Genomic DNA, 272,008 nt, shown 5'->3' on the forward strand with positions numbered 1-272,008 from the left:
TAATAAAGGTCCTGAGACTCTCCTTATCAGGGATTAATAGACAATTTTTTTTTTTTTTCGATAAATGAAATTTCGCGAATTTCGACACCTTTATTAGGACTCTGTAATCACGTGTTAGAATTTAAAATAGTGTCGTGTGTGACACTTGAAGACCTTAATTTAGAGTGATATCACGAGTGGATCAGCTTTGGTGACTTAGCCTCGGCTGATAAAAGGAGAAGTCACCGGTGAGAGAGAGCCGGAAATGCGATTCCGCTCACCTGACACTCAGGTGTCACTGTCACTGCCATGGTGCATGTGCATCTGACTGTGACGCCGGTTATGAAGGTGCACGGGTGACAGTGACAATGATCATTGCTTCTGTCACCAGGGCTCTAGGTTGGGCATGAGTGCGAGCATGACTCCGACCGCAACTATGATTGCGATTACGAGTGCAACAATGATTCACGTATCGTTCACTCGGTACGTTTTTCATACACCAAGGAGTCACCGGTTTAGCACAAGCATAGGACAATTCAGAAAGTGCCAGTGCGGTGAATAATTATTCTAAGCTGTACGTCGCAAGGGCATTTTCCGATTTGCACGAGTGCCCTTGACTTTTTCCAATATTTTTCCTCAACATGGCGGGATCTTTCAAGCGATTTAATCCGGGAAAATGGCCGGCTAGTTGCATTCCTACGTTCGCCGACTGTTCGGTAGGAATGTCCGACTTCGCTAATTGCGATTCCAAGGGTGCCACTACTGTTTTGCACGCGAGTGAGTTAGCGAGCTACCGATCGCATGCATGTACTGCGAATGCGCAATTTGAACAAATCGCCGAACGTACATGCGGACATGCTTGCTTCAGGAATGTCCGCAGGATGCGTGCGAACGAGAGACCTTCCATTGCCGAGGAGGCAATCATGTCCTGCAAGCCGAAGCAGGGAAAGGAATGGAAAACCGATCGGGTAATTAGTAATCAAGGGATATACACGCGGAAAGAAAAATTTCCTTCATTTACGATGACATGAAAGGACCGTTCTATATGTATAAAACGTCAAATATTTATATACTTACCGCGTGATAATGCCCTAACGAAGGTATTTAAACTCCCGGAAGAAATTTCTTTTTGCTTCTTGTCACGGTCGACCAAATGCCATTAACCAAATCGTCAAACAAAATGTATTTATTCAACGAAATATTTTTTCCGCCCGTTACCCAAGTGTTATGACAGGACGTCAAGTTTTATGAATGAACGCGGCGTGTGTACGCGCGGTCACGTGGTCTCTCATTCATGAGTCCCCACGTGACCGTGACGCCCACGCACGTGGGATCCGAGGTGCTCGACCTGTGCACCAGAACGTTAAACGTTGACTCGAGCTCGTAAAAACCTCGGCTGCTTTGAAATGAGAAAACGGGAAGGAAAACATATTAATAGAGAAGAAAAAAAAAAAGAGAGACTGCAAAGTAAACGACATATGAAATTCGCCATTTGTTCTTAAATCAATGCACGGGTGATTGCAGCGAGTCGATGTTCGCAAGGGTCCAAGAGAAGTGCTCCGAGACTTCGGAATTCCGTCGTAAATCAGGGCAATATCGCGGCAATAATTTACGCGGGCATAAATCAGTAGCCATCATGACCTCGGTTAACCTAACCTTACTTTCCCGAGATGTTACTACTGTGCAATCACGTGGCGGGGAGTTGGAGCGCTGGGCTATAATTAACAGCTCGAGCAGCTCGAAATTGACTTTTCGACCAGGTGAACGTACGTTCTTCGGCGTTTCCACGATTTTTTAACAACAATTCAAAGCCAGGGTAAAAATGTTCGGAGTCGGGAAAATTCGAAAAATGAATTTTAATTTTTTCTTCCCGGGGGATGTCGAACAGGAAGTCCAGGGATCGAAGTGAAACTACGTTTATTGATGAGACGTGTATTGATTTTCTAGGAAGTCAATATTGGTCACGGCGTTTTCTAGCCTCTTTTTACCCGGAATTGCGCAGATCACTTGCGCCGAGGCTCGTGCGGTTACTTGCGTCACTATGAGTGGATCTGCTTAGTCAGAAGTAAATGTCAGAGGGATAAATTGCGTAAGTCGGAGATCGATTCGGAGATGATTTTTCCAGATATCCCTTATATCGACTCGATCTGCAGCTCCTAATGCGTCTAGGGGAATTATGGAGACGGGGCTTCCGGTTTTCTCCGATTAATTCGATGCACATGCACCGTTCCAGGTCTCATTGAATTCCAAACGAATTATTTAGCCGAGTGATTAAAATTGCGATTACGTCGCGAATCTTTCCGAGTATCGACTTGCAATATTACCCGAGGAAATGTCAAACCGTTAAATGATATTCCTAATTTTCATACATATGGCAAGTTTGGATTATCTTTACGTTAATTGGCCTAGTTACTGCGGAAATGGTAGTTCGCAAATGTCGAAGGAAAAAAACGGTGGCCGATCGATCGTGGACTTTCCTCGGTTATTGCCGTTCGATTTCTTGGACGCGCCCGATGGTCTTATCCGACGATTAAGAGTACCTATGCTTCAATGAGATAATGAGGAGGTGCTCTCGGCCGAAGAGGCGATCGTAATTGGATATCTTAGCGAGCCACGACTACCGATTGATCTTGCATCCGGAAGTGAAGAAATCGGCGACCCGTAATCGATTCCGCCGATTAACCTCACTAGATGGCCGCAATTTGAGCTCCTTTGCTCCACCTACCCTGGGAGAAGAAATCCACTGGACCGAAGAAATATTATCAGTGAAATAATCGTTCTGACAAAATAATCGCTCCTTGAACAAAAAACATTTCTTTGGTTCAATGAAATATCTTCTCGGTGTAATCGCAGGTTATGAGAGACTCACCCTTTCCGGATTTTGGCAAAAATCGTCTTTTGAGTGCCTACTCACCTGGAACAAAAAAAATAATCAATAATTAGATAACTTTGTCGTTTTTAATTCGATATTTCAGGACTATTCCAATTCCTGAGGTCAGTGGAAAAAATCTGGGCATTTTTCTTCCTCTTTTTTTGTTTTTGTTTTTGGCAAAAAATTTATTTCAACGACGCCAAACGATGCGAGCAGAATTGCATCGGACTTGTGCATCGTGTCGTTGCACTTAGCGCAATGCGCTCGTAGAGTTCATTGGACCTTTGTGTCATCGAGCGGTCCCTTTGTGACTTCGTTAGACGAGGAATTGGCACTTAAAAAGCGAGTAAAAGAAACGAAATAAGAATGGAGAAATTCCCGCTTAAGAGGACAAACGGAATTCTCTATGCACTCGGCCACTTAAAAAAAAAATATCATTAATGCAAAAATTTATGATATTAAAATGAATCTTTTTTCGTGACTTTCAAGACCTTTATCACAGGAGCTCCATAATTGCGGGTTAAAGTTTCTAATTATTCCGTGGTATATCCAGCTTGGAGATAAGTTAGATAATTATTATTTCATCTTTTGGTGTACATAAAATGGCCCATTATTATTACCTTAATTATATCGTAGGGTTGAGTCGCTGTTGTGGCAAATATCGGATTAAGGGATTTCTTTTAGCCGTGAAAACGATCACCGGACCGAAAGGGGTGTTCCCACCTGTCGTATAGTGTTACACACAGGTGAGGATACCCATCGATTGCATTGTATAAGTACACCCTGCTTTAGCCTCGCCCCTCCCAGTGTACGTATCATTTTACACGGAAGAATTTGCACGGAGTCAAGCGTAACGCGATCCCTGTACAGGGGATCAGAAATTCAGGGGTGAAAATGGAGGGACAAGAGGCGATAAATTTCCCCTACACTTGATGTGACGGCCGACGTGATTAAGGAAAATAATTTAATTAGAGTACTCATTAAGTTAATAACTTCGAAGAAAAAAAATCTTCAACGCCAATCTTAAGGCTCATACTCGATGAGCCACTTGTAATGAAATTTCAATGGGGATAAAGTGATTACTGAAAAAAAAATTATCACCGGATAATTCCTCCCGCGGGAATACTATGAAAAGGACGTAAAAAGTGAAAGTCAAAGGCGGGTAGAAAAAAAAAAAAATTATAAGTCGTTCGAACTGTCGTGGATTAATAACTCGGTCGGGGTGCCGGCTGGGAAGCAATGTCGGTGAAAACGATTGTAAAAGGCATTAAAGGTGACCGTTACACCACGACGAGCAGTAACCGTAAACGGTTACTTAATAGCTGTGCCCAGTTACCGGTCGAAAAAGAATGTCTCAATACCTTCGTAACGACTACAACGCCTAAGAATTTCTTCTCGCATCGGTTCCTCTCGTTCCTCTCTCAAGTATTTCCCGGAAGAAAGACTGATAAAGTGATTACATGCAAAGCGAATTAAGAGAAATCCCAAACTGTAGTTTAAGAAAGAAATTATATTTTACATCCGTTTAAGGTGATAGGAATGGGTCGTCATATATGTACATCAAATCGTCAAAATATTGATAAAACATTTCCCCACCCTGGGTGCGCCGAATAATTTGAAGCCTTTTTTTTTTTTTTATTTCGTATGCTTGATTAACGTCAATTAGAACGGCATTAGGTAGGAAATGTTATTTTATCTGAAATGGTAGGTTCCGATTTTAATAAGTAGCGGATAGCTGATTTCGTCATTTCGGAGATGATTGACGGTATAAAATTCATCACCGTCGGCTTTGTAAAAATCAATATCGGTCCCTCTTAAGTTCGCCTGATAAGAGCACTTGATCGTGTCGAGTAACTCGCGGTATGCGCGGCTCGAGTGCGCGATATATAACGCGATCCACCATTGACAAATAAAAGTGAACAGCTCGGTGCGCATAACGACCTTCTTTCATTGCGCTATCAGTGGGGTCGTTGAATTTTTTTAAGCCGCTTTTCCCGGGGCCTGATAGCGTCGCGGCTCGCGCTCGATTTGCATGCCAATGGGCTAAAGTCTGCCTCTTTTGTCCCCGTAAACATTGCGGGTAATGACGCACGAGGTCGCCATGTAAGCCTCTACTTAGTGCTTGCAACTCGGCCGAATAATTGCCCGAGTTGCGCGTCGATTATCCAAAAATAGGCCTCTCGGAATTTCAAAACGACTATTGGCCACGCGAGGTTATCGCCTCTTCGTGGTTTCATATTTTATATATTTTCTTATATCGATATATGCAAGAAATTTCCCCTTTCCTCGACTTTAACGCATGAAACTCCCCGCGATTGAAATATCAACGAGATTAATTAACCCTTTGGTTAGTAAGAGTGCCTAAAGGCGCCCGACGTTTGGTCCAATATTGCCTGCACGGTCAGACGAATTTCGCCCGTATGTCGAAATGGTTCAAAGGGTTTTTCTGCGAAATTTTTTCAATAAATGGCAATTTCGGTCTTTACGATATGCAAGGGATAATTGAGCTCTTCTCACCGGAGTGAACTTCACGCTGATGAAGTCCCGGAACTTCACGAGAAACTTCATCGCAGCTTCCTCGCCGACCTCGGCCCCCGTTCCTCTTCCGTTGACGTCGATCATCGTAGACTTGTATTATTCTCGATTTACCGAATTTAACCACAAAGTCGAGCTTCTCGTTTATAAGTTGAAGAGACTCGATGAAAGGGCCTAGTTTTTATACACGTTGCGTGCACTCGAGGCGCGGTAAATGGCGATTAATTCTTCCCATTGTTGTCGTAGGTTCAATTGAAGCGTTGACCTCCTCTCGGTGAAGTTCCTTAACGGCTCTTCTTTTTAGGAGGAAAAATGCGGCAACCCCTTTCAGCTGGCCCTCGTGTTAAACAATGTAATATTAAACGGGGATTCCGACCCTCGGTACTTATCAGCATTAAGTACCGACAATTAGACACGGAGTGGTACTCGAGAGTCGGACAATTAATTGTCCGTACTCCAACGAGTACCAGTAATCGAAGTATCGGAACAACGTGGATTGAAGTAATTGTTTCCATTATTGCACATTGTCGAAGTGCGGGCATTGATGTCTCCGAGGGTCGGAAAAAACCGTTCGGCATGACCGATTGTTTATTGTTCCTTTGTACCGATTATTGCTCTTGCGGACGGAAGAGCGAATGAATTAATTAGAAGAATTGCGAGGAATCGGTCGCAGGGTAATTACTCCAAGTGCGGGTCTCTCCTCGATGCGCAAGATCGGGTTAATGTTATTAACATTAACGGAGAGAAGCGTCATCGAACACTCGGGATCGTCTAAACCTCGTCTCGTTGCGATGATAAATACGTAATGACCGGAGATTAAAGTCTTGCTAATTAATCCGCCTCGCAGCTCCTCGATGGAGTAATGAATCGCTTAACGCTCCCAGGTTATTAATATGGCAAATTTGCGCGGCTTGATTACAGCGATTGCGCGGATGTTAATTTCTACCGCGGGGGGTAAAAATAAAAAAATAAAAGGAGTGCCAACATTAGGTGGACGTACAATAAACATTGCCAGACTCGGTTGGCAGATGCGCGATGCAACCGAGCCAAGATTGATAAATTTACTCCAATTGTTGTTGCGCAGGTCATTGGACCGTATGTTTGTACTCGAGGGAGATTAGCCAGTGCACAATGGCTGATGCGTCGTGAATTATCTCCATTTCGGGGGAAAAATTAATATCTAACGAAATGGAGGTCGGACGCACTTTCACCATTTTTAAGACGACACGTGGTTGGCGTATACACTTAATTGGATTTTTTTTTGCGCAAAAACGGTTTTTTTTTTGTGTTTGTATAGCAAGGAAATTTAAGGTGGAGTGGAACGCGTCCAGAAATTCGACCCTTAAAAAAAAGTGTCTCATCCGAGTCGACTGATTTTCCCCCTAACACGAGTAAGACTTCGGAATGACACGATGTTGCATATTTTTTCCGTCAATTCCGCAATTAGGCGGTGTTGCGTGATCCACGTCGACGCGTGGTCGTTAAAGAGGGCCGAATGGACGCGTAAACGTTGCGTAAGACGGGAAATGCAAGCCAACGCACAATATAGGCCTCAGCTCCGTGCCAGAAACGAAAATATCTCGCAAACCGGCGAACGAAAAGTCCCAAAGCTCAGACCGCTTTCGGACTTGCCGACCTGAACTACGGCCAAACGTTGGATAATCGGGGAGCGCCTCCGTTCAACGATCCGAACCTAACCTACCCTAACTTGACCCTGTTAGAAAATTAATAAAAAAAAAAATACTAATGCCACCTGACCCCGGCGGCAGATCCTAACGAAGCTTGTACTAATTCCTAACGTCGGTGGGAAAGTCCCAAAGTGGATTGTCTTAACTTATAACACCGTTACGAGGTTGAAAAATATTAACGTGACCTGGTCTCACGTATGACACGGATAAAAAAAAAAAATCCTATCGACGCTATCCTTCACTTGTGACGCCGGTAAAAAATCCTGGAGTGAAGTATCGTAATTCATGATCCAGGGAAAAATCCTAAGGTTACCTGGTCTATCTTATGACATAAATTTCTTTTTTTTATGTATATACCCGGGGGAATAAATTCTAAAGCCCCCTCTTGCAATGGCTCAGGAAACGACCTCGTCTTGCTCCTCAAGATCTCCAGCGGTCGGTTGCTTTGACATTGTATTCGACGGGAAGAACTCTTACAACAAACTCGGTAATGGAATTAGTGCCGATGGTGGCCGTCCTAACACCGGACACGAACGCGAACCACACGTCGTGTCTAAGGCCTTAGAGCGGCCATTTCCGTGTGTGGCGTCGCGAGTAAAATGTCTAATAGTTTTAACCGCGAAACCAAAGAAATGCGGCCCGGACACGTGCCGTTAAAAAACTACAGGGTGGTTCGAAATTGCCTTAAATTGGACTGGGCAGAAGCATAACTACCACGAGGTTAGTTCTCGTAGGTGGCGGCAGGAGTCGCCAGTGCGCATCCTGGCACTGGATACTTGTCCTTTGTTCCTTCGAACAGCGACTGGATCGAAGGGAGAGGGTCTTCGCGACCAACTGGAGAGTCAACTCGTAAACTGGTTTTGCCGGGGGAAAAAAGATCCCGAAGAAAAGTCCCCGGGCATGGGGCTGGTAAAATGCAGAAAGTCGAATCTCTAACGAGGCGCGCACCTGCCGCATCGGGAATTCGCGCACGCACGCCTACTTTACCGACCGCGCAGCACGCACGCGATTCGCCCGCGATTTATGGCCGGGCTAGAACGCCGTCGTTAACGCGATGTGAAATCTGACGGATCTTTGATTTACGGGGTCCCGTAGATTTTCTAATTTAATGCCTCCCCCTTTTCCCACACCCTGGGAGTTCAACCCTTCCTGAAAGGATTTTTTGACAAAGGGAGTTCTCCCGGAATTTCCGATACCTCGAGTTACCGACATTGCAGTTCTTTTTAGAGTTGACGCTCGTAGGGCTTAAAAAATAATAAGAGTCAGATAAATAAGTGCGGAGTACTGATTTGGACTCGAACAATGGAGTGGCCTCTTAATTACCATGTCGCGATCGCGTTTGCTAATCGTTTGGCCAAAATAGGATAACCTCAATTTCTTCGGCCCAGCAGGTCATCCTACACATTTGTCATCTCAAAATATCCCGCTGGTGTTGACGAATAGCTTCGTCAAACGCTATTGCGACAGTTGAGAGAGCCCACACGGTGAATTTGGTATTACTTCCAGTGAAAGCATGTAACAATGACGTTCATGAAATTACCTCCAAACCGAGTGCACCTAATAAATTCAAACTTAACAATATAAACATGGAGGGTATAAGGAAGGTCCTTAAACTCATGAAATTCAATTTTTTTTTTCCTAATTGGTTCATAGCTATTTTTAAAATTTTTTATAAAAAATTCTTTCTATATTCATGTTTATAAATTTTCGAACGATACACAAGGTTCGGCGAAATTTATGAACGATTGAGCTTTCGCATCCCCTTAAGTGTTATTGATGATTTAATAAATATTTTCAACGTAATCAGTGACTGACCAAGTCATGCCGTCGATATAGGCGGTCCTAAGCTAAAAGCGTTAGGTGGAGGTAAAAAAGGGACTTATTTACCAGAATATCCTGCAGCGAGACCGGCATCAGGGAGCACGTGGACATTATACAGAGATACTCGATCTTGTAGCAGCACGACTGTTTTTCTCGATCCCTCGATCACCCAGTCACTTCACAAAGGCAACCGTCGACCCGAAATGGCGACCTGTCACGAAAGAACGCGCCGAAATTTAGGACAACTCGACGACACCCACGATATCGACTGCACCTCGATTTCGAAAGAGTCGAACGTCGAACGACGCGACGCCCCGATTTATTAACGCCATTGGACGGTCGATTTTTCTCGGAGATTAATTACCGGCTCAATCTACACAAGTAGATCGTCGTTGACACGTCAGAATTGTAATAATTGACTAGAATATATCTAGGGGCTTAGAAATGGGACTTATTTCCCAACTGGTTCCAAAATGGCGGCCCACGCGAGTCTTCGCCGGAGCCGGAACCAAGATGGCGGCCGCGCGACGCTCCCCAATAAATACAAACTGGTGGAATACCCTTAGAAAAATGGTAAAGGGTGTCGCAAAGGAAAAAAACCTGTTCCAGTAGTTCGAATAGTCCCTTTCCGTGAGAAATTTCTATGTTACGTATTTTCTACGTTTATTGAACTATCGTTTCAGCCGGGTAATATGAATGTCGTTTAAAGTACTCCGTAGGTATAAAAGTAGTTTGTGATCGATTACCGAAAGTTCAAATGAGGTTAGAACGTTATGTTAGAGCACAGGGGTCTTCTCGACTAGGGATAGAGGCATGGGGGAGGAAACGAAACCCGGCCCTTTCCTTACCGAGGACCGCCGAAGAACTGTTAACATCCGGAAAGTCGAGGGGACACTGTCCACGCGATTCCGCTCGAAGGCTGTCCCCTCTCCGGCCTCTAATATTAAATTAAGCTACAGTAAGTCCACTACCTCTGCGACCATAATCCAATATCGCCGGGTAGCACTCGCGTGCACACGTATCTCGGGTCACAGGACTCCACGCGACGGAAACCCCGCCGCCATCTTGGATCACGCGACGCGTCCTTATTCTGGCCGCTTTTCGGGGTAAAATCGACATTTCTCTATAAAATCTGGCGTAAAAACGATAGAAATATTCAGGGGGTGCTTTTTCCCAAAGTTTTTCACTCTGGAGATCGAACTTTATCCTGATAAATATGAAAAAGCTCCTAGGAGAGAGAAAGGGAGCGCGGTCGAGTGCTGACCAAAGCGGTCGAGTTCTGCCCCAATAACGAAAGTTCAATCGTTCCGCCTTCGAGTTAACTCGGCGGACTGTACGACCAAACGTTCCGCCAGAGTTCACTGTCCAACGAACCGATTTATCGAGGTGAAACCCGCAAGCCGATTAAAAGATCCCGAGCATTGCGCCTCGAAAGCTGCCCCGCGCGAAATTCCGACCGCAGCAGATTTTCGCCGATGGGCGAATCTGCCCTGATAAAAAATAAATAGCATCGAGCCAAAGAAATATTTTCTCAACGCAATGAATAATAATCTGACTCGAATGAACTCCAATAATTAGGCCGCAACGTCTCCCCGGAATTATCAGGATTTATTTCAGCCCATTCGAGTGAAATTATCCAACCGAAGAACCACTTCGTTAATTCATGGAATGATTATTTGAAGATGCCGGATATTTATATGTCAGTTTAATTGTTTTTTTTTTTTTTTTCAGTCTCTCAATTCCTCTAATCAATTTTTGGCCATTTAACGCGAGTATGCGGAACATTTAACGCGGTCACGTTTCGCGTTTACGGCGCATCGATCGAGGGCAAACCGCCGGTCACGTAAACGGGGGTTAAGTAAACGCTGGTCACGGAAACCCGGGCTCCGGGGACCGACGGGGTTTTGGGCCGAAACGGCTTTTCCTGCCGAATCCACTTTCCGCGGCCCTACCTCTCGGAGTGACGGAAACCGAGCTATTTTCCGTGCCGAGTTGGCCGCAAGCCAGGATCGAATTACTGCGGACCGACCCAGAGGAATGGAGGAGCTTCTGCAGGCAAGATGGCGGCCTTCCTTCCGTTTCCTCCGTTCCTCGGGCCGGGAATTGCCGGTAAACATTGCGCGGAGTGCCGCTCGCCTAATTACTCGGACCCCGAAACAATGACTCGGGAGAGAGAGCCACTATTATTTCCCGAGGAAGCCATTTGCCATGCGGATCTCCGACGACGTATTTCTCGAAGAGAGCGCCGCGCTTGTTAAGCACGGCAGCCTTACGAAACATTGTCCCTAGGTCTAGGGGAAAAAAAAAATTTTTTTAAATAAAACTAACGAGTAAACTCGTCCAAAAATGTATAAACGAAGAAAAGCGGCTTCCCGTGGAATTCCACGCTGCTAAAAATATTCCCGTACGCTCGAGTGAACCCTAATCAATTGTCATAATTTCGAGGATACGATGAATCATATTTCTTCGAGTAAAATAATTATTCTTTGGTACCGATCAAAGAAATATTCCTTCGGTTCAATGAAATGTGTTCTTTTTTTCAAGGTAGAATGATCCTTCCATGTCACTTTGAAATCCGTCACTCAGATGGCGACCGATTACGGAGCAGTCCTGCAGTAATTGCGGGGCCATTACGGAAAGGAATGTTCGACCCTTTTCCTAATTATCATTCGTGACCCTAATGGCGGGTAGCGTCTTCTCGACGGATTGCGTTTTGCATTCGGATCTGTCCTGAATACCCACTCTTGGGCGCCGGTCGAAACTCTGCACGCTAGTCACGTGTCCCGTGTCCTGCGGTCGTCACGTGTCGCATGTACTGCAGTCGTCACGTGACATGTAAGGTCACTTTTAATATTCCAGCGACCTTGCCAATTTTTCGATTTCCGCCCCTTCGTCTAGGCTCAAGAAAAAAAGCATACTAAGTGGGGAAAAAAAATCTCTTCCTTTGAATATTTCATAATTACTACGTTAGAAAATTTTTTTCCCTTCGATGAAATTATTTCTTAAAATGGAGTTTAAGTAACTGCGGCACAAAATCAAAGAAATGAAGCATGATATCCAGACTATACCATCGAAAGCTTCGTATCTTAAAATAATGAATTATGAAATCGAGACCGTACGTTCCCTTTTGTTTAACTCCGTACAAAGAAATTAACGAGAAAAGGACGAGAGTTACCCCGGGACTTGCGCGCGACAACTCACATCGGGTCTCGCGATATTACTTTCGGCCCTCGATCGGGATCGAATCGAGATGCGATCCGACAGGGAAGCTGGCCCGGGAGTGACTGAAGCGCGCGCCCGCGATTACCGACGCATCACCCTGGTGCAGAGATGCACGCGTGCGCGCCATGCGCGCAGTATGCACTTGTCATCCCATCGAGCTCATCCTCGAGAGAATTGACAAAAATCGGAATATCAAGAAAATTAATAAACACGATAGACTCCCTCGCCAATACCATAAGGAGGCATTCCCGGTATTGAAATCGCCAGAAAAATTTTCTATTAAAAAAATAAATAAATAAATAAAAAAAATGAGAAGGAAAATTAATTTCACTTCATTCGCCGAGTTTTTAAATTTAATTTTTAATCTTCTTTCCATGACTTTGGATTGAGTTTCTATTTTTATTTTCCGTTTGGTTATTACCGCGTAACTGGGGATTTATGATAACCGCGGTTTAATTGTAAATTATCATTTGTCACGTGACGTCTAATGTTCACGATCGGGAGTTCATGCTGGAACTGCAGGGAAGGGTTCACTATATTCACCAGCAGGGACGAATGTGCCTTCGTGTATTCATTAGAGCCGTAATTAAACCAACATTCAGCGGAGTCCGCCTGATTTACGTGCATGCAAATTTCCCGGTGCATGTTCTCCCCCCCGGCCCTTCAGCCTCCCCTGCTCCTGGCAGGACTCTTTTTAGCTCTAAATTAAGGCCCTGGAAGAGGCCAGACATCATCCTCTACGAGAATCCCGTTCATTTTTATGGTATCTCGGGATTATGGCGAGATGGGACCGTTATACCGTACCTCCTCCATTTTTTTTATTTTTTTATTAACTTCTGAAATAATAATTCCTTTGTCCAAATAAGGCTACACCTTATCGGAACAGGATCACGCGGATAGATAATCCCGTCCCGATGGCGAGGTGACCAAACGGTGCATTCGACTCGACGGCAACTCTCTCGTTACGCCATGCTATCCGTGTGAGTCAGGACATACAGCGAGAGTGCGTCACTTGCGACACGAGACAAGTCCCAGCTATGACGAAGTGTACCCACGTGCAAGTCGTACCCGGGTACAGGTGACGGCATTAAGCTGGGACGAAAGTGTCATTCTACATATGCCAAAGCTTAAAATGATCCGGTGCCCCCATTTTGGAGAAAAGCTTTATAAACACTTTGACGTTTGGATATAAAGAGCGACCGTATCGCCTTAGAGGTGTGTACAGCAATTAACCATGACTTACCACGTGCGCCTTGTGATGCTGGTGGTGTAGCATGGTGTGATGATGGTGGTGCCTCTTCTCCTTGGCATGGTGCTTCCCATGGTGCTTGCCGCCCCTGTGCGGGGGGTAGGTGTGGTACAACATGTTCATCCCCAGGAACGGCTGGCGTCACCTAACCTCCACCATGGGGCACTTGGCCACCGTCGCCTGGGCATTCTGATGGTTTTGCTTGGACCCCCCGTTTTGGGTCTTCTTGTGGGCCCCCTGGGGGTCGCCGGGGGCCTCGGGCCCCGGTTTTTGTTCCGGACCCCCTAGACCCACCCCGTTCTCCGCCTCCAGGTCGACCCCATAGGCTAGCCGGTGTCTATGGGGCATCATCTTCACGGACCCTATCGGCGTCACCGTGGTGGCCGGGTCCAGCTTCACCAGGGCCGCCTGTAGCTCCACTGCGTCCATCTTGAGATATCGAGGAGTCCCCTAGGGCAAGACCTAGGAATCCCCTAAATCCCCTAGGGCGACCTCTATGCACCAGATCTGGTCCCACCTAGTTCGGCTGGTCCACTTTTGTCGACACACTTTTCGCGGTCTACGCTCGGCACGACATAACCTCTAAAAGGCTTGGGAGAAACTCATGCTTGGTCGGTCAGTTTCTTCTCCGATGTGTGCTCGAGTTTTCACTAATTACACTTTCCAACATTCTCCCAAAATCCCGGATCTGGATTAAGGTAGATAGGCTGGAGGATCTTTTTAAGAGTTGCTGATAACAGGGCTGAGTGCTTAAGACGATATGAAAGGGTCTTTTTATATATACACATAAGACGTCAAAATATCCTCTTATCCGGTATTAATAAAGACATTCTTCTTCGAGACATTTCTTGTATCTTCGTAACCACGTGTCGAAGCTTTAAATTATTCGACGCGCCCAGATAAGTCTTATCAATATTCTGACGTTTTGATTTATCTAGGACCCTTTCGTAACACCTTAACCAAGATTTCCCACGCGTGGATGATCGATGACGATCAAAAGAGCTGAATAAAAAATTTCTGCCGTTCACCAAAACGTACGATGAGACAATGAAAAAAAAAAAAAAAATAAAAAGAAAAAGGATAAAGGAAGATCATGTTGCGGACCATCCGCGCAGATGCTCGACTTAAGAATGATTCACCGAGAATGGTTAATTGAGCGCCTCCACCCAGTCGTCATCCCGAGTCCTTTGTTTCCGATTTCGAGTTCCTCTTGTCCTCGGCGAGGATTCTCATCGGATAGACCGCGTGATTCATACTTTCGTCCTCTTTGTGTGATTAAAAGGGACAAAACGAGCCGATCTATCCCGGCACCTACATGACCGGAGTAACGTCCTTCCAGAGATGACCAGGGCGGATCCTGCAGGACCCAGGACCTCGAAACCCTCCACATTAAGATAATTTACGTCTCCTTTCCGAGAAGGCGACCTATCCTTTTTGCAAGCCACCATATCCCTCGACTTTCCTTCCACGTCTTTCATTGCCTCGAAGACCCGAAAAATGGCCGTCGTCGGTACTACACGCGAATTTACTCAGAAGGACTCGACAGGACCTCCGATTAAAAAGGAGAGATCGGACGCGACGATTGCACGATCGAGATCCCTCGCATAAATAAATCGGCCATTTTTTTTTCTTTTTCTTTACGCGCAATTGCGATAAAATTATCCCATTAATATATTGACATCGCTCGAATGTCTCGGGACATTTGTAAAGACTCCTTAATTAGAATGAAATTGATACGAGTCGCCTCATTTCGCGGTTTAATTTCATTTGAAATATTTTTTAATTGCGATCAGCTTAGGTAAAATTGATACGACGGAAAGAAAAAGAAGTGGAAGTTAGAGTCTGTTAAGTTATAGGTTTCGCATCGCCCTAATGGCAGATCTCGTAAAAAGCCTGATATACGGCGAGTTGCCTTGGGGATGTCGCTGATCTGGGGATTTAGCCCGGGAGGATCAGAGCCAGGATCAGGACCAGGTAAGAAATGTCCAGGGAAGACCGAGAGGCCGATGCACCTTGGGATTCTTTGTGGGGCCGAACGGGTTGCAGCCACAGCTTCGGTTTCCTGCATCCCGTTCTCCCGCCATTGCCGGGGAAAAGAATTCAGTCAAACCGAGGGATCCCACGCAAAAACTCAGACTGTGATTCCAAAAAGGAATTCCCTCGGCTCCGAGTAAAAAGTACCCTCGATAAATTCCCCCGATTGAAAACGAGAATAATAAGAATTCACCTCGGTCAAAGTTTGCTCGAACGTGAAGAGTGGACGAGTTCGTTCGGTTTATTTATTTAATTTCGGGGTCTGACCCAGGAAAATGAAATCTCAGAGATTCTGAAAAGGAATTCCCTTGGACTCGAAAATTAAAAAAAATTCCCTTGAGGAATTTTCCTGATAAATGAAAATGATAAAGGTCCTCTTTATCGCGGTTTGGTCATGCCCGATAAATGACGGAGTTCCCTTGGTTTAGTCATTATTTTCGTACCTGAGCTGGATTAATTTTCACAATGCACTCCTGAGCGTATTAGGCCAACAAAGAGCGCAAAACGGCCATTGTGACTTGTATTTGCATTGTCCTTGTTAAAAGGATGGGACTGGTCTCGAAACCGCAAGTGGGCGACCGCGTGGGTGGATTCGGCTGGAGGGAAGAAAAATAGTCGGCTTTAAAGAGGGAAAAAAAAACGTCCTCTTAAACCGGCGAAACTTATTACAGCCCGACTTTAAAGTTTCCGTTTAATTCGAGTGAATCGAACGAGGCTCGATTAAAATGTCCCGCCTTTGACGCAAGGCGCGACTCCACCCTTTGAATCGGTCAAACGAAACTCTCAAAATAATAAATAATATCCTATGAAATTAGTTTTCACGATTATTAAAAAGGTTTTATAAATGTTCCGAGGTCTTGACGTGTACCGAATGACCCTTTCATATCGCCTTGAGTAATGAAAGGGGGAGCGAGGGTTTCCTTTATTTTCCCCTAGGAAGATTCTCGGGTTTTCACCCCGGGGAAGGCTATCACCGATCTGACGGTTTATCCGTGCGTGGAAATGCATCTCTTCTCGGTGCAGCTTCCGCGAGAGATGCTCTTAGCTCGGGTTAAGGCCGCGATAAGTTAAGTGGGGTCACTTATTGCGGGCATAATGCCTGCTGGTAAGTGCAAGCCGTGGAGTTACCCTCGGGTAATGCCAATAATCGGCTAATAAGAAACCTGGATCGGAGACATCGGCAAGACAGAGAGATCATCTAGATGCATTTAAGCGCAACGGAAGAATCTGTTTTACCGACGTCGATGACATTTCATTTCACCTTGTAGGGAAAATATCGGTTAAAGGCGATTTAACCGGCGTTGGTTCAATGCAAGGTAACCTAACTTGAAGCGCAAGGTAATGCGACATACCAAGGCGGAACGTGTAAAAATTTCCCCTAGACGTTACATTCCCCCCTATAGAACCAGGTGCTAGTTCCTGTTACGAATCCTAGTCTTACCCAACCTGGACTCCATTGTGTGGCATTGAAAGTGGAATACCCCCCGGACAGCTCAGACAGTGAAAAAGGATATCTATGAGTTACCCGACGTCTTTACCGAGCTTAACGTGCTTACTTAACGCGACGTAAACGCATAAACATTTCCAACGCGTTTTAAATCCATTCTAAGGAAACAATCTTCTGCGGGATATTTTTCTATCGGTGCACCTAGTTTAGAGATAGGTTTTATCAACATTTGACGTTTTGACATATGTATATATATATATAGAATGATCCTTTTGTTTCACCTTAAAAATGGAGATTTTTTTATGTACCGTTCAAGGTCGATTTATCGCAATTTTTGCTCCGGTAATCACGCGGCATAATCAGCTGATCCCTCGAACAGCAATTACTCCTAATGGAAGAAACGCATCTCGTCCTCAATCCCGGGTTATAAATCATTAGAGAGACGCGGATTTATCGGGCATGCTCGAGTAGGTCCCAGTCGGGAATTTCTGCGCCGCTTATGTATGTATTTGGCGCGAGACTCTACCGAGTTTCTCGATCGCGGTGTCTATGCGTGAGTCAATCGTCGCGAATCGATTTCCACGTGCAGGGAGAAAGAGAGATCGAGAGAGATATTGCGCTACGTCGGAATTCATATAATGGTGACTTGTGCCATTGTTGCGAAAATCCACTTTGTTCGACGAGGTGGAAAATCATTGGCGAAATTGATCTGCGGATTTTAAACATTTCGCCGGGGGAAGGGGTAGACCTGGACGCGTTATTTAAATTCAAACGAATATTCTAAGCAACGTTTAATGTGAAATCCTGATTTCGGTCGTGATTTTAGCAAATAAGAACCAAAGTGTCCGGAGGGAGTATCGATCGAGTGCGGCTCACCGAGGCATTTCGCAGGGAGGGAAGTTTCCGCAATTAAAGACTCGACGAGAGACTCTTACGTCCACTGGAGACGTAAGTTGGAATTTTCTCATTGCCGTGGCGTCTGCACGGTTATCGCACGAGAGGGACACGTACGTTTGGTGAAGAGAGAAATGTTCCAAAGGAAGAAATAAAACAAAAAAAGGGAGACAGAGAGAGAGAATTCATGCGCGCAATTATTCCCCGAGAAGGCAATGGCCGAATTTCTCGAGACGGTTTTTTGTTTCCCAACCTCTCGTAGGATGAATTTCTTCCGGGGAAAATCGCCGATTTCCACGCTAACGAGGAACTCGCACCCTCGACTCGTGACGTTAACGAGACCACGCGGGGAAACCGCCACGTAATTACCGCCTGGTGGTACCAACCTCGGGGGTATCGGAAAGCTCGAAACTTTCGAGTGCACTTCACTTCGCACAAAGTTTAATAAGATTCTGGGATAACGCGGGAAAACTTGTCATTCTACCCCGAGGTCGGGGATTTAACTGAGATTTTATTCCGGAAAATCCCGGGATTAAAGTTTTCCCGAAAAAATGTCCAGGTGTCAAGTCACCGTAAATCCACCCGAGTTATCAGGACTAATCGAGTCCTTTCGACGGCATCACTCCCGGATAAGGATTATCAATAGGTCCACGATAGCGAGTCACATCAACCCATGAATTCACTGTCGATGGCCGTGATTGGTCCATCCACCTCCACCTTTTGAAGGGTTCTTCAGGGCCGAAGGTAAGCCACACACAACGAAAAGGAATGGCACTTATCGGTCCCTTTAATACACGTCCTACATCGGCGCAGAACCGATCGGCACAATCCGGCTGATAAGAGATACCCCAAATTGGCAGGAACGTCTGACCCAGAGGTCCAGTTTCCTATTCACTGGTCCAATCGTCCACCATCCTGGGTTGAGGTTCCTTCAGGTCCTCTGGTAAGAAAAATCCAGGTCCACCGGGCCAAATGACCCTGGATCCTTTTTTCTAGGGTAATGGATGAATTCAGGAGAGCTTGGAGTTATCTCCAGGAGCCGAAGCTGGTCCAGGGTGAGGAGAGCGATGGTCGGTCCTCTCCATCGCTTCGAGTGGATTCTGGAGTCCTCGAGGAGGAGTCCTAACAAGGAAACATCCCCAAGTGACCGGCGTCGATCTTCTTGATTTCCATATATCTCGAGGAGCATAGAAATCTAAGAGACACGTGTTTCTTTCTTTTCGCCTGAGATGGTCCACACTTAAGGGGTGAAACTAACCCTGGTGTCCAGGTGAGACCTCGAGGTCCAGATCCTGGATGCTCTTGGAAGACGACGAGGAAATCCACCACACACGCCGAGATGCAATCCCGACACCTATCACCTCAGGGTCGAAGACCCTGGATATATCACCACCCACCCCGAGATATCCGGAGTAAGGTGGTTCACCAGCTTCCTCGAAGCCTCCGAGACGAGGACGATCTCGCGGATTTCCGCTTCGGGCCCGGACGGGCCTACTTTCCGCACGACCGGGGCGTGTGGCTCGTCTGGACCCACGGGCGGCGCGATTCTGCGATTCCGCGATCCACCCTCTCGCGGCCGAGTCGCGGGGGTGGTTCGCTCGGTTCGGGGTGGGATCAATATGAGGTTGGGTGAACGCGGGAAATTCGCGCGCAGGTCCTGCCGGAGCCGAGCCGAGGGGAGCCGAGTCTCCTCCGAGCACCTTCCCGGAGCCATTTTCCCTCTTCCGGGCCCGAATTCGGACCCCGAGTTTCGGGATAGACCTCAATTCCGACCTCTCTCCCTTTTCCGTATCACCTTAAAGTTTAATTTACCCAGCCTTAAATTTCGACCACCTCCCTTTGGGGGATCTTTTTTATGAACTATGAATTTGATGCCAAATACCTGAAATTTCGACTTCACCTCTCTTTGGGGGATCTTTTTTATGAACTATGAATTTAATGCCAAATACCTGAAATTTCGATTTCACCTCTCTCTGGGGTATCTTTTTTATGAACTACGAATTTAATGCCAAATACCTGAAATTTCGACTTCACCTCTCTCTGGGGTATCATTTTTATGAACTCCAAATTTCATGCCAAAGACCTCAAATTTCGACCTCTCCTCCATTCCTAGGCCTGAATCACGTGTTGAAGTTTCTAATAACTGGATGCACCCAGCTTGGAAAAAATTTCTATGAATATTTTGACGTTTCTCATATACGTAGAGTGGCACTTTCGTATCACCTTAAACTTTAATTTATGCAACTGCGAGGGCACGAATGGATTCCTTTCTCAGCAGAGGTTTCTACGAAACCTCTCCATACGTGGAACCGGGGGGAGCGATATCTCCGTATGGAAAAATTAATAATAACGCAGAAGTAGGCGTGCTAATTATGCGAGAGAGCATGTAGCCGAGTCGAGTGCGCAATTAGTGGATACTAAGTGGATGCGTGCGTCTGACTTTTTTTTTTTTCCACTTTTAAGCGAACGATATCGCTGCTAAGCCATATACACGAGGACGCGGTTCGTTGACATCGGAAATCTTGGCAGAGTCTCGCGCCAAATACATACATACTCTATCGCACTTCTTAAACAACCTTCACCTAAGAGACTTACCCGTAAAAGTTTATCATCCAAGGCATGCTTTGAACTCACCTAAAACAAAGAAAAACAAACATTAACGACCCACTAATTTAAATTAAAATTTATAAATTAGGTTATGTCGATACAAAAGTGTCCTATACACATCAAAACGTGAATATATATACAAAACATTCCCCCAAACTGAAACCCGGGAAATTTCACACTTTTTGGCAGAAAAAAAAAAAATCTACATATCCCGGACAAGAATAAAAAAAATGAGAGAAATTTTTTTTTCTTTCGAAAATTGTAAGTTTGGAGAAATGCTTTCTATTTTCACTCTTTTATGTATATATATGACACTTTCGTAACACCTTAATCGCCTAATATCGATCTAACGAAGTGACGTCCCAGGTTTTCCGGATTTCAATTTAAAACGGTTTCACTCGTTACCTAAGCATAAATAAGAGATTTCACCCGTTCAGGTTTTCATTCGTTACAAGAGCCTATTAAATGAGATTTCCAAAGATAATGACCGTTTCGCAAGGCGTCGCAATTAGTTCGGTTACATTGCACTAAGAGACTTAAGGTTGTACGAAAGTATCATTCCATACATATGAAACGTCGAGTCCTAAACATGAAACGTAAGGAGACAACGCGTTAAGTCATCTTAAATTAATAACGGAATGTTATAAATGAATATAAAGTAGGGAAAGCTCGAGGGTACCCGAACAAAGCGGAAAAAACTGACTCCGCGACGGGAACATACCTCGGGAAAAGTTTCGAAGTAGGGTACTCTCTCGGTACTCTCTCGGTACTCCAGTACTACGCTACGAGTGAGTAGTTCTCGGGGGATTTCCATTTATACGAGTTCCGCGGAATTGCGGAATCGCAAATTCAGGTCGCAGCGGACGACGCCGATCGGAGAAAGGACGATCGGATTTCGAAATTGAAAGGACTCCCCCGAACCCTGATAACAATCCCTAATACGAATATCAAGATACGATTAGTCATTAGAAAAAAAAAAATTAATTCCTAGGGATTTTTCTATTCATTTTAGACGTGATTTAATTTTCCCAGATTTCCCAGGATAACACTAGCCGCCGAAAATTACCTCGTAGGAGCGGATTTCTGCAAATCCCCTGCCGTCAGGATTCGCGAATCATTTGGAAAAGCGATAACGGTCGGGGTGGGTTTAATCAGCGGATATCGCGGGCCGGCCACTCGTAGTCATCCTGCACGTCGGCCCGGGGAGGCATTAGTAATATTGAAACGTGCATATTTGATGTCATCATCGCAGGTTCACGGGAACGCTAGAGGCAAGGTATCTTTGGAGAGCCGTGGGAGGAGAGGGCCACGCCCTCGTAAAAGCCAGGGAACGGTGGCGCCATCTCTGCCCGAGCGGCCGAAACTCATAGCGGGGACTCTCTTACTCGTCGGTACGGTAACTCGCGGCGGATGGACTTCCGACCGACCGCAGATAGCGCAGCAGGATTGGATTCGAATTCGAAAATTCTCGGTGACATTAAATCGCATAAGGCAACTGAGAAACATACCGTAACTTACCGAGAATATCGAGAATTCATGAGAACGTTAATTTTCTTGATTTATACTCTAGGTATCTTCGTTTGAATAATATTGTTTAATTTTGCTTACTTGTCCGAGACTAGTACCGAGGATATCATTTTCGATTCGATCGTTTCAATCGACTTCGGCACCCTCTCTTTGTCTTGATTCCTGGCCGAGAGAAATCCAGATGGGAAATAAATATGGCGCTAACGGCGAACCGGCGGATTGACTAGCGCGGAAAGGAATTCAAAATAGTCCCGGGTGAGTCGCACTTAAAATAAGATCCAGCTTTGTTTTCAGTGAAAACGTTTCGAGGTTAGGCGCGCGCGTCCATGGGGAGGTCGGTGGCGCGCCCTCGCGGAATAATATCCAGGCGATCCGGAAATACCTCACGCGAGAACCAATCGGAAATAGGCCAGACACGAATTTGCGGCTAACTTCGTCCCGAGAAATGCGCCTCTTTGACGTAACCCCTTAGGAGTATCTAAACAAACTCTTTTACCCGATAAATCCGCCGCCACTGCAGTTTCTTCCCTTCGTTTTAGGTTAGAAACTACCCGACCCCCGCAGACTGCCCATACAGACCACTTTCTCACCTGGAAAGGCAACGATTTATGCGCAACACATCTGGTAAATTAAAAAGTGCCGTGAAGTGAAAAGTAATCATGAATTAACGACACGAGTCAGGTAAAGGGTGGAGGAGCGAAAAGCGGAGATTCGAGGCAGTCCTGAGAAAAAGCGAGGGACCTTTCCCGGCCACGGAGCAGAGGGGACCTAGAGGGAGTACCTCGGACACTGAACATGACGCATGGCATAAGCAACGAGAGGGTTCAACTGGGCCGCATTTCAATAACGATAAATCACCCCGGTTTGACACGACCGGCTCGGAGATCTCACCGCCAGATATATCCCTGTCAGAGGTCCGCCATTCTGGGGACCTCTCCGCCTTCGTTTGGTCCACAAGAGCCGTACAACAAGTAGTACAGGTAAACCAGGTAATACATAGACCCTTCGAGATCGAAGATGCGTCCCCATAGATTCGTTCCATCCTCTCTGCCCAAAAGGGGGAAAAAAAAAATCGACATTCCCAAGGAAACATCACCGGACCCAATTCTAAGGTCATCGAAACGAAGTCTAATGGGAAAGAGAGATGGAGAATGAGAAACGGAGATTAAAATGATTCGGTTGAATCGATGACATTTCTCTTGGTTTTGCGTCTAGGCAACCATGTCTTAGGAATTGGAAATTAGGAGATATGATGTTTCGTATGTACGGAATGACTCTTTCATATCACCTTAAGAAGGAACGGGAAAGGCCTTATCAGACCGGACCGGAATCGGAAGCGCCGTTAAGAACGAGACGGTCGAATGAAATTGTACATACGCGTCTTAATTGCGGAGCCAACGGAAAAATGGAAGCGGTGCTCCAGTTTTTCACGTGCCCAAAGACATGCTACTCGCTCTACAAATCAGTGAGGTTCCGGTGCCCGTGTTCTCGGCGTTTAAGTCAATTAATCCGTCCAATTAAAACGAGCCGTTAAGAGAGCGTCGAGGCGCGGATGCTATCAAGGACGCGACGGGATTCGCGGGGAAACTGATATGATCGCCGATAACGAGGTGAAATTAAACGAGACACGTGCTACTCCAAAAAAAAATAATAAAGACGCGATCGATTTTTTATTTTATCCAAATACGATTTAATATGAGATTTTTCGATTGACCACTAAATTCGTCCCGATTAATACTGTGAAATTTTCACTTCTTAACATTATTAAAAAAAAAAAAAAAAAAAATTGGACGGAACGAACTTACGGAAAACATTTCCCGACCATTCCTACCGAGGTGCTTTTTGCGGATTCGAGGGAAACTGGGAAAAAGACAGTCGTGGAGGGCGACCGAGCGAGCGGGAAAAATTAATCACCGACTCTAGAAAGAGAGAGAGGGGGGTGGAAAGGGAGGAAAAGAGAGAAAAGGGTGAGTTTCCCTCTTTCGCGCCCCACGGCCCCCGACTGGGGCCTGAAAGCTCCCCCGCGACGCAATTAAAAGGCGAGCTTTCATCGAGAAAGGGTTTATCGCGAAAAATCGCCGACCCCCGACTGTTCTCCGAAGGATCCTCTCGCCTTTCCCGCTGTTTTCCAATTCCGTCCGCGATCCCGTTTATTTTAAATTCCCCCGGAGTCCCTTATTCCTCCCTTCGGGAGTTCTCTACTCCTTCGCTCGTAAAAGTGCCTCGAGTAAGACGTAGCTTTTCGATTCTCGATCCACCGGGCCGATTGCCCATAACTTTGCGACCCATCGTCCTTTATTCTATTAAACCGATATGAAAGGGTAGTTCTATATACATATGAAACGTCAAAATATTTATATTAATTTTCTCTCCGAACAGGGTGGCACCGGACAACGTTAAACATTAATACGTGATTATGATACCCCCAAAGAAGAACGGGAATTTAAATTTTCACCTAAAAAATCTGATCTTGGTTCTAGCCTAGGCTAAATAAAAAACATATATTATTTTTTTTTTTCTCCGACGCGACTTTCATGTCGCCTTAAACGGAACAATTACGTCCAGTTCGGTGTTAATGAATTAAATAAGCACGGCGAGGTCCTTAGTCACATGGGCGAGGTCTTTCTCCCATGGGAGTACTCCTCGTTCCTTAAACGAAACAATCGACTCCCGTCGACCGCGATTAAATAAACAAGTCGAGTGGTGTCGATCTCGACGGCACTACCGCAGCGGCTCGACCGCAGCCGCATTTCGGAGGCGGCATTTTACGACATCAAGTGCCATCAAATATCCACACGATGCCTTAATAAATCTTCGGTCCTCCAAGACCATATATATATATTTTTTTTTTTATTTCCCTCTCAATTTAAATTTGTAAAATAAATTTGTAAATTTCAGATCTCACCTCTTCAGGATAGGCCCTCTGCTGAAGAGCGGTCCAGCACATCCTGCAGGGGCAGCTCTCCTTCTCTCTCGGGCCATCTCTGTCTCTTTCGCGATGCCCCACCTGTGGGGGCGGTGGGGGGACAGGTGGAGGCAGGGGGCTGGTGGCGACCTCGAGGCTATCGGAGCTGGAGTTGTGTCTCCGAGGAGGGGTGGCGTTTCCGCGCTGCTGGGACCCCATAGAGACTCCAGGGGCCTGCTTGACCTCCGACCTCTGGGTCTCACCGACAACTCTCGAATACAGGGAGGTGAGATACTGATTGGCGGCGCACTTTTGCGGCTGGGGTTTCAGGAAGTCGTCCAGCAAGTAAAAGCTCTGGGCCCGACTCGACCTGGTGGCAGCAGGGACCCAGGTGCAGTCCTGCGGGGCCTGATCGGCCCTAACCTCTCTGGTGGAGGCATCGTCGGGAGGACCCTCGCTCTCGGCGGCGTCCCCGTCCTCGCGATAGAGTCTGCGTCTGGTTTCCCCGATCCTGGAGGAAGACTCGGGCCCAGCCTCGGTAAAAAGGGCCCGACCAGTCCTGGAGGTCCTAGCCGAGTAGGAGGTGGGTGGTCCATAGCGGGTCTTGGTGCCCGACCCGGAGGTGGCATCCCTGGGGGGTCCTGCGGCCTCCCCGGCTGCCTCCGCGGGGCCCGTTGGAGCCTCTCCTTCGTCCCGGTACAGCATCCTCCGCACCTTGTTCACCTGGGCCGGGAACTCGGCCCCACCCTCCCGAAAGAAGCTGCGACTGGTTCGCAGCACCCTGGCGGAGTACGAGGTCGCAGGGGGGTAGTGGGCCTTACCCTCCGAGGCCCCGTCCGCAGTCTCGATCATGGATGCGCGAGCACTGGGAGAGAACGAGGCCTGATTGTTGCTGGGATTGTTCTGGGTAGGGGTCTCATTGGTCAGGAGAATCCGAAGTTCATACCCCAGGGACCTCCACTCGGCGGAGTCCTGGGGGGTCCCCGAGGTCCCGACCGACCCGACCGACCCACCTCCTCCAGATAACCCGGCCGACTTCCGCTCGTTCGAGGGAGAGGACCACTTCCGCTCGCTGGACCCTCTGGACCCCAACTCCTCTCTCTGTCGGGCCTTCCACCAGGAACTCGTAGAGGCCGTCAACAAGGTTGAGGCCCCTTGCAGCAGATTCTGGTTCTTCCCCTCCCTAACCTTCTTCCGCTCGCTGGACCCTCCGGAGCCCACCTCCTCTCTCTGTCGGGCCTTCCACCAGGAACTCGTCGAGGCCGTCAACAAGGTAGAGGCCCCTTGTAGAAGATTCTGCTTCTTCCCCTCCCTAACCTTCTCCTCCTTTTTCGGCTCCCGGAAACTGGAACTGCTCTCCAGGTCGCTCAGCGCTGCCGACCCCTCTCTCTCTCTGTCCCTGTAGACGCTCTTCGTCGCGGAGTATTGCTGGTGCCTTTGTTGCTCCTCCTCTCGCAACACCGCCGTGGTACTGCGCAGCCGCGGACGCACGCACACGAACCCGTAGTCGTTCGAGTCCTGCTCGTATCTGTGCGAGGGGCCTCCCGTGCTGCTGCTGGGAGAGACCTGGTGCTGCGGCTCAGCCTGCTGCGAGCTCAGCTGAGGGTTTGCCTGCTGCGGGAGCGTCGACGTCCGCGATCGGGGCCCGTCCAAGGAACCTCGCTGCAGACAGGAGAAACTCGCCGAGTGGCGCAGACTCGACGGCGGGTTGCCGGGCTGACTGACTCCCAGCATCTTGCCGAGAGGAGCTGGGACTCTCAGTTGGCCGCTTCTCGACCCTGATGGGCGATCACCTGGTCGGATCCCTTCGGCTCCCCCCGCGGCATCTTTCCGCACCCCTCGGCGAATGCCTGGAACAGAAACACGGGGTTCGGGCAAAGCAACTCAAAAATAAGTCGACAACTTAAGGGCTGATCGATGACGATGACGAAGCGGCGGATTTGGCTCGCGGGGAGATCCTTCGACCAGTCAGCTGATTTTGACAGCCGCAACAGCTGACTGGCTAAGCTCCGTTTACGGACCACGGGTCCGGCTCCGAATTGTATCATCTACAATATGTATCTGCGCTTTTTTTACATTTTACATTACCGTATCCACTGAGAGAGAAAAATATCTATCGAGCCTAAGAAGTATTTGGCTAATTCGAGGAATAATTATTTCGATGCGACCTTTATTCGGAATTATGATGGCTCGTTTGAGTGGAATAATTATTCTTGGAGGTAAAGAGATATTTCTTAGGTATTGGTCAATTTATTTCTCTTTCTCGGGGTATGTTCCCGGGTAATCGGCCGATAACCAGGTACGGTTCTATTCGACCGACTGGCACTCGATCGGATCCTAGATCCGACTTACTCTCTTTACCGGATCGAATTCAGAGCCGGTATGTATCGCATGTAGGCGGCGATTCGAGCGAGCGATCGGAACGAAAGTGTTCATGCACCTTGGCCGATCCGTCGAGAGGACGAAAGTCCGCCTACTCGTCGACGGACCGTGGGACCCGTTATCAAAGAGGTTAAGCTATCCCTTTCTAAGCCCGTACATGCCGTATTCCTTGTTGAAAATGGAGTCGAAAAGTCCTGTACTATTTTTTTCCACGATGCATACTTTGCCTGTAACGATTTTTTGAAAAAACAGCTGATCGGGCGCGTCGGGTGTCGCACGGAGCGCGGCGCGCCAACGCCCGATTGGGTTTCTTTCGGAAAATTATTACAGGAAAATGATGCGTCGTGGAAAATAATTTCATCGGACTTTTCGACTCCATTTTCTTGCACCTTGCATGGAAAAAAGTCTAACTGGGAAGCTCACTGCAATAAATGGGCTGAACAGTAAATTTTTCAAAATGGAGAGGAACTGCAATTCGGCTAACCTCTTTCATATGAGCCCACACTTCCCTTAGTTCATTAAAAATGAGGCTTAGGGGTATGATGAAATCTAAATGTAGATGTATACGTGTACAGATATAATATTCGAGAGTGTGACGTGATTAGGCAATTCTGATAGTGGCAGGGAAATTTGCGGGGGTGACAGATGCAACGTGTTGCGAAAAGCATGCCGAAGCGATCGATGATTCGCAACTGAAATGCGCAGCTGCAAAACTTGCGAGAGAAGGAACAAGGGGTCACATAAAAAGACACACATTATAAGTTAGGTTCCTCAAAATACATGTTCAGAAAATATCCATTGAAAATCCAAAACCGCTTACCAGGTTAAATGACATTCCTCCAGATTAACCCAAAATATACAAATCCGCAATGTCTGCGGATATCTTTCGTTGCACTTACAATTTTCTAATACATTAAAATCCCCGTTTTGTCGCCATTAATATTAACGGGCAGTTTTGTAAGGGTGAACAATTTCTAACTTTTGCTACTTTAAGGCTCTCGATTTTTTTTTTTCCGTGGACAAATGAAGTCCCAGCTTGACTTACTTTCGATTAAACGCGTTCGACGTTAATGGCGGCCACGTCGAGGTCGCACGAGGATCCGGCTTAATTTATGCACACCAGGCGATTTCCTAATTGACGCAGTCTAGGCCGCCAATTAACTCGATCGCAATTCGCAAATGGCGCGTAGGAAGGGGTCCGAATTAGGGCACCGAGTCGCCATCTCGTAAGCGCGAAAAACTAGCGAGCGATTCGCCCTGCCCTCCGCCGTTCGCCATTTCTGGATTTGCTAAAACATAACCGACCAAACTCGTTTAATGCCCCTTCAAGTGCAATTAAATTTACAGCCAACGTTAACCCCATTTTCGCGATTAAGGAGAATAATAAAAATCCCGGCAGGATCATTTCTTTACAAAAATGCGTCTCATTAGGCTTAATAAAAAAAAAAAAAAACAATACATCAGTAACCGTTAAACCGATCGCTCGGTCATTTTCCGCCATCACTGTCGATTATGGGATTTAATTATCAGGAGTGATCGATCGTTGAAAATATTGATCCTAATCGTCAGTCGTTACGTCCATTAAGTTGTGCCGCGTCTTCGCTCGTCTCTCGTAGAGAGAAGAGAGAAGCCCGAAGAGATGCCGGATCTCGTCAAGGCCGCTGATTTAACGCACTTGGCAAACGGAGTATACCATTTTTTGCGACAGACCGGCCACTAATTTCGATTCGGCATGTCCTCGATCGCGCAAAAAGGTCTCGAGGTCTCCGAATACAAATCGTTCGCTGACCTCGCCCAAGGAACCATTAGGAATGGAATTATTAAAATTCTTAACTTTTAGGAGAATACGCATAGAATAATAAAATTAATCAATAAAACTCATCTCCAAACTAGGTGCCCCGAGAAATCTGAAACTTTAACACGTGATTACGGGGGACCTAATAAAGGTCTTGAAGCTCAGGAAATTTCATATATCGAAAAAAAAAAAAATGACTTATCGGTTCTCGTCCGGGACGAATACAATTTTTTTTTTATTGAAAAATGAAATTTCAAGGGTTTTAAGACTCTTTATTAAATTTCGTTTGGAGGAGAGTATTATAAATATTTTTATATGTGTATGGAGTGACCCTTTCATATAACTTTAAAATGCTATTAGGGTTCCAGGGGAGTTCTTATCGAGTTCCATTGAAGTTCCCGTTCCCAACTCGAGTGACGGATGTACATCGGGGATAAATCGGAATCTTCCCTAGGAGGGATCGGAGGCTGAAAACCGTGGACACCGTTAATTTCGCGTGCATTATCGTGATTGCCGTTCGCTTAACCGCTACTTAAGTGGCACTTAAAGCTCTGCTTTTTTGCCCGCGAGGCCCAGTACTAGTCGGATACATAATGTACACACGGTAATGCACCGAGGGTAGCGCGACGCATCTAATACGTGAGACCGGTGCACTAGAGGTGCATCCCTGCATACCTCGGATATGCAAGTGCGTTTATCGCAACCGTACAGGGTGTATCATATAACCAAATCGTTCGAAAGATCTTCATAACTTATAAAAGATAATCTTTAAAGTGCGAAAGGGTCATTCCATATACGCATGAAAACGTGAAAATAATTATAAAACATATTTCCAATATGCGGGAATAATTTTTTAAAAAACTTTACCACGTGGTTATGGACGTCCATCATACCACGTATTCACCCCGGACAAGAACGAAAAGACAAAAGGAATTTTTTTCGAAGCAAACCTTTGGTTGAGAAAAATCCCGATGTACGCAATTTTTTTTTTTTTCAAATATTATGGAAATGTGAGATATTAATTATGATTTTTTTTCTGCGGAATGAGAACCACTGGCCGTATGCTCACAGATTTTATGGAGCCAGTGCTTAAAGATACGGTTACTTAGGGCGGTGAAACATTAAGATTTAAAGAACGCAATTATTAGGCCATTAAACCGAGCCACCGCAACATTATTCAAGGATACCAAAAATGAACGACGCGGGAATTGTTTATTACTGTTTTCGATCCCCGGTGATGGGTGCACATTAATTGAAAGGAATTTAAATGCTTGGTGGAAGAATAGTTGGCGTAAAGAGACACGAGTCAGTCGTGGCGCGTGCACTTGTCTCGAGACGCAACCGCGAGTCATTACAAGAAATCGAAAAAAAAAAAAAAAAGACAAATCCAATGACACTAAATTTATTTTACCCAAGATAATGCAACTTGCAAAATCTCGCCTGGTTTTCTGTTCTACATGGAGGAATGTCGATTCGCAGGACTAGCGTCCCGGATACATCGCAAGTCCTGTAAATTGTATAATTGGCTCGGTTATCTTCGACTGGAACTAATTACTCCCGCGGGCGAGAGAGCGGGACTATACTCTCTCGCGATTACCTGCGAAACCGATTCCGAAAGCCTGAGGAGCGATAAGGCCCCGATTATAGCAGATAAGAGTAGATTTGCACAATTTGCGCAACCCTCATTTTCTTTATAAAATAGTATATCAAACGCCACGACGCGTTGGTAAGAAAAAAAAATTCCTTTTCTCTCTTAATTAGTCGATCAAACTGGCAGGTGTATAAAAAATCGTAAAACGGAAGTGCGTTCTGAGACTTCCTCGAGGAGGTGCTCTTAGGAGTCGTCTCCCTCGATGGGGCCTCATTCCGCCGATAATTTAATTCAATAGCTTGATTGGCTCGTTTCCTGCGAACACGCGACTCCGATGATCCCTCTGAACCCTAAAGGCCCTCGGTGCGAAAGGGTTAAGAAGCCTTTGTTTCCCTCGATACTTAAGAAGCAATGCCTACCACCTTTGGCTACTAAAGGCGTCCGACGTTTGGTCCAATATCCCCCGCACGGTCAGGCGAATTTCGCCCATATGTCGTTCGAAGGATTAAGAGCGTACCTGAACTCTACTGAATTTTTCCCCGCCCCAGGTGTAGTCCAGTGAACCAAATTGTTTATCTTCGCGAATATTATTGACAAGGGAAGGTTCAGGGGAGAGGAAACGGGGGGGGTGCCCACCGAGTCAGGGCACCTGAAATATTTTGCCCTGCATCGCGTGACCGGGGCACGACGATGGCACTCTGTCCCACCGAGGGATGTCCCTGCGTATGGATTTACAGTCCACCCTGCGGTAACAGCGACTAACTTCGCATGCCAGTCATATCTCCGTCGTGGAGGCAATTATCCACCAGAAGAGCTCGCGATCCATCGTCCCGCCTTTCGACGTTTCCTGCTGGAACTTACGAGAAAGAGCCAGGAGAAGCCGGAGCGGCCGCCATCTTGGTTCCGCGGTGAGGCCCAAAAATCGAAGGAAAATAGTTAAAGCGTTAAAACAAACGTTATGCCTATGGAATTATTGAACGCGATGATGGACTTTAATACTTTCGATGTTTGGACAGGTTCTTATGGTCTTGGGGACTTTTTGGGTTGATTAATTCAAGGTTTTGACGACGCCCTTCGACGCGGCGTGGGGAGGCGCTCTATAAAGACGGTGTTTGTTACGAATTATTCTTCGAAATTATCGAACGCGATTATCAATATCGAGAGTTGCAACATTTAAAAGGGTTTTGTATAGTTTCTTTTACGGTCTTGGGTATTCTTGTGTTCATAAATTCAAGGTTTTATAGACGACGCTCTTCGACGCGGCGTCCGAAGGCGCAGAAGGTGCTCCGTAATGGCGGCGGTCAGTGACCGCGGTGGTCGATACGATATCGACATATATTTTCGCGTGTAGAGGCACCAGGGATACGTTATATCGCCCATCAGCATGTAAACTAGGGGCTTCTTTTTCATATTGCGAGCGGGGAGGCTCAGAGACGCCGTTTTTTACGCCTGTCCACACCCAGAGTCGCCGAAAAACGTGGCCGCAGGGACCGCCATTACTTCCCCAGAACGGCCCTACCCATAAAAAAGAAACCGCGTAAAACCGAAACAGTTAAAACAACCAACCCTGAGAAGTTCAACCGAACCTTACTGAAAATAAAAGCAAGGATTTTTTCTTTCTCCCGGGCAAGAAATAAAAATTGCCAACTCGACCGTAATATTTAAATTTCTCGGATTCAGTCGAGACAGCGCGGCGGAAACATTTTTATCGGCGACTCGAGTCCGCTAGTTTGGAAGGAGAAAGCAAAGAAAGGGAGCGGTAAGTAGAAAAAGAGAAAGAGGGGAAACGCTACCCCTTTGTCGGGCCGAAAGTTGTCCTTTTACGGCGGGGCCCAACCGGGTAAAAAAGGGCCCAGGGCTCCCCGCCGATTTCAGAGCCCCTGTAACTCTTGCACTCAAGGAGCGCTATAACTATTCTAATCACTGTAATCTTTGGCTCATCAGAGCGCCATTCATAAATCACGACTATTTAGGCATCCACTCTACCTCGGAGGCCGGGTGAAAATCATTTCATTAAAATCCCAACGAAAATCGTCTTTTTTCTTATTTCTCACTAAATGGGAAATAATTGGAAATCATTTCCAGAACAACTTTTCCTATGCGCGGGTAATCGACTTATGCGCGCGCCGAGTTTTCCCGGGATTTCCGCGACCAGCTGATTTGAAAATCATTTGATTAAAATCCCAACGAAAATCGTCTTTTTTCATATTTCTCACTAAATAGGAAATAATTGGAAATCATTTCCAGAACTTTTCCTATGTGCGGGTAATCGACATGCGCGCGCCGAGTTTTCCCGGGATTCCTGTCGATTTTCGGAGCAGAACAAACTAACGAGACGGCAGCCGGGATTTCCGCGAGCCAGTGGCCGATTCATCCTAGAAAACGCGCATCCTGGACGGGCCCACGCTTTCTCTGATAAATTAGAGGGAAAAGGAGCGATCCTTACACGCTAGGAGCATTAAGGCCGAGAACGGGCCCAGCTAAGCGTGAGGTAGAAATCCTCGCAAAGTGTCCATTAACACAGTCAAAATCGAGAGGTAAGGGACCCCCTTATCCTCGAGCCCGTAAAACTACGGTAAATCGCCATCTGCGTGAAAAATCAAAGGCAGGAAAAATTAATTAATCATCAGGAATTATTAATTCGGGCTTTTTACCAGGTCCGATGACGTAAGAATTGCGGTTAAAGTTCTGCAAATGGTTTCCTAGAGTCGGGGGCCGATCTCGTCCCCTGATCGAACCACGCGTCGATCTCTATCGGGATCTATCGACTCCATTTCCGAGCCTCTAATTGCTCGAAGAAAGGCCCAATCAATTATGCACCTAACTGAGGTTTCCGGTGGCGGTTTTTGCCCCGCAAAACCCAACCACCGAGTCCTAGCAAATGCCTCGCAAGACGCGCCGGTGAAATTACCTCCGGATAATTTCTCTCCCATCTCTAATGAGGGAGTTCGACGTCGCGACGGGGTCCCAGCTTTCCGGAAGGAAAACCGGGAAAATGACTAATAAACGCCAAACGCTTCGAAGGCCTCGGCTTCGTACCAAGAGAAATAAACTAGACCTCTCAAAAAAAAAAAACATTCTACGTAAATGAAACGTCAAATCACGTGTAAAATTTTCCTCCAAATCGGATGCGCCGAATCATATCAAACTTCAACACGTGATTACGGCGGCCCTAAGAAAGAACGCTTGTGAAATTTAATTTTCCACGAAAAAAAATAAAAATAAAAAAAAAATGTCATCTTGGTTCTGACCTAGGATAAATACAAATTAATACATATATATATTTTTTTTATTGAAATTTCACGAGCATGACGTTCTTCCTTAGGGTCTTCATAGTCACGTGACAAACTGTCAAACAATTCGACGCACCCAGTTTATAGAAAAAAATGTATAAATATTTTGACGTTTCGATAGAATTTTCACACATTATATTTATATTATTCCAGGTCGGTGTTATATAACAATGTTTAATTCCTCGAGGGCGGGGATATTGTTGTTGATTTTCTTCCCGTCGTCGGTCCGCCATTTGTATTCGAAAGTGAAACTACCGGGGAATAAACGTGCTTCGCTGAGTGTGAGAAAATAAACGCGATGCTTCAGGTTTGCATATATACCTCCTCTCTCTCTCTCTCCCTCCCGCTCTGCAGATGTCTCTGGAAATTTATGCTCCCTCTCCGTTTCTCTCCGAGATCGCTCTTGAGACGGCACGGAATAAACCGAGGGGTTTGCAGGAATCTGCAATTCGACGGTACCTTCGACGAAAATTTTTCCGCGACTCGGGATGAACCTCCGCATACTCGAATCGCGACTAACAAGGATTCTCTTGTCAGTACAAAAGGAAAGGAAAAAAAAAATGAATTTCAATTGACAAATCTCGCGGCTCGTTAAATTATTCCCCATGCAGTCCGCGATGACACATATCAGTTGACATATGTCACTTAATATCATATAATATGATTTATCTGTCGAACAAATTTGAATACGGCTCGCGTCATTAAGGTGATACCAAAGGGTGAATACGTACTAAAAAATGGAAAATTTATAAAACTCTTCTCCAAACCGAGTGCGCGGAATAATTTGAACCCTTTAATTTTAATTTTTCTAAGAGACAAAAAAAAATAAAACAGTTTACTTATTCCGGACAGGAACCAATAAAATGAACTAAAAGTGCCTTACTCGAGTCAGCTGATTTAAGGGGAGGTTTCGCATCGCCTTAAAAATAAGCAGTAGCACATCGGGAGCGAGGAGGTCGGCTGCGACAATTTGACAGCCTCATTTGGCACCAGTTGACAATGGCGCAAAGCATAACCAACTAAGCATTGTCTCTCGAAACGCCCACGTAAGACAAGAGAGAGAGAGAAAGAGAGATAGAGGGAGAGCAACCTCCGCCGATTACTGGGCGGTGCATTACAGTGCATTACCGTGCATTACCGTGCATAAGAAAGAGCGGTGGCCAATTTACAAATTACTCGATTCAATCATAACCTCGTCTCGCACACTTTCGGCGAGGGAAAGAAAGAGCGTAGAAAAGGAGAGAGAGAGAGGGAGAAAGCCATTAGAAAAGAGGCCGGAATTTTTTCCATCTCATCCCCCGCCGGAAAATTATTACCTTCCGCTCTCTCGAGCTTTTCCGAAAATTCTCCCCTTTTCCAGGAGAGCTTTTCAATAGAGGACGAAACGTCCCTCGTTATTTTCGAATAAACTGCGCGCTCTGCCAGAACCTCAGTTGGGCAAGCTTACAATTAGCCCAATAATTAACGATTACGCGATGCGCTCTTAATTAGCAGCAATTATTTCGGCAGATGAGAAAACCACGATTCAGTTATTAATCGAGACAAAAAAAGTGGGTTATTTAATTTTTTTTTATCACCATGCAACGGCCCACGTCTTTCTGCAAAATGGCGTCGCCATATTATGGAAGGTTTAAAATAAAATCCCGAGACTTGACTTACCTCGCGTCAAATATTTCACCTATCCATAAATCCCTAGATAAGTGCGCCAACTTACCTGAAACAAAGAATAGTTTCGATTGGGAAAAGTTTGTACAAAAACAATGGATGATTAACAGCCCATCACCTCCTATCAACTTCGCCCGGGAACAAATCCGAGCTTAACAATATTTTCCTGGTTTACCCCGCGAGAGTACAGGAAATATAAAATGTGTACGGCCTAATTGAAGAAATTGAAAGTGTTACTTTTAAATTCCTTTCGGCCGTACGGTGAAATATGAGAAAATTATACAATCAGGGGTCACTCGATCCGTCCTGTCATTTTCCATTTCTCGGGCTGCACTCGGCCGTTAAAAGTCTCTTTATTCTTAATTGCCAATTGCGTCAGTCCGAAACAATTTCTCGGGCCGCGCGGGGTTAGTCATCCGCTTCCTGAATAACTTTTCACGCCGATTATTACTCTCGCACGACGGGAGGTAATGGCGGTCGTAAAGACGGGGACGAAGTTCGTGATAGGGAAGGCTTCTTAAGAGAGCTCCAAGAATTTCGAGCCTAACCAAGGAACAAAATAAGCTCTAAACGACGTCGCCTAAAATCCCGGAAAACCCTCGCCGATAACCCGGGTCCGTACATAACCTCGAATTCTACACCCAAGAGCCACGGTGGATTTTTAAATCCCTCCTAACGATATACTAATGCGTGGGTAAGTACCGACCCACTTACCGTATCTGGAATCTCAAAAGTAACATCTAGTTAAACGCATTCAAAGCCTGCTTGAAAACGTGAAAAAGAAAAACATAAAAAAAAATATATATAAAAACCTAAAAACCGCCCTCCCAGAAATTAAAATCACCGCCATTACGATTTATCCGCTGCAATTCGAGCTTTCACGGATCATGCGCAGACGCGCCAATCGAGGCCGATGAGATCCATCGATCGAAAAATAAATCCCTATTTTGAATATGAAAAAAAAAAAAGGAGAGAAAAATTCAAACCCGCCTTCCTAGGGAATAAAATTATCGCATTGTTCTAAGTGAATTGACAAAATGGTATTCACGGATCACGCGTAGAGACGCGAGAGGCCAGGAAGATCGATGGATCCTCGATCGAGGCCTCTTTATCGTTGCCCCGTCCCCAGGTGGCGGTAAAAAGTGACCTAACGAGCCTCTTCTCCGCGGTTACATCCCCCCGCATAACATAACCTAGGACCGACTCGTCGGAGCATATAAGCGAGGCACGGTCTGGACATAACCTGACACCGTCGAGAAGGTCGCGGGTGTCCCGCCTCGTCGGTCGTCCCCAAGTGGCTTATTATACGAAACATAAATCGAGATCGATATCGAGTCTTGACCTCTCGAGAGTCGAGCCATTCAGCCGCGACTGGACCCATTAGATCTCATTGATCCGTCGTCCCGTCTCGCTCGTCTCGCTCGTAACTTGGAAATGGCCCTCCACCGGGCGGACTCCCTTTCCCCATTATTCCTCCGAGCGAGCCGCTACGAGAGACAAGCCGTCAAGTGAAAAATATTCCCCTTTGACTAGGACTCCGAGACGTGGAAATAATGCCCACCGAATGTGGCCCGAGGAGACGGCGCCGCCAGATGGCGGCACTAGCGAGCCGTTTTCTCCCGTTTGGAGGTTAGGTTACAAAGCGTGCGGAAAATCTGGCATCGCTCGGCGTCGCATTTGGCGCGGAACTCTGCCGAATTTCCAGGAAACCGAGCTTGCGAAATTATGGGATACCCTCGAAGAAAAAATTTCCTTAACCAAAATGTACCCAAAAATGTGTCTTTAAATTTCATTAAAATAAAAAAAAAAAAGCGCTGCATTTAATCTCCCTTGGTCCCAAGTATGCCGTAAAGAGACTCGCGCGCGATTTGGCGCGGAAATTAAATTAATCTCTCTTAAAAGACATGAATGCCGTAAAGAGACTCGGGCGCGATTTGGTGCGGAACTCTGCCGAGTCTCTTCGATCGCGAGGCAAGAGTCTTTCGGCGAAAGATCTCGCTCCCTTTCTTTTCGCTTATGCAACCGGTCATTTCGCCGGCCCACCGTCCTCGAAGTGAAAAGGAGAGCCCCGGGACTCGAATGGACCGGAATGGACTCGACTCGACTCGACTCGAATGAAAGAAAAGCAAGGCCAGTCGTGGGTCATTGCCGTCGCGGCGAGCCCGTCCACCTATACGTCCTATACGTCCTATACGTCCTATACGTCCTATACGTCCTATACGTTCTATACGTCCTATACGTTCTATACGTTCTATACGTCCCATACGGTCCACGTCGGGCTCCAACACGAATACACCGACCTGCATATACACGCTCGCTCGGCCCTACACGATCATACCGCGTATACACGGCCCCGCGATTACTACACTTAGAACACGCTCCCTTGGCTGCATACAAGGTGTCTCGGGAGTCGTGGAACCCGTTTCGACTCCGCGTGAGGCAGGTCGATTCCACCAAGAGTCGTTCCACGAGAAAGGTGATATATTCAGGGTATATTTAACGCCATTCCGAGTCTCTTTGTTCCGGGGGCTTGGAAATAAATCTAACTAAATTTCATGCGAGAAGAAAATTTAAAGAAATAAAAAGTTCGGGTAATTGTCGCTGATCGATCTCTGGAGGTTCCACTAAAAAGTTAATATACTGAGGATATATTTAACGCCATTATAAGTCTCTTTGCTCCGGAGGCTTGGAAATAAACATCACTAAATTCAACTAAAAAAAATTCTCCCGGTAAATTGACTGAGGGGGAAAAAAAAAATATGAAATTTCATGAGCATCGATGAAGTTGCGAAAAATTGTATACATATGTATTAAAATTATGTATGTACAAAGTGACCCTTTCGTGTCACCTAAAATGTCTGAAACAATGCGCGGAAAGGTTCGAGGAAAGGATATGCATGTTTTACGGCATATTCCCGACGTATTCGGCTTAAAGCGATTTATCACCCACGCGGATTTTCCGGGCGGGGACGCGACTCTTTTCCGGAGGCAGACGAGAAGCACATAGACCGAATGAACGCCGAGGAACTCTTCCGGGATTGCATGCCCCTTCGTACGCGACCGACACCCACGTCAATTCCTCGGAATGAAGACGTCCCACCATGGAAGATAGGAAGATACCCCGAGAGCGGTCTCGCCCGGAGAGCAAGGAAACCCCACACCCGGAGGATCCTTCACGCAGAACGCGCTCGAAACTCACTAACCTCCATTCACCGGCGGAACGTCCAACCTAACCTCCCCATCCCTTAATCGCACCTCTCGAAACGCATATTTTAATCATCCCGACTGAAAACCATCACATCGTCCCATCTCCAATAATTTTTCTCAATATCTTAATTATTTAAATAAACTCCTCATTAAATCTGTCACCAAAGAATTCTCTTAATTCGGGGTAAAGATACGTGACCTCGTTACGTTTGCACGTTACACCTAGGGGGTGGGTAAAAATCAATTTCTTTGAAAAAAAATAAAATTAAAAAAAATCCCTGATCTTCCTCAACGTACAGAGAATAATTGTATTCTCGATAACAGATTAATTGTCGTCGAGATAAGAGACAAGGTGAGTGGTCCGTGTTGAAAAAATGGAGACCACCACCTGTCCCGCGATCTACCCGCCTTTTGCTTGCTGCTCTCCTCGGTGCCCTCCTTGGTGCACTTGGTGCAAGTCCGACCGGCCGACACCCACGCGCCTCGCCGCAGTTACCGAGCCTTATGCAGTATCGCTATCTCCCCGCTATCGCGGCCGCGCGCGCGCGCGAGGCCGCAGCAAGACGTCTCGACGACGTCGTATTTTCCATGGTCTACGGTAATGTTCGCCTCTCGAGACTGGACCAGACCCTCTACTGTCCTCAGTGCACGAGGAACTCGCACCCGGCCACGAGGCTGGGGTCCAGAGTCGATTTTATATTTAAGGGGACATGAAAGTATAACGTGACAATACCCAAAAAGCGAACAAATTCATAAAAAATTTTTCTCCAAACTGGGTGCCCGGAATTATTCGAAATTTTGTATATATTTTGCATTTAAGGGGTCATGAAAGTATACCCAAAAAACCAACATATTAATAAAACATCTCCAAACTGGGTGCACCGAATTATTCGAAACTTTAACACGTGATCATGAAGGCTCTAAGGAATAACGCGCTGCTCGTGAAATTTCATTTTTCGTAAAAAAAAAAAAATGTTGCATTTATCTGGAATACCAAAAAAAAAAAAAGATATTTTTTTTCTTTTGTCGAATAATGAAATTTCACGAGCAGCGGGTTTTTCCTTAGAGCCTCCATAGTCGCGTTGGGAACTTCGATGCACCCAGTTCAGAGTGAAGTTTCATAAATGAAACCTCCGTGTCGTCGCTTTCACATCCCCTTAATTGGTTTAATTGTCGGTCCTCAAATCCTCAAATTGGAGGCTTCCCTAAGGAGAGCGCGAGGCAAAGACCTTAACGAAGGCCGCCGGTCTAGGAAGAGGAGGAGGCAGGAAGAAAGGGAAAGAAAGGGCCGGTGCAAAAGGAAAGGACCGATATTAGACCTGGCCTCGGAGGGGCTCGTTAGATCCGGCACGCGCACCGTGCATGTACTCGCGCACCGAGCGTGTACTAGCGCTTCTGGCTCGTCCTCACCCGGCGTACTACCGGTCGCGACAGTACTTAGTGCTCGGCCTACCGTACCCTCTCATCCTGCACCGCCTCTCCTCCGCCCCCCAAATTTCCCCAGAATTTATTAATGATTTTTTTTCCTCACCAGAGAAAAATTTTCAACATTTTTATTTACGGCAGTTAAAGACTTGCAGCTTCCATTTATAACAGTTGAAAGACGTGAAAATTACCATTCGCGACAGTACTCAAGTTTCCCCAGAATTTATTAAGGATTTTTCTCTCGCCAGAGAATAATTTTTCACAGTACGTTAAAAATGTAAAATTTTCATTTACACCCTGATAAAAAGAAAAAATCCATTGAACCAACACGACGTCATTATTAATTCAAAGATTAATTATAAACCGGATTAAATTGGATGCGACATTTCTTCGGCACTATTTAAAAGAATATGTTTTTTTTTTTTTTTTTTTCTTTCAGTGCAACGGTTAAAAGATGCAATATTTTATTTGCAATAGCAGAAGGGTATAAGACTAGGTATACGTATAGAAGTTGATTGATATGCCTAGAATGGCACTTTCAAAAAGCCTTGAAAAATCTTCCGGAGTTCCCCTTTGACTTTTTCCCCCCTTTTATCCCAGTTATCGCCAGGAGAGCCTAGAAGCGAGGCTTTCGTCTAAGATATAAGTAGCCCGAGGCGGATCGCAACCACTGGCCGGTATTCAGATTCGTGACTAGGAAACTGGGATTCACTGACCCATGACTGGCCAGCGAGCAAACGGTACGGCCGCGCATAACCGTACAGGAGAGTACCGAGAGTTAGGTTATGTACGAGTACACCGGGGAGATGAATTATACGAACCGGCGCCGCCGAGACGAATCGTTATTAAACGCCGATGCGATTGAACACGTACACGCGGAATAATCTACCGGAGATTCGCGACGGAGACGTGCGGCGTCGTTGTCGGAAACGGCCACGCCTTCTTGCGGGTTGCAGGACTATCGCGGCCCACTGTACATACGGGGCGACTAGAGCGGCCCGCTGTACCCTGAAGAGGACACTAATTGAGAAAAAAAATTTTTTAAACTATGTATTATTAATAAAAACCATGAACAATAATTCGAGTTGAAATTTTAAAAGGTGTCTTTTGAGACCTCTGGTAAAAAATAGCGTTAATAAGCGCTCGCTTGTTCCCGCGAGAGAAATGCCCCCGCCTTAAGGGGCCGCCCTAAGTGACTATTTACCGACGGTGCAGTTTCCTCGGTACTTCCCGAAATTAGCGCGCCGAGCCGTCTGAAACCACGGCACACCTTCGAATGTCTAGACTGGACGGATCGATTCCCGTAGGAAGCTTTTCCTTCCTCGAGGCGGCATTAAAACGTCGTCTGGGAGATTGATCGATCCTGACACACGTCCGGGACATTTCGTTATCACACAAGAGACGTGTAATCCGTCTGTACAGATATTTTGGACATTCCTCACGGCTTACGTTTTATTACCGCGCAATCGAGATCCCATACGTCGGGGAACGTTTCCCGGGTCTCGGAGGTGAGGATGTCAAAGTCTCGAGGGATTCTGTACGGTAATCTCGAGAGGAGATGAGAAACTGCAGTGTCGGTAACCCGGGACGCCCTTAAGGAACGCGGTCACGGGCGCGCGATGCGCGCGCAACTTCACGGGGCATTTGTTTCCATTTCCCGGCCGGTACATCAGTGTCGCGTTTCTCGTCGGCGCGACGGGGGGCGTTTTTCTATTTCCACGTCCCCGTTGTCCTAGAGAGACTCGATTAGGTGAATTTATTCGGCCATAACTCTCGCCGGCCCCTCGAGACCCTAGGATGGAAATAAACCGTGGGTCCGGCATTACATCCCGCAGGAGTCCACCCCCCCCCGAAAAGACACCGACTTCCCGTCGGATGTCATCTAGCGAGATGTCAAAGGCGAGGTGTCAAATTCTGACAGCGTAACGAGATCGATTTCGGAGGGTGCAGATACGTTTCTCTCGATCTGCCGATGAATTTTGAGTATTTATCAAATCCTGCCGATGGGAGGAGCGATTTTACCCCGCGGTAATGAGATTCTCGAGACTGGGCGAGATATAGCGCAATGTCGGTAACTGAGTGGCAGTTTCGAGGCGTCCAAAAATAACTGGCACGACTAACTCGGCCGGTGCATTAATGCCTGGGGTCTCGACCCTGGCAGAGATGGATACCGACAATAAGAAGGAGAACCACTGAGGCGTCGGGAACGCATCGCCGAGATGAAGAAAGATGTATCTCCGACGCCGAACTCGGTCTCCGCCGGCGGATACGGGGAGAACGCGCATCAGGAAGCTCCGAGAGTGGCGTTCCATTAGCATAACTTAGCATTAACTGGTCGCATACTTGGTATCATTGTCCGAAGTGCCATAAGGGAGCACGGGGAGTCGTTAGTTCCCGCGCCTGCCGCCTGGCGGCGACGTCGGTCGCCCACGTGGCGTTCCTGTCACGTGGCCGATCAGAATCGGGACATATCGATAATGGCTATAACCAAGAATAAATTCGAGTGGAGTGTCTCGAGGAGGTTTCGCGTCACCATAAGAGAAACTTACGGTTGATTATCTCGAAAAATTCATATCTTTTTTCCTAGGACTTTGGAAATCTTTTTATGAGAGACCGGGTAGTTGGAGGTTAAGAGCGTACCCGTCGCGACGCCTCGCGCCTATGGATCGGGCTTTAGTCTCCCGGCGTCTCCCCACGAGACAAGTTAACGGGCTGCCAGGAAAAGGCAGCGAAAGAGGTAGAAGAGGGTCCTTTTAGAAGCGCATCGGCTACCTACCCATTCCCTGTTCCCTCCTTCGACCTTCATTTGTCGCGTCGTCCTCCTTTCCTCTCGCCTGCCGGTATTTCGCCTTCTATGCCGAGCCCATCGATCGGAATGGGCGATTTCGCGATCCCCTCGCGAGCTTTCGGCCCCTACCACCCGTACTCGGGTATCCTCGGCAAAGTTCGGCCGTTCCCGTGGGACCCGTCCACGGGACGGCCGCAATTAATTGGGATTAAAAGCGCGCAGGATCCCAGGAGGAGTCTCGGGTTTCGCAGACAAGATAACCATCGGCTCCTGCGGTTCCCGATTACGCAAGCTCCCATCTGCCTCCCCCCAGGTCCATCCGGCCGTTTCCTTTCTCCTCGGTGTCCTCCCTCGATCCTCTTTTTTCCCCCTTCGCGATCGACCGCAGTCGGCTCCTGGACGTGTCGGTGACGCGTCCTCGCGAGAGAGAGAGAGCCATTCCCGTATTCAGTCCACGCCTCCCCCCCTTGAGGACTCTCACACGAAGGAGAATAAACGCATCGGATAGAGCGTCGAAAACGGAGACGAGAAGTCCTGAGCGACTTTTCGGAGGGACGCACCGTTGCCGAGATATCGGCGATCCAAACTGGACATATAAAAAAGAGGCGTGGCCTCCGCTGCAGGCGTGCTCTGATTGGTCCACGGTAATTCCCGATAGCGTGGAAACGGAACGTCTCTCCGAAAAATCGATAAGGACTTTTCCTCCCCATTTCCCATCCCCCGTTCGGTTGAAACTCTAAACTCATTAATTATGACATTTCATTTAACGTCACGGGGATAATGAGTCCTGAAAGGTGGAGTCGATAGGCACCGCAGCTGTGTAAAGTTAAGTCCTAATCCTAATCCTAAGAATACGAGGGTCACCACGTGTCCCAAGACGAGAACCAACAGCCGCATCCTTTCCTCGGTAACCCCCAAACAAATCCTGGGACCCTCGCCATCTCCTGCCGATTTATCATCTCGAAAGCTATTGGCTCGTGTTATTCCACTCGAGATGATAAAACGTTCCACCTGTCTCGACGGTGGACCAGGATTTTCCCTGCCGGCCGGGTTCCTCGGAACAAAGGCTGGCCCGGTGCACAATGTGCGCCAAGTGCAGCGGCAAAGTGCGCGAAGCGCCAAAACCGCTCGACGGGTCCTTTGTGCGGTTTGTCTCCCGTAAAGAAGCCGACTGGAAGTTTGCTTTACGGGCCCAAAACGGCCCGACCACCTGCCTCCGAAATCCGATCGGGCCCAACCTGCCGGGACGGGGGCCCTCCCCGACCTTGCGCGATTTACCGGCAAGCAAAGGACGAGACGAGAAAAAATCCCGCGGTCGTAGGTAGAGATTCTTAAGGGGATCTGAAAGTGGCATCCGAGAGCTCAATCGTTCATAAAACATTTCTACGAGCTGGGGGTCTCAAATCGTTTCAAGCTTCGCATTATTAGATATACAGAAATAAATAAATAAATAAATAAATTTTTTCTTTCCGTACAAAAATTTCCTGAAAATAATGCGAAGCTCGAAACGATCCGGTGCACCCACTTGCGAGAAACGTTTCATACGAGACACCTCTGGTGCGACTTTCACATCCCCTTAAGGTCCCGCGCCGGTCAATCTTCGCGTCCGTGTCATTCGGGGCCCCGTTTTTTTCTTTTTCTTCTTTTTTTTTTTTCTTACACCCGCTGCCAATCGCCGCGACCGCGAATCGTCCAGTCACCGCGAGACCCGGACCCTCTCCGGAGAGCTTCTTGCAGCTGCGAGATGAGTCGGGCTTTTGCGAAACGCCGCGGAATCCCGCCGCCGAGTGCAAACCCGAGAGAGAGAGAGAGTCCCTCCACTCCCCGCCGCGGAAAACTGTTCCATTCCTCCGCATGGATATATCAACGTCCTCGAAATGCGTCAAAACAAATTCTCTCTACAAATACATTAAAACTGAGAGTCAAGAAACATTGTTTGTACAAAAAAAAAAAAAATTCGAAAAAATTTCGCAATCGACATAACCTAACTTTTTAATTAGAAAGATTGTAATCAATGAGCGCATTCCAGGAGCAGAGTAGAAGTTCGAATCTCGCGGTTTAAACGTTGAAAATCGAAAATCCCCCGACAGGGGGGGGGGGGGTTGCGAGTTAGAGGTTAGGCCTAAGACCCCATGGCTCGTTGCACGGGCCCGCGTTATCAATCAACGTTATGCCCCACCGGTTTTACGGCATCCCACTATCCCGAGCCCACTCTGTGTGTGTGTGTGTGTGTAAAGATCCCGTGAAATTCCCGTGTCGCCATAAACCAGGGGGAACGGGTCGTTCCCCCGCTGGCCGGGTCCGGCTCCCTTTTTCGGGTCCTGCGCGCGCATCCGGGGCCGGCCGGGTAGAGCGGCGCGCCAAGAACACGCGTCCCGAAGATTTTCGCGTTTACGAGCCCGCCCTGGGATCGGTCTCGTAAACCCGGCTTTTCCCGAAGTCTTCCCGGCCACCTAGGAACCGTCCTTATCGGCGCTTTATGGGCCCCGTAAAGCCGCGCTTTCCCCGACCGAGGCCGAGCAAACACGACCCGACTAATCCAGTTCGATAACCCCCCATAAGAGACTTTTTCCCGTAAATAGATGACGAATCCCCCCCCCCAGTGTCATAAATAAGCAAACAATGCGTTCGGAGATTTCAATGCCTATCTTGAGACTTTCCGTCCGCCCCTTTCTAAAACACAGATAGGGGGGATGTGTGTACCTTGAAACTGAAAAGATAAATTGAGGTATTCTCCTCGTGGAAGGGTTTCGGTCGTAGATCAAAATCTGAGAGAAATCGCCTCATTAGAGGAAGCCTTTCACATAAATAAATAAATATATGGAAAATTATCTCGTGGATATTCCCCGCATATTTTCACCCTCCTTCCTATTATCCCTTTCCAAAATGCCGATAAAGGCTCGTCCCCGGAGACGCGAGGAGTTCCACGATTCGTTCACCCCTTCGGATCGGGATTTCCCTCCTCCCGCCTCTCGTAAAAATCCCCCAACCGCGTAATCGGCCCCCCGATAGGACGTAACAACCGTTCCCATTTTTTCCCTATTTTCTTCCCGCGTGCATTTAATATCTCGAAAAACAAAGAAGAGACGCCTCTCGCTAGCCGGCGGGGAGTGGAACTCGGCCGGTTCGGGGACCACGCGGAGTCGGCGCGTCGTTTTAAACGCCTCGATAAATCCGCCTCCGTCGGGCTGGGTGTCCGGCAGTTTTGCAGGTTCCATTTTTCCATTTAATCTCCGGCCGGATAAAGAAAGGGGGGGGGAGAGAGGAGAGAGAAAAAAAAAGGGAGGAAAGGCACGCGAGGGGGCAAACGAAAAAAAAAAAAAGAACGAGGACCGGCGGGGCCAAAGACCTCGTAAAATGTTGCAGACTTCGCGCCCACGCGCCGCGAGTTTCGCGCACGTAGAGGTTAGGGGCGCCTCCGAGAGTCCGGCCTGACCGGCGATCAAAAAATTCCCGATTTTAAGGGGGGCTCTCTCTACCTCTCACAAAATTCCAGCGACTTTCTCGAGCCTCTACAGAAACGACGATCCCGAAAATATTTCTCAACCGATCGAGTTCAACGAGTGTGCACGTCTTAACCCTTAGAGCGCTGAGCCCTGTTGGCGTAAGGGCGAATTTCGTCAGGACGTGCAAGCGATACTGGACCAAACGTCGGACGAACTTATGCGTATATAGGGGGAGGGATTTTTCATGAGTGGTCATTTATATATTATAAAAAAAAAAAAATAGAAAATGCAAAGTGCTGTTTTAACTGGGAAGTAGCTGCTTTATCGAAAATTGCTCCCATGAAAATCCATGGAACCGCACGAAACGACCCGAAGCGCCCCGAAGTGGCCCGAAGCGACACGCAACTCGAACGCGGAAACAATCGGGGAATTCGAGGAGCTAAACCGTAAATCGCCTCTCGGTCCTGCACCCTCCCTCCCCCCGCGAGGCAACGTCCCGGCCACGGCCGTTCCTCGTAATCCGCTTTATTCCACGCTCGTCTGTCGATTGGCGACGCGCATCTACACGCAACGCTCGACTCGCTTCGTTCCCGTTTCTTTGTTCTTTTTTCCCTCCGCCGATCCCCGCGACCGCGAGTCACCGCGCGAGAAAGAGAGAGAGGGAGGGAGGGAGGGAGAGCTTTTACGTGCATTCCGCGCGCCGTTCGTCGACGGGACTTTTATCTTCGCTCTTCGACTCCCCGAGTGCTAACGGCCCTTAACGGAGACGGGAGTCGAAGCCGCGAGGGGGGCGTCGCCCGGCTCCGAAAACAAGGGCTGCGGATTCCGCCGGGGAGCCAGTCGAATTACGGATGTCCCGGCTAACCCCCTCGGGCGGGCCGACACACGTGCGCCGCACGTGGCGGAAGCGGCCGGTCTCGAGAGCGGAGGAGCGTACGGCCCGACTTCGGCCGCGTTCGGCGCCCCTCGGTAATTATCGGCCATCTCGCGAGGGGAGGTCGCCGCCCGCATCCCTCGGAGGGCGCGGGGTATAAATTGAGCGGCCGCGCGAGCGCAGCACCACCCGCCGCGGGGTCGCCGTGGCGAGCGGGTCGGCGCATCGGAAGTGGACGCATGAAAAAAGAAGAAAAAAAACTATTTGCATCCAATTAATTCCTTCGAAAGAGTAAAAGATTTCCGCGAGTTTCAAAACCCTCGTTAGGACCCTGATAAGTCACGTGCTGGAGTCTCAAATGATTTGGTGCACCCAGTTTTTTTTTTTTTTCCCACGGGTCCAGGCGGACCTCTGTCGCCGACCCGACACTTGAGTTGCTTCCCCGGAAGCGACTCAGCGGAACAAGGGCCCGGTGCACTCATTTGGCCTCCTCGGCCATCTTGGGTGCACATTCCCAAAAACTCCCGAAAAATGTGAAAAAAAAATAAAAGAAAGGCACAGAACTCATCAAATCCCCGTAAACGGAATTTTAATTCCAAAGGTCCCTTGTTACCGGATCGCACCGTTCTTCGTAACATGAAATCAAAGGCGAATAGGCTCTCAAAGAAGAAATCACTTTCACTGATTTCCATGTGACCAGCCCCTCGCTTCCGGTATCACTTAGCAAGAGAGAGGGTCCCTTTCTCTGTCCAACCCAGTTCTAACACCTAACGTATCCCCCAGCGACGTCTCCTCCGTTATTATATGCTCAATCGGGGAAAAAGTAATAACAAAAGTCTCATTCGCCAATGTCAAGCAGAAGTGCCGGGCGCATGCGCGTAGCGAGTAGTCGCGGCCAAGATGGCGGCGCTGCGTTACGCAAACCGCGTCTCTCGCTCAGACGGCGAACCGAACACCCACTGCCGTCTGCACTTCCCACTTTCGATTCTTTCTTCGGTCGGTTCTCGCGCGTAAAACATGCCCTCCGACAGTCGGCCATGTACCGGTCGGCGCAAGGTGGTTACACACTCCAGGGACGAGATAGAAAGCGCGTGCGCTCCTATCGCCGTACCCCTCGTGTAGGTATGCCACGAGAGACACGAACGACCGACAAACCATGTCGTCGAGCAATGATTTATCAATTGTAAATTAAATAAGAAAAATAACGAGCGTGAAAATAGTACCGCTGGTATGCTTCAGAGAAGACTTCTCAAAGAGTACCTCTAAAAAAAAAAAAAAGAAATCCATTGAACCTAGGAAAAATTTCAGCAATTCAAAGTATAATCACTCGAATCGAAGAAATTCCATGTGAACGTCCCTCAGGAATCGCGACAATTTATCTGACTTCCTTCCGGTAAAATCGTTATTATTTTCGCGACGTGGACAGTGCCGACCCATGTTCCTTCCCCGTCATTTCGTACGTTGGTAAGTTGTGATAAACAATTTTTCTTTTTTTTTTTTAGTTGCCTCGACAAAGTGGCAGATATCTCGCGGCGTCGAAAGTGCAGCGCCCACTGCATCTCTCTCTCGAGAGAGAGAGAGTCCCAAAAGGGAGGCGAAAGCGAGAGTCAGGCCAGGAGGGATATATTTAACCTCCCCGAAAGCTCGGCCCAAGCTCGGGGAAATGCGACACTTAAGCTCCGCGGTTTTAAATAAGTGCTTGTCCCGAATACCGCTCGTAGTTGCGAGACGCAAAGGTCAGGCCCGTCTTATCAGGCCGAGGAAAAAAGTCTTCCACCCCGGTGAAACGCGAGTTCGACTAATCTCACGGAATCGCGCGAATCGGGGCTTCCAGTTTACCTCGAAGCCCCGATATCACATCCGAGGATATATAATGCGACACGGATCGAGACGCAGCAAAGAAGCGCCTTTTTTCATCCTCCCGCGTGGCCCCATTCCCGATTATTAATCCAATTAACGAAGAAAAGAAAAGGAAAATAATAATACACCCACCAGGATATCAAGTTTTCTCCTCAAGTCACTTCACCTCAATTTTTCCCATTTTTCTTTTTTATTACCAGAGTCGACCGTCAAACTAAACGACTAAACGAAGGACCCACCGACTATACCCTATCTTTTATTTTTTTTCTTTACTTTATAAAAAAATTCTATCGAACCCATCAGAGACGAAAAATGGAAAAACAATTTCTCGTTCCCCTCGATTATTAATCGGCCATCCGGATCGCTCCAATTTCTAGCTCTCACTTCCCTCGCGCATCTCTCTCTTCGTTTATCAGTTTACAGATTAAAAAAAAAACGTAACCTGCATGGGGGGGCACCGGCACACGTGACAGGAAGTAACTTCCTCATTTGTTATTCATCGAAGGCCGCGGCGGTTGCAATTCGCTTAATTCTTACGCATTGTCGGTAACTGCGCGCGTCACGAAGGCTTAGGGGGGACCATGAGACATCTGTTACACTCATTACATGCATTACCGTATCGTGCCCCGGATCGATTAGGACAAGAACGGCTCAAAAATTCCGATTACCGCCTTAGGCCCTGACGACTGCCAAATAATCACAAAATAGTGGAATACACGTTGTAAAATGGTACAAAGAAAAAAGAAACAACCATTGACAGTACTCGCACGTATTGCAATAAAAAAAAAAACCCGTGTTACCCCTGGGTTGATAAAAAAAATCATGATATCTTTTCAAAGTAAGATCAAAAATCCCTTATTTTCCTGCATGATAGAACATAATTTTTCAACATTCATTACATAAAACGTGAATTCCCCTAATGTGCGCTTATCGGGCGGTTGCACTTATCCCGATTAGGCCGAGATGCAGAATTTAAAGCAAGGTCCCCCCATTCATGAAAAATAAGAAAAATAGGAAAAACTCGGCCGAGTCGAGAGCATTGTCCCGGAATTTCGGCAACCGGCCATTTTTTCTTCCCCCTCTTTGTCCTTCCCTCCCTCCTGCAATCGCCAGAGTCATCGGACGAGGCTTTCCCTTTAATCGGCTCGGCCAGATTTAGCCGGCTCGGCGAGCGGTCCATCTTTTTTTTTTCTTTCCTTATGCATTTTTTTTTCTTTTTAACTGCAACGAGATTCGCGCGATCCGACCTCTCCTTCCCGCTCGAGCGAGTCAAACGGTTCCCGTTGATAAACCCGCGGAGGATTTCCGCTTGCGACCGCACGCGGCCAAATTCGATTAAAAAACCCATTCGCCCTCGACGAGCCTTCCCCTTAAGGGGATATGAAATTGTCATTCTATACATAACATACATACATTATATATATACACACACCAAAACGTCAAAATATTAATAAAATTTTTCGCCAAACTGGATGCGCCGGATAATTAGAAACCTTAACGATGGTCTTCAAACTCGTGAAGTTTCGTTTATTCGAAAAAAAAAATCTTCTTTTTTTTCGATTCTTCTCCGGGATAAATAAAAAATTTTTTTTTCGCGAGTTTCGAGACCTTCGTTAGGACCTCCGTGATCACGTGCTTAGAAACGCTAGACCGAGTCCGGCGTTTCTAAGCCCACCGGCGAGCGGAGGATTTCCGCGCGGTCCATCCGCGGCGGAATCGACCTATCGACCCCTCCGGTGCGAAAAGTCGGAAGTATCGATTGTCGTACTGCGACAACCGGCACCTCGGGGGTTGGCACCAGTGTCGAGCTTGGCACCGACCTGCGTCCCTGAGACGAGCCTCGCCACTGACCTGCCCTACGTATATACAGGTGCGTCTTGCACCCTGCACCCTACTGCACCGATGGGTGCCATCAATAATACCGTCAAACACGCGACATACTTTGAGAGAAAAAAAAAAACAAATCTCTCATCGAACCGGAGAAACATTTCTTCGAACAGTGCCAAAGAACAAAATTACCCGAATCGAATAAATTGGAATAAATCGATTGGAACGATTCTTGGGATTTGAGAGAATTTCAATTTAAGCAAATTAATTATTCATCCAATTGATGTAATATTTCTTTGGTACAAGAACCGTTTCCTCGCTGTAAGAAGACTCCTTAAAGTACGATCGATATCCTTTGATTTTAATTTCGTTCCTCGGGTGTTCTTTTATTAATATTATTATTTTTTTTAATTCTTTGGAATTATCTCAATGTTTTATTGGATATTCCTTCCTTGTTAGTTAGCTTGGCATCGACCCGGGTCTCTGAAGCGAGCCTCGTCACTGACCTGCCCTACGTATATACAAGTGCATCTTGCACCCTGCACTCTACTGCACCGGTGCGTGTCATCCGGAGAACCGGCGATATCATGCGTGACCTGGGGAAACTCCTTCCCTCGACATAACCTCCCACGGAATGTTCCTCGCTACGTAACTCGACATTAATCCAAATCGATATTCTTCGACATTACGCTTTAAGGCGATGTGAAAGTAAGGCGGCAAAGAGGTTTCATTTATGCAACTTTCCTCCGAACTGGGCGAACGAAATTATCTCAAATTATTACAAATTATTACAACGTGAACATGGAGGCTGCAGAGGCGATCCTGAAATTCATTATCCATGAAAAATGTCAAAAATGCCTAAAAACAGATTTTTAATATTCGAAATATAAAAAGAAATTAATCAGAAGTCGCCACGAGGCCTTCGTAAATTTTAATCATTTATTTACGCGGAATCATGGAACATCTTTGAGCCCACGTCCTCGAGGGGTCTCTCCTCCTCGAAATAAACGACCTTAGCATTAAACCGGGAGAAATAACAAATCGGGAAACAAAAAGCTCCGCTTTACCGGGCTTAAGTCCCGCGCTATAAATTCCGGGCCCCGAATCACCCGCGGAGAAAACAAAACCACGGTTGGCGAGCTATACGCCGTGGTTAAAACTGCGGGGACACGCAAGGATCAACGGTAAACACCACTATGTAAACAGAGTTAACAATCCTAACAAAGACCCAAGCCCATCGTTTCCCGATTTCAATTTCACGAAGCATCGCATTACATATACATCGCTCGCAGATTGTATTTTAGAACACCATTATATTTTAAAACCTCTTAAAGCTACAAGAAAGGGTTTTGAGAACATTTTTACGTACATATTCTTTTACATACATAGAATGATATATAGAAACATCGCCTTAAAACGTCGAGCCGTTAAAAAGTTAAAAAGTTAAAAAGTCCTCTCGTGTTTCGGACAGCCGGGGGCGTTCCTTTCTTTCCTGGCGGTGAAAAAACGAGAAGACAGAAAGAAGGCAACTTTTTCTCGGCGCCGCTCGCTACCCTAGGTCCGGGTCTAGGCGGCCTCGCGTGGCCCGTTTCCGCAGCGCTCTCCGCGCGTCCATCCGCGACCATACCGGCGGGCATCGTGCATCGCGGCAAAGTACCGTTCCATATTCCGTCCTAAAATCTTGTGCTCACCATGCAGGAAGTCTCCTCCTCTCTGGGTAGCTCCTGGGGTCCTGGGTCCGTAGGGCAGGCACTCGCGAGACGCAACGACGACCTCACGTGCTCGGACCGGACACGCGGCGTCCTCGAGTCCCTCTCGGCGACGCGCACTGGACGCACTGCGCGAGGACTAACGCGCACACCCGACCGACCGATCGACCGCTCGCGGGTTCACCGGCCGACTGGAAGGATGCCGTCGCCGTCCCCTCGTGGCGCGCGCCTCCCACCCCGCCGTGTGCCGGCCGGACAAAGCGGCTGCGCGCGCACCTACACATTTTTACCACCGCCGCCCCCCGCCCGCATCCCCGCGCGAGCGCGCGCCGATCCACCGGCCGACTCGCCCCCCCGAGGGCCCGAGATAAAACGAGCCCGGACCCAGACACCGCGAACCGAGGGGAGCCGACCGCGCCCGAGGACGCCCGAGCGGCCCGCCGGGGTATACCTGCGCTAAGGGCGAGCCTCTCAACGCGAGTCGAAGAAACCCGACTAGTCCCGAACACTCCCGAGCGCCTTGCCGAGGGATACCTGGCTAAGGGCGAACCTCCGGACGCGGGTCGGCCTTCTGCCTGCTTCTGCCGAATCCGTGCAGAAGGCCGCTCGGCAGGTATAAAGCAGGTACCGGTCTCGCGACTCGCCAGGGAGGAATTTAATTGGCCCCTCTGGTGGGTGCGATCGAAATGCTTAATCGAGATGGATTCAGCCTGAAATCCCTCATTTACCCCAGGCTACGGATAGAAAATTATCTGGTTATTAAAGGTGTTATGAAAGTGTCATGCGTTCGTTAAAACCTCCATAATCACGCATTAAAGTTTCATATTATTCGGTGCACCCAGCTTGGAGAAAAGCATTATTAATATTTTCACTTTTTTATTTACATATGTAACCCTTTCATATCACCTTAAATGATGACGTAACCGCGAGGAACGAGTGATAATGCTTTCGAGTATTTCAGGTAATACTTTCGGAAATATATCGAGGAACTGTAATGTCGGTAAGTCACGTGGTACGATGAGTCCTTAAGGCCTCGCACTCTCGGCCTTAGTTTCGACGACTATCCTTAGAACGGGCGGACGCCACCGGAAGCGATATATCCTCTCGCAATGACGGTTATCGTGTGATTTTTACCTTTGCCGAGAGCTTATCCCGCGGCACGGTAAATATAACGTCGACCGGTTTGCCGACCGCCACGCCGCCTGGTAACCACAGAGATTATCGACGGAGCCTTTCGCGAACGCTAGCCTCTCTTTCCTTTTCAATCTTCCATGCTCCATGGCCGAAGTCCGATCCTGAGGATCGACAAAAAACAAGGGGGCCAAAAATCATCCCAAAATACCGCCATTTTGATACCTTGACAGTCCAGCTTACCACCTGTACCTAAATTTCATTTTGATCTATACTTTTTCAGATTTCTTCAAACCTGCATCCTGGAAGAACGTTTAAACAAAATGATTACGAAATCATCAAACAGGGGCGAAGGATACCATATAGTATGCGTAATAGCAATATCGAGAAATAAAAATGTTAAATGTTTATTGGTTGAGAGGCACTGCACTTGCACCCATAATTGCATCAGATCATGCTGATATTCCCTATCAGCCAACTTCCTATGTGAATGCCCGAGTAAATCTGATCGTCAATTGAGATCGACATTTATCCCCACGGTACGCTATATATAGTTTATAACCTTCGCGTTAATTTATTCACAGACACTCGATTATTATGTAATGCTGTATAAGCCACAAAAAGGTGATACGTTATGTCATCCTCATTCGTGAAAATGATTTTAGTCGACTGGCACTTGTCCATCTCCTGAAGTAATTAATAATTTATAAGGGGCGCGTAGCTACTCCATTAAATAATCTTCGAGAAGAACGGAGCAACCGTCGATGGTTCTCAGAAGAGGAAGGATTTCCAAGATAAGTTTATAGTGATTCATCTTCTTGCACAAAGGATTTCCCACGATGGTCATTTCCGTCAACACGCTCAGAGGCATCAGATGTTTCAGCTGGCCCTTATCCTGGGGGAAATAAATATTTAAACGTTTAAACATTTAGATAAACCTATCTAAACGGCCAGTTTTATCTTTCGTCAAATCCCTCCTCACGGATATTTTATTATTGGCCACGAAGAGCTTCTCTAATTTTAACAAACGTTTCGCGAAGCACAGATACTTCGTGCGATTGTTCTCCATAAATAAATATTTGATCTTGTTGCTCGGAGGAAAGTCCTCCTCGGTAATTGCGGATATTTTATTGGAATCAAGGACGAGAGTTTCCATGGCAGCGCACGTTTGTATGCCTGAAGGAAATGTTAAAGGATTATTTAAATCGTTTCTTTATGCTAGATGTTTATTAAGTACTCACCGTTAATGTCTCCCAAATTATTATGTTGCAGGTAAATGTGCGTCAGTGCGGCCATTTTTTCTAGATTCATCTCCACCAGGGTACGAATTCCATTATGGTCCAGGTACAAAGTTAACAATTTTGGGAAAAATCCCGATTTTAATTCCGTGGTCCTCGAGGTCGCCCTATTAAATCTTTCCACTTTGTTGTAGCTCAAGCACAACGTCCGTAAATTCTGTAAAGTGTGTAACCCCCACAAGTAGGATATGGAATTTTTACTCAAGTCAAGACTCTCCAAATTTGGTAAAGTCTCGGAAGTTAGATCCACCTATAAAAAAGTATTTTTTACCGACGAGCGGAGAAATCATAATCATACCTCGAATGATACTGAACGCATATAGAAATTTTTATAGGTAAAAAAAATGCAAATACCCTGTGTGCTCACGGCTAATTATTATTCGATATTTTTCAAAGCATTAAATTCTCGAACACTTTCAATTCATAATTAATCAAACTGTCGGATTCGCGTAAGAAGGGTGAATTTTCAAGTCATTTCTTTTAAGTGGCATGACCCGGTTTTCCCTATCTCTTGAAAAAAATCTTTACGGATATACCTCCTTAACGGAACAATGAATAATACTGAGTTGCCTCATGCTTGAGAGATAACTGGTACTGTGCATTGCTACCAGTGTACATTTATCTAACAGTCCTCCGAATAGAGTATTTGCTTCGACAACATCCGCTTCCAGGACCCTCTTTCCGCAAACAAACTATAAATTGAAAATCCATAATTTTACAATGAAACGAAATACTTCCGTAGAGAGAATGATGTAAAAAATCGAAGGAGCACCCAGAATGATATTTAATAAATCTTACTTCCAGGGTAGACAGATGATACACGAGGAAACTTTTACACAGCTTAATGGGATTGATTGGATTGCGGGATAAATCAATAACTTTTAATCCATCCCAGCTCTTTAAATTATATATATTCTCGAGGTTGCTGATTTTATTGTGGGAGCAGTAGAATTCTCTCAAGCTGATATAACTTCCCATCGGCAATAAAGACGTAATTAAATTATGGGTGAGATCCAAGTACTTCAAAACTGGAAGATTAGCCTGTGTCAACCCTTCCGGGGTTGAAATGAAATTTCCACTGAAATTTAATTTCGAGAGCCGAGCCAATGGCTCCTCTAATGACACCTTCTCAAGAAGATTATTCGACATGCAGAACCATTGCAGTGAGCAACAATTGTGCAAAAAATCGCACGTAGTTAATGAGTTGCCACTCAGATTTAAAAGTTTCACTTTTGGGAAATTAATCCTCGGAGGGGATTTCAAGCCCTTATTAATTTCGGAAATAAATTCGGATTCGGGAAGGTCTTGGAATTCCGAAGCTCCAAAATATTCGAAAATATTTTCCAAGCTGAGGAACTCTTCTTCTGCAATTAATCTAACGTCTTGTAATGCAGTTTCGTTGCAGTATTGTAATTGTTTTAAATAAATCCCCGCAGTCATAATCACCCTCTCGGATTCGATGATATCCTTGAAAGGATTATTTTCAAAATTGAGTCGACTAAGATTTGGCATAAAATCTCCAAATGCTCGACAACATTCTCGACATTTGTTTAACTCGTTCCATGAAATGTTCAAGTGCTTTAATCGTGGCAGAATCTCGTCGATTTGCAGATTCCGAAGTTTGTTCAAACTGATATTCAGATTTTCAACATTTTTCAGTATTTCAATATTTGGCAATGATGATAACCGATTGCAAGAGATATCGAGGTCCCTCAAATTTGGGAGGTCGAGAGAAATATCGATTCTCCTTATTTGTTGGGCAGAAATATTAATTTCTACTAAATTTCTAATGTCACCGGTTAAGCATAATAAATTATTGATATTGGCGTTGCTTAAAATAGGCCATGACGGAATATCTGCAGATAAAATTTCAGAGATTGTTGAACTGCTGGATTTCACTCTGGGCTGTAAATTAATTTATTTTAGCGCCAATTAATGCATTAATATAAATGTTATATGAAAATGCGTACTTCAATCACGTACTCGAACTCCACTATGAGGAGTGGCTTTACATTTCTGCATTTGTATAAATCACACATTCTATTTGTTCCTTCTGGTAATTGTTTATGAATATCATCAAGGCACAAGTTCCTTAAAAAAATTTTACGATCAGTTACTCTAACTTTATATTATTTGATAATTATTAACAAGCTGATTTTAAATTTTACTTCACATTCAATTCTTCAACCGGACTTTTTACGAGGACGCAGACACGCCGATTGTTTTCCATTAAAGAATGTAATTTATCATCTCTTTGTTTCTCGATTTTAATTAAAAAATCAGCATCAGCACTTGCCAAACAATCGGTCAGAGTGACTTCTTTCTAAAAAAATTTTTTTTTCGAAAAGGACACAAATTATTGCTTTTCGAAAAAATATTAATCAACATACCGAATCTTGGAATTCATGTTCAAGTACATGAAAAGGCCATTGTCGAAGTTCAACAACTCCTGGATGTGATTTTAAAATCCTTAATGTCACATTCTCAAGATTGGAAAATTCATCTGAAAATCGGATCGTGTCTATTTGTTTATTCGCTACTTCGGTTATTCGATGTACCCTGGTGCCAATTATTTTTGTAATACTGTGAAAAATAATTCCATTTAATCCTTTCATCTTATAACGTGGAAATTTGATTTTACCTCCTTGCGGAAGGACACAAAGAGTTGTCCAACATTTTTTGGCAAATCCGGAACAATGTATGACCAGGTGCATATTCAATGAAATTAATATTTCCACAATGTCGCATATTTATGAATATCTGCTGGAGCGATATCTAGTGAAAACGACGTTCGTTACTTTACACAATTAATTGTTGCAAGTAAAATATTTACTTTCACGTGTGTCGATGCGTTTTCCTTCCATTTAATAAAACGATTATACAATTGCTTTCGCTCTTCGTAAATCTCCGACAATTTGAATTTCTGTCCTGCCTGAATGTCCTTCCCATGCAAATATTTAATGTTTGCGACGAACAAATTCTCCCTAAGCTTGCTAATCTTCTTCAAATAGTCTTTGTACTTAGCTCTGAGCATCTTCAAGAAACTGTTAATTGACTTCTGTCTCAAGACATTGCAAAACGTCATTTTTTCTCTAAATTCAAGATGTCATAAAAAGTAAATTGGCAAAGAAATATATTCGAATTCAATATCAATTTGCTTACGTAAAAAAATGTTCGACCTGTTTTCTTTCTTCCATGGTTACATAATAATGATCCACATTTCTTATGTGCTTAACTCGGTAAATAAGAAATTTACGATAATTGCAAAATGACACAAGAGGACATTCTCCGTATAAAGGATCAGAAAACACGACAGATTCCAAATTTCGCAGATAAGACAGATTTGCAATATCCTGTTGAGAAAATTATTTAATGGGGATTTAATTTTTAGTCACAATTATAATAAAATCTTACTCGAATCTGGGTTAAAGGATTTCCTGCAAAATTGACACTACGCAGTTGCAAATCTTCGGAGAGTAGCTCATCGAATCTTTTTAATCCATTACGTGCTATGTACAGATATTGTAAATTCTTTAAGAATTTCAGGTTCTGCATTAAAGGACTTATTTTTGTTTAATACATAAACAACAAATAAATAACAGTGGAAATAAACCTTCATGATAGTTTTCTTACTTCGCACTCGAGTATATTATTCCCTGACAGAGATAACAATTTTAGGCGTTGACATTTCGACAAACAGGGTATATAATCAATTTCATTCGAGTACAGATAAACCTTTTCCAGTTTGCTGCATTTATTCAACTGGGAGATGTCCTGAAATTTAAATAGATGTAAACGTAATTATATCAGAGAGTAAAATATTTTTTAGGGAGAGAGCAGTAATAGTATCGTGAAGTGGTCATTTTGTCCTATTAATTGTACAAAATTACTTTGTTTAGGACGTATTAGAATATTTGTTACTGTATACATTCAATGTTCCTTTACCTTGACACGACACTCAACCACCCACAATTCTTGCAAATGCCTCAATTCTGAAATATTTTCCAAAGACGTAATGTCATTTTGACCGATTATAATTAACGTTTGCAATAATTCACTGGACATGACGGAATCTCTCAGAAAGGTTTCCTGGCGTGCAAAAACTGACAATTCTAGTTTACTTTTTTCACTTTCAACCCTTTCAGGGCTTTTAAACATTTTTAGATGGGTCGGAATTTTGGCCTTTTTTTTCCTTCCCATATTTAGTATTTTTTTATATCGCTCACGAAGTTATCTTCTATTGACATTTTACAGGGGTTATCGGTTTTATGTCACTTGTAAGAAAAAAGAATGACAAGTGAACAAATAAGAAACCACATACTTTGGTTTTACATTGTCTTATTACAAGGAGAATCATGTGATTTTGAATGTGAATTATCACAAATGTCAGGAAAATAAATTTTGTTTAATGAAAAATATTACACAGTACCGTAATGTTATAAAAATACTAGAGTTAAGAATCGCTGTTGTCAGTTGATAAAGAATCCATTTGTATAAAGTGAAGCATCGTGACAGCTTCCTCGTGTAGATATCTCAGTACCTGGTCCATTACATCGGTATGTTTCACCTTCATCTGAAAGGAAGAGACCGTTACAAAACTATAAACTTAAATTGTCGGTTCCCATTAATTTTATTATGCATAATAAACCTTGTTATTCATCATCATCAAGTAAGGTAACTGAATTTTATTCAAGTTGCACAATCCTAATTGAAGGCCCGATATTCGTAACATATGCTTTTGTAAAATGTCATGAAACCTCTCCATATCTTCAACCATGATATTCTCTCTGTTTTCCAGGTGTTTATTCTCTTGGCAAATGCTGAAAAATATTTTCTGATTAAATTGTTGTATTACAATGAAATCGATACTATCAATTGTTAAGCACGTATAATCATTATTCTTTAGAAACTGTACCCAGTCCAGAGTTTCAGTACATCGCATAGTCGATGCCTCACAGTTATGCTGTCGGAATCTGGATATCCTGGAATTTTATATTCCATCAAGAGCTCTTGAGTATCGCTTTGCCACTCGAGATCTAAACTCAGCAGGATTGGAATTAACCACAGAAGATCAACTTCCGATGCAGGTAGCGGAATTATCATACAATCGAACATGCGACTTATTATGACGTTTATAGCTTTAATAATACTTTGGGATCCTTTGCACAAGAGAATCGGAAGCTTCACAAAGTTCTTATTGTTAGACTCCTCCGGCTCATTTGGCCACGAGACAAAGATACCTTTGTAAATACATTTTTCAACCTTCTTATCGTCAGCAGATGTTGAGTTTACTACTATCTGTAGGAAAATTAATCGTATTAATTGGCATCATTGGTAATTCCAGAAGATAAGCATAAAAGAGTATACAGAATTAAATCTCTCCAATTATTGAAAACCAAAAATTACTTTAATCGCTGGAGGTCCAGGCCTGACTTTAATGCCTTCCATGACAGAAAATTTAGCATCGTACGATACATTGTCATGCGACAACGTGCTCGCTACCTCCTCTCTCAATTTTTTTCCATATAGCTTCAGCATCAATTTGTTGTCGTACTGAAGACCAAACAGCAGCGACACTCCGTATACTACCCATGACTGATCCAGTAACTCTAAGTGTAAATAATTAATTAGTATAAAGATGTAAAAAAGAAACAGACCTCTAAAGACGTTTCATACCTAGCATTTCAATTCCATCGTTAATTTCAGCTTCTACATCTTCTCTTGCCGGTATAGATTGCCTTAAACCCAAACTAAACTGCTGTCTGCGTATTCTCGGCGTGCGGGGTGTATATGGCACATGACTGCTTTGTGGAACTGCAGCTGCATGATCACTGTTACGTACTTCCATAATATCATACAATTCCCTATCTAACTAGTCCTAATAAATAAATATTAAACAGTTTTAACCTGCTGCACAACGTACACTATTTGAATTGAGGTTAAGTTGTCATTTTGCGCGCCACTCTATTCATGGGTAGTACAGACTCTATTTTGCCGACACGGGTTGGAAGTTGTCGGCAAAGGCGCTGTCTAACTTATTGAAGGAGCAATTTTTTTCTAAATAGTTTCCGCATTTTTCACGGGAGACGCTCGAGTCGCTGCGCAGCATCGCGTAGCAAATCCTGCCGTAAAGAGAATAGTGCCCAATAGTGTTCAAAGCAACTGAAAGCAACGGGCAGAGTCGACTGATTTTTATCGACGATTCCCGTTTTTATTCCCTCCTTATAGCAAGCCCAAGACTCGAGTAAAATGTGAAAAGGCGAGCGTTGGATTGAGGAGGAATCCACGATGGTTCGCGGGTAAGTCGTCCGGCTGCGGGACCAGGAGTTCCTGGATAAATTCCTCGCATTCCGAAGCTGGTCCAGGTCGAGCAGAGCGCAGCATCCAGGTTAAGAATGTCACTTTTGTGATCGCTCGTCAATGACATGCGAGGAATGCGGTGAGTGCGCTCGAACTGTTCCTTGATCCGTGTCGAATGCCAACTAAGCTAGTATTCTTTCCGCATCGCTAGAACCTCCAGACTACTTCAAAACCTTCGCGTCCCTTATTTTTTTTTTTTTTTAATTACATGCGCGAGCCCATAGAATATCTCAAGAATTTTTTTCTTCTCCAATTTTTTTATCAGCGTTTAAATATTATCTCGATGTAATTAGAATTTTCTGATAGAAGAAAGAAAAACGATACAGCGGTAATTTTTTTGCTTACTTTAAAACTGATTTTAGATTCTTTTCAGGAACGAGTCAAAGACCAAAAATATTCAACAGGTGTGTCCGAGGAGAGGATTTCCTGGAATTATGTATCCGATACCATACACAAATGATTCGGTAAAAATATATTTAAACTGAGAGCGAATTATTCAAAGTGCTATTCGGTATGATAATTTAGCTGTTCTTCCATGTATGTTCATATTCAGATTAGATAGAATCAATTGATGAGGTAACAAAAGGACGCCGAGTGGTCCAAATGGGCAACGGAGGCCCATTATGGCCCAGCATCGGCAAGGACGACATCAATACGAGTTCCTGCCACTATGTGATGTGCTCTTCAACATAATCTCCCTAGCTTCGTACTTCTGCGACGTGGTTTTCGACCTAGCCATGGGTTACGCCCTAGCGCATCATCCAGCAACGCCACCGGTCTTGTTTCCACTGAGCATTGCGCTGGTGGTGGTTTCTCTCTTTGTATCGCAGGCTAGTAACTTCACGTTTTCTATTGGAATCCTGATATTATAAGTCATCTCTCGCTTAATAATTATTTCCTAATTGTACAGGTAGTTAGCGTGAGATGGTATCTATGGGGAGCACGGGGGAAATTAACAGGCAATGCTATAACTGCTGAACGTGACCCCGATCAGGGGAAGAAAACGAGAGGCTGGGCAATCGGTTGTGTGTTGCTCCTTCATTCCGCCCAAATAGGAGTCCTTTGGCGGTACTTCAAGCTGTTTATTCCTGTCGATTTAACCTACGTTAAGCATGAGGTAATCATCTCTAAAACAAACAAAGAAAGAAAGATGAAATAGCCTGTTATAAATTTAAACGCTTATTTCATCGTTATACCAGGTGCGAGAGCTCTGTGTGCTTCGATTGATCCATGCCTTCTGCGAAGCTGCACCGATGTTGTTGCTACAATTGTATCTGCTGTCGTGTGGAATAACTAATGATGGCGAAGTAGTGGGAGATGTAAAGACGACAGAAGGGAGAGACAATGACAAATTGGCAGAGTTGACAGCGGTCTCCGCAGGACTGTCATTGTGGAGCGTTTGCTGGGCTGTGGCGAGCTTCAGTAAAGGTGCAGCTCGCCTTCGCAATCTGGAACGTTTGGTGCTAACGTGGCTTGGTGTGCTGGCCCAACTGGCATGGCGTTTAGGAACTGTCAGTGCTCGTGTCGGAGCACTAGTTGCATATGCTTCGCTCTACGGTGGCCAATGGCTACTAGTCGTGCTGGCTCTGCACTGGCTTTCGATGTTGACCTGGCTTCTGGTCACACCGGATGGATTGTTCCACGGTGGTGAACGACTACCTCTGACCCGGAAGGCTTTTCTTGCGTCTCTTCTGGCTTTTGTCTACGTCTTCGCTTACGTTAACCTACACGAGACGAATCATCGACAGAAGATGGTAATTTTTATTCTCTTTCGTTGCATCGAAAGATGAAAGTATTTAGTCTAAAAATTTTTAATGAAAATTTAATGATCGTTAAGTAATATTTTGATTTCGCAATGCCTTCTCAAGTTAAGGAAAGTTCAGTCAGGTCAGTAGATCAGCTGGAGTTGTAAAATGTGTAAACAGGGCAATTGTTACGATGATCATTTTTTATGTTCTCAGAGTATACAATATGTATTTTTTTGCAGATCATATTTTACACCGTGATGTTCCTAGAGAACAGTCTGTTGATCGGAGTATGGGCTGTAGGTGTGAACAGGAGCGATCAACATCCTCTTCATCATCACCCACGACCGGTTACTCTCATCCTGACGCTATTAGCTCTCTTTTTCGGGGGTTTATTTTTTATGGGATTATATTACAGGTAAATATCATAATAAAAATGTCGCGTTTCGCCTAAAATTAACGTCTTTATCATTGCTCTTCAGGTTCTTCCACGTGAGACGCCTCAGATACGAGGCAGGTGGGAGGATGAACGCAGCGAACGTTGTAACCACGTTATCGAAGCAGGTCTGCATTCATTATTTACTACCTAAGATAAAAATAAATTCCATACTGAAAAGAAAATGAGAAAAAGGTTGGACGCATAGCTCACAATTTCCACAACTGCAGGACACTTCCGATGGGAAGCAACTGGATTACAACAACGAGAAGAAGGTCAACGTAAACGCAGGAGTTAGGAGGGTGAAGCTGAGCAACGGTGGGATCCCAGGAGTGTTCAATTGTCGTTTCGCGAATCCCGCCGTGACGAGTCCTAACAGAAAGAAGAAGAAGCCGACGACCTTCGTGCCTCCACCACCTCCTCAGCCTCAGGCGACATCGGTGACGATGGCCGCAATGGGCGAGACGAGACAATGGCTCAATGGCAGCGGAGGTTCTCGTCAGCTCATCCCTTTTTGGAGAAGGCCGATGTCTTGCTCGAGCATTACACAGGTGAGAATCCGAACACTCCAGACCCTGAAGGATCTGGAGAAGAATGAGCGGAAGAGACACGACGCATAAATTGTAACTATTCCTCCAGGACGACGCCAGTGAGCGAAAGAACGAGGCCGACGTCGGCATCGGAGGGTCCCTCAGTGTCAATCTTATAAGAGAGAAACTGCGGGAGAAGAAGCAACAGCAACTCCGGGAGCTTAGAGCCATTCAGGAGGAGATCAAGGAGGGGAAGCTGGTCCCACCTCCGTCCGCGTCTACCTCGTCCTTTTCGTCGTCTCCTTCGGCGTCGAATCAACAGCCTCCGCCGAATACGAAGCTCCACACCTCCCCGAGTTCCCCGTTGTCCGCGTCTCCTGCCTCTCTTCCGGATCCCGACGAAGGTGACACCGTGTCTTCGTGGCCTCCCATCAAGATGCATTGCCTGTTGCCTCCTCCTCCGTCCTCGCCTTATTATCCGACCTCGCATCCCTCGAATCCGTGGAAGACCCCTCAGAGGGAGAGGGCTGACACCCCGGAGATCTTGTTGGCTCCTCGATGTCTTCCTCATCATTATCCGCATTGGACTCCTCCAGGACACCTGAACCACAGGTGATTGAGAAAGGTCTTAAACGATAGGAAGGGAAACAGGAAAAGGTTCTCACTAGGGGTGTTCTAAGCGAGTTCTTCAAGATTCCAAGTTATTGATGATTTCTTTCATCCTTGCAGGATGAGGTCGAGTCAAAATGGCGAGGAGGAGAGCTCGAAGGGCGAAGGCGAAGGCGAAGCTGAGATCAGCGACATGGAAGGAAGTCAGGTCTCGCTGCCAAGGAGTTACACGTTACCCCGGGAATTTAAGTACAATCATTCCAATAATGCTATCAGAGATAGAGAGCGTCGAGGCGGTAGCAGTAAGCTACTTCCCTCTCGCTTCTATTTGCCCTCGACCAACAGCTCGGATGGTGAGTAGAGACGCTGCGTTACTTTTAATTACTACAAACTAATGCTAGCGTTCTTTCCTGCCACGTGCTCCACTTCACTCTAAAATTAAAGGTTTACCTGGGAAAAGGACCTTAACGTCAAGGTGTATATTAAATTCCAGGAGACGTGGACAGCGCGGACAACGAGGAGGAAACCGACTCCGAGATCCATCATCGTGGTAAAGCGGATCATGGCCACGTACATGATGAAATTCACCATAGACGGTGCACCTTCGAAAACGAGGACGCCATTGATCCGCCGAACCCTAATCCTAACATAGAGATTCTGTCCCCGTCTGTCGTTAACTCCTCGGGTTGCTACATGAGCAACGCTTATGGTGTACTTAGACCTAATCAGTTACTGAGACCGAAGGTGAAGCACGAAACGAAGCTATGAATCCGTCCCAAGTGCCGATGGCTTTTACCATTCGACTGCTAACGTAATAGTACTTCCAACGCAAGCTGACGAGGTTGAAAGTAACGATACCAATGTCCTGACTCTAATTAGAACTTGTAATGAACGACCGGCCATGAGTACTTAACGCGCACGGAAAATCCGCAGGGTCATTCAAGTGTGGTATAATTTTCTCGAAAAAAGTGGGCCCTAGATCGTGCCTCGGTAACGATGCCTAAATTAAGATAACCTTTCAACGGAGACAAGGTTTCTTTCCTCTAATGAGGAGAACTCCCATTTGTACCATGACACTGCCGTGCGGCACACATTCGAATGACTCTAACTCCTTCGCGTAATGTAATTAACAAATTATAGTCTATTCTATTATTTAAGAAACCACTCGCGTTCTTTTGTATCTTTGTAAATAAACATCTTCCAAGGAGAGTTCCAGCTTGGTGACGTGTTTCATGTGTGTTCGGATGAGTGATCTCGGTCTTTCATATAACCCATACGTAATTCGGCGAATAAACCCACGTGAGGTGAAAGTGCGAGAAGTGAGCGCTCTCGTCAAACATACGTAATAAACGCCCAGAATCCAATCTACGCATTTATTTATGCAATGGAGACGTGCGATTTACTGGATCCGGATCCGATAAATCCTGGGATTTAGGAGTGCGATGGAGACGTAGTCTATGTCGACTTGATACAAGTTGACACGTCAAGTCGCGTCAAGTTTGTCTACTGTGTGCTACTGTGTGAATTTTGAAGGTGGCTCGCAAGATGCGTTAGTTTTACTCAACATGGGCGAGATTTTTGAATCTACCGGAGTTATTTGAGGACACCGATGTGTCTGCAAAACAAGGACAAGCCGTCTTTTTCGAAAGGTTTCCCCGATCGTGGGTAATTCGATCTGCGTTTGATTTTATACATGGCGAGAGGTTAGGTCTGCGACACGTAACCGTGCAATGTGATTCCCCGAGGGAACGGAAAACGAGGTTTCGAAGATGCCGAGATTTACGATGTTGCCCAGGACCTCGCGAATAGTTGCTTTGTGCTCTGCTGCGAATTTTATAAACGCTGCCGACAGAGTGATCATGCCTATCGCTATCGTACCTATGACCGATCAATTTAAATGGAACCTCCACTGGCAGGGCTGGATCTTGTCTGCTTTCGCCTTCGGCTACTTTACGAGTCAGGTAAGGTATACATTTCATCTACCTCTCCAAGGATTGACCATCGTTCAATTGTTTACCTTTTGTTCTGATTTGTTAACACGTTAGATCGTGGGTGCGAGCACGGCAAGCAGATTTGGATGCAAGACCGTGTTAATGGTAGCTGTCCTGCTGTGGTCCATTAGCACGGCAGTGACGCCTCTGTTGGCACATTCTATTCCTCTGCTAATCATTTGTAGGGTAATTCTTGGCCTTGGAGAAGGTTTAGGTAAGATCATGGAATGGATTAATATCTACTTAGTCTTGGATGCGATAAAATCCTGGTAAAAAGTACTGCTTTTCTTTTAGGTCTTCCAGTGATATTTCATTTGTTTGCACACAGCGTCCCTGTGGAGGAAAGGTCAAGAGCGTTCGGATATCTTGTGGCCGCTGGTTCTGTCGGACAAGTTGTAGCGTCGATTGTACGTTAGTGAAATAGAGTTAACTTTGTTTAAGAAATGTTAATCCTTGCGAAGATGTATTTAATTCTAATGGGAATATCTGTGGCTTTTTAACATTGTGAACTTTCATCGCTTTACAGTTATGTCCACACTTGTCCTGGCAAAGTGGATTCTACTTATTTGGAACAATAGGAATTACATGGACTTTATTATGGTTATTGCTTTATCAGGAGATGAATACACAAGACGAAATTCCTTTGTTCCTTCCAAAGGTAAACTTGCATTTATGTTCGTAATTAATAAAAGACAAGAAATGGAACTCTCTTCTAATATTAATATTTATATGTAGGTGACGCAGAACAGGAGTTTACGCTGGTCTGAGTTTTTTGTTCACTGGCCCCTCTGGGCACTGTATATAGCACACTTTACTATGAACTGGAGTAATTACATCATTATGCAGTGGTTACCCACATACTTGGCACGGAACTTGTCGGCCAATAAGGAAAGCATCAGCTTAACCGCTTTGCCATACATCGTTAATTCACTCGTTGGCATCGGTAAGGCCTATGAATATATAATTAACTCTCAGTACCTCTGCAAATATGATATTTAAATGAGTACATTAAGAAAATATACACTGTCAGTACAGAGTGTTACAAGAAAAGTGCACATGGTTTACACAGCGAATATTTTATTTTACCTTTGCAGTGGCTGGCCACAGCGCCGATAACCTTATTCAGAAAAGGTGGTCAGTTCTTTCCGTGAGGAGATTAATGACCAATATTGGCCTCATCGGTCCTGGTGCATTTTTATTAGCATTTTGTGCTGTTGATAATTTGCTTTCCGCGGTAATGTGAGTATCTCACTTCTTGCAATTGTATTTATAGATATAGATTCCTAACTAACAGTATTCCACCTTTTGCAGATTCGTATCGATATCAATGGGACTCTGCGCATGCAACTCCGCAGGTCATCTCAGTAACCACGCCGACATAGCACCAAATCATGCTGGAATAACTTTTGCCATATCAAATACAATTGTAAAAGCCTAAAATCATATTTCTAAATTTAATTCATGAAAGAGCAAAGGTCTGATTATGTTTAAAATATTTTTCAGGCTACCATACCAGGAATTCTTTGTGGCCCTCTAACAGCAGAGTTGGTAACGGCATCGCATGGAAGGTGGATGCCAGTTTTTGTCTTAGCAGCTGCAATAAATTTCACCGGTGCTATAATTTATCAGAGCCACAGTGCAGCCCTTCCTGTATTGTAACGTGTACCAGTGATAATTACTACTGGAACAGTGGAAAGTAATTTACCTGTAAACAGTGAAAGAAGCATACCTTTACGCATGTTTTCAAAAGGTGATGCCAGAGGCCAGACATTATTTTCTGCACCATCGAAAACTATTTAAAAAGGACTTTAACGTGGGGAACACCTGCTGGTTCACATAACGTCGAAGCTACTTTCAGCTGGCAAATGTGACAGAACTGGAGCTCTCCGTCATCGCTGGACTGACATGAGTGACAAACATATCAAGTGGGAATGTTACTTCTTAATCTTTAACTTTGATACTATTCTTCGAATCGACCATCGACGTGAGAAACCAGTTGTGAGACTTGTGCCATGTCTGACTCGAATGAGTTGGTTACGAATAATCGATGGGAAGGAGACGTCGCGAAAGGCGGCAAGCACTACATTTTATTTTCGTTTCATCGAAGTTTACATTGTACAAAGAAGGTATATACTGTACATAAGAAAGTATTGTAACTTTTCGTGTGTTATTATCTCCCGAATTTCCTAGTGCATCTTGACACAGAAAGGGATTAACGTCTGTGATGATTAAGGTACTACATTAAACAAACAGTAATATATATCTACATGAAGACCTGTTTTGTATTTAAATTTTCATCTTAGCAGAGATTATAGATCGTTAACTTCACTCAAGGCCCGATGAAGCCAGGTTGGCTATTTTAAATTTTGACGTCAGGCAAAGGAATAGCGTAATATTCTCGATAGGTATTCTACGAAACGAATAAAATTTGCCAGTGAAAGTTCTAAATCATTTAAGTGGATTATAACGAAGCCAAATTTTTGCTTAGGTACTCCGACTTCAATATCTGGGGAACCAAGTGCTGGGGAACGTGTTCTTCGATCCCATTCAGACCCATTCTAACGAAAACATTTTCTGGTTTTCTAGCGTAACTATTTCCTTGGCTCGAAGCATCTACACAGTTTGCATCGAGTAAGATTTTCCTGGTCCCCTTCGAAAGTGAAGTAGTAGCATTAGTTATTTTTCGATTTACCCCCTCATCTGATCTAATTTTTATTTCTTCAGGAAGTATCCCTTTGCCGAGGAAATTGCAGGTTGCATCTCCCAAAGTTGTCGACTTGCTATCGTCATCAACAAAATCGAAAAATCCACAATCACGGATGTTCAATCTGCCCAAGATATCCTCGACGACTCGAGGCGACGTTTCCAAAATTGGCTCGCCTTTCTTCGCCTTTTCGAAATTTCCATACTTTTCTAAATATTCCTCCAATTCGGATTTCACTTCCTGTCGCTTCGAATCGTTCTCTGCAATATTCTTCCTCGATGTTCCATTAATTTTTTCACTCTGACCAAAGGAAAGCCTTTTCTGTGCTGCGGAAGACTTTGCTATCGATGAATCTCTCTTCGAGGGATTTTTCTTCTCAAAGTTACCGAGGACACTTTCTGCCAATTTTTCCTTCTTGCAGTTCTCCAGGATGCTCGTCAAGGAAGGTTTTTTCGATGAACTGTGCTTCTTTGGAAATAACGAGTTTTTAAAGCTGGAGACCTCGTCTACGAAGGAAGTCTTTGGCGGTTTGTTTAAAGCCTTGACAACATTTTTATGCGAGTGTTCTTCATCTTGACATGGCCTCTGGAAAATCTGCATTTTGTCAAGTTGACTTGTCATATTTTCCAAAGTCTTATACAATTTTCTTTTTTGATCTTCTTCCAAGTAGTCTTTCCTGTGGGCCCAGTGCTTTTCTCGAAGCTTCTGCCAATTTGTTTTAACATTATCAACCTCTTCTTCAATTCTTGGAACTTTTGTATCTGAAGAGATTTTCACTCGTTATACAAATTGCATTGCCATTGAATTACAAAAAAAAAGGAACTACATCGTTAGAAATAAAAAAGGATCGGTGAGTCGTGCAAAAAAAGACTTTTTAAGTGATGATTTTGTATTACTGATATGCCTTGAAGCCGTTTTTCCTTCCAAGATGGAATTTCCTCTTCGAACCAGCGGTAACGTCGTCTTCGTCGTGACGTCATCGATATTTCTTTTCAACGAGTCATCGGAAGAGTAACCGGCTTTTAATTTTGGAAATCGAGCGACATGCTTGCGTGCATTTTTCCCCAGAGTGCATTTTTTATTTCCAGATCTCTTCCCTGAAATACCTGAAAACGTGGAAATGAGTGAAAATGTTAGGATATTCTTTACACGCTTTTGTGTCGAACTTAATGAACATTTCTTACAATTTGCTGTATTGTAGGACTCATCAAGGTGGACTGTCGAATTTTCGACGATTTTTTTCGACCTGACACTGTTTTCGATCGGTCCCATTTCATACACGAAATTCTTCGTCGCGGAAATTCTCCGCGTAAGAGACGTCGCAGGTTTCTTTTCGATTTTCAATGGTCTTAAGATCGTCTGCAAAAAGGAAAATATTGCGCATTTAATTTGTTTTGAAAAGCTCATATATATAAAATCTTAAGGCGATATGAAAGGGTCATTCCATATGTATGTAACGTCAAAATATTTATTATATATATATAGAGAGTGATCCTTTCATGTCGCCTTAAGAGTTTTGGAAAAGGGAGAACCGGAAATTCGTTTTTAAAAAAGATGTAAATTTGTTATTTGAGTAGACCTCTTTATTTCGCATGAGTGGTTTTCGAAAACGACTCGGGGATTTCTTTTCAATGTGATTCCCTTCTGTGTCCGATCCCTGTAAAATTCCGTGGACGGAAAGAACAGTCGCTGTAATTTTATCCTTCTCGATTCTGCTCAATCGAAGCCTAAAATAAAAATCCTAAATGATAATTACGTTAATTACCCGTGTTCCTAATTTTTATATTTACTTAATTCCAATTTTTTTCATTTTAATTGCCATACCCAGGCTATATTATTAATAATTAATTATCGGTACTGAAAATGTATTATCTAGAACAGACGAAGTATATCTTAAAAATAGATAATATAAGATTGTTTAAAATTATAGGTACTATTTTTTTGGGGGCGATAGATGTAATTACTTGTTGCGAACAGTACTCTGTATGTACTCGTCAACGACTCGTTGCGGATCCAAAAAGTGTTGGAAATTGAAATCCACCTTTCCCGCGTTATTCACAAAAAGTTTCCGAGAAGAAGTATTTGCATCGTGGTATTGTTTTTCGATCGCACTGAAAGAAACGAAAAAAAAAAAAAAAATGAGAGAAACCAGGAAATTCATTCACTCGGTATAATTTATCTAAACAATGAGGGGGGATTTAAATTTTGAACATTATTAATCATTTCAAAATTTTCGGTACTTTGCTTCCACGACCAGCGACTTTATTCTGGGCTGGACCTTTTGAGGATGTTCCTGGATCTCGAGTTCAGTTCCAAAAATGTCTTCTTCGAGGAAATACGAGAGAGCTTCTAATCTTTTATCTGCCGGGGTCGGATTTCTTTGTCGAGGTTTTGAACAAATTAGAGACGAATGCGGCTCTTCGCAACCTGGAAATCCTTTTGAGAATTTCCAAAATCCTTCGGATTTATCGGCTCGAATCACTTCTAGAAGCTGCCGACCCCAGTCTTTCCGAAAAGCCGACTTTGTTGCTTCTTCTTCCTCCTCTTCTATTATTGACACCGATTTTATTCCTTCCCCTTTGATCTCTTTTCCGTTTCGCTGCGTCGTTGCATCGATTTTCGAAAAAAGCCCTTCGGGAAATCCGCGTCCGATAGAAATTAAGAAATTGGGAAATTCTGCCTCCTCTGGTGTTAAATATTTCCCGGGAACAGAGGAAAGAAAAGAAACGTCAAACTTGACAGATTCGGAAAAAAAAAATGAGACCCTATGAGATTACTTAGCAACTTTTAGGGGGTTCGAAAGTGAAGGGAGTCAGGAAAAAGATGGGACGCTCAAGTTTATCAGTCTTTATTCATAGCTAATCCGACAGATTAAAATACATATATTCACATACTCGAATATATGGACGTCAAGACATTGAACAACCTCGAGGACATCCGAAAGTAACAATTCCCGAGACTTTCGATCTCGGCATCAATTAGAACGAATTTTTAAAAGCAAGAAAAATCGCAGTTTTCGCGTCGAAATTTATCCCTACTCGTTTTTCTATATTTAAGAGAACCTTTAAAAAAAAATCGCGGATTGCTTGTTTTTCATTATTTAAGAGCACCTCATTAAAAAAAATCTCATTAAGTAAAATGAAAAACTTTATGCCGAACAACTTCATTTTCGTTCTCGGCGTCAATGAGAAGAAATTTTGAAAAACAAGAAAAATCGCAGTTTTCTTCGCGTCGAAATTTATCTCTGATGGTTTTTCTTTATTTAAGAGAACCTTGTAAAAAAATCGCGGAAAGTAAAAAAACTCGACGCCGGATATCTTTACTTTGGCTCGGTTTTCGGGGACATGTCTCCTCGTAGGTTTTAATTAAGGAATAATCAAGTCCAGCTTGATTCGTTATTAAATTGAAGTTGCGTCGAAACTTTCTCGCGGAAATTCTCCTCCTTGGGGGGAATGTCAAAATTTCCCCATTCTACAACGAAATCCGCGAAATAAACGCCTCGTTCTGCATTTATATATCTACTTTTCTTTAACTTTTCATTATATGTGCGTAAAACAAGGAAAATCGTCGTTCGAGTTTCCTCTAAAGACTTGTTCTTCGATTTAAGCGCAAGAAAAAAAAAGAATGCGTCCCTCTTCCTCCCGTATGTGAGATATCGTTGGCTAACACATGGGATCTCTTTTTCACTCCCACTTCTGGTTAGTTAGCCAACTTTCAGAGCAGCAAGCGCTAACATATTGGATCTGGGCTTCTATGGGACTTCTGAATTCTTTGCCTGATTCGCCTACATTCTTCAGAGGAGATTTATATGAGCTGCTTCGAGGCCTCGTGAGGAAGCACGACTCGCTTCGTTAGGCCGGGAATAGGCTCGAATGGGCTCCTAGGGTCTTCCCCGATTTGGGAATCCGTTAAGTCTTCCCCGTCGGCCGATTTGTCGGTTCCAGAAGCCAGACATTCGTGCATGAAGCTGCATATGGTGCTGACGTAGACCTCTCGGTACACAGCGTAATGCTTCACGTGAGGGGAGTCCGTGAAGAGCACCATCTGTACTCGGACTCCTCGCTCAGCACGCCGCTTCGCGAATTTCTCCACGTCCTGATAAAAAGAAAAAAAAAACGATTTTAAGGTGACATGAAAGGCGCAGAGACATTTTATCGACATACTTTATTACGACATATCTTATACTTTAAAAAAGTAACTTACCGATGCAGGAATCAATGTATCAGCATTCGAGTATAGGAACAATTGTGGCCAGGAGTGCACTTCTTCTGCGAGAGCAATGGGATTCGTCAAAATTGGACAGCCGTTCTTCTTCCAGGTCTGCGAGACAACCTGTATCGATAAGGAAAATTGAAAATCAGGAAACTCAGTACAGTTTCGTGCTAAATGCATATATACTTATATATTTAGATTAGGCTGCAGTCTCACCGAAGAGGATTGCAGGAACTTACAATTTGATAAAACTCTACATTCGCCTTCGATGGATCTCAAAGGTGACGTTTCACTATCAGAAGGCGATATCAAGCTTGCTCTCAAGAAAAGTATAGATACTACAATTTTCTTGATTGCAGATTCCTGGGAAACTTATCGGTTCTTTCTTCGTTAAGTATTTACCTCGTAAAACCACAGCATGGACAGGAAGACGGTGATGAAAAAGGACATTGGCAGGTTGGTCAGGGGATGACCGCCCAAAATGACACTAATAGCCTTGAACAGCGATGTCAACCTTCTTTCTCCTGGTGCACTGTCGAAGATCACACCTTTAACCTACCACATGATTCGAAAGGTTATTACAGGACATATAACCTAAAACCTGAGACAATTTAACACGATGTATCAAACCTTAGATAATTTAACACCTTGTGTTAAACTATCTTACATTGTACGTTGCACCAAACATTCTCCGTTTACTCTGTACTCCTGCACTTTTATTCGTAGCTTGTCCCTTCACCTTTAGTGGAGTGTCGGTCCTCAGCATCGCAAAGCTCACATGTTGATAAAGAAAGGCCCCACCGTTGCTAAAGACGTGGAAGAAGATCGGATGCTTATTCAAGCTCTTCTCAACGATAACCTGGACCAATCGCTTGCCGATGGAAGGCATCCGGTCTCTTCTCCAGAATAAACACTCCACCGGTGCTGTATACCGTAGCGTAATGCAGCTGTGAGATAATTGTAATTTATCATTGTCATCGCAACCCCTTTTCAAAATTTTCATCGACCATTTGTCAGTTTCAGTTTGTGGACCAATGAAGTCGAGGGAGAACGCAGTCTCAGTCATAATGTAATAATAATATATATCATAATATATATTTTTTTTTAACAGCGAAGATTTTCCATATTCATAGGAATTCCTGGGTCCACAAACCAATCATCGAATTTATAAACGAGATATCACCTCTTCTCTTCATACATAGCGCTATACTTGGCGAGGTATTTATCCTGACAACCAGCCCAGCCAAGTAACACCACAACCGGGCGTTTGTCTTCCTCGTAGACGAAGACAAACTCTTCGTGTTGGTCGCGACCGGCGTTAACTATTTGGTCTTTTGGCGAAGGAAACACCAGCCGGTAATCCAGCTGGTCTTCGGCCGGCCGATCGCCGCCGGTCGCCATTTTGGAGAACTGAGCGACTTTGTCTACTGCACCAAAACTCCAAAATCCTGGGATTCCCGCTCTTCCTCGAGGCCGTTTTCACTACAACGTGCGAAGGTTCGTGACTAAAGAGTTTCTTATTAAGACCTATGAGGCCAAGAACTCCTCTTAGCTTTCGAAGAGGCCTTAAAGTTGATTACGACGCCTCAAGGGTGGTCGTTGCAAACAAAGAGTCGCGGATTCGCTCGCTGCTAAGATTTGGTACCACACAGTAGTACTAAGAAGAGATCGTGGCTTTTCTCGCCAGGAAAATCCGAGGACCACGAATTTCTTTATTAAGACCCTGGAAGTTGCGATCTTCTTCACCGTCACTTCCAATAATGCGAGGCCGTAAGGTTAACATGCTTATTATTTATGTATTTGGCGCGAGCTCGGTGAATTTCTTTAGCAAAGTCTGGAGATCTTTTCACTATAACAGTTTCCAATAATGTGAGGTCGAGGTCTTCTCCGCTGCGACCTTCGATACTGCAAGTTCCTTGAAAGCTGCGAAATCACTAGGTCCCTAAGAAGTCGAAGATCCTCTCACTGCACCGTCCTAAGAGATTTGGGACCACGATTGCACGTGTTATTTCACTAAAAGAAGTCGAGGTCGCAGGCTTCTCCCTGCGACCGCGGAGTTCCTCGCTCCGAGGAACTTCGAGGCTGCGACTTCGTCCGTTGCGAGGTCGCGGACACCTCGTTGCGGCGGTTCGAGGCTACGAGAATGCGTGCTCGTCCCAACGGACTTGCGTCGTCCTGACGGCCAACCTCCCAGGGATCGATACCCGACCTAGCCAACCTTCCACCGGCGAATCCGGCGCCGTCGCTCTTCCCTCTTCGAAATTCGGGAGAAAAAAAAGAAGTAACGAGGGCTCAATCGAATTCAGTCGAGCGAAGAGTTGGATTAATCAAATCTAAAATGGAGATACATGTATATGCCCACCAAACACGGTTATGCAATAATAATATAACCGTTGCATAACGTTACATACATATAATATATAAGTAAGATTTGTATTACTATTTCCTACGCAGGTATTTAATACTTATGAAACGAATAATGTAGCGTATACATAACATATCGGGAACATGCTAAAAAATGATTTGTTCGTTTTTAATGAGGGTTTTTAGTATTCCTTTTTTTTCCGCGTTGGGGTTTCTTATTTTAGGTAATAAAATATCGAGATTAACGGAATGTCATGTTCACTACATGTCGCAAGAATTCGAGCGGATTTTCAACGGTGATAAGAACTTTATCTCAGCCGTGATATTAACGTCGACGGCGAGATACATAATTCCATTCTATTTAGAACGTTCTATCGTCGGATACGTGGAGATAGTACATATCGATCCGAAGATCTTTCTCGCCGCGGTCGGAGAAAACTTGGCGAACTGTTGAATAATTAATTTTCGCGCGGGACGTTTAGCTTCGTCATTTCCAAGATGGCGGCGCTTCGCAGCACGCTATTTTATTTCACGCACGAGCTAGTCAGAGCTTGCAGGCAAATCGGTCTAAATTCGCATCGTAGCATTGCGCCATTCGAATCAATAACGGAATAATATTTCCTTATTCACTGTGCCGAGCTCTTTTCTCGACACAGTAATATTAGTTAAGGTGAAATGAAAGTGTCATACATACATAGCAAAAAGTCAAGATATTTATAAAACTTTTAACGACATAATACTAAACAATGTATAAAATATATAGAATGATAAAATTGGAGAAAAAATAATTTAGACCAGTTTCAGTAAATTCTGACCATTGACAAGTACCAAAACGTTCGGGAAATACTGTTTACATTTTTTTTTTATTAAGAAATCATTACAAAATACAGAGATTTCAAGTATGTACAGTTAACACGTAGGCGTGGATTTAAGTATCTATGATGCACCGGCAAAGCATGACATCAGCTGAAGTCACGTCTTTTCCTGACTGCCGTTCTCCAGTGACGTCGCGCATTAGCCCAGCGCCGCCATGACAGTGGATGACGTCACGCATTAGCTGGGCGCCGCCATGACAGTCGGTAATGTCGCATCGATGCGCCACTCGTTCCAGGAAGCGAGTTACTACACCGGAACACGTAAGCCGGAATTTCCGGACATATACGTATACATACAAACGCAATCCCGCCGCTCTGTATTTGCTAAGTAGGTCATCGGTGGACGCATCTTCCTTTTACACCGTCACGTGATGGACAATTATTAGAACATTCGACGAGCGATATCGCGCGATCATAAGTGCGATTTGAAATTCATACATGGAGTAAGGAATAATTCTTGAAAGTTTCTTGAAAGAAATTCGTGAATATGACATTAGTAAGGCGGTCCCAAATCTTTCCTTGTGACTAACTGTGCTTCGGTAACCTTGAAGAAGGACCGCGGGCAATTCCGCTCACCATGTTCGGCCTTCGGCGGCAATGACGTCACCGAATTCCAGGAGACACATTCGGGACTCGGTTGGCAGCGTTCGGTAATTTCCGTAAACGGTCGGGCGCCTACGCGGCCACTCTGCAGCGGATGGCAGTGGCGAGAACCGCGTTCGGGCGTTCCCGCGAGTCCTCGGCGTAGCTCGGCGATCGATGCGCCTCGCCCCACTTCGGTCGACTCCGGAAGCTCCTCGGCTCCGCTCCGGCTGAGGCGCGTCCAGTCACTCGAGCGACGCCAACTCGTTTGTGTCGTTACATCACCTCGTTCCCGTTAACGGTCCACGCTTCCCTGTAAACATGGTGTACGCGATTAAGGACGAAGTAAGTGACAGACGAAAGCGACGCTCCACTCGCGAATCGAGGCGCACTTCCCGTGGCCGACTTAACCTAAAATCCTGCCGGCACTCGGCGAGCTGAACTCGCCGCCGGAAACGCGGTAGCCTTGAAAGATAAACGGCACGTGTGCGCGTCGATTCGTAACACCTAGCGAAATTAACTCGTAATTGCTTAGAGGAAATCCAGAGGGAAGGAATTAGCTAGGAAGCATAGAATCGCGCGATAAAAGACGCCCCATTAATCCGCTGCGTCTTGCGAGTCACCTCGTCAGATGAAAGTTCCACTTTGCTCCCAAGCGCGGGTTTCCATTTTATTCCCTAAATCGTGGAATATGTACGCGATATTTCGCGGTCTATGTCACTTTGTTATGTATGCTAGTAATTATTTCATTGCGATATTTGTCCCACGATCGGTGAGGTTAGAATATGCTCGCCAGGGGAAGTGGAACTTGGACCCAGAGCGGCGGTTTTTTCAAGCAAGGACCGGCATTCGCGATCGCCATCACAAGTGCTGCGCAGTTCGTGCCCGAGATATCCACTGCATCATCCAGTAGGGCATGAACCAGGAAGTCAGGCATGAGCGTTCTTCAATTAGAAGTCACTGAAGCTTCTCTCAGGCAATAAGAAACTCGCATCGCGAGCACTCGAGCGGTTAAGCTCTAGAACTCGACTCGTATACTTCCAGAAATTCTGTTCTTATTCCTCTGGAGATATTTATTTCATGGGTGGTTTTTCCATCTCATCAGCCGCTACTCGATATTTCTAAGAATTACGTAAATACCTGGGTAATTGCATCCCAGCGAAAGATATTACTGCATCTGTTCGTTGCAACTCGTATCGATGTCGCAGGCATCATAAAACTTCTGTAAAAGAACGCTAATTAGCGAAATTGTATTGCTATAGGTAGTTGCGTTATTGTAGACATTTGTTACATCACTGTAGGTATTTGTTATTGTTAGGAGTATATGTCAAATTTCTCCACGTTTCATTTCACCTTAACAGAGATTCATTTAAATTAAATTTCTGATACAATTAGTAGAAAAAAAAAAGTTAATTAGTAGAAAAAAAAAAGCAATTTAAGATATCCTTTATCGAGTTTATTTGCATGTTACAGTGGTACGGGTTATCAAGGTGTCCAAGTCTTAATTTAAATGTCGGAATCGCTGTTGGCATAATAGTCCAATGATAAGTGTCACTCGCTAATGAATGTAAATGTTTTATAACCTGATTGTATCACTGCATGATGCAGGAGCGCAGACTAAACATTTCACGCTTTCTTTTTCACTAATTGGTCAAGTTCGGTGATGAGTGTTGTGACATTATTTTTTATTTTTAATTCAAAAGCTAAATGAAAGTGGCCGCTGAGGCGTTAAAATATTTATAAAACTTCTCTCCATGCCGGATGCATAAAATTATTTAAGGCAGTACGTGATTGTGGAGGTCCTTAGGAGACCTTTATGGACTGCTAGGTATGTGGGTGAAAAGTGTGGCGTTAAAAAGATATGTATGACGATAAGCGTTGTATATAGGTTGAAGGAAGTAGGATATCATAGGCGATGACTCAGCTTTTAAAGTAGGACTTTCACATCGTTCTGGGCAATCGTGAATTTAACGCGATATGAAAGACTCATTCTATTAAATTTATGCATAAGTAATGGCGTTTTTTTTTTACACCTTACGTTACATGCTAAAAATGCCAATATCTATGCATCAATCTAATACAATTATTTTCTGTTCTCCACAGGCCGATTTGCAGGAAAAGTTGAAGGAAGCTGGCAACAAGCTGGTTGTTATAGATTTTTATGCAACGTGGTGTGGTCCATGCAAAATGATTGCACCAAAACTTGAGACCCTGAGTGAGGTTAGTTTGACTTATCGACTGTGAATGCTACTTTTATTTGACATCGATTGAAATCAATTATTCTTCCAGGAAATGGACGACATCGTTATCCTCAAAGTTGACGTTGACCAGTGCGAAGCACTCGTTTCTGACTACGACGTCACCAGTATGCCCACCTTTGTCTTTATCAAGAATGGCGAAAAGGTAATTGAATTTTCCTGGGAAACTTCAATCTCTCGAAGTATTCACTCTTCATGGTTGAACTCACGTCTTGTCTTACTTTTCTAGCTGGAGTCCTTCTCGGGGGCCAATTACGAGAAGCTGAAAGAACTCATTTTAAAGCATAAGTGAACGACTTGAGCGGTCATTCCAACTAATGTAATTATTAAAGGATTTTCGCAGCCACCAATGGAATACAAAACTTTATGCAGAGCTATTATGTGACCTTTAAGACAGCGAGTTAGGATATTAAATGTATCCCCGTGGTACATTGAGTTTCGAGAGCACGCGAAAAGCTGCATGTATTTTTTTAAACACACCTTAGCCAGTCTTGTACTCTTGGTTGTACTTGTACAACAGGATCATTGTAAACAGCTTGTAAAAATTTACACATAAATGTTGCAACCCGTAGAGCCCCTCTTCACTGCGGTGCTTCTCCTTTGTCTGGGTTTTACACGATGATTAACCATCAGAGTGGTTCTTTCAATCTCAAGATGTGCTACGATAAGTGATAAGGTTTCATAACAAAATTGTTAATTGGAGCAAAGACCTCCGAATGATGTCAATGTTCAGGTTGACTGAGTTATTTCTTTCGATTGTCAGGAAAATATTTAGAATAATGAATGTCACATATTGCACTGGCATCGCCTTATCAGGAATACTTTTTAGAAATTATTCATGTCCGCCACTATAAACATATTGTTCGACTCGGAATGCATGATCGATACACACATAATAAGCAATATAAATTCTGCGAAGAGATTAGGAATATAGAAAGTGACTTCGAAGGGCCTAAAGTCATGTATCGTACAAGAGTTCGATTGTAAAAAGACTACATGTGCATCGGTGTGAGGTTTTACACTTTGACAAGCAGAGAGAACGCCCCGGTGCCAGCTTTGCAAGGTTGACCCAGCATTAATCTACTCGAAGGTGAAACCAGGTCATCTTGCTTTCCTGCAAATAGAGAAGATTAAACGTTGCATAATCGACGAAAGGATAAGAACAGGAAACATCAGGGGGAATAAACATTCGTTTTAGAGGGAACGGCTCCATCGAATGGAGTCCATAGGTCACTTGATAATTAAATCTGCATATTGGGCGCATAATTGAGAACCCAACGTAAAACTCCGCCAAGGCGACGTGAAAGTACCACCTCATCGGTCGAACATACATTACCTGTTAATCAACTTGATACTGAAAATATCTGAATGATCGACAGATGAGAGAGACAAATACATAATTAGCCTCAAGTGGCATCGCTCAGAATTCTTTGTTTTACTTATTAAACTGTTTAAATCATTTCTACGTGAATGTGGAGGCTCTTGTGGGTATTGGGAGGTCCCCGATACCCAGAAAATTTCATCGGGATAACTCGTACCCTGCAGAGTGGCGTTCTTCAGGAAGGTCAAGGAGCTCTCGAAGCTCATCTGCTGGAGTGGCGATGACGAGTCCTCCATGCCTTTCCTACTGAGGGGTTGATAAGTACCGTCGAAGGTCATGTAATCGGCTATCAACAGGAGATGTCTAGGGTCCACCGTGATGCCGTACATCTTGAAGACGTCCTTGACCTCCTTGACGATCACCCTGTTAGCGGCTTCTATTCCATAGGTCTGGGAGACCCCGTAGACGTCGTTCGAGTAGAGCCTCTGCAGGTCCAAGATTTCGCCGTACTTGAACATCTCCTGCAAACCGATTGGATGATAAAGTCATCCCTTTTCTTGGATCAAACTAAGAATTGGGTTAAAGTGAGTTAAGGGTCATTCTATATATTAAAACATTAAACAGTCATGCGTTTCGATTTCGTGAAGCGTAAATTTTCTCAGGAGTTTCACTCGAAGCCCGCAAGTGGCGCTGCCATCGACGTCCACTGCGGAGCGATGACAATTCAACTCGTCATTTCGTGAAAAAGTTCGACTGATTTTGGTGGATTTCTTTTCCCGCCTGAGGCTGAGATTGCTTTTATATAGAATGACCCAAGGAAGAAGACCGACCATGATGTTGAGCCCGTCTGTTTTCAGGATCGTTTCCCCAGTAGAGTTCTCAAAGGTGAAGGCTCGCTTTATGCGCGGCGTCTCCCAGAGGACAACTCTTTCGGCCACGTTCCTCAGGATGGTCGGCAGGTCCAGCTTGGTCATCTTGAGGGGCAACTGAAAGCGAGACAATATTCTTAGCTGGACGATTAAATGATTATGAAGTATGTTTGGGCAACTAACTAAATTACTATGAAGTATATTTAACGCCATGGCGAGGATTTTCAAGCAGAGACGATTTATATCCACAGTCTTTACCCAAAATTTGAGCTTGCACCAAAGGTGTTTCCCAGTATCGAAATCGTACTCCAGGGCATGCGAGTACATGTCGATGACGTCCGCCTTCCTCTGTTCGTCGTCCGTCCACTCGTTGGCCTGATTTTCAGCATCCTCTTCAAGGAATTCATCGACCTTCCTTTTGTCCAGGACCTTGCGCTCGTCCTCGACATCCTCGCCGTCCTCGTTATCCTCGTCTTCGTCTCCCTCTTCTTCATCCTCTTCAGGGTCTTCGTATTCCTGGTTCTCCTTGTGCCTCGAGACGGACCTGGCAACGGTCGCGTCGGCGTCTTCGGCGGCTTCCTCCTCATCCGAGGACTCGTGCATCTCCCCCAGGTCGGACTTGGAGAAACCTGGAACTGGATGGTGATGTTGAAGACCACGATAAAGAGGATGATGAACGAGGAGTTAGGTAAAAAAATCAATTCAGAAAGAAATTGGAAGCATCTTCAAAACTCTACCCGATGCCTCGCCTTCGGGGCCCTCTTCGTCCAGCTTGGCGTCCTCGTTGCCGGCTTTCTTCTTCTCCGACTCGACGTGCAGGAGGGTCCCGACGACCCTGGCGGTCTTCTCGATCTCCCTGAACATTTCCTTGAAGAAGATGAGCTCCGTCAGCTCCACGGCGCGTCTCGGCTGGATGAAGAACTCGTTCTTGTAGCACTTGTGGGGCAGGTACTCGAACGTCAGGGTGTAGACGAGTTGTCTGGAAGTACAGTTCAGTTGATACATGTACCGAGGACGTAATTGGATCGAAGCAAAAAAATATATATATATAAACTTTCTGCTTAGCTTCCCCACCTGGGAGTCGTGGTTTCCATCCTGCGGTCGATGTGGATGCTCTTCAGGACGTTGGCAAGTTTGCACTTGGTGAGCCTGATTCTGAGCTTGTTCTCCTGTCTCTTCGGATTGTCCAGATCTTGCCTAAAGGGGATCTCCATGCTGGGGGTCTTGATGTTCCTCGAGGCCATCATCAGGATCTCTCTGAGCCTGGGAATTCCGAGGGTGACGTTCATCTCTCCTCGTCCTGCGAAGTGGAAGGTGTTGAGGGTCATCTGGGTGGAGGGCTCGCCAATGGATTGCGCAGCAAGGAGACCCACGGGTTCCCCTGGGGGACACAAAGACTTCATCGACTTGACAGAAAGGACGTCCCTGAGGTCTTCCCTCCCGACCTTAAGATGGTACGACACCCTGAAATGAATAAAAAGTAGATCTTATAATTCCTATACCCTCCAAAGTCTATAGCTATTAAGGCTATTAAGGCTATCGAACTTAGTTTCACCGACCTCGAGAACCTAAATAATAAAATCATCAACCAAGTTAATTTTTACTCCACGGTGAAGGGGTCAAGATTGAAGGGAAAAAAAGATTCGACTCCTTTCCTTACAAAGGTACGGTACCAGTCAGCTAACCTCTTAGCATTCTCTTCTAGATATTCGTTGAGAAGGCCCTCCAGTCTCTCCACCAAGACCCCATACTCCAGGTCCTGCCTGAGCCTGGAGCTCACAGGATCAGGACAGCCCTCGCAGCTTGCCCTGAACCCTTTCCTAGTCTCTTCATCGGCTCGAATCCACTTCTTCATGGCCGAGACCGCAGCCTTGCTCCTACCACAGGTTGGATTAATCGCCAGGTGCCTAGCCTCATTAGGATGCCTATTTTCCCTGGAGAAGAGGGCAAAATCGCTGACGCGCCTCTTTTGGAGCGCCGAGCCATTCCTCTGCTCCCACTTCTGGATCTTCCGGATCATCTTCATTGTCCTCTTCAGATCCGAGCGTGCCTTCAGTTCCTTGAGCAGCGCCTCCTCGACGATGGCGTTCCGGTTGTCCACCAGGAAGCCCAGCTGCTCCTTCCTCAAGAACTTGGACCCCGGTACGTCCAAGCCATCCTCTCCGTAATATATCTGCACCAGGCTGCCGTCGGAGTCCCTGACCGTCAGGTCGTAGTTGACGATGAGGCCCTCCAGGTGCTTTATCAAGCACCTCTGCAGGTACCCTGAGCGACTGGTCTTCACGGCAGTATCTATCAAGCCTTCTCGCCCGGCCATACAGTGGAAGAAGAACTCCTGGGGCTTGATCCCCGTCATGAACCTCCCGTCGATGAAACCTCCCGCCCTGGGCGAGGGGTCGTGTGCTGGGAAACTTGGCAGACTCTTTCCACTTATCATCAATGGGGGTCTTTTGCCTTCCAACTCTATTTGCCCTAGGAGGCAGGAGATCTGCATGGTGTTCACCGTCGACCCCTTCGCTCCGGATTGCACCATCAGCTGCAGGTTGTTCTCGGGGAACCTCTTCATCAAGCCTGCCGGTAGACACGTCCGGTTTATCTCGTTCGTGTAGGTGTCCAGGGCGGTCCGGTACTTCCGGTCCACGTGGGCCCGGAACTTCGGGTTCTGCCAGTAGGAGTACTCCATACTTGCCGTCACCATGTCCATCGACGCGTCTTCGTGCATCTCCAGCGCGGATCTTTGAATCTCCTCTCCTATCTAAAAGACCAGAAATTGGGATAAGTATTTTATGGCGTTGTAGAGTCCACGATTTACACGTCGCTAGTCTTGTTGGAAGTGGAGTCGCAGTCTTTTGTTACTTTTTCCTACGGTGCATGGCTCAGCTCCATTTTTTAAAAGAATAGCGACATGTAAACCTTGGGCATGAACTCTGTTACTCCCTGGGGTTCTTCAGGGACTATAAATTACTCGTCCATACCACTCTGCTCTTCTTAATGATTTCCTTGCGCTTAGCGTCGGCTCTTGGCTTGATCAGGATATCCTCAATTCCTAAAGTAAAGCCTTCCAATTGGAGGAAGGCCTGGAAGAGCTTTCCGAAGGCACTTAACACCCTGCTGGAGCAAATGCCGCCGTACAACTAAGAGAGAGAAAATTACATTCACTTTGACATCTTCTCAAGTGTGTTTCAGCTCAAAAGACATGTTCTCAAAATTTGTAAAAAGTCTAAAACGGCACTTAAATCTGAATTTCGAGCGATCTCCCCTTCGTACTGTCTTCAAACTTTCCATATAGTTCGTCGCGAGCGTCGCTGCCATCGCAACGCCCTCGCTCCACCTCGCGAACTGATAGGACGATATCTCCCGTTCCACTTGACCAAATTCAACGGAATAAACTGCGAATAATACCTCGAAAAGGCAGTGTATCAGCCCGTACGGCGTAGCGCCATAATGAGTCTTGTCAAGGACTCCGCAGAGCAACTCGCCACCTCTTATAACGACCTCGGCCTCGGACATGGTCTTCGGATTGGAGAACGGAATTCCGCAATTCCAGGGTCGCGGTTTCCTCACTTCCCACGATCTGGCCTGGATTTTCGCGTTTGCTGTCAGGTTAATCTTCGCGCGGCCCTTGGGGATGATGTTGATGAGCACTGTTGACACCACCTGTTTACCCGACCAGAGGGGAACAGGTTTCAAGATGGCAGGAGGCAACAATTCCAGATTACCCTGGACAACTGAGAGTGCGGAGTACACGAGTTGCATGTAATCCTCTCTAAAACACGAGAAGAAAAATTTTAAATATCATTTAACTACGTAGCCTTACTTAACAGAATAGTGTATAATTAAGATGTTCGTTAATTTAATGCTAAATATCAGATAGACACCTTGCGAAGAATCTTCCTCTTGTCGTTAGCTTCACACCGGAGACCATGTGATCCTGAATCAAGCCACTTAATGGAGTTCCATCCTTCGGTACTAAGTACTGGTTGCACACATTTGCTAAAACAAAAATATAATTCTTCTACAGATGTATCGATGAGACCAAATTAAGATTATGACCAAAGGGTAGTACCAATGTTGTAGCCTTCGCTGCGAGCCAACTCATTTTGTGGAAAGTGGGCGTTCATTTCGTCACCATCGAAGTCAGCATTGTAGGCTTTGCAGTTGGCATAGTGAAGTCGAAGAGTCTTTTCCCCCTTGAGGATCCGAACCTTGTGAGCCATGATACTAGGCTTGTGCAGTGTAGGCTGTCGGTTTAATAACATCATGTCTCCGTTCTGTAGATGTCGATGAACTATTTTGACACCATGGAAAAATCTGTTGGCTTTCCCACTCGTTGTCAGCAGTCGTTTTGCAATGGCTTCCTTCTGTACAGAATCACTGCTATGGATCCGTTGAACATGACCTTCCTCATTCTCAACCATTACTGCTCTGAAAGATTATTCCAACTTTAGCCTAAGAGCCTAAGTCAGAATTTTACGATAAAGTGATTCAACTCTTGTAAATCTTGTAATTATTTACCCTGGATGTACATCCGGTCCATTGAGAACTAGCTGACGTAGCTCTGCAACATTCCACGGTGTAACAGGAACAGGATACGTCAACTTAATAGCAAATGCTTCCGGAACACCAATCTCGTCAATGTTGAGATTAGGATCCGGAGTAATGACAGAACGAGCAGCAAAGTTAACTCTCTTTCCCATCATATGCATACGAATAACACCTTCTTTCTTCTCAATGATCTGTTTTAGACCTTGACAATTTGCAGAGTCTGTAGTCTTGTTCAGTTCTCGATCCATCAGGTGGTCCACGTTTGCCTGTAAATTCTGCCAGGCATTGTGCAACTTCTCCACCGGTGTGGTCCCTCGTATTTGCTCGAACACAAGCTGCAAATCACCGTTGAGAAATCAGCTAATTAATTTCATGAATCCTGAAAGAATTTCTTCATTTTCATTCTGTTACCTTTCCTTCCTCGGGCAGTTGGCTCGTACTTCCATCCTGAATCGTTTGAATGATATTCCTAAGCACGAGACAGTCTTGAATTATGGTTTTATAAACCTGTGACTGAGGATGTTCGATCATCTGATCATCCAGGAAATTTACTGGCCTGACTAAGGGCGGAAGAACTGGTATAACCTCAAAAAAGAAAACATCGGTCGGATGCTCTGTGTCCAGTGTTCGCAAACAAGGGAGTATAACTTTCAGAATTTCGTGCTCGTTTCTCCAAAGGTTTTGGAGATATTCCCTCGACTGATCTGGCAATATATAAACAGTCTCCATCTTGTGCACAATACGTTGGCCTGGTCTGTAATAAGAGAAATAGATATCACATTACTTATTTAACTTTAATATACTTTTTTTAACTTGATTTACTTACATTACAGGACAAGGACTACTGTCAACTTTTGTCGTCATAATTTTATTCTTCAGCGTCATTATCTTAGGAATTGGCTCATGGCAATTAATACATACTTTCCCAACAATACATTGTTTAAGGGTAGAATCGACAAACACATGCCACTGTACATTAATATTCTTTGCATTCATATTACCCTCTTGGAGAGATATAGAATTCGTGTTAAATCTCTCTCTACTTTGAAGACTCTCGATATAATTGTCAATAACATTCCGAATGAACACCGTTTCGCCTTCTTGCACTTGACGGGAAGTTGGTACCAAAGATAACACTTCCTGTTCCAGCCTCTCGTAATCGTTTAAGAACCCCAACTGTAATAACTTCAGTTTCGCAAGTAATAACAGTTTAACATGATTTGGTACTTGAAGTGTAAAGCATGAAAGGCATGTTAATTTAAGCAAAGTGCACAGTCCTCTGTGAAACAGTGGATTCACCACAGGAACAGGGAGCTCTATGTGCCCAAAGTGACCAGTACATTTGAAAACATTATGACCGCATGTCGCGCATGGGTCTGAGTTTTCCCTCAATGGGCCTGGAAAAGATAATTTTATTCACTGAACATGTACTTTACATATAACGAAAAGGCTTACGATATATACATTTCAATAAGCTTCGATGGAAAGAATATACTCAAGACCTTACCTAAAGCAATGTCGTAGAGTCCGCCTTTCAACGGATGGCCCAAAACATTAAATGACAAAGGCGTACTAATCTTTGTTACGCTCAGATTTCTGATATCGTCCGCAGTGAATACTGAAAACTCCAGCTTCTTCGGATCTAAATGCTTCACAGAAGACCGAGAAGTCTGCTTGAACTTGGAACTCATTTTTCTATCCTTTCCAAACCCTTCGATGTGTAATTATTTCTAAACTGGAGTTATCACCACTTTCAAGATTATTGCTGGATTACTCTTGAAAAGTATGAATAACTACTTAAAATTTTCATCTACATTTATAAAAGAGCAGGAAAGAAGTTAATGTTATGTCTGTTTTCGTGGTATTGCGAGAATAATTTAAAGCGTACGCTTTTACCATCTCTAACCGCCCTAGGAATATAACCTCCAAATCAAACACGCGGTAATCACGTTTTATTGAAAGTTTACCGGCAAGAGGACGGCACTGGCGACTTTTCTCATGGAGAATTATTCATGGCGATGGATATTACGGAATTATCCAATAAGAAGCGTGAAACGCGAAGGATCTAACGGAATTGTCCAATAAGAAGCGCGAATCGGATATGTTATCGAAAATTTCAATTCGGGACGGAATCTCAACTACATCACTGATTCTAAAAACGAATACATTTCAAGTGTTTGTACGGTTTATTTGCTTTGAAAAAGGGTACACAGAATCGTTTGTGCTGAGTAAATGTTAAATAAAATTTAGAAGAGGCAATTGATCCATAAACTAGTTAAGATAGAGAATCAAAAACTTGAAGGTAAACGAAATATTAGAAAATCTTCCCACTTGGTTTCATATTCTCTCTTTTCATGCAATTTCCTTTACCAAATGTTACAACATTTATGAAATGCTTATAGATACCTGCAAGATGTATTTTACTTAGATTTTAAGGAGGTGGTGTAAAAGCAAAGCACTGCGTAATGCAAGCCGAAGTTAGAGACATTGTTGAGAAGTCGTTGAAGAAAGCCCGGGAACATGAAGCAAGAGGTGACATGGGGAGAGCGTATGCTTATTACACAGTTGTCATCGAGCTGTGTCCTGAAAAAAGGAAGGAAGTGGAAAAAGTGTTCACCGATGTTTTATGTTAGTGCAGAATGATTTTTCAATGACCCCTGGAGCTAAAACGTTTAAAATCACTGTCATGATTTCTGTTAACAGGCGAATGGGGACTGCAATTAATTCAGAATAACAGGACACAAGATGTAATCGTTTGCTATGAACATTCTCTGGACATTTATCCTGAAAATCCACGCATGCTGAACAATTTTGCTGCACACTTATTGAGGTGATTTTGTAGAGACTTACAGTAAAGAAATATAAATTGCTTAATAAGTGTTTCCCTTTCACAGGTTAGAAAATCCAATACAAGCCATCAAGTACTTAAAGAGAGCGTTAAAAGCTGATCCCAACTTCCTGCTTGCTGAACGCAACCTGCAGAATGCTTACAGCATGGCTGTTGACCGTTGGCATTTTTCCATGTTAAATGACAGATGTCGAAATAGAGCTTTTAAAAAGGCAATCAGAAATAGGATAAGAGAGGGCTATGATACAGTCCTAGACATTGGAACTGGTACAGGATTATTAAGCCTATATGCTCGGGATGCCGGAGCTAAAGCAGTTTATGCTTGTGAATGTTCTCCAGTTATGGCAGGAATTGCTGAGAAAGTATTTGCCAGAAATTCTGACCATGGCATAAAATTAATCTCCGAGTTGTCAACCGATTTGAGAGTCCCTAAAGACATTCCTGAGAGGTACGTGATTTTTTTCTGATTTATCCATTGCTATTCCCATTAGTGCCAATGTATTGAAGCCAAATAAACTACAAGTTTGTTAATTACACTGAGCAAAAAATCACAGCGCTCTAAATGTTTCTTGCTAACGATTTGCTAAAGTGATTTTTTTTGCTCAGTGTATTATTAACATAAATACTTAAGAGTCAAGTCTAAATCTGTGTTTTGCTTCGTAGGGTAAAGTTGATCGTCACTGAGACATTTGATGCTGGTCTGTTTGGAGAGTTTGTCGTTCCATCGATGATTGATGCACACGTAAATCTTCTAGCAAAGAATAGCGAAGGAATTGTTATACCTATGTGGGCTGCCCTTTATGTCGCAGCTGTGGAGAGCGAACACATTCGTCTACGTTCCTCCATAGAGTGGGACAAATCTAAGAGATTCAGCTTCCTGAATTTTGAAAACGTATCTTTACTCCCGGACGATGAATACTATGACAGCGAGAATTTGGAGAATGTTAAGATAAATTATATAACAGAACCGAAGGAAATACTCAGGGTACACTTCAACGATGTGCAGGAACTGCAAGAATTTACTAGAGATGGTATAAAGGGTGTCTTACGATGCAAGGTAAATGTCTGTATCATTAATACTTATACATGTCTTATTTCCATTACTTCTGTGAGTCTTTATAGCAGTATTTAAAAAAAGATAATGTTATATCATTCTGGTATGTGAAATAAATTTTGCACTAAACATGAAAAGTGCCATTTAGCAAACTAAAGAGGGACAGAAATTTATTTAAATAAATTAAATCTGTAAGTTTAATTCAGATTATTTAGTAAAAACATCAGGAAATTGTGCACCTTCTCTAGCTATTAGTAAAACCACATAAATATGAATAATGTCCATATGTACATTAAGTGCAGGTACGATGGCGTGGTCGATGGTTTGGTAGCCTGGTTCAAGCTGCACCTGGATGAAACGGTGACCATCGACTCCTCCCAAGGAAAATCTTGTTGGCAGTTGGCAGTGTTCTCAGCAGCGACGACTTCCTGTCAAGAAGGCGATGAACTAACAATCACTGCAGAAGTGTCCCAGTGCAAGCTAAAGTGTTCCTACGTGTCTGCCAAGAAAAATCTTGAACCGTCCACTACGGTCTACCGAGTTCCAAAGGAAGTAATAGCTTTTCTGAACGACTCCGAGTTCGTCAACTCATTGGTCAGTATCGGCAAGTCTCAGAATGACAAATCCATAAAAACTGTCCTTGATACTTCTCCGTTCCCTGTCTATGGTCTCACCATGGCGAAGACAGGTCGAATTTGTGGGGTTGTGTATCACCAGACCGATAACGAAGCTGTTAAGAATCTTGTTAGGCAAGTGGTCAAAGATAGTGGTATTAAAGCTCAGATTTGTATTATCTCAGATTACAGAGAATTACAGCATTCTATAGATTCTGTACTTGTGCACAACTTTGACGTCAAAGGTGAACTCAAAGACTGGGGCTTGCGAGACTACGATCAGTTCTTCAGGTGAGTGTTCGATTAGTATTCTTATGGGTTAGAGAAAGAGAAAGAAATGTAGTCGACTTTATGTGTATTTTCTTCCAGTTCTTTGTTAAGTCCTGTTGGAACTGTTCTCCAAAAGAAAATCTTTCTGATGGGTCAGTTGGTCTTCTCGTCAGACCTGGCTAAGATGGTACGAGTGAAGGATTCAAATCTGTCCATCTCTGAGAATTGCTCATCAGAAAAGGTAACTGACAAGACGTCAATTCGTTTAAAAAGGTTGTTTCTATTAAAAAAAAAAAATTGATTTTAACATCTTTGAATAATGTTTGATTACTAATAATAATTTCATATATTTACAGAATTCGGATGAAGAAGAAATGACAAACGTCTCTGACAAAAATAAAGAAGACTCGGTCGATTATTTTATTGCAGAGTATATTAACGAGTATAAGGTAATTAAAACAAATGCGATGCAAAGCAATAAATATTTCGATAAAAATATCGTAATTGCACTGATCAATGCCATTTCAATGTTTAGATTAATCAAGTATTCGACTTGAACTCCAGTCTATATCAGTATGAACCGATGTCGGATGTTAATGTGTTAATAAAAATAAATGAGGCAGAGACAACGGAGTCACTTGTCAATTTTGGAAGAATTAAAGAGACAAAAAATTCGCTCGCACCAAATGCTCTGGTATGTTGGTACAGAATTTGTTTGTCACCAGAGCATGTCCACGATACAAGAAGAGACTCCTCATTTATGAATCATACTGCCATTGTATTGGAGGATGAATTGAAAGACATAAGCTTAAAAGGAGGCGAGGTCAACATTAAAGTGCTTCAAATGAAAGGATTGGTGAAGGTCAGCTTAGCGGACACCTGACAATGAACTAAACAGTAACGAGTTAATTGTTATACTCTGATAAATCTATAAAATGACATTTACATAAAAACATTCAGCACAATTTGTACGATCTGATGGCGAGAGTTGTTCGGAACCAATTGAAAACAATTAAGCACTGTAGATTGTTTCGTTGAATTTTGTTCGTATATTTAGAATGTGTTTCAAACTCCATTTGGTAACATTTTATTTGATATATAAAAGTTAAAAGGAAACATATTAAAATTAAAATACATTTTGTACTTAAATAACACCGACCCCTCGATTATAATTTATGATAGCAAAACTTAGATGTACTTTATTTATTAAATCATCCAAAGAAGATAAACAAACCATTACAAAAATAACCCTTTGACCCGCAAGAGGTGTAATAATAGATAGAATTGAATTATTATCATACAACATTGAATTATTATCATACAGTCCGTTTTATACAATAAATGCTGTTCCGATTAATTGATGCACTGAAGATTTACCAACAAAAAAAAATTTGTAAAGAACTGATGGAGTTACAATCATCAGAGTTTGCTTTTGGTAGCACTATCGAGATACTTGCATATATGTGGGGCGACCCTTTCAGGAAACGAATTATGAACATCGTGGTTCCCCTCCACTAAGACGAAGTTCATCTTCGTCTTTACCTCCAAGTATTTTAAGTACATCTCAGAATCCGTATAAATATATGCATCCAGGGTCACTGTAGAAACTAACGTTAATAACGGCACACTGAGCTTTTTGTAAAGTGATAATACCTGGTCCACATTCATTAGAATTTTTACTGAAAATTTCAGTCGGGGATCGCGATTGTACATGTACTTGTCCCCAACCTTGGTTACAGCCCGTTCGAACAAAGCTTCCGCAGCGTCGCTGGTATTCACGTGATATCTCAGAAATTGCAAAGCATATAATGCTTCGTCTCGAGTATAAAGATTTGCCGGTGACTTGCTAGCCTCTATAGACTCAAATACCGTTCTGAGCCGATCGATCAAATCACTATCATGTATCAACAATGGGATGGTTCCGTCACAAGATACGATCTTAACGAACCTCTCAGGAAACAGAATGGCACAGAAAATCCCTATCTGTGCGCCCATGCTGTGTCCTATATATGTACACTTGTCCCACTGTAAGCTGTCCAGCACTATTCTGATCGTGAAGACGTAGTTAAAATATTCCAGAGGCACTGCAGAGGGAAAGGACGAAGAGAGTCCATGTCCTGGCAGATCTATAGCAACATAGTAGAAGTGTTCTGGAAGCAGTGGCACTAATCTGTTGTACGATCCTGCATTGTCTAATATCCCGTGAACCATTAACACTCTGTCACCACTCGGGGATCCCCATGCTTTCGCAGCGATGTGACCCCAAGGCACTGTCAATCGCAGCTCCTTAACTTCGCGTTCCTTTGACATTCTTGTCATTTCTTGGCGAAGTCAACAGCTAACCCTATAAGAATCAAAGTTCATTTTACTTTATGCAGTAATCTAAGTTTGTTATGTGTATGCGTGTAAGCGACGATAATGATAGCGATGCGTTTAAATAATGGAAATAATTGTGAGCAATGATGAACGTATAAATAATGATGATACGTTAAATCTTGAATGAGGTAAACTCACAAAGTGCCTTTTAAGGATCGTAATGTAATTGCCTTACTTTTCTTGGTGACACTGTTGTACTTTGGTCGTTCGGTTATACACACATTATGCAAATGCGGCAATCCCAAAGATAAGCTTAATAGCTGTTAATTGCTAAATTTAATATGCTTTCAATTATCTCACGTAACTTAGATATCTAAAATTAATTTAAAAGGATAAGGTTCAATTCCTTTTTTGTTAATGTATTTGTTTACCCTGTTTAAACAAGGGAAAAAACCGTGCGCATAGAATTGCATGAAATTATCATCTTTAAACCCAATGTTTACTCCAAGATTAGCAAATGAAGCTCCGTAAGAAGGGGTCCAAAAACAGTAACTACCTGCAGTTAATCGGCAAAACTTGTCATTCCATTTTTGAATAAACTTTTCCTCATTTTCTTAAAATCGACGAAAGGTTTGTGTCGGAATTTCTAAGATTCATGAACCAGCGGGGGGGGCAGAATTGGCCTATCAGGATCGAAACATTCCCTTGGATCGGAATTATGGCACATCGGAAGTGGAACATTGGAACTGTCAGACGGTCACGTGTCGGTCATCTTGTTAAGCACTTTTTCGATGACCATTATATATTGCAGAACATTGGTGAACGTTGGTGAACGGGGAAGCTGCACGGAGGTGGTTACAATTTATTTTCTCGTCAATATCCGTCATTGACGCGGTAATTTAATGTTCGACATGTTTCAATTGCCACAGGAAACGGGAGCTGGTTGTGTTAGGTTATCATGAAGCCAGATATGCCTCGCTCGGGACAACCACAGCTCCTCACTTCGCAATGACTTTTGGATAGACTGGATTTAGGGATTGAAGATTTCCTTCGAAAGCCAGAAATAGTGTTTTCGTAGCAATGGAGAGTAAAACGAGCAACAATTTTATAAGTTACGTGGGCTTTGAGGAGCACGAGATGCAGGCAAGTCGAACACGTATGGCATTCACTCACTGCGTAAACATTGAGATGTAGAGAGGAAAATATTAGTTAGGCCTTTTCAATCGCTACACAGTGGGGTTTACAATTTAAAGATTATCATGTAACCAGCATTTTTATGAGTCAAGGAATATTATTACTATTAAACTGAATTAAACTGTTACAAAAATATCTTAAATTTTTAATGATCGTGGGATTCTCTCCTTTGTCGCAGGTACTCGGTTCCAGTAGGCGGGATTCCATGTGCGAAAACAGTGTGAAACTTCTGCCAGGAGAAGTTCAAATCGCAGAAGCTCAGAGCGTCCTTATGTTCTCTCCTGTCGGAGACCTGAAACAAGGCACCTGTGGTATTTTATCGGTGACAAATTTTAAGCTAACCTTTGTTACAACCGGTGATTCCAGTGGAGAGGTAAATTAACTTTAACTGTTGGCAGCGAACCGGTATTAATTTATCAACAAACATTGCAGGACGTCATGCACCAGCAAAATCATCTTTACGGTTACAACGACACGTGTTTGTCCAACATCGATGAAATTTATATAATAGTGGGGGATAAAAAGAAGAAACTCGTTCCTGGCAATGCAGTGCCGTCCAAAGTTAAAGGAATCTTCATAGTTTGTAAGGTAAAAAATCCCACATTGCTGTTGAAAGTGAAGTAATGTTACCATTAAACTCAAGAACATCAAACTATCAAAAATGGATTCGCCCTGATGACTAAATGTTCAAATTATGTTTCCCCTGATTAAGCATTATATTTATGTATTCCAGAACTTGAGAACTTGGTCCTTCTCCTTTAAATTCTCTCCGCTTGGACACGGTAAGAATTTATTAACTACTTTGCTGCATCATGCCTTCCCTAGCAGACATCAGCTCTTGTTCGCCTATGACTACAAGTCAGTACAATTTGTTAAACCGCTGAAACTTTACCATGGCAATATTCCGACAAATATAGCAGGAGAAAAATAACAAAGGTTCTCATCTATTCGATCGCAGCCTAACAAGAAATATCCTTTTTTTAGAGAGGCTTATTACAGCAGTATAGACAAAGGCGTACACTTGTTTAGAGGAAGACTCGACTGGATAAATGAGTTGGATCGAACGTTCCGTAAGAATGAACAGATGCGTAAAAGTTGGAGATTGTCTTTGGCTAACAAGCAATTTCAACTTTCAACGAGGTACGCGGTTACATGATTTAAAAAATCATTACGTATAATTTCGAAAAGTGAGATAAATAAATGTTTGATTTTTCAATGTTATAAAGTAGAATGATAATAATCCAGATTTTCAATGTGGAATCAAAATTAATAATATTTCGGCTTCCAGTTTGTCGCAGTACATAATTGTGCCAATGTCAGTAACCGATAGTCAGCTGACGAAAGCTGCTCGTCACTTCCAAGGCAGCCGACCACCAGTTTGGTCCTGGTCAAATGAACGAGGAGCTGCTCTGGTAAAAATGTCTGAACTTCTGCCCAGTGTCGTTGAAAGAACTCAGGAGAATATCATGCTCGAAAACATTCGCAAGAGCCACCCATTGAAACTACAACCCATAGTCATCGAGTTAAACAAAGATGTCAATGTCAAATCTGTTGCGATGGGGTTCTCAAAGTTTGTTCACTTATGTTCACCAGGTAAAGCCTTCGGGAGTAAATTTATGCTAATTCTGCTCCGACGTCTCTAACATTATCGACATTTCAGAGAATATCAGACAATTCTGGATTCAGGACAATAACTTCTACTCGTTACTGGAGAGTACAAAATGGCTTAAGCATGTATCGTACTGTTTGCAAAAAGCTGTCGAGGCTAGTGATCATTTAGACTCGGGTACTTCTGTCATTATGCAAGGTAAATATCTAATATTCAAACGTGCTAACTTCAGAGTGCCCACCAAAAAACTGACGTTTCGTGCAATTTATAGATTAATAATTTATGGAGCCATTTCTACTCGGTAACTTTGAAAAAATCGACAATTTTTTTATCTCACTTTTTGAAATTATATGTATCCAATATGCATGGAGCAGGAATCGCAGATTAGATTTTAAAAAATATGACATGGATTTGTTAATTATTACAGAAGGTGCCGGCAGAGACATGTGTTGCTTGGTGTCCAGTTTAGTACAGTTATTACTAGATCCCTATTTTCGAACGATAACAGGCTTTCAATCACTTGTACAAAAGGAATGGGTTGCGGCAGGACATCCATTCTGTGATCGCCTAGGACATATCGAAAACGCAAATACAGAGAAGGTGAGAATTTATGACATACATAAACTACCGTGTTGTGTAATACTAACGTAACCTATCTAACGTAAAACATTTGTTCCTTTACAGTCTCCGTTCTTCCTATTATTCCTGGACTGTGTCTGGCAATTGTGTCACCAGTTCCCAGCTGAGTTTGAGTTCACGGAAACTTATCTAACGACTCTTTGGGATTCGGCTCACGTGTCCATCTTCGACACCTTCATATTCAACTGCGAAAGGGATCGTACTGTGGCAGCTATGGTAATGTTTCTATTTCTAGAAATAGAATTTTCGTATAAGTCTAATTAATTCCAATTGTTGATTTAGGATCCGAACACTCCGTTAGTACTGCGTAGTGTATGGGACTGGAGGGAACAGTTCAACGACCAAGATATTCTGTTGTTCTACAATCCATTATTTAATCCCCATTCGCTGAATGCAGCAGGGAAGTCAGCGATGAAGCCTCGGTACAGTATTCCTAACCTCGAACTCTGGACACAGTGTTATTTTCGGTGGATACCACCACTTGAAATACGTAGTGGTGGGTCGAACCACGTGGAACTCTTTGCTCGACTGATCCAGAACGACATTAACCGCTTACGAATGAACGTAAACGGTGGCTGTGCCTCTCCGGTGGACAAAATCTCCACGTACTTAGTCCAGATGAACATCGACAGCTTCTATCCATTTAGCAACAAGTCAGGGAACGTAGTAAGTACACCGATAATGAACAGCTCGATACTGATGACTGAAAGCTTACTGGATGCTCAGTCCTTTTTGACTGCGCCTGATTAAGTCCTCCAATGTTAACTCGACAATTAGTGTTACGTTAGGAACGGTGTATACATGAAGTAGCATAAGGAGCTCCCACTAGTAAATGACCTAGGATATTTTACTTATCCAACCCTGCTATCGACTAACTTGGCAAGGATACATTAAGGTTAGAATGTTTCCAAAAAAACCACAAAGTAGGGGCTTTTTATGCCACTAAACGAGTGTATATTTCCATCGATGGCAAATCTTGTCCTCCGAATGCTTTCGAATAACAGCTTAGTAGTGTACCTTGTTAATTATTCTTTACTCTCAGTCGTTTCATTGAATTGGATGATTTTTTTGTAACACTTCCAAGGCCTTCGTTATATGCTGCGCAAGTAGATCGAAATCAACAGGCATTTCATAGTCTGATGAGGAAATATTTGTGCAAAGGAGGACGGGTGTTAGAGATGTCCTTTACGATAGCCTTTGTTTTTGTCCAATGAATACAGCGATATATAATTTATTTATATTTATTTGAAACAAGAGCTTATCGGTATAGTGAAAGTCACGAGTTTAAAGATAATGATGTTATGTAGAAATATTTTTCTAATGACGAATACAAACTTTAAGGACACTCCTTTCGCTAGTTTTCCTGAAACACCTTGTTTAACCATGCATTGTAACTGCGTTTAAAGAGTCCTTGAACATTTGTGGGACAGGTTCCTTTTTTTTTTACAGTATCTTTGCATCGTTCAATATAATGCTTTTACATTACGTAAGTACAAAATCAGTAGAAATGCAACAGGCCAAGTCAATCATGACGTACCTGATTACCAAATACCGTAATTTTACGACAGGCTTATTTCACTTAACTGTACTTCTCGGTGACCTTCATAATAACACTTTTCACTTCGGTGTATGGCTCGAGTCCATACGCTCCGAGTTCTCTTCCTTGGCCTGACATTTTATAACCTCCAAATGGAGCCTGAGTGGTCACTGTGTTGTATGTATTCACCCTTTAATAGAAATTATCAGTAATTAAATTTTAAAAACAAAGATGAGGAACAGTTAACCAAAGAACAGATGACGAAGTCTAATAAATACTTCGATTTTATGATATACTAACCAAACTGTGCCAGCACGAAGCGTTTGAATAGCATGGTTAACTTTGTCGATATCTTTAGTGAATACTGCTGCTGCGAGACCATAGATACTGTGATTTGCTCGTGACATTACTTCATCCATGTCGGAGAACTTCAAAATCTGCTGCACTGGTCCAAAAATCTGTAACCCACAGTTAGCATTGTAAATATTTGTGTTTAAGGCGAGGTGAAATCGACATCGATAAAAAAATCAAAATCATCTTCAAAAAAGGTGTCTTATTTGAGTCGATTAGTTTGAGGCAGATTTCATCTTGTCTTAATTGCTCATCGGAGATAACTGACCTCTTCCTTAGCGATAGTCATCTCATCTTTGACATCGGCGAACACTGTTGGTGCAACGAAGTATCCTTTATCACCAACTCTATGACCTCCTTGAACCAGTTTAGCACCTTGCTCCTTTCCAGACTCAATCATGCTCATGATCTTGTTCAGTTGCTCTTCGTCTATCTGAAATTGCATCGATGACAATGTAGCATCGATTGGTACATATTGATACGAAAGGTAAAAGGAACGATATTAACACCTGTGGCCCCTGTTCCACTTTTTGGTCAAAAGGGTCTCCGACAGTTCGGGATTTGGCACGAGCTGCACTCTTCTCCACAAACTCATCGTAGATTTTGTCTTCTACGAACGTTCGGGATCCTGCACAGCAGCACTGGCCCTGTTAAAAAAAATGACATAGAATTATATAAAAAGATATCAATTTGTCTCAGTATCTGATCGAAAGAAAAAAAGAAAATGGTAATCTGAGCTTAAATTCGATTATTCGGTAAATAAAAATATGTTCCACGAAATTCACCATGTTGAAGAACAATCCGAAGTGAGCCATCTCGACTGCGTAATCGATATCAACGTCCTTAAAAATAATATTAGGAGATTTTCCTCCCAGTTCTAATGTAGTCCTCTTCAGATTGCTCGACGCTGCAGCTTGTTGCACTAGTTTGCCCACTTCAGTTGAACCCGTAAAAGCTACTTTGTCGACTTGCATGTGCGAGGACAACGTAGCTCCTGCATTACCAAATCCAGGCACAACATTGACAACGCCACTTGGAAATCCAGCTTCCTTCGTCAGCTGTGCAAAGTATAATGCTGTCAATGGAGTTTGCTCGGCAGGTTTCAAGATGATTGTGTTCCCTGAAGAATACGAATATTGTATATCTGAAATCTCTCGAGGAACTTAGCAATACTATTCATCGAAGTAAACCTGTTGCCAAAGCGGGGCCCAACTTCCAAGCCATCATTAAAAGAGGGAAGTTCCATGGAATGATTTGTCCGCATACTCCGACAGGCTCGTGTCTCGTATAAGCTATGTACTTCCCATCGATTGGAATCACTTTGCCATGATTTTTATCTGCCCAACCGGCACAATATCTTAATGTGCCTATACTCGAAGCAACATCGAATCCGTAGGCTGTAGAGTAAGGCTTTCCATTGTCAAACGTCTCCAATGACTGAAAATCAATGGTATCAAATACTGTAATTCAAATTCAGTATTCCAATGAAACAATTTGGGATTTTGTGTAAAAATGTGTTTAAAATATTCACCGCAAGGTAGACGCTGTCTCTTTCAAGAAGGTCGGCCAGTTTATTCAATAAGACTCCTCGATGAGATGCATCCATGGTCCTCCATTCGCTATTTATATTGAACGCCTTTCTTGCAGCTTGTACCGCTTGATGTATATCTGCTGCATCTCCTTCCTGAACCTCGGCGATAATTTCGCCAGTTGTTGGATTGACCGAGGGAAAGGTTTTCCCAGACTGCGATTTGTGCCACTCATTGTCTATAAAAATCTGTGGCAAAGAACAAAAATTGACAAATTTTCAAGCAAGGAATAATAGATGGCAAGAAACAATATATTCTTCTTTATCGAACCCTTTATATGTGTACAAGAAAAAAGTTAAACTTACACCCGTGTATAGAATAGGAGGCCTCGTTTCCGGAGTAGGAAGTGCAGCGGTGGCAAAACCGCGAGAATGCTTCAGTTTAGTCAATAATCTAAACATGATTCTGCGTAACTCGTTACAGCGAAGTCAAACAACTTAAAATTCTCTTTTTTTACGAGCTGAAAATATCGATTACAATTATTTATATAATTCCGTGTTTATCCAGACACGTTTTCTACATACCTTTACTTGAATATTTCTTATAAACTCTACTATAAAAAAGCACGTGTCAATTAAATTCCTTATTCTTGATTTTCAGATGGATTTGGGTGATTATGTTTTCTTTAAAAATTACAGCGTTTTCTTTGTGCGACCCGTAAAAAACTACTTCGTTCCGTAAGCTTCGCCTCCAGTCGAATGACCTTAACCTTTTTGAGAGAGGACTTGAATTCTGTCCTTCAGATAACCTAACTTAACCTAACCTTATCGGGCGACACGTAACTTCTGAAAATTCAAGCAATAATAAATCGATAAAAATCTACAAGAAAATCCAGGAATTATGTACAGTAACTGTACCGAGTTAATGATATCGCAAGCAATTAAATAAAATGTAATCCCGCCCGAGATTGAATAATTAGTTATTTCCTTCCGTTGGCTCAACATTTACACCGAGTCGGCTAAAAAGTCTTGCAATGCTAACGCCTCGTGTTTAAGTGTATTTGTATTCATTTAATTACAACTTCAGTCAATATCCTTCATTTATCAATTATTCACCTACAATTTGAGGAAGTCATTACATACATGATAGAGATGAGCACATCTCTGATGATAGTTACCTTAACCAGTCAGTAAAGAAGTCATATGTGCCATGTCACTTTTGTATTTAACACAGGTAGGTTTTTTTCAGTATTATCTGTTTATATAACTGCTATTGGTTAACGTATCATGCCTCCTTGCTTTTAAATAAGAACTGTGACAATGTATATAACTGTGATACCTATGAATCATATACATACATTAAATGTGACCATGCAACAAGCATATATATTATCACCTACATAAATAATGTATATTAAATTGTTGATAACAAAATACTAGAAGCACGACGCTCATCAATTAACATTTCATAACTACATAATTATAGCATAATGTATTAGATTAGTCGAATCAGGTAGAGCATGACACGTTACCAACTAAGATTTTTTTGAGAATCAGAATATAACTGAAAGTCGTGTGTCGCTATCCAGCGCATAAATTAAACCTTGACATCAGACCTAGTCCGAATCACGTGTACTTCCTTTTGATGTTGGACTTGCCGAGTTTTTTGTACCGAGTGTGATTCATGTGAGACATCATGGTGTACATTCCAGGGATACACAGTATCAATAGATAGAGCTTCATGAAAGAAGGAAAGTGGAAAGCAAAGTTCCAGGAGTTTGGCAAGGAGACGGTGAACTTTAAGGTCTCTTCGAAGTAAGGTATGTTCCGGAGAACTATGATGCCTTCGCAGAGGAACCCCAGGGGATAAAGGGGCATCCATATGGTGTACCTCAGCCATGTGAGGAAAGGGATCTCCACGTTCAATAGCTGAGTGACATAGTATGGATATCTGACTATCTCGACAGTGCTCCACACAAGGAATATGTAGAAAACGACTGGCTTGGTCTGCATCCGAGGCTCTGCGTCCACCATGAAGAAGAGGATGAAAGCACGGCCTCCGACTTGCAGAAGAGCAATCAGTGCACTGCCTTTTGTGTAACCGAACAAAGGGTGCATCACTTCCAAAAATTGCAGAAGCAGGATGAACTTCATGGGGTTCCCGATTGCTGCATACGTATCTTTCATGGAATCTGAAATGTATTGTGATTATATCGTATATTAACGTAAACTTCATTTATTATTCATTGGGATTGGGTTTAACGTGTTAATGAAAGTGCCATGATAAATGTATAAACGTATAAAACTTTCATAACACCTTAAATGTATTATGTAAAAAAAATGTACAAACCAGGTCCATCACGTGAGTATCTTATACCCATTACCGCCAAAACATATATAAATCCAACAAACTGGCAAAGATTATAGAGAATCAGGTAGACTTTCTTCAGATCCTCTACAAGGGAAGTAAATGTTTTATAAATGAGACCGTTTTCATATCACCTTAATGTCGTTAATTTTACCATGATGTAAACAAATATATCTAACTCTTCTCTTAACTGTTTGAGTCCCATCGCACTGTTTACATTTCATGTAAAAAAATCTCACTACATTTACCCCTGGGAATCAAACAGTTAATTTAAACAGACAGTTTCTTGACTGTACAAAGTTAAAAGAGATGAATAAGTAACCTTTTCTATATCCAAACTCCTCTTTGTGCAATTTATCATACAAATTGGGATAATCCTGACAGATATCCCGTTTCTCCTCCTCGTCGTCCATGTCCTCGCACTTCCACTTGTCGAAGTCGATCTTTAACCACGGAGGTTTTAACGGAGGGCCCGTCAACCTTGGCCACCAGCCACTGCATTTCTTCTTCAACCTAAAATCGACCTGGCGGTCGATTACCTTATACTCGCTCTCCTGAAAAACGAAGCAATATAAAATCCTGCAAGTATATAGAGAATTACCCTTTCCTATTGTCGTTTAAGATGTCACATACATCAGGATCGACGTTTGAATGAAACTCTAAAGTAAATCCATAAGTATGAACTCCCCTCGCACCTTCACCACGGGCTTCAAAGCGCAGCTTTTTCTGCTCCAAATTAACGCAGAGTACCTGAAGAATAAATCGAATTAGATTAAAGGTAATGTAGGTAACGAAGATACCGGAAATAAATATACAGAATGCTTAACCGGTACCTCGGCGTCCGTTAAATCGACTTTGAGAGTTACTTGATTCTGGGTTTGAGCCCAGTACACGAAAGGAGTGATTTCTTCTGTCATGTTGCTCGACCAGGACAGGCTATCGGCAGTAAAACATTATTCCCTGTGGCTCCCCGCATTCCTAATTAACGCATTATTCTATATAATTCAGGTCTCGGTTAAAAAAGTCCAGCAGAAAGCAAAGGTCGACCGTCAACCCACATCAACCTGTGCACGAATGTGTACACTAGTGTACACGAATGTCATCAACCAGAGATGAGTTGGGAGATTGCTCACGGGCAGGGTCGTGCAATCGCATCCTGTGCTGCCCTCTGGTTTCGTACGTCAGCTTTCACCGTTATTTGCCCCCAAGGGCGGCGCAACGAATTTCTGGTAGGGGCTCGCGCACTCGCAATCACTCGCAATGGCGATACCATCTCCAGTAGCCCTTGACGGCTCGCGCACTCGCGATGGCGATACCATTTACCAGTAGCCCTTGACAGCTCACGTGCTCGTGATGGTAGTACCTCGCGGCTGTTGACGGTGGTCGCTTGCCAACGCTTAACCACACTGCTCGCTTTCGACGGTAAGGGAAGAACATTCGTGGCGCCCGCTTTAACTATACTCTTCACTTACTTTATTTTACAACAAAGTGAAATTTTACCTTCATTAAATTCTACTTCACAGCTAGTTCGCGGATCGGTATCATCCTAATGGGATAACGAATGTTCGATGTCTCATTATGCTAAGCACCAATGAATCGTAATAGATGAATCGGAACTTGTGGTACGTATTAAAACAATTAGCCCTAACTTATTAAGCACCTTTTTACATATGTAATGATATAATTGGACATGCATATAAAAGCTATCAATATCTTAATTATTGATAAACCTCAGACCGCCGCGAGAAGAAAGAAAAAATAACAAGATGAGGAAAAAGAGGTTAAATTTACTTACCTCCGATGAGTCTCGCTGACTTGTTCTTCGATCTTGTCGTTAAGGAGGTTATAAATTAAAAGTCGTAAACAATACGCAAAGGTTCCTCAGCCTTACGGATAACTACTCTTTTGTCTACAGGGTGTTAAACATCTCGAAAACCTGATCATATACATAAGGTAAAGTGACAAATGTATTAAACCTTTATATAAAGTAATTCCGTCGGCATGCATTATTTTCAACGTAGTAATTGAGAAAATAGAAGGAAAACAAAACAAATTCAATGATTATGCGATGCAATAATCACAGGAGTATGTCATACTAAATTTCGATATTCCAGTGCCAGTACTTCAACGGAACAAAATGGGCATTTGTAACCTCTACGAAACATAACAACCTCTTCGATGAGCCATGTGTTATAATTCTCTTGACTTCAAAACCAAAGAGGACAGTTGCGGTTCCACCCCGACAGAATTGCAACGACATACAATTCCAAGCAACACTCGCCAAGTGCTAAAGACGATGTCAACATGAAAACAGGTATGCAAGAGTAGAGGAACAAGTAGTTGTAATGATTTTTCTTTTATAACACATTTTTCATTTCCTGGTAAGTCTACGATTAATTAATAATCAATAACAAGAAAAAAAAAAAAACCTCTCAGTTCGATGCGTGTGTCTACAGTAATTATTAAAAGGTACAATTAGCAAATTACTATGTTGTGTATTCCACTTTGTGTAATAATAGATAATAATATAATCGTAATATCTCTCTCTTTTCTTTTCTCTCTGTATCTTCTTCGTCCCTAGTTAATTTTAGCGCGTGCTCTCTCTCTCTCTCTCGTTCTCATTTCTACAAACATACGATATTTAATATTTTACGATTTGCTCTATATATCCACTCGGGATTATCAATCGTTAATCCTATATTTATATCGTTATAACTGAATACTAAAAATACAAATGTTTCGCAGGTTGGAGCTGGGAGGGGAGGACGCGTCCCAATTTCGAGACGAATTTCGCCCCTCTTGAGACGCACCTTGGCCAGGCTTCGTATAAAGATTTATAGGTTAGCCGGCCGGAAAAGAATTAAGGGGCTACCAGAGAAAGAGAGAAGAACGGTCACCGCGACACGACCCACGACATTCCTGCTTTATTTCCCTCCACTTGCCAGAGAGACTGCATGCTGATCTAACCATGGAGATAAAAGAATGGAAAAAGGCAGTTTTCTCGCTACCCCTCCCTTCCCGTCGCGCAGGCTTCCCCCTAGTCTAAGATGGGATTTTGGGCTCCATCCATGTATTCATACGTCACATCTTTTCTACGGCCACGTGGCGTACAGCAACGGACATTATTGCCTCCCACCAGATGGTGCCCCAGTGCACGGCAGAGTCATTAACGTCCGCCACTGTACAAATAAATCGAACCGCATTCAGTTGAATATCGATCATCGCATAATGGTTTATTATTGTGTGCACATACAGTCGCTCTATGAAAATACTTTGGCAACCCCTTAATCGTGTGAGCACGCTTAAAATCCACTTAGACATAAGGTACTCGTATTTACACACGAAGCTGTCTCTCCTCTTTATATCGTCTATACAATCATGTAAATGTAATATTCAATAATAAAAATGTAACGCAATGCCTAGTCTAACTATCTAAAGTTTAAACGAAATATTTTACACCGAAATTACACAGCTCCTGCCTCTCTCCGTCACCCTCTCTCTCTCGGTCTTCCACATTTGCGCATTATCTCTCTCTCTCTCTTTCACTCTCGCTCGATCCTAACCTCTTAGTAACTGCGTATCACTAGATTTTACATTACACTTCATCCCATCTCGGGGTACGAGCTAAATTAAATGTAATCTTGCGTCTCTCGTTCTTATATATATGTATAAGGTGTCTATGTACAGCTTAATCGCTTCCCACTCGAATATATATATATATATACCTTTAATATATATTTATATATATATATAAAAGACAGGTCTACTATGTACAGCGGTCGGTCGCGATTGAAATAACTTTATCTCCCTACGATCGAAAACAAGCAAAGATTACCTAGGTAAATAATTTATAATTTAATAATTGCCGTCGAATTCGGGGAGGCCTCCTCCGATGGTCCTAGTGTTTCTTAGAAAGCTACCGGTTTTTCATATTCTCAATTATGGACCCTGTATTCTCGTTGGAGGCCTCCCCGAGAGCGCGAGTACCTAACCTAACCTCTCGCGCGCGCGGTCCCGATTATACAAAAAGTATATTCTGACGAATATATAACCTGGTAGCCATCGGACTTCAGTGATAGACATTGACCGCGTCTCCATCGCACTCTAAATCCGGGATTTATCGAGCCCGGACTCAGTAAATCCGAATTTAAGTGTCGACAGAGACGCTCAGGGTAGAATTTGGGAATTCTTTAATGACTACGTCTCCATCGCACTTCTAAATCCGGGATTTATCGAATGCGGACCCAATAAATCCGGATTTAAGTATCGATCGATATTTAAATTCGGATTTACTGGGTCCAGATTCGATAAATCCGAATTTAGGAATGCGATGGGGATGTAGTCAGTGAAGACGCGGTCACCCGGCGAGAGAGAGGTATCTCTCTCTCTTTCTAACCCGCCGCACCTCGCTCTACCCCTCTCTCTCTCTCGCCTTGGCCTTCGAAGCGGAAGCTGGTGAGAGCCGGCCGAACCCTTAGAAAATGCATTTAACCTGCGGAAGGCATCTATGTTCTCCTTTACCGGCGCGTGTAACAAAATAGCGCTTATTTCTCATCCTCTTTCTACTCTTCCGCCCCTTTCGGTGGACAGGGAAACTGAAGTCGCCGACGGAGCGAAGAGTTCAGAAGTTTCCACGAAAAGGCGGTAGGTTCCTCCTTAAATGCTTTACGCTTTTACTAAATTGTTCTGGCTGGCATAACCTCCTAGGAAGGTAACCCCAATTGTGGTTTTCAATTCTTTTTTTTTTCCCGCGCGTTTCTCAATTTTCAATAATACTAGATGCCGGATTACCCTCCTGGGAAGTTTACCCCTCCCCCAATTATGATATTCCTGACCGTTCTTTCCTTTTCCCGTGCGTTTCTCAATTTTCGATAATACAAGAGAATGTATGCTTTTTTTCTAGGATTGTCAGTCATATTCGTGAGCATCGAGGGTCGCCGTATGATCTGAATTTTCATGGAAACCTCTGAATCCTAGACTTACAGAGGCGGCGTTTTCTCTTCGCGGGGCGAAACGCCTGCAGCTCCTCCTTGCGGAGTCGCCGCGAACCGTCAACTTAGTCGGAAGTAACGCTCGACACTTGTTTCCCCGAAGTTGACGGTTCTAGAAGACTTTATCTCTTTTTCAAGGTGCAACAGCCTTGTTTCACACGTACCAAGTAAAACTGCATATCAAGTTACGCCTTCTAATCGGACACTAGCGCCATCATACCCCCAAGCAAGGAATTAAAATCCTTCACTGTACAGTGCAGGGCATAAATGCCTTCTCATTGCACGCTAGCGCCACCATACTCCCAAGCAAGGAATGAGCCTCCTCCACTGTACAGTAACGGACATAAACTCCTAACCTATCATCTTATAGTCGCCAATTAACGCTGGAGCTGCATTAACGTCCCTTAACAAAATATCAGCATAACCACATCCTACATATAAAGAATCGACTAACAATATACACACGAATCCGTCAATTTCCCGATACCATTGAAGAGAACTCTCGACACGACCTAAACTAATCGCACATATAGATAGGAAAACTCGCGTAAAGTCGTCGAAGACGTGTGAATCAAGGCTGAGGCTATTCCGCCCGGAAATTCGAATTCGGATGTCGTTCAATCGATCAAGATGGCTACTGAAAAGGCTCTCTCTCTCTCTCTCTCTCTCTCACTCCCCCTATATAATATGTACATATATTTATACAATATAAAACTAGATTATCTGCTCACGAGAAAACAATGTCTCATTGAAATACACACATATACGTCGGGATATATGCATATATTTAGCGGTGTGAAAACGATGCCGAGGAAGATATTTAAAAAGGTATCTCTATAATAATTACACGACCACGAGAAGAGGGAGGGGGGAGGAGGAGGAGGAGGGGGTATCGATTAATGATAATGGCGAATATCTCACGTTCCCCGCGATTACGAATCTAAATTCGATAAAAATTTAAACATTTCCCGATGTATGTACAATGGGTGCTCGTAAGTGTTCCTGTGTGCTCGTGCCCAGTGTATCTTATGTACGTGTGTAAGTGTCCGTGTCCTCCGTATCTTTACAAGGAATTATTTACAAAATATATTCATCCATATATTACCTATCAAATTAACCGTCGCGCGTTTATAATCGTCCGTTTTCTCACCCGCGATTAATTATTACTACTGCCGCCTTCTCGTACACATCCTAGCCCCGACGTTTCCGCGTTATTATTTTATATAAATAAAATAAATCCTTTTTAGTGTCCCTCTGCCTGTATTGAACGCCCGAGGCGGCGCCTCCACCGACGGACTCCGTTCAATGATTAGAGATAAGGGGCATCGCATGATAATGAAGGTGAGGTGGCGCGAAATCCCGTCAATTATTCCCGACTTACGCGCGAAGACTCGTGTAGAAATATCTAAAACGTGAACACTGGTATGCGGAGTCCAAATTAAAACCCCTTGAGCGCGGAGCCATCTCGACGTAAGGGCGAAATTCCTCCGACCGTGCAGGCAATATTCGACCAAACGTCGGGCGATCTTAGTAGCCAAAGGGTGACACGAAAGGGACGCTCCACGTACATGAAACGTCAGAATATTCATATTTATAATATTACTGATTGCGGAGGCCCTAAAGAAGAACGCGATGCTCGTGAAATTTGATTTTTCACGAAATACATTTGATCTTGGTTCTAGTCTAGGATAAATAAAAAATTCTTAAAAAAAAATGAAGAAAAATAGGACCTCCACGTGGAAAGGTCATTCCTACGGCTTGCGCGATGGGTATTTACAAGGTAACAAAGGTTGGAGAGGGTCGCCACGGTGGGGGGAAACAAAAAAATAATAATAATAAAAAAGCGGAGAAATAAATAAACGAATCTCAAATAAACGCGAGATATTAAAAACGGAGTCGATCGGTGGGGGCGCCGTCGGGGCAGCCACCCAAGCCCGCGAGCTAATAAAATTTCTTTACGAGAGAAAACGTACAGTCAATATACAATATACATACACACATCACACAATATGTGTGTACGTGTGTATATATATTTTTTTTACGGCAGTACAGTCAGATTCAAACGTGACGTGTCGACATTGAGCTTCCCTTTACCACCTAGAGGACACCTCGTTGAAAGTAATCGTAAGAAGCGCTGACTAAACCCTCGAGAGAAAACGGCGTTACACGATTACGAATTCCCCTAGTCTCGTCGTTATTGCAAAGGTTCTATGTCCGCCGACAACTAAAGTGCCCTCGCTGGTCGATGTCTTAACAAAGGCGACACCTATTTACACCTAGTCCATATTTTATACAGGTCGGCGTTCCCGGAGTCCTCGTGCGTTATTGCGAAGTCATCGAGCGACTTGTATAAGGAGCACATAACTAGTTCCACGTTAACCCTAAAAAGTATCGAAAGAAAGAGGAGGGGAAAAAAGAAACGAACTAGCCCGTCTACGGCCTCGGCAAAGGAAAACGATCGATATAAACGGCTATTAAACAATGGTAAATGAAACGTTAATCGGGCCGACTCGGCGGCTTCGAATCTACCTTATCGAGCTACTCGAAGGGCACCTCCGAGTACCTCCACACTATTGTTCTAGAGTGCAGTGGCACGGAAAGGCTGGATCATTAGTTAACACTCGTTAGTATCGATTCGACAAATCCTAAGGGACAACTTCCAAAGTGGCTCGGCGTGGCAGCTCTTCAAGGCACTGTTAATTAATAAATTTCAATTCTTCCTCGAAGATTCTGCATTATTTTCTCATATGCCCGATACAGATTTTACTAAATTTTCGTATTTAATGGTTTACGGTGAAGTAATCGGGGCATTCTAATTGAAGGGCTTCTCATCGAGGTATTGGCAGATTTCCTTAATTTCTGTTCTTCGACAATTTCCATTAAAACCATACTCGTAGTATATCGATTAGTATCTCTTCAAGGTATCGACAAATCTCCCTCGAATGCCCTGAGCTTCCTCATCGATCCGAACCACGCACCACTAATTTTAGATCTTCGTTAATATCCATCGATAGGTCTCCGCAGCATCCCAATTAAAAGGGCTCTTCTCGAAGGCGATGGTAAAAAGCATTATGATCCACAGTTTCCACTGCCACTGCACCCGGCGATTACTTATACATCAATCTTGTGCGCAATCGACACATACGGATTCACCAGGTGGGGTCCAGCCACACGGCGATCGAATAAACACCGACAAGAGACAGACAATCAGACAGGTAGGCCTTGACTAGCGACGGTAGCTAATCGCTGTCAAGGTCGCTTCCCGAAGGTCATTTGGTTTCTCGGGATATTCGCCTCCGTTTTGCCTGCTCCGCAGTCTCGGCCGTCACTAAAACAACGTTCTCGTTGTACGAGGTGTCTAGAAATTACAGCAGAATCTAGGTACACGAGTAGTCTAGGTTAGGTTCTAGCGTCAGTCGGGATCACGACCGTACACCGCCGGACATAAAAGCCTTCCGTCCCGATATGACGTCCCCAGGGTGCATTCTTCCCTCCTTACATAACCCCATATTTACAGAAGGCATTTAATGTCCGACACTGTACAGGTCCGCAAACCCCTACGATAAAGGGCGATCAATTCTCGTGGACAATTTTCACGAAACTTTTCGCCACCAGAGTCGCTGCGGTAAGGTTAGGTCAGTGTACTGATCCATATACTAATTGGATAGCTGATGCCCATCAAGAAACCCGATAGAGCTTCGCACGAAACACATTTAAAAGCATGCAATTACGGTGATATGAAAGAGTCAGCCTATACATATTTGAGAAGTCAAATAGTAGGTTAAAGTATTCTCCGAGTAAGGTATACACTGGGAGACATCAATGCCCTCCCATCCTGCACAGGCGATGCCGCGGACTGTAAAAGACTTTGCCGTATCGCAGCGCCTCGTGGTGGTAGCTTTAGGAATGAAAGGTGGCGACGAAACTAAATCGCCCCCACCGTGAAAATTTGCCAGAGTATCCAGACCTGTATATCTGTATCTAAGAGGTGAACAGCCTCAAGGTCATATGAAAGTCAATGCATTTAATTTACCGGAAAGAAAACCGAAAAAAAATCGCCGGTTTTAACCGATTTAGGCGGCAGAAACCAGCAAATATGGTTTAAACCGGTTGAGCTGGGCTTTTTGTAAAAGAGGAAAAGAACAAACGGATTTATGTCAACCCTTTCAAGGGACTCAAAGTTGCCTAACCTCTACGGTACAGATATACGACCGTGGTCGGGAGTGCCGACGACGTCCTTGCGTTAAAGTTATACGAAGGAAGGCCTCTCTCACGTACCAGCTCCGCTGCGAGTTTTCCTCCGGTTGACGTCGTCGGCCGACCTGGAGGCGCCCCTCGTGTTACCGGCCGGCGTGGCCAGCGGGGACGCCGTGCTCTGTCGCACCGACCGGCGCGTCGTCACCTCGGCCGGCGTCTCGCCAGCCGGTGCGCTCGTCCCACGGAGCCGCTCCTTCCCGGCCGCCATCGTCGTCCCCGCGCTCGGCTGTTTCGTCGTCAGCAGCCGGCTCTCTCGCTGCACCCGGTTAGCCACGCCGAAGCTGGACACGTTGTTGGAATTAGCCTGCCCACCCTGGATCGCCGTACTCGAGTTCGTCCTGGAAGCGTGGCAGTCTCATTAGGCATATATTAATTATAACCCTGACCCTGGTCAAAGAATTCAGGGCTCCCAGAGAAGGCCAGACCCTGTGTTAGCGCTTGATGCTCTAAAAGTTGGCTAACAAACCGGAAGTGGGGGTTAAAGAGAGATCCCACGTGTTAGTCAATGATATCTCGAGACGCGCCAGGTTGCGTTACTATTAGAAATGACGTTACCACCAAAAAGGGTACGGATGAATTTTAATTCCTCGACGTCGATTAAATTTCCCAGCGCCTTTCATATCTTAAGAACTGCCAGTAAAGAGGTGCAGCTTTCTATCTTAGAAACTACTGCAGCGCCGCTCGGGGCGAATTAAACGGTAGCGACTCCACCCTCGGTACTCACTTTTGATCTTTGGGTTTAGGAGAAGCGGCGGAAACTTCGTCGGACATTCTCATCCTGGACTTCCCTGCAATTTCGATCAAGGGCTCGTCGTCGGACGAATCCACTTCCACGAGAATCGGTCCTGAAACGTCGAATAAGAGGTTAAGATATATTCGCTCCGACGCCACCCGAGAAACTGTGCAAAGGAAGAAGGAACGACAAAACGGTTTTAAGAACGATCCGCGACCTCGAAAACGATCCGCTCTTCTGGCTTTGCGTTTACGGCCTGGAACTGTTGGACAACGAAGATTTAGTCTAGGAAAACACTTTAAAGGCTGTTTTTAAGTACCTTGGGTCGTAGTCACAGCTATCCCCGGAGATCGTAACGAGACTAAACTTCTAGATACACAGATATGTATATATACACATATACAAGATGTTCCATAATTTATCGAACAGCTTTTTTTTCCCGGTTCCAATAACCTCGGTTAAATCATCGGTTACCTAACCGCAGGTTAGAGTTAACGTCTAAGTTAATCATGGGTAAAAACATAAATGTTCCATCAGATTTATTTAGAGCGCGGTTAAATCATCGATTACCTAACCGTAGGTTAACGTGCTACTCGTTCTAACCGAGGATCGTGTAACCGGGCGTTAGAGTTAGATCCTGAAGAGTTTGACCCCGGAGCTCGGCGTTACCGGTGGACGGTTCGGTCGTTAGGAGGGAACGGAGGCGTTAGCCGAACGTTCTAGAAAAGAAGGTAGAGGATAGACACCTTTCTTGGCCTTGGCCAAAATGTTGAACCCCTTCTTGGAGTGTTCCTCCTTGCCAGGTACTTGTTTCTTAATAGGACCGGTCTCCTCTACGCCCATGCAAGCCTTAATAAGTTCTGCGGCGTTCTCCGAGCATTTCCGTTTACCTGGCCTAGGCTGTGCTTCGTCGGCCGTGCTCGACGCAACGGAGCTCTCGCTCTCCTGCCTTTTTCGCTTGGCCGCTTTCATGGACGTCGTGTTAGGCGACAACTTGGCGAGCCCCAGCTTGGGGCTCGCCTTAGCGTACGGTGATATGCTGCGCCGTTCTTCCAGCTTGTTAGGGCCATGAGGGCTGCTCTTCGGGGTCTTCGCGATGTCGGGGCTGTTAAGCTTCTGCGACCTCGTCCTCAAGGAGCGCTTCTCGTTCGCGTCGTTGGGGATCTCGATGAGCAACTGCTCGAGCAACGACTTGGCGGGCCGCTTGGCGTACTCGTCGGCACTGTTGGCGTTCAACCTCTCGACGAAGTGGCCCTCCTCGTTGTCCTCGATGCAGATAACGTCCTGGCGCCCCTCCAGCTCCTGCTTCCTCCTGCGCTTCCTCTTGGCGTGCTCGGCCTCGTTGGCTTCGACCTCCGGGTTCTGGGCGGCAGGACTCGGCGACTCGTCCCGCTGCAGCACCACCGGGTTCGAGTACGTGTACAACGGCGGAGTGATCCTGATAGGCTGAGGATCCTCCCCGAGGGGAGAGCTAGCCTCGCTGGCCTCGCTCGCCAGCTTCTTCACCAGGTCCTCGCCGACCTTCTGCGGGCTAGCCGAGACTCGCTGAAGAGGCTGCACCAGGGTGGCCTTCTGCAGGGTCTTCGGCTCCGCCTGCCTCGTGTCGTCCACCTGAACCGAGGGCTTGACCTCCACCTTCGCCGAGGGATCTTCCTCCGGTTTCTCGGGCTTCGCCTTGAACCTCAGGTGGTTCTGGTTCTCTTTAGTCTCGGACCTGTCGCCCTCTCTCGGGGGTATCGTCTCGCGTTCGTCCTTGTCCTGGGGTTTGCTCTCTTCCGGCTTACCCTGCTCGATGGGGCAGTCTTCCTGCTTGATGTAAGCGTCCTTGCGAGGGAAGTCTCTCCCAGGGGTGGAGGCGCACTGCAGGAGCTTCTCCGCGTCTACCGTCGTCGAGGCGTTGCTCAGGGAAGGCGTCACGGTGGGAGTGCCGGCCACCAGAGGGCTAGGTTGGCTCTTCATCTGGCTCTTCAGCTGGCTCTTCAGTTGACTCTTCAGCTCTCCTTCCGACTCCTTCTCAGGTTTCGCCTCTCCTGGGGCCTCGGCCTGGTGGTTCTCCAGGCTCACATGGTTCTCCAGGTATGCCGATACCGCGGAGGGGCTCAGCCGGTCCGTCTCCGACTTCCTCAGCTCCGACCTCGAACTCGGGCACATGTCGCCGCTGATCGCGGAGGAAGGCACGTTCTTCTCGACCGGTTGCTGAGGAGGAGGCTCGTTCTTCCCGGCACCCTGGCTCGGAGGCACCGATTCCGCCGCCGGCCTGTGCAGAGGGGACTCGCCCTGGTTCGGCGACTTCTCCGAGAGCGCGTCCATGGACTCGATCCCCGAGTCCTCGCCTCCTCCCCCACTCCCACCTCCACCTCCTCCTCCACCTCCGGCGCCGTTTCCGACCCTCGACTCCGAGGAAGCGTCCACCGCTCCCATCCCCATCGGCACCGTCGTGTTCTCCAGCAGCTTTTGCTTAACCTTCGCCTCCGTCACGTTGATCTCCCCTATGGGGAGGCTCGGCTTGTTCGTCTGCAGTTCGATCGCCTGCACCCTGGCCACCTGCTCGTGGGCGCTCTTCAGCAGGCTCACTCTGGCCGCGTCCAGCTTCCCCGTAGCCGCCATCCGCTCCACCTGCTTCATCACGTGGTTCTGAACAACCTTTTTGTGCACCTGGTGGTCCACCTTGTGCCTCGCCATCGCGTTCGTTCCCTCGGTCTTCCCCAGAGCGTGGTTCTTCAGCTTCTGACCGACACCCTGCACCTTCGCCGAGGAGTTCGCCTTGCAGACCTCCGGGTCTGGCTTTGTCTTCGATGCGGTCAGACGGTTTAACGGTTGCTGAGTGTTCTTGGACGCGATCTCGCCGTGGAGTTGGGGCTTGCTGTCCAGGGCGCAGGGTGGTTGGGTCGTCGTCTGCGAGGTGGGGTTCCCGCTCTTCGGGGTTGGTGTCTCGTTCTCGAAAGTGGAGTTCGTCGTTGAGTTCGACGTCACCTTCGGGACCGGCGTCGCGTTCTGCACCGCGTTCTCCAGCGTCTTGTGGCCGTGCAGATGCGGCGCCTCCGGGTTTTGAGATTCTAGAAGAAATGCCGAGACGTGAGGGATCATCGTGTACCATGTTTTACGCTTCTTGGGGGCTTAGAATCGAAAATGAAGAGTTTCAGAACCTAGCTCGAACAATTTAGAATACCGTAGAATTAGAATATTACAGAGTCAGACGAGAAAATATGGAGAATTCTTTCAAAAACGATTGCAAGGGAATACTGGCTTGCCTTGGGGCTAACGCGTGTTCTTAGAGGAAAAAATTTAGTTCCAGCTAAACATCACAGATGGCGCCGTTAGTTCGTCAGAATATAAAAAGTCACGAATTCACGGGATTTCGACAGTTTAACATCGATCTCTTTATCATTGCTTTACGGAAACGACATATGGAAACCTATTCGCACCTGCCGGGTGGAGGTCCTTCTCGTCGATGAGGCTCAGCCGCCTCCTCTTCTCCTGGCTGACCAGGTCCTTCCTGACGCCGTTGACTTCCGTCAGCCGCGACGCCACCGCCAAGACGCTCGCCTTCTCGGCGACGCCCCGGCTGACGTCGCTGTCGCTGGTCCTCCGGATCTCGCCGACCTTCTTGACTACGCTGACGTCGTTCCCGGCGAGCAGCGCCTCCGCCGTCTTCTTCGTCGCCGGACCCGTGTCGGCCTTGCATCCGAATTTCCTCCACTTGACCTGGTTGTCCAGCATCCTGCCACCGCTCAGCAAGTTCTGCTCTCGGTGCAGACCCTCGCCTGAATCAACCTTTTTCTTTGAGTCTCTTCTCTTAGTCTTTCCTGTTGGGGGGACAAGTCACGTTTAGTCGTTTCCGAGCGGAAGAACAAGGAATAACAAAAGAGAAAATAATAAATATGGAACAAGACCGATACCCAAGTACGCAAGATCAAGACTTGGGTATGCAAGATCAAGACTTGGGTGTGCAAGATCAAGACTAAATCATGAAACACCAAGACTTGACCGTGCAAGACCAAGCCCCAGGTATGCAAGATCAAGACAAGATCATGAACACCAAGACTCAAGTCTCGACCGTCCAGATCCAAGCCTCGATCGTGGAAAACTCAAGACTAAGATCAAGAGAATCCCGATCTTGTTCTTGCACCCGCTCATAACCAGCACTCGGTACTCTCCTGCTCCTCCGCTTACCGCCGCCGATTTTGTGTTCGCTCGTGTGGTTCTGCACGTCGGTCTCCAGTTGTCCCCTATTAAGTGCAGGTTGCACATTCGCCTGGGTGAGCAGATTGGTCTTGTGTTTAAGAGGCGACGGTATCCTACTATTCAGGGGTATATCGTCGACGTCGCCGCTCTTGCTGGAGCTGGGCTTGGCGCCGCCAGGTGGCAGCCTGGCAGTATCTAACGGTACGTCTTGTTTTAAGGCATTGGGCTTGGTCACAACATTCTGAAGCGTATTGTTCATCTTGGCGACGGCGGTGGCGCTGTTGACCATCGCGGAGTTGGATAAAGGCAACTTGGAGGCGGACGGGCTGCCGATGATCATGCTGAGGGAGGACTTCTTCTGTAGTAGCTTGTTCCCATCGGTGCACTCCTTCATCTTCTTGAGCTTGCCGCGCCTCTTGACGCCGATGGCGTCCGCCTCGGCCTCCTTCAGGGACTTCTTCTCCTTCTTCCTGATCTGTACAACGGCAGCATTGGGTCCCCTCAGGGAGATATGCAAAGGCGGCACCCTAGGTTCATCGGCAGCCCCCGCGGAGTTGGGCACGCCCTGGAACATCTTGCCTACGCCCTTGTCAGCCTTCCTGACGGGCGGCGCGTTGACGAAGGATACGTCGACCTTGTACGCCGGGGTGACGGGCTCGCTCTTCTCCAGCTTCAACCTGAGCTTGATCTTCTCCCCAGGCATGGGACTATGAGCAGCCTCCCTGCTGGACTTCAGCCTCCCGTGCTTCAGGCTTCCCTCGCTGGCGGTCGACTTTACCGTCGTCTCCGAGTCCGACTGGTCGGTGTTGGTGGTGGTGTCGTTCCTCCTGGAGAAGTTGCTGTCCGCGTCGTCGTCGGAGAAGATCGAGTTGGATCGGTCGTTCGACGGGGATGGAAAGGAGAAGAAGTCGTCCTGATTGTCGACCGCGCTCTCGGGCTCGGAGTCGGAGCTCTCGCTGGGCATTGGCTCCAGGTGTCCCGTCAGCGGGTTTATCAGAAACTGCCTGATCTTCCCGGTGGAGGTGTACTCCGGCTCGGGGGGCTCCTCCTCCTGCGGCTTCGGGGACTGCGGGGCCTCCGGGGCCGAGGATACGTGGTTAACACGCGGAAAGGCACCTGGTGACTGGCTCTGGACCGCCACGCGCTGCACGGTGTTGACCTGGGCACCCTGGGGGATGCCCCCGGTCCATGTGGTCGGCCCGTTTGCGCTGGCCGCCGCCGCCGCGGCCGGGTAGTTTCTGCTCAGGATGTTCTGGCTCTGGCCGTACCGGAAGTCGGTCGAGGCTCCGGGACTGACGTTCGTGTTCTTCGGCTGGTTGTGGTGCAGCTGGTGCTGCACGTTCAGGCTCTGGTTCGGCTGCTGTAGATGAGGCCCCGCTTGCCTGGGATACGGCGGCGGGGTCTGCTGCTGCCTCTGGCCCAGGAACCCCAGTCTCTGTTGGGCCACGCCGGGGCCCATGACCTGCTGTTGCGACCCCAGGGGCGCGCACTGCAGAGAGCCCCCAGGACTCGCCTGCTCGAGCAGCGCCGGTTGCGCCGCTGCCTGCTGCTGCATCAGCTGGCCTCCGACTCCCTGCTGCTGTTGCTGCTGCTGCTGGGCCAGGATCTGGTGCTGCTGCTGCATCAGCAGCTGCTGCCGCTGCTGCAGCGGCGTCCTGATCTGCTGGCCGTTCACCGGATGCCTGGCCGCCAGCTGGCTCTGCATCTGCACCTGCGGCCGGTACGCCAGCTCCTGCCTGATGCGCAGCTTCTGCTGTATTTGTACTTGAGAGTGCAGCGCCGACGCCTGCTGGTTATGCTGCTGCACCTGCCCTGGCAGCTGGTGCACCGCCTGGACGCTCGGTACCGCGGCCGCCTGCGGCACCGTCGACTGCTGGTTCACATTGACGGTAACGAAGGCCGAGGGCCCCGAGCTCTGCAGGTCCCCGGAGACGACACCGGTGGCCCCGCCGATCAGGTCCTCCGTCCTGAGGCCCTCCAGGCCCGGCGGCGACTCGCTCGGCGAGGTCGGGTCTTTCCTCCGGACGGTAGGCTTCTTCGTCGGCCTCATGCGACCTGCGAGCCCCGCCCCGTCGACCACCGCCGGTGGCAGCATCTTCTGGCCCGGCAGCACGTTGTTCGGGTGGGCGCCCCCGTCGTTCTGCAGCAGGTTCACCAGCAGCGGACTAGAGAGGGCCACCTGGTTGCCGTTGCCGCCGTTGCCCGGCGACAGACTAGAAGCCACCGCGTTCGGGGCCTTGTACTGGCTCCCCAGCTGCCCGACCCCCGATGCCGACGCCGTCGTCGTCGTCTGCCCCGTCGTTAGCGATGTCCCCGTCGACAGGCCGTCCTGGGCTGGATATGGTGGCGGCGGCTGCGTGTGGATGTGTTTGAATTGCACTGTGTTCTTAATCGTACTCGCTTGCGACTCGCGGCTGTGGATCGCCTGCGCCGCGTGCGTCATGCTCGCGAACGGGAATGGACCATTGTAGTTGTTCCTGGCCGCCGCGCCAGGTGTCGCCGTAGGCTGGCCCCCCGGAATCGAGACGCCCACGCTACCTGGCGCCGATTGGACCGACTTCGGGAGGAACGCCGGGATGGGATCACAGTCTGCTGGCGCTACCACGTTCGGCGAGCGGAACTGGGGCGCCTTCTCCGAGGAGGTACCTGGAACCGAAAATGTTGGCCGTCAGAGGACTCGAGATGGCGCGAAAGGTGCCGAGACATTTCATCGATATTTTGCAATTAAGGTACTGGTAAGGTAAGGTAATGATGCACAGAATGTGATATTTTTACCGCGATGAAAACTCGTCTACTTACCGGCTACGATAATTTGAGCGACGTTTCGCAGCGTCGACGAGATACTCGAGGCGCTGCTGGGGCCGGGTACAGCACTTATAGAGTCATCGCTGTTGCTGGACGCACCATTGGTAGAGTCGCCCTGAGACTTATTTCCGCCGTCTTGAGAAGGACCCGAACGTAAAACGATTTCCTGCGCTTCCCCGCCGAACCGACTGGCTATCCTTAACGATATGACCTGTAAGATAAGGAAACAATGGATATTCTCAAGTTATTATTTTTTTTTATAAAAAATGAATTTTTACGAGCGTCAAAACTTTCATTATAGCCTCCATATTCGCATTGTAAAGTTTGAAACGATTCGATACATCCAGTTCATATCATTTTACCAACAAAAAAAAAATACTGCTTCGAAACTGTTTGGTTTTGGTTCTGCGTAGTTCATAATTTGCTTTTTATAACATAACACGCTTAAACTGTATTTAAATGTTTAATTTCTTTCCTGCATCTGTTTGAAAAAAAAAAAAAATAGATAGTTTCGACACAATCAATAGGAATCAGTCCCCATAAAGTAGTCATCTACCGTTAGGAATAATTCTTGGAACATGCATCGGTTACCTGATCTCCTTCGACCTGGACCGAAAGAATACCAAGCTGTGTAAGTGTCGGTGAGCCCTGAGCTGCCAACTCCCTCAACCTCAAGGCAGCTTCTCTGGGGATTGAGAATGTCACGCGTACAGAGTTCCATGGTTCTACCTTGTTCACCCTCAATCCGTCTCCCTTATCTGTAAGAGAAGTGACGATGAGTGTCTTTCCCAAAAATCACCTCGACAAATGCCATTGGCTACTGAGAAAACATTTTAAAGCGAAGTAGGATATGAGATTTGCAAACCTTTGCAGAGAAGGGATTCCAGGCGGTCCACTATGATCTTAAATTTATGTGGGAACTCTGGATCTCTGAGATCTCCTTCGCACGTAACCACCGTCTCAATCAGATCACCATCGCTATCTGCCGCCATGACTGTGACACGTAACGTTTCACGTTAACCAGTGCATCGATATGGATAATCTATTAAAAAAACTCCAAAAGTTCATTAAAACTAAGACTTGAATATATTTATCATGTATGTATAAAATGTCATATCTAATTACTCTTCAGATAATTAATATCGTAACAAAGGATAAAAGAAATAGGAAATTCAGGTTTAATTGGACCTCAAAGAAGGCATGAAGGTTAAAATATTAGGAAATCATTATGCATTATTAAGCGCTACAGTTGGCTTACGTTGAGATGTCACGTTTTTATGTATTACTGTAATTATACTTTGCTTACCAATCATCAATCACATAACTACCCAGGTAGCCTGGGGACGTCTCAGGGTATCACTGCGCACTCTGGCTGTAGAGATGTCTGTCCGTCGGCACCAGACCGACAGCCCTAGACCACTCCAGCGCCGTTCGCCTAATACTCCTGTTTACTGTATCAGAAAAAAAAAAAAAAATTAATTTTTACATACTTTCACAATCAAAACAAAAAAATCAATTTCCCCTAATCATTATCACTCATGTATCATTTTTTTTCACTGTTTACCACTCTGAACTAACCATCTCGACCACCTTATAATAAACAACATCTAAACAAGCCTTTGACTTTACAAAGACCCGAAAACGCTTCACAGAATTGAATTCTCTGAAATTATATTAACGATCAAAGCTACCATTACAGCGCTTTTGATCAACGCTATCCATATCGCAGTGGTTTCATTGATACGGTAGAACCTGCTACAATCCATAGGTACATTGGATAATGAAAACCGAATCTCCAAAAACAAAGCAACGCCCTGGAACCATACTAGGTTATAGTTTGTCAACAACAGCACCACCGAACAATGCGAGCCATATCGTATCCTATCGCAGTGTAATGGTCAGTCTCTCGGACCAGCTCTCAGCAGTTGGGAGGTGCATCGGATGTTGAAAACAGGCTCTCCAAGGAATAGAATAGATAAAAGACACAGTGCATAAACACAAAGTGATGCTAGGCAACTATACTAGGTTATAGTTTGATTACAATTTCTCGGTAATTACATAATTTCTCTGGTCCGACTCCGCGCTCGCGGGTCTCGGCCGGCGGAAATAAGCGTCGATATTGGAAATAATCTAAATAAGCTAAAGAAGAGCGGCGAATTAGACCATTATTCGGGTTGAATGAAAATCTTTCGGGCCAGAGTGGACGGGGGCTCGATTTCCGTAGGCGGGAGCGGGGCCGGGGCGGGGGGTCATGAAAAATAGGTTATAGGCCGGATTTTTGGGCCGCCGAGGAAGCCGGAATCGCCTCAACTACGAGGACTCGGGGATTTCGGGGGCGAAACGAGTGATCGCGACTCGCGGCGGCTCGGTTTTCGGGGAAGTAGGGAAGGCAGACCGTCGGATATCGGGGGGCCACCATTTTGTCCGTCGGGGGAGGTGTACGTGAAGTGGGCTCAAGCATGCTCAAGATAGCCCGTCAAAACTCGGAAAATGTCCGTTCTCCCGGGTCCCCGGGGCCCCGAAAATCCCGCGGCCCCGTCGTAGAGGACTCTCGGCAAGCGCGGAACCCCTCGGGGCCGGCGAACGGCCCTCCGCTCCTTTCCGCCGAGCCATTCGATACCGTATGAAACACAGGAAAATTTTAACGTTACCCCATTTCTTTCCGAAGTTCGTACGGGACCTCTCGCGTCCGAATCCCACGGAGACACGCCACCAGGCCACTTCTCTTAACCTAAGACACACCAAGCGCGAGGGTTACTCCACTCTGTGCACACGGCGCGCGGCGGGCATCGCGAAAAAACTCGACATAATCGGCAATATAAAGGGACAAGTCATAAAACGCCATGAACAATAACAAGGAGCCGCCATTTGCAATGCGACCAACTGACATGCGCAAATCAATCGCGCGCGGCACTATGGGTAATCCCGAGGCGCCATCTTGCCAATCGTTCAAACATCGAACTGACCTAACCTCAATGTCCGATCGGAGCGCGCCTTTTCCACTCGGTTTTATTCACGGGATATGCGATAATGCCACTACGAGGCGACTTGTAGACTTTAATTTTAGAGACCTGAGAGAATTAATTGTTCGGGCTTCGGCCTGGAGGTTTCTAGGGACCGCTAGGGAATCCTAGGGACTGTCGCTAGCCGACCGAGTAGAGACGGCATAATTTAGTCCGTGCTTCTGTGATCGCCAATTGTATCTTAAATACGCTTTGTATGCTGCGCCTAGTTTATTTCTCCTCTATGAACTGAGACGGCAATTTTTCTCCCAGGAAGTATTTAAACAGGATTTTAATTGTATTAACTGCAACGGTAGAGATGTAATATTTCAAATATCTCTAATAAACGTGATGAAAAGTAATGGATGGAAGGGGCAATTTATTCACGAACATGAGAGCTTCGATGTGATAACATTACGTTACCATCTGGCTTAACTCTTAATTTCCATGTCATAATTTGTAATAAAGCTAACCAAGATTGTGAAATTATAATGTACACGACGTGACATCTACATAAAATCATACATATTTAATTCAAAAGTACGAATGCTCGCAGGACAATGTAATTAAACGTAACAAAAGATTCCAATGAATAATGTACACTTGTTACACCTATTTTATTCTCTTAAATGTCCACATTGGTAACTGCTACTAGCTGATCGGATGTGACAAGGCGATTTATACTTTCTCGCCTGCGGGCACAGAACTGATTAGACCAGCATCGACCATGATTTGAAATTGTTTATCGGCGTCGTATGTCCTAAAAGAGAAATGCAATTTATGCATGGAGTTCAACTTAACAAAGTGAATTGGAATAACAATAAAGGTTCTCACTTGTAGAAATCTTCAAATTTCTTCTTCTTGGGGTCCATGTAACAGAATTTAAATAAGGCTGCGTTAAACGTTGTGAAAAGTATCATGCCAACGCAATGCTTCTTCATGCTGCTGGCGAGCAAGCCTCTTAGCTGTGGCTTGGGAATTTTACCCTCCGTCATCTAAAATATAAATCACGGTCAATAACGATTTCATGCATGTAATAAATAACTGAAAATAATGAGTTATCCTGTAAGTTCGTGCCAATTCCATCGCTTGTTTCAATTCAATCCATCGCTTGAGAAAAATAAGAAAACTTTTAATATTTAAATGGCACTAATTCATGGGCCAGCTCAATTTAACAAGACAAGAGAAATTAAGTTTCCACTTTGACCAGAAATATTTAACGTTATTTAATTATATAAACCAAAAGGCAACATTTATATTTCGGCTGTTCAAAGTTTTACGCTGTCGATAATCAGGATTTTTCGAGCCTTACTGTAATACACTGAATATCTTAAAACACGTTATGTAATAGTACACTCCTTAAACTGTAAGTAACATAAAAACGGTAACACTGAATACAGGTGCAAGTAGTGATTGTTAAAACCCACTTTGTAGAGATGCTTTAACAATTATTCCCCAAATGTTCTACGTAGAAGACTATTTCACCCGCAAGTGTTCGAAGGAGCCGAAACAAGAATATCTACAGAGAGGGAGAGAGAGATATAAAGAGAAAGAAGGGGACAGAAAACGAAGCAGAATGGAGAAAAGCTTAACTATTGGCAGGTCGAACATGACGTCACGAGCGGTCTTTTCGAATAGGTTAGATTTCGTTAACACTGTTTCGGATGATATCCGTTCTCAGGCCATTCCAAATCTTAACGTCTTTTTCACATATAAAGGAAGGAACTATATTTGTTAAATTACTGGTTGAAAATAAACGCAAGACGACATTAGCGTTTGTGATTTTCATGAATTTCGTTCGGGAAAAAGTTGCGCTGGAAATCAACGTTATTTAAGCATAGAGCAAAGGAGACCAAGGTGTGCGCAGATTTTCTGACGGACCAATCAGAGTGCACTTCCCAAAGGCAGCCATGTTTGCTAACCGACCAATGAAAACGTGGCGCCAAATACCAGATAAATTCAAAAACAGAAAATAGTACGTTTGAATATAAACATTTTTCGTCTCTCAATTCCAGTTTCTACAGAATTGTTCCTAATATCCAGGGATTTTTCGATATCGAAAACGCAAACGAATCGCTGCCATGTTTCACTATGGCGGCGTTTCAAAAGGCGCAAAACTTGTTAAAAAAATAAGAACTACGTGAAAGCTTTTATGGGAATGTACATATATACTGTTTCCTTTGCATATATCCTTAAGTGTCGTTCTCCAAATAACAGAAGAGATGAATCTGTTATTTATCGCTTCGAACGAAAAGCGTTGCAGATCGTCGCGTGTCGTCCGCCATTTTGCTTAAAGTGCTTCAAACGAGCATAAATGAATGATGCGTCTTATATTTTGAGGTTAGTGGCGAGCCGCTCTCGGCGTGGACGCTGCTGGCGCCATCTGACGTTATCTAATTAAATGAAATTGTCAGTGATTCATGGAGTCGCGAAGCAGGTTCTGATCAGTCTAATAATTAAGAATCCCCGTTAATTATGCTCTAACGAGCGGTTGTCGATACTTCTCCGAAGCGTTACGCGCGGACTCAATTGGAATACCTGCAGGGAACACTGTGAAGAGCGTAAATCCTGTTCGCGTTATCTGCCCGAGGAAATTGTTAAAGTGTGGCCGCCAGCAAAATGGCAGCGAGCGACTCCACGGCGGACGACAGCCTTTATCCGATCGCTGTTTTAATCGACGAATTGAAAAATGAAGACGTGCAGGTAAACGGATGCCCGTCGGTGAAGATTTATCCGACCTAGGAAATCATCTACTTCCTTTTCGATGCTTGAACTTACATGAAAAAGGGTTTCTTCAGGTGGCGACCTTATTCGCGGCCTGCGAATTTAGTTTGATTACTGTCATGCTTAACTGAACGACACAGCACGTTTCGTTGATATCTGTTGAATCGAGGTCCTCGACCGGTTCTTTTTAATGTACTTAAGCATCGGACTTCTGTTATACTTTACTCATTTGTCAGGAACTGGAGAACGGTTTTGTAAAATTGTGCCATTGTTGTGTTACGCCGTTAAAAATATTCCTGCGGTATTGTGTAGTCTTAATACGAAGTGCATAACTTTGTTCCATTAACATAACATTCAATTAATAAGCAAAATTTAACGGCTTTGTAATTTCACATGAGCTCAATTAAGAAGTCATCACACGTATTTGTTTAACATTGTCTTTCTTTGCAGCTTCGCTTGAACTCGATTAAGAAGCTATCAACGATTGCTTTAGCATTAGGCGTTGAACGTACTCGCAGTGAATTGATACCATTTCTAACCGAAACAATATATGACGAAGATGAGGTTTTATTGGCACTTGCGGAACAACTTGGTAATTTCACACCTTTGGTCGGAGGTCCTCAATACGTACACTGTCTCTTGGTAATTATTCACATAATAAATTAAAGACAAACATACAAGGTCTGAAATGGCATTAAACAACATTTCTTGTTTCAGTCTCCCTTGGAATCATTAGCAACGGTTGAGGAAACGGTAGTGAGAGATAAAGCAGTCGAATCCCTACGGAATATTGCTGCTCAACATAGCCCAGCAGATTTAGAACAATATTTTATTCCACTGGTACAACGGCTTGCCTCTGGGGATTGGTTTACGTCAAGAACATCGGCATGCGGATTGTTTAATGTTTGTTATCCACGTGTTAACCCTGACTTAAAAGGTAATTTCCGCATTCCTTCCTTTGCATTAATATTTCATAACGAGAGGAGGAAAATCTCCGTTCTAGAGTAATATTGATTTAACCTAACCTTTAAATGATGCGTTTATTTAAGTAACTTAGATCTAAAACAAAAATTCAAAACAAATATTGATTACAACCCTAATATTTCTGTGCATATATTTTAGCGGAATTAAGGGATCACTTTCGTCAGCTATGTACAGACGATACACCGATGGTCAGGCGTTCCGCAGCAACCAAGCTAGGAGAATTTGCAAAAGTCGTAGAAACCGAATATCTGAAGTCAGACTTAATCCCTGTATTCGTAGTACTCGCCCAAGATGAGCAAGTAAGTTTAAATGTGATCAAAGATAGTCACTGACATTTTGTTTTAAGTAACACATACTTTGTGAATTAGAAGTCAACATTACGCATTATACATTGACAGTGTACGTAATGTTAGAACTCTCACGTAAAATCTATGTTAACTCTTAGGATTCCGTTCGACTACTAGCTGTCGAAGCATGTGTCAGTATTGCCTCGCTCCTACCACAAGAAGACGTGGAGCAATTAGTTATGCCGACGCTTCGTCTGTGCGCTGCAGACCAGTCATGGAGGGTTCGCTACATGGTTGCAGATAGTTTCACAGAAGTACGTTACTAAATTTCACCACTTATGAAAGTGGCTGTCAAGAGCTCCATTGTTTATAAAACTTCTCTTCAAACAGTGTACCAAAATATAGAATGACCCTTTCGTAACACCTTAACGAATACGCATGTTAACGAAGTCAACATTATCTTTTAAATCAGTTATAAAATGAACATCTTTTTTAGCTTCAGAAGGCGGTTGGGCCAGAGATCACGAAGACCGATTTGGTACCAGCATTCCAAGTATTATTAAAGGATTCCGAGGCTGAAGTGAGAGCAGCAGCGGCTGACAAGGTCCGTGACTTCTGTCAAAATTTAGACCCATTCAATCAGGAATCCATTATCATGACGAACATATTGCCATTCGTCAAAGAACTCGTTTCTGACCCTAATCAACATGTCAAAGCCGCCTTGGCCGGCGTTATTATGGGCCTTAGTCCAATTCTTGGCAAGCACAAGTACGTGGAAACCCCATTTACATAACCTCAAACTTGTATAACGATTAAAGATTAAGTGGCGTTTATAATTTCTGGTCTCTTTGCAGTACAATTGATTATTTACTCCCGTTGTTCTTGTCGCAACTGAAAGACGAGTGTCCAGAAGTGCGGCTTAACATTATTAGTAATTTGGATTGCGTCAACGAGGTGATCGGCATTCAACAACTCTCGCAGTCACTTCTACCAGCGATCGTTGAATTGGCAGAAGACTCTAAATGGCGTGTTCGACTCGCTATAATCGAGTAAGTGTATTGTAAAAAAAAACAATCTCTCAACTTATCTCTGTGGAAACAGAATCAGATACTGCCTCGTGTATTTCTTCTTTTTTTCTTTATTATTGAACTTTTTTATGTTTCCTTTACTCAGATATATGCCGCTGCTGGCCAGTCAATTGGGAGTTGAGTTCTTCGATGAGAAGTTGAACTCTTTATGCATGACCTGGTTGGTGGATCACGTGTATGCTATCAGAGAAGCGGCCACTTTAAATCTCAAGAAGCTCGTAGAAAAGTTTGGCGCGGAGTGGGCTCAGAACACAGTCATCCCTAAAGTATTGGCTATGTCAAGGGATCAGAATTACCTTCACAGAATGACATGTCTATTCTGCATCAACGTACGTCTCGTGAAGTTAAAAGTGTTTGATGTGTATTTTAAAGGAGTTTAGTAGGTTGTGAAATACATCTTGCATGCATGCAAAGTGAGATTAATAGAGAACGAAAAGACATAGGAGATATTTGCTTACTGAATGAAGATGAATTTTATGGACAGGTGTTGGCTGAAGTCTGTGGTCCAGAAGTGACGACGAAAGTTATGCTTCCTACCGTGTTGGCAATGGCATCTGACAATGTGGCCAATGTGCGGTTTAACGTCGCCAAGACTCTTCAACGTATCGGACCATACCTAGAGCCTAGCGCAGTCCAGACACAGGTGAAACCAGTACTCGACAAACTCAACACCGATTCTGATGTCGATGTGAAATACTTTGCCTCGGAAGCAATTGCTGGCATAGCAGGTAAGCTTTAAGATTTGCTCTCCAGCTTATCGCAGCACAACTTTGCAGTGATCTCTCGCTCTCTCAAGACTGACATTTGAGGTTAACCTGTTACCAATCGAGTAGAGGTTACGTTTATCCGAGACTGATGATAATCTCCCTTTTATAACACCGAAACGACGCCATAAAGGGAAATTACTTACGAGTTCGGTGGAGTGATTTCGAATTGATTCAAATCGACGTTGTTCTAGGTGATTTAAATCATACGTACCCTGCGAAAAGTCGTGATTTAGTTAAATATTCATGCTTTCGATATGTAAGTGTAACATTGAAAAGTATCAGTGTTTGGATGTATGCAACAGTCTGTTATCTAACAAGTCTTATAAAGAAGCTGTTTAGAACAACGGTGGTATAAGTAAAGGGAATTAATTCAATGTCTAAGTTAGTCCATTTTTGTGCAATTCCATTTGCGAGATGGTGGTTTGGATATTGTTAACGTTTACTCATTAATCACAACCTAACGGAACGAACTTTTAATCTGTTGCATCGCAATGTGCCTATAGCAATCCGAAGAGGCCGTTCTGCACGATAGTGTGTAAATACGACAAGCATTACCCCAAATCCCAATAGTTAAATGCACTCCAGCTCGACACCTCTTTTTAGTGCAAAATTCAATTGGAAAAAAAAAAGAAAGAATCTGACTGTTACATAGACTAATCCTTTAGGCTTTGCTTTGTGTGTAAGTCGAAAGTGATCCCTGACAGGAGTCTTGCTTTTTTATCCTTTGTTTTACTTAATAGCCACTTCGTTAACACCTTCACTATGTTTCAGCATAGGTTGAGGACACCGAGAGCATTTACTACGTACCCAACAATATTCACCGTCGACTAAAAAACCAGAAAAAAATAAATCCGTACCCGCTACATTTCTTTTTTCCACTCGATACACACGGCGAGATATAATGATTAATGCACAGGCAGGTTCGGAGGCGGAAGAATTGCAATCCCATGAATAAATTAGAAAAGTTGACGTTAAAGGAAACCGATACATACTAAGTTCTGTTGTATTTGTATATCTATAATATTATACTAATCATTGAATACCCGATTTAATTGGTAACATGTATCTCTCGCATATATTTAAACAATTGTCTTTATCAGTAATGAGTAATAAAGAGAATGACTCGGAATCATTCCCACGATTTGGTAGACAAAGTAATGGCGAAAGGTCCAATGTCATTCTTACCGATTTCTATCCGACATCCAAACTTTTCGTTGTCATAAAAAAAAAAAGGTTTCATTCTTCTTACACCGAGAACATTTCCAGTGTAAGGACAAACTTAAGGCCTAGAAGATGCAATATCGTATTGCTTGTCGATTTTATTTTGGGGACAACACCGTCAGGTTTCACACACTCCCGTATTATCACAGCTTATCACTATATTCCCTCGTAGCGTCCTACGGTTTCTCTATATACAGTTTGACGGTAGTAGTTTGATAACATATCTCGAGATTGAAGAAACGCTCATCGTCCTATTATTAGACTCTTCGCCTCTTGTTCATACAGAGTCCACTGGGAGACATCAATGCCTCCCATCCTGCACAGGCGATGTCGTGTCTGCAGGGGAGGCATTCATGTCCGCCATTGTACACAACATAAACAAGGCAAACAATTGTTACACTTCGTCGATATATATGAAAAAAAAAAAAAAAAGGAAAAGCAATCTCCTCCCAAGACGTGAACGAGCGTTGTACGACGGTACATGTAGGGAATAATGCTTGAAATTAAACAATCTCTTATCCTTTAACGTCCTTTCAAACGTACAGTTCTCTATGGTTAATACTACGTCTACATTCTCACCGATACAGCTGCTCGAGGCCAGAATATCTTATATAAATTAAGAACATAAACAATACCTCTTGTACACCCGTTAACGCATATCCTCCCGACTCTTAATCCATACGTACAGTTTACGTAAAAAAAAGTGTGACACGATAATAATATGCCACTAATGCTACGCTATGTACACGATATATAAAGGGCTGCCTGTACCATATGTAAGAGCTCTCCAAGCGTTGAAAAAGAAAAAATATATATAAGTTTTAGTGTGTAATTTTTTTTTTTAACTCTCGTGCGGACACGAAACATATCCCAGATAGAAATTCATGATCATGGTATGAGGCAAATTTCATGAAAATTTTCCATCACTTTGTCTATCTGGGTATATATACAATATTATGGCAAATTATGGAGAACGGTCGCCCGCACTGATAAAAATCTATGAACATTTACATACAGTTTTACACACTTCGTAACATAAGCTTTCGCATGGGAAAACCCAAAATCGTCTGATTACAAATTAGAAAAATATATAAACACACCTAACATTGTACATTAACCGTATTAGTGCATTTCCACTAGAATTTAATGTAACGTTACATTATAATCTTGATTAATTTAACTCAGACATTGAATGTGATATTACAGAGATACGGTGCACCTTTATTGCAATCTATCGTGGCATCGATATAACCAATGATTGAGTATGTAAATTTACATGGGCATTTCTATCAGTGTGCTTTATATATATATCTATCTAAATATAAATATAGAGGCGTCGATTCCGCCGAATGAAAAGACTTTGGGCCACTAAAGAACCACAAAACTGCTGCAGCTAGGACAGCTCGTAACGTTTTTCCCTTTTCTTTCTCTCTTCTCTTAAACTTAATAAAAGAATAACATTAAATGGGTCCTCTGACAGTTCTAAAACGGTTGCAACAATTGATTACAAATTGGCAGCCAACATCTAAAATATGTACTCTCTATCGTAAACTATTAGCCAGCCGATTACCCTTCTTTGTCGTTCTCTCCAATTATAAACTTCGATTAGACTTCTCTTATATGATTCCTTTCGCAGTATGTTATATACTTTCTACACTGGTATTTGGTATGTTGGCGATTTTACATTAAGAGTACCACCTTAACCTTAGCGGTTATTCCATTACGATTAACACTGCATTCGCCAGACCGAGCGGCGTACAAAAGATCGGAGTAGTTTGTTAGGTTAGAATCCGACGATAATTTTTTGCAACTTCTCGATTGACAACACCGATCGGCTTACATTTCTTCACCGGGTGGCAAGCTTACATTGTAAGCTTAAAGGTACATTTTCACGTGCATTGCTGCAAAATTTCATTCAACAAAATGCTCCGATAGTCTCCCTATTCTTTCCGAATCATTCAACGGTATATTTACACATTCTGTCCCACACCGGTTTTATAAATCTGGCGTTAAATATCGTGTTAACGTAGTTTTACTCTGACTTTACCGGTAACAACGGCGTTAAACGGCGTTTACACGTTTCACATCAATAGTTTACACAATTGGTGTAACATACGTAACTGTCCTTGTACTTTATGTAAGGTAACATATGTAAATGTCCTTCATGATATTAACCTATTTTTAAACAATCAAAGTGTTTTGCTGTATGCAATTTTACAGCAATACCGAAAGTGAAAAAGTACCCTAAATGTCTGTATCGGCAACGACATGCCGATGCAGTCAGTCTAATATAATTCTCCGAATTGAACGTCTACGTCATGAAGTAACATAAGGGGCTTCCGTTTCATGGATCTTTTCAGAAAATTCTGACCCCATGTTTTCATGCCAGGTTAGTCAATTTCAGGGTTGGATAAAATAAAATACCCTTGGTAATTTACATTGTTTTTTTTAATACTAAATTACTATTTTACATAGTTTTTTTGTTTTAATACTATATTACTATTTTACGTAGTTTTTCTCTTTGCAGTAAATTCGGTACTTTATGTCACGAGACTCATATGCAATGTAAATTACGAGAATTTCTATTTTACTTTTGCACTTCATGATTCTGTTTCTAGATGATAATAAACATAACCTCCTTTTACCCGTCAACTTAATATCATAATTTGAACATACATTACAAAGAATTGTAATAACAAATATGTTACAAACAAAACAAATCAGAGACGAGAGATCAAGGTACAAAAGTTACGATAAATTGGGTTTCCCATTAAACGAAGAAAGAGGTGTAGCTTTTTGGCTTGATTCTAAAAAATGCATAGTTTTCCGTGGAATGTACGGAAAACTGGAATGTTGAAGCTTAGAATCCTTTTGGCTCTTGTCCTAACATGACTCTTCGTTTGTCTTTTTTTTTTTTTTTTTTAATTGAAATGTTCGTCGTTTAATTTTCAAGGTGTTTTACCTAATTGTTACGTAAAATAGTTTAAGTATTTATTAGATGACATCATGATGGCCTTTTGTGAAAAATGTATAAACATTGAAATTATTCACAAGAGTCGCTAATGTTACTATTGGCTAACTTGGCAACAAAATATGGGGTTACTTTTACATGGAAGTAGGAGTTCGATGTTACTTCATGGTTTACATACGTGTCCGATGTGCAGTACTCCAAAGAGGTTAGGAGGTTCACTCTAATAGTCGCGATGTATTGAGGTTAGAGTTACACCCGTCAGATTCCTGTTGCTCTCCGATGCAGTTACCTCGGTTGAGGTATCTTTTGCATGTCTGCCTTCTCGATTTCAGGGTTCTCTTTCATTTTTACCGGCTGAGTCGATCGTTGAATAGAATATCACTCCTCCGCCCTCTTAAACATTAGTTATTTTATGGTATCGAAAATGGTTTCGACTGGGCAGCCGTCCTGCCTAAATGGCTACTCTCTCGGTTTTCGCCACGTCTACCGAAATCGTGTGACTGATTGTATTCACCTGGCTAGTGGAGCTACCGTCAGACTCTACGATGTTCACCGATGAAATTTTGGCACGCTGATAGGCCACGACCGTGTTCAAGCTCAAGAACCTACGAACAATTCATGACACGTTTGCGTTACAAATTAATCCTTAAGTTTTCTTTGTTGAACTTTAGGAGAGGAATATAAGCTGACTTTTTCATATCACCTTAAGAACCACTATTCCAAACAGTATGCGCACAAAGTACCTTACCTTATGCAGACGTACATGACCAACAGAGCCGCCCCAGCGGCCAGCATTCGAATTATCGGTCCCTCCACAAGTTGAATGAGCACCCACGCGGCGGCGGACGAGCCGCACATGGTCGTGACAATAGCAATGGTCTGTAGACAGTGTCGAAACGTCAAACTGTTCTGCCAGTCGAGCCTGGTCGCGTGTTCCACGTTGTACTTTGACCCGCAGACTTTGCAGGCGAGGCTATCGGCATTCATGGAGCTCTGAAAGCATCGGACACTCGGATGTCGTAACTCTATTGACATCCTCCAGGGATTAAGTTTAGACGAATAATTTTACCTCGACAAGCCAGCGACGCAAACAATCGTGATGGACCGCGCTGACGTCTCCTCTGCATTGGCAAGGTTGAATCAACGCTCCGGCATCATGTCTTTCGCTGTCGTAACAGATCCAGCAATCCTTGCTGCTAATTGACGTTCCATCGGTGACTGATGAACTTCCATTTTTTTCTTGCAGCTCCACCTCCTTCAAGGGCTTTGGATGCTCTAGGTCCAACTTCTTCAGGAGCTTCTTCGGGTTGAGGATCCACAGTTGTTCGGGGCTGGCCAATTCACACGCGCAATGTGTTACCGAGGTCTTATGTTTAATGCAGAGGCGGTGTGACTAAGTATGTGAAGTACGTACCTCATGCAATTCCACAATACACAGGGGAACCATAAGGCAACACCAACTTCGATGACTCGGAAAACTACGTCGTGCCAGTTTCTGCTGTACAGTGGTACTCTGAAATGATAAAAGCCACATATTGTGACGGAAAGATTGATGATTTCGCAATTTGAATACCATCGCACATAACCTTGAAAACTGACTTATCAAACTGGCTAAGAAATTTTCATTCAAGCTATGTGTTCTTTTTATCTCGTACACCTACTTTGTTTTCCAAAATTCGCTGAGAGTTTCGCTGAACAGGAATCCCACGATGATGAACATCATGAAAGCCTGGAACAGCAATCCGAACCTTGACTGGTGGAGCTGCGAAGTGTCCACTTGTTGTCTTATGTCGATTGGCGCGTTGGAGGTGGTTGGTATAGGTTCGAATAATTTCGCCGTCACTGGATCTTCCTCGTGTGATTTGGAGTCATTCGGAGTTCGTTTGCTCGTAGCGATGGATGTTACTTGATGTTCGTTCAAGAAACCCCCACGAACCTAATTACAATACATTGAATATAATGCATCAAAGTCATTATAAATCAACACTAAACGACAGATATAGCAAAACCATACCTTGAAGAATACTTCGACACCATAGATCAAGAAGAAGACGACGACAATGAAGAGAAGCACCGCATAGCAGCCATTGAAGATGTGGGTGTAAAAACTCTGCGGAGAACATTGTTCATGATTTAAAAATTAAAGTATACTGTTTCGCAAACATAAAGTCTCTGTTATAATTATCGGATTAGGACGAAAAAAAAAAAAGATTTTGATTCCACTTGCCTGGTCCTCCTGTGAGTTTGTCTGCGTTATGATAAATTCTGCCAGCAGAACCGAGTAGGTCATAAAGTTGAAGATAACGAAAGCTAAGAAGGTCTTCGACAAGAATTGAGGCTTGTCCCATCGGATATCTCTTAGGTGAAACACTTCAGCCCAGAAGCACACGATCAAGGATGAACCACTCAAAAGAAATGGATAGTACGCAGACAGCAAACTTCTAGACCATCCCCCTTTGAAAGCAGTCTACACCGGACATAAAGATATCAATGTTGTAATGTTTTTCACAGCAACAATATGACGCCTCAAAAAGAGATACAGGTTCATGATCTATACGAGTGTTGATATTGCCCAACCTCAACTAATAATTTAGATTTACAAACAACATGGCACTGACTTAAAAAACACCTTTTAGTTTTTTTTTCATGTAAAAAATATGACAAAATAACTACTTTCATCTGATTCCGGTTCCTGTGTAGAACAAGCTCCTAAAATTTTAGACCAATCCGTCACTTTACTTTTAGAGAGTTACAAATGCCACTTACTGGAGAGGTAAAGTAAGCTCCTCGGATAATGGAGGCGAGGAACACAACAAAGTAGAGTACTTTTTGGGTCGTCACTCTGCAGGCCCGTAGAAACGAAGGAGCCTTCATTTTTTGCCACTCGGCGACGATACACATTACCAGCTGTGTAAGACAAACAAATGCCAGAATGAAGAACATGCTGGCAAAGGCGATGTAATAACTGAAATTAGGGACGTGGCACTCCGATCCGTCGAATTGGATCTGAAAGTGATAACAGTATTACACGAGTGTCTGTCTAATTAATATCACCGTACGATTGATTAGTCATTCGACTAGAATTACTTTTAAGTTCGTTTTGTTTTCCTCCGTCATTTAAGTATGCTTACCTCACATAGACAAGTCCCATTATGGCACTCTCCATGACCGGAACAATTTTCATTTCCACAGGTGTTGTTCCATGCCATTATGCCGAACTGCACTAAGATCGATAATGGATTTTGTGTGCTCAAAGATAACATGTGATCCATGGTCATTTTATGGCGTCACAGGGTTGCTAGGGTCCTCTGGAAATATAAAATACTCTTTAATTAAACAACCGAAACGTCTTGAGAACTTTGCATACACCTTCGATGTGTTGGCTTTTGGCGATATCAACTCTCGGAAGGTGATAAGTCTCTTATCTGTGATAAAACTGTTAGGTGGGAAGAGTATAAAAATACGTATAAATGGTTGGCCCTGACGTGGGATAATAACATCGTAGTAAACGATAGAAAATATGAGGAATGCATTTGTGTATCACTCCGGATTTACAAGAAACGGCAAAACATAGCTTTTAAAATATGTAATAGAACATACTCGTTCATTGAAAACATTATTTAACTACTACGTGAAGCAAAGTTGGCCAATACTCGATGTTATAATCTTATTGGCAGCAGAAATTGAATCACTCGCATCCCGACTTATATACAGAGCATTAGTATCAATCCATACAATTGATACTACGGATGCAAATCAGTTGACTCTGGCGCTGCGGAGAGTCGATTAAATAAGGGCAATAAAATTACGAGGCTCTGCTACCTCGACGGAGAATATTGAAAAAAATCTTGATATAAACAACGAATCCATCCTACAAATGTACTATATAATACTCAATGAAATAATTATAACAGAACACCAAACATAACAGAACAACGGTAATGATTACACGTCTCTCATCGCTTCGCCAGTGTTCGTGTCACTTTAATAATTGGGATCGCGATGACCAGAATGTCAGTGAGTCACTGCACGGATGCCCTTCAACAATGCATAGATTCGTCAACACACCCTGACTGAGTTAACATCCCTCGTTGGTGACAATAACAATGGGCAAAGAAGTAACTCAGACAACAAACCATGTCCGCAGGAATTCCTCAAGACACGCATCGGTACGAGTGGAATAAAATTGCGAGACCCAATTAAAGCTCCTTTGTCCGTTAACAAGCGAGACCCACGACGGGTAAATAATTACATAATTCGTCCATTTTGGGGCCCACGTGACGTACACCTCTTTGTGAGGGTGTAGGACAACAAGGTGCGTCGAGGAATCTTTCTTGTGACTGTAAGGAAGCATACGGTGGAATGTAGACGCACTCTTACCCGCGGACGCTTGACCACTTCGCAAACATGTACGCGCCGTCAGCTGAGTCGGAGGTTCAAGCGTCCTCGGCCACTGGCGAAGTTGCCAGCTAGCAACTCCCTAAACAGAAAGCGCTTTTCTACCTTGAGAGCGAGTCTAGCTCTAAACCTGCTGGTCCAGTCCACTCACGTCCGTTCCAGAGAGCTTCCCTCGTCGCAAATATGACAACGCACCTCGTCGACTGTAAAATCGACGTCTTCCTATGTCACATACTGCCTGGCTCCGTTGCCCGATCCACACTGACGCTCACTGTCACTGGTGGCCACTAGTAGCGCTGCCTGTATCGGGTTTCGCTGGCTTAACCTTAGACCATAAATATCTAGACCTCGCATAGCAGTGAAAGAGGTAAACTCGAATACAACATGAACCACGGGGTCTATTACGTAACGCAACTTGAACGAAAATGTGAAAAATGAGTAGCTCATGGTATTACGGAACGCCGTGAGATGAAAGTGTGAGAAGTGAGCGTTCTCGTCAAGAATACGTAATAAACACCCTGAAGGTTAGTTCGTTTTGCCTATACAGAATTTTCTGGAATTCATTTAAAGTGATATATCCCAGATTAGAAGTCCTCTTAGGTTATTGCGCAAGTATATTCTATAAAATGGAATTCGCCGGTTTGTGATATGATTAATACTGATACAATCTCCATATCATTGGATTACGAAGGGTGATAAGATTTATCAAATATGTTGGAAATGAATTCTACAACTTCTTTTATTTCATGCTTTATTCATACGCCATCGACAATATCTTTACTAACTATTATTTGCTATGAGAATTGTAGTCAATTGTTAATGCCAATGATTCTTTTTGTAAGAATGCTGATTTAACATTTAATTTTAGGCAAGTGGCAACATTTCCAGGGACGATAGCTTCCATGGTCTCAAGATCTAAGTCTTCGGAGGCATTTCTCAAGTCCTCGTGTCCAAATTTAGTGTCTAGCAGCATTTATCTGGAATAATGAAAATTCTTTAATGTTTATCGTTAAGTTATGCAAGGTATTATATTAAAACTTAACTAATAGTCCGATGAAAAAGTGGAAAAATCTTTCATCTAAAATATTATTAATTTAATATATTCAGTGTATATATGTCGAACGATAATAAAATTATGTTTAAGTAAATGTTTATTATTTGCGAGAAAGAATTTTCAAAGTTATGGATGTCAAAATTTGAGAGATCAAGTGATATGTACCTCCAGCGTTATCGCCACCACTGCACTTGCAGCCATCGTCGCAGCTGCAGTCCTGGCAGGGCTCTGGAATAGAACAATTTATTAATTTAAGGATTTATGTAACGTGTACTAAAATATTTTATACGATTAATTGTGACTCGGTCGAGCTGTTAAATTTAAGATGTCGAAGAAGTTCTTTTCGATGCAAGATTTGCTTCAATAGAAAGTCAATTGCTCCTGATTGAGATATATAGATTGAAATTAAATTAGGTTTACTGAGTCTCGGAGACTAAAAACGGAAGCTGGATATTAAGGATTGCACCATGTGTACCATAAGAGCTGTATTTGTATTTTCATACGTATCGTAAAACTTGATATACATGATAATACTTTATACATACAAAATTAGATACGATCGCATGTAGAATAAAGGAATAGTGAAATGTAGTAAGTGACAATGACCTGCCACGACTTCTCAAGGAAAAAAAAATTCAAAAATCTATGTATAGGAATATGTGTTAAACTTGTAATACATTTTTTAATTGGAAATATTTTATAGGAGATAATTGTATCGTCAACTGCAACTTACTCTGGCACTTCTCGCAGCAGGGTCCAGGCATCTTGAGTTGAGGTTTGCTTCGGCAAAGGCTTCAATTGGATAAGTAAGTCTGACTGCTGTCAGGCTCGTTGAGAACTGTTGATGAAGTGCCTGCCGTACCGAGTTATTTATTGCAGATTCCCCCACTAGTTCTCTCACGGATCGTGTGCAAAAAGTATGCACGTGCACCCAGCCGTACCCACTAATCAGACCCTGACCAGGGTCGTCTCTCTCCTCTGGATAATACCAGGTAATGGACCCGAGGGATCCTAGCAAGAATGGAATTGAAAATTTTTAATTTAATTCAATATTAAGGGTTGCTTCCCTGCTTTCAATAATTACAGGTAATAGATACAAGATATCTCGATAAATGTTGCATTCGAATTTATTTGAGTTCAATGATTATTCTTTGAATTAACAGAATATTTCTTTGGTACTATTCGAAGAAATGTTTCTTCGGTTCAATTACATTTTATTACATTAATTGAGATACATAGAAAATTAACTGTCTCCTGATTAAGATTATATGCATAAGAGATGTAACGATAGATCTGTAATTATCGATAGTTCATTATCTTTTAGCTCCTCGTTTTCGACAAGGACAGATTGGTTTCTTTTCTATAGCTGCAGTAGTAATGCAGTTTTCGCAGCCAATTTCACATCACCTTGAAGCCTCGAGAAATCAGGACACAAAATGCTGCAGTTCCCCACCTATCAATAGTTAATATAAATTCCCTTAGAGTCGAAATTATCCGCAGATCTTTTCCGCGTTGCAGTCAAACGCTGTACCTTAATTCATTGCCGTTCCATTTTTTTTTCCTATTCTCTGGTAATTTTATGAGACTCTTTATGCCTGTGTTTTTACCGTTACAAGGAAGGCATTCCTTCTGAAGCAATTAAGCAATTAGCCTTTAAGTAGCAACAGAATGGATTTCAATTTTTGGAAAATCAGTAAGCAAATCATCAAGTATGTAGGTAGAAGTAAGTTAGATAGGTAGTAGGTAAGTAGGAAGAAGACGTTTACATCGTAAAATGAAATATTGCTTTATTTAAGATTTATACAATTTATTGAAGTTTCCAAGATATCAGCAAGGCATGTACAGTGTAAGCATTTAAGGATATCACAACTGATTTAATAATTCTGTTATAAGTCGAATTTTTAATATACAGAACTAGGTCATCTACAACTTAGGTAAACAAAGTCGCTCCGAGTCCATAATCTGATTTTTCATTTCCATTACAGTGCTCATGATGTATTGTTAAAAGTGTTATTTTGCAGGCTGGCATTTGCAGGGCTGGCACGCACAGTTGTCTGAAACAAAGGAAGATATTTTAAAGCAATTACGATAAGATAAGGTGGAATAAGTAAATGCGTTGATTGTAAAATCAGCGTGTCAAACATGTGAGCATACTGAAAGGTTGCATTCAAATTTGTTTACATCGAGTCATTATATTTATACTGTGATTCTAGTGTACAAAATTTAAATAATTTTATTTAATAGGGAAATACCTCCACAGGGCTCTTCGCAGCAGTGGCAGCCATCGGTGCAGGTGCAGTCCTTGCAGGTCTCTGAAACGAAAAGGATCAAAATTAGGTTAGGTGAAGGAGTAAAGCTGACGCACGAAACTTTTAAGTTCATAGAAAACGGCTACAGGTCGAACAGTTTTTATAATAGAAATTGCTAAAGGTGAACCAGCGAGGTGAAACCCCTGACATGATTCGAATTCGCGCTTGGCTGCTTCGAAATTGAAATCGGTTATCGATTTCGCGATTACGTGATCAGCGCGACATAGATAGAGATATACTTAGCGCGAAACGTTCTGCAAGAAGTTTCTAAACCCCAGTTTGAAAATGGCGCCAATTCTACTTGATTTGAAACGACGCACGAAACAAAATGGCGGCCGTTTGAATTCTTGCAACCAGCTTACAAGTGTATTTAAATACTCGAAAATTTAAATTCCAATGATATAATCGAAAATGTTAAATTAGAATCTTTAAAAATAAATAAATTTGTAATGTAAATTTAGTATCTTTTAAATTCAACTTACTTTTACACTTCTGGCAGAGAGGTCCGGGTGCCATGACGCAAATTTTAAGAGAGTTGATCAAATGTTAATTGGTGCAGTCAGTGCTCGATGACTTCATGTAAAATACGCGTTCGCCGAGTTTATATACAGCGTTCCCCTTCCCTTTGGCCACGACAATCTGTTCATCACGATGCGTGCCATGTGCAGAGAAATTCCAATGCGTGCCATGTGCACCGACGGAAGAGCGCATCACGATCCGAGGTTTCGGAAAGGTGCCACGTGCAACCGACCAATCAGAGCTCGAGGCGTGACGCGTGCCTGCCAACCTAACCTCACCTTGCTCCCACCTCGACTAGATAGCACGTGTCGTGTGCAACAAGTGTGTGCCATGTGCAGCGTCCTTATTACCTGTTGTTTAATCATACATCGCGTTCTTAATTTTTCACGGAATTATTAAGGTGATATGAAAAATTCATTCTGCATACATAAAACGTAATAATATTTATAAAAATTTTTTCCAAATTGGCTCTTGGTGAGTATGGAATTTATTTACGAACAAATTCGATTGAATGTAAAGTGGTACATGGAAAATAGTTATTACAAAATTACAGGTTTTACACGAGGTTCTGTAGAATCGATATACAAGCTTTTATATCCAGTCTTATAGAGATAGCTCAGATGAATCCTTGTCAGATGCTTATAGGATTACGTGGATGAATTTATCCCACAGCCCATTCCACTGTACAGGCAAGTTTAGAAAACGATACGTGTTAAGTACAATTACTTCCTTTTCTTTCTAACGCTTGATCCCTTATATCTGGTTTGTTCTATTGCACGTTGTTGGTTATTTAATTTATGACAGGCCCACAGGAACGTAACGATTTCGGATACACCAAAACAATAAAGTATTTAAATAACAGTTTGTTGGTACAAAAGATCTCTGCAAATTTATCGAGCAGCAGAGTCACGCTCGTAGTCAGAACATTCTTGGAAATGGATTCGCATGGCTGGTGACCCATGAATTGATACATTTTACAGCCAGAATGTGATAAAGAAAAACTTGCAGGTTATATATATATACTTTTGCACATCCCTCAACAAGTTTCTTATTATCTTAATCATGTCCATGATTCGTCAGGGAGTACTTTCTTCTCTTCACAAATGTTGAACGTGGAAGTTAACAATGTATCTGTCATTGGTCCGCTGGACTGAGATAGTAAAAGGATCCGTTGGATGGAACGTGAACGTAACTAGTTGTCTCTCGACCAGAGGAGTTGTTTTCCCTGGTATACCAGCGTACATTCGGAATTTTAGAAGCCCGGAATCACGAGCATAGAACCTGTAAGAATAAACATCCCCGAGATTATGCAAGTATTAAATAAAAAATTTAGTTGCCGTTAAACGTCGATTTCTTAGCGCCTTTCATATCACCTTAACAATAGAAAATCTGTCCAAACTAACCTTATAGGGTGTTCCCCGCAAGCTTTCGGCCTTTCCAACATAGACACCCATTTGGGATCGTAACAAAATAAGGACAAATCTAAGTAAGGGGAACTGGAATACGACTGCGCACATATTGGTAGTAGAGCCAACAGCCTCTTTGTAGCTTCCGTAATGCCTCCGTACCTGGCACTGACTATCGTTTGCTTGAATCTCTGCCTCATTAATCTGTTTTGGAAGAAAGAATCAACATGTTTATTCAGCATTTTACATCTAAGAACTCTGTACACATTATACAAGATTAAAACAATGTTATGAACCGAAAAACACCTAATGTTTGTCGTGGTAAATAATATTTCATATTTTTACACAAAATAATGCAGGTCCCTGCTTCGTAGCCATGTAGTTACCTTGCATAAATATTATTCGATGGAGAGCACATAAACTGGCAGTAGTCGGTGCTGAAGAAATCCCCAAAGTTTTCAAATTGAGTCAACAGTTGGGTGGATGTATTGTCATAGGCTGCTAGAATTTTTGCAGCTACCATATCGTAGACTACCAAGAGAGCAGGCTGTGCATTGGGATCGTTTGCTTGTAACGTTGCAACTTCCTCGCTAGCATATCTCACTAAGATGTGATCAGTATCTAATAGCTGCATTTTCCACATGCGCAGTGCATTTAACTGAAAAAATTATTCCACTTGATAAGGATGCGAAGCTTGTCAACTGATTCTACGTTATAAAAAGATATATGAAGTTTGTGGATACACACCTGATCGAAGTATTGGTAAAATCGCCTGAGCTCGTAGGGATCTTTTGTCAAATTGCTTATATATTCTGCTCTTTTATACAGATACACTAATAATTTATGTTTAAGGCTATTTATGGTAACGTCTCGAAAGGGTCTGAAATTTGCTCCAGGCCAGGTACTTGTGACTAGGTAAGCATCGTCTTCCAAACAAAACCTGCAACCGAATCCAATCGTAAAAAATTATAGGAAAAGTTTAGACGTGTACATGTACAGAAAGGAACATTTCATGATTACCTGCCGATTTTCCGGACATTTATTATCGTACCATTTACAATCTTAAATATGTGAATGGTTTGATGCTGTACAGAAAGCACCGCTAATATGTTTTTGTACAAATATAGACCTGTCAAAAGGAGATGTAAAAAATATATATATACACACATCTACATGCAAAACTGATTTTCAGTACGGATATAAAATGTACGATGAGAATTAATTATTTAAAAATAATCATTATCAGTTCATGTCAAGTGGTACCTTTATTATGCGACAAATAAATCTTGTCGACTTTGAAATGTCTGCTATCACGAAATATTCCATGATGCAGATCAACTAAGTAAAGGCTGTAATCTTCGAGAGGTAATCGAGGATTTGGAGTCAGTGCTTCGTTATTGGAGTAAATCTTGAAGGAAATAAGTTTTTATGAATACATTACATTAATTTGCAATGTTCTTTGTCTAAAAGAATTAATCAAATACCTGATAGAAATAAGGGCTGATCTCGGAAACATAAGCAGCCGATCCAACAATAACGTAGCGCCCGTCTTCGGTAAATAAACTGCACTCTCGATTCAGTTGTCCGTTACTGTGCACCAGATTTACGATCCATTTGATCTACACGACATACCTTCTGTTAATGGAAAATATGCTGACAGCAATGCAAAGCTAGCTTACCTTAAAGAATCTGTTAAATATATTGCTTCTGATGAAACAGGAGTGGGAGTCGTGCTTATGTCCCACATATTCTCCTTTACAATCGACTAATAAGTCTGCAGCTGCGGAAGCACCCCGATACTCGTACACTTCAATGGATGTTTGATCGGCACTAAAGGCAATTAAATATTTTCCATCGGGACTGAATTTCCTAAGAAAGCATAGAGGCTTTTCAACATTGACAACAGTGAAATTAGGGTAGATGTTTTGATAAAACTGCCTCGCATCGATGATTTGGGTTCCTGGGTACAAACAACCAAGTGTTTCCCTCCGTCTGAGCCTTATGACAAGATTCTGTGGACCAATTTTGCGAGGTTTAATGGGGCAAGGATCCGTCACAAATTCAATCCTGCCCTCCTCTTTGGCCATTGTCTACGACACGACGAAACTATTATGCCGATGTGGAATCATCCATATAAAATTAACGACTTCATGCGAGCGATGTATCTTTTATATTCAATTCAAAGCTTGCATATATGCTCCAATTCTCACCCGACGATCTCAATAGTAAAAAATGTGACACCTTCTGGAAATATTTATAATGAATCGTTATGTATAATTCAATAGTATTCGAGTAAAAGTAACTTACACTTAGTAAATTCCAAGCTCTGGCGCAGATATAAATATAGGTAAGTATTAAAAATATAACCTCAAAACACGTTAAAAGGAACACAGGACCTCTTCAAGAGGTAGGAACATACACGTTGCGGTTGTAACAATAAACACATCTGAAAATAATCATATTAATAGTTATTATGTGGCCGAGCAATTATTTTTACGGATCTCAGGAATTGAATCGTACCAGACGATTCGTCAACGTAATCATTTATGGTAATTTATGGCGGCTTCAGAAGAGCGCGGAATCCAGTTGCCACCGCTGCTTCGATCGGAGTAAATTTACTACTATTAAGGTGAAGTGAAACACATCGAGGAACTTGATCAACGTTGGTAAAAAAGGTTTTTCTAAATACCTACGTGCCGATGTTGGTTTTTATATCGACGGCTGTATCGAATTATATTTAAATACAATCCCATTTCATTGATAAGCAGGGTCGCCAGTTCTGGTAATTTATTACCAGTTCTTGTGATCCCCCCTTTAGATCTGGTGATGGGTAGCTGTGATTCTGGTGATGTCATTTTTTGATGACTGGCAATCCTGTTGATAAAGTAATTGGTAACTCAGAATACGCGTAATGTCGCGTAATGTGATGTAAACGCGTCGCGTAGTTGGCCGAATTCCAAGTTGCCTTAGGTTTCTAACCTAAAACGTGCCGGCAGAGCTCCTGAGGGATTTCGCCAGAGGATATTTCATGGAATATAGTTTTAAATCAAGATGACACTGTTTGCAGCCAAGATAAATAAGAATATTTTGCCGATTCTGCGGCGCAAGGTGATACTCGCGAAGTTTCTCACCCACGAGTGTTACGCAGGCGAACGTCAGAATGTATCTGGAGTTCCATTCGCCCTTACGCGGAGATTAACTCGGTCTGGTTTACCAAGATTATGGCTTCGTCAGGAAACAGTTATGGAAAATGTACGATACTGTCGGCATGGTTCAGCTATTAACATTCGACACTTTTCTACGAAGAAACCCTCCGACGTAGACCCTCCGATGTAATCCTATATATTAATTTCTATAACGTAGCAGTAATCTTTTTTTTATATCTTTAACACGTTAAGCACAGCGTCAGTCTTATATATAAAAAATTGGAAAGCTCAGCAAAATCGGCTCTGCTCTTAACGTGTTAACTTATTTTTGCTAATGGCTTCAGAATGGAGTTTGTTTAGAAATAATGTTTCTTATTTAGCGACCCTGAAGCAGAGCCGACGGAACAGTATCCAGCCTCGTTACCAGCAACGGTAGTTGTGCCTGAAGTATGGCCACATGTTCCAGTTATAGCTATAAATCGAAATCCAGTGTTTCCGAGGTTTATCAAACTCATCGAGATCTCTAACCCTGTGCTCATAGATCTGATTCGCCGTAAGGTTAAACTGAATCAGCCTTATGTTGGGATATTCCTAAAGAAGAGCGATGAGTAAGTGTAAGTATTGCAAGTAAATTATGAAATACTGATTATTTTTTGGGGCTTTAGGAACGAAGCGGAGATCGTTCAGAATCTGGAAGAGATTTATTCTGTGGGGACGTTCGCACAGATCCACGAAGTACAGGATTTGGGAGATCGTTTGAGGCTAGTCATTATGGCGCACCGTAGAATTAAGATAGTTAATCAAATTATGGAGGACATTGCTTTGAAGCATGGTAAGAGATTTTCATACCAGTATTTTTTACAAGGACAGTTTTACATGTTGGACTGCCTGCTTTGCACAGAAATGAAACTGACGTTTCCACTACTAAATACGACACTTAACGTTCCTGTAGACGAGGCAATGGCTGGTGGAAAGAAGGGTCGGAGAGCTTTATTGCGTAAGAAAGCTGAGGCTAGATTAGCGGAGCAGGCTGAGAAGGCAGAGAAAGTCGAGGGAACAGAAGCTGGTGATGAAAACAAATCTGTAACTGAAATAACAGGAGAGTCTGAAAAAGCAAAAACACAGAAGAAATCAACTGAGACGACAGTGCAACCAGTTTTGATGGTAGAAGTGGTTAACATCACTCACGAAAAATTCAGGCAAACTGAGGAAATCAAGGTTAGATAATTTAATGTTGGCTCTTCAATTTCATGCATAATCATTAAATAATTCATATGCTTTATTGTATATGTTTCATTGTGAATTAATTACGTGTCTTATTCGAATCGACTGGTTTGAAGTGGGTTTCACTTTACCTTAATAACTGTAGACCTAAACATTGTACTTAACGTTTGTAAATATCAGGCCTTGACACAAGAGTTGATCAAGACCATCAGAGACATCATCAGTATGAATCCTTTGTATCGTGACTCGTTACAACAAATGCTGCACCAAGGACAACGAGTCGTTGACAATCCTGTCTATTTAAGCGATCTCGGAGCTGCTCTAACTGGAGCCGATGCTCAAGAATTACAGCAAGTCTTGGAAGAAATGGACGTGAGTTAATGAATATATTTTCCCCGCAGAATACGAAGAATTTGCACGTGGTTTTACATGGATGATTGTCATTTTTCAGATCGTTAAAAGATTAATGCTATCATTAGCCCTCCTGAAGAAAGAATATGAGCTAAGTAAGCTTCAACAGAAGATCGGAAGGGAAGTTGAAGAAAAGGTTAAGCAACAACACAGGAAATATATCCTCCACGAGCAGCTTAAAGTTATTAAAAAGGAATTAGGTCTCGAGAAGGATGATAAAGATGCCATCGAGGAAAAGTATCGAGAAAGGATCAGGAATAAAACAGTGCCTAAGCCAGTGATGGACGTTCTCGAAGAAGAACTGAACAAATTGAGCTTTCTGGAAAGTCACAGTAGCGAGTTCAAGTAAATTCAATTCCTTTCCCTCTTAAAAATCTAATTCTTTCTGTCGTTTGAAATCCTAACCACTTCGACAGTGTTACGAGAAACTATCTTGACTGGCTCACCTCGATGCCCTGGGGAATTACCAGTACAGAGAATTTAAATCTTCAACAAGCTGCTGAGATTTTGGATAAGGACCATTATGGAATGGAAGATATAAAGAAGCGAATCCTTGGTAAACCATGGAAGTAGAATTATAAATTGAAGCTTCGAGAGGATATGAAAATAATCTCCTTTTATGTCTCTTTCACCTGTAGAGTTCATCGCTGTCAGTCAGTTAAAAGGATCCACACAGGGTAAAATCCTGTGTTTCCATGGACCTCCCGGTGTGGGAAAGACTTCGATAGCTAAATCGATATCTCGAGCCCTAAATCGGGAGTACTTCCGGTTCAGCGTTGGCGGTATGACCGACGTCGCAGAGATTAAAGGCCACAGACGAACCTACGTCGGAGCAATGCCTGGAAAAGTGATCCAGTGTTTGAAGAAAACTAAAACTGAGAATCCTCTAGTACTTATCGACGAAGTCGACAAGATTGGAAAGTAATTATCATTATTATTATCAGCTCAAGCAATGCTTTGAAAGGTATTCCATGTGAAGTAGCATAAGGAGTTTCTATTTTCACATGAAAGACGCTGCTACTTCGTAGTGTCTCGATTACGATATAACAAGTGAATATTTAATACCAGGGGTCATCAGGGCGACCCAGCCTCCGCTCTCTTGGAGATGCTGGACCCTGAGCAAAACGCGAATTTCCTGGACCACTACCTGGATGTGGCGGTGGATCTGTCGAAGGTGCTCTTCATCTGCACGGCTAATATCATCGATACCATTCCTGAGCCTCTGAGGGACCGCATGGAAATGATTGATATGTCAGGATACGTAGCCGAGGAGAAACTGGCCATCGCCAAGCAGTACTTGGTTCCACAAGCAATGAACGACTCTGGTTTGAACAAGGATCGCCTCGATATTCATGACAGCGCCCTAACTTCACTTATCAGGTACTACTGTCGCGAGTCAGGGGTTAGGAATCTCCAGAAGCATATTGAGAAAGTCTCTCGGAAGGTGGCCTTCAAAGTGGTAAAGAAAGAAGCAGACAAGATCGACGTGAAGTCGGATAACCTACAAGACTTTGTGGGCAAGCCTACGTTCACTCATGACAGGATGTACGATATAACACCACCCGGTGTAGTCATGGGCTTGGCATGGACCGCCATGGGTGGCTCTACGTTGTTCATCGAAACCAGTGTAAGAAAACCCTGCGACGATAAGAAGTTGGAGGGCACCATGGAGACCACTGGGCATTTGGGAGATGTAATGAAGGAGTCCACTCGTATTGCCATGACAGTGGCCAGGAATTTTCTGAGACGCATCGATCCAGAGAATAATTTCCTCTATGCCTCTCATTTGCATTTGCATGTACCTGAAGGTGCCACGCCAAAAGATGGACCAAGTGCTGGAGTAACCGTTGCCACTGCTTTAATCTCTCTTGCAAGGAACCAAGCCATCCGTCAGAACTTGGCAATGACAGGAGAGCTTAGTCTCACTGGAAAAGTGTTGCCTGTTGGAGGCATTAAGGAGAAAACCATTGCTGTAAGTTATCGCGAAAACTCTCTGCAGGGCATGAAGTATAAAGGGCTTCCATCTCTGAGTTTTTCTTGAAAATTCTGACCCTATGTTCCGTTCCCAAGTCAGCTGATAGTGACACTAGCGATCCTTGCGGGAAAAACTCCATTATGGAATATAAGACAAATGTGGAACTACATGTCACTGGTCCTGTCGTTTTCATTTATTAATATTTGTAAGTTAAGTAACAAGTGCCTTGGTGGTTGATAAATATTCCGTTATGATGGCTTTTGTGAAAATTTGAAAATGATAGATTTTTTCACAAGACTCGCTAGTGTTGGTGCTGGCTAATTTGGCGATGAAATACAGGGTTACTTTTGTATGGAAGTGAGAGCTTTTTCTGATACTCATGCTGTAAGGTTTTTTATTTTATTTTCCTTACATTCGTGTAAGCGTTATTGACAAATCGATCATTTTCTTGCATAGGCTAAGAGAGTCGATGTGAAGTGTATCATTCTGCCTGAGGAAAACAAGAAGGACTTCAACGATCTTCCCAAGTATATTACCGATGGCCTCGAAGTCCATTTTGCTACGAGTTTTGAGGATGTGTACAAGATCTGCTTCGTGGAACCTGAATTCACAGATCGACCGGTCCATGCTAATGACGAGCTTAGTCTCCACTTTCCTCCTTCGCAAGCTGCACCCATGATGAATAGTGCGTGAAAGTCACAAGCGGTCTGGAATGCTTTTTTATGTTGGAGTTATAACTGATCGGTCCAGGCAGAACGATAAAGACATTTTAACTTATGCCAACTATAAATCTCTACCAGGGATCATCGTATAAATAAGGGAGGGTCGTATAAATAAATCGTTTATAAAATAGTGCACTTAAAGGCTAGTTTTGAGGAAGCATTACCGATGAGCATTCACAAAATGAATCGTATGTACAAATTGCATAGAAACTTCAGAAATGTTTTGGCGGAGATTGACTACACGATCACTTGGGAACTTCCATTTTACTCAGTCTAATTATGAAATCGCATAGTCTCATTTGAACTTGAATCTCCAGTGGATTGTTAGTAACGTAGAAGCCAGGAACTCCTGCCTTTTCAAGAATTCCTTGCTGGTCGGCCACCTTTTGGTCCAACTGTAGCACCAGCTTCATGTCCGTCTGTTTCAGTTCCTCTTTATGCTTTTTTTGCAACGTTGTCTTGATCGTTGCTCTTTCTTCATCCGTGGTGGCCAATGCCAAGCCCTCTTGCACTTCGATTTTCTGCTGGTTCTGTAGCTGTAGTCGCTGCTGGAAGAGATGTTTCTCCGTGACGTGCTGAATTTCCATCAGTCCCTTGACAATCTCGAAAATAGTATCATTTAACAGTGAATTGGCCAGACCGGAGAGTAATTCATAAGGAAGTCTCATCTGGTATTTTGTTGGCAGTTCTCCGACCATGTGTTGGAGTTGTTCCATGAGAAAATACAGTTTTCTCTGAAGGTCTTGCGGAGTGGGATTAGCTGAATCCATTGCTTCGTAAAGCCAAAATATATTGACGATAGTTTTCTGAATACGTTACATTCATTTTTCCATCTTCGTTGTATTGTATATAATGTCACCGCTGTATTCTATCTCCTTTATCTTATGAGTTCAAATATAATGTCAAGTTTAACGTTCTTTGGTGGTTCATTAAGAAATGAGAAATAAGCATCACGACATAACCTCTTCTTCGCCCATTCTAGCCATTCCACTTTCATGCCAGGGAATTTATACGTCTCTATTCATGTGTTGTTTTGTTTCTTCAATATTTGGTTTCAGGTCTTTCCTTTTAAATTAGTTTCGGAAGCGACACATCTCTAATCTACATTATCGGAGAAATCGAGGGCATTTTCGACAATTTTTGAGATACAAGTACGTCAGACAATTGGATCGCAAATATGTCGGTCATACAGGTTCCGTTCCGTCAAATGGTACTCCAATAATTCTTCCCGTTTCGGTCGGAAAGGTAGAAATTGAATCAGAAATTTTTACCACCTTTAACGTGGCGCCATCCGTAGGAAAAAATAACAGTTCGATGCATCGGTAACGGCGTACTTTGCCTAAGATATATAATATATACCAATAAATCACCTCACAGGTATTGAAACTAAGTTCAGGTTATGTTAGAGAATTTTAAAATCGCGGCTGTATTTTAGGGACACCGAGAACGAGGGAAATACACCAAAGGATGATAATTAAATTAGGTAAGCTGAAGTTAGCTTTGAAAATTTGTGAAAATGCAATTGTTTATCGGGATTATCTTGAATATATTGAGCCAGGACGGTACTGGATAGGGTGAAGGTTAAACGCTTCTCTGCTCGGTGTCAGAAGGCGGATGAAGTCCTAATGAGGATTTAACCGACTCGCTCGTAGGGGTTGCTTAACAATGGGGCTGTCTTCGACCCTTCGCCAACCCTCGAGGAGACATTCCTCTGCCATTCCGACAGATTGACCGATCACCGTTTCCAACAGGTTCCCCCTGATAAATCATTCGGATTATCTTGCATCAAGGGGCTGGATTACGCGCGAAAATAAATAGACAGTATCTCAACCTTCCAAATCAATTTATATCAATTATCTGAAAACGTGCATCTATACCCCCTAGGTTTCGTTACCGTATTAATGTTACCATGAATGACCGAAATTGTAGAATGTCGACTTTCACCGGTGAATGTCGACATTCTCCCGATTTCGGTGTTTCACTGTAACAGACAGGGCTGAGACGGAGGGAAGGGTCGAGCTTTGCTCGTAGGTGGTAAACCCGAGAGATCGGATTCGCTTTGTGAAACGCCGAAGGGGTAGGTGGGTGCAAGAGGGAGGTAGGAGGTGGAGGAGGGTGGAGGAGGGCTGCCTCGGAGGTGAGACGAGGTTTATTGTCAAGTCACGCCGCCATCGTGGTCTATCTCGCCATCTCGACGGGGAACCCTTCCGTCCTCGTCCCCCATGACGTATCATGTAGAACTCGACCCTTTCCTCTTCCCTCTTCTCTTTTCGCTCTTCTTTCTTCTCTCGTCTCTCTTCGTCGTGCACAACTACCCCCGACGAAGAAAAAAAAGAAAAACCGAGCAAGAGTTTTTACAGCTCGGAGCCATTCTTCCGGAAGGTCCTTTTAGGTTAGGAAATCCAAGTATACGGAATGACAGAGGATTCGATTAAAGACAGGCTTCTCTTAAGGGGATACGAAAGGGTCATTCTGTATGCGTAAAAGGTGAAAATATTTATACAACTTTTCTTTCAACTTAGTGTATCAAATTATTTGGAACTTCTGCATGTCATTAGGGAGGTCCTAATATTTGGTTGGTAACGGTAAATTAATTTTGACTTTTGGGATGTGGAGAGGAGTCGATAGGATCGATTTGGCTGTCTAGTTCGGCAGCTTTAAGGCGGTGACGTCACGTTTACTCTCACTGGGCGCAAAAGGTGCAGAGCAGAGAAAGGGAAGATCGGCGACGCCAGCATCTTTCGCTTCTGATGACGGTGTGGGTTAGCGGTGGTCCATGACACGGCGTTACGTATTCTAGGTTATGTCAGCGTCCGGGGACCACGCGTCGCCTATTATTTTTCCCATCCTAATTACTTTTACTCGTATCGTCATGTCCTGGCAGCTGCAGAAGAAAAATATCCATAAATTGCGCGGACGTCTCGATGTCTCAAATCGCTTAATACTTTAAAACGTGAATATGCAGACCTTAAGGTAGGTCCTGAAACTCGCGAAACTTCATTTTTTTTTTATAAATTATTTTTAAAATACCTGTAAAGAAATTTGAAATTTCACGAGTTTCGGGACCTTCTTTATAGTCTCCCTATTCGCGTTGTAAAGTCTCGAGGTAAAAGTCTTATAAACGAAACCTCTTCGACGCCACTTTCACATCACCTTAAGCACCTAATTCAAGGAATATCTTGAACGGATTAAATGCAACATTTCTCAGGAATACCTGAGGACGTTAAAGGGTGTCGAGTCGACGAGCATACCTGGAGGAAGGGGGTCGTTTGGTCAACAGGTGAACTCGGTAACGTGGAAGACTTCCCGGTGGAAAAAGAGTGGACTCGATAAAGACCCTGACGACGAAGAGTACCCTGACCCAGTCAGTCAGTCAGTCAGTCGGCACATCAAGGAGGATCGATACTCGCTAATCAGATCAAACCACCCTACTTCCTGCCTTCGACCTGATACGATAACAGGTGCCGGTGAACTTTTCCAAGTCTCTCGAAGATCTCGAAGAAGCCCTGTCCACCTCAATCTTTACTTGGAACGTGCGAGTTCATTTTAACCCTTTCAATACGGAGCCATTTCGACATACGGGCGAATTTCGTCAGACCGTGCAAGCGATATTCGACCATACGTCGGACGCACTTATGCGTCCACAGCGTTCAAAGGGTTAAGCTCTCGGTTTACCAAAACGGTACGATACGAACCATGACCTAGTACAAGGGGATACAATGCCACGCATTGAAGTCGTTCCCATATCATTGTGGTTTTCCTAACCATTCTTTTTTTATTTTCATGTACTCGGGTTAGGGACGAATCGACTTCCCAGCTCCTAACTACTCCACCGAGGAATCTTTTTTTTTCGGAAAAGTACCAGCTTTCTTGGAGCACTATCGACCAGGCACTTATTCCGCAGGGCACATCGGACTCCACCGAACGAGATACAATCGCATCATGCGATTACCGGAAATCGATGCCGTCCTAACCGCTCCGTTTGACCCTATAGGGTCAGCCTCGTCCTGCGTACGAAATACTGACAAGGAGACATTCCCAAGTGTCCGCCGTTCGATCTTATTGATTTTCATATATGTTGAAGAACGTAAAAATCTAAGGGACACGTGTTTTCGTTTGTCTGCAATGGTCCACGTTTAAGGGGTGGAAGAACACCCCAAAGTTTGTCGAGAATATAATTTTTGGAACGTTTCCTTGTGAGTCCTTCGGGTCCTCTCCTTGTCTCGATTTGCATCCCTAAGGTTTAGACAGAGCTCATAGAAAAGGCATAGAAAATCAATGCATTCTGGCAAGTCGAGGGAATCGACGCAGCCGAGAACGTCGTTGAATCGGTCCTGGGGAAAAATGATAGCCAATCGGTAGATAGCTCGGAAATTCGTTCCCTAACCCCAAAGGGAATCCCTCGGATGAATAAACCGACCGGATAAATCTAGGCCTCGACCATCGAATCCATTCCCCGAATTATGCCTCGCTCTAATGATTTCAAATGATCCTTTTCGCTCTTGTCCCGCCATTTCGTTGACTCCTTCTTCGTACGCGGCGAAATCTGAAATTTGAACATTTTCGGGAAGAGGATTCATCCATGTTAAATTGATATCAGACATTCCTTATCGGGTAAAAAATTAATGACGATTCACCTTGTCGGTGAATTTATTATTACTTACGGTAGATTATACTGCATTTATTATCATTTATATCGTGATGCACTGCACGGGTCGTCTTCTATTCCGGAGGAGGACGTTCCTAACCTAAAACGGAGCTCGATGGGGGGTTTGTTCCTTCCTAGGCGCACTCTGGGAATCTCACGGAGTGATTTACGGGGCGATTCGATCGGCCTCCATTTCGCGGATCCCGATCAGTTCTGCCATAAATATACCAGGTGTTTTTTCTCTCTTCATTCCCGGACAATGCGACCCCTGGCCAGAAGAGTCGGCCCAGAAGGCATTCGTCTTCTCGTTACAGCTTCTGGCCCTCTATCCCGGGATATCTCTTTCAATTCCGGGGATTTCAGGAATCCCTGCTTCTTGCTCCTAACCTCCGAATCGGTGAAAGTCTTTGCGATTTACGCAATATCGCTGGGAATTCCTGTAATGGTCATTAAGGGGGTAAGAAAGTAATGCCCGAGGGGTCAATTATGACACTTGTAATTAATTGTTATCAATCGGTTGAAATTTTATCACCTGAATGTGGAGACCAAGGAAGGTTCGCAAACCCGTGTAATTTCGTATTTCACGTTGTTCATGTGTTATTTATAACAAAATGAAACTTTTCTTCGAAGCTGATGTACCGGATCGTTAAATGATAGTATCACCCACTGAAATGTTGGTTTAAAACTTGTTTATAAAAAGAGAAGGAAAATTGTCTACGATTGAGAATAACCTCTTCGACCTTTTGGAGTGTTCAGAGTCTCGCAAAAGGTCCTCGTCGACCTGCAAAAAAGAAGGAGTGGGAGTTCCCTCCTTTCGAGGATTTCAGGAGAGTCGAAAGGGTTGGCCTATCTTTATTTCCCTCCACCAAGGTCCGGGTGGGAGGAGATCAGAACCCGGAAGCACCTCATCATCCCCGTAATGGCGCATCCTTTGAAGGGAATCCCCCCTGGCACTTGAAAAGGAGGGAAATTAAATGACGGCCCGAAGTCGTCCGGTCTGGAAACGCGGTTAGAGGAAAACGTGGAGGCGCCCCTCGGAGTCCTGATCTCCCTTGGAAATACCAATGCGCCGATTGGGGATTTAATTTTCGCTCTCTTTCCGCCCCCTGAGGTTTGGGGGATGGTTATTTACCAATTATAGATATTAGAGCCGGGTCTCGTCCTCGTGCCTCGGCGGGGAGCTTAACCACAATTTTATACCGCTTCTCGCCTCTAAAGGGATCATTTTTATCCGCTAAGTCTCGCTCATCATCCGAGACTCTTCCTCGAGTTCTGCAACCCCCTGCTCGGATCTTCCCTCGTATAATTAAGCGAAACAACGCGGGGGATGTTCCAGGACTCCTCGGAGTCGTCTCTCGGTGGAGGTGTTCAAAGAACCCTGGGAGATTGTTTTCTCGATTTATGTACGTGCGGATATAAACAATTGGTCCTTTTAAGGTAAAGGGAAACACCTCGAGGTGCTTGATCGACGTCGGTAAAGAAGACTTTTCTAAACACCCACGCTGCCGACCTTAGCTTTTATATTGACAGCTGTGTCGAATTATATTGGGTATCCTACTAAATGGCGTACTCCACCTATCGTTTCTCTGCAATAATTGGAAAGAAATCGAAGTAAAACAAATCCTCTGGATCCATCTGTGATTTCCAGGTGAATTAAATTCTCACTCCGAGACCTCGTATTCCCATCGTTTTAGCATGGAAGCGCATACGACACTTTTTTTGCATTTATCCCGTTCAAATGGGAGTTTATCGATTACCAGAGTGTTCTAAATTGTCGTAAAATAGTCATGGCCCTTTCGTATCTCGTATCAGAGCCTTCGGTAATTGTACATCGATCGAAATCTGAGAGCTCGGCGCCATTTTGGTTCTGGTTGTGTTAAATAGAAGTGGCGTTAAAAATGTTAAATAGAAGCTCGTAGAAAAATGTTATAAAATTGTAAGATCTTTCTTAACGGTGCGGGAACGTTGGCGCGAAGGCACCAGGTCGGAATCGAATTCGCAAAGGGGAGGACTCGAACCTCGGGAAATGACTTTTGTCGCGGATCGAGTTTGCGGCCGTTCATGCGAGGACGTGGCGGGGCACCCCGTTGAAAGCGGACCCAAATCGTGTTTTCCGGCATTACGCGAATATTCCTCTTCAGGGCTCTCCTTTATACGAGGATCCGGTAGTCAGTGATCAGCGCGATCACCGAGTGACGTCGTTAGCGGATTAACGTCGCCAGGGACGAGTGCGACCCTCCGTGAACATCTCGTTAAATCTCTCCCGGCCGAGAAAAAAATATATAACTGAATTTCATTTCGCCCTCCCGGTATCGCGTTAGATTATTAATCCCATTGAACCGTATTTTAAGAGGGATCCATTCACCATTAACGGCCATTTCCGAGGTTAGATAGGAGGAATAGAAAGCGAGGCCGTTGTTTCTTCCGACAGTCGCCGCAAGATGGCGACGCCACTCCGGTTTCCCGCAAGTGAGATTCACTCTGGAGGAGCATTTAAGGTGAAGTGAAAGACGTTGATAAAGATTTTTCTAAATGCCTACGTTGGTTTTTATATCGATAGCTGTATCGAATTATATTGGATATTGTACCAAATGGCATATATTCCACCTTAATATCAAGAAATCGTGAATTTGTTAATAGGGTGGTTTTTATATCGACAGCTGTATCGAATTATATTGGGTATTTTTTTTTTGTACCAAATGGGCATATACTCCACCTGTCGTTTGCGGTAGGATTAATATAAAAAAATCGGGAATTTGTTAATAGGGTAGTTTTTATATCGAATTATATTGGATATCGTACCAAATGGCATATACTCCACCTGTCGTTTTCGGTAGGATTAATATAAAAAAATCGTGAATTTGTTAATAGGGTAGTTTTTATATCGAATTATATTGGATATTGCACCAAATGGGCATGTACTCCACCTGTCGTTTTCGGTAGGATTAATATAAAAAAATCGGGAATTTGTTAATAGGGTAGTTTTGACCCTAATGGACAATGGCGGCCACGTCTGGTTATGTCGGTGCACCAGGAGCTGCGTGGACGAATGGGCAGCGCGGTCCATCGGAAATCGGGGACTATGCGGGCGAATGGGCGGCGCGGTCCATCGGAAATCGGGGTGGTGTCCGTCGCGCCTCGTGACCTTTCCGTGGTAGGAGCTTCTACCAGTTACGGGGTCGGTAAGGCAGGCTGCTGCGCAGGAGGGCCGGGAGAGGAGTCAGGACGCCGCTAGACTCCGCCCTCCGCGATACAACCACCCACTACCGGCCTCCTTATTATCATTATTGCGTCCCGGGAGGTTCCACCTGGTAACACTCGTACGCAGGTCGCCGGGAACCGCGGACGGGGGAAGCCCTGCGCCGCGCGCATCGATCTGTCGAGGCGCCCTCTAGCGGCTCGTAGCTTACATATTTATGGAAAATCTCTAGATACGTAAACCGGAAAGTCCCTTCTCCCCAGACCGGGACCGAGATTCCCGACACCTGTCCGCAATAATTTATTCGACGCTCTGACTTCTGCGTCCCTTTGGCGCAGTTTTTGTCAACGGGGTACGTCCAATTATGTATATAATAATTTATCGGCTGTATCAAGTTACGGATTTAAATGAAACTCGGTGCATCGTTTTGCACTCCTTTTGAACCGCTGGGCACAGCTAGAGGGAAGTTTCACCCCGCAACCCATAACACAGTGTACTCTTGGGGGTGGAATGGCATCTTTTTTACCAAACAATGCTAGGAAATAATGCCAAATGAATGGCGCCATAGGTGTACAATTGCGAAGCACGTATCGCACCAGGGATGATGGTCGCATCGGAGATACGCACCTATCTCACTCTTGTCAGCGGTAAATCACTGCCGAGACATTTAACGATTACGGTGGACGGTCTCGTTGGTCGGACAGAATTGTTCCATCCACCCTGCGATAACCTCTATTCCTGTTATCGGGTATCGTTCGCGATCACCGCAACAAAGTTGTACGAGTCTTTTCGGAAATCTTGAATCAGCGTCCATGCTTTGTTGGAAAATTTATAATTAATTCTCGTCCATTGCGGTGGGATGTGACACCGTTGTCGAGTCCGTTGAAAAAACAATGTGACTTTGGATGGTCAAGAGTCGGGTTTCCGGGCTCGAGAGGCCCGGCTGGACATAAACGCACCCTGGTGTGCGTGTGTACGTACGTACCGGCCAGGAACACGCAGCCTGGCGTGGGCTATGAGGCTCTTTAGCATTTTTATGCGAGCTGCTGCTGACAGTTTATTTTATTACATTGCCAGGCGCTGCCTGCCGTCCATCGTCCAGGAGCTTCCGTAAGTCATGCCTCCTCCACCAGCTCGTGCCTTGGTCCACCAGCGGCCCTGAGGAATACGCACGGTCCTCCGTTCTCGCAGCTGACATCCGGAATACGTAATAAGGGATTTTCTCCATTTTTTTTTATTTTCTCCATTTTCTCCGTTTCCGGGATTCTCAGGACTTTCAAGATCTCCCGGTCACGTGTCCGAACCTCCAACGACGATGTCGGACGACCTGGTAACGACATCAGATGGCGCCAGCAGTTGGCCGCCAATTTGAGGTTAGGTCTTGGCATATCCCCGTGTATGTTTTAGCATTCGATATCCTTTCTGTAATGGATCCAGAAGAAATGAGCGGACAAGGACGAGTTTGGAGCCTTTCATTTCTGTTCCTTGTCCGTACAACTCTGGTGAAAATCTGTCTTTTCGGAGTTGAAAAATTCTTGTTGCTTCGCAGGGAGGAAACATGAAGTGGTAGAAGAGTATGAAGAGGTAATAGGAACGTTGGCGATATCTATATTGAAGAAGGGAGAAGACAGGAACTTTGGGCTGGCGATTCGTTAGGAACAAGGGTCGTTGTGGAGGTACAAGATTTCGACTATACAAATTAGGATATCAGCCATCTGAAACTGGATAATTTGGTGCACCCTGTTTGGAGAAGGGTTTTATCAATCTTTTGACTTTTTCGTATGTATGCTTAACGCTTTCATATCACCTTAAGTCAGTCTGCTCTTTTTAAGGGTATGGACGGAGGTGTTGACGTTTTCTTTCCCATCGTACAAGTGCGCCTCCATAAGCCACATATGAAGTCAGAATACCCCACACGTATGCTTTCGGCACGCGGAAAAAGGTCCGGCAAAGTCGGAGACGCGCGTTAGTTTCCTCAGGCCGATTAGCATGACAACGCGAGGGGACGGCCGATAGTTTGTTACCAAGAAGGGTGGCCGGCTGTCGGGCAGTATTTTTTATCTAGTCACGGTCAACTGGCTCACCGGCCCTCCCATTATTAGCGCGTGGCCCCGTCTCCTGGGCATTGTGTAGGTGCCCGTGGAAGAGTGTAAGTCGGTGCCCTAACCTACAACCCACGTGGCGAGGCGGCCAAGTATTGCCTCGGAGCAATGGACTGTCATGGCGGTCGAAGGGTCGCGCCCGGAGGTTTTATCTTTTTAGTATTATTGCGCCCGATCACCGCCAAGGGCGGTCCACCCTCCGGGGAGAAAAGACCGAGGAAGGTCCGCGACCTAAACGCCACGGACGTGAATTACTTGAATTACTTTCCCCGAGCCGTCCCCTGGTCCTGCGAATTAAGGAAACTGCGGCGTTCATTCGCAAAAAAAAAAAACGGAATCGGAGACGTAATTTACAGATTTTCTACAGTAGACTACGTAGTTTACGTAATATACGTGAAGCTCGAGCAGAAGCGCGTTTACCGAACCCTGTATAACGCACTAATAACTCTAATTATACGTAATATACGATTATTATGTGTAAGTGCAGGGGGGTGTTTTCGATCGTGGAATCGGCCTGCCGGATCTTGATTTACGCTTCTCCCGCGGAGATGGCGCTAGGTCCGCGCGGAAACTGCGAGAGCAAGAAGGAGAGCGAACGTAACGACTGGCAGCGTTGGTGCGACTCTTGATAAAAAGGAGGCTCCCCGTATCGCGGAGGAAGTAGTTCGAGGCAAGAAGGACGCTCCGACGTTTTATGGGTGTCGATGATGTCAGAGATTCGGGCAGTAAAAGAAAATTTAGTGCGCCGCTGCGAGCGCCCGCCGATTGCGCCGCCTGGCGGCGGCGTCGGCGAAGCTCACGGCGATCGTCATCGACCATAAACATGATGAATCTAGCGATTTCCATCACCAGGGTTGGGTAATTTTTTTAGACCCCTTCCACGTATATTACGCAAACTACCGTAGGAAATTGTATAAAAGCATTATCAATTATTTTCTCCAATATGGCGAATGCCGCAGGTGTACGGTGCTCGGCATCTTCTAGGTTATAAACGTTTTTGTTACCAGGTATGCAAGCACGGAGATATTTTTGAAAAATTTACCCTTGAAAATTATTTATAATTTTACGATGTCTCAACGTGGCGGTTAGCGTAGATGCAGGGTATATGTATCTGCTTGGTTAGAAACGTCTTTAGCGCATATGCTAATGCGATATCTCTCACAGTGACGTCATTCATCGTCCAGAAGTCATCGGGGACGTCGGGGAAGGTTCTGGGAATTGAAAGGAGACACAAGGGAGGCGGTGGTTTCGCGATAGCCGATGGCAAAAGGTGATAGCTACCCGCGGCTCTTGTCACGCGCGTCTCAGGTAACTCCTGGAGCACATAATCCTATCGCTACGACGACCTAAGAAGCCGGTGCATCCGAGTAGCACTAGTGGGTTACGCACGCACGGGGATTTATCAGCGCTATTCCGTAGAAGAGGTCCATCGACGTCGCCTCTTAAGGTGATACGAAAGTGGCGGCAAATAGTTCTCATTAATGAAACCTTTCTCCGAAGTGGGTGTAATAAATCGTTTCATACTTTAAAACGTGATTATAGAGACTGGCGAAATTTCACTTCTTATGAACTGATTTTAAAACACCTATAAAGAAATTTGAAAAGAATTGAAATTTCATGAGTTTCGGGACCTTCCTTACAGTCTCCCTATTCCCGTTGTTAAGTTACAGGCCATTCGGTAAATCGAGTTGGGAGAAAAGTTAAATAAGCGAAACCTCTTTGGCGGCACTTTTACATCCCCTTGACTCAAGGAGATATCTTTCTACGGATGGTACATCCTTTGACACCTCTTGTAATGGTCGGAGGTGAAAATAAAAAGGCTGCACCAGGGTGGACGTCGGACGTCGTGGACACGCTTCTCGGGAGAGTGGGTTCGAGTTAGGCAAGTGGATATTTCCCGTTGGTTAAGCCGATCATTGTCGCGGTAACAAGCAGGCTATTGACAGGTCTCGTTCCGGTCCAGGACCTGATAAGGTGGACGTGGATAGGTGGTCGAAAAGTGACCGCAAACGTACGTGATGTCGGCCATGGTGTGTGGGTGTCGGTGGGAAGCGTCCCTGTGGTGGTACTACGGGGGCCACATACTAATGGGGCATTACCTTAACACCCTCTATCCCGACTTTCCTTCAGTTAGTTACTCCTCGGGGACGTGGAAGAAAGGACCTCGCGGACCTCCTTCCCTCTAGGTCCGTTCTATCTCTCGCTCTCGCCGCCATTACTTCGCACCGTCCTTTCTCCCTCTGTCTCTTCCAGGGTCTCCTCCGATTTCCGTCGTTCCTGGGCTTTGGCCACTCGTCGGGGATGCCGCTCGACGAAGGGAGATTATTCCAGGGACGAATCAATCCGACCAGCGATTACTGATTTTGATTTTTCTGTACAGAGAGATTAACGCTATATAGCTTACTTTAAGACATGGCGTGATCTACCGCAATATTTTCTCCGATCGACCTAAAATTAAAAAAAAAAATAGATAAATGGGTTTATAACCTGGAAATGTATAAGATCGTTCATTGAATAAGTTCCGGGGTAGTCACCTTCGACTTGGCGCCCCAAGTACCCATCCACTTATCTCCGTCGAGCAATAAGTATGCAAGTCACCCACCCTGGGAAGATAGGAAGACGTTGATGTGAATTAATGGCGGATTAGTTATGGTTAGCAGAATACCCGCCAAGTGTCGCTTAGGGGCGTCGCCGGCGAGTGGTATTAATTAAAGCGACCCCAAAATCTCTTCTTAACCCCTGACACCCTGACTGTACGCCACTGTATCATTCGGGGGGATGCAGAAGCTCCAGGGAACGAGGGGTCGTTCTCGCTGCGATTCTCAAACGAGAATGCCCCATAAATATTATCGCGGGAGTTGACTTCGACCTTAATGCAGCCTGGCCCGCGACGATAGACCGATTGGAGGTTCGACTAATTCATTAGTCCAATTGTGCGTATTACCGTGTTACAAATGCCCCTATAAGTGAACCTGCAAATAAGTATATAAGCATTAAATAGGTATTAAAGTGAATTAATGGGTATTAAATCAGTTTAAAAGTTCCGTCGTTTTGCATGCAATAGACCCATTGGAGGTACGACTAATTAATTACTACAATTGTACGTATTACCGCGCTCCAAATGTCCCTATAAATAAAAATCCAGGGAAAATAAACCGACGCGAAAATTTGAATTGAAAGGGGCGGAGGGGACGGGAAAGATGACAATTGGATCGATTGAAAGTGATTTTTCAATTTCTAGACTTATGCCATGAGAATTTTTCCCGTAATTCGGATGCTCGGTGGGGGTTCGTGACTTCCGGTCGGAGGGTGTGACGTTTTCGAGTGACGTAACGACGCTTCCGGTCCGATGGACACTCCCGGGGAGGGTCCGAGGTGTCAGAGGAGGGTGAAAAAGCCCGAAATTTATAATCCGTAAAAACAATTATGGGCCCTCGCGCCCGCAGCCCTCGCCGGCAAAAACGGCCAATATCTCTCCTTTGATTTATACCGCTGGCCTATGTCCTACGGGGCCGAGATATTAAATAGAATATTAAAGATTTACCAGGAGACAACGGGAAAGTGTTCGGCAGGATTTGAATCCCGGTCTCGGGGGGTCGAAGAGGAGATATATATATGTATATATGCGTGTCGCACCTACTCAAGATGGCGCCCGCGTCAAATCCGCCGAAGGAGGGTTGCGGCCGGATAAATCCCCACCCTGCCTTTCAATAAACTGACCACCTTAAATCATCCACAACAGATGGAGATTCTCCCCGTTCTCCAGGACTTAGATATAAAAACTTCGGCAAACCTCGCAATTCTGATTCCCCAAATTATATACGCCGTTGCAGCGTATTGTGTTTTCCTTATCATCGGGAATAAATGAATCACTCACACCACAGCCTAAAATTACAAGTGATACATATATATATATATAACTTGTAATTTTTGGCTTTGTCAGCAACATTTCATTTCATAAAGGATAGAATATGAAAAAAAAAAAAAAACGAATGGGCGGGATTGGCTCTGTATGCAGATTTATGCGGATGCAATTTCTTGACACCTCGGTCCATTCCCTGACATCCGGGAAAGATCCTCCTCCCTTTGACCGTTTGCGGTTGGGCAATAAAATGGGTCTGTGGGCAGTTTGGTCCAGCCGGGACGAACGCCTTATTGCATGTAAAACATTTATGTCCTGTGGATATTGGCGGATCCGAGCGCGATCCGCTAGAGAATTTCCCCCAGGTTTTTCCCCAAGACTGCGTCCCTTGCGCTCGCGATTCGGCGCGCGAACAATGGTAATAACATCGACGGATTAAATAAATCCGAATTCGAGGGTTTTGGAAGGTACTAATAATAAGTTTCCAGATTTTCAACCGTTTGTCTCTTTATTTAAAAATTTCTATCCGTTCGATCGTGAAATAAAATTCTACCCCTCGATCGCGGCGCCCCGTGCGGTTCCACCGCGAACCACGAAGGCGACCTCAATCGGGGAGGGCCAAATTAAAAGTCGGGCGGAATCGAAATCGCGTAGCGTAACGTAAGCGCGCGCGACCGCCAGGAACGGCACAGCTGGGTAAATAGGGTTAAGTAGGTGCAGATTGAGTTGAGAGTGGAAGCCGCACAATGCACCTGCAGGCACGGGGCATGAGAGGGTAGGGGGGCCTTGGAACGTCCCGCCGGGCCTTTGGTCACAGAGAGTCGAAGCCCCACCGTGCGCCCTCACCACTGTCGATGCCATTAAGATCCTAAGGCTACTTACCAACGGCTATTATGCCAATAGTACGGCGTTAGATAGGTTAGGGTCACGACTAACCAGATCATACTTGACACCGGCCGCCTCGCAGCGCCCCTGGCGGCCCTCAATGGAGGATGGAATCCGATTTCGAAGCGACTCGCTTTAACGTTCTCGTCCACCGCTTGTTACCTGGTAACAGGGAGACGATATACTCGACGAGAAGGCAAAATTCCACTTAAACTAAAGCCTACGCGTTTGAAAAAAAAGAAAATGAAATTTTATAACATCTCCAGTGGAGGTTTTATTCAGAGATGCTGCTGTAATTTTATTAAGCTTGAGAAATAATTTTTAAATACGAGCTAATGCGGTTTAATGGTACCTTTTGTATTTTAAAATCACAAATCGGATACGGATACGAATTTGGGATTCGGTTGGCTTTTCATATCACCTCGATACCTATAGAAGCGAGATGGTTAAAGTAGTGCGAAGCAAGCTTGAGAAATAATTTTTAAATACGAGTTAATGCGGTTTAATGGTACCTTTTGTATCTTAAAATCACAAATCGGACACGAATCTGGGATTCGGTTGGCCTTTCGTAACTAGGGCGACTCTCCGTGGAGAAACGGAACGGCGTGAAACTGGATTGGACGCGGGGTGCGTGCGCGAGTGACGTGGATCGTAAAGCGGGAGGGAGAGAGAGGAAGCGCGCGGCGAGCCGCAGCGAGGGAGAGAGAGGAAAGCATCCAGAGAGGTAACAAGCGTGGCCACCCTTAACGAGGCTAATATGGCCGTCACGCGTCAAGCGAAATTCCCGTCACGCCTCGACGCGCTATTAACGTCGCGGATCAACGCAACTGTTGAACGTCACGTTGATGCCTCCGCGATTACGCGTTCCTGACACCGCTTTACAGGGATTTACCTCGTTACGATTACCGAGAGATGGAGTTACGTCAGCACCAAAGTGGACCAGTGACGGGAACGAAACGATACCTATTGATAATATCGCAATAATTCAATTCCCCGGTATTTCTTCCGAGGTATCGAAAATATATAAAAAATGAGGTACTTGACATCGATATTCGATATCGACACCTTTTAGAGGGATACACGTTACTTTATGATTCTTTATGTACGCTTTTAAGATATTCATATTTGACTCTTTTTATTCATATATTATTTCCATCACTTTTTCACATTTCCGCGGTCCTGGGATTTCTGGCAGTCGTTTCGGTGGCCGCGATGTAAATCCGCGACTTCTATTGTTCATTCGGCATCGATAGCATCGCCGATAGATGGGCGCCGTGGAGCTGAATGCATTTCAATCGACATCTTATCTAGTGTCACGGCGCGCCGCGGCGTGGCGCTCGAGGGCCGGTGCGCTGGAGGGCCGGAGGATCGTGATCAAGTGGGCCGCCATGGCGAGGACAATACACGCCGACAATGCCCGTGCCCGTGCGCGAGACCGACAATACACTATCGCGGACCGTTCAAGCCGTATTGCTCTTTTGTCCGAACCTCGGGCGCCATTCCTAGTTCAAGGGTGTAAGGAGCCTCGAGAGTTTGACCCGTAATGGGCGCTACCGGGATGCCAAGATGCTCGTACACGTCATATAATAGACTGACGTCACGGAAGCTGACACTTCACCTTAATGTATAATGGGGAGACTCCAGTTACGCAGGGTATTCCTTTTTAACTTAATATTAACACTTTTAACTTAATATTAAGACATTCGCGAACGCTGACGTGAATTCACGTCAATTTAAATTCTACTCCTGGTTGCCGCTGACGTGAATTCACGTCCATTTTCCTTAAAAAATCGGAAAAAATTTTTTATCTATTATTGTCGGATCCAGTTTTCTTCTAGATAGGTTAAACCATTCTTGCCGGGTGAATGGATGTCTCTTCGGGCAGAGAAAAGAACAGCCGGTTCTGTTTCCATCTCCGACTCGATGGACCCTTTCCCCTAAAGTGTCGCAGTCATGAGTTAGTGGATCTTCCGGTGGAGACTGGCACCATATTAAACCCGCCGAGGACTATCACGCAACTTTAAGGCCGAGTCTTTACGTCGTTCATCCCCTTCAGATTTCCGCCCTCTCCCTCGTCAATCCTCGTACGGAGTTATTCGATCCGCTCGCGAGACGCCAATGGCATCGAACTGGATGGGAAACGCGTTTTCCTTTCTCCCAATATATTCTTTTTTTAATACTGTTTCATTTTTTAATACTATTTATCCCAATGGAGGCTGGATAAAGAGATAAGGTAGCATCTCGGACAAGTTCACCATTTTTATTTTTTATATTTACGAATTAATTGGTTCCTGGCGACCTTGAGGTGATATGAAATGTTCATTATATGTGCCTATAATTATGAAAGTGGTCTAAGTCAAAATTAAAAAAAAAAATGAGTTTATCAGTTATTTCAAGCCATATTATTTCAAACGAAATTAATTCAATGTAATTTCGAAACAAAAAGTATATGACAGACCACTTTCATAATTATGGGCACATATATATAATTTTCTTTAATTTTCTTTAATTTAACTTAGATGCTAAATGCGATATTACATAGACAGTGTAACTTTACTGCAAGTTGTCGAGGCATCAAATTAATGATCGAGTACGTAAATTATTATTAATGCGATATTACAGAAACCATGAAACTTTACTGCAAGTTATCCGGGCATCAAATCAATGATTTTAATTTACAATGGGAATCGTTATCAGTGTAGGGATAATTTTCAAACATCTAGCCTGGCGGTAGGGAAGTTCGAGCTTGGTCAGAGATATTCGGCCAAGGAAATCCCTTGAGAGGGTATTATTTTAGAATACGTCGTGAATTCCCGGGGTGCGGAGTACATTATCGTCCCCGAGGGCGAATGGCATACGTGATCTCGGGGGGTTCGCGTTTGGAAATTAGCCTTGTTGCAAGGGCGCGTTCTCGCGCCCCATACCTCGTCTTCTACCTTCCGTTTCCTTTAAACTAACCCAACCGACCAATCTTTCTCGACGTCAACGTGCCTCTTCCGTTGGCGGAGGCCTTACACTACCTCCTCGTTACGGTGGACGAAACTTTTCCTCCTCCCTTCCGCGCCTTTCTCCCGTCAACCCCTTAGATGTCCACAATGCTACGCAATTTGTCTTCGGGAAAATACTCACCCCCTCCTGGAAAGAAAATTCCCTACTTTCAGACCGGAGTCTGAATTTCCCGAAATTCGGCATCACTTTTCTGGACCACCTGCAAGCGGAAGGAATATAGGGTGGCGGGCTTCGTCCTGTTAGATGATTTGAAGAATTCTTTCGTTTTTACAAAAACGTTTTATCAAAAAAGTTTTATCAATATTATCACTTTTTGGTATATATATGTATATGAGACCTTCATATTACCTTAAGGCCGTACGTCGCTCCTTACCGAATCGCATTGTCATTTGTGCCCATAATCATGAAAGTGGTCTAAGTCAAAATAAAAAAAAGAAATGAGTATCAGTTATTTCACGCCATATTATTTCAAAGGAAATTAATTCAATGTAATTTCGAAACAAAAAATATATGACTTAGACCACTTTCAAAATTATGGGCACATTTATCATATCACATTCGCGACCGCTGACGTGAATCACGTCCATGGCGATACACGATAGAAGTTTGCGGCAATGTTTCATTATTCTCGGCGGTACTCGGTACTTGAAACGGAAGGAAATCCCCGGTCGCGAATGTGATATGAAATCAAAGGGGATCGGTTCTCAAAGAAGGAAATCGATTTCACCGATAGCCCCTCGGCCTCGAGTCGAGTAATCGTTTTCCGACTCCTCTGTCCATCTGCTCGAGGTTAAGTCTAAAGACTGGCCAACAGGACAGGATAAAGCCGTGTAATTTAACTCCCCGTGTCCTTGCGAGTGTATTAGGAGATCCTTGGCCGGATATATATCCGTGGACCCCTTCACCGCTAAACAGACGGTCGGTGTATCGGTCCTCCTTCGGAACATTCGAAGCTGACCAAGCGTGTCGTATCTCGGTTTGAAATGGAAATTAATTTCGGCGAGATCGGATCCGATCGAGAGAGGTTTTACGGATCCGTCGATGGCCCCTGGAAAGGGAGCTTCTCTTCCGAGGAAACTGGATTATCGACGAAACTGGACCCGTCGAAATCCGGGATCCAAAGTGGAGGCGCCTCCTTCGAAGACGGTCCTCTCAGGAAATCCACGGATACCCTTATTTCAAACCTTCCCTTAAGGGGATGCGAAAGCTCAATCGTTCGTAAAACTTTTCTACTAACTGGGCATGTCTAATCGTTTCATACATTAAAGCGTTAATATGGAGACCCTAAGGTAGGTCCTGAAACTCCCGGAAGTTCATTTTTTTTATTAACTATTTTTTAAAATACCTATAAAGAAATTTGAAAAGAATTGAAATTTCATGAGTTTCAGGACCTTCCTCATGGTCTCCCTATTCACGTTGTAAAGTTTCAAACTGTTCGGTAAACCGAGTTGGGAGAAAAGTTTTATAAAGGAGACCTCTTTGACGTCATTTTCGCACCACCTTTAGGCAATGTGAGGGATTGATCGTTCATGGCACTTTTCTTCGACCTCGGTGAACCGAATCTTATTAAACTTTAGAACACTAATGCGAAGGCTATAATAAATGTCCCGTCAGCCATGAATTTCATTTTAGTAGAGAAAAAAAAAAAATTGAAAACAGTAAAGAAATGAATGGCAGTTCTCGAAGGAGGACATCCTTTTGACGGATTTCCGAGTGAATAGGGAGATCGCATTAATTCCGAAAACCTCGGCAGGGTATTGGAGCTCCTGGAGTCGCCCAAGTCGTTCGTAGATTACCGATTTGAAATTAATTCCGCAGCCCTGTCGCGTAAATCAAAGCCGAGACCTCTATAAAGGGTGGCCCTATAAATCATGGCGTCGTAATTACACCCCATCCCGTACATGGGTGCGCGCGCAGCATCCGTGTCCGAGTCTCCTGCGATCACGGAAATCCCAGAGGAAGGTGTTCCATGTTCATAGAAATAGGTATCTTAAAAATAGTATATAAAAAATGACGTTAGCCTACCTTAGGGTAAGGTTAGAAAGTGTGGAACGATTAGGTGGAGTCAGTTAAGAAGAAAAGTTTCGTAAACGAGATCTCGACGCGGGTCCCGGCTCTTCTTCATCCTCGGGATCCCGATTACCCTGTAGAAGCGGGTTGGGCATATCACCAGGACCTTGTCAATTGGCCCCGAAGCGGGGAAATCCGTGCGTGGCAAGGCGACGAGGCACTCGTCACCCGGTCAAGATTGCAGAGAGCCCAATGACGACTATCCAGGGCGAGGGTCACAGGGAAGGCGACGAGGGGGTGGACGGCAAGAAAGACGGATAGAGACCCGGCCCGGAATGGGAGCTGCTGCCCCGGAGCGTGGCGGAATGGAGACGGTCGGAGGGAGCGAGAGGGTGTGCGGCTAGTGATTGGATTACAGTCAGGGAGTCCCCGTGGACTCGCCAAATGACCGGGACAAATTGCCCCTCGCCTTCGGGAATACTTATATATATGTATGTATATATATATCTCGAGGCGATCGTGTCCTTCCTGTACCTCGCCTATATACTCCCGAAGGAGGAGCGCAAAAGCGGCGCGCTCAAAAAATTCACCTTTTTCCTCCCCTCTGACCTCCTTTCTTTACCCGTTCTCCGCCCTTTGATTTGTGCTGGGGAGGACCAGGAACCTCGCCGAAGGAAGAAACTTCCTGGGAGAAGTGGCCCGTCGAGGATTTTTCGAAAGTTAGGGTATCCAAGACAAAGTTCAGCGAAATGAACCAGAAGAATTCCAACGGCATATTCAAGATGATATGAAAGGGTTATTCTATATATATGAAACGTCGAAATATTAATCTGACTTTTCCTCAAATTGGACCCAACGAATCGAGGAACCTCGCCGAAGGAAGAAACTTCCTGGGAGAAGTGGCCCGTCGAGGATTTTTCGAAAGTTACGGTATCCAAGACAAAGTTTAGCTGAAATGCTGAAATTTCGATAGATGGAACTGTTCCGAATTTTGCAAATTTTGGGGTCCCATGTCTGGGTGCAAAACTCCTTTCGAACGGGGATGCACTGTCGTCGCTCGTTTAGGGATGCCGAGGGCTCTCCAAGGGGTTGTACGAGTGACGTTCACTGCCGACATAATGTCGTCGGCCAATCAGGGACATCGATACTTTTATGTGCCTTCTGCGATGCATGCAAAAAAAGTCGCCGACCTGCTCTCGAGTCCCATGACCATTCGCCGTGTCGACATAAGTCAGGAAACGTGACTCACCGAGCGGTGTCGCCTTTTCTCTCCATCTCGTTTCTACTTCCTACACGCAGGAAAAAGAATATTGGTTCATATTATTACGAGTCGAAATATGTTGCAACGATAAGCAGAAATGCTTCTTCGGTGCTGAAGCGACGGAACGCATGTTTAGGAGCCGTTTAGTTCACATATGACGGCGCTGCGGTCGAGTTAGTTTCCGATGGATGTTTCTAGCTATTAATTTCAACTTCTTTTCACGTTTTAAAAGTAATTACTGATCGAGATTTGATGGAACGACAAGCAGGAATGCTTCTTCGGTGTCGAAGCGACGAAACGCACGTTTAGAAGCCGTTTAGTTCACATATGACGGCGCTGCGGTCGAGTTAGTTTCCGATGGATGTTTCTAGCTATTAATTTCAACTTCTTTTCACGTTTTAAAAATGATTACGGATCGAAATTTGATGGAACGACAAGCAGGAATGCTTCTTCGGTGTTGGAGCGACGAAACGCACGTTTAGAAGCCGTTTAGTTCACATATGACGGCGCTGCGGTCGAGTTAGTTTCCGATGGATGTTTCTAGCTATTCATTTCAGCTTCTTTTCACGTTTTAAAAATAATTACGGATCGAAATTTGATGGAACGACACGCAGGAATGCTTCTTCGGTGTCGAAGCGACGAAACGCACGTTTAGAAGCCGTTTAGTTCACATATGACGGCGCTGCCGTCGGGTAAAATCTGTTTAGCCATTTATTGGCGCTCTTTTTCACGTTTTAGAAATAATTACGGATCGAAATGTGACGTAATGTCAAGAAGGTATGAGGCTTACGTTGAAGCGACAAAAGACACTTTCAAAGGCCAACCAGGTGACGGAAAACCGCGAGTAATCCTTCGACGACTTTAAGCGAGGTTAAGGTACCAGCAGCGATTAGTTCGGCCATTAGAGGAGGATGCCAGCCCTTTCAGGGAGAAGGAGAGGAGACGTTATTGCCCGGCAGGATTCCGGCGCGTTATCTCCGCGCTCAATTAGATCCGTAAAGAATCGCACCTAGGTCCATCCCGGTCCTCCCCGTTTCCACTCGGTTATCCGAGATCCGTTCCCGTCCCTCGGGACTCTTTCCTCTCTTTCCCACGTCAATGGCTAATATCATTAATAACATTAGCCGAGAACCATAAGGCATCGTTAATACTTTCTTTTACATTTAACGTTTTAAGAGGATCCATGGACGAAATCAATAATCATCGAGAGTCGGCATCCGGTCCAGATCCTCTTCTTGTATTTCGCTGTTGAAGCGACCTTATTTCTTCTATGATACTTCCTGTGTACAAGCAGAAAAAATAGGGACCTTCCATAAAATGCAAATAGGTCGGAGGAAGAATCAGGATGTTTATATTTATTATAAATTAACGATACAGCAGAAATGCAACGATACGTCGGGAAGGCATTCACGTATGGTGGAGTCGTCTTCAGGGACAGAATTTAGATCCGGCCGGAACGGTCACCGGAAAACCGAGGGTGGATTTCCTCCGAGTTCCGTCGTCGTCGTGAAGAAGTCGACGGTATCGGCTCGTAGGATCAGGGATATCCCGTATCCCGATTCCAGTAACCCTACGCGGTTGTATCCCGAGGGGGAGGCGTGTCCGAAGGGGTGAGAGAAGCTGGAGGTTTACGTCAGGAGCTATACGGTCCCCGGTCTTATTGTCCCATTTACACCGGGGGATGAGGACCTTATATCGGCGAGTTCTTGTCCGTATAGGCCGGCTTTATACGACCATACGCTTCGGTCCGCCCGATCAGCTCCCGATCGTCTTGGGATGAACTTCTCTCTGTTTCTCGATATCCACTGTATAAGAGAATCGTTATGTCTTCATTGTACCGAGAACCTCTGAAGGCATTATCTCGAGGAGTTATTCACCAAGGAAATCATGGATTTTAAGGTGAAGTGAAACCTACTCGGTCTTATTGTCTCATTTACACTGGGGGATGAGACCTTATATCGGTGAGTCTTGTTCGTATAGGTCGACTTCATACGACCATACGCTTCGGTCTTGGGATGAACTTCTCTGTTTCTCGATATCCACTGTATAAGAGAATCGTTATGTCTTCATTTGACCCATATGTCAGTGGTTCCTTCCAATATTTACCGATGGAATACTCAGGAAATCCTGGATTTTAAGTTAAAGCGAAACACACCTCAAATCGGCCGATTCGAATAAAACCCTTTTTTTAAGGGTATCGCCCCAAACTTCGACACGTGACTCGTAATCATCTAAGAATTGTCCTGACACTTCATAATTACACGGCAACCTTATATACTAAAATGTGTATATGTTACAGTGAAACATCGAAATCTGAAGAATGTCGACTTTCACCGGTGAATGTCAACATTCTTCAGACCGGTGTGTGATGTTGACACACACTGGAGAGGGTCCGAATGTACAACAGTGTAATGAAATATTCGATCTTTCACCGACGTATTTGGTATGTGACATTCACCGGTGAAAGTCGACATTCTCCAATTTCGTTCACGGTAACATATACATTTTATGAATTTTTTGAACGGTGTAGCCCAAAATGGGATCGGGGTGAATCATTGGCGAAATCAGCGCCTCGGTTCCACGTGGACGGTTCCTCGTCGCGGTAGGGGAAGACCAAGGTGTCCGATGGGGTGGAAACTTCGAAGCATGGGGTTGCATGGGGAGGCTTCTCCGGAGACGCGGCGTGCACCGGCAGAAATCATCGTTACCCAATCGATAGGGCGAATACCCGAGGTCCGACAATTAACTCCGGGGATTTAGTGCCGCTTAACCCCCGGCTAAACTTGCCCGATAAATAAACCGTGGAGTCTCGCAGATTCTCCCAGACGGGGGCGAGGAAGCCCGAGGTTTGTTGGGACAACAGAGGCGATCTGATTGCCCGTTAGCGGAGCCGAGTTAACGCCAGTTCCGAGGAGACGAGAGAGGGCCGAGGACCCGGGTCTCCGGAGGAGGGAGCGAGACGGGTCGCACCCCAAGAAGAGGAAGAGCGAACCACCCTGGGATGTGCAAACTCCTCCCGGCTGGCTCCTCCACCTGACGAGACAATCGCCGACTGATTTATCGCGAGGAAATCGCTCTCTTCGGAATTTGTTTCGGCTTTTCGTTTCACCTTTCCCAGCTGGAAAGTTAGAAATTTTTTGAGAAATTTGGAGAAATCAGAAATTATGAAAATCGCATCGTGACGGAGACTTTAGTACCTACCCAACAAATAGTTACGTAACAATCGAGGAAATCCCTCTCTTCGAATTTGTTTCGGCTTTTCGTTTCACCTTCCCAAGCTGGTAATCTGGAAATCAGGAAAATCCTATTATGGTGGAGACTTTAGTACTTATCCAATAAATAGTTACGCAATGATTCCTCTAACTTAATCTTAAGTACCGGTGGCACCAACATACGAGTTAAAATTCTTAACCAAGGATTACTTGACGCGCGATTAAAGTTAATCCATTCATTTCGGGTGGTTATACCGACCTACCTCTTTAGCAAAAGCCATCAATATCCCGCTATGTGTGTCGGACATAGTCGTTTGTCTGGGACGGTTTTGGCAAGAAGTGGAAGGAGTCCCAAGGGACCTGGGTTTCATTCTCTCCCTGAGATACATTACTTAATCGCGTCTCTAATGATCTTCTGGAAGAGTGGCCCGATCGAAGGACATGCGAGATACTCGTCAAAAAAAAATACAACTAATCTATTTTTCATCGCAATTTTTATTATCATATCAAAACGTCCAAATATTGATAAAACTTTTCTCCAAACTGGGTGCACCGAATCATTTGAAATTTGGCCAGGTAAATATGTAAGCACTAAGGAAGATCTTGATACGTTTAAAATGTAATTCCTTTTAAAAATTTATTACAGAGATTTAAATCATTTTCTTGGTGTAATTCCATGGGTATCGGAACCTTCCGTAGAGGCTCCGCATTCAAGTGATACGAGGGCCTGAAAGATTTTATTGTTATAATTTTATTGTTAGAATGGCAGGTTTATTGTTAGAATCTTACCTCTCACTTTTCAACCTGACTATTTATTGCCGTGAATATTTCTCGACGGCGGGGATAGTATCTTGAAAAGTCGTTCCATTTAACCGAGTCGAACGTGCGTGGCTATCGGAGGGTGGAGGAGCCACGGAAGGGTGGGCGATTGGTCGCGCGTGCCCGACCTCGCGGAACCTAGTGGAGGCAGCGAAACGCTCTCGCTCTTCATGATTTATCTCCCCGAGAAGCACCCACCAGAAATATCAGATACCGCTAATGAATTTCTGTCCACCGCTACTTTCGCCCGACTCGTGGCCGAGTTACGGAACGCCGTTGATCCCTCCACCCTGGGGCGATCCCTAGGATTTGAAAATTCTCGATAAAGTATAACGGAGAAAAGTAGCCGCTTTAAAGTTACATACAGTTGAAAATCACTTCGAAAACGAGCAGTAATGGGAGGTTATGATTGGCTGCAGAGAATGTACAATGGAAGTGCCCCCTCTTCGATGTCTCTCTATGGCTTATTAAAACTTCTCCTTAACTCCGTCGGTAAATATGACAGTTCTCGTAACACCTGGATAATAAAAGCTTTTGAGAAATTCTCATAGTTCCTGACGTAACTTACCGCGTTTAGAACTCTAACGGAGATTGCCTTCTGTCCGGGACTACAAAGACTCGGGCACGTACGCTCCACAAAATGGCGCCCTCTAGGACCCCGGAAACGCGAATGTATTCTTGCATCACGTCCCCGTAGAACGGCGGGTTTATTGAGATGGACACTTGACGCGCGAGCCCAGGAAAACCCGGACGATCTCGAAGGATCCGTATCGCACGATACCCCGGAGACCGGATTCCTACGTGGGACGATCTCTCTCCGCTTTGCATACCCCATGGCGGACGTGGCCGCCTTGGACGACCTCTGGCGGAGCGACGTAAATTGACGGGGGATCAAACGGGCTTCCCGCGTTACAGCTTTGAGTTTCGGAACGCGTAAGGGGTTCCCGCTAACTCCATAGACTGTGAGATGCACGTGAAAGGCGACTCGCTTTTCGCCCGCTTAATTTTAAAAGCGGAACCACCGTTAAGGTGTTATATAAAAGTGTCAAATATGTCTATCGAAAAATCAGAATATTAATAGAACTTTTTTTTTTTCTTTCCAAGCTGGGTGCACCGTATAAGTTGAAGGTTTAACACGTGTTTATGGAGGTTCTAATAAGGGTAATGAAACTCGGGAAATTTCAGTTTTTCAAGAAGAGTTCGTTATTTCTCCCGGATAAGTATTGAAATCCCTTTCGTCTTTTCAAGGGACGTCTTTGGTGAAGATCGACGCGTATCGGGAAGAGACTCACGTTCGCGGGAGACGCATCCGCGACGGAGGGAAATATTCAAAGCACAGGGTGGTATTTCACGCCTAATTTCTCGCGAGCTGGGAGCTGAATATTCTCCTTGGTTTCCAGAATATGCGGGCCAAGCGCCATCTGTCTCGCGAAGCGGCGAATTCCTGCCGAGGTCCTCTCTTCCTAAGCTTCAACTTCACGAGTGCGATGTCTATCTTCGTCCCTCCACCATTACGGGGGACTATCCAGACCAGAGCGTATATTACGTATTTTAGACGAGAGCGCTCACTTCTCGCACTTTCATTTCACGTGGGTTTATTCGCCGAATTACGTATTCGCTATATCATATTACATTCCCATAATTCCAAGTTCGACAAATATAATTTCCTTATCATGTCATGTGAGCATGAATTATTTAACAGTTTCCAATGTTTAATAATGTAATATAACCTCGGGATGACAAAAACTAACCTGTACATCCTAGTAAATTTTTTTCTTTCTAACGAAAATCGGCCTGAGGCATCACGTAATTCCCTTCTTCTTATAATAAGGTTATTATTACGTCCCCGAATTGTTGGTAAAAATTAAAACACCCAGGTTTTCCATTTTGAATTTCGGTGTCACAATCCGATGGGGTGTTTATTTTTTAATCGTTTCTTGTATGCTTCACCATTTCGCTCAAAAATTTGTGCCGAGCCAGGTCTCGCATTTTCACCCTAAAAACGTTCCGTAATACCGTGAGCCATTTTTTCACATTAAGTAACGAACTTGTAATCGAGAATTTTCAAAGTTCTCGAGACGGCCGCGCCGCGGCTAATAGCTGCACAGAAAAGTCTGGGAAGTTTCGGATTTAAATAATCATACATACATCCTATGTGGCAATAAATCCCTCGCGTCCACCGGCCCTCCGTTGGCTCGCCACCCTAACTACTGCCGGGCACTGGAGGGTGGGCGAACCAGTGAGTTATGTCTTCCCTATAACAGCCGGAATCAAAACACCAGTGTCTCCCACGAGGGAGATGTTTGCGATCTTCCTCGGTCCTCTCATTCCCCGGGGACGGCGAGGACAGTCATCGACCACCGTTCGATCGAGATCGATTCTTACTCCACCCTATCCAAAGAACGGGAAACATTAAGATACCAACAAATGGCCGCCTACGGTCAAACCAGTTATCACAGAGCCGATTGCTCCAACCACGACTACTATGAAATGCCTTAACTACGATTAGAGTGAAAAAACCTTAATCAAGGATTACATAACGCGTGATTAGAATTAATAAGCAAATTTCAGGCTATCACCTAAGGGTAACACTTTAATCTCCAGTTATCCTAACTTGTGTCGGTACAACGAGAACTTCAATTCGAGATTAACTAATCGTAGTTTAAGGAACTTCACGGTAATCGCGGGCGGTGCAACCTTTATTGGACATATATTCTAGAAAACGTAACGTTCACCCTTTTATAGGCTACAAGTGGCACGTTGTACTTCGTTAATTATTTATTTATTTAGAGTTAACCCCGTTTTTTTCTCGCTAGTCGTAAATTTACGAGTAAGTCAGGATTTTGGCTGACCAATATGGCGGCCTTCTCTCTGCACTCTGGCTTTGGCTTCGTCCATATATTTCTACGTCCATGCAAGCCGACGTGCCGGAGTTAAAGGGTTAGGAGGTCCTAGAGAAGCTGGCGAAGAGCACCCTCGAGAGCTCGGGGAGGACACGCTCGTAGGTGTAAGCTGCATATTATTTTAATTGGAGGCCGTTCAACGTGCCGTATCTGGCAAGGGTGGTCCTCGGTGCACGTAGGGAGATTACGGGAGGGCTGGACGATGGTCACTTGACCGGTATTATGGATGTAATATCGTAAACAGGGTCCGTTGTCCGCGCGTTGATATCCGCGCGAGTTACGAGCTCATCCCCAGGCGACGAGCTTCGCCCCTCCCGGGGTGATATCCACCCTCGAGCCTGAAACCCTTTACAAGCGTTAGCTGTGTTTACCGTTGAATATTCATTCTTCGACTTGCACGGCCATTGTCTGCGCGGAGGCTGAGAGCCCGACGGGATCACGAAGAGTCCACACGGTAACGAGGCGAGGCTGACCATATGCTGCCCAACTACTACTGGCCCCTCTTCTGCGGAATATTTTCCTCGATCAACAGTGAAACCTTAAAATGGACAATGTTGCAAGGAATGATTATGCTAATACTGGTGCCATATGCTATCCAACTACTACTGGCCCCTCTTCTGCGGAATATGTTCCTCGATCAACAGTGAAACCTTAAAATGGACAATGTTGCAAGGAATAATCATGCTAATACTGGTGCCATATGCTGCCCAACTACTACTGGCCCCTCTTCTGCGGAATATTTTCCTCGATCAACAGTGATATCTTAAAATGGACAATGTTGCAAGGAATGATTATGTTAATGCTAGGACCATATGCTGCCCAACTACCACTGGCCCCTCTTCTGCGGAATATTTTCCTCGATCAACAATGAAACCTTAAAATGGACAATGTTGCAAGGAATGATTATGCCAATGCTAGTACCATATACTGTCCAACTACTACTGGCCCTTCTTCTGCGGAATATTTTCCTCGATCAACAGTGAAATCTTCAAATGGAAAATGTTGCAAGGAGTCCTCTAACACTACACATAACACTCATAAAAAAAATCAAAAGTTCCATTTAAGTATGGCAGTAGACGAAATACTAATAAGTGAAGTCCTTTAATGTTTGCGGTCCCTGTAAGTCAATGCCCATTGCGAGTCTCAACCATAAAGTAGAGGGTACACAGAGCCGTTCTAGTATCGGCGACATTCGGAACTATCCTCGTCCCTTAGGCAGCTCGGAGAAGATCGGCTCTCCGGGAGGCGACAGTCGATTTCGCGTCATCCCTTCGGGAAAGTCACCCCCGACGATAAATAGGAGCGCCTCGGAGACAATAAAAATGGATTCCCCGTACGTGGCCGGTTATCCGGCGCAAGTTACGATTAAAAGATCGAGCTCGAGGACCGCCCAGGACGTGTCCCGAAATTCCCGGCTTCCCGGATACGCTGCCCGAGGGAGAGCACAGGATCTTAATACTGCCCTGGAAAAAGGAAAACCCACCCGAGTGGTTACGCTCCTCGTAAATGCGAACGACTCGAGCGCCGCTCGAAAATTGCGGCAATCGCGAGAAGCGTCACGGAACTCCAGGAATCCCTACGAGAGTTCGGTGCTATTCAAAGCATCCGTAATACCAGGGATTTATTCCTTTTGCGATTCAAACGTTTAGTTATGATTATGAACAATTTATTTTACGTACAGACTATGTTTAAATTACGAAAAACTATTATGAACGATTATTTTACGCGGCAATCATGGCAATACATTTTTCCTATTGTAACTTGTGAGTTCTTTTTTCTTTTTTCTTTTCGATACGGGATTAGTTATCGATCTCGTTGCACTTGCTCGTAAAGGTAATCTTGAAATTTCTCTTTTTATTTTTATGTAGCATCCGAGAGAAATCTCGGTGGTCACTGACAATGGCCGGTTCTTTATCGCGTCACTCGTCGAAACATCGTCCGCAGGAATCGGAAGCGGAACCCCTGCGATTAGGTATACTCCGACGATAAAACCTCCTTTGCGTGGATTAGTTCGCTCAATCAGGAAATATACTTGGGACCCCCATAAAACCTCCCCATGTGCAGGCCCCTATATATGCGTTCTTTATATACCTAAGCTCATGTACTTCCCTTCTTTGCGGAGTCTACCAGCAGGAGATGCGACATCGATATCGACGAGGACGGAACGACGCGCCCAATGTAGGAGAGGACTCTTAGACGTTTCATTTATTTTTTTTTTTTTTGAATATTTACCGATAACCCTATTCATTTATTTAAGGTCGATACGGAATCGAGTTAGGGGGACTTAAATAATTTTTTAATCGGTTCCTTCGAAGCGATAAGGTGACAGTCATGATAAAATAAAAAATAAAAATTCTGATCTGAAATTATGAATAAAATTGTCTAGAAATGAGGAAATCACATTGGAAGGGAAGGGAAGGTTGATTCGCGAACTACCCCTTTGCCTCCCTTATCTATAGGGCAACGAATTGTAGGTTTTGAAAATATTTTCAAATTCCCACGTGAAAAAATAAAAAAAAAAATTCTGGTCTGAAATTATGAATAAAATTGTATAGAAATGAGGAGGAAATCACATTGGAAGGGAAGGGAAGGTTGATTCGCGAACTACCCCTTTGCCTCCCTCGGGCTTGCAAGGACGAATTTAGGGGTTGGCGCCGTCAAAAGAAGGTTCCCCGATGGATGGGGTCAGATTCGGTTTTGGGGATATTTTAAAGTCCGTGAACTCAATGTGCCGCGAAATGCTCTGGCCTCCCCTATCCCCTAACCCGCCCCATAATACAGATGCCATATAGATGGATACAAATTGGATACAAATCCCCGGAAACTCTTCATATCTATAACCTCCTCTCGTCTCGGAGGCACCTACATATAGGTCGCCAAGGGGTAGTTTTAAACAATTCGTCGCTCGACCCCTGCCCCATCGCAGCCAGTATATTGCCACGAGGGATATCCCGTTACGATATGAAGGATTTCTTACTTTATGGGCATTACGGGAAAACCCGATAGAGTTTCCCGATCGCAGGATTTCCCGTAGTCGCGTCTCATCGATCTTTCCTCTTCCCTCGCCATTATGCTCGCGACTGGCTGTAACTAAACAATTATTTTACTATTCGTTGCACCACCAACCTACAGATATTATTTATTAACTTTAGCGAGCATATAAGTACCGAGGCAAACCCTTCATTCATGATTTAACGGCTCGTTACGATTTGTCGCCGTAACGTTTCATTGACTTTTTGGCTTTCTTAAGGTGAATTATTATAGAAAATTATTATAGGGGATTATACTCCTCTCTTATTATTCTCAGGATATGGTATGGCCATTTACATATATATATATATAATATTATAGGAGAAAGTAATTGGGTGTACCGATTCTTTTGACATTTTACCACGGAAATTTGGAGGACCTAAAGTAGGTCCAGAAACTCACAAAATTTCATTTTTCATCAAATATTTATTTACTTACCATGGGCTAGAATTTTAAACGAATATCTTTCATATATATATATACACACACATATGTGCTGACTCTTTCGTATCACCTTAACGACCACGTGAATGCATATCAGGGTGTGCGGTAATTCTGAGTAACAGTCGTCGATTCGATAGCAGTTAACAAATTGTTGGGGGATAAATGGAAGGGTTTTGCGGTGCCTTGCAGTAGGGGTTGACAGGGTGGGACGTATAATACATTGTTACCCCATCCACCATGGCACCGTGCCGTAATTCAGCCCATAGTGCTCTTCCACGGGGCTCGGAAGCAACGGGGCGGGGAGAGCTCAACTACCTCATAATTAAAATTATCCTATTATACGGAAGATCTACGACCTTTGCCGGATCCTAAAACGAGGGATGATTTAGGGGAGGGAAGACGCGGCTCTCCGGAATCCCCTACGAGGCGAATCGCGGCCCGAATCAATTTCTCCAATTTTCAATTAAAAAGAAAAGACAACTGGACTTTTTTGTACCAGGGATGACCTTTAACCAACGTGACTCATTTTTGGATGAAACGCAAAATTGCAACATTTTTCAAATCGTTCCATTTTTCCGGAAAATTCAAAATAGCGGCCTTGAAATATTATATATGAAGAATAAGATAAATTTCTTTCGATCATATCCTCAACATCACTGAATCAGTTTATGTACTATGTTTTGCTATATCCCCTGTTTCGCGAAAAAAAAAAGAAAAGTAATCGATGGGGGTGGCGTGTGGCTTTTTGGGGGGTTCGCCTCTCGTTACGCTAAGATTCAGAAAGTTTCGGAAGTAGGTTGGAGAAAAGGGGATTTATCTTAAATGGGGATCCCTGGGGATGAAGGCTTCGGAATCGTACGACTGAGGCAAAGCTTAGCTCTTTGACGACTTATTGATATCGCGAATGTTGCTACCGTTTAAAATTCCCTGCCAGATGATTAAACGTCCAACAAAACATAAGAAAATGATTAAAAAGGAGGTGAAACATCCAAAGTAAAAAATAAAAATGGCGGCGGTGCGTGTCGGCACCCAAAGAGCCCTTGCCAATACGACTTATTGATATCGCGAATGTTGCTGCCATTTGAAATTCCCTGCCAGATGATTAAACGTCCAATAAAAAATTAAGAAAATGATTAAAAAGGAGGTGAAACGTCCAAAGTAAAAAATAAAAATGGCGGCGGTGCGTGTTGGCATCCAAAGAGCCCTTGCTAATACGACTCATTGATATCGCGAATGTTGCTGCCATTTGAAATTCCCTGCCAGATGATTAAACGTCCAATAAAAAATTAAGAAAATGATTAAAAAGGAGGCGAAACGTCTAAAGGAAAAAATAAAAATGGCGGCGGTGCGTGTCGGCAGCTAAAGGGCCTCCGTCGATACGGCCGATAGTCAGGGTAATGACGTGTGCTCGAGAGCGCGCAGCCTCGCGGTGTTTAGCACTTTATCTATCTCCTCGAAGTTATTAATGACACTTGCTGAGTCAGTGCCACGAGGAGCACACCCTGCGGCATCTTCAAAGTTTAATATCCGAACGACCGCACTCTTCCGGCCCTCCGTCTTTCTCGCGCTTTTTCGCATTTCCCCTGCCCCCCTCTCGCTCTTCCGAGTACCGGCACACGAGTAGTACACTCCTGGCCCAAGTCCTGCTCCAATATCCTCGCCCTCGGAGGATCGAGTGCCACCTAGACCACCGAACTCGCCGCAGCCTTTAATTTCGCCACTGCGCGAAATATAGTTCTCCTCGGTGCCGTGGGGCGGCGCAAAGAGCGTCGAGGCCCTCAAAAATTCGCTTGGCCGACACTCAAAGTACGGAATTACCACACTATGGAATCCTAGAATCGATATTAAAGAGTTTCATCGCGAACAATTTGGAATACCGTAGAAATGGAATGTTACAGAGTCATATGGGAAAATGTGGTAAATAACGATTGCAAGCTGTCCTGCAGCTAACGCGTGTTTTTAGAGGGAAATATTTAGTTGCAGCTAAACGTCACAGATTCGTCAAAATATAAACAATCATGAATTTATGGAATTTCGGCAGTTTTACGTCGAGTTTTTTGTCCCTACTTTACCGAAATGACATATAGTACCCTTCGGTTCGTAAAGATATAAAAGTAAAACAATCCGTCTCTAAAAAATATCCAGAAATTCGTGCGAATTGGATCAGGTTAGGTTAGGTTAGGTTAGGTTAGTCGCAAACGATCTGCACATCCTGCAAATAGACACGGACGCGTTCCTCGAGCACGAGAGGCGAGCCGCGTTGGTTTTCTTCGCCGTTGGAATTTTCCACGAAGGAGTTTCTGCTCGACTTTCGCGCCTTTTGTGCCACGGACACATCCCATTCCGATGGACTCGCGATCGCGTCAGCAGAAATGGCCGATTGCGAATTAAGCGAGGAACACGATATGTCGGGTCGTGTCGGTTCGGGTGACAACCTCGGCTCTCAAAGGGGAACGTGGTTGCCGAGAAATGTGCCATCCCCGATTAGCTAATCGGCTTGCCGGTTAATATTGCGCAAACTTCTAGGAGTCGCGAGGGAAATGGCCGGACATAAGAATCACTTATTCGATTGTTCCGTCCGAGAGGAACCTCATTCGTAAAGAAAATTCGATTGAAAGAAATAATGGCAAATAATAATATATAATAATGAGTGGCAATATCACCTGGCGCGTCCCCTCTTTATATATATATTTAAGCCTTTTACAGTATTAACCTTAATACAATTTGGTATCAATAGAAAGTTACAGATAAACCACATATAATCAAATCTAATATCAGTGCAAGCAAGGTATGCAGTTTGGAAGGACCGTTACCAGAAATTACCAATCTAACCTAAAAGTGCGAAGGTAAAACTGTCAATTGAAGCAAAACTGTTAATACGAATCAATATGAAACAATGTCCTAATCTAAACGCTTTTGGTAGGATACTAGTTTAATACGTTGACAATCATCATACATCAACATTACCACTATACATATAACATTCCCAACCCCTAAGTCAGCCTCACTATTCTTCCACTATCCATACCCTGAAAGGAAAGAAGATTGAAAAAGCGAAAAATCGAAAATAGTGGAGTACAAAAGGAAAAAGGCAAACCAGCGCTTCTCGGATTCGCCAGAGGGATGTGGAGGGCGCGGAGGTCGAGCGAGGAGTGAGGAGTGAGGCTCGTGGGGGCGGAAACCTGACGGCAGAGTGGGGGCGGTGGGGAGGGGATGGAGGGGAGGTGGGAGGTTAAAGAGAGGGGCAGAGGGGGAAGGTTTGTTGGTGCATAGAAGAGCGGAAGCTCCGGTGGTGCCTGCCTCTCCAATGAAATGCCGAGCTTGCACATTGCACCTAGAAACGCCGCGAAATGCGGATCGCTGCTAAACCGGAACTTTCCGTTCCGCCCCCCGCCCCTCCACCCCTCTGCCTTTTAATTAATAATACCTGCACGGAGGATCGTTTCCTGGTCCCCCTCTACCTCCCTCTCTCTCTTTTCTTCTCGATGCCTCTCGTGTATTGTTAACGACTTTTTCTGTCGAGGCTATATATATATAAAATTACCATTTCATATCACCTTAAAATTGTGAGATTCGGTGATTTTTCACGGATTCCAATTTGCGATTTTCAGATGATTTTTTCATGTGATTCTCAGCATTAAAGTCCATGACTTTCTCAATTAATAATCCCTCGATAAATCGTATGTCGCTAATTCGTTCAAGTAGGGTGAAGAATATTTCTTTCTCTGAAACCTTTCGATGAATTTTCAAGTTTAATTGACACCGCTATCTACGCTCCACGGTGGACGTCGAAGGCAGCGCCACTTGCGGGAGTCGATCGAAACTTTCGGCTCGAACTTACCGAAACTCACCACTAAAGCTCCCGAAAATATTTCTGCAAGTTGAAAAAGTGGGAAGGGTTAACAGTTAACGCCAGATATTTCGAAACTGTCGATGCCGACGTTTTATTAATAATAATAATCGGTATAATCATCTTTATTTACAGATAAAACGACGTAACGTGAATTAAAAGATCTTTCCACGTCGTGTGCATTGTGGATGGAAAAGAGATGCCAAGAAGAGTCTATGAAGATCTCTGATCCGTCCACAGGAACGCGACTAAACGATAATAATGATGATAATAATAATAATAATATTATTATTAATATTAATTACAATGACAATAAGGTACACGTCACTTAAAAGTACCTAGCCGGGAAAATGTAACGCCAGCTAGGCATGTCAAATAATAAAATTAAAAAAAAAAAATAACTCTGGCCCGATGCGATCCCGCCTTAATTGTTCGCCGACGTGACAACAATTACCGTGAACATTTTTGTGCCTCTTGGAACGATATAGAATAAGGAATTGAAAAGTCGTAAAGAAAATTCTGAAATAAGAGTAATGGATTTCATCGTTTAAGGAAAAAGTGAGAGTTGAAATTGTTTATAAAAAAGTGTAGGTCGGGGAAAATGAGGAAAAGTTAGGGAAAATTAGCCTCCTGCCCGATGGCCCATTTTTTTTTCTCTCTTTTTTTTTTCCTTTCTTCGTAAAATTCTCTCCTTCTCTTTTTGCGCTATGACAATGCTCCGACCCGACGACGGGAATCGCTTTTCCCGTAATCGTTGTTATCGATTACGTCGCTACAGACACGCCTACGATTAAACCTAGTGATACCTTAGTTCCCTTCGAAAGTTTCATCTGTTTATTTATTATTTCTTCCTCCCTTTTATCGTTTTCCTTCGTCCTTTAGCGAAACGCCCTTAAATACGTCTTTTCGAAATAAGAGGCGGGAATGGAAGGAAAGGTAGCCGGACGAGCGCGGGAAATTCAAATCCGTATCCGTCGTTCCGATGAGATCTGATCTTTCGGATATTTTCTCGAGAATTAAAATTCCCCGAGTTTCTGCGACGTCGATATCAAAACCAAGAGGATCAAAATACCAAAGATCGGAAGAGGTCGATACAATGCATAGAAACAAAGGAAATTAAAATCGCGTTCAAATGGGTCGAAGAATTCCGGATTAATTTACCCTTACTTGTGTGTCGTTTTACAATCGATTATTAAAATTCCCCCAAATCAGGCGTTATCGAAACGACGGGATTTCGAGTTCCGTAGCGCTTGTCGTTTCCATTTTTTCGAGGTGGCCCTGACAAATAAAAAAGAATCAAGGCCCTAGCTGTAAAAATACCCGATAAACAATTGTGTCGTATACCCTTATCTCGTTAAAAAATACTTGTCGAATTTCACTGACCGGTCCTCGGGTGAGATTATCGCGGGATTTCATATTTACGCGCTGATTATCGCGGGATTTCATATTTCCGCGCCGATTATTGCGGGATTTCATATTAATGCGCCGATTATTGCTAAAGTCCCAGTGATTCTGACTAGAATTCTGGTTGCGTCTCACAAGATCCCCAGAGGACCCTAGACTCGTTCTTTCAGACGTCTCCCGAATTCGCATCTGCACTGTCAGCAGATTTCACTACTGATCTCGAGAGCACATTTTCTTTGCTGGCCTGATCGACACCGCGGTGTATCAGACATCCTGGTGTCCGTCCATCAGATATCCTGGCTGCAGACATTCCGACTGTTCTTCCGACATGTCGATTCCAGCGAACATCGGCTATACAACATCCTCGTTGCAGACATCCCGCTTCCCGGTTATTTCACATCCTGGCCGAAGACACCCCGGTTGCCGGTCATCCGACATCCTGGTTGGTGGGATATCCTGGCCGAAGACATTCCGATTGCCGCTCAACCGACATCCTTATTGCAGAGAGTGCACTGATCCGTCAACGTGGCCATGGTCCGCCCAACATCCTTGCTGCAGACATCCTACACCCTGTACGAAGACACCGCGGTGCCGCTCATCCGACATCCTGGTTGCAGCTACCCGAAGGTTGCACCCCCTCTCCCGGCCATCAGACACCCCGATAACAGCATCCACAACGAAATCCCCATCCGCCTCACGACCCTGAGACCCCAAGACCCAGACCGAAAACGGACTCCAGGCGATTCAGCACCCTCGCAGGACCCCGATTCCAGGACGCCCTAATCTCGACGAGTCCAGCCTCCACCCTGACCGCCCAATTCCGTCCTCCTGGCGAACCTGCAGGATATCCACCTGCTGGTCTTTGGCAATTGCAACTCTTGAGTCCATCCTTTCAGGGCCAGCAAGCGCCTCCTCGGCGCTGTCGATGTCACAGGTAGACCTCAGGACTCGCGGGTGCAGGTTCGTGCTGTGGATGCTGCGGATGTGGGGGCTGTTGCTGCTGCTGCTGAGCAGCCGGTGCAGTGAGCGACTGCAGTGGAGGAGGCCCCTGCTGATGGTGGCCGTGGTTGTGGTTGTGGTGGTGGCTCTGCCTTACCCTGAGGATCTCGTGCCGCTGGGTGTAGAGGTCCCTCTCCTGTTGCAACTGCGTCAGCTCGATCTTGCACCGCTGCAGCTCGCTCTTAACTCGCTGCAGCTCGTTCTGGAGGTTCCGGTTGGTCGTCTCCAAGTCCTGGCGCTGCTGTAGCCGTTTGCTGCGGCAGTTCTGCGCGTAGCCCCGGTTCTTCAGGGTCCTCCTCTTCTGCTTGAGCCGCATCACCTTAGGAAATGAAGGGAAGCCTCGGTTTACGAACGGCCACGCGTTCCCGGGTGATCGTCGAGAAATTTCTCTGAGGTACTAGTGCGAATTTATCTCGGCCCTCGGACTTGATAAGACGCTGTCGAGGATGGCAATTCGAAGCCAGCGGATTTATGCTTTAAGCCGATACGAAGAGGCCTTTTTTATGAAACTTTTAATATTAACGGGGGGCATCGAATCGTTTCAAAGCTACAACAAGAAATTAATATGTACGACCGAGCGATGAGGAACTCGTTAAAATTTAGATCCTAAATTATACTTTCCACGTCCCTAGATTGCACCGACCTGACTGGGTAAGGCACGTGACCTGTCATTATCTCGAAATCGGACAAAATGCAAATTAGCGGGAGAAAGGATCTTTCGAAATCCTTCCTCCTGGATTCGCTGTCAAGACTCAAAGTTTTCGCACGCTTGGTTGACTATTATACATCCTCGACGGTGTTTTAATAAAACTTACGAGTTCAGCTACCTCGAGGCTTCCCTGCCGAAATTTTCGATACATAGGTGGGCAACTGAGATCCCTTCTTTGCCACAGAATGCACGAAGAGAAACGATTGGCGAGGGGCTGAGATACGACGATCGGATATTTTAAACTCAAGTCAAGGAAAGGTTTAGTTGCCGCTAAACGTCACAGATGGCGACGCAGGTCCTTAACAGTCTTTAGAAAAATGAATTCAAGGGATATCGTCAGTTTTATGGCACCACTTGAGTATTCAAAATGACGTTACCGCCAATAAGGATGTAGATGAATTTAATTTCACCGACGTCGATTTAATGTATCAGCGCCTTTATCACCTTAAGAGGGATATCTTACGTTTTCTCCATTTCATATTTTTTTTAACATACGAAGAGATATCTATTGTCAGCATGTCTGTATAGTTTAAGACAGGCCAATGTCGTTTCTCTCCTTGCATGCCTGTCGTGGCGACGATCAGTGTCCAGGTTAGAGGAAAGATCCTGATAGAGGAAGAGAAAGATCGACTCACCTCCTCCCTCGGGCATCCGTGGAGTCGCTTGTTCAGTTCCCGGACGGAAAGGGACATGAGCAGCTCGTCGTTCATCAGCTCCTCCTGGATGTTGTTGCCGTTGCAGCTGGAGTAGATCCCACTTCCCGATCGGTGTGCAGGACTCAGGGTGCCACCTCTCGACCCCACCGAGCAGACGCTCATCGGCCGCCCTGGCTGCATCATTTGCATACCTTCGTCCATGCCCTGCATCCCGCCTCCACCCGAAGGAAGCATCCCTGCCCCTGCAGGTGCACTCCCGCCATAGTACTCGATGTGCCCAGACACTGTTATGTAGCCTCCTGTAAAAAATAAGATCCCCCATTCCCATATTTTTACTCCAAAATGTTTTCCCCTTGACACTTATAAAAAAAGAGTAAACGCTTCTGGTAAATGTATATTTAACGTAGAGAGAAAAAAAAACCCCGGGGGTAGACAAACGTTTAACATTTGCACCTACCACCCTATTTCTTCTAGATTTACGTATATAAAACCAGAATTCCCCTACTTTCTTTTTTATTGGGTGTGTTTTTTAAGGATCCGTCAATAATCCCTTTGTAGTCGTTTATAAGGAACCTGGAACATCCGCGGAGTGATGCAGAAATTCAAGAGGAGGAACGAAGACTTTCACGAAGAGGAACTATTTTTAAAAAACGATGCTGGTCTTCAAGAACAGCAGAAAAAAATTTTAAGAGAAGGGTACCAACGTTCAAAAGGTGGAGGAGACATTTAAGCAGGGATATCGCGGTCGAGAAGAGGAAAGAAAATTCAATAAGTAATACCTGATGAGGAAGAGTAAGCTGCAGGTGTGATAGCGTAACCGAACTCACCAGGATGCCTGGAGTGTCTAGGTGGGCCCTGGCGTTGCTCCTGGAAGTGGTGATGCGAGGGCGTGGAGGGCCATGGCTCAGGATGGGGCTCCGGGGTCTGATCCTGGGGCCCATGGGGTCGTAGGTCAAGAGGTTCCTGCCTTAAGCTCTGAGTGAGCCACCCCATGCCTCCGGATCCAACCTGCGACCGGAACGCGTTCAAGAGAACCATCAAGGACCCAACCATCATTTGCATACTTACAAGGAAGGTCGATCTCTCCGATATGATTTTTTTTTTTTTATAATATCTTATAGTAGACCAAAAATTAAGCGATAATGCCATTAAACACTTTATGTGAGGAATTTAATTTTCTGCGGAGACCTGACTCTGCAACCTGAACTCTTGCGACGAGACAAGTGGAACGCTTACCTGCATGTCGTCCTGGATAGGGACCGCCTGCTGCAGGTGCACCAGGAGGCCGTTTCGCTCCCTAGGGTTCCGCTCGCTGCAGTGCATCTGCAGGGGTGGCGGCGAGGCCGAGATCGGCGGCGTGTCCGGCGGCGTTCCAGGGTGCGAAAGGGTGGTCAGGTGCGCCGCTGCACCTGGGGGAGCCTTCACCAGCACCCCGTGTTGCACCTGAATATGCGGCTGCCCGTAAAGGGGGTGCGGCTGCTCCAATTCGTGGGCTGGAGGCGTCAATGGCGCCAGCGCCAAACTTTGGACCTGCATCTGGCTCTGCAGTTGCACCACTCCGCTGCCCACCATCACCGTCGGAGAACCCAGGCGCACCTGCAACATCAGTTTCGTGGTCCCTGCCTCAATTTCGCGTCTTCCTGGTCGAGCTGACCGGACCACGTGGTGGCCTCCGTCCGTCTTGTCATGAGATGAACCTGATCATCGGTACCGAGATACAAGGAAGGTATCCCAGGTCGATCGCTCCGATTTCATTTCTTTTATAATATGATATAGTAGACTAAAAACTAAGGGACACGTATTTTTTTTTATCTGCCATTGAACCCTTTAAGGGGGTGAAACCACCATCCAAAGTAAGGCATGTCCAGCGACTCGAGGCCCTCGAGGCATCTCACAAGGAAGGTATCCCAGGTCGATCGCTCCGATTTCATTTCTTTTATAATATGATATAATAGACTAAAAACTAAGGGACCCGTATTTTTTTTTATCTGCCATTGAACCCTTTAAGGGGGTGAAACCACCATCCAAAGTAAGGCATGTCCAGCGACTCGAGGCCCTCGAGGCATCTCACAAGGAAGGTAACCCAGGTCGGTTGCTCCGATTTCATTTCTTTTATAATATGATATAGTAGACTAAAAACTAAGGGACACGTATTTTTTTTTCTCTGCCATTGAACCCTTTAAGGGGGTGAAACCACCCTTATGACAAACATGTTAGAAATGTGGTACGTATGTGTAAGATATTTATTTTAAATTCATCTTTTTTCATTCTTCGCAAATGACTTTTCTTTTTTCTCTCTCTTAAATCGAAGTTGATCTCAGATTAGTTGCACTCAAGTATAAAATAATCTCAAGTTAGTTTACGTATTTGGCGCGAGACTCTATCGAGTTACTCGATCGCAAATGTAAAATACTTTCCAAATTGCAATTCGTACGTAAAAAAAATATCATATATGTTAATCTCACGTGTGAAATAATCTGAAATCTCTTAATCGCAAATTAAAAGCAATATCTAATTAGTTCATCTCTGATAAGTCGATCTTATGGATCAGGGTCCAAGTCGAGAAAAGTTTCGGTCCAGGGACCCGATTCTTGAGATTCCAAATTTTCGCATTCTACTTTCAAATGTTGATCAATGACGCGACTTCGCAATAATGCCAAATTATTCACGGTAACCTATTCGTATGTGAAAAAAAAAAAATCCATATGATTTCAAGAATCAGGTCCCAGGTCGATGCAATCGAGAAGAGGCCTCACCTCTCTCTTGACGTCGGCGGGATCGAGATGGTCTAGGACGAATTCCTGGACGTATTCCCTGGCTAGGTGGTCCTCGGCCTCCATCTTCACCTCGTCGACCTGAACCTCCACCTCCTGGGCCTCCACCTCTTCTACCGCTTCGGCTGCGGCTGCATACGGGAGAGGAGACCCCCCGCGGCCTCCACCGCCTCCAGCACCTCCACCTCCACCGCCAACGCCGACACCCGGACAACCCGTCACCGTGTGGGTCGTCGAAACCACCTTTCGAACCACCCGGACCCCGGATCGGCCGAAATCCGGGAAAGTCACCCGTCCCTACACCAAACCAACGTTCAGAGTCCCCGAGGGAGAATCGAAAATCCTCTTTCAACCACACAAAACGAAACTGGAGTTACAATGGTGGTCGTCAAAACCACTTTGGTTGGCCTGATTGATACCGGATGATGATCCTGCCTCTCGATAGTACACTGATCTATGTATGATGATCTTCAGTAAAACGCACTTTGGTTGGCCTGATTGATGTCGGATGAAGATCCTGCCCTTCGATAGTACACTGATCTATGTATGATGATCTTCAGTAAAACCCACTTTGGTTGGCCTGATTGATGCCGGATGATGATCCTGCCCTTCAATAGTGCACTGATCTATCTAGGTAGCTGATGAAGACGAGTCGCAGGTCTTAGGTGTTCGATAAAGCCCACTTTCCTTAAATGATCAGCTGATGCAGCGTCGACTAATAAACTCTATTCGCAAGTTACACCTGTTAATCGAGTCTCTCGCCGATCAGGCTCGACCTAATCGGTCAACAAACTCGAACAATGCCGGATAAAGGTGCTGTAAAGGACTCTCCCATATCCTTAAATGCAATTAAAATCTACAACCCCGCGAATGAAGTCGAACTGCAGGTTTTAGGTGTTCCAGGACTAGGACCTGTCCTGACCACACAACAACCGAAGTTGCTGAACAAGGATCCAGAAGATGCTCTTGTATCCTGATATACAAAGTCACTGAACTCCTGCAGGTGGCCAATGACGAGTAGCATGCGTTGCACAAGTCGGGTTCGATTTGACCGATCAAGAAGCACGACGTTGACGTCTTCTTAGCAGTTGTGTCTGGATGAATTTACACCAAGGGTATGTGGTTGCGCGTTGCGTCGTTTGGACGTACGCGCGGAAATCCTCCTCGACGCACGTAACGAGGAAGAGAACCAACGCTGTGTATCAACAGAGACTCTCCTTGGACCTCCACTGAGCGTGAGGTCGTTTTATCTAACTTGGGTATCCTGGAGAGACTTCAACAAGACCAGCCAGGTCCTCGGATCGCCAAGAAGATCACCCGTAACTTGCTGCAAGGCATCTTCAATCCAGCGAAGAACCAGCAATCCAGACTCGAGTAATCCAGTGTGGAAAAACCTGGATAGGGTCCTGGAGACAATGTGAAGATGACTTCCTAGATGAGTTTTGAGTAAATATCTTCAAAATATCTTTGCAAGAGGCGAATCCTCCTAGGAAGGTTTCAAAGCCCCGGAAACTTGGATGAACACCGGGGAACCGCCCAAACTTGCAGGCGACATAGCTTCAGATGTTGAGGAGGATCTTCGTCCACTTCAAGGACCTTTTTCAACTAGTAAGCGCCACTCTTCCCCGATCCTCGACCTTGCCCAAAATCCCCAACTTCTGATGAACCCCTGTGGAAGATGCGAAGTTCAAACCTCTTCAACTTCCACCCCACTCTTCGCCGAGTCTCGTTCTTGAAGAAAACCCTAAAACAAGAGTTTCCCTGGAATTCAGTAGAACTCTCTTCCAAGATGCGAGGTCGAAACTTCCTCTTCCCCGATGCTCGACCTTGTCCAAAGTCCCAAAATTCTAACGAACCCTGTCGCAGATGCGAAGTTCAAACCTCTTCATCTTCCACCCCACTCTTCCCCGAGTCTGGTCCTTGGAGGAGCCCCAAAAACAAGAGTTTCACCCCGATCGTCGATCTGGATGCCACATGAGTTCCACCGCGTCACTTCCGTCGTCACTGAAACCCCCCTAAGCACAGGACCCGGAAGTCGCCCTGGAAGCCCCCTGACGAAGGTCCGCCCGTCGTAAGCACCACCCGCACAATCAGTCGGGCACGCGCGCAGCCCTTGTCCGAGGTCAGGGAGGCGGCGCGCCGTCCGGGCGTCGAAACCGCGAGTCTCCGGATTCGGCTCGGCGCACCCTGGAACCGAACCACTCGGCTTCGGACCTCTGGCCTGAGGGGGCGCCCTGGTATATCGCCAGCGTCGCGCGGCTCACTCGCGGCTCGCTGCCGGCCGCCGAGAGCGGTGCTCTCTCTTTTTCTCTCCGACTCTAACGCGGAGGAGTACGAGACATGCTCCGAGCAGGCGCAGAAAAAAGTGAGATAAACATACTAACTGGTATCGGAGGGAGGGAGATAGACATATATGGGGGGAATCGGGACCGAGAGGGAGAAGCGATGAGGGGCGACGCGGGGGCAAAAGAGAGAGGGGAGAGATAGGTGGCGCGGGTGGGATCGAGAACGAGGGAGAGAGACGATGCGGGTGGGCGTGAGAGCGAGAGAGAGGCGAGAGGCTAAGGGTGAGCGCGAGGGCGAGGAAATCATGCGGGTGGGTGCGGAAAGGAGAGAGAGAGGCGCCGCGAGCGGGCGCAAAGGGGAGGGAGAGAGACGGTGCGCCCCGACCTGCGCCGCAGGAGATGCGGGCGGCGAGTGGCGGCCGGTCGGGCCGGCGCGGCGCGCGCGCCACTTGGTGACGTCACGCAGGAGGTGTGGTCCGTCCTGGACAGCCCTCCCGGCCCGAGTGAGATTGGTTCCACTGGAGCGCCCCCGCCATTGGTCCCCCACTCTCCTGCGCACCCGCCGCGCTGTCACCCCTCTCCCCCCTCCTCCCTCCTCGCGACCTACCTGCTCCCACCCGCCCCCCCTTCCGAATCGGCGAGACATTAATTCTTAAAGTCGTTATTATAATTTGCTCGACGCGAGGGGGCGCGCTTTTTATTACGCCCCTGACACCACGACGGGGCTCGCTTAGTGGAAACCGCGACTTGCTTTATGCCGCGGCTTATTTCTATGGGTTCTTTGCCCGATTTTAATTTCCCACATTTCTTTATACCGCCGCTTCCGTTTTTCGGCTTTTCGCTCGGACATGACACCTTTTTGGCGTCGGTGAAATTGACGTTTATGATACAGACGGAAGGGAAACCTTTGGCACGGATTTGGGGTCGGGAAGACTTGGGACGTTCCTCCCTCGTTTTCTTCCTTTTTCTTCCCTTTTTTTCCCCCTTTGGCGAATATCAGGAGACAACCGCGCAAATCGAGGAATCGCATCTAAATAGGTTTCCGCAGACGTCCACGAATCTACCTCGGGTTAGGAGTCCATAGCCATTTCTGGAACGCCAGGACTTTAAAATGCTTCATGAATATCAAATTTTCCTCCTCCACGCTTTTCCCTCCACCTTTCGTCCTCCTTCGAGGTTTTGCGACCTCTTCGCACCCTCCGACATCATCCACCCTTTCAATTGTGCGAATCTCTACGCAAATCGGGCCTAAACCTCACGACCGATTTTCGGCTAAAATGAAATAAGGAATTGCGTGAACGATAAAAAAAAACAAAAGGTACAACAAAATATTCTCATATTCTCTAACGCACATTGCGTAATCGCTCGCTCCTTCAATTTCACGAAGTTCAGCCCTCTTACCTGTATTCTCTTCCTCTTTCCATTTTTAATCACAAGAAAAGATCCCTAGGTATTCCCCTAACAGCCATTACGTGAGCACCGATATAATCCCTATAAAAATATCGTATATCTATATCTTTAAATCGTGTATTTCCACCTGAGAAAGTGGAAGTTCATAAGCGTCCTTCTACGTCCTCCGAAAAAAGCTACCCACCTCGAGACTTTAAGGTCTATCCTTATCCTTGCTTTAACCTAGAAAGCCGCGGATGTCGGAGAATTTTGTTGGTCTAGACGGAAGGTAGAGTCGAGACCCAGAATAGAGCGAGGACGCCGATAGGATTGGCCATTCGGTGGCCGAGGAATTTGTCGACGCTGCGGTTCGACATCCTCCAGGTCCGCCATCTTGTCTCGGGGACGCGCGTCGCTCGGCACGCGCACACGAGTGCGTGGGCCGCGCGTCTTCCAACAAAGCTTACACAAATATTTCCAAAGTAGTCCACGCTCGATCGGTTCTGCAAGCCTTTTTGCCCGGCGAGTCTCTCGCCTCGACGTATATTGTGTATACATGTGCATGTCACATGTCGAGTGCACATAAACTCGCTTAAAAGCGCATTAATGCAAAGCTGACCAACGACGCCGCTGGAAAGGTCAGGAAAATTCCAAGACTGGGATTGTACCCTTATGATGATATGAAAGGGTCATATGTATATGATAGGGTCATTTTATATGTATATGAAAGGGCCACACCATATCATTTGAAACATTACCACGCAATTATGGAGGTTCTAATGAAGGTCTTAAACCTCCCGAAATTTCATCTTTCGAGATAACAATTTTGTCTAAATTTTTGTTTCCCGGTGCAGCCCGATACAAAGAAGATCGGAGAAGGTCACAGATAACCAGAATGGAGGTCGACACTCCACGAGTATCGGGAGGGAAATAATAATATTTAAAAAGTGCGGATAAACGTTGGGGGTAAAGTCCGAAAACATTAGCGATCAGCCGGGTGAAATTTCGATTTTGAGTCGCGACTAAATCTGCGATTTACTGGACAATTTCTCATACGTATAATTATAGAGTAATCGGGAATTGATTATCCGTTAATTATCCAACGAGATTTTCTAATCCGTCTTCTGGCTTCTAGAGCAGGAATGAATATATTTCTTACGTTATTTTCTTCTCTTCGTCCCTTATATGGAAACAAAGATGGCTGCCCCGATAACCGTGAAACAGCCGTCGGAGGGACGATTGTTTTTCGAAAAAGTTTCGAGAAGTCTCGCTGGTTGCATATCGAGGCGTCTTGGCTGGCTAGCAACAAACTTTTACCCCAAGATTTACGAGTGAAATTGCGAACCCGATAGCCAAACAGCGAAGTTCCTCCCAACGGCGTCCGGCCGCCATCTTGCTTTTTTCTTCCCGCCAAATCTGAAATCTCGAATCTCAAGGCCATTAATCCGTCCCCGGACGAGGTATACTCCCCAAATGTAAGAATAACGCTTTTCTTCGAATTTTTCGTTCGATAATGGAGGTCTCTTTGAAACATGAAATAATTCCAGCCGTTAAAAATCTTTCGACATTTCAGACAATGGAGATATTGTGCGAATAAAATTGATTATACGAAAGTTGGAAAAAAAAAACTAGGAAGAAGAATTTCTATTACCGAGCTACGATCAAGAAACAATTATTACCTGAAAAATATAGCAATAATCCCTTCTTATCGTTCCCAAAAAATTGACTAATGGATACCCAAACATCCGAAAGACGGATTCTTTGGATATATTCGAGATTTAGATTTCTGAGGTTACCGTAAAATAGGAACTCGCATCGAAAGGATCTTTTTCAAAGTAAAAGTGAAAAGGGCGCGGAAGAGGAATCGAGGATCGCCGGGGACGGAAACACTTGGCGATTCGATTGTTCTCCACGGCCGATACAGAGCGATGATCCGAGAATAATTGGGCAGGAATGGCAAACAGATCAGCATCCCGAGAGCCGAGCAAGCCTACCCTCTTCTTGCCGGAATGCTCTACTTCATTGTCATCCGTCATCGCGCCCCGGGCAAATGAGTGTCTCGACAATCGCCAGGCAAATCGCCCCGGATTATCCCCCGGCTCTTGCGAATCAATTGGGGATATTATTCCGAAATCCGAGCGCGGATTCCAGACATAGTCAAGCTGCCTCCTTTCCGCGACAAACTTCCCCGAGCTCTCCCCTCGATTCCGCATTTATTTGCCCTTGCTCCGATTCCTACGGTTTACTTTACTGCCTGAAAGAATTGTCTGGGGGAAAAGTCATGTTTATGACTTTTTTTCATTTTATCAACGAATTTTGGAAATCAAGTATGCAAATTTTTTTTTTTCGCTTTATCGAATTGTAGAATGATTTTATGATTGAATAATTAATTTCCTCGATTCCGCATTTATTTGCTCCTGCTCCTATTCCTACGGTTTACTTTATTTTAATCATTGAATGATCAATTGTTCGTATGATAGAACAATTGAAGATTCGAATGATAGAAAGCTCACATGATAAAATAATTGACCGTTTGAATGACTGAACGAGTGAATGATCGAATGATTGATGGTCCTGGCGACGGTCGAGCGAGTGGGTGGGTGGGTGGGTGGGAGGGTGGTCGGTATCGATGTGCAGCTACTGGCAGCTACTGGCGGCTACTGGTAGCTGCTGCCGGCTGCTGCAGCGAGCTATGCTGGCTCAGCACTCTCCCTCGTTTCCCCTCCCCTGCTGATCCTAAAGGAACTCCAACTTCGCTCGAACTCCTCGCCTTTAGATACGCCGATGTCCTTACCCGAGTCCTTAGGTGACTCCTTCGAGCGTTACACCTGCACCAAATGACCAAGAAATACATTTCGCTTAAGGTGATATGAAAGTGTGATATATATATACGTAGGAAAAAGTCGGAATATTAATAAAACTTTTCTCCAAACAGGGTGGCACCGAATTACCGGAAACCAATGCAACATTTTCCTTAAAAAAATGAAATTTCAAATGTTTCGGTGCGCTCAATTTGTGGAAAAGTTGTATAAATATTTCTAACTCTTAGGGTATGTACTTATGACACTTTCCTATCGCCTTAATCACCCTTAACGATTTGGAAATTGCTCCACGGAATTTAAGAAAAATGGGAGACGACGAGATTTTGAAAATCAGGAGACCGGAAATGGAGAGGGCGATGAAATTCTCGGAAAAACTCGGCCCCGTCGCTCGACGGGGATGAAAGATGGCGGCGCGTACGAAGACGTCTTTCCAGAAAGGAAATGGTCGCATTTAGCGGCTTCCGGGCCGCGCCGGAAGTCCCGCCATATTTGTCACTACGTCATTATTAATGGCGGCGGTTTATTGTCTCGGGATCGGGGGAAGGACGGAGAAGGATCGCAGCTTTCCTCGGGCAACTATTAAATTTAATACTCCCCCTATTGATAAGGCGTGATACATTCGAATTACGATACCCTTGGAATTGTAATGGTACTACTTTGTTCGAGTACACTGTAACTGTGTATTTTAACTCGATTGTCGAAGGTCATGAACAATGGAGTACAACATATGATCATCGAGAGCTCATCTTAACCCTCGTTCCTGAATATATCTCGGGACGTCATAATTGCTGCCGATTGCTCGTCGAACTTGCTGCATTTGCAGAAATTCCGCTGCATTTCAGTTCTCCCGGCAAACCGAGATAGGAATAGGTTATGTAACAATTAGAGATCATACCCGCCTTGAAATGTTCATATCAGCCTCTGAATTGACATAAGTTTAAAAGGGTCAATTTCAGAATTAAACCGCGTGGAAGTATTCTTGATAACATATGTGCCCATAATTATGAAAGTGGTCTGTCATATATTTTTTTTCTCGAAATTACATTGAATTAATTTCGTTTGAAATAATATGGCGTGAAATAACTGATAAACTCATTTTTTTTTTTTTTATTTTGACTTAGACCACTTTCATAATTATGGGCACATATAACAAAATAAAAAAGACATAACAAAATCATTCGTAGAGGCCGCTCCCCTCGTAAGAATTACTATCGGTGGTAATTAATACCGTGACAAGTAAAGGCGTTACGATTATCGACTTCGTCGAACGACCTCGGGCCCCTTACAGGAGATCGTTACAAAGTTCCCTTATCACGACATGGCGATACCCATTAGCGATCCGGTGTTTATACGCCTTACTCTCTTCGTGTTCGATAAGGGCTTCCTCGTAATGTCTTATTAATAACTCGACGAAGGATATCCTGCAACTAAAATTACAATCGGTAATAAACGTGCACGTCGGTGCCGGCGTTATCTTTATCGCCGTTTGTGGCGTCAACGTTGGTCATTAACCGATTAATTATTAAAAAAAAAAAATAGGTGTATCTTGTAACACCACCATACGAACCCACGTGTCACCCAGCTCTTTCCGAATGTTAGCTGCCCTTATCAACCTAATATTAACATCAATTAACAATTATTTTTCCATTTATTAAGTCCTCAAAAAAATTCCAAATGTCCACTCTTCCTCGAGCACTTTTTATTTTTCATTTTTTANATATTATGATAATTTAGGAATTCCCAAAGATCCCTTCTCGAAGCCGATTGTGAGTTATCTCCTGGAATAGTAATTGCACATGTTACGTAGCGACAGTTTTATCAGACCTCGAACCTCTTATCGACGCGACAATGTTTCCGACGCGCCACGGATTAATAAATAACACTATCGTTGATTTAATGTTATTAAGCGTGGCGCAAATGAAAGCGCAGACGCCTTCTTGGAAGCGAATGTAGTTCGTGGCATCGGGAATCGTCACCAAAGACATTGTTACAACATCAGCGTAGTAATTAACAACCGCCTTAAACAATTAGTTTTACAACTAACGTACTACCAAAAAAGAAACAATTAACATTTTACTCCCAAAATCCACACAAAGGTAATAAACGAATCACGGTCAGAAAACTCGACAGAGTTTAGCGCCAAATACAGATGCACTTACAAGATATACATTTCTTATTATAACGACAGAATTTTATAAAATAACGAAATCGCCAATTTTTTCCGGTGATCTCTAAATATGAAAAACCTTGAAAACCCGAAATTAGCCAGCGGTGCTAGTGATGGCAGTCGTAAATCTCGGTGAAATGCACGGTGGAAAAAGAAAATGAAGAAAAATGAAGAAAAAGGGTGTATGCAAAAGAGGTTAGGGTGCTTGGATGTACACAGTGCGGGAGCGTGTCCACGAGGACGGAGAGGGCTCTGGTGTCGGGTCGCATCTGGCATCTGCAGTCTGCAATCTGCAGTCTGCACGCGCTACACCCGACCACTGACGTCACATCCGGCCGAGTGCCGAATAAGCAGAAAACGAGTAACCGGAGCCGATCTCCGAGCGTCCGCGGCCATTTTGAAAAATCGCACGGTACCGACGTGCCTCCTAGAAACTCGGGTTTTAGCCGCCGCATCTTCTGCAAGAAGTCCTCAATTATCAAAACGACGTCCCATTTACAACTAGAAAATCAGGCTATAAAAGGGCTCTGAAAACGATCTTCGCTTTTCCTTTTAAAGTCTAGTGAAACGCGTCGAGGAACTTGATCGACGAAAAAATTCCAAGATGGCGGCGAGATCGGCGCGTCCGAATACATGAATCGCCTCTATAGAATCCTCAGATCCTCGGTCACCCTCGTATATTGTTGCCAAGCCGCGAGATCCGTCTAAAAATCCAGTTATCGGCGAGATTTCTAAGGGGAAAAAAAAAATTAAAAAAAAACAACACGCGTCTGCCGACACGTGTCGTCAGAGCCCGAACTGCGCGCGCATGTGCGCGTCTATATGCGGATATGATTTATGAATCGCTAAACCGGGACAGACCACGTGACACCGATTATCAGCGATCCGCCTCCACTTTATCGGCCACTTAATTGGATTGACATCAAGTGCAACATGGTGCAACATTGTTGCACTTTGCAACTAGACTAGATAAAGCGGTTATCAGGGATCTACAAGACCCCGCTAACCCGCTGGTCATCGGCATCCCCATTTTTTTTCGCTTCTTCCGGCATTTTCCCCACTACACGGCCTTGCAACGGATCGTCTAGGTCTCCGTACAGCTTCACATTACACAATAAATAATTAATATTAAGCATCAACGGATTAACCTTCCAATTAGCTACGTCAGGCAATTGAGAGTCAATGAGAATGAATTATCAAACCCTCGAGTACTTTAATTATTCACGTGCCATGTCTTTCCTTCTATTCCACGCATTAGTACCCTGAGGGGAAAAAAAACGTCATCGAGCCAAAGAAATATTTCTATGAATATTCCTAGATAGACAAAGTGGTGCAACATATGCATGTAATTGCCTCGCAAGATATGAAACGAGTCACGAGGACGATGCGCCCTCTAGCGAGCATTAGTTCATGCCCCGCGCCGCAGGGGGCCCACTTCTCGTTCGGCCCCGTAAGATGCGTCCTCTAGCGAGCATTAGTTCATGCCCCGCGCCGCAAGGGGGCCCACTTCTCGCTCGACCTCGCGAGGCGCGCCTATCGCGGCAGTTCACGGCGTGGCGCCACAAGGGGGTGCGCCCCGCGGATGCAAAGTACAGCGAAAGGGTGTCCCGACCAGCGAGGCCGAGAGAGCAAGGGTTGCGAGCAAACATCGTTAATTCGCACGCGGTAAGCCGACTCCCTCTCTCTTTCTCCCGGCCTCATTCGGTCCATCCGCCCGTCTCTCTCGCGGGGCTCTCGAAAAGGTCAACAGCGCAGCGCCGGCCCCGACGTACCCTCGGCAAATAATCTGCGGCGAACCGCGCGTAATCCGGCGTGCCGCGTTTCCCCGGCACAAGCAACAAGCCCCACTCCTTCACCCTTTCGGCTCCTCCGCCAAGGCGGGATCGCCCTAATTGTCTAATTGGCAAATAAATCCCCGTTGTTTCCCCGGGATGGCGCGGCGCCGCGCGATACCGAGCCGCGAGGAATCGATAGCGAGAACCGCGAGGCCGGCCGCCTAGCTCCGTCCTTCTCTCGGCCTCGCAGTTCGCGTAGTCGCGTCTCTCTCGCACGCCGCCGGCCGGTCGACCGAGGCACAAAATCAAAAATGGCGCCCAGGAAAAAGCCCGCCTGGTAACCGCGCGCGTAATTAACAAACACCGCCGAATCGCGGATGCCATATATTTTTCACTTTATTCCTTCACTTTCCCGTGTAACTCATTGATACTCCTTTATTAATAAAAATAAACCAACTTCGTTCAATCTAAGAAGGAATAAAATCCCCGTGCAACGTAGGCCTTTTTATTTTTTACAATTCCGTGCCTCAAAGGGGTTAACTCGTATAATCGCCCGAGAATAACCCTCGAGATCTTTAGAGGGGGTCCCGTCGATCATGCGGCGCCTCTTGGTCACCGCGGGACATCCCTCGCACCCGGTAACCTCTCCGTCCAACCGAGAAGAAGGGCTCCGTGTGCAATGATCCGGGAACCAAGAGGAACGAGAGCCCTGAAGATCGCCGAGAAGCGGGCGCCATCTTGCGCTCTCTCGAGGAAACACGGCCAACGCGTGGCGGCCGCTCTATCGACTGGAACGGGAATTACGAGGGTAATGGGATGATGAGGATGGAAGAGACAGTCGCTCTCACGGGGCCGAACAATTATCGGACAATAGTTTGTTAGTGGGATTCACCTGAAGCATTGTTCGCCGGGAATTGTGGACTCAGCTTGAACGTCGTTCCCTCCGGCACGAGCGTCAGGAATCCGAAATTTCGGAACAGCCTCTTCGATAACGAGGAGACGACGAATACGTTACAAACCGCCAGATACTTTTTACAATCTCTGCGTTTATGCATAATTTATTTGCTAAGTCCATTGCTTATTTTCCAGGCACGTTTAACTCGTAGAAACGATTCGTGGACGAACCTCGATTAGACACATTGAGAACATTGCAGACGCGCATAAGCTTATATACATACATAGTAAAAAATAAAAATTACAGCCTTACAAAAGACATCCGCGAAGCCGACTCCCCTACGAGGACCGATCACTCCTTCGATAATTATCAGTGATCGATGATAAGCCACTTGTCGGTGATCTGCTCGATCTGCTTCGTGAGAATCGGATTTCGCAATCGCACTTTCACCTCCAACTTGCCGCCCACTGCTTTCCTGCCCTCCATCAGCTGATGATAAGAAAAAAAAATTAATCCTGTTACTTATCCCCAGATTAGAAGCAATTACAATAAGGCATCGGAGATTAAAGCTCTCGAGAAGGGGAACTTGCGATGCCAGTAAATGAAACAAGAAGTCTACTGCGAAGGAGTCAAGTCTAAGAGACATTTCATATACATGCGATGAGATTTCCATCGGTTCAATATTTCTCCTCCGTCCCCTTCAATTGTAAGTAATTACTGAAACTTACTGGAAAAGAGTCATGTAGAGTGCACTGCGATTCCAGGGGCTGCAGTTTCACTGTGACGGTGCCAAGCAGATTGTCACTTCTCAAGAAGCCCCTGTAACGAAAGATATTCCATAAAGAAATCATAAAAGGCATTTATATGCTTGAACGATACCTATGCAGTCAGCTGACATAGACAAGGGTACCGATACTACTTCTAAATTGCATGCAAGTGTCTGCACAAACGTGCATTTTTTTTTTCTTTTTCTTTAACAAAAGCGCTACTTCGTGATGGATCAAGCTTCTTACACGTTGACATAACTTTACCGACCTCGATTAAATTTCTCAGCGCCTTTCGTATCATCTTAATACATCACGTAGCGATGCGCATAAGAAAGCTCGGGTCTTTTCCAGTATCCTCTCATCGGACCATTATTTCTCTTAAATTAAGTGATAGTGATAGCGATGGCTGGTGGAAAAAGGCTTTGCGCATAGCGAATTGAAATAATGCCTTACGAGACAGTCATGTCGAGTTTTTGTCGTACCTTGGATGGGTGCAACACAGGATGGGATTCAGCGAGCATCTGCAAGCAACATCCTAATCTATGTACTATGATAATCTACAGAGGATCTTGGAATAGACGTTACATCCGAGGACAACCTTTAAACGTCGTTGTTAATTATCTAGGGAAATTTTACCATTCCAGTTTATCGACATCCTCCAATTTACAGACTAATTCTAGACCCTGGACCTCAACCAAGGTGATATGAAAGGGTCATTCTATACATAAAAAAGCGTTAAAATAATTATAAAACTTTTCTACAAACTGGATGGACCGAATCATTTGAAACTTCACCACGTGATTAGGAAGACCCTAAGGAAGGTTGAAAAGTGAAATTACACGGGCATCGTGATCTCCCTTAGGGCCTCCATAACTACGTGCTGAAGTTTCGATGCACCCAGGTTGGAGAAAAGTTATATATTTTGACGTTGACCCTTTCATCTCACCTTAACCAGGTGTGACTCTATATAATTACCCCTTAGCCCACACTTGACACTTCAGGGCGTGCCTCTTGAAAGCCCTCTGACATTGTCTCGAGGTACGGTCCAATATTCCCGTCAATGGAAACACGGCATCGTATTCAGGATTATTCGTCCCCTTCACTGTCGATGTCCTGTCCGAAGGAGGATTCTCCGAAGGATATGGAAACTCGAAGATAACGTAAGTGTCCGCTTCCTTGGCGTAATTCACGCCCCTCACGATGGATATCTCGACGTCGGAGTCGCTCAATTCCGTGGAAGACCTTGAAAATTAACAATAGTCCACAAAACACTTTTATCCACAAATCTTTTACCGTCAGTAATTGAGAAGCGTAGCAAGTGATATTTGATAACATCAGTTGATATTTATACTGCATAAATTAATTTCAAGTACTAACTGCACAATAGCGTATGTTTTCACTTCGTAGTGATGCTGTGGAGATGGCAAGCCGTCGCGTTTTCGAACTCGAAGCATGTCCAGGTCCCGAGTGTATCCCAAGGCGAGACGTTCCCATCGGTTATAACCTGGGACATCTCCTAAGGCCTTAGAATGATCTCTCGTAGTCAAACACCACTGATTTCATGGAACAAAAAGGAATGATCATCCATGATTAACGGTAACTTTAAATCTTGGTAATAATTAACACGCCCGTCACCTCACTTTTTCACAACACAGCACAATTTTTGGTATCCCATTAAACATTGAATTACACTGGATCTAATTGGCATTAAAATACGATAGCAACTTAAAACTTCTTACTTTGATTTGTTTAATTAACTGAGCCTCAAGATTCTCATAAATCTGCTGGTCCGTTCCCTGCTCATCGATCGTACAGTCATCGCTCGATACCATGGTAAAGTCATCTTGCAGCTTTGATTCTAAATCCTGGAGTTGGAGTTGCAGCTTTGCAGCAGGTGATAAAGGAATGGAACTCATGTCGACGGGCAGTCCACCTTTGCTGGCATCGATCAAGGGCTGTATTCCTTTAGCTTGTCGGAGATAATCCCTCGCCAGATCCAAGTCTCCGTCATTCTTGGCATTCAGTGCAGCCTGCTTTAATTCCTGCTGTCGTTGCTGCAGCAACATCGCCTGCTTGTCAGCACGCGTTGTTGGTCGTTGCTTTCCTCGTCTTACTAATAAAGGTAGATTTGATGATAAAATTTGCTTCCTTATATTTGTACCGATCATGAAGCAGTATAAAAAAAATTCCAATTCGAGTCTTTAAGGAAAATTCTGCCCCGTATTTCCTTTCAAAGTTAACCGGTGGTAACACCAGCGATCCTTATGGAACAAATTGTAATGGTATAGCAAAGTATGGTGGATATTTACTTTGATTCGTTCTAGGTGGAGGAGTAGGCTTCGTTTCTTTAGGCGAGGAATCCTTTTCAGACTCGTCTTCAACTTCGACTGTAGGGTCAGCAGGTGGAGTTGGTTCCGAAGAGGGTTCAACTTTTTCAGCCGGTTGGGCTCCAGCAGGTGCAGGTTGCGGACCAACTCCCAGGGGTGGAAATCCAGGCGGTGTAGGCAAATCTTCCAATGGAACTGGCTTGCCACGAGCGTGCAGTTTCAGGGCGTCTTCAAACTGCCTACAAATACGTCCGTACCTCCTAACCTTCGAGGAATTTCCTTCTTGCTCTGCGGCTAGTTTGGTACGTCTGTACACTTCGAGACGTTCCTTTAAAGCGTCGCCGATCACATCACCACTTCCCGCATCCTGTAACGGCGCTACTAGAATAAGCCACATAAAAATGACACTTTAGACATTACGTAGACTATGCAAGAGGTTTGCTTAATTCTTATCGGTGTAACATAAATTGCACTAAATTCAAGATTAACTATAGTTAGCAAATTTTACACTAATCACGGTTGGTGCAATCGGCCCTTTAGGCCCTATACATTTTAATGCGAGTCCCAGTAGAATCTAATATTTTTTAATAATAATATTTTCCTCTGATTTACTTGGTGGTGGTTCTTCTCTCGAAGCTTCTTGCACTTCACTTTCTTCTTTCATAGGAGCTGGAGAACTCGAAGGAGCAACAGTAGTCAAAGGCATTGCAGGAGATGCTGGCATATCAGACAAGTCTACTGCTTCACCAGCCTCTAGTGCTGCGATTACGATGTCGAACTGCTTTGCAATCTTAACAAGACGGACAGCTTCTTCCAAGTTCCCAAACTTCTTCCAAGCTACTGCTGCTACTTTGTACTCTTGTTGACGTTGCTTTAATGCATTCAGTGTCTCTTCGTCGACAGGTTTAGTCACAGTGGGTTCGGAGGCAGGGTCTTCTGGAATTGGTGCTGGAGCTTCCGGCAATGTCGCCTCCGGCTTAGATTCTGTATGTAAAATATTTGCAGTTAAATATTTTGATTTCTTCGAAACGTAAATGTTAATCGTAAGAAGTACTGAAAATGTCTCATCGTACCAGAAGTCTGTCCTTCGACCGCAGTTGCCGAAGGAGGTAGAGGTGGAGGCAGATCCCCTGAGTCGACAGTTTTTCCTGAATGAGCATCGGCCAAGAGACTTTCTAGAGTTTTCACTCCTCTTCCGAATCTGCGTGCTCGCCCTGTCTCGTTCTCAGCCTTTGCTTTCTTCTCAGCAAATTTGTAGGAATTTAATCTCTCTTGTATTAACTTGACCATCTCTTGTGTATCCCCTCCATTATCTCCCTCTGCTTGAGCAGGAGTTGGTAAGTCTTGTTCGGGTTCCTCTGGAGTGACCGAATCATCTCCTGTAATCTTTCTCAGCTCATTCTACCAAAATCCAAATAATATATTATCGTAACGAAAAATGAAGCAATATAAAGAAAACACCATTTTATTATGATTACCAGTAGAGCTGGATCGTCGTCATCTCCAGATAATTCCTCATCGGGACCAATGTCCTTCATGCTCTCCGACACCATGGCATCTAAATTCGCTGTTGGAACTAATTTAGGTGGCACTATAACGAAATCACAAATATTTTGCACCAATCCAAAATTTACATTTAGAATTGAAAATAAGTCTTCTAAAGCAATAAAAATCATTTTACCTTTGCGCCGGCGTGCTGCACCATTACCAGAGGTCAAGGCAGCTAATTCTGCTTCCAAATCTTCATCATTTTCTTCCCCACTGTCTACATTACCAGTCAGGTCATCCAGATTATCAGGTACTTCGAATAATCCATACTTTACGAAAAAGAGAAGAAAAATCATTAACAGTCATTGCTTAATGCATTTTAAAAATTTCACCACAGCTAATTAAGTAGAACAATGTAAACACAGATCACCTGAGCCAGGCCTCCGGCTGGTCTCGGCCGACGTTTCTGTTCCTTCTTTTTGCCAAACATCTTGTTTGCGTGGACTAAATCATTACTGCAGACAGCAAACAAGTAGGTTACGTGCAAACAGGTAGTATCAAAGACGATTAAAATCTTAAAACAGAGTGACATAATACATACAACTCAAAACAAGGGCTACGTAGTCAATTGGTTACAACGTCGCAAGCTTTGAATTAATCATTTGATGCAAATGTTTGCTATTTCTCCTTTTTCCACTTGACACTCTTCGCGATTATTTACAGCAAATCAAATTCAATTCCATTAAACGAATGAATCATCCGTGGTTTTTCTAAAAGTCACTTCTGAAGGAATGTCTAGTAAGATCACGCAAATTCTAGTGGAACATGCTCGAACGAAATATAACCCCCGATGACGAATTCTAACTCCCTGGGGATGTTACTTCTAGGTTAGAAAACGAAGCCATAGTCGACGAACAACATGGCGGCCAGCGATGGTACTATTTCAGTCACGTGGTACTCCTCAGGCTAGAAGAGAGGAAGATTCAAAAGCAGAAATTGAAATAACTAAATGAATAAAAAGATAAAGGAATATATGTAGTAACAAAATTGAAGCATCGCCCATATACGTCATGTACGTACATACATACATAAATATAACTCATTAGCCTTTATACTACCATCCTTAACACATCGACAACACTTATTAAAAGACCCGACGAGACGGATGATGAAAATGGTTCCGGGAAAAATCATTGATTAAATCATAGTCCCAATTTAGATTTAGATACCAATACTCCCTGTACAAGCAGTTCTCCCTTTACTAATTATTTTCCCTTGTCGGAAATTTGTATTAAAATCCTGTGCGGTGAATTTATGAATTCTTGATCAATAAACGGTCGCTGGGAATTGATTTGTGAAGGTAGACACGATCCGTGGGGCATAGCTGTGCTCGCCTTTAAATTGAAACTTCATTCAGGTACATTTCCCGAAACCTCGTATTTTCGCATTATCTTTCCCGACCTATTCTCGTTTCGTCCTTCTCTCTCCTCCATGATTAGAGGGAGACCAAGCGACGCGCCGGGCTCGAAAGTAGATTTGGCGCACAGCCAATCGCGATTCCCGCGTCATGTGCATCTCACGTGACTACGCGAGGTTACAGCCTCTAATTAAAATAAATAAGAATCCAGATCGTGAACAACGTCCCTCAGTGCCGAGAGGCGGGACCGAGGTTATCTGTCGTTCCCTGTGAGAGCTCCGTCGCGTCGCATTAGTGACGCTTCCTGTCACACTCCTGCCGCACTCTGTCGCATCGACGCCGCATCGCGTCGCATCTCCTTTGTTTGTGTTTTCGGTCCGCAACAGTCCGCGATCTCTCTGGCTTTTACGGGAGCAGTCACGTGGTCGGTCTGGGGCAAGTCACGTGGTTGGCCTGGGCAAGTCACGTGGTTGATCGGTCACGCGGTCGGCAAGTCACGTGGTCATCCATAAACCACGTGACCCAGTAACAAAAAAGCGCGCTTGACGACTTTCACTGAAAATCATTCGGTATGACTAAATAAATATTCTCGCTACGGAACTTGACGATATATCAATTCGAAATGCGTCAATTTATATATTCTCGAGGGGAGAATTCAGTAGAGTCGCCCAAGCACAGTTCAATTACTCAATTCATCATTATTCTTATACGTGCCCTTTTGCGTTTGGCACTCGTTTTGGGCATGTCAATAACGGTGCTCAAGGATGAAAGTAAATAGTAATTAACTTTCAGAAAGAGAGATCTCACTTTTCGACACGTTACCCTTTCTTAACATTTTACCCGTGTGTACGTACCGTGAAAAGAAGTTTCCCTTTACGAAATCCACATTTAATAAGAGAGGAGCAGATGAATATTTTGAAATTACTAGTCATGAATTTTTTATTGAATTTGTGAGTAAATCAGTGGATAAACGGAACTTGCACCAGTCGTAAGTAAATTCTCCAAACGCATCGGTTTATATACATATATACAATGGTGTGTGCGTGCATGGTAGTGTGCGTCCTTCCAGCCGTCGTGCAGTGATCGCATACATGCGTGACGAATCTCGTATTCTCGCCCCGAGTGAATGTGGTCACACCGAGCCGCGCTCGCGATTAGTCGCTCTCGAGAATTGTTCGAGACCACTTCGAAAGGGGAGGGTTATCTCGCGCTCTCTCGGGAATCGGCGTGCAGCGAAGACGATCGACGACCAGTGGACGCGCGAGTGTCGCGAGTATGCGTATGTTTTGCGTCGAGAGAAGCGGGTGAGGAGCTCCGAGCTGTCAAGTGATTTGGAGGTTAGGGAGCGCGCGACGATGTGAACGGGTCTGACGAGACGTTGCATCTTCCCAGCAACCGCAGTGCATCATCCATAGGTCGATGCTTTGTTTATTTATTCCTGGTTAATTCCGCAATGCGTGTAACGTAACTGATCTCCAGTCATTGAGCATTACTCTAAATTTCGATGCAGCACTGATATAGAGATTAATTACGTGCTGTGTGTGTGTGTGTATAACGTGTATATATAGAGTGTAAACCTTAAGTATGGTTTCGTCTCTTGACTCATCGAATATTCTACATAACTACGTCACTGAGTTTCACTTTTGTCATCCTTGTAATTTTGTTTATTTATGTCTGCACTTTTATTAATATTCTCACTTTGTTTCTACACCTTCCTGTAGGTTGAGCTGTCGAGACATAATGGCTAGCAGAATACTTCCCGAGGTGGACCCCTTCAGCGAGATGCCTCTCGACGAGCCCATAGCAGGTATGTCGAGTGGGTTTTTTTTTTATAAGACGCTGTAATTAATCTTCCGACTGCAGAGCGAATGCATTGCTATATTGACTAACAGTACTTGTTACCAGATGCTTCAAATCTATTTTAATCGCATGCTTTCTAGCATTAATTGATACGTAACTGTCGGATCAAAGGCTTGTCTGTATCGCCTCCATCTAGTCTCGAAGTTCTATTCGTTTAGCGAGATATTTCCAATCAACCGTGTTATCTCTCCGAAACGACTTTTACTTTGACTGTGACGTTTTACCACGCTACATAAAATGTATAATTAACAGGATGTCATTATCTGACCACGTTTTAGTGGAATTTTGTCTGCGATAACGGAATAGTTTCAACTGCCGAGGGCAAAGTCAAGCCAAGAATACTAAGAGTACATTTTAAAGCCATCCGTGTTTACTGCGGACATACAGTGTATAGGGATAAATTTTTTATAGCATTGGCGTGCCTACAATCAGATCTTTATCAGCACTCAATGGTGGAAAAATAACCCGAGAGGCATATTAGAGAGAGATAAAGAGAAATGGAATAAGAATGTCCGCTTATTGATGTGATTTTCCTGAAACACTGATGACTGGACTTTTAAATCTCTTTAAATAATTTCCAAGTTCTTCAAATCATCCATCTATATTATTTATTCCATTTATTTAATTCATTGGATTCGTTAATGAATTTAATTGGCTAGGCAGATCAATGCTGCGGCAGAGTAATTCGTCTTTCCCAGCAATGTCGAAAGACTGAGTCTATATGATAAGAGCCGTGAAGTACTACCTAGCTGTTATCTATTTATGCGATAAGATTAGAAAAGCTATGTACCCTCTGAACCCTATTTTTCTGTTTTTAAGGTATGAGGGAGCCGGAGGAGAATGGATTAATTCAAGAGGGTCCCGAACAACCAGTGAACGAGTTGTCTTATGCTGAGCCATTGACTCCAGAGGAGATTCGATGGTTTTGCAAGGATGGTGTCGATAAGCGTTGGGTGGAGTTTTGTGGCTACGATAGCCTGAGGATCGAAGGCTCCTGGAGGCGGTGGAAATGTCTTCAAAACGACGACATCGACGCAAGATGCAATGCACAACCCGAGAGAATCGTCGTCAGAGGTGGCATGTACGACGTCATGCTCGACAGCATGAAATGCGTCTCGATTTACTGGCCAGGTGTCGAAACTGTGAACATTATCAATGTGAGAGTGTTGCTTTGGTCTTATTTGGTTGGTCATTTTTAGTTTATACGGGAATTATCTAATGTTGACACATTCCAGTTAAATTGCGGACTAGAAGCGAGAAGTACTTTCTGTTAACTCTGCATTGAGAAATCTTACTTGGACCTCTCTCCGCTGCGATTATTATGTCCTTGAGTTTATCATGGGCAATTTACCTTAACTGCATTCACTGCAGGCAATACTAGCTAACAGTTGCTCGGCGAGACATTCGATTCATCTGTTTGGATCTCGTTTGACTGTGTCTAATAGCTTTTTAAACGAGTTATCGACTCTTTTGAAACCTACCCTTACATTACTAGGGTGGAGTGTATAAAGAATAGTTACTAAAATGATTTAATTTCATGGTAACGTGCCATTCGTTCGTCTTTACGTTTTAGTTTATTTGGGATTTTTTGCTTCGATCCAATTCTTACGTTAGCAAGGCAAAAAGTATTTAATTTGTGATTTTATATTGCTACGATTCATAAATCAAAACTGAAACGATGTAATTTCACAGAATAAGACCGAACCAACATTCTTCCAAACTTGTAGATCGAAGAATTGTTTGAGCCAGTGCCAATGCTGAATTGAAAATTAATTTTTACTTTCAGACGAGGAGTGGGAGATTATGAGGGGCACCTGGTACTACGACGGAAACTGGACTCCTCTCGAAGCTGAACATTCCAAAATCATCGAAGAGGTCCACTTGAGGCTTTTTCAGAAACAATCTCTCACGCAATCTAGTTCAGCCCCCGAAATCAACACCTCATCACATTCCTACAAAGGTATAATCGTCAAATACCCATCAAGAATTTAGAAAGAAAATGTTTACACAACATTTCTATAATTTTTCAGTGCTTCACACGGAACACTTCCCTGAGTTTCACGTTGACTGGCACGCAATAAACGATGTGGCCCTTTACAGCGAAAACACTCCAAGCAAACTCATGCGAAGTGTAACGTTGAAATTAGGCTTTACAAAGAGTACGTATTCAAGTACTTCTTTCGCCTTAATTAAAATAAGAACCTTTGACATCGGTTTAAAATTTACTAGCCTTCTGTGGACTATTTATTAATTTCTTGTAAAGTAAAATGTAGGATTGTGAAGTGACAGAAACGATTGATAGTATTTTCTTCCGAAGGAATTTTTTTGTCCTGAGAGATCATGTATGAATGTTGACAGAAATTCGACGTAACCTCAATATACCACATTTTATATGTAGTTTAAATGTCTTTACCTTGTCCATTCTGAAAATGAATCGTTCTTTCCAGCCACGGGATATCGATTGAGAAGGGGATATAAAGAAGCAGCGGTGATGGATGACAAACCCTATGACATCGATCATCTAGTTTTCGTCGTCCATGGGATCGGGCAAAAGAGGGACACAGGAAAAATCATACGTAACACAACATCGTGTGTGTCCTCGCGATAGTACGTCCATTCCCAAAGGCAACGAGTCGAAAGGCACAATGCGAGACGTCGCGAAGTTTTTCCACTTTCTTTTTTCTCTGTAACAAAAGCCATTTTGAATAATGTCCACTTAAAATGCGACATAGATCAATTTTCGATGAAAGCTGAACTCTTCGCTCTGTTGCTTACATTATCATAATTAACAGGAAGTTAAAGTACATCCTTTCTATCGCAAGCATTCAAATGTTTGATGTAATTTATTCGCTGCCAACTTATGTGAAAGAGTAGCATATTCTTACATTATGTAGACTTATTTTATTCTTATTAATGGGAAACGCATTGCAATTGCCTTTGAGAAGTATGCGAAGAGTGCGCAGTTGAGTTTTCATGTGTACCATGCCCTTTACCGTAGGTTCAGAGAGTGTGTCGATTGGCTCAAGCAGAAGTATTTCCCCAATTCTCATCATCGGGTGGAATTCTTCCCTGTGGAGTGGAGATCGTCACTGAAACTAGACGGGGGTGAGATTTTGAAACATCGAAACCACAAAATAATACAATACATTAGTACAATACGTCTATCAGAAGTGACATTTGTTAATCATGAACACGTAAAATGTAAAAGAACCATCCCTGAGATGGATAAATTTTTAATAACAGTTATTTCTTATCATTTCTAGACATCGTCGAAGCCATCACCCCAGGTAGCGTGACGAGTATTCGGCACCTCTTGAACACTTCTGCCATGGACATTCTTTATTATACGAGTCCACTTTACGGTGGAGAAGTTCGGGCAGGTCTACAGAGAGTGCTGAACGAGCTTTACTTCAAATTTGCCAGTCGACACCCAGGCTGGCAAGGAAAAGTCTCCATTTTGGCTCATTCCTTGGGTTGCGTAATTGTTTACGACATTGTGACAGGATGGATGGGACCTGACACGAGACCTCCCTCTCCGGAGCCACCTGATATATCTCCCGATGGATTAATGTTTCCTGTAAGTACTTATTTCCTTATGACTTTAATTAACAGATTCATCGTTACTTCATACTTTGATTGACTTTCCGTTTACGCAATTTAAATAATATTATGCTAAAATGTATTAGAAATTCAAGATTTAATTCCCCGATGGATTAATGTTTTTTGTGACGTCTATGGCTTATCTTCGAGGAATGAGTTATTAGAAATCAGTTTGTCTTCTTTCCGATGACATATCCAGGTGTAGCTTTTCCTCATATTTATTTTCCTTCCAGATCGAGAACTTGTTTTGCCTGGGCTCCCCTTTGTCGGTCTTCCTGGCTCTGCGAACACGAGTTCCGTCCAATAGGTTAGACGTCATGCCACCAGGTCTCTGCAAAAGATTCTACAATATCTTCCACTGGTCCGACCCAGTAGCCTATCGGATGGAACCTCTTCTCGAAAGAGGATACAGCAAAATAGATCCTGTCTTGATTCCGCCCTACTGGGCTGTCGATGGCCAACAAGTGGAACCGCCACCCCAGGCAATTAATTCTGTCGAACAGAGTCTTCCTGCTGCAGGTAATCATCAAATACCATAAAGAGCTTTCATTTTATGTGAGAATGAATTACTTTATACCTTGAAGTACATTCTTGTTGATAATCAGTTTCATATTTGAGTGGGTTATAAAACAAGAATTAATTTTAAGAAATTACGTCCTTGTTATCTCCACTTTATCCGTCTCGATACGAAAATGCTCATCGATACTAAGTAAGTATCGAGTAAATTTTAAATGTCTGAATTGTTTTTTTCCCAAGTAACCTCTGAAACCGAGGACGTCCAAGCCGATGACAGTCCTGGGGATGCTCTGATTCGTAGTACAGATAAAGGATGGAGTCTCTGGGGACTCGTAAGAGCTGGCTGGATCGCTAAGGATGGTGCCTCATCACCAATACCGGATTCCAATCCTCTCCGTCCAGATCAAGGTATACTTTATGTCATTACAATAGACTTCTCTTTTTGACAGGGCTGAAATGGTTTTGTACATCGGTTATGAATATTTGTCATAAACTCGAACATACATAAAATTATTTTTAACAATGCTTTTTAATTTCGAGTTAATTGCGAGTTTTCAAGATAAAACAGTGTTTAGGTTATCGATACTCATTTCGCCGAAGTCCTTGGTTTTTAGAAATACAAGGTGCAAGGTGCACCATTCATCAATTTTTGCTTATTCGGCTTTGTCTCGTTATGTGTACTGTCGTGCGTCAGAGTGATGAATATTCAAATTGTCTGTTGGACATTGATACGTGTGTCAAGACTCATTGTTGTAAATTACAAGATTGTCCTGTGAAATGTAGTCATTACATCACAGGTTTCATGTTTTGAGGTGATAGAAAAATTGTTCTTGTTATTATTGGCGTTTCTTTATATTCTTTCAAAGATTCCCGGTATACACATTGTAGTTAAATGGCAAAACCTTTTCTCTTCCGCAGAGCTGTCGCAACGACTGGACTATGTATTACGAGCAGTTGGCCTAGGGAGAAACTATCTTTATACAGTGACCGCACACACAGCCTACTGGAGCAACTACGACGTGGCTTTCTTCGTCCTAACGAGGCTCTTCCCGACCCTGGAAACGTGATGTCAGCTCACCTCTCTGGACGCCTCTTCGGAGGCAGGCTCCGAAGGGACCGAAGTCTACTACTAGTCCACCAAGCTCACAACCGGACCTGCCACCAAAAGCAATCTGTGATAATGGAAAAACAATACAATAACGAGTAAACTGTTGAATGCCGAGAAAGAGAGAAAGAGAGGAACGCCAGTTTGCATTCTCTGGGGATGAGTTCCACGCCGTAGGGGACCAATCGAATGTTCGAAGCTGGTGACTTCGTCTCTCGATGTGGGTGTGAAGTGATTACGAGTATCCTCCCAGAGAGAATATCTCGTTGGTGACTGTGGAAATTCTAAAGCCTGCCTTATATGTCACTGTGTTGAGTTTATAGTGAATATTTATTTATACCGGAAAGGTTATGTGTGCATCAATATGCGGAGCTAATATCAACAGTGCGTGCTTGCCAACCGTGAAATAATAGAAGGAGCTCTTGCTTATGTTACCAACAATAACTTGTTAGAGTGGGCATATTTTTATCCCGATAAGTTCGAGGGGAGTCTTGAAAATTTGAAAGCTCCTGTAATTCGAGGACGCCTGTATATTTTTGTTGAAAACTGTTTAGGGTTATCGAGCGGACGTACTTCTTTTCTGGATCTCTCTTCGTCAGGATGCCATTGTGAGATCTTAATGGGATTTCAGGGATTTCGAATTGAAGTATGCCTTGATTTGTTAATTAATTTGTTATTGTACAGTACAAGAATCTAATAACAAGAGCTCAGTTAAGTGAATACAGGTATGACCATTTTCAGTGGTCACCGATGGAGGCTTTTAATGTATGAATTACGTTACTGGCTGGAACTTCTTAACATGTCAAGTGGAAGGGTTTATTTTCAAAGCACTGTGCAGAACGTAGAAAGCAAGGGAGGAGATCGTAGAATGTGTCCAAAGTTCATGTTAATGTTTTATTTTAATACTTTATTTAACTTTTGATAGTTCACAAGCTAACGTCCCGTACTTTTTAGTATTCACTTTAATTAAACCATTGCTTTGGAACCTGTAAGTTTTAACTTTTACATGAGATACCTTACAACTTATTTCTTCGCTGTTTTATTTGGAAAAGACCCTTCGACTTCTCCAAAAATGTGACATTTTAGTTTGTTGTATCTCTGTGATAAACATGATAGTAATGAAATTCTCGTTGACCGAGAACCACCAAAATTAATTAACGCACACACTTATGAGAAGTGCAAGAATTCACAACCGTCAGCCTCGAAGCTCAATAATCTGGCCTTCTCCGCAGTGTTCTGCCTTTAATTTGTCTCCAAAGAAAGAATTCACTCTAGATCAATGCGATGCCAAAATTGTTAGTCTTAAAAATAAATATCGGTACAAATTCCACATTTAATAAAATGTTACGAAGTCATTGAATTCAAGTCGATAAGTTACATTCCATTGCAGATCGACTGCAAGCTCTGGAAACACTTGAAAATAGTCGAAGACATTTTTGAGTAACTTATTAAATTATCGCCCCCAATTATTATTGCATTAAGAATTCTTCGATAATCAATGACTGTCTACGCAGGCTGTCGATAACACAATAATGATCGTTATCAGAACCTTTAGCATTAATGGAACAGAAACGAGTACGGGCCAAACTATAATAGGCCCCAAGTATATTCTGCGCCACCTTGGAGTGTTCGTGCCGTTTGAATATCAGTCGATCAGGGTAGACCATTTTATATCTGTACATTTATAATGATTCAATGCAACGAATTTTTCAGAATCTTCAACCAGTTTGAGATGCGAATACCGTGAACTCAAATACTGTATGATACTTTACCCGTCAATCGATAGCCCGGAGATACAAAAAGTACCCAGATAGTCAAACGCTCAGTAATTCCTTGCAACTGTTTCTAAGCAATTTTGACAATCCTGTTAAATAATTCTAAGAAATTTACATTAGTTTCGTTATACAGAAATGTCCCGCTATTATTGTTACCTTTAACGGATACATTATGCCTGGAAATAATACTTACCAAATGTTTATAACAGGTGAATTATTAAAACTGTCTAGGTACTTTGATCTCCAATAGACGTTCTCTTATCCATCGAGTTGTAAAATAGTCTCTGACGCAGGTTGAGCAGATTGTACCGTTCTCTTGTGTTTTACTTCACGTAATGAGTGTACACGTCCGACATATCGAGTTAACCACTATCTTCAATTGTACATACGTAGAAATACGCTCGATATAGCATTAATGTTCAATTGTACTTGACGTACAAAGAAAACTGCGGTTAAAACGTAAACTCGGTTCTTCCCCGCCGAGCCGCCATCTTGAAAAAAAGAAAAGTGGCATCTGGCAACCATTCGGGGAAGTTCGTCCACGTCGGTACTAAAATCTCTAGAGAATGTTAATTCCCGGCATGAAGTTAACAAATCTCGCAAATCTCTCGATTTCTCTATCGGGAGGTTAAGTAACCTTTCGTTCACTTTCAAATCCGTCGAACGACTAAGAAGATAGAATCCACAATGCTCGATAATCTTCTCGCCGACTAATTACAGTTTTCTAATACAATCCGCAATATATGTCACAATCTGCGAATCTTTACTACGATCCGTATCTCTCTTTATCGATTAATGATAAATCTCGCTTGGGGAAATATTCGGAGATTTGAAATCCATTTCCAGCTGTTATTAGCCGGAAATAAATTAGGGCAGTGGTTCTTAACCTGTTCTGTGCACATCTTTACGTAGACGTATCTATTTTTACATAATTCCGATGTTTGAAGGCTAGTGACGTTTTGGTATTACGAGAAGCCTTTCTCTGTAATCGAAGGTGTTCCGTGGCTTCGAAAAGGTTAGGGACCACTGAGTTAGGGCGATGCGGAGGTTTCTGGAATCGTAGGGCCATCAAGAATGAGAGTCTAATGTCACCGACTTACAGATTCGCTCTCTACGTCCGTATTTACCCTTAAAATTGAATTCCGGCTACGTATTCGCAAATTCTCACTTTTTATGCGACCTCTGCGGGTGTCGCGTTTTTCGACAGAGCTTTTAAAGCATTTTGAGCAATGCTAGAACATAGCCGGTGGGAGCATGCCGCCATGTTGGAACACTTGGTAGAGGGCGCTTCTGCGATTCGACTGACTCGTTTCGCATCTTTTCCAGAATAGCTTGACAATAACGAGATAATAGATTAAATTAACGCGCGAGTGGTTTCAGGCCGCGTTTCGCCGTCACGGGAGTCTTTTTCTTAACCTAGATGACGTAGATCGAGGTTCGAGCCGACATGGCCATTTACTAATCGCTTACATAGATTGTAAATACATGCGATTATTAATCAGAAGCCATTTAACGCGTCTCAGGACGGAACACGATCCGGAAATACCTTATTCCTCCATTGGCGCAATGGCGGATTTATTTAAGGTTAAGTCGTAATGAAGAGGGCGCCGAAAAATAAAGGCTCACAGGAATGCGAAAGTTTCCGCATCTTAGCGTGTTACGTTAAGTTGCGACTGCTCCATCTCCGTTTTATAACCTAAAATGGAAGTAACGGTTGAGAAACATTTGCAAGTAATGCTGTAATGCGTTGGGAAGCCTTTCTTTACTTTGTAGTTTAAATACAAACGATTGTTGATACGACAGGCTTTGGCTCTCATTCCTGACATCCATTTTATAAATTTCAGATTTTAATCTGCATGTGTAAGAAAATAATATAGATTTGCAAGGTATGTACCTTTATTTGCAATATTACTAGGCCGGAAGTGCTAGTGATCTTGTTCGTTCATATAGCGAATACGTATTTCGGCGAATAAACCCACGTGAGGTGAAAATGCGAGAAGTGAGCGCTCTCGTCAAAAATACGTAATAAACGCTCTGGTTGTTGCATCATTTCTAGTGATGTAATATTTTAATCGCTGGCAATAACCTTGTCGACGCATTCAACGTGCGTCGCCCATCTTAATTACATATACTCTTTGGCTGTGGCTTTGGGTTTCCCGCTTTCTTCCGCTTTCCGATCTCATGAAAGCAATCGTTGGTTTAGGGTTAGGTGTCGAGTTAACCGTAAGTGCATGTCGTCCCTGACGCTTTCCCTTTTCCACCCTGACGTTTCCATCGAACGTTTCTCCGCTTCCCGGCGTTTTTGCAGCGTTAAAACGGTTTAGTGCGACTCAGTACCGAATATTCAAAGGTGGGCTGACATATTTTTTTCCACTGCTCAAAGTTCTTTCAGTCCATTTCAGTCCTTGGTTGCTCAAAGGTCGAAAAGTCAAGCCGGCTCGTGGTGACCCGGAAGTAGCGATTTCGATTTCTCCATATTCTCCATGTTTTAACACGGATTCCTTTTCAGATTTTTGAGGTTATAAATTAACGTCTCATCAGATTACGGACATGCGGATCTGAGCGATGGCATGGAAGCGGAAAAGAGACAGCAATACTAAGTGACCGAGAGATTGAGTATATAGTAAATGTTGTGTACTTGTATCTCACCAGCTTCAAATTCAATAAGTACAAAAAAGGTATGAAATGCAGATATTTGTTGTTGTTTATTGAATGCTGTGCCTGTCTTTATGCATTTGGATTTTAATAACTGGAACTTTTGCCTGTCATTTATCCACAGAAGGATGAATAACGTACATCATTCGTCTTTAACGGTTGCTGCCATTGGCGCAGCAATTGGTGTTATCGGAGCCGTTAGTATGCTGCTCTATCAGAAAGTTGTAAAACATAATCAACGAGTCGGAGTTAGACAGGATTTAGCTGTTATGAACCAAAAAATTATAGCGTTGGAGGAGGACTTGAAATTGTTAAGGTAACGGTATATAATTGTTAGTTTAAATTGAATTTACATTTAAATGAATTTTTGTAACGTTAATGATCTATTAGGCAACAAAGTCAACTGCATGGCAAGAAACGGAGATCTCGTAAACAAGTCTCGAACGAGGAAGCCACATACACAGGTGCGGATAATGAAGTTGACGTCGATGGATCTTCCATCGCAGGAACCGATTTCAATGATGACGAGTTCTTTGATTTTTCTGATGTTGAAGAGAGTGCGGGGGACAGTGACAGTCGGTTAGTAACATTCTCTCTAAGTACTAGGGTTAAGGAACACCATCTATTGTTTATATCTTACTATGTTCAGCAGTACTACTAAACAGTCATCAAAATAACGATAAGAAAAAGGTTTAACAAATATTACTATTGAAAGCTCCCGCTATGTGAAATCTTTTCTTTTGTTTGCTTCAGTTTGTGTTGTACACATTTTTTGAATGCAATGTTACATATTGTTATCTATTTGGTGTATTGTTTACCATAGATATTCCGTGTTAAAGGATGATAGTATATTTTTAGTGATACAGGGCCTCCGAAGCAATAAGTGAATTGTGTACGTTGCTTGTCAAAATGGAGGACGAGCACGAGGATAAAGAAAGCTATCTAAAGGATGTCCATTCGCAGCTGCAAGAAATAGCTCTTTCCCATCCCGATAATGCAGAAATTGCATGGAGAATTGCAAAACTTTATTATATCTGTTCGAATAACACTGAAGATGCCGAACTGACAGAGGTCTACATCCTGGCAGGTATTGTTTAACCATTAATTGTTAAATCACCACAATTTCATTTATTAAAAATATTAAACTTTTTAGAATTTAAAAACACTACTATTGACTAATTTAACAACGAAATATAGGGTTATGTTTATATGGAAGTGCAAGCTCTTCAAGCTATTTCATGATAGCATATTTCCTAACCTCAAGCTCATATTTCAAATTGTTGATGTCAATCGTAATTTTGCCGTAGGTCTCAAAGCATGTGAGAAGATGCTTGACACGCGTAACGCGGATTTGATCAAGTGGTATGCCATCCTTGTGGGATCTCACGCCAAGATACTTCCTATAAAAGACCAAATTGAGGCTGGATATCGCTTCAAGGAGTACGTATCAAAAGCTTTGGAGTTGAATCCTACGGATGCATTGCTTCATCATATGTTGGGAAGGTTTAAGTTCGAAGTGGCCGACCTTTCATGGTTTAAAAGGAAGGTAAATCTGCTGCTAAATTCTTGGAAATGTTAATAGACTCTTAAAGAAGAATATAATACTTTCGCATTTTCCTGTAACCAATGAAGCTGTCAAACGGTTCTACAGGAATTTAGGGAATGTCTTATAATTAGTAATACATTATGAGAAACCAGCTCATGTTATCGCATTCATTACTTTTCCAGGTCGCTGCAGCCTTGTTCGCAGAGCCTCCTAGTGCTACGTACGAAGAAGCCATCGATCACTTCAAAAAAGCTGAGGAGCTGGCTACGCAGCCACATCTGGAGAACATGCTTTTCCTAGGAAAGGCCTATATGGCAATAAATCAACCCTCCGATGCAATTGAATTGCTGAAAAAACTCTGCAGTCTCCCTGCCTTAACGAAAGAGGATAAGGCTATACAATCAGAAGCTGGGATGCTTCTTTAGAAGCACCTCTAGCTGGGAGACGAAGGCATCGTCACTTCAAGACCTATTCCACTTTCCTGTACTGCGCGCAGGGAAATCCTCGTTCTCGGACACTCGTGGTATCCAACAGTGAAGGAAACATAAAAGTGAATAGATAAAAATAAATAATCGTCCCTTGGAACACATCGAGGGAACTCTCTGAACTCTCAGGACTCCGTTGCAAAATGTTAATAATCGTTAGGGATATAATCGCTGCGTTTCTGTCGAGGTGCTTCATCTTGAAGAATCTACAACTGATGTCTAGTTCGCAACTATTGAACGTAACTATGGTGTATTTCAGACTAGCGAGATTAGTGTCCCCAACTGTACACCGAAGGGGGGAGCCTTCGTAAATGTAAACTTGTAAACTGTCCAATCATTGTTAACTCAAAATTCGTATACCTTCCATGTCGAGGCTCCGTAATGACTCACTTATTAATCTTCTCTTTGCAGAATTAGATTTGTTAATTTTATATCTCGACTTTCCTGAACGCCACGACATCGATGTACGTAGGGGAATAATTAGGTGCAAGTAGATAGAAATTCTCGTACCCTGTGAGGGCATAATTGTATGTACGACTTATGAGATATGGCGTCTTTAATTCGTCCGGGGTCGGTAAATGTTATTTTTTTTTGTCTCGCTTTTAAAGAATTGACTACGCGTCTGGTCGTCACCCTTGTTTCGGAGTGGACGTATAGTGGATCATATTGCGTATTATTCCATTTTGTATGACACGATCGTTAATATACGTGCTACGTGGGCTTTGTAACTTATTACTTAGAACCCTTAATGATTTTTATCTCGTCACTCTATCTTCGTCAATTTACAAAATATTAAATGTTTCGTTACCACCGTAAGGGAAAATGTTCATCGAAGAACACTTATAAGACGTATAGTAAATTTTTTCCTGGGATCACTAAATAATAGAAAAAAAAAGGGGGAAACAGTCTAATTTGTTAAAAAGTATCTTATCGGTATACTAAAAATATTTAATGCTAAACTAAAAGCGTATAATAATTTCACGTTGGAGTATTCTTCAAACTGTGTCGCACGTTTGCTCAAGTGAAAAAAAAAAAAAATACGTGTCGCTTAGTTTTTAGCCTACTATAACGTATTATAAAAAAAACGAAGTCGGAGGGATCGACCTTCCTTGTAAGTTTAACAGATTTATTTGTTGTTTTTTTTTCTCCGGGCAACAAGTCAGGATGAAATTGGAGGAAAAAGAAGGGTGAAATACGGGAGGAAAGGTGCAGCCGTGGCAGGAGCACATGGACCAATCGACCGGGGCATTCGGCGTGCAGCTTGGTATCGCCGGATCAATAAACGGTCCAGCACAGCATCCTGGTCCTCGCGAGATGAGCGCTTAGTGGCTCGCGTGTGCAGCCGCGAGGGGTGTCGGCTGGCCCCGGACGACCAGAAGATAATACGGGATTTTCCGACACTTTACTCGATATTCTACAATTATCTCTCCATTTTCTGTCGCTCTTCAACGTGGACGCGCGACGTCACGCTCTCGAATCAGCCTACGTGACTTCGCGTGGTCCAGTGTTACCTCGAGTGAGTGATTATGTATTTTTTCCCGTGAATTTATGATGAGTGTAGGAATTTTGCGAATTCTGCGAATTTTAGGAATTTCAGGAATTTCTTGCAAGTCGCGTAGTGCAGAGGTTTTGTTTATAAAACTTTTCTCCCACCTGGATTTACCGAATAGTTAGAAACTCTAGAACGTGAATAGGGAGACTATAAGGAAGGTCCTGAAACTCATGAAATTTTAATTCTTTTCAAATTTGTTAATAGGTATTTTAAAAATATTATATAAAAGTGAAATTTCGGGAGTTTAAGGACCTACCTTAGGGTCTCCATATTCACGTTTTAAAGTATGAAACGATTTGAGACATCCAGTTCGTGGTAAAGTTTTACGAACGGTTGAGCTTTCGCATCCCCTTAATCACGTGGTGGATTTCCAAATGATTCGGCGCACCTAGTTTGGTGAAAAGCTCTCTAAATATTTTGACGTCTTATGTATACAGAATGACCCTTTCATGTCACCTTAACGCTTCTCCTTGATGTTTTGCAGTGGGTGGTTAAAAGGAAAACCCGAATTCACTTCTGGGGTCCGCCGAGTACAGCGGCCTGCAACGCTGCAGCGCAGCCGTGCGACCTTGCGTGTCGTCGGCCACCGGCTCAGAGAAGCCCCGGCGAGTCTCCGTAGATCGCTCGCTGTATAATCGGAGGGAAGCCACCAAGAACGTTCTTCAGTCTGCTCTGCACTATGAAGGAGCCGCGCCGTCTTCGCTTTCTTGCTCGCGGATAGACAGGTACCTAACCTCAAACTCTTACGGCACGACCCGTACATATTAAGGTGATATGAAAGGCGGTGAGAAATTTAATCGACGTTGATAAATTAAAGTCCGTCTATGCCCTTTTTGGTGGTAACGCCATTTTGAATATTCGCGCTTTCGGATACATAGGTACCTAACCTCAAACCCGTACATATTAAGGTGATATGAAAGACGGTGAGAAATTCAATCGACCTCGATAAATTAAAATCCGTCTATACCCTTTTTGGTGGTAACGCGATTTTGAATATTCGCGCTCGCGGATAGACAGGTACCTAACCTCAAACTCTTACGGCACGACCCCTACATATTAACCCTCTATGGGCCGAATTTTTGTTTTAAATAAAAAAAAATTGGGGGAACGAAAAATCAGCAATTAGAAATCTATATATGCGAATGAAAAAAAAATTTTTCATTTAATATGTGACCTGAAGGTTGCACGGGTCTATAGAGGGTTAAGGTGATATGAAAGGCGGTGAGAAATTTAATCGACGTCGATAAATTAAAATTCGTCTATGCCCTTTTTGGTGGTAACGCTGAAAACGTCGAAAACATTCACCGACCACGCAGTGCTGGTTCTAGTGTACGATAAATAAACAAATTTTTCATGAAAAATTCAGGAGGAGTAGCGGAAAGATCTAGACGTACGAATTTCCTGGCGGGATGGCATGCACGCAAATTTCTTGTTTCTCGCGCACCTGCCTACCCCGGGATGCGATCAAGTATTTTTGGCATGTCCTTATTAAAACATTGCCAACATCCACGGGCGGGTAAAGTCGTGCCGATATTTGGGCTTGAAGTGTGGCGTGTATTAAACGTATAATATGCGTATTTACTATATAAACTAGGCTATGAACTTTTATTCAGTCAACTGTACTGACTTCTGCATTAATTTTCGTATTGACATTAGATTTTGTTTCGACAGGAGTGCACCCGAACTGTGATGCGCGGACTTTTATGCGGCCTACTGTACTGCTCTCTCTGGTATGGCAGTATAGTGGCGGGCTTTTTGTTCATCGCTTGTCCGCTCCTTCCACTTTTGCTGGTCAGTCCTCCCTGGTTTCGAAAATGCGGGGACCTCCTTTTCTCATGCTGGGAGCTCTATCCCACCGTAAGTATATAAAGAGTTTCTATCATTTGTGATCAGGAATTTGTTTTTAATTTTCCCGATTCTGATTGTTGTTACCTATGTCAGGATGTAGCACTGTATATTATATATGCAAATCTTTCTCTGATGTGATTACGACAGGCTCTTCTGGATATATTCGGCGTAAAGGTGGTGGTGTCAGGGGACCACATTCTACCTCAGGAATCTGCAATCCTCGTGATGAACCACCGGACCAGGGTGGACTGGAACTTCCTCTGGGCCGCCATGTACCAAGCGTGTCTACCTAACGTCGTGGCTCATAAACTGAAATTTATCCTGAAGGATCCCATCCGCCATGTTCCTGGGCCTGGTAATGGTTATTCACATTTTCTACCAAGTGGCCAACTGCTTGTATATTTCTTTCATGTGAAACTCAACGAAGTTTTCTGATGATCGAAGAAATGTGCCTGTCGATCTTCATCGGTGACTTCGATTTCCAGGATGGATAATGCAAATGAACGGGTTTCTTTACATAACTCGTCGCTGGGAAGAGGACCAAGGCCGGCTAGCTAAGATACTCGACTACCTTATAGCCCTTCGCAGTCGAACTCAGCTGCTGATCTTCCCCGAAGGAACTGACTTGACTCCGTTGAGCAAAGCCAAATCTGACAGGTATGCTCAGGAGCACGGCTTGTCACCCTACAGTTACATTCTGCATCCCAAGACCACAGGATTCACCTACTTGGCCAGCTACTTGCAAAAATCCAGCTACCTCGATGCTGTGTATGATCTGACGATAGCCTATCCTGACAACGTACCACAGTCGGAGGCTGACCTTGTCAAAGGTAACCTTCCAAATGAGGTGCACTTCCACATCAAACGAATCCCTTCGGAGGATCTTCCTCGAGATGACTCGCAGCTGCGAATATGGTTAAATGAGAGATGGTCCAGGAAGGAAAGCTCCTTGGAGGAGTTTGCCAAGAAGAAGGTTCTCTCTGCGAAGGCATGGCCGATGGTCAGAACGACATCGCTGATTGTGGCTTTCGTTTTTTGGAGCGTGCTCACTGGTACGTACACGTTTTACAGAGTTTCTCAACATCACCCGTTATTGTTCATAGAATAATGTAATAAATATTTTCAGGAGCAATGGTACTTCTTCTGATCGTGTCACCTATTTTCCAACTCTGGGCCCTGGCACATTCCATCTTCTTCATTGGGTTGTCTCTCTTCAGCACGGGGTTTAACCAGCTCGAGATGGGCTGGTTCTGGCGGTGGAAAACTCATGCAATTCGAGCCAAGCTCCATTGACTTGCTGCGTTTGAGGGAACCTTTACGTACGGTATAGCTTTCGTACCCTTACTGTGATATCACTACGTGTAACTGGACAAACGTTGTTTCCTTCTTCCCCTCGAGTCAACGTTCAGAAACGATGGCAGATACCCATGTTATTGTGTAAACCGATCTTGCAGTGTACAACTTTTGAAGATATTCCTGTATTACTTGTTTCTCGCAGTACTTTACTGCACAATAGTTTCTACGTAGCACTTTTTGACTGCACTCCGAAGGAACCATCTCCGCAGTTTTATCTGAAACTTTTTTAAAAGAAGATAGTCCTTCCCCCACTGCGAAGGTAGAGTCAAAGTAATGATCATTTTCAGCCGTTTTTAATTCTGACAAGGAATTGAATTCAAACAGTTTAGTCGATGACTGTTGGTAAATGATGTAACATATTTTCTCGGAGTACCTCCAATTTGATACTTGACTTTACGAACCCTTTTCTAACCTCAATGACGAATTACTTCGGTAGGGGTAAAACATTCCCTCATGGAGACCATTATCTGAAATAGCCTGACAAGTATTAAGCTTAGTTTAATGAAGAAAAAGAATTTAAAGAAGGAATTGAATCCACCAGAATTAATCAAGTAATCTTGTCTGAAATTCTTTCGTAGAGAGCTAACGATACCGAAGAGACTTTCGGTGCAAACAAGACCTGGTAATTGTTGAATAGATGAATAATTCTTAAATGTAAACCATAAAACACGAGAAAAAAAGAAGGAAACGGCGGTGACGTGTGTTACAGAAGTCGTATTTAATGTAAAGAAGACACCTGAAACCGAAAACCCCGTCCCAAGGTCCTTAGAAGTTAGATCGCCGTGCAAAATCTTCCAAAAGCGCCCGTTAGCTCAAAATTCCTGTCCTCGGGCGTTTTTATTTTTCAAGACCTTTTGTGAAAGGTCTTTTTAAAACCATCACCTGCTGGAAGTTCTTGCCCACTCTCTATGTATACGAAAAAAAAAGTGTTTTTAGGTTAAGCGCGAAGTACCCCTTTCTTCTCACATAAGGTTAAGGTGAAGTGAAACGCCCCTTAGATCAGTCGACTTGAATAAGACACTTTTTTTTAAGGGTATTGCATCGAACCATCGAAACTTTGATGAAAACTTTCCTCGACGTGTTTCACTTCATCTTAAGATTTCTGCCCGATCGGTTCATTTGGCGTATTGTAACTCTGTATGTAATTAAACGCGGTACGCACCGAGTGTATGTTTTATTGTATTAGCATATACACGTTGCGTTGCGTGTCGCGTATATATATATTGTATAAAGTAGGGCTCCTTCGGAGAGTTTTTTTTCCCTCCGAGGTTTTGTGAGTTCAATCGCTAGATTGTGGAAACTTCCAAAGCTCGGATAAACGGCGTCTATTTTTCCGTAGACATTAAGGAACTTCACCTGCGGTTAGTTTAAGGAAAGTGAATTCACGTGCCAAAGAAAGAATTCTGCTCGATGAACTCGATGGCTCGTCCCACTCGACAGATTCAAGTTTTCTGCGACTGCTTTAAAGGAGTTAATTCTACATCGCTTTGTATTTATGTAAATGACTGTGGTATTTTTTTTTGCCTCGGCATCATTAATTGAGCAGATGGTTTCATGTCTTTACTCTCTTCCGTCGATCTATGAGCGTAACAAAGATTGTAAATTTGTTTTCTCTTCCAATGTCTGCAGTTTCAGTATTTTGAGTTTGTCGAGTAAGACAAGCATTAGTGTTAAGAGCATTGTACGTAAAATACGGTAAAAGGTGTCCTTTGTGTCTTTTAACAGATTTACCGTTATGTCCTGTTGGTAGCATTCGCTGTACCTTAAGGCCACTTTTTCTTTAGTTTACTTAGTGTCAAAAACGTGAACAGTACTTTTTTTTTAAATCCAATGATTAATCGATAATACGCTTTTGTATTAAAATACCTCACGATTGATTATAATCGTGCATTTAAGTGATAAGAGTCCAAATGGGAATTCCTAACCCCTACACTGTTGGTCAAAAAGTAATTTTGTTAAGAAAAATTCGACCAATTTCTCGCCGATATCCGAAAAATTGGCCTTAAGTGATTTCTGATCGCGAAAGTGTAGTCTTGTGTCTAGTCAAATATAATCGTTAGAAATGTCCTAGTCATTGTTAAACCGACATACATGAGTGACGTAGAGATAACCTTACAAAATACTAAGACTGAAGTCAATTAGTCGGTGAACGAGGAACGTAAGTTTACTTGTAGTCTCAGCGATTCATCCTGTGTGTACAAGTTCATATTTATAGAGGATATAAGAGTCAAACGAATTGCTTGTACCCTACAGAGGCACGGAATGTTTCACCATCAAATCTTCTTGTCACTCCACACAATTCTTTTCTTCTTAACATGCAATTCCACAAATTTTTCATTAATCTTTTTTCCATCTTGATTTATTAAAAAAAATTAATGAATCAGAGAAAAATGTATTAAAGATTCTACTAAAGATGTGAAATGGCATTCCGAACCTTCAGGGTTGACGAGTCAAGCTTCGATGAGGGCAGACCCTGTGACAATTATACGCGATCCAAATGTCTGTGTCATAGGTATAGTGGTAACGTGAAGTTAATGTTGGCACTGCGTTGTGTGCAAAGGAAACACGTATGTATACACTGTACATACAGACGTTTAGTGGAGACTTGAGAGATAGAAGCATATGTATACACATATATGGGTATATATATACATATATAAGTATATACAATTACAGACACGTAGAAGTTTAACAAAGAATCCATTGTTTTATTTATCACTGACGCAAGGGTTGAGCTTTTTCAGGTCACTGTATATGGGTGCTGTCAATTGATAAACCCTCGGTAGAAAGGATTGACAGGGCTTGACAGTGGACTTGGTTTCAGGACTCCTGCAGGAGGTTTTCGGTTGGCATCGAAAGGGATCGCTGGACTTTGACGGATCTGTTGAATGTACTCGGAAGTATGTTGTGCAGTGTTCCGCTGCAGTGCTATTTTCACTCGCTTCTTTGAACTAGGAGAGGATGTCACTCCTACTTTGTTCGCTGAGTTCAGCTTTTGATCGTCTTCTAATTTTGTCAAGACCGGCATCAACCATGGTATCTTGGCTAATGAAGCCTTATCGGTGGCTGAAATGGTGGATTGAAGCTTTCCGCTGTCGCTATTTGTCACATTAGAAGCCATGTTATCACTAACTGTTATATGTTTTTTCTTCGACAGAGAAATTGATATGGTTGGCCCTTCGGTGTCGGAGACATCCCACTTTCCGATGGGACTACTCTTTTTTAATTTATTCTTCCGAGGTGTCACGAAATTCTTGAAGTTAAGAATCCCTTCCCGGATTTCAGCTCTCGTGAAATCAATCTTGGCTCTTGATTTCTTCGACTTCAGCTTGCTAATCTTTCCCTTTGCAAGCAGATAAGTCTGCAATTTCTGGGATTTTATGGCACAACTTTTTATGGTATCGTCCTTTCCCACGACAGAATCATCGTCTTCATTTATTCGACAGTATGATTTACCTATGACGTTACCTTTCATCAATTTCGCCTTTTTAACTTTACCTTTCAGACAGGAAGGTTGTGTTTGAATTTCTGAGATACCATTTTTTTCACTATCTTCCTTACCAATTGAAGGGTCTTCCGAGTTGGATTTATCACTTTCCTTCTCCTCAGAGTGTGATTTACAGTTTTCACCACCATCGTTCCCTGCGTTCTGTTTTCTCTTCCTCTTCACTTTCTTTCCTGTATTTATTGCAAACTCGTCTATTGATTCACATTCAGAATTCACATTCTCATCCGTAGAATGAGTTTCACCATTCAGCTGTGGCTTGGAATCCTTTTTACTATTTTTTTTTGGTTTTCCTTGTTCTCTTGACTCTTCTAAGAGATCAGAAACTTCAGTTTCCGAAGTTTCGCTGTCCGTTCTTTTTCTGCGTTTCGATCTACCGGCATCGATGTAAATCTCATCATCGAACTTCAGCAGGCGCAGCGCAGCTTTTTTTGGGTTGGTGTCAGCTTTTCGGCTCTTTGGGATTCGTAACTCCTTCATTCCTAATGGCATGATCCCTTTGGAAACTTCAGTGAATCTACGACAGCAAAATTGCAGGGTACTATTTAGAAACCAAGTTAAATAAATACATAGATCATTTAAGGTGATATGAAAGAGTCGGCCTATATGTATCCGAGAAGTAAAATCGTTGGTGAAAGTTATGTAAGAATCACTTACTCGTTAGAAAGCTTAACAATTTGTTTCCTAGATTTTGTTGTCGATGACGGACGAAATTTGTATTCCAAGAGCACCCTCGCAATGGCTTCCGCATCGAAAGGAATTTGAGGCAGCTCCACATCGACTCGTCCTGCTCTTGGATCTAAGGGTTTTGTTTCAATCTTTTGAATTGAATCATTTCCATCTGCTCTTTCACTATCCGTGTCTTCATCGGAGATTTCACATTTCTGGATCGCATCAATATTTCCTTCAGGAAAGCCTGCCTGTTGATGTCATGTGTGAAACGGAACCATGAAAAATTCACATGTTTATACTGGAGGTGGAGATATTTTATGTTCTAAAAGTATCAAGGCTGACTTACATTTTTCCAAGCTTCGAATTTCTCTAAATAGTCCATGCCTACATCCGACTGGAAGATTAAATGTCTAAATATGTGTCTAGTAATGTGAGCGATTTGTCGGTCATCATCCACACTGGCTAATTGAATTGCAAATGGTCTAATTAATTCCGTAACGGTGTCTGTCGATATCTGCCCATGAGAAATCTAGGCAACGAAGGTCTGTTAGTTCATGTTTAATAGACAATACTTGTCGTCATGCAAGAATTTCAATATTTGTTTCAACACTACCTTGGACAGCTCTTCTAGATACAGATCAGAAAGGTGAAAATTAAATCCTAATGCAAACTTAGGATTTTGAATAAGTCTCTCGATAACCTTTGCAAATCCTTTGACGCACTCTTTGCTCCATGATTGCTTCTTGCAGAATACGAAGGATTGTCGGATGACTCTTCGAACTAACTGTAAATTGAATGGATGGTTAAGATAAACATGTTCTTTAACGTACTGGCATGTATCAGCGATTTCTCATCATCATGTTTTGCAAAGAATCGCAAAAAACTTGCCATTTCAAATTTGTCAAGCCTGTATCGATCAATGCCAAACCATTCCGTGGCAAGAGTTTTCAATGTACATTCGGTATATAATAACGCCGTCTCAATCGTATTAAAACAATGTATAAGTCCACTGAGGGACTCCGCTAGCTCCTCCTGGATCAACGGCTTATCCGACATCCACATACAATAGAAAAGACCTTTCCATAATCTCATAAAATCAGTTTCCGTGAATGCTGAAATCAAAATACGCTTTCCATTAATTAGAGCTGTTTGCACGTAAGGAACTGTTAGAATATGAATCAAAGCAAATGCGGACAGTTCGGATATCACCGCTGTGGTGAAATTTGATACGATAATGTACTCCGAAGGAACAGAAAAAAACTTACGAAAGGAACTCGAAGAGCGTGCCGAAAGCCATTTCTTCAGATTCTTCAATACTTTGTCTCTAACTTTTTTATCATTCCCCGCTAAAAGCCTTGCATACTTAATTTCCTGCGCAATAATCGCAGCTTTCTGGTTCTTTGGATTGTTTGATACAACCGATACAACCTCTCTCTTGTTCATTTTATGCTTCGAAATCTGCCGTGCGTGCTTCGATTTCCCCAGCGTATGCCCACGCATCTTCTTCACAACCATTCTTATATGCTTCGGCTACGAAATAAATACTAATTAACAGCACCAAGTATTTTTCAAAGCCGTTTTTCTTTTTTTACATAATTATTCATGAATAAAGTAGCTTTCACGTCACTGAACGCACCACGTTGATGGAAGACGGAACTTCGCGCGCATAACCTAACTTAATCTTCGGTGATCAAGTTTGCCAGATTTGAGGTTAGATTCTACACGTTTTAGGGACATATACCTACCAAGGTATATACCTTTATTTAATATTACTAGAGGTGCTAGTGATCTCGTTCTTTCATATAGCGAATACGTAATTCGACGAGTAAACCCACGTGAGATGAAAGTGCGAGAAGTGAGCGCCTCGTCAAAAATACGTAATACTTTTAAAAGCGCGTTTCCGATTGGCCGCTTTAAGCGGACATAGATGTAAAGGCAGATTGCAGATCAGCCATAAGGGGGCGCATGCGTCGAAAAGTCAAGGAATCGCGATTATAATCAGCAATTAGCACGCGGTGTCGCGTCCGCAGTCTCGCGGGGGCCGGGCGGGCTCCAAAGAAACATTGGCGTTACGTCGTAGCGATCTCGTAGTCTCTCATTAGTCTGGTTTAGTCATTCACGTGGATCTTGCGGTCGCTGCGGTTGCGTGTGTGATCGCGTGCTCGGAAAATGAGCAAGAGGCGCTGCAAAATCTGCTGTAGAATACTGATATAGTTCTTTTTTTAGCACACGAAAAATTTTCCGAGACAATCTCCGAACGTCAACCGGCAAGGCGCTCCAATCAATTAAATTAAACATATAACCTCCATGTGATCGAGCGACGAGAACGAGACTGAGCTTCCGCGGAAAGCGGAGCTTTTATTAGCGAGTAGCGATTAGTCCGTTGAAAGTCCTAGCTGCAAGATGAAGTGTAATTTGGAGATAATGTATTTGACGCAGGAGCATCTCACAGGCTTCGAAAATTACAAGGTAGTATCATCATTTCTCAAGGCCTTCCAGTTTCTTGTTAGGAGGTTAACTTCAATGCAGATTTTCTGCATAGTAATGAAAGGCGCTTTGACATTAAAATATTGTATCGAAGGATGGGAGAAGTATTTTCATAAGTTGACAATAAATTAACTCACTGTTATGAGCGATGGGTATTTATAAACATTTTGTTTAGAATCTATTAGTCGATAGAGAGTCCGGTACAACGTCGGAAGTTAGATTTTCATGAGGCGAGTCGTTTTATTGAGGAGGCTCGGTTGTCAAGTAGGAGATTAAATTATCATACGATAAAGGCGAGTGTCTTCATATCTAAGCTAATGACTTAATTGCATGCCATTGTTAGCGACGAAGACAATCGATATTGTTGACACACCTGTTATATTTCGAAGTAAGGATCCTCTTTGCATATTCTTAGGCGTTGAGTGATTTCGACATGTCGTGAAGCTTGATAGTTTAGTTTCGGTTAGAAAGCGCATTCTGTGGTTTTATTTTTATATACTAGGTGTGTATATTATAGACATGTAATGTTAATCAAATTCCTCTATTTGTTTACAGTATAGTTCGCTGGATACAAGTCCCCTCAGCATTTATGTTATGCACCCATTTTGGAATAAAGTCGTTCAGGTAAGTACATTGCTTTTAATGTAGGAATGTTCGAATCGTTACAAGGGTTTATTTCTTTCAGTATTGTCCAAAATGGGTTGCCCCTAATTTGTTGACATTTCTGGGATTCCTATTTACTGTGGTGAATTTTCTAATGTTTGCAAGTTATGATCGCTACTTCTATGCGTCTAGTGACGATCATCCAGAGTACCCACCGATACCCAGATGGGTTTTTGCATTAGCTGCTTTCTTCATATTTATGGCATATACCTTAGGTTGGTCGAAATAATGTTTATTCCCCCAATGCTAGCAATCACATGATTTAATGGGAACATTTAATGGGATGTTTAATTTCAGACGGCATCGATGGTAAACAAGCGAGACGTACGCAAACATCAGGCCCGTTAGGTGAATTATTTGATCATGGTCTCGACAGCTGGACAGCAATGTTAATTACGGTCTGCATGTATTCTGTCTTCGGAAGGACGGATCACAGTGTATCACCTCTACGAATGTACTTCATACTGTGGAATGTTTTTGTCAATTTTTATCTCAGCCATTGGGAAAAGTACAACACTGGTGTTTTATTTCTCCCTTGGGGCTACGATGCATCGATGCTAGTAAATTCTTTCCATTAATGTAATTCTACATTTGATTCCTATTAACCAATTAATCATATTTATATAAATTTCAGGCAACGATTCTAGTCTTTGTTCTGACAAGCATCGGCGGACACGAAGCTTGGAAGTTCGAATTGCCAGGTGGAATTTCAGCGGGTATCATGTTCGAGATGTTACTCTACGTCAGTGCCATCGTATCCAATTTGCCAGTTGTACTGTGGAACATATACAAGTGAGAGGGAGAATTCGATTCGATGAAGCTCTTCGATACTCATTACACATACAGCGATTTGATGCAATGTTTCGTTTCTTCAGGTCATACCGAGATAAGACAGGTAAAAACAGAACGCTACCAGAGGCCGTGAGGCCTTTAGTGCCTTTGTTAGTACTCTTCACAATCGCCACAGTCTGGGTCACGCATTCACCAAACAATGTTTTGGAAAAGGATCCAAGGATAATCTACTTTGCGATTGGAACAGTATTCTCCAATATATGCGTAAGTTTTCATCATATCAACATACGTATAAAAGGCCTTAACATAGGTAGTTTGAAGAATCTTTTTTTACTGACAACAATGAAATGTTTCAACGGGTTACAATCACCTTAAACTCTATTTTCATTTCATGGAACGACAGTGTCGACTGATAGTGTCCCAAATGAGTAACACCAGATGCGAGATACTACCCTGGATACTGCTCCTGGTGGCTGGAGCGGCAGTTTTCTCCGTCATCTTGCCCAGCTATAATGTGAAGACCATGTACTTCGTCTCTGCTCTAGCCTTGGCAGCTCATGTTCACTATGGAACGTGTGTGGTGCGTTCGTCAACTTACTTAACATCAAAATAGCTCATAAACCAAAGACTTAACCTCCTTGTATTAACATTTTAGGTTAGGCAGATGTGCCGTCACTTCCGTATCCATACTTTCCGCATACAGGAGCACTCCGAATGACTGCTTGCCGACAGTGCATGCTAAAAAGAAAAGAGGAGAGCAACCCAAAGAACGCAAAATCTGACGCACGTTTGTTCGCCGGAAAGGCCCAGTAACCAAACGACCCGAATCCCATGATCTTCGGATTCCCAACGAGGAGTGCTTTGCAGTGTAAGTCAAGACAAAGACGCTGCGGTGTTCACGATATTCGGTTACGATCCCCACAAGTGCGTCTCTCATAATAACCTCCTTGTAACTTGTACGTATGTACCACGAAGTAGCATAAAGAGCTCCCACTTTCATATAAAAATAACCTTACATTTCATTACCAAGTTAGACGATAGTAACATTAGCAACACTTTTCAATTTTCATCGATAGTCGTCATAACGTCGTCTAAAAAATATTTACACCAGTTATGTAGAACAATTTACTTGTATTCTAATCACCGCCATTTGGTGAAATCAAGTTATATTTTCTTGCAAGGATTGCTAGTGTTACTATCAGCTGACTTGACAGGGAAATGTAAGGTCAGAATTTTCTGGAAAGAACTATAGAGTGGGAGTTCCTTATGAAATCTGGTACTCACCTGTTCGTGAACACTGCCCAACTTCTATGTACCTGCTATGTAGCTTATTTATTTTTCATTTTTTTTCTCTCTCTCTCTCCACCTCCTCCTGGTCCCCCGAAATTGTCAATCTCATGCTACTGTGATATGTGAATTCAATAGTGAACACTTCGTACTCTTAGTGGAACTCGGTGAGAGATTTTTAACAGATGCAACGGCTGCTTCTGGACTCGGAACAGGAAGTTCCTGCTTGTTTGCCGTTACATGACATTCCTCATTCCCTGTGTCACTTTTTCTCACTCTCTCGGCGTAACTGTACATATGTATGATTTTAGTCGTACTGGTTGGGTTCGGCACTCGTGTGTAAATTGGATTGGCACCTCTCCGCTCTTAACATGCACTGTCCCTTGGACGTCATTCCTTTATACTTCTTTTGCTACACGACCGTGCCTGTTATTATTTGAGTCGTCTTGCCCATGTAAGGAAAAAGTTGGGTCATATACAGTATAAGGTTTGTTCGGGTTAGCTGTACTTTCTGCATTCAAGTATAACGAGTGTAACTCACTGCACTGTGCTTTTTAAAAAAAAATGTAAAAATGTTTGGGTACGTTTTCGTCGACTATTTTGAACGCTAGAAATCTCAGGAAAGTTCAAGATTTCCACTGAAACTGCTAGAATCATTTTTTCAACGTAAAAAACATGAATCATTTTTTTAAAAGGGTATATTAAGTATAAAGTGCACCTGATCCGTATTAACCTATAGTCATAGTTGTCTAGTTTCTAAGGGTTCCTGTCACTAGGCCATCCGAATGCTGGAGTTTCCTATGACTCTCCATTTTACACTCTTTACAACTCCAGTTGAGCTCGAGTTTTTTCATTCCATGTGACAGGTGAACGTCATCTGTTCAGGGAACATCGACATATCGATCGTCGAGTAGATATCCATTCTGTTGAATGTAACTGCGTTCAATTTACAACAATATAGGTGTTCAATGAACTCATCACGTTTGGGACACGAAAAATCTGCATAAGTTATTACAGGATATTTTAAGCAATTCTTGCATTTCTACGAAATAATTATTTCTGGCACAATGTCATAAATTGAACGGAGGAACACGTAACATCGATTGTATAAGGCATGGCTAGTCTCGAACGAGTCTCGAAGATAGTGACTCCATACGTTATGAGAGTATGCAAATTATGTTTGTCAACTATGGTAATGCCCATACTTTGGGATCGATCTGGCCGTCTAATTTAATGGTCGAACATTGATTTTCAGTCGCAATGCCTTCTGCGTTGTCTTTTTCCATTGTTCCCTATTTTACCGTTGAGTGTATTCGTGTTATTATTAATTTTACCTCTAATTAGGCTGTACAAATTGCCCTTGAAACATTATTAACCAAATATTACTCTAACGCGCGTTAACTTCCTCTCTGAAGATCTACCGCAAAGGCCATTCTTTGGACATATCTTTTAGGTTGCATCTCAAGCTTGTAACGCTAATATTAAATACTGACATAACCTACATTACCACAAGATATAACGATCTTGATCGTGCAGTAACTAAAGACGTATGTACAAATTTATTATGGAGTTGATATACATTAAGCATTGTTTTTAGTAAAACAAAGCAGAATTTGTGTACATGTAAATATATGAATTTCATTTTCAATATATCTCGGCGAGTACATCATTGGACCCGTGTATCCTTTATCTTTCATCAGACATGCTTAAAATTGTATATACTGTTTTTGTTAATCTCTAAACTTTTAATACAATCTTTTACTAAAAGAACAATAAAATACCTCAATCTAAAAAGATATATTTACACATTCTAGTAAGAACTAATCAGAGTAAAAATGTTCATACATTCCTTTGAAATGTTTTCATATGTTCAGCCTTAATTGTTTCTCTCTCATCTGGATGAGGTAGAAAAGGTCTAATATCCTCTAATTTACGCTTTCTTACAACAGAATTCTGAAACACAAGTATTTGTAATTTAGTGCATTTATAAATTGTTCAAAATAGCGGGTCATCCATCAATTTTGTTACGCACGCTCTAGATATGGGCGTAAGATGTTTGAAATCGTACAAAGTAGAATTATGTTACCCAGAACATTTTGCAGGCCTTGTAATTTTCGAAGTATTGTGTACAGGAATCTTTGTTGTAGTTATTCTCATCGAGGCATTTGTATGACATTTTTTCTTCCTATGGAGAAAATATATTATTTACACGCTATTGTATTTCTAATATACAATAGAGTGCATGTACGGTGTATAGACCGTGTACACAAATTTTTTATTCCTATCAATTGTTGTATTATTATAAAGCATTCGATGTAATGTTAGGGTCTTAAATACCTTTCGACATGGATTGTTTATTTCGGAAGCATGATTTGAATCCAAGGTGTAGGAATTAATTATCTCTTGGTGCTTTTTAGAATGCTCGAATTGTTTTCCTTTGTCCATTTTTTATATTTTAGTGATGTCCCATTTTCAAAGAATCGTTTGAAAGTATTTTATACAGTTAGATTACGTTTGCAATTTAATTCTGGTTTTTAGAATTCTGAATTCTAACCTGGTGTCAATATTACTTGATTTTACCTCATTTAGTGCATTTACACCGCCTGCCTTATATCGATTTTGTAACTACTAGTGTTAAATGCCGTATAAACGTTTTACGACGGTCTTACCGGTAAAACCGGAGTAAAATAGCGTTTACACCACTTTAATACAAGTAATTCATAAAACCGGCGTAAAGTAGCTGGTGTAAATGTATTAAATATAGACATTCTGGAATGCTAGAGGAATTATAGGGACAAGTAGACTTTCAAACTGATACTAGATTGTCCATTACTGACGAAAGAACCAGAATAAGGCAAGCAAGCAAGATTTCCCATCCGCCATTAAACGGGAGGTAAAAAGAGTGTATTTTAAAACTATATTTGTTGTCAAATCTGTATTTCCCTATAATCTCTTAATTATTATTAAAACGTAACTTTGTAGAGTTGCATAGGAATTTATTTTGAGCTTGATTTCCTATTATATTAAAATTGGAAAAGTCAGAATTGCGTTCGGCATGTATAACTCATTGCGATTTATTAAGTAATGCTTTCAAAGATTCAATTCTTTTCATTTCTCGAGACACTTTTTGTTTCATTGTTTTAATATCTCTCAGTATTTTCTTATTTTGGGGAGATAAACTTTGTTTCTCTATGTGTATAGTTTCGGAAGACATGATTCCTCTCTTTTTTGCAGAAACAGAGGGACGTTCGTCATTATTTTTCAGATTCCTATTATATATATCTGTTTCAGGCACTTCCGCACCTTTAAGATGTGTTTCGTTGTAAGACGTTGGTCTTGGATGAATTATTTTCAAGAAACTTTTACCAGCTGAACCAGTAGTATCGACGTTTTGTGCATTACTTACTGCCGATGATGTCTCTATTCTAAATATTCTAAATATCAGTGATATTTTACAACAAAACTGTGTTGATGCGAATAAATACTTTACTGACTTGGAAAGCCTTGGCAATTTGAAATGTATGCATATATATTATATATGTCCATGATTATCACTTTCCTAAAAAGCTGTAATCTAAGTGTATCGTCCCATTCGAATTGCCCGCCAACAAAGGCGGCTCCACTAACGCTCTTCACTAGCGACACAGTGGCTGTAAGTCGAACTAATCAACTAGCGCCAACAACCAAGAGAGTGCACCTCCCTTGATAACATAGAAGAAGAAGAAGAAGAAGAAGCTGTCAACGACCTCGACCAGCCCGACGGCCACCGACGGCTGTCGCACTTTTGACGTTTACACTCGTAGAAGACGGAAGTCTCGTCGTTACGGTGGAATTTTCTGCTCGTTTAACGGAGCATCGATACCATGGAGGCCGTCCCGAGATTGCCGATGATGTCGTTTCAGCTGAGGACGAGCCTCGAGTCGCCGTCCTTCGGTCCAAAACTTAAACAGGTACTGTGAATTGAGATTTCCAGTTAATTTGTCAACTTTTATCGTAATGGGGGAGCATTATACGTAAGAGTCCAATTAGGCATTGATTTTACTGTTGAAATAACTTGCATGAGTACTGCGATGAGAGTCTAGAATTCTCAAGTGGACTGCATCAACAATCTTGACGCAGTGATCGTTCAAGTTCGTAGGGGTGTTACTTTGTACGATAGTCATATCGTTTTGTTTTCCAGTACATTCGGGACTTTTACAATGAGGACCCTGAGAGCTACAACTACGAGATACACCAGTTGGAAAGCTTGAGAGCGATGGCCACGAGACCTCCTATCGACGTGACCGGAGCGGCGCTTCTGAAGAAGTACTACTGTCAGTTGCATTTCCTGCAAAGCAGATTTCCTATGGAGAAGGACGGAGCAGCTGCCGTTACGTTTTCATGGTGCTTAGAATTTATGTATTTTTTTAATTATGTACTTACTTGAAATATTTATGATCTTTGATTAATTTTATTTTGTTCGAGCAGGAGAGATTCGTATGTCCATGTAGAAAATTCTCTACCCAGTATTCGTTTCGAGATCAGTACGATTTTATATAATATCGGTGCTATCCATACTCAACTTGGAGCATGCACTGAAAGGACCACTGCGGATGGCATGAAAATGGCGTGTGCACATTTCCAATGCGCCGCATGGGCGTTTGAGCATTTAAAGAACAGCTATCCGCAATTACCGGAGGCAGACTTTCCTCCAGAATTCATGAGTTTTCTACAGAACCTGTGCTTGGCTCAAGCGCAGGAATGCATCCTAGAAAAAAGCATGCTCGACAATCGAAAGCCTACGATCGTGGGTACGTGACTATTGCTCACAATTGACGATTTATTATAAGTATTTCTGATCATATCTATGCTTAATCATTATTTATGATATACTCAAATTTACTCACATTATTTGCAGCGAAAGTAGCGCGTCAAATAGTGGATTACTACGGCTTGGCTTTAAATACTCTGGAACAGAACGGTGGAGTGGACAATGTAGTAGTGGACATGGTGGGAGCAAAATGTTGCAAGGTATGTATTGTTTGTTGTTAGTGGAGGAATGGTATATTACTTTCTCCTAAATTTTGCTTCTAATAATGAATGTTACGTACTGAATGCAGCACTGGCGACGGTACGTGAAGTTTAAAAGAGCATACCACTTAGCCGTCACACAACTTTATCAAGGCCTCGCAGCGGAGGAGCAGCAGAAGATGGGTGAAAGAGTTGCATTCTACAACGCAGCTTTGGCAGCTTTGAACGAAGCACGATCTCTATATACAAGCGGAAAAGGAAACATGGGCATTACGAGTTTTGCTGGAGAAATGGAAACGATAGAAGAGGCGCTGACTTTCACGAATGATGTCATCGAGGGGAAACGGAAGGCTGCCAAAAACGAGAACGAGTTCATTTACCACGAAGAGGTCCCTGACAAAGACGTTTTACCTACAGTTAAGGGAGCATCCCTCGTCAAAGGGATCTCCTTCAGTGTCAACGATCCAGAAGTCTCGGGGCCAGATATATTCGCCAGGTGAGATTTTCACAGGTAGCTCCGAGGATTGCAAGGGAGCTAATGCAAACAATATCTAACCGTAGTATTGAATATTGTATTGAAATCACCGTATTGACTAAAGTTCCACTTAAATAAGATCGAATAGAATATTAATAAAGCTGCTTTTACAGGTTGGTGCCCATGAAGGTCCACGAGGCCAGTTCCCTGTACTCCGAGGAGAAGGCCAAGATATTGCGTTCCATCGGAGCGAAAATAGAGGAACGAGATCAGCAGCTGAACATGTACCTGGCGTCCTTGAAGCTGGACCACCTGAGTCTCTGGGATCCTGATGGAAGAAGCACCGATGCGAATTCTCTGCCACTACCTGAAGAGCTGGCCGAGAGGTGTGCAGCTCTGAACGCCAAGTCGAACGCGATTCAAGATTTGGTAGACGCCATGGGGAAACTGGCGGACACTTATCACGACGTCGAGGGGATGTTGGAAGAGATCGAGCACCTTTTGAACGAGGAACGACGAAGGTTGGGAACGCGAATATCATATAAGCCGATGTAGACATATCAGTGACGTGTCCGTGCAGTGGACGTTCCGTGTCAGTTCCGTATCAGTATGAATATTGATGTGCATAAATACATCAATATAAATCTAAAAAGATGTTTCCATCAGTGCACAGATTTTAAAGACGTGTTTATGATAAAATTAAAATAAGAAATAGGTTTCATGGGTATCGGAACCTTCCTTAGAGCATCCTAGCACACGTGGGAACATTTTAAATTGTTCGGGAAAGTTTATTAGATGTTCCCTCAGGCGCCACTTTCATATCGCCTTAATCCAGAGCAATCCATTCTGATGGGAATTTCTTTTGGCAGAGAGAAGTTGTACCAGGAGACGATGGGAAAGAGGCCCCCGTCCATAGTGGCGACCGACTTGACCAGGGAGGCGAAAAAGTACGAAGAAGCACATGCGAAGGCTTCCGAGAGCAATCAGGCATTGCATCGAGCTATGACTTTGCACGTCACCAATCTGCGAATCCTCGCTCGCCCGTTGTCGGAACTGATAGCGCATATTCCGTCGCCGAAATCTCATTTCCCAGGTACGTACGGTGTTTCCGTTTCACGAGTACGAGCCTTCTTCCCTTATCGGCACTTGATACCTTCCTCCACTTAAGAGTATCGCTATTTAAACCGGACCATCGCTTTTAAATTGAAAACTTGAAATTTCAGCAAAAGCGGAGGAAGGGCGGAAGGCCGACAGCGAAGGCGAAGCTGTCCACACTCGAGAGCTGAAACGCATCCTGGGGAAGGTGGACGAGATGCGTCGTCAACGGAACGAATTGTACACGCAGCTGAGAGAAGCGATAGCCCAGGACGACCTGACGAGGATCCTGGTGACCGCGACCGCCGAGTCGGTATCCTTGGATCAGCTGTTCGCCGAGCAAATTAACAAGCACCAGTCGGTGGTAAGTGCGGCTCGAAAGCGGAGAACCTCATCATTAGTTACGTCCTATAGATTAGTTCGATGGTTCTCCAGGTGAGCCTGATAGAGCAGAACCTATCCGCCCAGGACAACATCCTGGCAGCGCTAACAGACGCATACGCGCACACAGCAGAGACGCGAAAAACGGTGGACGAGATCCTGAAGAGGCGGGAGCTGATGATAAACTCATTGATATCCTCGTACGACGCGTACGAGGACCTGTTGGCCAAGTCCAGCAAGGGCCTGGAGTTCTACAGGAAGCTGGGGACGAATGTGTCGAAGCTGCTGTTAAGAGTGAGGAGCACCTGCAAGGTGCAGGAGGAGGAGCGCGAGCAGATCCTGGCGAGGAACGAGAAGGGGTCGTACAACGCCGGGGAAACTGCAGCGGTGGAGGTCCCCGGAGGTGAGCCGCCCAGTGCAGGGTCCAGCGGGGGTCTGAAGCTGCGGGACTACTTGATGAGCAGGCAGAAGAACGTCCCCGGGTATCAGAATCAGCAGACGGAGCCGTCGATAGCCGCGCAACCGGATGCCGGATCCTCGATAAAGGTTAGAGCGAACCCCATGGCCAACGATCCCGGGCCTGGGCTTCCAGTACCCGGGTCTACCGGCGAAACACCGGTGAACGATCCAGCCAGTTCCTATGGGTATTACCCAAGAGGCTACACGGAGTACTACCCGGGTCAGCAGGTCGGGTACGGGAGTTACACCTACGGGGAGGCGGTGAACACAGGCGGCAGTTTAAGTCAGAGTTTCCCGAAGACCGGGACCACCGACACCACCAGCATGTACCACCAGGCGGGGCCTGGGGGTACGTGCTCCACCAGGGAAGTCTCCAGCGGAGCCGAGCAGTACGCAGGGTACGGAGCCTTCACCAACGGCCAGGTTGCTCATTCCTACGAGAGCAATGATCAGTCGCAATACTCTTTGCGGTACAACACCGGTGCATCGTACTCTCAGTATGGGGAGTACCGCGTCCCCCAGGAGGCCCAGGGGTACCAGGGTCTGACCACCTTGCCTCGCCCCAGCTCCACCTCGGGGTACCAGAGCCCCTCCCCTCAGCACAGCGCGAACACCTCGACGCAGTACCAGGCGAACATCATCCAGGCGGCGCAGAACCTCTTCACCGAGGCCGACAGGAATCGCGCGCAGCAGGCTGGGTCGCAGGTGTCTGCGACGGGGTTTTCAAATCCGCAGAGCGAAGAGACCCAGGCGAGTCGAAGTCAGCCCCAGCCTCAGCTGACCGGGTCCAGTGTGCAACCACGCCAGGGTACCGCCTTCTCTCGGGTCGCTGTGTCCGGACATGACGCGTTAGGGCACTCTTATCAAGCTCCTCAGCATCCTCCTCAGCATACGCCGATAGCGCAAGTGGCCAACAACGTGCCCGCGCAGAGCTACCCATCCCCTGGACCAGCTGGGACCGTTGACATGCAGACGTCCTCAGGGATGCACGGCCAGATGCAGGGCCAACTCCCGGTGCAGACGTTGCAGACCTTGCAGCCCCTGCAGGCGCAGCAGGACGGAGTCGCTGCCGGGGGTCACTACGTTCTGCAGGACCAGTACATGCGGAACCAAGCCGGGATCCTCCCCACTGATGGCACCATCCACGGGTCGTACCCTGTAACAGCACCCAACGTGGTTGCTTCCGACGCGGCGTCGTATTATGCGTCGACCTTGCCCACGTCCAACGTGGCTGGCTATGTCGACCAGCAGATGTACCCTGAAGGAGTGGCTACAGCTCCTGGAGGCTCCCAGATGATCCCCGGCCAGGTGGGTCAGAGCTATCCGGGGTCTTATGGGAGTTATCAGCAGAACTCCTCTGCCCATGGGTACCAACAGGTCGGGATGGGTGGAGCTACCACTCAGAGCTATCCCCAGGTCAACTACTCCAACGACTCGGAGATGATCCAGAGCCATGCCAAGTCCAGCTCTATGCAAGCGTACACCCAGGGGTACCAGTACCCTCTTCAGGGTCATTACTCTGGGGTAATGCAGTACCCAGGATATCAGCAGGCTTACGCCACCGGGTATGCCGGAAATCAGGGAGCTGATGGAGGGGTTGTTCCTGATTCTTATAAAGGACACCCTGGGTATGCCTATGACCCCGCGGTCGGCGGGTACCAGTACAGCTCTGGGTACCAGGATTCTAGGACCTCGAATGTCCAGAGGACTCCTGAAGCTGAGCCTGTTGTTCAGCACGATGTTGCTGGGGGCACTTATCAGGTCCAGGATGCTGCTGCTATGTACACTAACGCGAACATGAGCGTTGCTACCAGCCAGGTTTCCTCCTCGCAGTACTCTGGGCAAAGTTATCAGGTGCAACCGAGCAGTCAGGCGTATTATGCAGCTCAGTACGGCCTGCAGGTCCAAGGACAAGGTGAGTTGACCCTGGTGGGATCCTAACTTCCCTGAAGATGATGTGAAAGGCGTTGAGAAATTATGTATATATAGATTGACCCTTTAGTATCACCTTAATGATTCAAGTTTCGTTCCAGGTTCCATCGTGAACGACGCAAACCAAAGTGGACTCAACCAAACCTACATGCAAGCCTCGAACAACGAGACCAACACCACCAGCTCCGCTCCGGAGAAGGCAGAGGACTCTGAAGAGTCCACCAAAGCGACCAAGCCAAAGTCAAATGTCGACCTGCTGTCTGACCTGGACGTGACCATAAACCATGCACCTCTCGTTCCAGAAGTTCAGTCCAACGAGAAGCCGCGGAAACAGGTGGAGAACGGAAACGTGGTGCCAGGAGAGAACGTCTCTCAGCGGAACGAGGAGAAGGAACCAGGAACCACCGCGATCAAGACTGAAGACAGAAGCGAGAACCTCCAGATTGTATGGGACACCTGGTACCTGGACGTACAGCCAAAGAAGGACCCCCTGGGAGACCCGGTGGTCCTGCAAAAGTTCGCCAAGGACATCGAGAAGTACGAGAAATTCGTCGACGGGCTGCTCGTCAAGACGCTCAGCGGCGCTACCAATCTCGACATCAAGTGGAAGGAGGTCCACGACTTCCAGGTGAAGTCGTCGTCGTCCTCTTCATCTGTTTTCTCGTCTTACCGTCGTTTTTTACCGGCGTTATGTCTCCTTATACTACTTCGTGGCGTTTGTTCTGGTCGGAGAGACTCACGGTGACTGTTTTCAGGAACGGGAAGACAAGAAGCAGTCGACCAATGTTGCTTTGGCGCATTCCAGCGAGAACAGAATCACCGAGTGCATTCCCTACGACTCCAGCAGGGTTGAATTGTCGTCCTTGAAGGCCTCATCGAGTTATATAAACGCCTCTCATGTCAAGGACGTCACTCAGTGGACTCCTGCGGCCTTCATCGTCACCCAAGCGCCCCTGGTGGAGACCATGGAAGCTTTTTGGACGATGATCTGGGAACAAGGCAGCGAAGTGATCGCCTGCCTGGCTTCCGACTCCCAGGTAGACCGAAGAAAGCATTTATTGCTAAGAATTAAGATAAAAGAAATTTGCCTTTTGAAAATTAACCGATAAAAAGGGAGTGATAAATATCTCGGTTTTCCGCAGCTGGGAGCAGACGTCTATTGGCCGATCGAGGAGGAGCAGAGCTTGACCATCGGCAGTTACCGGTTGTCCCTGAAGAACCGAATCAACCATGCGAGTTACATCCAAAGGATCATCTCCATAAACCACAACGACAGCAAAAGCGAGCGAGTAGTCGTCCTCATGCAGTTCGTGGCTTGGCCTGCAAGGTACAAGTTCAAATTTGCTTGTTCTCCACGTGGAAGCTGAACCGAGCTCACTAACGGTGTCGCTCTTCTCCAGGAGTTTCCAAGTGTTGGACCTCAGTCCGCTGATTTTTCTGCCTCTTCGTGTTCTCATTAAACGTAGAGTAGATGACTGGATTTAACTATACCGTGTTCATCTTATGTTATTTTCCTTTTCAGCGGTTTCCCGAGCAGTCCTGGCCCGCTGTTGACCTTCACGACGGACGTCATGTCTGAACAAGCCTTACGGCGATGTTCGCCAAAGCCGATTGTCGTTCATTGTTTGGGAGGTGGCTCTCTTAGTGGACTTTTCTTGCTGGCCGCCACAACCGTGTGCCATGTCCGAGCTGGAAGAGGCGTAGTCGATGTGCCTCTCGTCTTCTCGAGCCTCGTCAAGTTCCGCAGGTGTCTCATCGACAAGGAGTCCTTGTTGTTCGGTTACCGAATGGTCCTCTACCATGCTCAGGATGCTCTACTGAAGCGTGAGTAAATCGGCGATTATTGAAATTCCTCGACTGGCCTGATAGTTCGCGTTCTCTCCGCGAGGGGCAGCGCTCTTACCATACCGGACTCATGCCGCAAATTAAATCCTTTATACTAACTATACAGCTAATAGTTATCCATTTGTCATGTAAATCTGAAATTATCCGCAGGTGGCATCTTATCATCTTCGCAGTCCACCTTTGAGTGCTTCGGAGGGATGAAAGGTAGCAAAGGGAAGGCGCCGAGGCAGTGTCACCCCTCCGATGACTTCCTCCAAAATCTGGGTTTGTACTTCCTTTCGGGAAGTTGATTATCACTTGTTTTTTTTTTTATTTAATACAGGATGTTCTATCTAGTGTGACTGGACATGTAGGATATTTTACGTAGTGTAGCAGGACCTTTTGATCTAGTATAAAAAGTACACAAATCCGATTGTAGGTGGCAGCCAAGTGGGACCAGTGGGAGCGAGCATCAGTCAATCGACCCCATCGAACAATCCCCAGGAGAAGGACGACGTGAAGGCAGTCGATCCACTGAGTCAGCTGGACCCTTTGTGGTCCATCAGAAGATAGTCGGCCATCCTCACCTACCGAATTAATGTACATTACCCTTATTCCATTACTCTCGCGGCGAGGGCCGCCCTTTGCGAGCTGTTCGAGCCGCCTCGCGAAGGGCTTCTGCGAGCCGATCGAGGCAAGTTACCCCTAATTTTAAGGGCGGTTCGCATCTGGCTTCGACAAGTCCTCCATCAGGTTCCTGGTAAGCCTGGTGCGAGTCTCGGCCTCGCCTCTTCCATCGCTCGCCATTGGAAGCCGACCCAAGAAGACGGAAGAGAGAAGACGACGCCATCGCGCGCTTTCTTCCACGACCCTGAAGAGAGCGAGGGCCACTTGCTTTTACATACATGTTTTAGAACTAAATTATTTAGGATTTTATTTCCTACGTCGGGCGCCACGTCTCCGGGTTAAAAAGGAGTTAAGGGCGGGTGAAAGTGCCATCCTAGGGATCGATCGTTAAGGACATTATCTCCGAGCTGGGGGTACCGAATCGCTTCAAACTTCACAACGTGATTGTAGAGGCTTTAAAGAAGGTTCCGAACCCATGGAATTTCTTACGAACAAATTATTAAATGTCTATAAGTGTTTAAAAATTGAAATTTCAAGGGGGTCAGGATCTTCCTTACGGCCTCCACATTCACATTGTCAAGCTGGAAACGATTCGGTGCACACAGTTTGGAGGAAAGTCTTATAAATACTTTGACGTTTCGCATATATTGGATGGCCCTTTCATATCACCTTAAGGCTTTTTGTGTGCATGCCGAAGACGAAACGTGGACCCCGAAGAGAAAGAACTCGCTGGAAACTGTTCCGAGGATCACTGTTAACGTGACTATGGCTATGTTAATCAAAGACGCGGTGAACGATAAAGATTGATTTCCTAGCGGTCCTTGAAACTTGCGAATTAGGCCTGAGATGTCGCCACTGCGTGCGACCGCGGCGCCGCCTCGCGGAGGAAAAGGGAAGCGCAGTTCTTCGTACGGAGGACCGGGATTGTTTTTCTACCGTGTAATCGCGAGATTAGCTATCAAACGTGTTTCACTGTATCGGATTCCAGGAGCGATTATATGTAATCCATACCTTTATTCCGAAGCAAATAAAAGTAGTAATTCTCACGTTGCAAAAGCGGGCTTTTACGTATAGAGAGCGTTTCCCGAATACTGGCGCGCTTGCATATCTAAGGAAGGGCTACTTTATATATTTAAAAAATATTTATGAAACTTTTCCCCAAACTGGGTGCACTGAATCATTTTAAACTTCGCCATGGGATTATGCAGGCCCTGAGGAAGAGCGCGATGTTCGTGAAATTTGGTTTTTCACAAAAAAAAAATTTCCTCTTGCTTCCAGTTTAATCTAAATAAAGAAAAGTTTCTCTGTGAAAAAATTGCGAATGAAAAAAAATGTGGGCGCGTGTGTGCGGGGGGAGGCGGTGCACATTCGATATACCGTCCCTGACGCAATTTCCACGGAGAGATATCGAGCGAATATCTATAGGTCGACCCGGGTTCACCCACACCCACACCAGGCCTGAGCTTTCGACGCCAGTTTGGCGCGGGTCGCGCAGCAGCCGCGACTTCCCCGAGGGGCGCTTCCTGGGAAGAGGCGAGCCAATTCCTAAGGTCACGCCGGCCCAGAGGGCTCCTCTCGGACAGGTCGACGGGGTCCGAGTCGGGTCTTGGAGAGTCGGGATATCGAACCAGCTGCTCGCCGTCCAGGCCTGAGTCCGGGACTGGCCATGGGGCCGCGCCGACGTCGTTCGGGGCGCTTCCATGATTTCTTCCCATTTTTTTAACGGGTGAAAGAGAGATTTGGTCGAATAAGTTCATAAGTTTCAAGTGATTATTTTAAGGATTGTTCATGAGGAGTCGCGTTGAAGAGGAAATTTGATTTTTATATTGTGGATTAGAGGGTGGATTATTAAATTTGATGTCAGAGGGTGGAGGTGGTTCCATGATCTCTTCGCTTGTTTCAACGAGTGAAAGATTAGGTTGGATAAATTTTCAAGTGATTATTTTAAGGATTGTTCATGAGGAGTCGCGTTGAAGAGGAAATTTGATTTTTATATTGTGGATTAGAGGGTGGATTATTAAATTTGATGTCAGAGGGTGGAGGTGGTTCCATGATCTCTTCGCTTGTTTCAACGAGTGAAAGATTAGGTTTAATGACGATTTTAATGATGATTCTTGAGGAATCGGGTTGAAGAAGAAATGTGATTTTTATATTGGGGATTAGAGGGTGGATTATTAAATTTGATGTCAGAGGGTGGAGGTGGTTCCGTGATTTCTTGGCTTGTTTCAACGAGTGAAAGATTAGGCTGAATAAATTTTCAAATGACGATTTTAATGATGATTCTTGAGGAATCGGGTTGAAGAAGAAATTTGATTTTGATATTATTGATTAGAGGGTGGATTATTAAATTTGATGTCAGAGGGTGGAGGTGCTTCGAGACTCTTCCGTGATTTTTTGACTCCTTTCAACGGCTTAATAAATGTTGAAATTGGACTGTCATTCGCGTGAAACAGAGTTTCGAAATTATTAATTAGAGGATGAATTATTAATCTCGACGTCAGATGGAAGATAAGAGTTGGATTTTTTAGAGATATGGAAAGTGTGCTGTGGGTCCTGTCGAGTGCGTAACCGGCGATTAGCTGATCTCGGTTATCACGAAACTAGGCTGAGCATGATAGTGCGGCATGGCTCTTGGCATGATCTAACAGTGATAGAATTTAATAACACTCTGTACATCATCTCGCCTAATAACATCCGCTGATGTCTAATCTGTCCATATCTAACGAAGCTTTACAGGGAATATCGATGTCTAAAGTAGCTTATCCATGTCAAACCACTCAAGGAAGCCTGCCTAAGAATCACTCTCCGATTGGTATTAAACTTTGCACACTTCTGGAGCTATTATGAGTAATCGACATGCATTTCCTTATCTCTGTAATGTAGCAAAGGTGATATGAATTGATCAGCTAGTACATACTAGTATATATTAGGTCCTGAAGCTTGTGAAATTTCATATAACAATTCCTTTTTATTAATCGCGGACTAGAACCAACATGGCGTCGCTTACACCTTTGAAAGGCTTAGAATCGAAAAAGAAGATTTTCAAGACCTGTTTAGAAAAACTTAGAATACTGTAAAAATGGAATATTACATAGTCAGATGAAAGGGTATTAATGGATGTTATTTTCTCGACGTAGATTAACTTTCTTAGTATCTTTCATATCATTTGAAAAATAATGTCCGAAATATTGGCTAGCGCAACCTACCGGCGCCTGTTGGTACTCACCACCGGCTAACAGCGCTGGGGAAAAAAGGATAAAGAGCGCGGAGCGGCGAGTCGACCGGTAGTACCGCGCGAGCCGCCGAAGGGGGAACGTCGCGGATCGCTCGATTAGTTAACCACTGTAAACACCGATTCTAGTCTCCTTCGCATTAATGTCATTCCGAATGTCAACGCGCGGTAAATCGGCTTCGAAGTCCACTATCCGAATAGTCTTCCCGCGAATCTAACAAAAGGACTCAGGCGACCATGGATTGATTTTTTAGACCGACAATAGTTATTTAAACAGCGAATGCCGAATTAGTCGCCATTGGCTTCGAAGTTGTTTCTGAGAGAATTATTCTCTTTGTTGGATATAGCGAAACAATGGTGGTCGTTGGTCCGATCGATATGGGTGTTTGGTCACTTGAAGTTTGTTTACCCGTGTTGTCGTTTCGTTGTTGTCGATAATTGCGTCCCACGTGTCGGTAGGATTCGCTCGGGTCAAGGATTTCCTCTGGTCGAGTCTCCTCGAATCGATATTGTTCTCTGGAGTTTTGTTAACGGAATCTCACGCTTTGGATTTGTTTAATCAGGGATCTTTAGTGGAAATATTGTTGGCCTAATATTGTAGAGGGACGATTGTTGGCCTAATTTTGCAAAGGGACGATTGTTGGCCTAATATTGCAAAGGGACGATTGTTGGCCTAATTTTGCAAAGGGACGATTGTTGGCCTAATTTTGCAAAGGGACGATTGTTGACCTAAAATTGCAAAGGGACAATTGTTGACCTGAATTGTTGGGCGACAATAGAGGAAGAGTTGCAGTGGCCGACAAGTGTGGAACAATTGGGTGGACAAATAGCAAAACGATTGTTTTCGACGAGAGTGAAACAATTGGCCCGACAACAATACTGCAATTATCATCGCTAATAGTAAAATAATTGGGGCGCAAACGAGAAGGCAAATATTGTCGCCAAGAATACAAGTCGTTAACAACAATGATACAATCGTTGTACCAATAGTCCTCGTCGTCAAGTGTGAAAATCCTGACACGTCTTTATTTATTTATTGCCTAATCGTGGTTATTATTTATTACAAAACGTGATTATTTATTAATGTGGCGTGTTTATCGTGAGTCAGGAAAATCGAGTGTATTGTTTGCGGATGGAACAATGTTTTCTAATGGAATTAATTAGTAAATGGCAGAAAGAGGTGCGTCTTGCTTATCGCGATTAAAGGCTTATCATTTCGGATACAATTGTACATTGTTACAATTTCCCTCTTCGTTATCGCGATAAAGTGATAACACAAAGAAGAGAGAAGTGGGCTCGAAGAGGAAGGAAGTTAACACTGGAAGTATTTAAGCGAAGAGAAAGGAAAGAAGACAACGCAGAAGTCATCAACGTTGATAAGGACATCATCGAACAAAGATACAACGGATAAGGATAAGGAGAATAAACGATTAGGAGAGATTGCAGCGAATTGAAGTTTCCTGGAAACAATTCGGACCAAAGGAGGAATTGAATGTCGTTATATGTATCAGGGCTTTTTATGTCCAATTACCCTGGATTGTCCAATTTATCGAAAAATAAGGAATACAATTATCAGAGAACATATGTTCATACAGGGATACAAAAAGTGTGATTACCGATGTGTATACAAGTATGAGAATACGCAACGAGAGAGTAGCAATACAAATTAGTTGCAATGTTAGATTGATATTGTCTAGAACTATTGTTAACCCTCTACCTCGGAAGGGAACTACTCCACGACGCCATTTATTCCGTCGGTGATTTTAATGGAACGGCAAGGATAAAAAAAATCATAATTGTGTAAATCACAATTGTCGATTATAGAAAATCCTACAATACTTGCGTGCACTTAGCAACTTTCTCAATGTAATTTTTCTTCGATCGTCAAACGGATTGAGAAAATTGTGAAGTTGGAGCAAATATTTGAAGCTACGCCACGAAGAATTATCTACGAGTAGTTTTTACGCTCTTACATCGGTTACATGCAAAATTACCGTCGACCACAATTGCTGACATCGTCGAATTCTGCAATTATTCAAATTGATTCTGAAACTTGCGAAGTTGAAAGAAAAGTTCGAAGCTACGCTACAAAGCATCTTTTAGCAGTAGTTTACGTTCCTACATAAGTTTGTTACGAAACTACCACGATTGTCGAGCTTCATCAGATTCTGCAATTGCTACGTGCACATCGCAACAATCTCAACCTCCTTTAATTATCAAATCGATACTAAAATCTATGAAGTCCAAGCAAAAGTTCGAAGCTACTCTACAAAGCATCTTTTAGCAGTAGTTTACGTTCTGACATAAGTTTGTTACGAAACTACCACGATTGTCGAGCTTCATCAGACTCTGAAATTCTTCCGCGCGCTTCGGAACTTCTTCGATCAAGTACCTTCTCTATCTCGCTTCACTTGGAATAATCGAAGTTGATAAAAAGTGTGGGCATGTGCGAATGGGCAGCCTCTCGCGAGTTCCGCAAGGGCGGACGGCTTGCGTAGAAAAGGCGGAAAAGATGAACGGCGAGTCGAGCGACGCGGAAAAGCGGCGGCGGAGGTCGAAGAGGCCGCGCTGCAAGCTGGACCCATCCGAATGCCTCAATCTGCAGGACATCCTGCTCTCGTTCAACGGGCCTATCAGTCAAGAGCAGACCTGGGCGCTCTGTTATCAGGCCGCCAAAACTCTCGCCCGCACCCCCAGGACCGAGTTCCAGGAGCTGACCGACCTCTCGCAGATCCTCCTCCACAAGGACGGCGACGTCCGGGTGGCCTTCTCCGGTAAGGACTTATCTACTTATCATATTTTGAAAAAACAAAAAAAAAAAAAAGGTGAAATCTTTAGTACATACATGTGTCCTCCACGGCCGCAATTCTTAATTCAAGCTTTCTCTCCCGTAAATCAAGATTCGTTCAGCGATATTTTGTACTACAGAATATGTGCTAAAAAATATCTATTTCGGGGGGGAAAAAAAAGATAAGAAATTTCTAGTCATCTCGGACAAGAATCAAAAAGAGAGATTTTCCTTCTTGTGAAAAAATGAAATTTCACGAGCATCGCGTTATTCCTTAGGGCTTTCATAATCACGTGATGGAAATTCAAATTGGGGAATTGTTTTATTAATATTTGGACTTTTTGGCCTGTGTATATATCGATATTTCGACGTTTCAGGGTGTATTGACGAACATTTTGTAACGCAATAGTGACACGATAACGTTGATAGTGACACACGTCGGTTATGCAAAAACTCGGTATTACAGTGACTCGTGTCCGTTAAATCATTTCATCGGTCATGCGAATGATTAGAGCATTTCCCATTCGGCTTTTTTGGGCCGATTGTAATCCCGTGACGTTTACGCGACTTGCCGAGCCGAGGCCGTCGCCTTATAAAGCGAGCCCTCGCGAATACAATGAACAAGAGATCGTTTGCATATAATCGTATCGATTTCTAAATCTTATCTCCGCTTCGCTAGGTAACGAATCGCAAAGAGAGCTCCTTTTCCTTGTTTCTTATTGCTAAGAACAATGCTCGCTAAGAAGCTTCTCCGCTCCGATTGACAGGCCACGTGGTCGGTATAACATCTTCGAGAAATACAACATTAATTTCAAACAGATATATACAGACCAAAAAGTCCAAATATTAATTAATAAAACTATTCATCAAACTGGGTGCACCGAATCATTTGAATTTTCACCACGTGATTATGAAAGCCCTAAGGAAGAACGCGATGCTCGTGAAATTTCATTTTTTTCACGAAAAGAAAAATCTCTTTCTTTGGCTCTTCTCCGAGATAAATGGAAATTTATCTTCCTAAAAAATGAAATTTCACGATTATCGCGTTCTTCCTCAGGACTTTCATAATCACGCGTGGAAGTTTTAAGTGACTCGATGCACCCAGGTTTGGAGAAAAGTATTATAAATATTAATTATATGATAGTTTCATACCACCTTAATAGAGCGAAATGAAACCCTGAGGAGATGGGATAAATTTAATAACATCGAATAGGAATTCCATGATAGGGGACGTAGTAAGGACGAATCATAAATCGTAGGAGCGTTGATAAGAGATTATAGATCACGAAAAAAGACGTGGAGTCTCTTTGAACGATGGCGGACATGAATGCCTCCTCTGCAGATATGGCATCGCCTGTGCAGGACGGGAGGGCATTGATGTCTCCCAGTGAACATACATTCACCGCCGTATTTCTCTTTTTGTTGCAGATTCCACGAGTCAGCCCGTGTCGGAGAGCAAGGTGCGTCCGACTATATAATTTATTAAAGAATAATTAAATAACATAACATAATATGGGTAATTAGATTCTATAGAAAAAAAATCCATCTTTAATCTTTTGAACACGGAGCCATTTCGACATACGGGCGAAATTCCTCTGACCGTGCAGGCAACATTGGGCCAAACGTCGGGCGCCTTTAGGCACTCTTAGTAGCCAAAAAGTTCATTTTGAGGAGTTCTTGCAATTCCGGCACTTCCGCGGTGCGGTCCGAAGCGTAGTTAACTGCAGTTAACCGTAGTTAACCGTAGTTAAGATGGCGTGCCGATACGCCGGCAAGAGTGGACGGTGCCGTTAGGATCCTTTCACAGGTCCGCGGGTTCCGCGATTTGGCCAAGGGCATCTTCTTTCCATACGCCGGAGATAATTCCATCGCCCTGGTTAGCCTCGATTCCCCCCGACGACCCGGTTACGTTGAAACGAGCCCAGCTTCCGAGATCGCCGTTCCTACGGTTTAATCACCCCCGCGATACCTGCCATTAAGGCGATATGAAAGCTGTGGCAAAGGGGTCAATTCTGTATGAAACTTTTCTCTGAACTGGGTGCACCGAGCTGCTTGAAGATTTATCCCATGAATGCGAAGGACTGGAGAAAAGTTTCATTAAACATTGACCCTTTTAATGCGACTTTAATATCGCCTTAAGGTCTGAGGAGCCTCATTTATGAAACTTTTCTCTGAACTGGGTGCACCGAATTGCTTGAAGATTTATCCCGTGAATGTGAAGGACTGGAGAAAAGTTTCATTAAATATTGACCCTTTTAATGCGACTTTAATATCGCCTTAAGGTCTGAGGAGCCTCATTTATGAAACTTTTCTCTGAACTGGGTGCACCGAACTGCTTGAAGATTTATCACGTGAATATGAAGGACTGGAGAAAAGTTTCATTAAATATTGACCCTTTTAATGCGACTTTAATATCGCCTTAAGGTCTGAGGAGCCTCATTTAATTTTTTTACATTTTTTATAAACGTGTTTAGTGTATTTTAATAAACGAAAATGTAATTTCATGGGTTTCGCGGCCTTTCTTAGGGCCTACATTTTTACTTGGTGAAATTTCAAACGAATCGGTACACCCCATTCGGAGAATAGTTACACGAACGATTTGACCTCTCAGATATAAATATAGGCTGACGCTTTCATATCACCTTAACCTCTCGATCCGTAGCTCCCTTTTTCGCTCCCACCGCCTACTCTGACGTTTGATCACCGATTAAAGCCAGTGGGCGTTTAATGGAAATTGGTTTTCTCTCCCGCAGATGGTTTTCTCCCTGGGGATGATGCTCTTCAAAGCGCTGGACTTTGGCCTCGACGAGCAAGAGGAGAGACCGCTATCGCCAGACCTGGAAGACCTCATATCAGTGATGACGCATTCCAGTCAAAGTAAATGCTTCACCAGAGTTCCCCTTTCCTTTATATTCTAATTTACTTGATTACAAAAGAGAAAAAAAAATAATATAATGCACCGACGATTTCTCGGAGTCACTTTTTACGCGCCGAAAGAAGTTCCATTAACGAGGCACCTTCGTGTCACCTTAATGATGCAAAATGTGCTTTTTAATTATTTTTAGCAGAGTGCGAGCCAGACTCCGAGGAGCGTCTCCAGGAAACCGACGACGAGGGGATCGAGAGGGATTCCGGAGACACCGATTTGGAGGAATTGCTGATGCAGAGGACGAACGACCCTTACACTGGGGCTTTGTTGTGCTCCCTGGAGAATAGTGTTCGAGTAAGCCGGTGTTTCTCATTCTTTCTCGGGTTTTACGAATTTTCTTCTTTTTATTTTTCCTCCACCAAAAGTTGCCTATTACGGGCTGCGTTACGCTTCATCTTTCTAAGACTGCTAATCGTGCCTCTCTATTTTTATGTTTCGTTATCAGCTGTGCACGCGACATATGCAAGGGACAAGGGAACAGGCCGACGCACATTACCGTGCCGTAATTCGGGCCCTGGTGACCGAGGCTCTCGAATTGTCCCAGTTTTTGGATAAAGTCGCCAATGAGAAGCAGCAGTCTCATGCTAGGGATTTCCGGGGAGAAATAACCCTAGACAACGCTGCCACGCATCATCTCGACGCCCTCGACTTCAACGACTGGGTCGGTGTGACTACGTTTTAATTCCTATTAATTTATTGATAACAGCAACACCTATAAAAAAAAATCAAAAAAGGAGGGTGGATTACTTCTTACATTTATAACGTTTGATTTTCCGTGATCGATTTTGTCTCTCGGTGGAGAAAATAAAGAGAGAAAAATTAATTCGAGACGCGCTTGTGCCGAGGAGAATGAAAAAATCGAGTTAACGAGTACCGACATTATTTTCTTCTTATTTTTATTTTTTTTTTTTCCCCTTTGAGACTCAGATGCAAGAGATGCGGAATTATTGCAGGCCCGTTCACTGTGTCGATTTTGTTTTTTAGACCGACATTAGGATCTGGCGAGCCATACAAGTATGTCGATCGAAAGTGAAATTAATATGCACGGTTCAATCGAATCGTAGTCGTGCATGTGGCATGTCCGGCTGAGATTTGTTAGATGTTCTTCTACTTTTCGTTACGAAGTCCTGTGACTGGATTAATTGTAATTATTTTTCCATTTCATATTCATTTCTTGAGATTTCTTTCACTTTCTTCGATAGATACCACGAGAAATCGAAGATCATTAACGATTCCATTGCATTGGGCATGAAAACGGCAATGCACTTCTGCACCATCAAGTCACACTTCCTGCACTTTATTATTAATAAAACAACAAATTCCATTTTCGAGTCTGCATCTCATGCTTCTAGCGTCGATAAAACAGTTCGCGGATGTCTTTCCGTATAGCCGCACATCACTATCTGCAGGAGTTGCAGGTTCCCCCTTTTTTATCCTATCTTTTATTTCTCGTTATTTTATTTAACAGCCTCGTCTGCCGCGTTACTTCCGGTCCGATATTTAATTCAGAAGCCTCGAGAACTCCACTGGCACGTTTATCCCGCATTACAGATCCCTGCAATGTGTTCTCTACGTGAATTTCGCTTCCAGGCCAGGTTTTGGGTCCAAGTCATCGGGGAACTGCGAAGAGGGGTGAAGCTGAAGAAGGTCGAGGCCGGACTTGGCATGCGAGGACCTCCTCGAGGACGTGGGGCAGAATTCGAGCTGACACCCTACGAGATCCTGATGGACGACATCCGGGAACGTCGGTACAGGCTCAGGAAGACTCCTGCACCCTCGCCGCACCTCAGGAAGGACGCAAGAGCGGTCATCCTGGAATTCATCCGAAGCAGACCTCCTCTGAAAAAAGTAGATCCAGCACAGGCTTAATGTTCTTAAAATGATAGGGAGAAAAAAAATGATATATACATATACATGACAAAAAGTGAAAATATTTATACGATTTTTCTCCAGAGTGGGTGCGCCGTATTTTCGGAGACTTTAACGCGTGATTAAGGAGGCTCTAAGGAGTAACGCGCTGTTCGTGATATTTCTTTTTTCGACGACAAATCTTTTTTGCTCTAATAATATAAATAATCTGGTGAAATTGGTCATTTGTTGGTTTTGTTTTTCTAGGCATCCGAGAGGAAGCTTCCTCCCCTGAAGAGGCAATGCACGATGAGGGAACTGTTGATGGAAAGCATCAAGAGACCTCCTAGACCTTTGAGGTCCTCGCGGACTATCAACACCTCTAGACAGCATTCGGTGCTCAAAGAGACTCCTAATGAGAACAAAGGTAAGTCATTTTTTTATCATTAGTATCTTAAGGTGATACGAAAGGGTAATTCTACACACCTAAAACCTGAAGATATTCAGGGAAATATTTTTCTACGTCTACGGAAATGTTTAATCAACGCCAAACTCATCACTGAACGGTACGTCATAATTAATAATTCAATATTTAATTGCTTGACCAAGCAACGCCGGTTTAATCGCGATGATAACGTTGGAAATGTTATCGCTGATAAACATAATCCGCGGGGTCTGAAGAGCTGTACTCATTGACAATATGTAATTTAGGTTTAATTACGGTTTAATTTGATTTAATAAGGAGGTGATAAAATGGGAAGTCTTAATGGACGGCGTATAAGGTGCGATAAGAAAAAAGACGACCTCGACCTTCCTCCATATCACGGGTCCATAATCGGCGACCTCCTTGGACGAGGTCGCTTCTTTTAAAACGCCGGAGACTAGAAAAGGCCATTGTGAAAGATCTATTTGTCACTTCTTTAAGGCGATATGAAAGGGTCATTCTATATTAAAAGATATTTATTAGGATATACATTAAAAAATATTTATAATGCTTTTCTCCAAACTGGGTGCATTGAATCAATTGAAACCTTGACACAGGATTATGGAGGTTCTATTGAAATTGCAAAATGTAATCAAAAGTACGTGATAATATATTGATCCATTATATCCACGGAAAATATTTCCGCAGCTCGGCCGCGAGCCAAACCAAGCGATCCGCATTGCTGCGGAAATTCCGCGTTCGGGATAAAAAGATGAAAGAGAGAAATATAAAAAAGGAAAGAAGGTCGATAATGCTTTCCGACACGTGGCAGGAATTTTCGCGGTGCATATAATCTATGTATTAAATGAGATATTAAAGGATCACCCTGGAATTGGAAAAAATGTGCCGATGTTTTTTCCATGTTTACCCGAGTTGGTGAATTTTTTAGGAGGACTTTTGGTGTCCGTCAGAGGCTTTCTGCGCTTTTCTCTTTTTTAATCGCCGACACGTGATGGCGCATTATGCCGGCAGTATGTTGCACTTTAAATGACTGCCCTTTAAAGGTGGTGTAACATGATGCACCCCTGCTGTTCTCCATCAACCCCTAGGGGAGGTAAACTCGTGTGGGGAGTCCTTTAAATCACTCGACGTGGCATTTTCTCGATCCTTATTCATTTTTCACCGCGTTCTCATTACTTACAGCTTTCGACTTCCTATAGATATGATTTATAAGAATTTCTCTTGGATATGCGCATGTCGTAAATTTCGGAGTTCTTAAAAAATGCGCCTACAATGTACATCGACTATCATCCCTAGGGGATGATTTCATCTCCTAGGGATGTTAGTCCTTACAGCTTTCGACTTTCTATAGATATGATTTATAAGAATTTTTCTTGGATGTACGTTCAAGATACACCAAGTTAATGCCGTTTTAAAATTAATACCTCGTGACACCTAACTCTATACACATAGTATAGCAAATGGCCTCTCCATGTCTATAAGCACTATGAGGAAGACACACGAGCGGTCCTTCGAGCGACTCTCATCAGCTGGCATTTGCGAGGCCGTCGCGCAGGGCGCATGCGCCGCGCTCCATCAGGGACCTGCGCCTTGGAGGGCTTCCGCGTCATTCGACGGCCGCCAGCTGCCGCGGTCGGGTGTAGGCGCTAGAGGGCTCCCTGCAGTTCGACCAGGACTGAAGGTGGACGTGCTCAGCCCTGAGGGGTGTCTCCGCACCCACCTGGAGGACGCGACTGCGATCCGCCGATGCCGAGGAAGAACCGTCGTCCCGAAGAAGAGCCGCATCCTGAGGAGCACCCTGAAGAGGGACCGGGACGAGTCCGGAACAGAGAGGGCAGAACGGAGCCGAGTATCGACCGCCGAGGGAGAGGAGCTATCCGGAGTGCGTTGGCGATCTCGCGGGAAGCAGACCTCCTGGCGATGGTGTATCTGGAAGAGGAACTTGAAGAGGATCTGGAAGAGAAGATAATAAGCTTGGAAGATCTCCACTAGGAGGAAGAGGTCCCGGAAGGGGTTTGGGGAAAAGGGTACCAAGAGTATCGACCGCCGAGGGAGAGGAGCCATCCGGAGTGCGTTGGCGATCTCGCGGGAAGCAGACCTCCTGGAGACGGTGCATCTGGAAGAGGAACTTGAAGAGGATCTGGAAGAGAAGATAATAAGCTTGGAAGATCTCCACTAGGAGGAAGAGGTTCCGGAAGGTGTTTGGGGAAAAGGGTACCAAGAGGATACTCTGCTGCCGATGACCCTGGACCTCGGATAGGAGTAGACGAAGAGTTGAAGAGTTGATAAGTATAGGGTATGAACATGTATCTTCATCATCAAATCTTCAACATCAAATCTTCATCTTCATCGTTGATGAAGTTGAAGATTTAGGGGAATATCAAGGCTCCCTAAGGGGAAACAGGAGTTTAGAAGTGTTGATAGGTTTTCTGTATGTGGCAAGGATGAAGAGTCGATGTTGATCTTGCACCTAGAAGTGGAGTTGACGAAGATCCAAAAATTCAGGCGGTAATTAATCCCCCTAGAAGAGGTTCTTTTATTCCGGATGCTGCCGATGATCCTGCTGAACGGATTCATTCGTCAACGATGCGGATCAACATCAACGTCAACTTCGAAGCACGAGCAGTGGAACTTTGAAGCCTCCCAAAGTGCGTCGACTGGACTGGAGTGAATGTATAACTATATTACTAGTTAAATTAAATAACGATACATCGACCCCCTTTTTAAGATCCGATAAACGCGGCTCCGCCGGAGGGGGTGATTACGCAACGCTTATCACAAGATAGACACGGCGGAAAATCACGAAATCCACCCAAACCCCAGCAACAAGCCTGCTATATGATTGCCATTGAACATTTATCGCACAACGGATGAAAAATTACATAATGCTTAACGCAGGATACACAATTCAGGAGACACTTCCGAAACTCATCCGAACTCCACCGACAAAGTTGCTGCTTAACCCTTTCAGTGATAACGACGCATATGCATGTATTAAGTATTTGGTGCACGATAGTCGGTACATATTAATGAATTTAATTATTTGCGGCAAATTGATTGGAAGAAGCTTCTGACGAAACGAGAAAATCAGTGAGAACCCTCTCGATAGTCGCGATAAATTTATCGTGAAAGATTGCTGGAAAATATTGCTGATAAAGGGAGAACTCTCGCGATAAGTTCAGACGGCAAAAATTGCTTAAAGGCATTGCTGATAAAGCGAGAGAAATAGCGAGAACTCCCGTGACACTTGTGATAAACTTATCGGCAAGGGTTGCTGAAAAGTATTGCTGATTAAGCGAAGGAAATAGTGATAACTCCCGAGAGAAACTGCGACAGACTCATCGGCGATAGTTGGGGAAAAACGTCTGCGAAATGGTGGAAACTCGAGCGACACGTAGCGCGGGGTGAGGGGGGCAGGAAATTGGAGCACCAGGTCGCGCCCGGTCCGGGCGGCGAGGTGGAAACCTGAACGGGGTCAACCAGGACCCCCGGAAACTCGGGCTCGTCCGGGACCGACGAGGTTCGATCGGGGAGTCGAGGGTGCCGATTCGAGGGCGTGAATCGGGGCCGGCACCTTCTGCGGAGGGGACGACCGATCAATAGTCGGAAATAAGTGGAGAACCAGTGACTCGGGGTCTAGGTGAATCACGGCTCGCCATGAGTCGACCTTAAGGGGTTCCCGAGGGAACTTCCGCCCGGCTGGCCGCTGCCCTTCGACCCTCGCTCTCCTGGACGACACCCTGGCCTTTCGCGCCGTATCGCCACCCTGGACAACTTGGAGTAAATTTATTATTATCCCCGCGTGGGTCTTTATTAACCCGTTTCACGGTATTCCGTAAACGCGTGAAAGGGGTGTCGTTAATTACCACCCTCCTCCACCCCGTCGAAAAGCGTCGGGGAGGTTAGGAATCGTGAATCGCCAGGAGGCGCTATGTAAAAATCGGCCTAAAACTAGAATTGGGTCTTGTTTATTAGTAATTGTTAATTAAACTCTGGAGACTCTTCGGGTATAGGGATACCTGTAGTATCAGGTTCGTCGGAGTTTAGATATATTGCGGTCGAGGTGAGCATGGATCGTCCACCTCGGGATTTCGATCAGTTCTGTGGTCGAGCTCGGGGACGGGAAAGGAGTTACGAGGGCAGAGGAATCATCCTCGGGAGTGAAGGATTGGATGTTAACAGTTTCCGGTCGGATATCGAGATCCTTGTAGCAGGGGCTTGATATATCCTGACTAGGAGTAAACGGACCGCTGGAGACGCGAAGTGAGCGCGGGTCGTCCACTTCGAGATTTCATTCGTCTCTGCAACCGCGTTAAGAAGCAAAAAGACATCTCCAAGAGCAAAGACACCTTCCTCAGGAGTGAAGAATTGTATCTTCGAAGCTCACGGTCGAGAATTGCGATCCCTCCGGCAGTGATCACATTTTTCTCCAGTCTCGGGGTGAACGAAGCACCACCTCGGGATTTCATTCGCCTCTACAACCGCGTTAAGAAGCAAAAAGACATCTCCAAGAGCAGAGACACCTTCCTCGAGAGTGAAATATACGATCCCGAGGATTCTCGTACAGATATTAAGCTCCCCGCGACTTTAATCCGGAAAAATGTTGCTGGCCGTCGGAGGGGAGTCCCGTAGGATAGTCCTGGGTGAGGTGCCCCCGGCGAAGCCCGAGCAGGAACAGGAATCCGCCCAGGACGTCGCAGCCCAATGGCACCTGCAGGAGGGCCAGGACCCTCGACCTGTCGCCACCCAAATTCCCGAAGGACGTCGCGCGAACGTCCCGATTCCTCAACCTCGACAGAGGATCGTCAAGGAAGTCCGAGCTCGCACGATCGGGAATCGTAAGTCCCATAGAAGGCGCACTAGGGCGACAGGTAATCATCCGCTCATCGTAACTCGCATGTCACGTAAACCGTCTTGTAATTTCGTAAGTAACAATCCCCCAAAAATCGACAACAATTACTGCCAGCCGACAATAAATTACCCGTGCAATAAATCAACGTGCGAAAAAAAAANATTATATACATATAAAACGTGAAAATATTTATATAATATATATATATATAATTTGATACATTATATATATGTATCAAAATGTCGAAATGCTTTTTAATAACTTTTTTCCAAATTGGCTGCACCGATTAATCTGAAACTTTATAGATTCGCGTTGTTAAACCGAATTGTAATTACGTCGACTTGTAATTGCAACTAGGGGAGGATATTAAAAAGTGACCGAGTAAACAATTGTCATTTCACTTTCTTCTTTTATACAATGCCATTTCACTGACCATGTAGAGCACTCATATACTCGTACACGCAGAAAAAAAAAAAAATAGAAAGAAAGAAAAATGTTGGTTCACTTAATATTAAGTGTAAGTGTTCATAAAATGACAGTACTTTCCCTTAGACCTAAAAAAATCATTTGACTACCCTTGGTTAATTTCATATATAGTTTCAATTGACCGCACCGAATTTCAATTAACTTGACCTGAATTGTTCGCTTCGGTGAATTAAAATATTTCGGTAGAAATGGTTTTATTAATTTTAGAAAATATTACAGTTAATAAGCCTTATTTCGGGGTAGTGATTTTATTTATATGCGTCGATCTGCCGGAATTTTTGAGGTGATCAACAAAAAATTGTTAACCAAAGGATTTGTTCCTGCAAATTAAGTATTTGGATGTTCATATGCTATGGTTAAATTTTGTAAAAGTTGTATCGATTCGGCCAAGTAATATTTTTCTGCGTGTATGACGCTTCGCGGGAGGAAGGTATGACTTTTTACGAGAGGGTGGTGTATGTCTTTCAGAAGGCACTCAGGACGCGACGGGCATTAAAGAGAGCGAGATTGTGACCACCCCGAAGACGTCGAGGCGAGGATCGGCGGACCTGAATTATTCCGCACTGCGGCAGCCCAGGAAGCTGATCCCCGTCGACTTCGACCTGAAGGTTTGAACAAAGAAACATTGATATAATTGACTATCCAGCGAGGGGAAATAATACCGTGATGAATTATTGCGGATTATTATAATTTACAATCTGCAAAGGATCGTCAGGTCGAATCGTTACCCCTTGAACGCGGAGCCATCTCGACATACGGGCGAAATTCCCCTGACCGTGCAGGCGATATTGGACCGAACGTCGGACGCCTCTAGGCGCTCTTAGCAGCCGAAGGGTTAATGATAATATAAACTAGTATAATTTAATAATAGTATAAGGTAATATAATTTATTAATAATATAAGCTAATTCAATTCAACCCCTTGAACGCGGGGCTATTTCGACATACGGGCGAAATTCCCCTGACCGTGCAGGCGATATTGGACCAAACGTCCGGCGTTAATAACCACTTTGCTAATTGAAATTCGGATTTTTTAGCTCGACGCCGACGACGAGGACGACGAGGACTTCGAGGTGGCCAGGTTCGACGACGAGGACGTGGCCACGAACTACTGGCGGTCTAAGGAGGACTACGTCTTCGGGAACGGTGGGCCGTCCGGAAAGCGGATTTGCGATCCCGAGGATGAGGACGAGGTCGGCTCGGCGAATCCTTGGCGGAAAACGGGGAGCTTGAGGCTCACCAAGAACGAGTACCATCGCTTCTGCGATACTCAGCTCGAGTGTAAGACAAATGTCTTTTAACAATGAGCGCCGAGTTGACATTGCACTGTTACGCACTGTTACCGTTTATGAAACTTTCCTCCGAACTTGGTGTACCGAATCGTTTCAAACTTGACAATGCGTACATGGAGGCCCTAAGGAAGGTCTCGACACCCAGGAAATTTCATTTTTTTTTTACAAAATATTTGCAAAGTATCTCAAAGTGTCGAAGACGTCGACTACTTCCACGTGTCTTTTTGTTCGCGCTTTCCTTTCTTTCCCTTTTTCTTCTTTCATGGAAGTCAATGGTCTCGTTTCAGCTTACGACCTGGCGACGCAGTGCCCCTCCAGGAGAGCCTCGGCTAGGAAGCACGCCCCGGTGGGGAACATCTCTCTGACGGCGTGCACGGGGACGACGTCCCTTCCGCACTCTAGGCCTCACAGTCGCCAGCACAGGCACGAGGGTGTCTCGGGGACCGCCGGGTCGAGCCTGAGTCCTGGACAGAGTCCCAGCCTGAGCCTGACCTCGAGCCCGAGCCTCAGTCCCCGACCTAGGGCAAGGCCCAGGCCGAGCGCCAGCCTCGACAAGCACCAGGACGCCCAGGACCGGCAAGCTTCGGAACAGGTGCAGCCATCTTCGAATGTGTTTTTACCATCTATCTAATTTTTGTTTAGTAGTTTTAAGTTTTGTATATATATATGACACTCTTATAATATCTTAAGAGGATATGAGAGGCGGTAATATCATATATTATATTGCGGTCCTATCCAAAAGACCTAATGGCGTGTGATAGGCAGAACGAGGGATGTATTTCGCATTGCCGATTTTGCAGAAGCCGTCGTTGGGGGATATGTTCCTGGACGAGCGTCTCTCTCTGACCCTGGAGGAGATCGTGCACATCAGGAGCGTCCTGACCAAGGCGGAGCTGGAGTCGCTCCCGGTGGAGGGCCGCGTGAAGGAGGACGTCGAGAAGAGGCGCGTCTGCTTCCTTTGCCTGAAAACTAGGTTCGGCATCCTGGGACCCTGGGGCCAGCGTTGTCGACTCTGCGACAGGACCGTCTGCGTGAAGTGCTACTCCAAGGCAAAAGAAAAAGACTTTTCACTTTTTCGTACTTATATATATATACATATAAAACGTGAAAATATTTATATAACTTTTCTTGTCATCCTGTTATCAGATGAGGATACCGACGGAGCACTTCGCGCACGTGCCGGTGGTGTTGTTATCGCCGGGGCTGCTGTTATCACCCTCTAATTCGGAGCCCGACTCGGGGAACCGCAGTCCGTGGACGCGGCCAGTAGGGGCCGTCGGTTCCGCGCCGGCTTCCCCGGCCAACCGTCGCAGGGAATCCGCCGCCCTGAGGAGCGCATCCCCCGCCTCGACGCCATCGGTCACCCCTGGGGGAACCACCAGCGCGACGCCGGCTCCGACGCCGCCTCTCTGCAGGGGTCGCATCGACGACGACCACGACAGAAGGTGGGCTGGAGGCTAGAACATTGTGCACACTGGGAGACATCAATGCCCTCCCAACCTGCACAGGCGATGTCGTATCTGCAGGGGAGGCATTCATATCCGCCATTGTACCAAGGAGGCAAAGTGGGTTTTTTAAGGTGACATGAAAGTGTGAACAAGAAACTCGGTAGAGTCTCGAGCCAAATACATTTTTCGAGGGAGAAACTCGTAATCTACAATGGCGAACATGAATGCCTCCCCTGTGGATACGGCATCGCCTGTGCAGGACGGGCGGGCATTGATGTCTCCCAGCGTACGTACCAAAAAGTTAAGGGATTTAGAAAACTTTTCTCCAAAGTGGTGCACCGTGTTGTTTGAAACTTTAACACGTGATTATGGAGGCTCTAAGAATGCCCGTGAAATTTCACCTTTCGAGATATAAAATATCTTTTTTTTAGTTCTTGTCCGAGATAAGTGGAAGATTTTCTTTTCTTCGATTAGTAGTTTCCGATAATTCGGTGCATCCTGTTTGGAGAGGAGTTGTATTAATGTTATCAATTTTTGGTATGTGTATGTCACACTTTGACGTCACCTTAAGTCGAGGTCAGACTTCGGGTTAGTGTCTAGTAATAAATTCTGGGCATTCGTTCCCACAGGAGCTGCAAGAGCGCCGGAAGTCCTGCGCGGCTGCCGTCTGCCGGGTTCGGGCTCAACTCGGAGCAGCGACTCGCAGCGGAGCGGCTACGAGGAGTGGCGATGGTCGTCTGCCATGACTGCCGAATCATGGTAATCCAGATAATCAAGAGCTCCCGCACAACGCGGGCCACGATACGCAACAACGTCATCTCGCGGCTTACCCTGGACCTCTCGCCCGCCTACGTGTAGCCGATCCCGCGGGACTCCGGGAGGCGGCCTCCCCCCAGGGGAAAACCCGCCGACTTAGTCTTAAAAGTAATCGTTTAAGGACCGGGACCCGTTCCCTGGACAGCCTGCGAGATCTGAGAGCGAGACGACACCTCGGTCTCGCCGAGAAACGAGAAAAAAACCTGGAACCTTGTCATCCTTGGCGCTGCCGGCTCTTTTCCGCCGATTAGTTCCCCGTTTCTCCGCGAGCGGCGCCGGTGGCGCCGATCTCTCTATCGACTGGACAGTTGATTATCCAAATTTCCCCGAGATGCCGTGACGATTATAAGGGATCTTTCAGCCCCATTGGATTGTAAAAGCTGCGACAAGAGGTCTCGTTTTTGGAACCCTTTCGCGGCCGTGTTCAGAGTCTAAAGAGTCTTGTATGTACATTTTAACGGAGCGGAACGGCCGCTCCGATATTTTCTAGAGTTCTATTTTCCTATAGCTCCGATTTCATTCGTAGCCAGTCGAGTACGAGTCGAGATTTACCTGGGCGAAAAATCTGAATCTTCCGAGGCCCGAGATATCTCACCTGGACGAGTTTCTCTAATTAACCTAATTGCTTTATTAAGAATTTCCTCCCCTAATTAATCCCATTCCGTAAACATTTCTTTAACTCTCTAAACGATGGACCATATTAAGGAGGCGGTTCTTAAAGATCGAGCTTATCCCGGAATCTTCAATTGAATTAATTCCACTTTATTTAATCTTGACCTTAGTGATTTATTAACTCTTAATTTTCATTTATTTTCTTTTTTTTTTAGGTTCAACTTAGAATTGTGGCAAGAGTAATGAATTAAATTTTTATGGAATAAGATTTTAAATAATGGAGAAATCCTTTGCGTAACGATAGAAATTTGATTGAGTCAGTTTCACATAAATAATGACCACGTCTACATCGCACTCCTAAATACGGGATTTATTGATCCAGGAAGTCGCATTAATAAATCCGCAGATTCGATTCTGAGCGTCTGGATTGGCACTTAAAATCGGATTTACTGGGTTTGAATCGGATAAATCCCGGATTTCGAATGCCATGGAGAGTCCCGAGGATCTGCAATAATTTAAATATGCTTTCCTTATTTTTGTAAATGGCGGAATAAAGGAAATGAGGAAACGCGATCGCGGAGTGTCTCGGACCTCGCTCGAATTAGGCGATTATCGCGAAACGAAGCAATTGAAGCAATCGATGGTGCTTAAAAAATGGGAAAAAGTCTTCGAATGCTACTCACACGAACTGTATAAACCGCAGGGAAACGGCTGTATCCTTTGCTCTGCTTCGCAGTTTATGGCCGAGTTTACACCGATCATTCGGCTACGCTAAAGACACCGAGAAGATTTTTATTAAACCAAAGAAATATTTCTATAGATTTTGGATGTCCAAGGAATTATTTGACTCGAGTAAACTCGAATAAATTGAGTGGAACGTTTCCTCGGAATTATGACAATTAATTTCAGTCGAATAGTTACTCTTTTAATGGACGAATGATTTTCACACTTTTAGGGTGGATTTACTAATCTGTCAGCGTAAACGATAGTATACTGATTTAATACGGTACGCAGAGAAGGTGTGTATTGTAATCGGCTTGGTACACCATTAAATAACTTAAACTACACCTTTAATATGCATGAATGATCGGTTTAAACTAAGCCTTTATACGTGGACCTTGCCTAACCACGTCGCTAATTCACTTGCTAATTCCCTAATTACGAGTGAAATTGGTCGCGTGAATCGCTTTAATTGTGCTAATTGGGCGAATTGGGTAAATATCGTGAATCTAGGCATTTGTGAGAATGGCGTGAAATTTTATTTGATGTGTCTTTAATTAAAGAAGTTGCGCAAATTAAGCGAATCGCGCGATCTCGAATCCGTAAAATTATGCGTAGCGAGTAGTCGAGATAGAGATAAGAAGATAAGAGATAATAAGATTATTAGGTATTAGCGAGCCCTGTAACCGCTCGACAAGTTAATCACTGTTTAAATGGGATAAAGATCTACCGTTAAAGAATCTAAGCCGCGATAACAGGGAGAAAAATGATGCAAGGCACAAATCAGAAGAAATTAACATACCCATAAACAACCTAACCTCCTCCCGAGGGTTCCGAAACTCGCAACGGATTTCCTTAATTTCTTTTCCTTCTCTCGTCTATCCGACACACCTAAACGTTAACAACAAAGAGAAAGAACAATTGTCCTCGCGAGTAACCGCATCATTGATATCCCGGAGTACAGTAAACACTGAAATAATGAAATAATAAAATAACAAGATGGCCGACGAGACGCGCGGCAGTGTAAGAGATAATTGATAATACACTTTTGAGGGCATTTCTTCGTTAAGTGGCCACCTTAAATGGACATTTCTTTATCAGGGACCGATATCTGACTGTATTTTCTGTACAGAGTGTCGTGGGTCGAAATTGAGGCCCGAAAATCGGCACTTCTTTGGACAGTCGCGACAAAGATGGCGGCATAAGGCGACTAATGAGAGCGAGAGAGAGGGAGAGGGGCCGTTTGACGCTGTTAGGGAGTTAACGTTATTCAGATATAAATATAGGTATATATGTATAAAGAAAGAGGAGTCTTTTATCGAATTTGTTACGTAAGGTTCGTTCCCAGTGCCCCGTGTGTTCTAGTTCCAGCTCGATCGGTAAAGTCGGTGATAAACCGAGGCTCGAATTTTGTCGCGGAGGGCTTTCGATAATTCACCCTATTAGGAATATCCATCCAGAAACGTTGTCGAGCAATTTCACACGATGAGATTAAACATGCGGTGAGTTGATATTAGCTTGAAAAAGAGAAATTAGTCCTACTTCGCGCGACAGAAATCGAGTCTCTTCCCGCCTAATGATTTAAATTAAGGATCGAATTAATTTCAGTTTCGAGAAAGGGAAAATTCAAAATGGCGGAAACGAAGTTAGAGAGAAATCGCGGGATCTTGGATCCGGCTTGTAATTAATTTCTAATTAATTTCGAATTAATTTGTCATTTGACGCCTAAATAGCCGCGCGAAATTCCTCGCGTCAATTGTAAATTGCAAGGTGTTGCGTTAATTGTAAATTACACGGCATTGCGTTAATTGTACATGAGAGGGTTAAGTATGAGATATTAGCGATCGCAGAAGCAGATTAACGTAGCTTAACTTTAAGGAGCCGGACCTTGATTTGCACAAAAGCACTGCGTCCGTACATATTAATACCCCGTACAGAGAGATGTTA

General features: G+C 44.2%; 32 protein-coding genes and 2 long non-coding RNA genes across 68 annotated transcripts in view; 14 read left to right on the forward strand and 20 right to left on the reverse strand.

The window, feature by feature from the left end:
- Positions 1-18,628: 18,628 nt before the first annotated feature.
- On the reverse strand, positions 18,629-52,780 carry LOC111674452 (splicing factor, arginine/serine-rich 19-like). The gene is made up of 4 exons (XM_023435034.1): positions 52,625-52,780; positions 24,781-26,630; positions 20,337-20,375; positions 18,629-18,733 (listed from the first exon to the last, which is right to left on the reverse strand). The coding sequence occupies exons 2-4, from the start codon at positions 26,512-26,514 to the stop codon at positions 18,629-18,631; spliced, it is 1,878 nt and encodes a 625-aa protein (XP_023290802.1). The 5' UTR covers positions 26,515-26,630; positions 52,625-52,780.
- Positions 52,781-54,494: 1,714 nt separating this feature from the next.
- LOC111674453 (leucine-rich repeat-containing protein 9-like) lies at positions 54,495-57,093 on the reverse strand. Its single transcript, XM_023435035.1, has 6 exons — positions 57,055-57,093; positions 55,870-56,976; positions 55,608-55,763; positions 55,015-55,321; positions 54,756-54,949; positions 54,495-54,668 (listed from the first exon to the last, which is right to left on the reverse strand). The coding sequence occupies exons 1-6, from the start codon at positions 57,091-57,093 to the stop codon at positions 54,495-54,497; spliced, it is 1,977 nt and encodes a 658-aa protein (XP_023290803.1).
- A 142-nt stretch (positions 57,094-57,235) lies between these two features.
- On the reverse strand, positions 57,236-59,136 carry LOC105694612 (centrosomal protein of 97 kDa). Its single transcript, XM_023435036.1, has 6 exons — positions 59,017-59,136; positions 58,705-58,845; positions 58,486-58,620; positions 57,954-58,129; positions 57,462-57,654; positions 57,236-57,394 (listed from the first exon to the last, which is right to left on the reverse strand). Exons 1-6 carry the CDS (start codon positions 59,134-59,136, stop codon positions 57,236-57,238), a joined length of 924 nt encoding a protein of 307 aa, XP_023290804.1.
- LOC105694969 (centromere protein L) lies at positions 59,003-61,038 on the reverse strand. Of its 3 annotated transcripts, none has more exons than XM_012416179.2 (6): positions 60,748-61,038; positions 60,478-60,680; positions 59,987-60,369; positions 59,720-59,891; positions 59,501-59,644; positions 59,003-59,063 (listed from the first exon to the last, which is right to left on the reverse strand). In XM_012416179.2, exons 1-5 carry the CDS (start codon positions 60,917-60,919, stop codon positions 59,525-59,527), a joined length of 1,050 nt encoding a protein of 349 aa, XP_012271602.1. In that variant the 5' UTR covers positions 60,920-61,038; the 3' UTR covers positions 59,003-59,063; positions 59,501-59,524. The 3 variants fall into 3 exon arrangements, with proteins under 3 accessions (XP_012271602.1, XP_012271609.1, XP_012271588.1); XM_012416186.1 differs by lacking the exon at positions 59,003-59,063 and having other exon boundaries at positions 59,458-59,644; positions 59,987-60,107; positions 60,222-60,369; XM_012416165.1 differs by lacking the exon at positions 59,003-59,063 and having other exon boundaries at positions 59,458-59,644.
- Positions 61,039-61,199: 161 nt separating this feature from the next.
- LOC105696305 lies at positions 61,200-65,960 on the forward strand. Its single transcript, XM_012418688.1, has 11 exons — positions 61,200-61,510; positions 61,805-61,895; positions 61,985-62,261; positions 62,342-62,548; positions 62,631-63,185; positions 63,419-63,594; positions 63,659-63,740; positions 63,843-64,163; positions 64,252-64,754; positions 64,872-65,104; positions 65,245-65,960. Exons 3-11 carry the CDS (start codon positions 62,055-62,057, stop codon positions 65,517-65,519), a joined length of 2,559 nt encoding a protein of 852 aa, XP_012274111.1. The 5' UTR covers positions 61,200-61,510; positions 61,805-61,895; positions 61,985-62,054; the 3' UTR covers positions 65,520-65,960.
- Positions 65,961-66,216: 256 nt separating this feature from the next.
- Positions 66,217-69,016, forward strand: LOC105696280 (sodium-dependent phosphate transport protein 1, chloroplastic). Its single transcript, XM_012418651.2, has 8 exons — positions 66,217-66,712; positions 66,797-66,956; positions 67,037-67,149; positions 67,269-67,400; positions 67,478-67,685; positions 67,837-67,981; positions 68,054-68,168; positions 68,246-69,016. The coding sequence occupies exons 1-8, from the start codon at positions 66,521-66,523 to the stop codon at positions 68,399-68,401; spliced, it is 1,221 nt and encodes a 406-aa protein (XP_012274074.1). The 5' UTR covers positions 66,217-66,520; the 3' UTR covers positions 68,402-69,016.
- A 157-nt stretch (positions 69,017-69,173) lies between these two features.
- LOC105696273 lies at positions 69,174-71,254 on the reverse strand. The gene is made up of 3 exons (XM_012418639.2): positions 71,026-71,254; positions 70,343-70,805; positions 69,174-70,207 (listed from the first exon to the last, which is right to left on the reverse strand). The coding sequence occupies exons 1-3, from the start codon at positions 71,038-71,040 to the stop codon at positions 69,204-69,206; spliced, it is 1,482 nt and encodes a 493-aa protein (XP_012274062.1). The 5' UTR covers positions 71,041-71,254; the 3' UTR covers positions 69,174-69,203.
- Positions 71,255-72,278: 1,024 nt separating this feature from the next.
- LOC105696411 (transmembrane protein 53) lies at positions 72,279-76,000 on the reverse strand. Its single transcript, XM_012418844.2, has 5 exons — positions 74,842-76,000; positions 74,398-74,605; positions 74,061-74,213; positions 73,650-73,778; positions 72,279-73,541 (listed from the first exon to the last, which is right to left on the reverse strand). The coding sequence occupies exons 1-5, from the start codon at positions 75,057-75,059 to the stop codon at positions 73,251-73,253; spliced, it is 999 nt and encodes a 332-aa protein (XP_012274267.1). The 5' UTR covers positions 75,060-76,000; the 3' UTR covers positions 72,279-73,250.
- Positions 76,001-77,077: 1,077 nt separating this feature from the next.
- On the forward strand, positions 77,078-80,310 carry LOC105695550 (thioredoxin-2). Of its 2 annotated transcripts, none has more exons than XM_012417178.2 (4): positions 77,078-77,158; positions 79,583-79,699; positions 79,769-79,882; positions 79,967-80,310. In XM_012417178.2, exons 1-4 carry the CDS (start codon positions 77,105-77,107, stop codon positions 80,027-80,029), a joined length of 348 nt encoding a protein of 115 aa, XP_012272601.1. In that variant the 5' UTR covers positions 77,078-77,104; the 3' UTR covers positions 80,030-80,310. The 2 variants fall into 2 exon arrangements, with proteins under 2 accessions (XP_012272601.1, XP_012272610.1); XM_012417187.2 differs by lacking the exon at positions 77,078-77,158 and adding an exon at positions 77,665-77,824.
- Positions 80,311-80,679: 369 nt separating this feature from the next.
- LOC105695522 (DNA-directed RNA polymerase I subunit RPA1) lies at positions 80,680-88,941 on the reverse strand. Of its 2 annotated transcripts, none has more exons than XM_012417111.2 (16): positions 88,879-88,941; positions 87,980-88,282; positions 87,299-87,869; positions 86,884-87,226; positions 86,443-86,807; positions 85,994-86,352; positions 85,806-85,920; positions 85,330-85,693; positions 84,903-85,061; positions 83,613-84,682; positions 83,002-83,391; positions 82,665-82,906; positions 82,186-82,562; positions 81,889-82,044; positions 81,276-81,579; positions 80,680-80,851 (listed from the first exon to the last, which is right to left on the reverse strand). In XM_012417111.2, the coding sequence occupies exons 2-16, from the start codon at positions 88,161-88,163 to the stop codon at positions 80,754-80,756; spliced, it is 5,097 nt and encodes a 1,698-aa protein (XP_012272534.1). In that variant the 5' UTR covers positions 88,164-88,282; positions 88,879-88,941; the 3' UTR covers positions 80,680-80,753. The 2 variants fall into 2 exon arrangements, with proteins under 2 accessions (XP_012272534.1, XP_012272524.1); XM_012417101.2 differs by lacking the exon at positions 88,879-88,941 and adding an exon at positions 88,369-88,491.
- Positions 88,614-92,169, forward strand: LOC105695527 (protein arginine N-methyltransferase 9). Of its 2 annotated transcripts, none has more exons than XM_012417127.2 (9): positions 88,614-88,774; positions 88,875-89,100; positions 89,176-89,302; positions 89,367-89,768; positions 89,984-90,377; positions 90,672-91,279; positions 91,358-91,499; positions 91,615-91,707; positions 91,794-92,169. In XM_012417127.2, exons 2-9 carry the CDS (start codon positions 88,938-88,940, stop codon positions 92,139-92,141), a joined length of 2,277 nt encoding a protein of 758 aa, XP_012272550.1. In that variant the 5' UTR covers positions 88,614-88,774; positions 88,875-88,937; the 3' UTR covers positions 92,142-92,169. The 2 variants fall into 2 exon arrangements, with proteins under 2 accessions (XP_012272550.1, XP_012272557.1); XM_012417134.2 differs by having other exon boundaries at positions 88,901-89,100.
- Positions 92,170-92,284: 115 nt separating this feature from the next.
- On the reverse strand, positions 92,285-94,242 carry LOC105695535 (serine hydrolase-like protein). 3 transcript variants are annotated; one of them, XM_012417157.2, is made up of 3 exons: positions 94,131-94,230; positions 93,810-93,947; positions 92,285-93,602 (listed from the first exon to the last, which is right to left on the reverse strand). In XM_012417157.2, the coding sequence occupies exon 3, from the start codon at positions 93,575-93,577 to the stop codon at positions 92,678-92,680; it is 900 nt and encodes a 299-aa protein (XP_012272580.1). In that variant the 5' UTR covers positions 93,578-93,602; positions 93,810-93,947; positions 94,131-94,230; the 3' UTR covers positions 92,285-92,677. The 3 variants fall into 3 exon arrangements, with proteins under 3 accessions (XP_012272580.1, XP_012272589.1, XP_012272572.1); XM_012417166.2 differs by having other exon boundaries at positions 93,773-93,947; XM_012417149.2 differs by lacking the exon at positions 93,810-93,947 and having other exon boundaries at positions 94,131-94,242.
- A 94-nt stretch (positions 94,243-94,336) lies between these two features.
- Positions 94,337-98,361, forward strand: LOC105695713 (myotubularin-related protein 10-B). Its single transcript, XM_012417543.1, has 11 exons — positions 94,337-94,425; positions 94,504-94,717; positions 94,947-95,141; positions 95,201-95,356; positions 95,502-95,626; positions 95,753-95,908; positions 96,057-96,361; positions 96,429-96,575; positions 96,805-96,977; positions 97,062-97,232; positions 97,299-98,361. The coding sequence occupies exons 2-11, from the start codon at positions 94,655-94,657 to the stop codon at positions 97,764-97,766; spliced, it is 1,959 nt and encodes a 652-aa protein (XP_012272966.1). The 5' UTR covers positions 94,337-94,425; positions 94,504-94,654; the 3' UTR covers positions 97,767-98,361.
- LOC105695721 (aldehyde dehydrogenase, mitochondrial) lies at positions 98,242-101,734 on the reverse strand. 4 transcript variants are annotated; one of them, XM_012417557.2, is made up of 10 exons: positions 101,611-101,734; positions 101,018-101,278; positions 100,799-100,953; positions 100,436-100,681; positions 100,095-100,341; positions 99,690-100,024; positions 99,414-99,551; positions 99,173-99,337; positions 98,854-99,011; positions 98,596-98,743 (listed from the first exon to the last, which is right to left on the reverse strand). In XM_012417557.2, the coding sequence occupies exons 3-10, from the start codon at positions 100,892-100,894 to the stop codon at positions 98,596-98,598; spliced, it is 1,533 nt and encodes a 510-aa protein (XP_012272980.1). In that variant the 5' UTR covers positions 100,895-100,953; positions 101,018-101,278; positions 101,611-101,734. The 4 variants fall into 4 exon arrangements, with proteins under 4 accessions (XP_023290800.1, XP_012272980.1, XP_012272991.1 ...); XM_012417568.2 differs by lacking the exon at positions 101,611-101,734 and adding an exon at positions 101,351-101,443; XM_023435032.1 differs by lacking the exon at positions 101,611-101,734 and having other exon boundaries at positions 98,242-98,743; positions 101,018-101,238.
- Positions 101,471-103,921, reverse strand: LOC105695731 (very-long-chain (3R)-3-hydroxyacyl-CoA dehydratase). The gene is made up of 6 exons (XM_012417591.1): positions 103,634-103,921; positions 103,434-103,550; positions 103,123-103,354; positions 102,783-102,887; positions 101,611-102,624; positions 101,471-101,548 (listed from the first exon to the last, which is right to left on the reverse strand). The coding sequence occupies exons 1-5, from the start codon at positions 103,715-103,717 to the stop codon at positions 102,059-102,061; spliced, it is 1,104 nt and encodes a 367-aa protein (XP_012273014.1). The 5' UTR covers positions 103,718-103,921; the 3' UTR covers positions 101,471-101,548; positions 101,611-102,058.
- Positions 103,922-104,042: 121 nt separating this feature from the next.
- On the forward strand, positions 104,043-106,216 carry LOC105695627. The gene is made up of 5 exons (XR_001103656.2): positions 104,043-104,222; positions 104,324-104,422; positions 104,716-104,753; positions 104,915-105,114; positions 105,546-106,216. It is a non-coding gene; the product is annotated as an uncharacterized LOC105695627 (long non-coding RNA).
- LOC105695604 lies at positions 106,013-122,630 on the reverse strand. Of its 5 annotated transcripts, none has more exons than XM_012417361.2 (11): positions 122,423-122,630; positions 121,078-121,222; positions 120,637-120,765; positions 120,363-120,529; positions 119,766-119,982; positions 116,955-119,612; positions 116,207-116,587; positions 113,672-115,837; positions 112,773-112,893; positions 112,070-112,386; positions 106,013-111,149 (listed from the first exon to the last, which is right to left on the reverse strand). In XM_012417361.2, the coding sequence occupies exons 2-11, from the start codon at positions 121,082-121,084 to the stop codon at positions 111,061-111,063; spliced, it is 6,252 nt and encodes a 2,083-aa protein (XP_012272784.1). In that variant the 5' UTR covers positions 121,085-121,222; positions 122,423-122,630; the 3' UTR covers positions 106,013-111,060. The 5 variants fall into 5 exon arrangements, with proteins under 5 accessions (XP_012272784.1, XP_012272776.1, XP_012272747.1 ...); XM_012417353.2 differs by having other exon boundaries at positions 106,013-111,119; positions 113,528-115,837; XM_012417324.2 differs by having other exon boundaries at positions 113,528-115,837.
- Positions 122,631-123,135: 505 nt separating this feature from the next.
- Positions 123,136-124,353, reverse strand: LOC105695558 (cytochrome c oxidase subunit 6C). 2 transcript variants are annotated; one of them, XM_012417200.2, is made up of 3 exons: positions 124,201-124,353; positions 123,608-123,768; positions 123,136-123,533 (listed from the first exon to the last, which is right to left on the reverse strand). In XM_012417200.2, exons 2-3 carry the CDS (start codon positions 123,766-123,768, stop codon positions 123,452-123,454), a joined length of 243 nt encoding a protein of 80 aa, XP_012272623.1. In that variant the 5' UTR covers positions 124,201-124,353; the 3' UTR covers positions 123,136-123,451. The 2 variants fall into 2 exon arrangements, with proteins under 2 accessions (XP_012272623.1, XP_012272634.1); XM_012417211.2 differs by having other exon boundaries at positions 124,086-124,328.
- An 817-nt stretch (positions 124,354-125,170) lies between these two features.
- On the forward strand, positions 125,171-129,781 carry LOC105695566 (serine/threonine-protein phosphatase PP2A 65 kDa regulatory subunit). Of its 2 annotated transcripts, none has more exons than XM_012417224.2 (10): positions 125,171-125,476; positions 125,948-126,139; positions 126,215-126,434; positions 126,620-126,780; positions 126,927-127,082; positions 127,265-127,536; positions 127,623-127,817; positions 127,942-128,185; positions 128,341-128,584; positions 129,395-129,781. In XM_012417224.2, exons 1-10 carry the CDS (start codon positions 125,393-125,395, stop codon positions 129,397-129,399), a joined length of 1,773 nt encoding a protein of 590 aa, XP_012272647.1. In that variant the 5' UTR covers positions 125,171-125,392; the 3' UTR covers positions 129,400-129,781. The 2 variants fall into 2 exon arrangements, with proteins under 2 accessions (XP_012272647.1, XP_023290812.1); XM_023435044.1 differs by having other exon boundaries at positions 129,400-129,781.
- A 146-nt stretch (positions 129,782-129,927) lies between these two features.
- On the reverse strand, positions 129,928-137,487 carry LOC105695570. Of its 9 annotated transcripts, none has more exons than XM_012417268.2 (11): positions 137,319-137,487; positions 137,068-137,155; positions 135,947-136,123; positions 135,582-135,821; positions 135,043-135,282; positions 134,830-134,925; positions 134,477-134,751; positions 134,230-134,328; positions 133,885-134,146; positions 133,564-133,808; positions 129,928-133,420 (listed from the first exon to the last, which is right to left on the reverse strand). In XM_012417268.2, the coding sequence occupies exons 3-11, from the start codon at positions 136,091-136,093 to the stop codon at positions 133,267-133,269; spliced, it is 1,758 nt and encodes a 585-aa protein (XP_012272691.1). In that variant the 5' UTR covers positions 136,094-136,123; positions 137,068-137,155; positions 137,319-137,487; the 3' UTR covers positions 129,928-133,266. The 9 variants fall into 9 exon arrangements, with proteins under 9 accessions (XP_012272691.1, XP_012272735.1, XP_012272682.1 ...); XM_012417312.2 differs by lacking the exon at positions 137,068-137,155 and having other exon boundaries at positions 129,928-133,208; positions 133,330-133,420; positions 137,196-137,487; XM_012417259.2 differs by lacking the exon at positions 137,068-137,155 and adding an exon at positions 137,196-137,295 and having other exon boundaries at positions 137,365-137,486.
- A 2,570-nt stretch (positions 137,488-140,057) lies between these two features.
- Positions 140,058-141,214, reverse strand: LOC105694967. Its single transcript, XR_001103566.2, has 3 exons — positions 141,059-141,214; positions 140,520-140,579; positions 140,058-140,321 (listed from the first exon to the last, which is right to left on the reverse strand). It is a non-coding gene; the product is annotated as an uncharacterized LOC105694967 (long non-coding RNA).
- A 350-nt stretch (positions 141,215-141,564) lies between these two features.
- LOC105695751 (DET1 homolog) lies at positions 141,565-145,324 on the reverse strand. Of its 3 annotated transcripts, none has more exons than XM_023435039.1 (10): positions 145,195-145,324; positions 144,809-144,947; positions 144,181-144,745; positions 143,986-144,120; positions 143,765-143,909; positions 143,522-143,630; positions 143,249-143,441; positions 142,888-143,159; positions 142,499-142,705; positions 141,565-142,376 (listed from the first exon to the last, which is right to left on the reverse strand). In XM_023435039.1, the coding sequence occupies exons 3-10, from the start codon at positions 144,586-144,588 to the stop codon at positions 142,193-142,195; spliced, it is 1,653 nt and encodes a 550-aa protein (XP_023290807.1). In that variant the 5' UTR covers positions 144,589-144,745; positions 144,809-144,947; positions 145,195-145,324; the 3' UTR covers positions 141,565-142,192. The 3 variants fall into 3 exon arrangements, with proteins under 3 accessions (XP_023290807.1, XP_023290808.1, XP_012273076.1); XM_023435040.1 differs by lacking the exon at positions 145,195-145,324 and adding an exon at positions 145,022-145,180 and having other exon boundaries at positions 144,181-144,742; XM_012417653.2 differs by lacking the exon at positions 145,195-145,324 and adding an exon at positions 145,022-145,180.
- A 93-nt stretch (positions 145,325-145,417) lies between these two features.
- Positions 145,418-150,114, forward strand: LOC105695769 (lon protease homolog, mitochondrial). 2 transcript variants are annotated; one of them, XM_012417665.1, is made up of 10 exons: positions 145,418-145,833; positions 146,028-146,255; positions 146,313-146,479; positions 146,549-146,865; positions 147,052-147,243; positions 147,323-147,627; positions 147,699-147,838; positions 147,921-148,203; positions 148,351-149,254; positions 149,714-150,114. In XM_012417665.1, exons 1-10 carry the CDS (start codon positions 145,553-145,555, stop codon positions 149,948-149,950), a joined length of 3,054 nt encoding a protein of 1,017 aa, XP_012273088.1. In that variant the 5' UTR covers positions 145,418-145,552; the 3' UTR covers positions 149,951-150,114. The 2 variants fall into 2 exon arrangements, with proteins under 2 accessions (XP_012273088.1, XP_012273098.1); XM_012417675.1 differs by having other exon boundaries at positions 146,600-146,865.
- An 83-nt stretch (positions 150,115-150,197) lies between these two features.
- On the reverse strand, positions 150,198-151,139 carry LOC105695778 (gonadal protein gdl). Its single transcript, XM_012417688.1, has one exon. The coding sequence runs from the start codon at positions 150,747-150,749 to the stop codon at positions 150,225-150,227; it is 525 nt and encodes a 174-aa protein (XP_012273111.1). The 5' UTR covers positions 150,750-151,139; the 3' UTR covers positions 150,198-150,224.
- A 34,195-nt stretch (positions 151,140-185,334) lies between these two features.
- LOC105696403 lies at positions 185,335-191,895 on the reverse strand. Its single transcript, XM_012418833.2, has 5 exons — positions 191,738-191,895; positions 190,218-190,577; positions 189,809-189,989; positions 188,961-189,280; positions 185,335-187,935 (listed from the first exon to the last, which is right to left on the reverse strand). The coding sequence occupies exons 1-5, from the start codon at positions 191,819-191,821 to the stop codon at positions 187,546-187,548; spliced, it is 1,335 nt and encodes a 444-aa protein (XP_012274256.1). The 5' UTR covers positions 191,822-191,895; the 3' UTR covers positions 185,335-187,545.
- An 11,324-nt stretch (positions 191,896-203,219) lies between these two features.
- On the reverse strand, positions 203,220-208,566 carry LOC105696137 (coiled-coil and C2 domain-containing protein 1-like). Of its 3 annotated transcripts, none has more exons than XM_012418372.2 (13): positions 208,272-208,566; positions 208,101-208,185; positions 207,864-207,999; positions 207,661-207,773; positions 207,256-207,583; positions 206,795-207,166; positions 206,165-206,560; positions 205,595-205,968; positions 205,233-205,408; positions 204,831-205,097; positions 204,338-204,376; positions 203,817-203,907; positions 203,220-203,577 (listed from the first exon to the last, which is right to left on the reverse strand). In XM_012418372.2, exons 2-13 carry the CDS (start codon positions 208,158-208,160, stop codon positions 203,458-203,460), a joined length of 2,472 nt encoding a protein of 823 aa, XP_012273795.1. In that variant the 5' UTR covers positions 208,161-208,185; positions 208,272-208,566; the 3' UTR covers positions 203,220-203,457. The 3 variants fall into 3 exon arrangements, with proteins under 3 accessions (XP_012273795.1, XP_012273786.1, XP_023290806.1); XM_012418363.2 differs by having other exon boundaries at positions 206,165-206,563; XM_023435038.1 differs by lacking the exon at positions 204,338-204,376 and having other exon boundaries at positions 206,165-206,563.
- A 777-nt stretch (positions 208,567-209,343) lies between these two features.
- LOC105695861 (phospholipase DDHD1) lies at positions 209,344-219,745 on the forward strand. 3 transcript variants are annotated; one of them, XM_012417865.2, is made up of 11 exons: positions 209,344-209,656; positions 210,809-210,894; positions 211,767-212,078; positions 212,734-212,907; positions 212,978-213,106; positions 213,395-213,536; positions 213,946-214,052; positions 214,211-214,524; positions 214,781-215,066; positions 215,304-215,471; positions 215,982-219,745. In XM_012417865.2, the coding sequence occupies exons 2-11, from the start codon at positions 210,828-210,830 to the stop codon at positions 216,128-216,130; spliced, it is 1,848 nt and encodes a 615-aa protein (XP_012273288.1). In that variant the 5' UTR covers positions 209,344-209,656; positions 210,809-210,827; the 3' UTR covers positions 216,131-219,745. The 3 variants fall into 3 exon arrangements, with proteins under 3 accessions (XP_012273288.1, XP_012273279.1, XP_012273270.1); XM_012417856.2 differs by lacking the exon at positions 209,344-209,656 and adding an exon at positions 209,685-210,075; XM_012417847.2 differs by lacking the exon at positions 209,344-209,656 and adding an exon at positions 210,110-210,502.
- Positions 219,746-220,042: 297 nt separating this feature from the next.
- Positions 220,043-223,364, forward strand: LOC105696374 (regulator of microtubule dynamics protein 1). Its single transcript, XM_012418796.1, has 7 exons — positions 220,043-220,166; positions 220,453-220,621; positions 220,723-220,914; positions 220,989-221,177; positions 221,465-221,685; positions 221,906-222,144; positions 222,327-223,364. Exons 3-7 carry the CDS (start codon positions 220,727-220,729, stop codon positions 222,567-222,569), a joined length of 1,080 nt encoding a protein of 359 aa, XP_012274219.1. The 5' UTR covers positions 220,043-220,166; positions 220,453-220,621; positions 220,723-220,726; the 3' UTR covers positions 222,570-223,364.
- A 650-nt stretch (positions 223,365-224,014) lies between these two features.
- LOC105696041 (lysocardiolipin acyltransferase 1) lies at positions 224,015-230,081 on the forward strand. Its single transcript, XM_012418185.2, has 6 exons — positions 224,015-224,145; positions 224,666-224,906; positions 225,853-226,038; positions 226,177-226,384; positions 226,515-227,081; positions 227,156-230,081. Exons 3-6 carry the CDS (start codon positions 225,871-225,873, stop codon positions 227,320-227,322), a joined length of 1,110 nt encoding a protein of 369 aa, XP_012273608.1. The 5' UTR covers positions 224,015-224,145; positions 224,666-224,906; positions 225,853-225,870; the 3' UTR covers positions 227,323-230,081.
- Positions 230,013-233,253, reverse strand: LOC105696035 (ribosomal RNA processing protein 1 homolog). Its single transcript, XM_012418175.1, has 6 exons — positions 232,828-233,253; positions 232,451-232,674; positions 232,176-232,346; positions 231,909-232,091; positions 231,548-231,810; positions 230,013-231,407 (listed from the first exon to the last, which is right to left on the reverse strand). The coding sequence occupies exons 1-6, from the start codon at positions 233,075-233,077 to the stop codon at positions 230,150-230,152; spliced, it is 2,349 nt and encodes a 782-aa protein (XP_012273598.1). The 5' UTR covers positions 233,078-233,253; the 3' UTR covers positions 230,013-230,149.
- Positions 233,254-233,595: 342 nt separating this feature from the next.
- Positions 233,596-240,211, forward strand: LOC105696073 (ethanolaminephosphotransferase 1). 2 transcript variants are annotated; one of them, XR_001103679.2, is made up of 9 exons: positions 233,596-234,031; positions 234,605-234,673; positions 234,735-234,927; positions 235,010-235,272; positions 235,347-235,504; positions 235,588-235,768; positions 235,908-236,084; positions 236,160-236,372; positions 240,083-240,211. XR_001103679.2 is itself a non-coding variant. In XM_012418243.2 (8 exons), exons 1-8 carry the CDS (start codon positions 233,966-233,968, stop codon positions 236,220-236,222), a joined length of 1,170 nt encoding a protein of 389 aa, XP_012273666.1. In that variant the 5' UTR covers positions 233,596-233,965; the 3' UTR covers positions 236,223-238,443. The 2 variants fall into 2 exon arrangements, 1 of the variants encoding a protein (XP_012273666.1); XM_012418243.2 differs by lacking the exon at positions 240,083-240,211 and having other exon boundaries at positions 236,160-238,443.
- Positions 238,323-239,643, reverse strand: LOC105696083 (coiled-coil-helix-coiled-coil-helix domain-containing protein 7). The gene is made up of 3 exons (XM_012418260.2): positions 239,129-239,643; positions 238,878-238,976; positions 238,323-238,744 (listed from the first exon to the last, which is right to left on the reverse strand). Exons 1-3 carry the CDS (start codon positions 239,234-239,236, stop codon positions 238,631-238,633), a joined length of 321 nt encoding a protein of 106 aa, XP_012273683.1. The 5' UTR covers positions 239,237-239,643; the 3' UTR covers positions 238,323-238,630.
- Positions 240,212-240,524: 313 nt separating the features above from the next.
- LOC105695875 (tyrosine-protein phosphatase non-receptor type 23) lies at positions 240,525-249,647 on the forward strand. Its single transcript, XM_012417878.1, has 15 exons — positions 240,525-240,741; positions 240,972-241,174; positions 241,259-241,581; positions 241,689-241,801; positions 241,891-242,297; positions 242,450-242,797; positions 243,146-243,369; positions 243,500-243,735; positions 243,807-246,126; positions 246,245-246,771; positions 246,899-247,180; positions 247,286-247,470; positions 247,666-247,967; positions 248,139-248,252; positions 248,407-249,647. Exons 1-15 carry the CDS (start codon positions 240,655-240,657, stop codon positions 248,538-248,540), a joined length of 5,805 nt encoding a protein of 1,934 aa, XP_012273301.1. The 5' UTR covers positions 240,525-240,654; the 3' UTR covers positions 248,541-249,647.
- Positions 249,648-250,099: 452 nt separating this feature from the next.
- Positions 250,100-272,008, forward strand: part of LOC105695359 (protein spire) — a 22,301-nt gene continuing 392 nt past the window's right edge. Inside the window, exons 1-14 of one of the 3 annotated variants that reach the window (XM_012416869.1) lie at positions 250,100-250,320; positions 252,390-254,600; positions 256,043-256,074; positions 257,368-257,491; positions 257,680-257,837; positions 257,989-258,204; positions 259,134-259,391; positions 259,659-259,818; positions 265,643-265,782; positions 266,211-266,454; positions 266,753-267,057; positions 267,266-267,514; positions 267,612-267,910; positions 268,543-272,008. The exon at positions 268,543-272,008 is cut by the window's right edge and continues 392 nt beyond it. In XM_012416869.1, coding sequence (XP_012272292.1) covers positions 254,279-254,600; positions 256,043-256,074; positions 257,368-257,491; positions 257,680-257,837; positions 257,989-258,204; positions 259,134-259,391; positions 259,659-259,818; positions 265,643-265,782; positions 266,211-266,454; positions 266,753-267,057; positions 267,266-267,514; positions 267,612-267,910; positions 268,543-268,771 — 2,736 coding nt within the window. In that variant the 5' untranslated portion in view covers positions 250,100-250,320; positions 252,390-254,278 and the 3' untranslated portion in view covers positions 268,772-272,008. The other 2 variants (XM_012416885.1, XM_023435031.1) reach the window with 2 other exon arrangements.

The sequence above is a fragment of the Orussus abietinus genome, unplaced genomic scaffold, assembly GCF_000612105.2.
Source record: "Orussus abietinus isolate OABI.00-Male unplaced genomic scaffold, Oabi_2.0 scaffold55, whole genome shotgun sequence".
NCBI classification, from domain to species: Eukaryota; Metazoa; Arthropoda; class Insecta; order Hymenoptera; family Orussidae; genus Orussus; species Orussus abietinus.

What these genes read in the sequence shown, in the direction of transcription:
- LOC111674452 (XM_023435034.1), bottom strand. Translation starts at nt 26,514, where the DNA reads ATGCTGGGAGTCAGTCAGCCCGGCAACCCGCCGTCGAGTCTGCGCCAC. An exon ending in AGAGGGCCTATCCTGAAGAG is followed by an intron (nt 20,376 to 24,780) that starts GTGAGATCTGAA and finishes TCTTTGTTTTAG; the next exon opens with GTGAGTTCAAAGCATGCCTT. An exon ending in TGGATGATAAACTTTTACGG is followed by an intron (nt 18,734 to 20,336) that starts GTAAGTCTCTTA and finishes CCATTACCCTAG; the next exon opens with AAAAAAGGATCCAGGGTCAT.
- LOC111674453 (XM_023435035.1), bottom strand. Translation starts at nt 57,093, where the DNA reads ATGCAGAAATGTAAAGCCACTCCTCATAGTGGAGTTCGA. An exon ending in ATCATCTGTCTACCCTGGAA is followed by an intron (nt 55,764 to 55,869) that starts GTAAGATTTATT and finishes TTCAATTTATAG; the next exon opens with TTTGTTTGCGGAAAGAGGGT. An exon ending in TAATTTGGGAGACATTAACG is followed by an intron (nt 54,950 to 55,014) that starts GTGAGTACTTAA and finishes CATTTCCTTCAG; the next exon opens with GCATACAAACGTGCGCTGCC.
- LOC105694612 (XM_023435036.1), bottom strand. Translation starts at nt 59,136, where the DNA reads ATGTCCAGTGAATTATTGCAAACGTTAATTATAATCGGTCAAAATGAC. An exon ending in ATCCTTTAACCCAGATTCGA is followed by an intron (nt 58,130 to 58,485) that starts GTAAGATTTTAT and finishes GTCTTGAGACAG; the next exon opens with AAGTCAATTAACAGTTTCTT. An exon ending in AACATGAATTCCAAGATTCG is followed by an intron (nt 57,395 to 57,461) that starts GTATGTTGATTA and finishes AAATTTTTTTAG; the next exon opens with AAAGAAGTCACTCTGACCGA.
- LOC105694969 (XM_012416179.2), bottom strand. Translation starts at nt 60,919, where the DNA reads ATGGAAGTACGTAACAGTGATCATGCAGCTGCAGTTCCACAAAGCAGT. An exon ending in CGATGGAATTGAAATGCTAG is followed by an intron (nt 60,681 to 60,747) that starts GTATGAAACGTC and finishes ATTTACACTTAG; the next exon opens with AGTTACTGGATCAGTCATGG. An exon ending in TGATGATGATGAATAACAAG is followed by an intron (nt 59,645 to 59,719) that starts GTTTATTATGCA and finishes TCTTCCTTTCAG; the next exon opens with ATGAAGGTGAAACATACCGA.
- LOC105696305 (XM_012418688.1), top strand. Translation starts at nt 62,055, where the DNA reads ATGGCCCAGCATCGGCAAGGACGACATCAATACGAGTTCCTGCCACTA. An exon ending in CGAATCATCGACAGAAGATG is followed by an intron (nt 63,186 to 63,418) that starts GTAATTTTTATT and finishes ATTTTTTTGCAG; the next exon opens with ATCATATTTTACACCGTGAT. An exon ending in CTCGACCAACAGCTCGGATG is followed by an intron (nt 65,105 to 65,244) that starts GTGAGTAGAGAC and finishes ATTAAATTCCAG; the next exon opens with GAGACGTGGACAGCGCGGAC.
- LOC105696280 (XM_012418651.2), top strand. Translation starts at nt 66,521, where the DNA reads ATGCCGAGATTTACGATGTTGCCCAGGACCTCGCGAATAGTTGCTTTG. An exon ending in TGGCCTTGGAGAAGGTTTAG is followed by an intron (nt 66,957 to 67,036) that starts GTAAGATCATGG and finishes CTTTTCTTTTAG; the next exon opens with GTCTTCCAGTGATATTTCAT. An exon ending in TTGCCATATCAAATACAATT is followed by an intron (nt 68,169 to 68,245) that starts GTAAAAGCCTAA and finishes AATATTTTTCAG; the next exon opens with GCTACCATACCAGGAATTCT.
- LOC105696273 (XM_012418639.2), bottom strand. An exon ending in AACGGCTTCAAGGCATATCA is followed by an intron (nt 70,208 to 70,342) that starts GTAATACAAAAT and finishes AAATCTCTTCAG; the next exon opens with ATACAAAAGTTCCAAGAATT.
- LOC105696411 (XM_012418844.2), bottom strand. Translation starts at nt 75,059, where the DNA reads ATGGCGACCGGCGGCGATCGGCCGGCCGAAGACCAGCTGGATTACCGG. An exon ending in GGACCGACACTCCACTAAAG is followed by an intron (nt 74,214 to 74,397) that starts GTGAAGGGACAA and finishes ATCATGTGGTAG; the next exon opens with GTTAAAGGTGTGATCTTCGA. An exon ending in ATACATTGATTCCTGCATCG is followed by an intron (nt 73,542 to 73,649) that starts GTAAGTTACTTT and finishes TCTTTTTATCAG; the next exon opens with GACGTGGAGAAATTCGCGAA.
- LOC105695550 (XM_012417178.2), top strand. Translation starts at nt 77,105, where the DNA reads ATGTCGCATCGATGCGCCACTCGTTCCAGGAAGCGAGTTACTACACCG. An exon ending in AACTTGAGACCCTGAGTGAG is followed by an intron (nt 79,700 to 79,768) that starts GTTAGTTTGACT and finishes TTATTCTTCCAG; the next exon opens with GAAATGGACGACATCGTTAT. An exon ending in TTATCAAGAATGGCGAAAAG is followed by an intron (nt 79,883 to 79,966) that starts GTAATTGAATTT and finishes TTACTTTTCTAG; the next exon opens with CTGGAGTCCTTCTCGGGGGC.
- LOC105695522 (XM_012417111.2), bottom strand. Translation starts at nt 88,163, where the DNA reads ATGAGTTCCAAGTTCAAGCAGACTTCTCGGTCTTCTGTGAAGCATTTA. An exon ending in ACTCTACGACATTGCTTTAG is followed by an intron (nt 87,870 to 87,979) that starts GTAAGGTCTTGA and finishes TATCTTTTCCAG; the next exon opens with GCCCATTGAGGGAAAACTCA. An exon ending in AACTGCCCGAGGAAGGAAAG is followed by an intron (nt 86,808 to 86,883) that starts GTAACAGAATGA and finishes GGTGATTTGCAG; the next exon opens with CTTGTGTTCGAGCAAATACG.
- LOC105695527 (XM_012417127.2), top strand. Translation starts at nt 88,938, where the DNA reads ATGCAAGCCGAAGTTAGAGACATTGTTGAGAAGTCGTTGAAGAAAGCC. An exon ending in AGTGTTCACCGATGTTTTAT is followed by an intron (nt 89,101 to 89,175) that starts GTTAGTGCAGAA and finishes TTCTGTTAACAG; the next exon opens with GCGAATGGGGACTGCAATTA. An exon ending in CCTAAAGACATTCCTGAGAG is followed by an intron (nt 89,769 to 89,983) that starts GTACGTGATTTT and finishes TTTGCTTCGTAG; the next exon opens with GGTAAAGTTGATCGTCACTG.
- LOC105695535 (XM_012417149.2), bottom strand. Translation starts at nt 93,577, where the DNA reads ATGACAAGAATGTCAAAGGAACGCGAAGTTAAGGAGCTGCGATTGACA.
- LOC105695713 (XM_012417543.1), top strand. Translation starts at nt 94,655, where the DNA reads ATGGAGAGTAAAACGAGCAACAATTTTATAAGTTACGTGGGCTTTGAG. An exon ending in GAATCTTCATAGTTTGTAAG is followed by an intron (nt 95,357 to 95,501) that starts GTAAAAAATCCC and finishes TATGTATTCCAG; the next exon opens with AACTTGAGAACTTGGTCCTT. An exon ending in TGTTCACTTATGTTCACCAG is followed by an intron (nt 96,362 to 96,428) that starts GTAAAGCCTTCG and finishes TCGACATTTCAG; the next exon opens with AGAATATCAGACAATTCTGG.
- LOC105695721 (XM_023435032.1), bottom strand. Translation starts at nt 100,894, where the DNA reads ATGTTTAGATTATTGACTAAACTGAAGCATTCTCGCGGTTTTGCCACC. An exon ending in AAGTGGAACAGGGGCCACAG is followed by an intron (nt 99,338 to 99,413) that starts GTGTTAATATCG and finishes ATGCAATTTCAG; the next exon opens with ATAGACGAAGAGCAACTGAA. An exon ending in TGACTATCGCTAAGGAAGAG is followed by an intron (nt 99,012 to 99,172) that starts GTCAGTTATCTC and finishes TGTGGGTTACAG; the next exon opens with ATTTTTGGACCAGTGCAGCA.
- LOC105695731 (XM_012417591.1), bottom strand. Translation starts at nt 103,717, where the DNA reads ATGACAGAAGAAATCACTCCTTTCGTGTACTGGGCTCAAACCCAGAAT. An exon ending in TCGATTTAACGGACGCCGAG is followed by an intron (nt 103,551 to 103,633) that starts GTACCGGTTAAG and finishes TTTATTCTTCAG; the next exon opens with GTACTCTGCGTTAATTTGGA. An exon ending in ATACTCACGTGATGGACCTG is followed by an intron (nt 102,625 to 102,782) that starts GTTTGTACATTT and finishes AATACATTTCAG; the next exon opens with ATTCCATGAAAGATACGTAT.
- LOC105695604 (XM_012417324.2), bottom strand. An exon ending in CGAACACAAAATCGGCGGCG is followed by an intron (nt 116,588 to 116,954) that starts GTAAGCGGAGGA and finishes TCCCCCCAACAG; the next exon opens with GAAAGACTAAGAGAAGAGAC. An exon ending in GAAGGACCTCCACCCGGCAG is followed by an intron (nt 115,838 to 116,206) that starts GTGCGAATAGGT and finishes CATTTCTTCTAG; the next exon opens with AATCTCAAAACCCGGAGGCG.
- LOC105695558 (XM_012417200.2), bottom strand. Translation starts at nt 123,768, where the DNA reads ATGACGGAGGGTAAAATTCCCAAGCCACAGCTAAGAGGCTTGCTCGCC. An exon ending in AAATTTGAAGATTTCTACAA is followed by an intron (nt 123,534 to 123,607) that starts GTGAGAACCTTT and finishes TTTCTCTTTTAG; the next exon opens with GACATACGACGCCGATAAAC.
- LOC105695566 (XM_012417224.2), top strand. Translation starts at nt 125,393, where the DNA reads ATGGCAGCGAGCGACTCCACGGCGGACGACAGCCTTTATCCGATCGCT. An exon ending in GTTCGACTCGCTATAATCGA is followed by an intron (nt 127,818 to 127,941) that starts GTAAGTGTATTG and finishes TCCTTTACTCAG; the next exon opens with ATATATGCCGCTGCTGGCCA. An exon ending in CATGTCTATTCTGCATCAAC is followed by an intron (nt 128,186 to 128,340) that starts GTACGTCTCGTG and finishes TTTTATGGACAG; the next exon opens with GTGTTGGCTGAAGTCTGTGG.
- LOC105695570 (XM_012417277.2), bottom strand. Translation starts at nt 136,093, where the DNA reads ATGACCATGGATCACATGTTATCTTTGAGCACACAAAATCCATTATCG. An exon ending in CAAACTCACAGGAGGACCAG is followed by an intron (nt 134,926 to 135,042) that starts GCAAGTGGAATC and finishes TGTTCTCCGCAG; the next exon opens with AGTTTTTACACCCACATCTT. An exon ending in TGCGTCGCTGGCTTGTCGAG is followed by an intron (nt 133,809 to 133,884) that starts GTAAAATTATTC and finishes CGATGCTTTCAG; the next exon opens with AGCTCCATGAATGCCGATAG.
- LOC105695751 (XM_023435039.1), bottom strand. Translation starts at nt 144,588, where the DNA reads ATGGCCAAAGAGGAGGGCAGGATTGAATTTGTGACGGATCCTTGCCCC. An exon ending in TCAGCCCTTATTTCTATCAG is followed by an intron (nt 143,910 to 143,985) that starts GTATTTGATTAA and finishes ATTTCCTTCAAG; the next exon opens with ATTTACTCCAATAACGAAGC. An exon ending in AATGTCCGGAAAATCGGCAG is followed by an intron (nt 143,442 to 143,521) that starts GTAATCATGAAA and finishes ATTCGGTTGCAG; the next exon opens with GTTTTGTTTGGAAGACGATG.
- LOC105695769 (XM_012417665.1), top strand. Translation starts at nt 145,553, where the DNA reads ATGACACTGTTTGCAGCCAAGATAAATAAGAATATTTTGCCGATTCTG. An exon ending in GGACATTGCTTTGAAGCATG is followed by an intron (nt 146,480 to 146,548) that starts GTAAGAGATTTT and finishes TGCTTTGCACAG; the next exon opens with AAATGAAACTGACGTTTCCA. An exon ending in GAAGTCGACAAGATTGGAAA is followed by an intron (nt 148,204 to 148,350) that starts GTAATTATCATT and finishes ATTTAATACCAG; the next exon opens with GGGTCATCAGGGCGACCCAG.
- LOC105695778 (XM_012417688.1), bottom strand. Translation starts at nt 150,749, where the DNA reads ATGGATTCAGCTAATCCCACTCCGCAAGACCTTCAGAGAAAACTGTAT.
- LOC105696403 (XM_012418833.2), bottom strand. Translation starts at nt 191,821, where the DNA reads ATGGAGGCCGAGGACCACCTAGCCAGGGAATACGTCCAGGAATTCGTC. An exon ending in CTATCCAGGACGACATGCAG is followed by an intron (nt 189,990 to 190,217) that starts GTAAGCGTTCCA and finishes TTCCGGTCGCAG; the next exon opens with GTTGGATCCGGAGGCATGGG. An exon ending in TAGACACTCCAGGCATCCTG is followed by an intron (nt 189,281 to 189,808) that starts GTGAGTTCGGTT and finishes TATTTTTTACAG; the next exon opens with GAGGCTACATAACAGTGTCT.
- LOC105696137 (XM_012418363.2), bottom strand. Translation starts at nt 208,160, where the DNA reads ATGTTTGGCAAAAAGAAGGAACAGAAACGTCGGCCGAGACCAGCCGGA. An exon ending in CTGTGTTGCACCCATCCAAG is followed by an intron (nt 203,908 to 204,337) that starts GTACGACAAAAA and finishes CTTTCGTTACAG; the next exon opens with GGGCTTCTTGAGAAGTGACA. An exon ending in CTCTACATGACTCTTTTCCA is followed by an intron (nt 203,578 to 203,816) that starts GTAAGTTTCAGT and finishes TCTTATCATCAG; the next exon opens with CTGATGGAGGGCAGGAAAGC.
- LOC105695861 (XM_012417865.2), top strand. Translation starts at nt 210,828, where the DNA reads ATGGCTAGCAGAATACTTCCCGAGGTGGACCCCTTCAGCGAGATGCCT. An exon ending in CGTCTCGATTTACTGGCCAG is followed by an intron (nt 212,079 to 212,733) that starts GTGTCGAAACTG and finishes TTTTACTTTCAG; the next exon opens with ACGAGGAGTGGGAGATTATG. An exon ending in ACAGAGTCTTCCTGCTGCAG is followed by an intron (nt 215,067 to 215,303) that starts GTAATCATCAAA and finishes TTTTTTCCCAAG; the next exon opens with TAACCTCTGAAACCGAGGAC.
- LOC105696374 (XM_012418796.1), top strand. Translation starts at nt 220,727, where the DNA reads ATGAATAACGTACATCATTCGTCTTTAACGGTTGCTGCCATTGGCGCA. An exon ending in GAGGACTTGAAATTGTTAAG is followed by an intron (nt 220,915 to 220,988) that starts GTAACGGTATAT and finishes ATGATCTATTAG; the next exon opens with GCAACAAAGTCAACTGCATG. An exon ending in AGAGGTCTACATCCTGGCAG is followed by an intron (nt 221,686 to 221,905) that starts GTATTGTTTAAC and finishes ATTTTGCCGTAG; the next exon opens with GTCTCAAAGCATGTGAGAAG.
- LOC105696041 (XM_012418185.2), top strand. Translation starts at nt 225,871, where the DNA reads ATGCGCGGACTTTTATGCGGCCTACTGTACTGCTCTCTCTGGTATGGC. An exon ending in GCTGGGAGCTCTATCCCACC is followed by an intron (nt 226,039 to 226,176) that starts GTAAGTATATAA and finishes TGATTACGACAG; the next exon opens with GCTCTTCTGGATATATTCGG. An exon ending in TTTTTGGAGCGTGCTCACTG is followed by an intron (nt 227,082 to 227,155) that starts GTACGTACACGT and finishes AAATATTTTCAG; the next exon opens with GAGCAATGGTACTTCTTCTG.
- LOC105696035 (XM_012418175.1), bottom strand. Translation starts at nt 233,077, where the DNA reads ATGGTTGTGAAGAAGATGCGTGGGCATACGCTGGGGAAATCGAAGCAC. An exon ending in GGCTTGACAAATTTGAAATG is followed by an intron (nt 232,347 to 232,450) that starts GCAAGTTTTTTG and finishes TTCAATTTACAG; the next exon opens with TTAGTTCGAAGAGTCATCCG. An exon ending in ATCTAGAAGAGCTGTCCAAG is followed by an intron (nt 232,092 to 232,175) that starts GTAGTGTTGAAA and finishes TTCGTTGCCTAG; the next exon opens with ATTTCTCATGGGCAGATATC.
- LOC105696073 (XM_012418243.2), top strand. Translation starts at nt 233,966, where the DNA reads ATGAAGTGTAATTTGGAGATAATGTATTTGACGCAGGAGCATCTCACA. An exon ending in ATTTATGGCATATACCTTAG is followed by an intron (nt 234,928 to 235,009) that starts GTTGGTCGAAAT and finishes GTTTAATTTCAG; the next exon opens with ACGGCATCGATGGTAAACAA. An exon ending in GCTACGATGCATCGATGCTA is followed by an intron (nt 235,273 to 235,346) that starts GTAAATTCTTTC and finishes TATAAATTTCAG; the next exon opens with GCAACGATTCTAGTCTTTGT.
- LOC105696083 (XM_012418260.2), bottom strand. Translation starts at nt 239,236, where the DNA reads ATGGACAAAGGAAAACAATTCGAGCATTCTAAAAAGCACCAAGAGATA. An exon ending in TAAACAATCCATGTCGAAAG is followed by an intron (nt 238,977 to 239,128) that starts GTATTTAAGACC and finishes TTTTCTCCATAG; the next exon opens with GAAGAAAAAATGTCATACAA. An exon ending in AGGCCTGCAAAATGTTCTGG is followed by an intron (nt 238,745 to 238,877) that starts GTAACATAATTC and finishes CTTGTGTTTCAG; the next exon opens with AATTCTGTTGTAAGAAAGCG.
- LOC105695875 (XM_012417878.1), top strand. Translation starts at nt 240,655, where the DNA reads ATGGAGGCCGTCCCGAGATTGCCGATGATGTCGTTTCAGCTGAGGACG. An exon ending in GGGCCAGATATATTCGCCAG is followed by an intron (nt 242,298 to 242,449) that starts GTGAGATTTTCA and finishes CTGCTTTTACAG; the next exon opens with GTTGGTGCCCATGAAGGTCC. An exon ending in TTCGTGGCTTGGCCTGCAAG is followed by an intron (nt 247,471 to 247,665) that starts GTACAAGTTCAA and finishes TTTCCTTTTCAG; the next exon opens with CGGTTTCCCGAGCAGTCCTG.